Below are 223,661 nucleotides of genomic sequence, written 5' to 3' on the forward strand. Positions count from 1 at the left end.
GGTGTAGGTCTAAGAGTCCAAAAACTGAAGACTTTGAGTCTTATGTTGGGCAGGAAGCATCCAGCATGGGAGAAAGATGAAGGCCAGAAGACTCAGCAAGTCAAGTCTTTTCATGTTCGTCTTCCTGCTTTTATTCTGGCCATGCTGGCAGCTGATTAGATGGTATCCACCCAGATTGAAGGTGGGTCTGCCTTTCCCAGTCCATTGACTCAAATGTTCATCTCCTTTGGCAACACCCACACAGACACCCAGGAACAATACTTTGCATCCTTCAATCCAATCAAGTTGACACTCAGTATTAACCATCACACAGCCCCATCCCCAGTGCTCAGAGTTTTGTAGATTCTGAATAAGTATTGGTAATATATACACATTCATCTTTTTCTTTAAATACATATAATGATGCTGAGCTCCCTCCAGACAAATGAGAACTGATGTGTTGCTTCTTAGGTGCCAGGACCGGGATGAGGGAGAGGCAAGTGAGACATTCTCCCCAGGAGCAAAATTTAAGGAGGCACCAAACACCCAGTCATCAAGATAAATAACACTTGGATGCAATATGTTTAAAAACGAGAAAGAATGAAAAAATTAATGCAAAATTAATGCAAAAATACCCATGATAAACAAATATCACAGTCTTCAGGAAATGATTGGTATTACTAACTTTTCCTTTGGCCCCTGGCACCAGAGTGCCAGGCATCATTGAAGTGCTTTTAAAATACAAACTCATTCTTTTTTCTTCTTCTTCTTTTAAGACAGGGTCTCACTACATCACCCAGGTTGGAGTGCAGTGGCTCACTGCAGCCTCAAACTCCTGAGCTAAGTGATCCTCCCACCTCGGCCTCCTGAGGAGCTGGGACTACAGGTGCATTCCACCATGCCCAGTTAAGTTTCTTTTTTTTTTTTTTTTTTTTGAGATGGAGTCTCTCACTCTGTCACCCAGGCTACAGTGCAATGGCATGGTCTCGGCTCACTGCAACCTCTGCCTCCCAGGTTCAAGCGATGCTCCTGCCTCAGCCTCCTGAGTAGCTGGGACTACAGGCACGTGCCACCACACCCGGTTAATTTTTCGGCTAATTTTTGTATTTTTAGTAGAGACGGGTTTCACTGTGTTGGCCTGGCTGGTCTCAAACTCCTGACCTTGTGATCCACCTTCCTCGGCCTCCCAAAGTGCCGGGATTGCAGGCATGAGCCACTTGACCTGGCAACTTTTTTTTTTTTTTGTGGAGACGGGATCTCACTATGTTGCCCGGGCTGATCTCAAACTCCTGGCCTCAAGTCATCCTCCTGCCTTAGCTTCCCAAAGTGCTGGAATCACAGGTATGAGCCACTGCACCCACCCATTCCATCCTTATAACAAGGCTGCGATGTAGCCATTTTTTCAGATGAGGAAAGGGAGGCCCAGGGAAGTGAGATAACTTGCCCAAGGTCATTCAGCTTGTAAGTGGCAGAGCTTGGACTTGAACCCAGGCAGTCTTCATTCAGAGTCCAGGTTCCTAACCACTCTCCTGTGGCCGTGTGTGATATATCTCTGCCCAAAGGGTCCTGTGTCAGTACATCCTAGGCTCTGACCAAAGCTTTGGTGTTTGAGCAGTACCCTCGTCCTTTCACTCAAATTGCAGACATGCAGGGGCCCCTGCCATGCTCCAGCCCCTGGGCTGGACTCTGCAGACAGAGAAATAGCTACAAAACAGCAGCTGTTCTCAGACGCGCCAGTGTCTCACATGACAAGTGTCGGGCTCCTGTCGACTGCTCTCAGAGACCTGGACAAGTGGTCTGTGAGGCTAGAGGAGGACATGACTAATCCTGCTTTAGCCAGGAGGTCCCTTGAAATTCAGAGGAGCTTTCCGGCTTCCCCATTCTGTGACAACTGACGCACTTTTGAGAGATGAGTAAGAGGTTGTCAGCCAGAGAAGACAAAACAGTGCTGTCCCCATTTGACAAAGACGGAAACTCAGCTCCAAGGCACACCACTTAAGTGTGCCTCGAGTGACACTGTGACGACCTCTCCATGTTTACTTCCAGTTCATTGTGGGTGGCTAACTGGCCCTCAACTCTTCGATCAAGACCCTGAATGAACGGCACAAAATGATGCTTAAGAGCATTAAGTCAGAGAGCTATGAACCCAGTCCACACTCAGCACTTTTTAAACTGGGTGACCTGAAGCAAGCCACGTAGTCTCTCTGAGCCTGTTTCTTCATCAGTATAATAGGGACAGGGATGCTGACCCCACAATCGTTGTGGGGATTAAATAAAATAAAGTACTTAGCACAGTTCCAGAGAAATGGAAAGCACTCAATATGTGGTAGATACATAATTATCACAAATACACAAAAACCCATTAGTTTCAAAAATGGGTTGCAAGCCAGGCACGGTAGCTAAAGTCCCATCTCCTCAAGAGGCTGAAGAGAGAGGATCACTTGAGCCCAGAAGTTTGAGTCCAGCCTAGGCAACACGGCGAAACATAGTCTCAAACAAAAAAAAAAAAAAGGAAAAAAATGGGTTGCAATGTAACCTGTGCTTATACAACAGTCCAGCAACTCAGTCCCTTGATGAGAAAGTGAAATTGCCTGTTGGATGTAAGGAGCAGTAAGCTCGTTGAGAAATTCAAGCACAAATATGGCATTCACCTGAAAAGCTAGGGCAGCTAAGGTCGCACATTAGAATCACCTGTGCGCACTCCCAGGGAGTCTGTTTTCATTGGACTGGAGGAGGCTCAACTGCATTGTTTTGTAAAGTTTTCCCAGGCGATTCCATAGGCAGCCAGGGGTGAGAGCGCCCCAGAGAATGGGAGGGAAGCAATTACTCTGGGGCAGAGGTTCTGACAGAGGGCAGGAGCCGGTAATGACCTGGTAACAGATTTATGGATGTCCACTTGAACTAATGCTCATCACAACACCTTCCTGTTTCATGCATTTCTTTTTCCTTTTTTTTTTTTTTAATTTGAGACAGAATCTTGCTCTGTCGCCCAGGCTGGAGTGCAGTGGCGTGATCTCAGTTCACTATAACCTCTGCCTTCCAGGTTCAAGCAATTCTCCCTGCCTCAGCCTCCTGAGTAGTGGGGATTACAGGCGCCCACCACCACGCCCAGCTAACTTTTGTATTTTTTAGTAGAGACGGGGTTTTGCCATGTGGCCAGGCTGGTCTCAAACTCCTGACCTTAGGTGATCTGCCCACCTTGTCCTCCCAAAGTGCTGGGATTACAGGTGTGAGCCACTGTGCCCAGCCTGTTTCATGCATTTTCTATGTGAATATTCTATATCATCATCTTAGGTTTTTATTGTGGGGAATTTGAAACATATGCTAAGTAAACAGTATACTGTGTACTGTGTCTGCCTGGGTCGTGACACAGTTCCCCATACCATCAACTCACAGTCATTCGTGCTGTGTCCAAACGTCAAGACTTTGTCTAGCTCCACCAGTATTTTAAAACAAATGCCAGCATGAAATCATTTTATCTTTAAGTATTTTCATGTGTAACTCTAAAAGAAAAGGGTTTTTTTTTTTTCTCTGAAACAGAGTTTCACTCTTGTTGCCCAGACTGGAGTGCAGTGGCGTGATCTCAGTTCACTATAACCTCTGCCTTCCAGGTTCAAGCAATTCTCCCTGCCTCAGCCTCCTGAGTAGCTGGGATTACAGGCACCTACTACCACACCTAGCTAATTTTGTATTTTTAGTAGAGATGGGATTTCACCATGTTGGCCAGGCTGGGCTTGAACTCCTGACCTCAGGTGATCCACCCACCTCAGCCTCCCAAAGTGCTGGGATTACAGGCATGAGCCATCGTGCATGGCCAAAAGGGCTCTTTTTTTTTTTTTTTTTTGGAAATAAAACCTCCCTATCACCTAGGAAATGAATCATTCCTTAATATCTGCAAATGTTCAAATTTCAAATTATCTCATAGATAACTTCTTAACTCTCTGAGGATTTAAATAAAGTCTGCATATTGGCATTTGGCTTCTTCTAAGTCTCATATGTATGTTCAATTTCAGTGCCTCTCACACATCAATATGCATATGAATTCCTGATGATCTGGTTAAAATGCAGATTCTAACTGAGTAGGTCTGGGGTGGGGCTGGAGTTCTGTATCTCTGACACATTCCCAGCAGATGATGCTGTGATGCTGGTGCATGGACCATACCCTAAACAGCATAATTCTACTTCATGATAAACGAAAATCTTTTTTTTTTTTTTTTTTTTTTTTTGAGATGGAGACTCACTCTGTTGCCCAGGCTGGAGTGCGATGGTGTGATCTCAGCTCACTGCAACCTCTGCCTCCCGGATTCAAATGATGATCGTGCCTCAGCCTTCTGAGTAGCTGGGATTACAGGCATACACCACCATGCCAAGCTAATTTTGTATTTTTAGTAGAGGCAGGGGTTTCTCCATGTTGACCAGGCTAGTCTGGAACTCCTGACCTCAAGTGATCTGCCAGCCTCGGCCTCCCAAAGTGCTGGGATTATAGGAGCAAGCTGCCATGCCTGGCCCACAATAAAAGAAAATCTTCTATTAAAAAAAGGAATGTTGACATCTTGTGGTGGTAGGGGGCCAGCTTGGTATAAAATCCTGGAAGGCAAGCTGCTGCTGGCTGGGAAGGGGCCTCGCCTTCCCCTGAATTGCAGTTGCTAATCACACCTGCTATGGGTATTTAAATGTAAAAGGCAACACCTGACCCTCCAGAATTGGTACCTGACACCCTGGCCACTCGAGAGTTTATCCCTGCAGGGTCTGGCCATCCCAAAACCAGAGGCCCCCTTGTCAAGATCCTCAGAACCTCTGGAAGTGCATTGATTTGTTCAGTTTCTGGCAGGCAGACAGAAACACAAGCTGCAGAAATAAGGCAGTTACCTTTTCTCGCAGTTATAGGTTTAATTAAAAAGCCCCACGCTGCCGGATTCCAAGCACCCTCCACTGGTCTGCGAGACCTAGTGATTGCCTAGCTCTCCCTGCCAGACATAGCAGAGAGAAGACTTTATCTTCCTTTAATCAGACCTGCTTCCTTCCAATCTGGCTCCAACAGGGCTGCTGAGTTCTTGTGTAGGACGCTTCCATGGCCCCACCTTCATCCAGCCCCGAATACAGTGGGTAGAGCCAGCATCAGCTACAGAGAGCTGTGATCTGTGCTCGCAGTGTAGCAGGAGAGATGGCATCATCATCATCATCACCGTGGCCAGCACAAATGGAACATACACCACGTACCAGGTGCCGAGCTGATACTTCAAATACATTCTCTCGTCTTATGCATCAATATTGTTCATTTCTGTCTGTATTATTACCTAATTGCCCTATTTAATGTCACCTGCACCAGGCATTTGTTCCCTTTCATATCACCTGTACTATTTTCTTCATTGCCCTTAGTATTATCTGAAACCGTTATTTACTTATCTGCCTCATTATTCATTGTCTCTGCCCCCGAACTGTAAACTCCAGAGGGGCAAGGATTTTGCCCTTCTCATTCGGTCCAGCATCCTGGCACCGAAAATGGCCCTGAGCACATCAAAAGTTCTCTATAAATGTGTGTTGAATTTGATTTGTCACATTTACTCTTCCCAGCACCCTAGGAGCTCACTGTCTTACACACATTTTACAGTTGAGGAAACTGAGACTCAGGAAAGAAAAGGAATTTACCCAAATGCACCCACACGGGAAGCTATAGAGCAGAGATTGAAACCCATGTCTAGCCTGGGATGGTGGTTTATGCCTGTAATCCCAGCACTTTGGGAGTCTGAGGCAGAAAGATCACTTGAGCTTAGAAGCTCAAGACCAGCCTGGACAACACAGTGAGACTTTGTCTCTACAAAATAAAAATTTTTTAAAAGCCACAAAAAAGCAGGGCACAATGGCTCACACCTGTAATCCTAGCACTTCGGGAGGCCAAGGTGGGGGCGCTTATCACCTGAGGTCAGGAGTTCGAGACCAGCCTGACCAACATGGTGAAACCTTGTCTCTACTAAAAATGCACAAATTAGCTGAGCGTGGTAGCACATGCTGTAATCCCAGCTACTCAGGAGGCTGAAGCAGGAGAATCGCCTGAGCTCGGGAGGTGGAGGTTACGGTGAACCGAGATCGTGCCACTGCACTCCAGCCTGAACGACGAGCAAGACTCCGTCAAAAAAAAAAAAAAAAAAACTCACAAAAAAGAAAGAAACTCAAGTCTATGTAACTCTAGCAAGGGCCAGTAACCTGCGGTCAATGAACTCGGAAGAAAAAATAGACCTCTTAATTTTACTAACATCAAACTGCAATGTAGCAATTCTTTCCATTATGAGTGTAGGCAGCAAACTGCCGTCGTGTCAACAGAACCTGTAACTTTGTCACCAACAGGAATCACAGATATTTTCATGTCCTGTTACATTTGTTGCACAGATGTTGGAATATCATTTACACTCATCACTGCTTTAAATTGCAATCGTAATAATGTTGCCAACCCACGACCAGATCGCCTTATTTGGTGTGTTAATAAAGAGGCATGGGTATTGCTATATCACAGTTTGGCTTTGTAATATTTTTGTAATAATTTTGTAATATTTATATCAGCTGTATTTCCATATAATCAGTTGTCTTCACAAGCCTTTGGATTTCATATTTAGAAACATTGCTCAGAGGCTGGGAGCAGTGGCTCACACCTGTAATCCCAGTGCTCTGGGAGGCCAAGGCAGGCAGATCACTTGAGGCCAGGAGTTCAAGACCAGCCTGGCCAACATGGTGAAACCCTATCTCTACTGAAAAATACACAAATTAGCTGGGCGTGGTGGTGCATGCCTATAGTCCCAGCTACTTGGGAGACTGAGGCAGAAGAAGCACTTGAACCTGGGAGGTGGAGGTCAGTGAGCCAAGATGAAGCCACTGCACTCCAGCCTAGGTGACAGAGGGACACAGGGACACTCTGTCTCTTAAAAAAAAAAAAAAAAAAAAAAAAAAGGCCGGGCGAGGTGGCTCACGCCTGTAATCCCAGCACTTTGGGAGGCCAAGGTGGGTGGATCACCTGAGGTCAGGTGTCTGAGACCAGCCTGGCCAACATGGTGAAACCCCATCACTAATAAAAATACAAAAATTAGCCGGCCATGGTGGCAGGCACCTGTAGTCCCAGCTACTCAGGAGACTAAGGCAGGATAATCACTTGAACCCAGGATGTGCAGGTTGCAGTGAGCCAAGATCATGTCACTGCACTCCAGCCTCGGTGACAGAGCGAGACTCCGTCTCAAACAAAAAATGAAAGAAAAGAAAGAAAAGAGAAGAAAAAGAAACATTGCTCTGAGAAGGGTAATAGGCTTCCCCAGATACCAACAGGGCCCACAGTGCAGAAAATATTCAGGACTGGGCTCTAAAGCCCATGCTCAGACCACAGGCTGCAAATGACGTGTGGCTCAGACGGAAGAGAAACATGAAAATGACCGCAGGTGAGTTTCCAGCTCTCCTCCCTCCAAGGGCAGGGATGCTGAGGCTCAGTGTGGGGATGTGACCTGGGAGGACACATAGCAAGGTAGAACCTGGGTCTGAACTGGACTCCGAATTGTCCCATTAGCAGCCTGGCACCTTTTCAGCTGCACCAAGCTGCCACCTAAGGACACAAAGCATTCCAAGCTCAGACGTTTGTGGGCTGTAGCCCATGGTGATGAGCCACTTGGAGGCAGTTTGTGCAGTGGAGAAGGCTCTGGTTCACTGACCTGCAGTGACTGGTAGTCACTTGTTCACACAAAACAGTCATTATTCGCTCACACACTGCCAGCAGGTTGTAGATCAGTTCAGTCACCTTGAAAGGCAATTGGGCAGAGCCTGGTAAAACACGGGGTTGGGTTCCTCTTTTGGCCCAGTCATTGCAACACCAACATCCCCAATGTACACCCCAGAACAGCAGGTCTTAACCCTGAATGCACATTTCGAAGCACCCTGGAGCTTCTAAAACTGCCGACGCCTACCCTGAACCCTTCAACTAAGAATTTGGGGAAAGGCAGAGTTGGTGTGATTGTAAAAAAAAAACGTTCAGGTGATTCTGTCTGCAGCCAAGCTGAGAACTACTGGCCTCAGGAAACACTTCACGGTAGTACACAGAGGCCTACGCGGCGCACGCACTGAAGTGCTATTTTCAATAGCAAGGCAGTAGACGCAACACAAATGCCCATCAACACAGAAATAGCTTGAGAAAACAAAAGGCAATTAATAACACAGTGAGATGCTATGCAGAAGGCAGGAGGAATTAACTAGCTGTCTATGTATCAGCGAGGATTGGTCTCAGAAACACAGTGTTGAGTGAAAAAAATTCAAGTTGCAAACTATACACATAGCGTGCTATATCTTGAGGTTTTCAGAACAAAACTAAAGATGCATACAAATGGATGCAGAAGTATTTGAAGGTCCTTAAGGATACACGATGTTCATAAAAACAAGGGCTGGCCGAGCGTGATGGCTCACACCTGTAATCCCAGCACTTTGGGAGGCCAAGGCAGAAGGATCACTTGAGGCCAGGAGTTCAAAACCAGCCTGACCATCATGGTGAAACCCTGTCTCTACTAAAAATACAAAAAATTTAGCCAGTCATGGTGGCACATGCCTGTAATCCCAGCTACTCAGGAGGCTGAGGCAGGAGAATTGCTTGAACCCAGGAGGCGGAGGTTGCAGTAAGTTGGTATCATGCCACTGCACTTCAGCCTGGGAGACAGAGCAAGACTCTGTCTCAAAAAAATAAAATAAAATAAAATAAAAAAGCGACAAGGTGCAGGAACTTGGTGTGATCACTAAAAGGACTTGAGTTTTCCGGTTTTTTTTGTTTTGTTTTTTTTTTTGAGATAGGATCTCACTCTGTTGCCCAGGTTGGAGTGCAGTGGTGCAATCATGGCTCACTACAGCCTCGAACTCCTGGGCTCCAGCCATCCTCCCACCTCAGCCTCCCAAGTAGCTGGGACTAGAGGCATGCACCACTAAACCTGGCCCAGTTTTGCATTTTTTTAAAAAAGCAAAATATGTATATTTTTTACAGAAGGAATTAAAATTGATTCTAAACATTAGTATTTTTAAAAATATCCCAGCACTTTCTATGTATTATTGTACTAGGCTCAGGAGAAATGAACTGGAATGGAAGACTTCAAGAGAGATACAGTCCAGAGGAGGATAAAGACAATGCTACCAGGATACAGCATTTTAGTTGGTGATGAGAAAGAGCTGCAGAAGATCTAAGAAGCAGCTCCTAGGCCAGGTGCGGTGGCTCATGCCTGTAATCCCAGCACTTTGGGAGGCCGAGGTGGGCAGATCACTTGAGCCCAGGAGTTTGAGACCAGACTGTGCAACGTGGCAAAACCTCCATCTCTGCAAAAAATACAAAAAATTAGCTGGGCACAGTGGCATGCACTCACTGCACACAGTGGCATCCAGCTCTTCAGGAGGCTAGGGTGGGAGGATCACTTGAGCCCAGGAGGTTGAGGCTGCAGTGAGCCACGATCACACTACTGCACTCCAGCCTGGGTGATAGAATGAGACCCTGTCTCAAAAAGAAAGAGAGAGAGAGGGGAAAGAAGGAGGAGGAGGAGGAGGAAGGGAGGCAGGGGAGGGGAGGGAGGGAAAGAGAGAGAGGGAGAGGAGAGAGAAAGAAAGAGGATGGAAGGAAGGAAGGAAAGAAAGAAGGAAGGAAGAAAGGGAGGGAGGGAGGGGAAGAAAGGGAGGGAGGGAGGGGAAGAAAGCATCCCATGCACAGGAAATAATAAGGTCAAAATCCTAGAGTGCAAAATGAGGGCAGCAGCCCCATGGCATTCTTAGGTCACTGGTCCTTCCTTTTGCCTGGAGAAAATGGTGAACAGTGAGGCTGAGAAGTGGGCAGGGGCCGGATGGTTGTGGGATCTCTTGAGCCATGTTAAGGATTTTGGTCTTGATCCTCAAGGGAATGGGACCACTGAAGTGTGTTATGTGGGGAACTGTCACCATTACATGTATGCTCCCGGGTAGAGGCAAAGGGAAGGGAATAAGAGACAGAGCAGAAGCTAAGCAGCGTCTGTGGTCACCAGGTGAAAGCAGGGGGTGGCAGTGGGAGTGGAGAGAAGTGGACAGAGCTGACAGATGCTTTAGAGGCAAAACTGACACACTTGGTGACAGGTTCAAAGTGAGGAGTAAGTAACGAGTCCAAGAAGATACCCCTCAACTAGGCACTTCTGGCCCCCAGGGGTCCAGCCAGACCTCTGGTGGTCCAAGCCCAGGTCTGCATCCCTCTAGATTGTCTCCGGTCCAGAACAAAACTCTGGCTAAACAATGAACCTTCCACATGCCTGTAATCCCAGCATGTTGGGAGGCCAAGGTGGGAGGATCGCTTGAGCTCAGGAGTGTGAGACTAGCCTGGGCAACATAGTGAGACCCCCGTCTCTACAAAAAATAAAAAAATTAGCCAGGCATGGTGGCACACGCCTGTAGTCCCACCTACCTGGGAGAATGAGATGGAAGGATAGCTTGAGCCTGAGAGGTCAAGGCTAGAGTGAGCCGTGAGCACGCCACTGCACTCCAAGTCTGGGTGACAGCGTGAGACCCTGTCTCAACAAAAAAAGAATGAGCTTTTCAGTCGGGTGCAGTGGCTCACACCTGCATTCCCCACTACTTGGGAGACTGAAGTGGAAGGATCACTTAAGCCCAGGAGTTTGAGACCAGCCTGGGCAACATAGCGCAGAAAAACATCATCTCTTAAAAAAAAAAAAAAAAATTTTAAAGGGATGGAGCCTTTCGGTAAGGAGGGTCATCTGAGTTCCAGCACATCTCAAAACAAAAATCAAAATGATACCCTTGGCTCACCACATCCAAGTCTCTTGTGCCCCAAAAGTCATTATCCTGTTATGGCGCCCAGTGACAATTAGTGAGAAATTGTATGGACAGCTCTCGATTAGATGTAACACCCCTGACACGCAGCATCGTGAATCAATTACTCTCAGTAACTCAAGTCTAACACTCTGACACTCCGCCCCCCAGGAAAGTGCCTCCTTCTTTCCACACACACTTCTTTCTTCCCAATGAATAAATTGAGAGCTGTTTGTTTACAGAGACAAGGTTATTTTCATTCGCGACTGAAGAAGCAGCTCTGCTCACCCTGTTAGCTGTGAGTCACAGTTGATTCCCTCAAGGATGGGACTGAGTTGGGATGAAGGGCCCCAACCTCCCCAGGTATTGGTCCCAGTCGTTGCCCAAGGAGTGGACTGTCTTACCCTGGGTCCTAGGGACCCACGAAGCCAGAGCTCCTCAGAACAGGGCTCCCAACATAGCTCCAGGGAGTGAACCCCCATCCTTCATTCAAGAGCAAATCCTGACCACCTGCTCCATACCAGGCTCGGTTCTGGAAACCCCCGTCCACATGGAGGAGGGAGATACACAAGAAACAGAGATATGTAGCATGAAGATGATGAGAAGTTCTGTGGGGAAAAAAAAAGCAAAGACATGAAGAGGCATTCCTGGGAGGGGATGGGATAGAGGGAGCATTGCAAATGTAAATGGCATCATCAAGGATGTCTGGCTGAGAAGGTCACATTTGAGAAAAGTCTCAGCCGGGCGCTGTGGCGCATGCCTGTAATCACAGCACTTTGGGAGGCTGAGGCAGGCAGATCACTTGAGGCCAGGAATTTGAAACTAGCCTGGCCAACATGGCAAAATCCCATCTCTACTAAAAATACAAATATTAGCCGGGCATGGTGGCATGCGCCTGTAACCCCTGCTACTCAGGAGGCTGAGGCAGAAGGATCACTTGAACCCAAGAGATGGAGGTTGCAGTGAGGCAAGATCACACCACTGAACTCCAGCCTGGGCAACAGAGTGAGACTCCATCTCCAAAAAAAAAAAGAGAGAGAGAGAGAGAAGCCTGAAGGCAGTAAGGGAGCAAGTCGTGAGGATGTCTGGGAAGGGCAAGGGAGAGAGCAAAGGCAAGTGTCCTGGGGCAGGAATGGCCAGCGTTTTGGAGCTGCAGCCAGGGGACCAGTGAGGCTGGGGAAGAATGAGCAAGGCAGGAACAGCAGGAGATGAGGTCAGAGAGGCCACAGGGCGGGGTAGCAGGGGAGGGAGGGCAGAGGGCCTGGGGCCTTTTAGGACATTGAGAAAACTTTGGCTTTGAAGCTGAAAGAATTTAAAAGATCAGCCTGGCAAGGTGGCTCCTGCCTGTAATCCCAGCATTTTGGGAGGCCGAGGTAGGAGGATTGCTTGAGGCCAGGAGTTCAAGACCAGCCTAAGTGAGACCCCATCTCTACACTTTTTTTTTTTTAACTTAGCCTGGTATAGTGGCTTGTGCCTGTAGTCCCAGCTGCTCAAGAGGCTGAGGCAGGAGGACTGCTTGAGCCTGGGAGGTCGAGGCTGCAGTGAGCTATGATCACACCACTGTACTCCAGCCTGGGTGATAGAGCAAGACCCTGTCTCAAAAAAAGAAAAGAAATCACTCCAGCGCTATTGCTGCTGATGATAATTATAATGACAGTTGTGATGGGCTTTGCTGCTGTCATGCTGGAGTTTTGGTCTGCTTTTCTTTTTTTATGCCAGTCCAACATCTCATCTCTTCCTCTTTTACCCTGGTGGCTCCTCTGGGAGTTCCCCATTATGAACACCACAATGAGGGGATGGTGGCCTCCTCTTCCACTAGGAAACCCTCAGTGGGCTGGGTGCAGTGGCTCACGCCTGTAATCTCAACACTTTGAGAGGCCGAGACGGGTGGATCACTTAAGGTCAGGAGTTCAAGACCAGCCTGGTCATCATGGTGAAACCCCGTCTCTACTAAAAATACAACAATTAGCCAAGCATGGTAGCACGCACCTGTAATCATAGCTACTGGGGAGGCTGAGGCAGGAGAATCACTTGAATCCGGGAGGCGGAGGTTGCAGTGAGCTGAGATCACACCACTGCACTCCAGCCTGCGTGACAGAGCGAGACTCTGTCTCAGAAAAAAGAAAATGGAAACCCTAAGTGGCCAGGCCTCCCTCCCTGCACCCCAGCCTGAAGGTCATGTGGCTTGGTTGAACCAATGAGCTGCTCTCCTCAGACTCTGCATCACGAGGGGTGATCCCAGCAAAGGGCCGCAGGAGGTCCTATCCACATGGTGGCCATGGGGGTTCTAGGACCAGATTGCTCCTGCCAGGGGCCTTTTCTGTGACTGCCGCTGCTCAGATCTTCAGAGCCTCCTTGGCCCCCACTCATTTCCCCAGCCTGGATCCCCCAGCTTCCTGGTGGGTTTGTGGACCCCTAGAGTTTTCCAATAATTTCCGTTTTTGCTCAAGGCAACTAAGTTTTCTTTTTCTGAGATGGAGTTTTGCTGTGTCACCCAGGCTGGAGTACAATGGTGCAATCTCAGCTTACCCAAACTCTGCCTCCCAGGTTCAAGCGATTCTCCTGCCTCAGCCTCCTGAGTAGCTGAGATTACAGGCACATGCCACCATACCCGGTTAATTCTTGTAGTTTTAGTAGAGACAGGGTTTCACCGTGTTGGCCGGGCTGGTCTCAAACTCCTGACCTCAGGTGATCCACCCACCTCGGCCTCCCAAAGTGCTGGGATTACAGGCGTGAGCCACCATGTCTGGCCTGCAGCCAGGTTTTCTGTTACTTGCAACCAAGAGCCACTCTTGATGCAATAATGAAGACAGCCAGGCAGGTGCTAACGACAGCTCCCAAATCCAGCTGTCTGGCCCAGGCCGCTCTGCTGGACTCCAGGCATGGACATCTACCTGCTGACCCCACATCTCCTCCAAAGCTTACATTTCTCACGCTCAACGTGTCCGCCATACTCCTGATACTCCCTTCTCAATCGGTGGCAACCTCATTCTTTAAGGTGCTGAAGCCAAAAACCACAGGTCACCCATTATTTCTCTTCTTCTCTCTCTCACCCCATCTGCACTCCTTTCAAAATACATCCAGAATCTAATAACCTCGTCACACCTCTTACTACCACTTTAGTCCAAGCCACCACCACACTTACCTGGATGACTATATGGTAGCCACCAAATTCACCTTCCTGCTTCTGACTCCCCAACCCTACCCCTACCTTCATACTATTCTCAACACCACAGCCAGAGAGAGCCTGTAGAAAGCTACACCCAGTGAAGCCACTTGGGATGGTCAATTTGATGTGTCAGTTTGACTGGGCGACGGGCTGCCCAGAATTTTTTTTTTTTTTTTTTTTTTTGAGACAAGGCCTTGCTCTTTCGCTCAGGCTGGAGTGCGGTGGCACAGTCAGTCATGGCTCACTGCAGCCTCAACCTCCCTGAGCTCAGACGATCCTTCCACCTTAGCCTCCTGAGTAGCTGGTACCACATGTGGTGCCATCATACCAGCTAATTTTTGTATTTTTTTTTTATAGATACAGGGTTTTGCCATGTTGCCCAGGCTGGTCTCAAACTCCTGGCCTCAAGTGATCCACGCATTTTGGCTTTCCAGAGTGCAGGGACTACAGGTGTGAGCCACCATGCCTGGCCCCCAGATATTTTTGTTCAAACATTATTTTGAGTGTGTGTCTGTAAGGGTGTTCCTGGGTGAGATTCACATTTGAACTGCAGGCTGAATAGAGCAAGTCGCCCTCCCTAATGTGGGTGGGCCCCATCCAATCCGTTGAAGGCCCATATAGAACAAAAAGGCACAGTACAAGAGAACTCCTGCTGCCTGCCTGCTTGGGCTGGGACACTGTGTTTTTCCAGCCTGAGACTTGAACTGAAACATTGGCTTTTCCTGCATCTCAAGTCTGCTCACGTTAGGACCAGAACTTATGTCATTGGCTCTCCTGGGAACTCACAGGGTCTTTGGGCCTCACACTGGAGCTAAATCATCAGTTCTCCTGGGTCTCCTGTTTGCCAGCTGCCGATCTTGGGACTTCTCGGCCTCCATAATCATGCGAGCCAATTCATTATAATAAATCTCTGTAAAGAAATTAATATAGGCTGGGCGTGGTGGCTCATGCCTGTAATCCCAGCACTTGGGAAGGATGAGGCAGGTGGAACACCTGAGGTCAGGAGTTCGAGACCAGGCTGGCCAACATGGTGAAACCCTGTCTCAAGTACAAAAACTAGCCAGGTGTGGTGGCGGGCACATGTAATCCCAGCTACTTGGGATGCTGAAGCATGAGAATCACTTGAACCCAGGAGGTGGAGGTTGCAGTAGGCCGAGATCGCGCCACTGCACTCCAGCCTGGGTGAAAGAGCGAAACTCAATCTCAAAATTAATTAATTAATTAATGTAGACATGTGTATATCCTGTTGGTTCCCTTTCTCTGGAGAACCGTAATATGCCACTCCTCTGCTCAAACTCCTGCACTGGCTCCCCTCTGACCCAGAAAAAAAGCCAAAATCCTTCTCACAGCCTCCAAAGGCCCTGCAAACTCTAACCCACCCGTCATTACCTCTTTGCCTTCATCTCCGACAACCTTCTCCCTTCTGTACTGGGCTTCAGGCACACTGGCACTCACTCTGTTTCTTGAACCCCAAGCACGCTCTGGCCTAAGAGCCTTTGCACTGACTGTCCCTTCTCCCCGGAATTCTCCTCTCCCAGAGATCTACACGGCTGGTTGCGTAATTCCTGCCAATATTTATTCAACAGTCAGCTTCTCAATAAGCCCTTCCCAGGCCACCCTTTCTGAAATATTAATCTCCCCACCCACCCCAACACTGAATAGTATGTCTTTCCTACTTTTCTGTTTAGCATGCTCTGTGTTGATCTTATCTGTCTCACTTACTTCCTGTCTTTTTTTTTTTTTTTTGAGATGGAGTTTCACTCTGTCGCCCAAGCTGGAGTGTGGTGGCTCGATCTCGGCTCACTGCAACCTCCACCTCTCGGGTTCAAGCGATTTCCCTGCCTCAGCCCCCCGAGTAGCTAGGATTACAGGTGCATGCCACCATGCCTGGCTAATTTTTGTATTTTTAGTAGAGATGGGGTTTCACCATGTTGGCCAGGCTGTTCTCAAACTCCTGACCTCAGGTGATCAGCCCACCTCAGCCTCCCGAAGTGCTGGGATTATAGGCATGAGCCACCCTGCCCAGCTACTTCCTGTCTCTTCTGCCAGAATGTGGGCTCCTAAAAACCAAAGACTGGGGCTTGTTCAATTCCAGCTGTATCCCCAAAGTAATGCCTGACACAGACTTAGCACTCCATAAATATGTGTGGAATTTAGCCATCCATCCATTTACTCATTTATTGCACACCTACTCTGGGCTAGGCACACAAGTAATTTTATAACAACATAGCAAGGGAGGTCTTATCATCGCTAGTTTAGATAAGGAAACTTAGATTCAAAGAGAAGGGTGCTACCCCAGGTTATCCACCCAGAAATTGCCAGAGCCAAGAGGGACACTTGCATAGCTCTAAACCACTCCTTCTGTCTTTTGTTTTCTTATCTTTTGTAAGGATGGAGTCTCGCTATGTTGCTCAGGCTGGTCTCAAACTCCTGGGCTCAAGCAATCCACCCAAAGTGATCCTCCCAAAGTGCTGGGATTACAGGTGTGAGCCCCTCACCCAGCCCAGCTTTTTTTTTTTTTTCTTTTTTTGAGACGGAGTCTCGCTCTGTCACCCAGGCTGGAGTGCAGTGGTGCAATCTCGCCTCACTGCAACCTCTGCCTCCTGGGTTCAAGCCATTCTCCTGCCTCAGCCTCCCAAGTAGCTGGGATTACAAGCGCCCGTCACCATGCCCAGCTAATTTTTGTACTTTTAGTAGAGACGGGCTTCACCATTGGTGAAGGCCGGTCAGGTTGGTCTCGAACTCCTGGCCTCGATTGATCTGCCCACCCCAGCCTCCCAAAGTGCTGGGATTACAGGCACGAGCCACCATGCCCGGCCTGGCTTTCCTTCTTTCTGTGTAGTCCCATGAAGTAAGATCTGAATTGAGATGGAGTCCTGCTGGCAGTAACTGGCTATGAGGCCCCAGCTGTCACGTACACTCTCTGTTCTTCAGGAAACAGGACACGGTGGCCAAACCACCACCAGGTCCCCTTCTCTCCATATCGTGAAAACCTGGTGCCATCCTGTGGCTGCTCATCAGCTCAACTCAAGGGCCTCTGACCCACTCCACATGAATGTAAAACCTTTCTCTGGGGAATATCACTCAGCTTCGGTGACTTCCAGCCTCACTCTGTAAATCCCTGCTTCCTTTGCAAAGTCTGCATTCGTCTCTGTTTTAATAAGAAAAACCTGACCTCCTTCTGGTTTTCTGTTGAAAGAGAAATTGCTGGTACTTTCCAACTACTAACCAAAATCTAGAGTTTCCTGTGGTCCCACCAAAGCACTACTTCCCTTCTCCCACCTACCCCGCCTACTCCTTCATACAAGCTGGCAGATGGGCACCCACAGCCAGGGTCCTCTCCCCCAACCAGCCTTGGGCCCGCATCTGAGTTTGGTGGTAGCCCCTGCCACTTCCTCACCCCATGGCTCCATGGGACCCAGGACCAGCTTGCAGCCCCATGATTCGGGCTCCTCTCTCTGGGGTGCTCCTCTCCCACCACTTCCCTCCTTCTAGACCAGGTATGTGGGGCTGGATGAATCCTCTACAGAAAAGAGCCCAGCACCAGGTCAGACATACATGGGTTCAAATCTCAGTTCTGACCCAGTTAGCTGTATGGCCTCAAGCTAGACACTTAACCTCTCTGAGCTGCCTTTTCTTGTTTTTTTTTTTTAAGATGGAGTCTTGCTCTGTCGTCCACGCTGGAGTAGTGGCGAGATCTCGACTCACTGCAACCTCCATCTCCTGGGTACAAGCAATTCTCCTGCCTCAGCCTCCCGAGTAGCTGGGATTACAGGCGCATGCCACCACATCCAGCTAATTTTTGTATTTTTAGTAGAAACGGGATTTCACCATGTTGGCCAGGTTAATCTCAAACTCCTGACCTCAGGTGATCCACCTGCCTCGGCCTCCCAAAGTGATGGGATTACAGGCATGAGCCACTGCGCCTGGCCAACAATAATAAATTTTAAAAACAAAGAATATGATATGCTGCAGGTCAGAAATATCCTACCAGGAGCCAAAGCTCTAGAGGCAGAAAAGTCAGGAGTTGACAGAAATCCGAGGGAAGACTTGAGATGCCTCAGGAATGGAATAGAGGAGGAGGAGGAAGACAGGACGGTGGGGGAATTTTTATTGAAATGAGAAGGGGCAAAAGGGCCCCAGATGACATCTGCTTTATATTCGGAAGTAAAGGAGTGAATAATAATATTGGGAATGGGATGCTAGTAACGGATGCTACAGACAGGTGCAGAAATCTGTAGTACCAGCTGGAGAGATAAAAGCAACCTTGACACTCAACAAAAGGCAGTACCGGTTATTCTCCGTGTGTGTGTATGCATGTGTGTGATATATATCAGTGTGTATGTATGTGTGTGCATAGATATGTGTGTGTGTGTATGCATTTAGCACAGGTGCTCAAAAATATTTATTGGATGGATGAGTGGATTGGTGGATGGATGGATGAACCCATGGACAGATGGGTGGGTGGATGGATAGATGGGTGGTTGGATGAATGCGTGGATGATGGATGGATGGATGGATGGATGGATGGATGGGTAGATGGATGGGTGGGTGGGTGGGTGGGTGGATGGGTGGATGGGTGGTTGGATGAATGCGTGGATGGATGGATGAATGAACCCATGGACGGATGGGTGGGTGGATGGATAGATGGGTGGTTGGATGAATGCGTGGATGGATGGATGGATGGATGGATGGGTGGGTGGGTGGGTGGATGAATGCGTGGATGGATGGATGGATGGATGGGTGGGTGGGTGGATGGATAGATGGGTGGTTGGATGAATGCGTGGATGGATGGATGGATGGATGGATGGATGGATGGATGGATGGGTAGATGGATGGATGGATGGGTAGATGGATGGGTGGGTGGGTGGATGGGTGGTTGGATGAATGCGTGGATGGATGGATGGATGGATGGGTAGATGGATGGATGGGTGGTTGGATGAATGCGTGGATGGATGGATGGATGGGTGGATGGATGGATGGATGGATGGGTGGGTAGATGGATGGGTGGGTGGGTGGATGGGTGGATGGGTGAGTGGGTGGGTGAATGGAGAGTAGGTGGATGGATGGAGGGTAGTTGGGTAGATAGGTGGGTAGGTGGGTGGAGAGAGAGACGGATGAGGTACACCAACTCTTCCTGTCCTTCAGCCTCAAATCAACTCTCTTTTGCCTCAAGACTGGCAACGCTTCTACTTTCCTTCCTCCTCCCTCCGGCGTCCTCCTCTTCCCCACGGCAGCTAAATGCTGTACCCCAGCTCCAGTCTGGGCTTGCGCTCAGGGACCAATATTCCAGGACATTTGCAGTCCTACCCTGCCACCTACAGGGAGCTCTGTGGTACTGCAGAGAGGAGCCCCCATTTGACTTCGATTCAGGGCAGCGTCACGTATCTCACCCTATTCAGAAAGAGAAAGGGTATCACTCAGAGTGCTTGGCAAGGAGTGGGCAAAGCCCTCGGGGAACTGGGGGCTGGTTTCGGCTTAGAATCTTCTTTCAAAGGGTGAAAACATTGGGCTAATTCAGGTAGGCAGAGCTCAGAGCTGTTAGGTAGGGAAGGCAGGCACATCAGGGAGAGCGGGGGAGGGAAGGGGAGGGAAGGGGAGGGAGCGACCAGGAGGCGCGAAAGAGCACCCGCCTGGAGTTCACGTCCCCACTCCCCTTTCACCCCTGACCGCCCGTGCGACCTGGAACTGCTCACTTCTCCCCTCTCTAGACCTCACTTTGTTCAACTGAAACACAGGCCAGAAGATTCCTTTTTTTATTTTTTGAGACAGAGTTTCACTCTTGTCCCCCAGGCTAGAGTGCAGTGGCACGATCTTGGCTCACTGCAACCTCCGCCTCCTGGGTTCAAGCGATTCTCCTGCCTCAGCCTCCCGAGTAGCTGGGATTACAGGCGCCCGTCACCATGCCCGGCTGATTTTTGTATTGTTTTAGTAGAGACGGGGTTTCACCACGTTTGAAACTCCTGACCTCAGGTGATCCACCCACTCCGGCCTCCCAAAGTGCTGGGATTACAGGCGTGAGCCCCCGCACCAGGCCAGAAGATTCCTTTAAATCATTCACCAAGCTTTTCCACTTAGGTGCTGGCTTATGTCACTTCACAACAGACCTGTGAGGTGTGGGTCTAGTTAGAGTTATTACTTTAACAAGATAAAAATACCTGTAGGAAGGCTACAGTTGGCCCTCTGCCTCTGTGAGTTCCGCATCTATGGATTCAACCAACCGAGAATTAAAAAAATATTCAGGAAGGCTGGGCACAGTGGCTCATGCCTGTAATCCCAGCACTTTGGCAGGCTGAGGCAGGAGGATCACTTGAGGCCAGAAGATCAAGACCAGCCTGAGCAACATAACAAGGCCCCGTCTCTATAAAATATATATATTTTCTTAATCGACAACAAAAACCATCTGTACTAAACACATACAGACTCCTTTTCTTGTCATGATTCCCTAAACAATGCAGTATAGCAACTACTTACACGGCATTTACATTGTATTCATTTTTATGAGTAATCTAGAGATAATCTAATGTATACAGGAGGGCCAGGCATGGTGGCTCATGCCTGTAATCCCAGCACTTTGGGAGGTCACGGTGGGCAGAACACTTGAGGTCAGGAGTTCAAGACCAGCCTGACCAACATGGTGAAACCCCATCTCTACTAAAAATACAAAAAGTAGCCGGGCATGGAGGCACACACCTGTAGTTCCAGCTACTCAAGAGGCTGAGGCATGAGAATCGCTTGAACCTAGCTGAGGCGGAGGTTGCAGTGAGCCAAGATTGCGCTACTGCACGCCAGTCTGGGTGACAGAGGGAGACTCCATCTCAAAAATAATAATAATAAATAAAAATAAAGTATACAGCAGGATGTGCGTAGTTAAATGCAAAGACTACATCATTTTATATCAGGGACTTGAGCTTCTATGGGGTTTGGTATCCATGGAAAGTCCTGGAACCAATCCCCCATGGATACCAAGGGATGACTATTCGGAAACTCTCAGAAAGAAAACAGAGTTGAATAAACTGGCCTTAGAAAACACAGGAGCCGGCCAGGCATGGTGGCTCACGCTTGTAATCCTAGCACTTTCGGAGGCCAAGGTGGTCAGATCACCTGAGGTCAGGAGTTCGAGACCAGCCTGGCCAAAAATGGCAAAACCCCGTCTCTATTAAAAATACAAAAATGAGCTGGGCATAGTGGCGCATGCCTGTAATCCCAGCTACTCAGGAGGCTGAGGCAGGAGAATCACTTGAACCCAGGAGGCGGAGGTTGCAGTGAGCCAAGATTGTGCCCCTGCACTCCAGCCTGGGTGACAGAGCTAGACTCCGTCTCTAAAAACAAAGAAAACACAGGAGCCTGGACAGCTTAGAATATCCCAGAACCCAGGAACTCTCTCAGGGTTTCCACCTCCTGACCTAAAGGCAAATTTCTACAATGAGGCTCTGACGGGCCCGGCCTGGATTATGTGGCCACCTTAGAGGTAGAATCCTGTTACTGGCAGATGCAAATAAAGGCTGGTATCCCCAAAAAAGGGATGCTAAGCAGCCCAAAGCAAGTATACAAGGTAACATATATGTTAATTAGCTTGATTTAGCCATTCCATGCTGTATACATATATCAAAATATCATATATACATATAATTTTTATTTGTAATTCAAAAGTAAAATGAGTCTCTTGTAGACAGAATATAATTGGATCTTGTTTTCTCAACCCATTCAACTTGTATATTTAGCTGTCCCCATTTCACAGGCAAGAAAACTGAGTCTCAGAGGAGTTTGATATGGGTAGTGTGTCAGTCAGATTCTTGTAAGTTGGCCAGAAAGAGAAATATTCTCAGTTTACATTATGAAAGCTGGAAGGCCAAAGTCTCACCACCCAATCAGGGCTGCCAGAGGCTGGAACATCTTCAGGTTACACTCATCACTGACAGCAGCTCTGTAATTCAGGGGACCATCCTAGCTCTGCCCTCTAGGCTCCACCAAGATGGTGACGCAGCATCTCCGGGTCTTGGCCTATTCCTCTGCTATCTCCATGCTACTCTCTATCTCATAGTTTCTGCTGACTTGTGGCTCTTGCCACGACTCAAGTTTCTGCTGACTCATAATTCCTGTCAATTCATGGCTCCTATTCACCCATAGCTTCTGCTGACTCAAAGCTTCCTCTTATAACTTTCCTTCTCTGTGTTTCTGTTTCTGCCCCCAATACTGACTAGTAATCCTTTCTCTGTGTCTCGTATTCAGATTCTTCAAAAGAAAGCAAATGAATTTTTCAGTTGGTCCTCAATATCCCTATTTGTTGCATTTTTCACCTTAGGTTCGGTGTCCACTCCTGTCCAATTAGCTGAATCCTGCACGTGTAAGTTGCAAAATGGGGTTTATCAGTGTGAATAACCTCTCAGAAGGGGCAGCAATGCAAATGCAATGGGATCCTTCAAACCAAGTAGGACCAAGATTTTGAGTCAAGGTTCTCTGGTTGCAAGTGTTTCCCACCTGAGTATCTGGGTTGCCCTATCCCACAGGATCAAAAAACAATAATTAACACTGACTGTCAAGCACCATCCTAGCCTTACACAAACTATCTCAACTAATCCTGACCCCAGCCCCAGGAGGCGGCCTCTTTAATTGTGCCCATTTCACAGAAATGAAAACTCATTTAGAAAAGGTAAATAACAGGCTCAAAGTTATACTTCTACTAAGTAAATTATCTATCAATAATTACTTTAAGTATAAATGAATTAAATCCCCCAATTAGAAGACATAGAGTAGGCGAATAGGTTGAAAAAACAAGATCCAACTATACTCTGTCTACAAGAGATTCGCTTTACTTTTTGTTATAAATAAAAATTATAAGCCGGGCACGGTGGCTCACACCTATAATCCCAGCACTTTGGGAGGCCGAGGTGGGCGGATCACCTGAGGTCAGGAGTTCGAGACCAGCCTGACCAGCATGGAGAAACCCCATCTCTACTAAAAATACAAAATTAGCTGGGCATGGTGGTGCATGCCTGTAATCCCAGCTACTAGGGAGGCTGAAGCAGGAGAATCGCTTGAACCCAGGAGGCGGAGGTTGCAGTGAGCTGAGATCGTGCCATTGCACTCCAGCCTGGGCAACAAGAGTCAAACTCGTTTCAAAAAATAATAATAATTATATTTATGGTGTACATGTTTTTTGATATATGCATACAGTGTGGAATGGCTAAATAAAGCTAATTAACATATATGCTACCTTGTATATGGATCATTTTTGTGATTAGAACACTTTTATTAACTAGTCACAATAGACCTCTTGAACTTTTTCCTCCTGGCTAATTGAAATTTTTTATCTTTTGACCAATGTCTCCCCAACCCTCTTACAGACACCCTCACCTTGCTTCTGGTAACCACCATTCTACTCTGTACTTCAATGAGTTCAACTTTTTTAGATTCCACATATAAGTGAGATCATGTGGTATTTGTCTTTCTGTGCCTGATTTATTTCACTTAACATAATGTCTTCCAGGTTCATCCACGTTGTCACCAATAACAGGACTTCCTTCTTTGTTTCCTTAATTTTATGGAAATGGGTTAAGGCTGAAGAGTATATATACCACATTGGTGTATGTGTATCACATTTTCTTTATCTACTCATCCACTGATGGACACTTAGGTTGATTCTATACCTTGTCTATTGTGAATAATATTGCAGTGAACATGGGAGTGCAGATATCTCTTCAACACACTGACTCCGTTTCCTTTATTTATTTTATTTATTTTTAATTTTTTTTTTTTTTTGAGACAGAGTCTCACTCTGTCACCCAGACTGGAGTGCAATGGCACAATCTCAGCTCACTACAACCTCTACCTCCAGGGTTCAAGCTATTCTTGTTCCTCAGCCTCCCGAGTAGCTGGGATTATGGGTGCGTGCCACCACGCCCAGCTAATTTTTGTATTTTTAGTAGAGAAGAGGTTTCATCATGTTCACCAGGCTGCTCTCAAACTCCTAACCTCAGGTGATCCACCCGCCTCAGCCTCCCAAAGTGCTGGGATTACAGGCGTGAGCCACTGCATCCGGCCCAGGATGGCTATTTTCAAAGAAGCAAAAAGATAACAAATGCTGGCCAAGACGTAGAGATCTTTCACTGTACTTCTGACAAAAAAAGGGTTGTTATTTGTGTGTGTGTGTGATTTTTCTTCCCTGAGCAGCCCAGGCAGAGCACACTGGGCCCCGTGCACTGTCCTGTTACCTTCACATTTTGTCTCCACTGACTCCAGGCCCAACCCCTACTAGAGCTGCTGCTGTGCCTGTGCCCAAAGTCAATAGACTGAAGAGCAGAAAGAGGGAGTGGACTCTTACCCCATGGCTGGCGGACATTAAGATTTATCTCTAGGCCAGGCGCAGTGGCTCACACCTGTAATCCCAGCACTTTGGGAGGCCAAGGCAGGCAGATCACCTGAGGTCACGAGTTCGAGACCAGCCTGGCCGACATGGTAAAACCTCCCATTTACTAAAAATATTTTTTAAATTAGCCATTTACTAAAATATTTTTAAAATTAGGTGTGGTGGTGCATGCCTGTAGTCCCAGCTTCTTGGAAGGCTGAGGCAGGAGAATAGCTTGAACGTGGAAGGCAGAGGTTGTAGTGAGTGGAGATCGCACCACTGCACACCAGCCTGCGCAACAGAGCGAGACTCCGTCTCGAAAAAAAAAGAAAGAAAAAAAGATTCATCTCTAGCTTGCAAAGCCAAAGTCTGCCAACTGCCATTGAGAAGCCCCTAAGCCATGAAAGAGGGGCTTTAGCTTCCTTCACAGCCAGACAAGGACAGAGGAAACAGAAGAGAGGAGACGGATCAACTACCCAGAGAAGCCAGAAAACCCTCTGCCAGGGAAAATACCACTTGTAAAAATAAGAGGATTATTTGGCTGTGAAATTTGCTTAATAATTGAATAGAAAACTTATTTTGATTCCCCAGGAAAAACCCAGACATTAAGTAATGTAAATTCCTGTTCAGCCAGGAGCCAAATAAGCAGAAAATATGAATTACTAGAGTCCTCCCCAGTGCCAGACCCACATTCTATTTCACAGGAAATAAACAAAGAAAAAAATTCTCTGACATGGGGATTTTTCTCTAACCAGCAAACTGTCAGAATGGGTTGGGGAGGGAACTGCCGGCATTTTCCCATCCTCCTTCCCCTCTCTCTCTCTATACCACAGCCCCTCAGAATCACTCACAGAGGACTAATCATATTCCTTGTGTCCATTTGTGAATCACTTGGATACTCCAAGGGCTGGTGGAGGAGTGGCTCATGACCAGTCAATGTCATGAATAAGTGATCAATGTCCCAAAAGGGGGAAGCCATCAAGAAGCTGAGAATGGGCCAGGCGCGGTGGCTCACCCCTGTAATCCCAGCACATTGGGAGGCCGAGGTGGGCAGATCACCTGAGGTCAGGAGTTCAAAACCAGCCTGGCCAACATGGTGAAACCCCGTCTCTACTAAAAATACAAAAATTAGCTGGGCATGGTGGCAGGCACCTGTAATCCCAGCTACTCAGGAGACTGACACAAGAGAATCGCTTGAATCTGGGAGGCGGAGGTTGCAGGGAGCCACGATCATGCCATTGGACTCCAGCCTGGGTGACAAGAGTGAAACTCTGTCTCAAAAAAGTAAAATAAAATAAAATAACAAAAACAATAAATAAACAGAGAATGGGGTCAGCTCACCCAGCCGCATGTGGAAGCAGGCCAGGGCAGGATGAGGGACGGCTTGAGCAAATTTTACCTTTCACATGGTACAAAAGTGTTTTTATTTGTTCCAAGTAAATATCCAAGAGTTCAAAAAATAGTTGCAAAACATGATGTTCCCCACTCTCCTTTAAAAGTGATTGATTAAGGCCAGGCACGTAATCCCAGCACTTTGGGATTAAGGCTCACGCCTGTAATCCCAGCACTTTGGGAGGCTGAGGCAGGCGGATCATGAGGTCAAGAGATCGAGACCATCTTGGCCAACATGGTGAAACCCCGTCTCTACTAAAAATACAAAAATTAGCTGGGTGTGGTGGCGTGCACCTGTAGTCCCAGCTACTTGGGAGGCTGAGGCAGGAGAATCATTTGAACCCAGGAGGCAGAGCTTGCAGTGAGCCGAGATCGCGCCATTGCATTCCAACTTGGGTGACAGAGCGAGACTCCATCTCAAAAAAACAAAAAACAAACAACAACAACAACAACAAGTGACTGATTAGCCAGGCGCAGTGGCTCATGCCTGTACTCTCAGCCTTTTGGGAGGCTGAGGCAGGAGGACTGCTTGAGTCCAGGAGTTTGAGAACAGCTTGGACAAGATGGTGAGACCTCATCTCTACAAAAAATAAAAAAAAATATTAAAAAATAGCTGGGCGTGGTGGCACATGCTGTGGTTCCAGCTACACAAGAGGCTGAGGTGGGAGGATCGCTTGAGCCCAGGAGGTGGAGGCTACAGTGAGCTGTGTTCTCACCACTGCCTTCCTGCCTGGGTGACAAAGCGAGAACCTGTCTCAAAAAAAATTTTTTTCATGAAAAAAACAGTGGCTGATTATACAAGCACATGTGATGTTAGAGAGTTGGCGAAAGTCCCACCTGTTTGTTTGGGTTCTGATACTGATAGCAGCTGTTAGGATTTTCTGAACATTGATCCTGTGCCAGACACTGAACTAAACACTGAGCATGTTCACGCGTTTAATCCTCATGATAAGCCCATGAAGCCAATGCAGTGACTAAGACCGAAGCCAGGGTTTGAATCTGCCTCCTCCACACACTAGCTGTATGATCAAGTGACTTAACTTCTCTATGCCTCAGTTTCCTCTTCTATAAAATAGGTATAAAAATAGTACCCATCTTGGCTGGGAGCTGTGGCTGACACCTGTAATCCCAGCACTTTGGGAGGCTGAGGCGGGTGGATCACGAGGTCAAGAGATCAAGACCATCTTGGCTAACATGGTGAAACCCTGTCTCTACTGAAAATACAAAAATTAGCTGGTATGCGCCTGTAGTCCCAGCTACTCAGGAGGCTGAGGCAGGAGAACTGCTTGAACCCAGGAGGCAGAGGTTGCAGTGAACCCAGATTGCGCCACTGCACTCTAGCCTGGCAACAGAGCGAGACTCCATCTCAAAAAAAAAAAAAAACAAAAAAACAAAAACAAATAGTACTCATCTTGTAAAACTGCTATGAAAATTAGGTGAGTTATATGAACAATATCTGGAACATAGTATGTGCCATAGAAGTATGGCATCATCTTTATCATCATCGTCATCATCACCACAGGCGAGATAACTGAAGCTCAAAGGAAAGAAGGCTACGCTATTTCCCCACAGTCCAGTTGACTCTCAGGCTCATCCTCAAGCCCTCCTTCCCCACATTCTTACGCACATGGTTGCTAGGCTGCATTCTTCAAGCCCCGTCCCTTGGATGCCTTGGGAAGTGGGAACATCACCTCTTCGCTCTGCTTTTGGAGCCATCGTGCTGGAAGGACAGCAGGCGTGGACCTCCTCTCCCTAGGCACCTACGCACCACCCGCAATGCAACCTCTTCACTTGGCACGAGGCACTCCTAGGAGCACTCTCCGGCTTCCACTTGCCATATTGTGTGCTTTTCGAAGAGGACGCAGACATGCAACCCCACCCCACAGCAGCCCACAACTTGAACAACAAAAGAGAACGCATCGAGCAGTGGTTTCTCCGTGTCTTTCACCACACCTGGGCACACTAACTCAGAACACATGCCCATCCACTCAGTCCCAAAGACATGACTCTTTTTTTTTTTTTTTTTTTTAACTCTGTGCCTGTGCTTACCCAAAGACAATACCGTTCTTGTTTCTTTTTTTTTTTTTTTTAAACAAACAAAAAAAAGACAAAGTCTCGTTCTGTCGCCCAGGCTGGAGTGCAGTGATGCCATCTCGGCTCGCTGCAGCCTCTGCATCCCCGGGCTGAAGTGATTCTCCTGCCTCAGCCTCTCGAGTAGCTGGGATTACAGGCGTGCACCACCACACCTGGCTAATTTTTTTTGTTTGCTTGTTTCTTTAGGTTTTTTATTTTTATTTTATTTATTTATTTATTTTTTTCTTGAGACAGAGTCTCACTCTGTCCCCCAGGCCAGAGTGCAATGGCATGATCTCAGCTCACTGCAACCTCTGCCTCCCAGGTTCAAGCGATTCTCCTGCCTCAGCCTCCCAAGTAGCTGGGAATACAGGCATGCACCACCACGCCCAGTTTTTTTGTTTTGTTTTGTTTTGTTTTGTTTTTGGTATTTTTAGTAGAGATGGGGTTTCCCATGTTGACCAGGCTAGTCTTGAACTCCTGACCTCAGGTGATCCACCAGCCTCAGCCTCCCAAAAGGCTGGGATTACAGGAGTGAGCCACACAGCACCCCACCTAATTTTTGTATTTTTAGTAGAGACAGGGTTTCACCATGTTGGCCAGGCTGGTCTCGAACTCCTGACCTCAGGTGATCCACTTGCCTTGGCCTCCCAAAGTGCTGGGATTACAGGTGGGAGCCACCATGCCCAGCAAAGACTGTTCTTCTTAGTGAAGAAAGGAGACAGGAGAAAGACATCTGCTAACTCAAGATGATTTTGGTTTGCTCTTCCTCTACGCCATTGTTCCCATTCCCGCAAACCCCATCACAAGGAGGAAAAAAAAAAAAGAAAGAAAGAAAAGTTTGACTGCTAGAAAGACCTTACCCAACATAAAAGCATTGTGGATGCATTTGTCTACTCTAAAACTTTCTTGAAGACCTAGTATATGCCAGACACTGTGCCGAGTTCAGGACTCCACCTCTGCTGATAGAGCCCTTGTGATACAACAAAGACTTCTTGTTCTCTGAGGGTTTGCTATTCATGTGATTTGAATTAATAACAGTAATAACTCAACATCTCACTGGCCCACTGCCCCGCTGGCTCTCAAGGCTCTACGACTTCTGCAAAGTGCTCTCTCTTTAGGACTTTGTCCATGGTTTCCTTCATCTCTTTGAGTATATTTAAGACAGTCCATTTAAACTCATTGTCGGCTGGGCGTGGTGGCTCATGCCTGTAATCCCAGCACTTTGGGAGGCCGAGGCAGGCAGATCACTTGAGGTCAGAAGTTCAAGACCAGCCTGGCCAACATGGTGAAACCCTGTCTCCACTAAAAATACAAGAATTAGCTGGGCGTGGTGGCGGGCATCTGTAATCCCAGTTACTTGGGAGACTGAGGCACGAGAATCACCTGAACCTGGGAGACAGAGGTTGCAGTGAGCCGAGATTATGCCACCGCACTCCAGCCTGGGTGACAGAGTGTGACTCCAACTCAAAAAAAAAAAAAAAAGTAATTGTCTAGCCTGGCATTGTGGTGCACACTTGTAGTTCCAGCCTACTCAGGAGGCTGAAGCAGGAGACTCATTCGAGCCCAGGAGATAGAGGCTGCAGTGAGCTATGATTACATCACTGCACTCCAGCTTGAGTGACAGAGGGAGACCCTGTCTCTAAAAAAAAATTAAATAAATAATTTTTTTAAAAGTCATTGCTGGGCTGGGCACAGTGGCTCACGCCTCTAATCCAGCACTTTGGGAGGCTGAGGTGGGTGGATCACGAGGTCAGGAGTTTGAGACCAGCCTCACCAACATGATGAAACCCCGTCTCTACTGAAAATGCAAAAATAAGCTGGGCGTGGTGGCACACACCTGTAATCCCAGCTACTCAGGAGAGTAAGGCAGGAGAATTGCTTCAACCCCGGAGGCGGAGGTTGTAGTGAGCCAAGATCGTGGCATTGCACTCCAGCCTGGGCAACAGAGTGGGACTCCGTCTCAAAAAAAAAGTCATTGCCAGTAAGACCAATACCTGGGTTGCCACAAGGACAGTATCTAGTCATTTCTTTCTTGCCACAAATGAGTGGAACTTTATTATTTCTTTCCATGCCGTGAGGGTTTTTGTTCACATTTTCAATTTATGGCAATACTGAAAATCAGATTCTCCTCCCTCCCCAGGGTCTATTGTTGCTGTCTATTGTGGGTTGCTGTGGTTTGCTTGTTTGGTAAATTTTCCAAACTATTATTGTAAAGTCTGTATTCTTTGTGTTTCTGTTTCTGTTTCTGTTTTTTGTGTGTGTGTGTGTTCTGTTCTTTTTGCTTGTTTCTGTTCTTTTTGCTTGTCAGTCAGCTGGTATTTTGAGAGCTACCTAAAATGGCTGAAGCCAACAAATAAAGAAGAATAAAAGGAAAGAAACAAGAAAACAGGAGAAACAAAGAGAAAGACAGAAAGAGAGAGAGAAAGAAGGCAGGCAGGCAGAAAGGAGAGAAAGGAAGGAAGGAGGGAAGGAAGGAAGAAAGGAAAGAAGGAAGGGAGGGAGGGAGGAAGAAAAGAAAAACACTATCCTAGTCTTTGCAAATTGGATCTGTTTGGGGCACTCTCTCAACCCTTAACCAAGCCATTTATACTCTGCCTTAGCCTTCACTTCCTGCTTGCACAGAGACTGAAGGCCAGAAAGAGATGAAAGCCCAGGGTCTTCTTAGGCCTTTTCTTTTGTTTTTGTTTTGTTTTGTTTTGAGACAGAGTCTCACTCTGTCACCCAGGCTGGAGTGCAGTGGCACAATCTCAGCTCACTGTAACCTCCACCTCCCAGGTAAAGTGATTTTCTGCCTCAGCCTCCCGGGTAGCTGGGATTACAGGTGTGTGCCACCATGCCTGGCTAATTTTTGTATTTTTAGTAAAGGCAAGATTTCACCATGTTGGCCAGGCTGGTCTCAAACTCCTGACCTCAGGTGATCCAACCGCCTTGGCCTCACGAAGTTTCTTAGGCCTTTTCTGAGCATGCAACTGACTATGGGCCTGCACACAGCTTTCTTGATTTCCTGGTTTATGTAGACACTTTTAAAAGCCTCTACAGACACATATCTCTTTTTCCAAACTTTTCCTTCCCAGGCTGCTCGGTCTGTCTATTGCTTGTCTCAAGTGTTGTCCCCTGCCCCAGGGTATTGAGGCCAATACCTATGTCTTTCAATGCTTTTGTCTAAAGCCACCTGGGAAGCCATGCCAGCCCTGAAAATGCCCTGGTTAAAAAGCTCAGAAACCTTTCTGCTAGTCCTTGGGGAAGTCGTCAGACCTATAACCCCATATTTTTTTTTTTTTTTTTTTTTTGAGACAGAATTGCCCTGTCACCCAGGCTGGAGTTCAGTGGCACGATCTTGGCTCACTGCAACCTCCGCCTCCCGGGTTCAAGTGATTCTCCTGCTTCAGCCTCCTGAGTAGCTGTGATTACAGGTGCCCACCACCATGCCCAGCTAATTTTTTGTATTTTAGTAGAGATGGGGTTTCACCATGTTGGCCAGGCTGGTCTCAAACTCCTGACCTCGTGATTCACCTACCTTGGCCTCCCAAAATGCTGGGATTACAGGTGTGAGCCACCACACCCAGCCTACAACCACAATTCTTTGAGAGTAAATTCTGTGTACTCCCCCTACGCTAGCAACCAGCCCCAGAAGTGCAGGCTGACATCCTCATGGTCCCTGCTGATCTGGAGTTGGGGGGATGTTACATGAGCAAGCAAAAACGCCATAAATCACACTCTCTTGTCACAGGAGAGCTTTCTTTCTTTCCTTTTTTTTGAGACGGACTTTTGCTTTCACCCAGGCTGGAGGGCAGTGGCACTATCTCGGCTCACTGCAACCTCCTCCTCCTGGGATCAAGGGATTCTCCTGCTTCAGCCTCCCGAGTAGCTGGGATTACGGGCACATGTGCCACCATGCCCAGCTAATTTTTGTATTTTTAGTAGAGCCGCGGTTTCACCATGTTGGCCAGGCTGGTCTCGAACTCCTAACCTCAGGGGATCCACCTGCCTTTGCCTCCCAAAGTGCTGGGATTACAGGCGTGAGCCACCGCGCCCAGCCTCAGAGCTTTCTTTCTCCAAATTTTCCCGTGGTAGTTGTAAGTTTGTTTGTTTCCCTTTTTAAAAACTAGAAGGCTGGGTGCGGTGGCTCAAGCCTGTAATCCCGGCACTTTGGGAGGCTGAGGCTGGTGAATTGCTTGAACTCAGGAGTTCAATACCAGCCTGGGCAAGATTGTAAAACCCTGTCTCTACAAAAAATACAAAAATTAGCCTGGCGTGGTGGCTTGCGCCCATGATCCCACCTACTCTGAGGCTGAGGTGGGAGGTCAAGGCTGCAGTGCGCTGAGATTTCACAATGGCACTCCAGTCTGGGGGACAGAGTGACACCCCATCTCAAAAAAATGAAAGCTAACAAAAAGCTAGATCCTAGAGTACTTCAGAAGTTGATTCTGACAGTTTTTGCCACCTTATTAGTTGTGTTGGGGGAGGGATGGAGCCCTGGAATTCCCTACTCCACCATTTTGGGCCGCACAGTACCTTTAAAGCGCTCCTCTGTCTCCGGGGAAATTCCTGCATTGTGAGTCTATAGATCCCCTAGGTGGAGGCCAGGACTTGTTTTCCCCATCTCCCTTGCAGCCAGTAACCCCCTCAGTTCCTAGCAAGATTGGCTCTCCATCTCACAAATATATGATTTTTTCAATGGATTTTTCTTTTATTCTTTTTTTTTTTGAGATGGAGTTTTGCTCTTATTGCTCAGGCTGGAGTGTGTACAGTGGCACCATCTCGGCTCACTGCAACCTCTGCCTCCCGGCTTCAAGTGATTCTCCTCCCACAGCCTCCAGAGTAGCTGGGATTATAGGCACGTGCCACCAGGCCCAGCAAATTTTTGTATTTTTAATAGAGAAGGGGTTTCACCATTGTTGGCCAGGCTGGTCTCAAACTCCTGACCTCAGGTGATCCACCTGCCTCGGCCTCCCAAAGCGCTGGGATTACAGGCGTGAGCCACCGCACCCGGCCAAGAGTTTTTTTTGTTTTTTTGTTTTTTTGTTTTTTGAGACACATTATCTGTCTCAAATAGGCTGGAGTACAGTGGCACAAACATGACTCACTACAGCCTTGACCTCCTAGGCTCAAGCAATCCTCCCACCTCAGCCTCCTGAGTAGCTGGGACTATAGACTCATGCCACCATACCCAGCTAATTTTTTTCTTTTTTGTAGAGACAGAGTCTTGTTTTGTTACCAGGCTGCTCTCAAACTCCGGCCTCAAGTGATCATCCCACCCTAGCCTCCCACAATGCTGGGATTACAGGTGTTAGCCACCACTCCCAGCTCTTAAAAACAGATTCACTAATGACCACAAAGGTGTTCCTGTCCACTCAGGATCTTATGTTCAGTACTGGCTCAGCACAATCTGCAGCCCTAAACATCCATTTCATAACAAACACTGTTCAGGCCCCAAAGAATGTCTCATTTCTGCCCGGCGTGGTGGCTCATGCCTGTTATCCCAGCACTTTCGGAGGCTGAGGCAGGGAGATCACCTGAGGTTGGGAGTTCAAGACCAGCCTGACCAACATGGAGAAACCCTATCTTTACTAAAAATACAAAATTAACCAGGCATGGTGGCGCATGCCTGTAATCCCAGCTACTCGGGAGGCTGAGGCAGAAGAATTGCTTGAACCCGGGAAGCAGAGGTTGCAGTGAGTCGAGATCACGCCATTGCACTCCAGCCTGGGCAACAAGAGCAAAGCTCTGTCTCAAAACAAAAACAAAAACAAAATCAAAAACAAAAACAAAAACACACAAAAAAAACAAAAACAAAAAAACAACGTATCCATCTCTTGTCCTAAAATCTCAAAACAAAAGGCAACTATGGCCAGGTGTGGTGGCTCACGCCTGTAATCCCAGCACTTTGGGAGGCCGAGGCAGGCAGATCAGTTGAGGTCAGGAGTTTGAGACCAGCCTGGCCAACATGGTGAAACCCCGTCTCTACTAAAAAATACAAAAATTAGCCAGGCGTGGTGGTGCACACCTGTAATCCCAGCTACTCGGGAAGCTGAGGCAAGAGAATGGCTTGAACCAGGGAGGTGGAGGTTGCAGTAAGCTAAGATCGTGCCACTGCCACTCCAGCCTGTGCGGCAGAGCAAATGAATGAATGAATGCAACTATTTTATGTCAAGAAGGTTTGTGGGTTGCAGCTGCTACCAATGTTGGAGACACACATTGCTTCAGAGTATACAAAGGACTTGAGTGTTGAAACACTTAAGTAAGAGGAAGCAGAAATTAATTCTTAAATTCCTCTTCTCAGGGAGGCTGAATGCAGTAGATTCTTGTATAACAAGTATCATTTCTCAGAAGTGCTGAGAGTCCATTTTTCTGTTTCTCCTCATGTTCCAAATTGCGCCTCCAGACATACTCATGAGTTAGAGAGTAATATGGGTCAGGCGTGTTAGTTCATGCCTATAATCCCAGAACTTTGGGAGACTGAGGCAGGAGGATCACTTGTGGCTGACCAGCCTGGGCAACATAATGAGACCCTGTCTCTACAAAAAAAAATTAAAACTTTGTTTAAATAAAAATAATAAAAATTTTTAAAAGAGACCAATATGGCTACTCACTGTAGCTGAGGAACATTTAGCCATTTAAACAATTTGTATCACTCTCTAATTTGTATATAAGATCAAGACACAAAATGTATGTTGCAATATCAGTCCTTTAGATGAGCAATTAGACTGACATTGACACTAGAACTGGAAAGTTATTTAATAATAATATGCAATAAGATTTAAGTTTTCAAAATATTAAATATAAATTTTTCAGCTTTTATTTTTTATTTTTATGTTTTTTGAGACAGTATCTCACTCTGTCGCCCAGGCTGCAGTGCACTGGCGCAATCGCACCTCACTGCACCCTCAACCTCCCCAGGCTCAGGTGATCCTCCCACCTCAGTGGAGTATCTGGGACTACAGGTGTGTGCCTCTATGCTTGGCTAATTTTTGTATTTTTTGTAGAGATCGTATTTCATCATGTTGCCCAAGCTGATCTCGAACTCCTGGGCTCAAGTGATCTGTCCACCTCAGCCTCCCAAAGTGGTAGGATTATAGGCGTGAGCCACTGTGCCCACCCAATTTTCAGCTTTAAGCAATTTTTATTTAAAGCTTTGTAAAAATACAAAAATTAGTCAAGCGCGGTGGTGAGCACCTGTAGTCCCAGTCTCCCGAGTAGCTCGGATTACAGGCGCCTGCCACCCCACCCTGCTAAGTTTTGTAGTTTTAGTAGAGACAAGGTTTCACCATATTGGCCAGGCTGGTCTCGAACTCTTGACCTCAGGTGATCCACCCCCTCCTCGGCCTAAAAAAAAAATTAAAAATAAATAAGGAGGATCAGTAGTGCCATTCCCAATTATCTCACAATTTCCACCATTTTAAAGAGACAACCCTCACATCTCCCAGGTTCAAAATATCCTAAAGTATCTTCAACCTGGGTTGAGTCAGGTGCCCCACCCCAGGACTAAACGCATGTGTCAGAGGGTTTGGGGTGGGGGTGGGTATTTAAGAACCATGTGGCTGGGCACAATGGCTCACACCTATAATCCCAGCACTTTGGAAGGTAGAGGCAGGAGAGTTGCTTGAGCCCAGGAGTTTGAGACCCGCCTAGGCAAAATAGTGAGGTCCCATCTCCACAAAAAATAAAAAATTAGCTAGGCGTGGTGGTACATGCCTGTAGTCCCAGCTACTAGGGAGAGTGAGGCAGGAGGATCGCTTGAACCCAGGAGGTCGATTTGCACTCCAGCCTGGGTGACAGAGTGAGACCCTGTCTGGGAAAAACAAAAACATGTGGAGGGAGGGTGGTACAGGCTGGTCATGGAAGACAGGCATGTTGACAGCAGAGGGTGCTACAGATAATCTCTTGACATCCCTAACTGACAAAGAGAAGGCTAATCCCTTTTATTACTCTAGATCCCATTCTTTTCTATTCTGCCACTGAATAAGCCCTTACTAAATATCAGAGGTTGCTCTAAGCATTTGTATCAGTCAAGATACGTTAGGTTATAAAAACGCCAAATCGCAGTTGCTTAATTCACAAAAGGCTCATTTCTTGCTCTTGCTACACACCCATTGCTGGGTGGCTGGATCTCTGCATTGTCACCCTCACTCCTGTGCCAGGCAAATGAAGCAGCCGCTCTTGGGCATAATCGCCCATCACCATGGCAGAAAGAAAGAGGAGCCATATCCACTCTGATGGTAGTTTCTTTTGCTGTGCAGAAGCTCTTTAGTTTAATTAGATCCCATTTGTCAATTTTGGCTTTTGTTGCCATTGCTTTTGGTGTTTTAGACATGAAGTCCTTGCCCATCCCTATGTCCTGAATGGTAATGCCTAGGTTTTCTTCTAGGGTTTTTATGGTTTCAGGTCTAACATTGAAGTCTTTAATCCATCTTGAATTAATTTTTGTATAAGGTGTAAGGAAGGGATCCAGTTTCAGCTTTCTACACATGGCTAGCCAGTTTTCCCAGCACCATGTATTAAATAGGGAATCCTTTCCCCACTTCTTGTTTTTGTCAGGTTTGTCAAAGATCAGATGGTTGTAGATATGCGGCATTATTTCTGAGGGCTCTGTTCTGTTCCATTGGTCTATATCTCTGTTTTGGTCCCAGTACCATGCTGTTTTGGTGACTGTAGCCTTGTAGTACAGTTTGAAGTCAGGCAGCGTGATGCCTCCAGCTTTGTTCTTTTGCCTTAGGATTGACTTGGCAATGCGGGCTCTTTTTTGGTTCCATATGAACTTTAAAGTAGTTTTTTCCAATTCTGTGAAGAAAGTCATTGGTAGCGTGATGGGGATGGCATTGAATCTGTAAATTACCTTGGGCAGTATGGCCATTTTCACGATACTGATTCTTCCTACCCATGAGCATGGAATGTTCTTCCATTTGTTTGTATCCTCTTTTATTTCATTGAGGCAACCTACAGAATGGGAGAAAATTTCTGCAATCTACTCATCTGACAAAGGGCTAATATCCAGAATCTACAATGAACTCAAACAAATTTACAAGAAAAAAACAAACAACCCCATCGAAAAGTGGGCGAAGGATATGAACAGACACTTCTCAAAAGAAGACATTTATGCAGCCAAATGATACATGAAAAAAATGCTCACCATCACTGGCCATCAGAGAAATGCAAATCAAAACCACAATGAGATACCATCTCACACCAGTTAGAATGGCCATCATTAAAAAGTCAGGAAACAACAGGTGCTGGAGAGGATGTGGAGAAATAGGAACACTTTTACACTGTTGGTGGGACTGTAAACTAGTTCAACCATTGTGGAAGTCAGTGTGGCAATTCCTCAGGGATCTAGAACTAGAAATACCATTTGACCCAGCCATCCCATTACTGGGTATATACCCAAAGGACTATAAATCATGCTGCTATAAAGACACATGCACACGTATGTTTATTGCAGCACCACTCACAATAGCAAAGACTTGGAACCAAGCCAAATGTCCAACAATGATAGACTGGATTAAGAAAATGTGGCACATATACACCATGGAATACTATGCAGCCATAAAAAAGGATGAGTTCATGTCCTTTGTAGGGACATGGATGAAGCTGGAAACCATCATTCTCAGTAAACTATCGCAAGGACAAAAAACCAAACACCGCATGTTCTCACTCGTAGGTGGGAACTGAACAATGAGAACACATGGACACAGGAAGGGGAACATCACACTCTGGGGACTGTTGTGGGTGGGGGGACGGGGGAGGGATAGCATTAGGAGATATACCTAATGTAAATGACGAGTTACTGGGTGCAGCACACCAACATGGCACATGTATACATATGTAACGAACCTGCACGTTGTGCACATGTACCCTAAAACTTAAAGTATAATAAAAAAAAATTAATTAAAAAAAAAAAAGAAAGAAAGAGGAGCCATAGAGGTCTCCTGCCAGCCACTAAAGGCCCCCGCCTGAAGGAGGCACTTCTGCTCCCAGCTGACTGGCCAGAGTTAGTCACATGGACAAGGCACTCCCACCATGTGCCAACCGGGGAGAATCTGAATATTTGGTGAACAGCTCTAATGACCACTCCAGCAGGTTACAAACATTATGTATAATCTTCACAACCACTACAGGAAATGTTACTATCATCTCTCTACTAAAGACAAGGAAACTGACGCACAGAGGCACAGCAAGTGGCCCGAGATCACACAGCAAGCAACCAGTGAAGCCACTAGATTCCAAAGCCCATTCTCTTAACCCCATTTTGTTTTTTTGTTTTTTGTTTTTTGTTTTTGTTTTTTTTGAGAGATGAAGTCTTGCTCTGCTGCCCAGGCTGGAGTGCAGTGGTGCAACCTCGGCTCACAGGGCGAGACTGTCTCAAGGAAAAAAAAAAAAAAGCCGGGTGGGGGATAGGTGTAGGGGCAGAACCTGCGTGTCCTGTCCATATCCCAGCCTATTCCAAGACTGATTTTTGGGTCCACGGAATTCTGTGAATGCAACACTGCGGCAGAGGCACCTAGATTGGATTATCCTTTTTTTGTTTGTTTTTTTTTTTTAGACGGAGTTTCACTCTTGTCGCCCAGGCTGGAGTGCAATGGCGCAATCTCAGCTCACTGCAACCTCTGCCTCCAGGCTTCAAGCGGTTCTCTTGCCTCAGCCTCCTGAGTAGCTGGGATTACAGGCATCTGCCACCAAGCCCAGCAAATTTTTGTATTTTTAGTAAACACGGGGTTTCACCATGTTGGCCAGGCTAGTCTCAAACTCCTGACCTCAGGTGATCCACCTGCCTCAGCCTCCCAAAGTGCTGGGGTTACAGGCGTGAGCCACCACACCCAGCCGGATTATGCTTTAAAAGGCATGCTTTCCCATAGCCGTGAGGGTCAGGGATTATTTTTTTTACAGCCTAGTGCCATGCCCTTGGAGAGTCTAGATGCTGGGGATACACAGGTGACTAACAGGGTTCTTGCTGTAGGGAGGCTTAGCCCTTTAGGGATTAACAGGTTCCAATAAGGGCACGGACTGTTTGTTTGTGCACCCTTGTGTCCCGTATGCCTAACATTGTCTGGATACTATAGACATCTAATAAACACTGGGAAAGACCAGGAAAACGCAGGATGAAACACGCTAAGGGCCTGGAGAGGAGTAGGCTGAGGCTTAAAAACATTTAAATGCTCACGTGACCACTTCCTAGCCTCTTGGACAAATGGCTTTCCAATTCTGTGCCTCACCTTTTTCACCTGAACAACTGGAGCTGGGCCAGGCGCAGTGGCTCACGCCTGTAATTCCAGGACTTTGGGAGGCTGAGGCGGGCAGGTCACCTGAGGACGGGAGTTCAAGTCCAGCCTGGCCAACATGGCGAAACCCTGTCTCTACTAAAATACAAAAAAAATTAGCCGGGCGTGGTGATGTGTGCTGGTAGTCCCAGCCACTCAGAAGGCTGGAGCGTAAGAATCGCTTGAACTCATGCCACTGCACTCCAGCCTGGGCGACAAAACGAGACTCCGTCTCAAAAAAACTGGAGCTGGTAATAGTACCCATGATGCAGAATTGTTCAGATTAAATAATATATGTAACACTCTTAGCTCCACGCCTGGCAAGCACTAACAACCATTATTAGTCTCATTAAGGCATTCACATTTTTAGGAGAAAGATGAAGTAAAACACGTTTCTTTTGGAGGAAGATAAATGGAAGTGACATTTAACTTGGCTCTTGGGAACATCTTTGGAGAGAAAAAGGCATTCCAGGTGGGATGAACCATGAGCGAAGGCTGAAGCGCAGCACGTATGGAGCCCTCTGAGGATTCGGGATTGCCAAGTATGTCTTTGGCAACAATGGATTAGACTGAAAAGCCAAGTGAGATTCAGAGTTTAGGTCTCCCAGAGCTTGCTTTCTCCCTGGCCAGGAGCTCAAAGTGAACTTCCTAGCCTAGGGTGAAGTCATGCTCTCAGATGTTGGTCCAGACCTAGATTCAAACTCTGCCTTGCCCAGAGACCTGTGTGCTCTTTCACCTGGCACTCCTGACCCTGAGGTGAGACAATAGCCTCTAAGTGAGGACGCTTGGCAGGCACGAGTATAGATGTGTTGCTGAATGTAGAGGTCCTTGGCAGTGGTTCCTTGGTCTTTTGAATGACACATTTCTTTCAGCCTCTGGTCAAAGGCTCTAAGGGGTCTCTCCATAAAAATGCATAGGTGTTAAGTTTTGCATGTATTTTTGGACAGTGCATTATATCCCTGACGCCTGCAGCTCCGAGGCGGAGAAGCGGATAGGTGCTGAGGTCCCTTTTACTATGACCCAAAACCACCTAGGTAGGAATGGATGATCCAGATGCTATCACCCTCTCCCCACTCCGGGGTCTCTGCCTATCAACAGCAGCAGTATGCTGGGAGGATGCTGGGATCACCCCACAGAAATACTTGTCTCTGAGCCAAGACATCCTGCCAGCACGAACCTAAATTGTCTTCAGACCCTCAAACCCTGGGGTCTAGTCCCACACCAAGCAGCCCTGGGTCATGTTATAAAGCCACTTACAGGATCTGAGGAACAAGGGGTAAGGTCATCTGCTTCCTTGCCAACATAAAAGAACACATGTTAAATCCATCAGCCACACCACTCCTTCTTCCCCTATCACGTTTCTCCCACTCCTGACCACTTCAAAGGACATAGGATCCCCACAAAATGGTGACAACAAATGGAGCCATTTTCATATCCTATTTTATTTTTGAAGTCAGTGTCCAGAAAGAAACCGACAATTCACTCAATCAACATGTAAGCGACTGAGGCATCCCTACACGCCAGGTTTGCAGGCTAGGGACCAGAGACACAATGGTTAAACAAGCCACAGCCCTGTGATCCTAGGGCTTACAACGCTGGCATAAGAAAATTCTTCTGGACTCACTGTCCCCATGCCTGTGACTGTCATGTGCCAAGTGCGCTTTACACAATCTCATTTTTCCCTCAACTTGGGGATAGGTTTTGTATCATTCCCATTACAGATACAGATGTTGAGGTTACTGAGTGGAAGAGGAAACCTGAATTCTGCTGCTGGACCCCAAAACTCATGTTAATTACCCACAGCCTCCCAAACATCAGAGGCCCCAAACATGCCTCCCAACTCACTTCTCACAAATGGGGGCCGTTATCTGCCCCACCTCTAGGGCCATTCTGTAACATTCTCAGCTACTTCCCACATCTTACAGAGGCAGGCCCTCCTTTCAGGAAGCTGATCCATGCCCCTTCATAAGGTAGCTTCTCTCCCCCCTTGGCACACCACCTAGCTAGCCAAGGGCAAAGCAGAGACTAGGGGACAGGCCCCAGCACTGAGTCAGCACCCACTACCTCCTCAGTGATCAACAGTGCCCATTGCACTTCAATGGGCACCTGCAAGTGGCACCAGATCCTCTTGGAACAATTCTTAAGGCAGGGCGCGGTGGTCACACCTGTAATCCCAGCACTTTGGGAGACCGAGGCAGGCAGATCACTTGAGATCAGGAGTTCGAGACCAGCCTGGCCAACATGGTGAAACCCCACCTCTACTAAAAATACAAAAATTAGCCAGACATGGTGGCACACCCCTGTAATCCCAGCTACTCAGGAGGCTGAGGCACGAGAACTACTTGAATCTGGGAAGCGGAGGTGCAGTGAGCCAAGATCATGCCACTGCACTCCAGCCTGTGTGACAGAGCGACTGTCGTAAAAAAAAAAAAAAAATTTCCTAGCAAGTATTTATTACAAGCAGTCAGTGACAAAAGCCAGATCTAAAATCCTATCTACAGAATAATCCTAGCCAGGCAAAACAAATTCATCAAAAACTAACAGAAAATACTGAAATATAGGCCAGGTGTAATGGCTCATGGCTGTAATCCCAGCACTTCGGGAGGCCGAGGTAGGCTGAACACTTGAGGCCCAGAACTCGAGACCAGCCTGGGCAACATGGCAAAACCCTGTCTCTACTAAAATATAAAAATTAGCCGGGTGTGGCGACACACACCTGTAATCCCAGTTACTCAGGCGGCTGAGACAGGACAATCACTTGAACCCGGGAGGTGGAGGTTGCAGTGAGCCAAGATCGCGCCACTGCACTCCAGCCTGAGCAATAGAGTGAGACTCTGTCTCCAAAAAAGAAAAAAAAAAAAAAAACTGAAATACAACTAAAATATTTAGTGTCAAATACCTGGTTTTGGCAGACAGCAGGGGTGACTGTTTCTTAGACATACTGGTTTCATAAGAACTTTTTCCCTTGGCTGTATTAGTCACTTCAGGGAATCGCATTCACCGATAAATGAAGCAACTGCACGCTGCCGCAGAAGCTGTGGCTACACTGCTGTAAAGGCTCAAAACGACCAAGTGGAAGCACCAGAGTCCATGAGGCATTTTATTTGTAAATATATGTATTACATCCCTAGAAAAAGAATCCCAGGATTTTCCCTCCTGTGTGTTTTCGTCTTGCTTCTTCATGGTCCATGATGCCAGCTGAGGTTGTCAGTACAATGAAACTATGGAGTGGAAAAAGAAAGTGCTGGTAAGTTTAATAGTTCAACATAGTGCCTTCTAGTGCAGAAAAACGTGAACACTCATCAGTGGTTAAGGGCGCTTTCCTGTGGGGCACATAGGAACTGACAGTGCCTACATGAGCTGGTGCCTCATGTAGCGTATGAGCCACGACTCCTGCAACCCAAAGAGCCAAATCCAGAGAGCCCAGCCACACAATCACACAGCCCTGACTTCTGCCTACACCATGAAACAAACTGCACTGAAAACAAAGGCTGGGAACTCCTTTAAATTTAAATGTCACTTTCTGCTCTCAGGTAAGGAGACTTGAAAGTATTCGTATAAACTTGAGTTTGAATTGTGTTTCTGCCATGTACTGTATAATAGCTAAACTATTATATGGAGACGTTCATTTGTACAATGAGTGGCTGCTTCATGAGTTACTGTGGGGATCACTGTAACAAGCATATAGTACGCAAATGTGCAGCATTAAAATCAGTATCATAATTACAAAGAGAAATGATTTTGGTGAGAATACCGTACCTGTAATACAGCAACCATGAAGTGAGAATACTTTCAACCAAGGCACCAGACGCATAATTTGGAGGGTATAAATTCTTAACCACAAAGATACGCATTTACTGTGTCAGCTCATAAAGTGCTTTACCAAAATTAAATCAGGTGATAAACAGAGGAACTATTACCACTTTTACGGATGAAGAAATCAAGGCTATGACTTGCCCAAGATCTCATGGCTTTAAAGCAGAAAAACAAGGGTTTGAACTCAGATAGGCTTTTAAGGACAAAGACTCCCAAACTAAGTTTTCCCAAAGGCCTAGGCTTAGAACTGATTCTGGCCCTGATCTGGGATCACAGGGAACTATCTGCAGTGAGCCAAAAGGGCAGACATGAAAGTGGACACGACCCCCCTTTTCTGCCAGTCTAAGCTCTCATGTGCCTCTCAGAACCTGAAGCTCAACACATGAAATGTGGCAAATAGCCAGGCACGGTGGCAGGCGCCTGTATTCCCAAATCCACAAGAGGCTGAGCGGGGAGGATTGCTCGGGGCCAAGAAGCCAAGGCTGTAGTGTGTTATGACCGCACCTGTGAATAGCCACTGCACTCCAGCCTGGGCAACAAAGTGAAACCCTGTCTCTCTCTCTTTTTTCTCGGACAGAGTTTCACTCTTGTTGCCCAGGCTGGAGTGCAATGGCACAATCTCAGCTCACCGCAACCTCTCTCCCGGGTTCAAGCTATTCTCCTGCCTCAGCCTCTCAAGTAGCTGGGATCACAGGTGTGTGCCACCAGGCCTGGCTAATTTTGTATTTTAGGTAGAGACGGGGTTCTCCATGTTGGTCAGGGTGGTCTCGAACTCCCAATCTCAGGTGATCCGCCTGCCTCAGCCTCCCAAAATGCTAGGATCACAGGCGTGAGCCACTGTGCCTGGCCAACCCTGTCTCTTTTTAAAGAGAGAGAAAAGAAATATGGATAACACTTGAGCTATTAGGTCAAAATGGTTAAGAGTAGACAAATTACCACTGCTTTGTTTTAAACAGAAAAAAAAAAAAAAAACCCCTTAAGTCAAACTGCACCACAGAAATTCTTAGCATTAACTTCTTTTAATTAAGGAAAGGCCAACTTACCCAAACTGGCGGGATGGAAGCAGATTATTCTGCCATTTTTCCAGGTCTTTGAGTTGCACGTCAAATCTGGGGCTGATCACCCCACACTATAAAATAACAACAACAAAAAAATTCTTCACTTTACCAATAACAGAAAAACTGAGTAACACAAGATGACATTCATAAATAAACAGTCCTCCAAACCAACCAACCCAGCATTCAGATGGGTACCTATTCTGTGCACAATGCTTGACATACTTTTCAAAAAATACACCTAAGTAAGACTATGCCTGCCTAGGAGAAAAAGCAAAGGCATGCGAAGAGATGGAACAAGGCAATATATGGCAGTGTCAGGCCACTGGCGTGCTCCCTGTTGGCTGGAGAGCTGTCCAGGATGATCAGATTTTACATAGCCTAGAGATCAAGTCTCGACAAGAGAGACGACAGCCAACCCTTTCTTACATAATAAGGCTGAAATAAAATTGTAGGGTCTCAAATCCTGAAGCTCTACAAATTATTAGAATATCTAAGGAACACGCTGTCCAGGCACTGAACTAAGAACGCTGCTCCCACCAATGAAGTACCGTTACATATTTCCAAGAAACAATGTCCTACAGCCCCAGACAAATTTTTCCAAACAAATCTGACAGAATGATGGAAGGCAGAAAGAGCAAAGGGCTTGCAAGTATCTCATCTCGTGGCTACTGGGACATGGCAACAATGATCCTCCCAAGTAAGAGCTCGCCAAGGGCTGCCATCACTCAACTACATGCCAGCCCTAAAACACTACTGAAGAAAGTCCACTAACTGATGTCCACTAACTGAAGACCCTCTGCTCACAAAATCTGCTCTAAAATCACAGGCACACTTGAAAAACACTTCCAAAAGCAGAGATTGACCCACAGAAACTGAAAATGGGCTTGTCAGAAAGGCCCAACTACGCCAGGAAGCCTGCTTAAGTTCTCCTACTATTACCCCATCAGCTATGCTGTGACTTGACTAACAAGGATAATCTCACAGCAGATGAAAGAAATGCAGGGATAGGAATATGGGAAAACTAGTTTTATCCAAGCAAGCTATAGTGAAAGATCTTTCCAAAGTCTGCCGCACGCTGCATCCAAATTTTATGTTGATTCCAGCAGCAAAAATCCTTCTCATTCTGGTAGAATTAAAACAGCATACCCTCCCCCAACCCAGAAGAATCGTAAGAGGATGTGATCAAGGCCAGAATTTTAATCCATCTAGTCTTTACACACTACCTTACTTCCAAGCTCAATTTCCACGCTAAGGGTAGGTCCATGTCTTGCATGAAAGCGATGGAGGGGGACGTTCTCTTTTAAATGGGGAGAAATGAAATTCCAAGAAACCAAAAATTGTTTGCTTTGTCGAAAGTCACAGAACAGGCCAGGCGCGGTGGATCACCTGAGGTCAGGAGTCCCAGACCAGCCTGGCCAACATGGCGAATCCCCCGTCTTTACCAAAGATACAAAAATTAGCCGGGCATGGTGGCACTCACCTGTAATCTCAGCTACTAGGGAGGCTGAGGCAGGAGAATCGCTTGAACCTGGGAGACGGAGGTTGCAGTAGCCAAGATCGTGCCACTGCACTCCAACCCGGGTGAGAGTGAGACTCCGTCTCAAAAAACGGGCAGAGAGCAGCAGGGCCTGCATATCAACTGTTGTAGGCTAGAATTTTTCAAACTAGCATACCACAGAACAAGGGTGCCACAAATAAGTTCCATTTACAGAATGCTCTGTTCAAATTTATTTCTCGGCTGGGCCCAGTGACTCACACCTGTAATCCCAGAACTCTGGGAGGCTGAGGTGGGAGGATCACTTGAGCCCATGAGTCCAAGACAAACCTAAGCAACATAGCGAGACCCCACCTCTACAAAAAAGTTAAAGAAAAATCAGCAGTCACAGTGGAATGCACCTGTATTCCCCAGCTACTCAGGAGGCTGAAGTGGGAGGATGGCTTGAGCTACGGAAGCTGCAGTGAGCCAAGATGGCGCCACTGCACTCCAGCCTCAGCCAGAGCAAGACTATCTCAAAAGAAATATAAATAAAAATAAATCAATCCTATTTTGAGGTGGGGTTCTAATGGCTACAACTAGAACAAAACATGACATACTGAAAATTACCCTTGCAAGTTTTTCAAATCTTAGGGAGTCTTGCCCTGTCACCCAGGCTGGAGTGCAGTGGTGCGATCTCAGCTCACTGTAACCTCCGCCTGCCAGGTTCAAGCAATTCTCCTGCCTCAGCCTCCGGAGTACCTGGGATTACAAGCGCCCGCCACTGTGCCTGGCTAGTTTTTCTATTTTTAGTAGAGACGGGGTTTCACCATGTTGGCCAGGCTTGTCTCAAACTCCTGACCTCGTGATCCGCCTGCCTCAGCCTCCCAAAGTGCTGGGATTACAGGCGTGAGCCACCGTGCCCAGCTAGTTCTTCAAATCTTTAATAAATACTTCAGCAACTCACCTTCTGGGTCTCTTTCCCCCCTATCTGTTGCAATAAACACAGGGGTGTCCAAGGGAGAGAATACAGTCATGGGTTCTTAGTTTCTGTTTCTAGTTGGGCCAGTAAGGCCCCTTCCTCATCTCTCTTTTCCATTTATCACTGGAGACAGAAACTAAGTACCATGGTTTCAGGCTGCTACAAGTCTAAAACAAAACAACAAAATAAGGCAGGTTGGACAAGCCTGAACTAGAGGATCTGCCTCCTTGCAAATCTGAAAGCTACAAACCTGACAGGAAGCACAGTGGACACCTCAACCAGCTTAAGACACCTGCCCCCAAAACACACGCAATCACTTAAACCACAAAGTCAGTTTTACTTGGTTAAGGTGTTGACAAGTCAAACTGAAAAGCAGCATAGACCCCAAAGACCTATGCCAGCAAAAACAGAAAAAGTATTCATATTGCTATTTAGAAAGCCCCATTTACTCAAAGATAAAGATTCCATTCAAAAAACCCAACACATCACTGAGAGGAAGGACACAGCACCTTGGACAAAAGGCTCAATGGCCTTGAGCCACCCAAGTTCAAGCCAGTGAGGTGGGTAGCGTTAACATCCAAATACCAGTACCAGCGTTGGTTTCACCCCCCATCTCTCCTGAGACAGCTTATACCCCATAAAAACACTAGGTCAACTGACATAATCCTAGCACAATCAACCCAGGAGAACAAATGAAGTTCCATGTGTCAATTTTTAAACCTTTTTAAAGTAACTGGATAAATCAAGTATGGCACCACTACTCAGTATTTCCAAAGGCAATTACAACATTTAACGCCACAGTAAAAAATTCTTAAAGCTTTGAAATGTGTAGATCACTCGTTCTTACCTTGTTTAGCCTGCCTGTGAGGTTCACAACAATTTTCCCAGCTCTGTGGTCATCAATGATTTCAAATTCGCCAATGTAACCTACAAAAGATAACTGACTGGATTAAATAAAAGACATCAACTTGAGAGCTAAACCTCTGTGCTCTAGCCTACTCAATTCTTCACTCTCCCATCACCTCAGTGACTGCTTCTCCAAAAAGTTGGGGGGAAGACAGTTGCTCTGTATCAGAACTAATTTTTACAACCTAACATATAAGATTTGGGAGACAATACCCAAAACAATCCACCTTGCAATTCTGAAAGAAACTATTTTCCCCTTGACCCTTCCTTCACTGCTTCCCATTCCCCAAGACTACTTTGTGCCAAAGAAGTGCAATAATCCAATCTTTCCTCTCAAAGACCTCTAAGAAGATCTCAAGAATCCTTTCTTTTTTTTTTTTTTTTTTTTGAGATGGAGTCTTGCACTGTCGCCCAGGCTGGAGTGCAGTGGCCGATCTCGGCTCACTGCAACCTCCACCTGCTGGGTTCAAACAATTCTCCCTGCCTCAGCCTCCAAAGAGCTGGGATTACAGGCGCCTGCCACCACGACCGGCTGATTTCAGCAGTTTCAGACTATCCCCTCCTCCACAGCCCACAGGTCAATTGCATTCGTTCTCAGGTATGACAGACATACTTTGGTCCCCCATAATTAATTTCTACAGGACTGATTTCTTAAAGAGTCTCACATCAAAACATAAAACACAGCGGCAGCAGACTTACCATGCTTCATCATCACAGTGAGAAACCGGACGATGACTTTGGAGCACGGCCTAATAAGCACCTGGCGTTTGCCTCTCTTTTCGGCATTGTTGATGCTCTTGAGAGCATCTGCCAGGACATTCATGCGCACCATTGTGGCTGTTCAAGGAAGACAAAACAGGAGGTTTTACTGGCATTGCCAACATCAACAGACACCAACCATTACACTGCGGAAGTATCCTTTCCTTTCTGGCCCCACCTTGGCGAAGTTTTCTCAAGTCTAAGCAGGCTGCTTCTCCATTTCCCACCACCCAGGAAAATTCCTATTTACTACGGTTGTTGAAAACAGGTTATCGGGACGTCAGCCTGCACATTTTGAAACTCATTCATTCACTAACCACTCTTCTTCGAATCGTGCCACACACCAACGTCTGGAGATAATAAAATGTGGGACAAAATCCACTTGACACAAGACAACGTGAGAACTGGCAGAAACTGCCAGCTACCGAAAGGAAAACATCGGGTATAGTCGATCAGTGATTCAGAACAGAAGCAGAGTATCATCGGCAACATTTTCCAAATTGCTGAAAATCAGCAGATTCTATACTATTAACATTGTACTTTAAATCAGTTCACTCTCACCTACCATGAACACATCTAACTATTAAACATCCATCTTCGTGCCATTTAAAATTGCGTCCAACAGCAAGAGCCACAGTGGCAAACAGAAACATTTTACATGCTTGTCAGACTGGACTCTCTTCTAATGGGCACGAACCGCACACTACAGTGAAGTTTTGAAAGCTCTTAAGTATGGAGACCAAAGTGCCAATAGTAAAGAGTAGAACTTAAATCCCTTAAGTTCAAAAGTGTCTAAAGAAAAACTCCGCGGCCCAGAAGGTCCAAGTTGACACCCAGCAAACTGCCAACCCCGGCACGATGCAGCTTTTACCTGCTGGGTGGCCTCAGCCTCCCAAGCTCCCAGCGCGGCCGCAGCAGTGAGAAGCTGCACGGCCCACCAGCCCCGATGTTGCCCGCCGCCCGGGGCCAAGGCGCTGCCTCAGCACTAAAGGGAGATCCAGACGCTGCGGCCCGAACCGGAGCTACCGCCTAGCTGGGCAGTCGAAGGCTCCGGCTCCCGCCCGCGCTGCGGCCTGCACCCCACGGACCGGGATCCCCTGAGTGCACAGTCTGGGGCGCCCAGCCATGGCTCTTCTCTATGCCTGTCCAGGAACCGGCAAGGCCAGTATCCTCGGCCAAGGTGGGGACCAGCCTCCTCGCAGGACACCGAGACCGAACCTTAGATTGCAGGATGGCGCCGATGGCAGACGGATGAAATTGGAGCTCTCAGAGAGTGCTACTCACCGGCGCGGAAAGATGGCGGAAAGAGGACGTGAGGGGAGAGCGCACGGAGTTATGGGAAGCGGGAGAGCTATCGCGAGACTTTCAAAGGCCCGGCAAAAACAAGGACCGCCTAGGAGAAGGACGAGGGTGAGGGAAAGGCGGAGCCTCCTCAGGGGTTGGCAGTTGAGAGTCGCTGGTAATCGACCTCCCACGGTGGGGCATGGGAGAGGCAAGGTGAGCCGTTCGTTGGAGGTTCGTCTACATTTTTTTTTTTTTTTTGGAGACAGTTTCGCTCTTGTAGCCCAGGCTGGAGTGCACTGGCGTGATCTCGGCTCACTGCAACCTTCGCCTCCCGGGTTCAAGTGATTCTCCTGCCTCAGCCTCCTGAGTAGCTGGAACTACAGGGATGCGCCACCACGCCCGGCTAGTTTTTGTATTTTTAGTAGAGACGAGGTTTCCCCAAGTTGGCGAAGATGTTCTTGATCTCCTGACCTTGCGATCCGCCCGCCTCGGCCTCCGAAAGTGCTGGGATTACAGGCGGGAGCCACCGCGCGGGCCTTAATTTTTATTTTAGTTTACTTTTGATACGGAGTCTCGCTCTGTCGCCCAGGCTGGAGTCCAGTGGCGCGATCTTGGCGCACTGCAGCCTCCGCCTCCCGGGTTCAAGCGGTTCTCCTGCCTCAGCCTCCAGAGTAGCTGGGATTACAGGCGCCCGCCATCACACCCGGCTAATTTTTGTATTTTTAGTAGAGACGGGGTTTCACCATGTTGGCCAGGCTCGTCTCAAACCCCTGACATCAAGTGATCTGCCCACCTCGGCCTCCCAAAGTGTTGGGATTACAGGCGTAAGCCACCACACCCGGCTAAAAATTTTTTTTAATTAAAAAGTTAAGTGAAGCTCAGACAAAAGTCACCCAACAGTTGTTTACTGAGCACCCATGTACCAGACGCTAGCAAGGCCCTGGGGTACGAGGTGCCCACACAGGCACCATTTAGCCAGTTCTGTCCCTGCCGGTTCTTCCAGCTTCGTCCTCTCTCACACGTCAGTGCCCCTGCTCATTCGTTGCATTTCCTCTTCCCTCTAGCATGGTACCTGGATATTTGCTAAATAAAACTTAAACCTTTTATTTTTGTTCTTTTTTAAAATTTTTCCTAGACAGGGTCCTGCTCTGTTGCCCAGGCTAGAGTGCAGGGGTACACTCAGCTCAATGCAACCTCAAACTCATGGACTCCAGTGAACCTCCTGCCCAGGTCTCCCAAAGTGGTGGGATTACAGGTAGGGTACCTTATAGACATCTAAGGACCACACAGGGTACTTCATTAATCAGATTCATAAATCCAATCATAAATATTATACTGGCTAAGTTATAAAGAAAGTGAGACATGAAGATTCCAGCTTTTTTTATTTTTTCCCCTTTTACACAAAACAAAGTAGAAGAAATAATACAGGATTAAAACTGCAAAAGTAGTTCATCAGTAGAATATGTATGCACACAAAAAATCCAGATAGGAAGACAGGCTTATTTACAATGAAAGTAAGGTAAAATTAAGGTAGTTTTCTTATGAAATATTAAAAAAAAAAATCAAACATATACTACAATGGGCACCACTGTTCACAGCAATATTAAAGAGAACAACACTTATTTAATAGGGACAGATACACCACAAGGTACAACATCAGTGCAATAAATTCACAAAACTATATTACAGCTAGTTAATCAAAGAATTGTTCCCATCAGTCACATTTTTTGGCCCTCAGAAGTTCATTCCTAAAGATTTCAACTACTCTAAATTTCTAGCTACCAAGAAGTTAAGAATGATTATAAGAAGCTTTCCAAGGAGTTATGAAATCTTTGTAGACCAGAGGCCAACTATCATCACCTCAAGTCTGCTCTCACCAACAGCCCTTGTATTTTTCAGGGAGAAATCTCTAGGAAAAAAGTCAGACACCAGTGTAGTCACTATCTCCCATGTCAAACCTAGGGGACTAAAATGGTCAGTATTACCATAAAATGGTAATTTTGAGGTTTACCTTAAAAGGCTTATTCTGGTCTCAAAAATTAGATAAGATTATCTTCTACTGAAATGAATATTGACTAAACATAGAAGACTGCTGTCCTTTTGCTGGTCTTAGAGTGAAAGTCATAGACATGAGTCTTAACCTACTGTATACTATAGCTAATGTCAGCTGAAAATCTGAAATTAAAAGCATGCTAGAAATCCTAAATGCAATCTTTTGGAAGTCTGCTATTAAAAAGCCTTTAAGGATTTACTAACTTTGAGTCTAAGTGGAAGGGGACGAAAGCTTAAGCCTGTCAGACATTCCTTTTTTTGGACAAAAAGATCAAAGTTTCCTACAAATTGCTAAGCTTTGCACAAGGGAGAAGCCTACACGTACTAGTGCATGGAATCAGTTTCATTTTATTTCATGGGGACTCTTCTCCCACTGGAAAGAAACAGAATGAGGAATGAATCTTAATTGGTCTCTTCATCAGAAGTGGTAAACTTGGTCTCTATATTCACGAAGTCAGACAGTTTTTTAAGCAGACTGTGGAAGCAGACAGAACCAGCTTCCTGTAGCCACAGACCACTACATGGTATCTAAGCTAAAGCAAAGATGAACAATTATCCAGATTCACTTGAACTGTACTAAAGGGCAAGGTTCACCACTACAAAAAGGAAGTTGTCTAAAAGCAAGAATTCAATTAACGCTGGGTAAGAAAAGTCAAAACAAATCATACACACTGAGTTGTCCATGAAGCCAACTGCTAAGAACGCACTCAAACTATACGCGACATGAAGACACTATGCACGAAGCCTTACTTGGCGAGTCTGAATTTCTATTAACTAAGGGCAGAGTGAGGGAGAACAAAGAGCTACTTCCGTAACATTTTAGTATCCAGACAGTACAGCAGAAACGGTTCCCGGGGCAATGGGTGCTGCATTAATCACACTGATTAAAGCAGATGAATCATTCGTTTTTCTTTTCTTTTTGTTTGAGAAGTTTGTTTATCTCCCTCTTGGCCATTCCAATGTACTTCAAAATGATTCCATGTTGGTTTAGTCCAGGAAGCAATAGTAAGGAAGTCACTTAAAATAAAAAAAAAAACAACATTAAGGAGGCAGCAATTAACTTGCTAAAGGTTATTACTTTTTTTTTTTTTTTTTGAGACAAAGTTTCACTTTTGTTGCCCAGGCTGGAGTGCAATGGCGCAATCTTGGATCACCGCAACCTCCGCCTCCCAGGTTCAAGCGATTCTCCTGCCTCAGCTACCCAAGTAGCTGGGATTACAGGCATGCGCCACTACGCCTGACTAATTTTGTATTTTTAGTAGAGATGGGGTTTCTCCATGTTGGTCAGGCTGGTCTCAAACTCCCAATCTCAGGTGATCCGCCTGCCTCAGCCTCCCAGAGTGCTGGGATTACAGGCATGAGCCACCACACCCAGCGACAAGTCTCACTCTTTTTGCCCAGGCTGGAGTGCAATGGCACAATCTCAGTTCACTGCAACCTCCACCTCCCAGGTTCAAGCGATTCTCCTGCCTCAGCCTACCAAGTAGAGTAGCTGGGATTACAGGTGCCTGCTGCCACACCTGGCTAATTTTTGTATTTTTAGTACACATGTGATTTCGCAATGTTGGCCAGGCGGTCTCCAACTCCTGACCTCAGGTGATCGGAGGTTATTACGTGTGTATGGCGGTGGTTGGGGGGGGGGCGGGGTGGTGAGTGCAGTGTGTGATCTCAGCTCACTGTAACCTCCACCTCCTGGGTTCAGGCGATTCTCATGCCTCAGCCTCCCAAGTAGCTGGGACTACAGGTGTGTACCACCACATCCGACTAATTTTTGTATTTTTAGTAGAGACAGGGTTTCGCCATGTTGGCTAGGCTGGTCTCAAACTCCCGGCCTCAAGTGATCCACCCGCCTCAGCCTCCCAAAGTGCTGGGATTACAGGCTGAGCCACCGTGACCAGCCAGTTATTACATTTTAAAGAAGGCAGGTTCCTACTTTATTAAACTCAGTAATGGGAGGAAGCAACATGAAACCAATTACTTCCACTGGGATGTATCCCCAGAAACTTCTGCTCTCATCCCCTCTTCCACCTCAGAAAATAATCATTGCTTATTTTTACCTCTTGCACATTACTTTCTACCTTGGTTATTGCATTGTTTTCACTTTCTATGAGACCATAATAATCTTTCCACATTCCCACAGTTCCTTTTCGGTGTCTAAAACTTAGGAAGTATTCAGTTGTTTACTGACGAAGTTACAGTTAAATTTCACTGGCCAGGATGTGCCTGTAGTTTTTCCTCAAAGACTTACCTATCAGGTAGGTGAGAAGCAGGTTGTGGACTTGTTGTCCCACCCAAGCAACCGCAGCAAGGGAAACGATCATGGTCATGAAGTACTAGCAATGAAAACAAGAATTTAATATCAAAACTTCATGTGACACCATAAATATATGTAATTTTTATTTGTCAATTAAAGAAGAATGTGTTTCAAAGTTCGGGAAATAATTTAGCTTTTATTATCACTTTTCTTTAAAAATTCTTAGATTTAAAAACCTATTCCATTGGATCTACTTTATAGAATTTGGATACATTTCTTCCTAGAATTACTGCAATTCTGTATGTAAATATTTTATGATATAAATTATACGATCTTTTCAGTTAATAACTTCACGGAACAGCCTCACGACGTGAAGCTTACAGATAAGAGAACAGATGAACAGATGCTTTCCTTTTTTTTTTTTTTTTTTTGAGACAGAGTCTCATTCTGTCACAAAGGCCAGAGTGCAGTGGTGCAAACAGCTCACTGCGCAAACACAGCTCACTGCAGCCTCGACCTCCAGGGCTCAAGTGATCCTCAGCCTTCCATGTAGCTGGGATTATAGGCATTAGCCACTGTGCCCGGTCTAAACAGATGCTTTCTAAGTATATGTCTTTTACTATTATTTCAGTAAGAAAAATGAAACAGAAGAATTTTGTTTTATTAGAATAAAAAATTAAATGCAAAAATGTAATTTTTAACTTTAAAATGATTCAGTCTAATTAATACAGGTAAACATTTATGAATGTACTTTAGGAATTAACCAATGAATAATTTTCAAATTATAGCTATTAAGACAAAAAGGCAAATTGACTCAAATCTTAAAATTTTACTGTACTTAAGTCAAAGCAAAAAAAGTACCATCTTAGGTTTTTCTTCCTTTAGTGTGAAGAGGCGTTTCCACCAACCCACAGCTCTGCGTCGAGTTTTTACTAGATTGCTGCAAATTTCATGGAATCTTTGCTGTTGTTCAGTGGTCCTAGAAAAGAAATTTGCCTTTTGCTATAAACAAATCGTTACAGTAGACAAAAACATGACACCCTGTTCAATTTAAGAGCTATCTTCTAAAGAAAATCAAAATAAAAACAATGTTTCACCATTATCTTACATAGGTGAAAAAGTCCTTCCACCATTAAGACACCTTTTATAGCACAGGAGTAAGTATTTACATAAACTATGTGTGTGAGAGAGAGAGAGAGAGTGTGTGTGTGTGTGTGTGTGTGTGTGTGTGTGTGTGTGTGTGTGTGTGATAAAGAAAGGATCATCTCTGGCTCTGAAGCCACATTTATTTAATGGTAGTAAAAGACTCATGACTTCTATGGGCCATAAAGAAATCAGTATAAATTTGATTTTGCTATTCCTAAATATTCTTTAGATCCTAGTAAATTCTGCACTATACCTACCAGAATCCCACCGAACAGCTGTATTTGAACACTCCTTAGTAAGATACTAACTACTGGCATTTGACACATAACACCCCCAACTGGGCTTCATACATCTGATGACAAGGCAGCAATAAACAGCTCAAATCTAAATTCTTCTTTGTAAATTTAGTCCTAGGGAGGGAAAATATAATCAACAAACAACACAGCAGTAAAAATCCAACAAGAGACCCTCCAAGAAAACCTTTTATATTTATAATGTTTTTCTTGGTTCTGATTTTTTTTTTTAATTGCCTTTGCACTGTCTTCGCTACACAGCTATAATGGCTGCTATTATTGCCCTGTGCTGAGGGATGTGTTGCCTTCTCTTCTCTAGCCCTCATCTCTGTAAAACTGCAGTGATAGATAAAGTACAAGGATTTCTGCTGAGCCCTGGAACTTCTTTTCAACAATGAGATGTTATTTCTTGCCCATGGTCAAGGCTAGATTGTGGCTATGCAAAAGAGTATTCTTTTTTCCTTGTAAGATCAAAAAATAAACAAAATCTGCTCTATCAATAACTGAGTCACATCACGAAACTATCAGTGGTTATTTCTGCAAACTTTCCTCTAGGAGTTATAAATTAGCAGACTGGAATGTTATCTGGCTAATAAGGCCAAGGTCAGTGATTTATTTCCTTTGCTAACTCTGTTATACTGCACATTCAGAAACTTGCCCAAAAGAGCCAACAACATTGATTCATTACTGCAAGTGAAAAACAATTTGGACAGTTCCTAACACTAATCCATTCTGCTGTTGCGGGAACCACCTTTAAATATTGTCAATTGTATCATAATTTAAGCAAACTTTGAATTTGTTCTTAAAGATCCATAAGGTACACATTTAAAATTCTTATATTTACAGAATCATTTTGCAATTTGCTATCCTCTGAGATACAAACAACCAAAGGCACAAGTAGAATACTAACCAAATAAAATAAACAGCCAAGGATAGAATAGCAGCTGAGAAGAAAATATCTATTCCAACATCTATTTTGGCTGATTATTTGAATCAAAACTCAACATGCTAGAGAAAGTTAAAATACTTTTAATATGATCCTTATCCACTTAACTATATCTGAGGAGTTCATAAGCAACCTAATGGTATAAATAGGCCAGGCACGGTGGCTCACGCCTGTAATCTCAGCGCTTTGGGAGGCCGAGGCGGGCGGATCACAAGGTCAGGAGATCGAGACCATCCTGGCTAACATGGTGAAACCCCGTCTCTACTAAAAATACAAAAAAAAAAATTAGCCAGGTGTGGTGGTGGGCACCTGTAGTCCCAGCTACTCGGGAGGCTGAGGCAAGAGAATGGCATGAACCTGGGAGATGGAGCGTGCAGTGAGCCAAGAGCGTACTGCACTCCAGCCTGGGCAACAGAGCGAGACTCCATCTCAAAAAAAAAAAAAAAAAAAAAAAAAAAGAATGGTATAAATAAAATCAGCAACCCATGTGTATACAGCTTGAACCTCTTCGGAAACACTTGGTATTCACTTTGTTAACTGCCATTCCACTGCCTCAGTGTCTCAGTATCTCAGCCTTAACACAAGATCAATCTTAAAAGTCAAAATATTTCACAGTACTTTACAGGGCCTGCCACAGTAGGCATTTAATAAATAATTGCTAAATGAATGTGAATGAAAATCTGCCAGTTTCCTTTTCTGTATTCATTCAAAAATAATTTGTGAAGTTATTATACTATCCTAAATATCAGTGGAAATGTAAAAATGTATATGTACATTTACCATAAAAGAACTATGGAGTACAGAAAATTCATAGTTTATATTCAAATCAGTTACAATATTCTTCACATAAAAGCAATAAATCTAATGCTTAGGTGTCTGATGGTTAGACAATTATCTCTGCTTATTTACAGCATACTAATCACAGCCACCAAGTTCAGTAACTACACAAAAATGAGACTGCCAAATCATTATGCTACCTACCATTTATTAGAGCCAAAAATTCTAGGCGCTAGAATGGGAACAAGGTAGTCAGCCAAGCACAAAAACATAACAAAACAGGAAACGCCGGACAGAACAGATGGATCTAGATAGTAGATAATCCTGTTAAAAAAATTAATAAAGGTTAGAAAAACATAGTCATTATTATTCCTAACTAAACATGTCTAACTTAACTATTCACTGAACTATTCACCGCCTCTCAGAGATATTTGCCATTTTTCTTCTAATTTTCTCACAAGTGGCTTTCCAGAGGCTTTGTGACATGCTGATATCATAGCTACAGTGGTTAAGTATATATCAATGGACAAAAGCTCTTTGGAGTTCTCAGCACTTTTTAAGAGTTGAGGGAGGTGGGGGACTAGGGGAGGGATAGCATTAGGAGAAATACCTAATGTAGATGAAGGGTTGATGGGTGCAGCAAACCACCATGGCACATGTATATATACCTATGTAACAAACCTGTACATTCTACACATGTATCCCAGAACTTAAAGTATAATAACAAAAAAAGAGTTTAAGTGTCTGGAGGACAAAAAGTTTGCGAGTCACTGATTTACTCAAGTGCTTTAGGTTACCAACTTTACAGAAGTACTACAAATTCTGGAAACTAGAAGTGCTTATGAGAAACATTCTTTATGGGTTCTTTATGGGTTATATATTACAGAAGACTGAAGGCACTCCCACAAACAGAAGCTATATATTAAAAAGTCTTTATTAATAAGAAGCACAACCCATAGTAATCTAATAGCTCACTTACAGAAACACCAAAGAAACCACACCCATGATGGCAGGTGGAAACCAGGCTCTTTCCCATCGGAGGACTTTATCAGCCATCAGCATCACTTCTCCCCATCCTTGCAGCTGTTCTTCCAGACTTGCAGTCTCTGCAGCCTAAATACCACCGACATTTAAAGTGATCACTTTACCACTCTCAACATTTTTGTGGTTCATAGACTTCAATTATTTTAAAGCTCCAAATACAAAAAATAACCTCTTAACCAAATTGCCAATTTTAAACTAGTTGGTTTCTGAAAAACTGCAATTTCAAAGATGAAAATACAATGGGTTTTTTTGTTTTTTGTGTTTTTTTTTTGAGACGGAGTCTCGCTCTGTCACCCAGGCTGGAGTGCAGTGGGGAGATCTCGGCTCACTGCAGCCTCCGCCTCCTGGGTTCAAGCGATTCTCCTACCTCATACTCCTGAGTAGTTGGGACTATAGGCGCCCGCCACCACGCCCGACTAATTTTTTGTAGAGACGGGGTTTCACCATGTTGGCCAGGCTGGTCTCAAACTCTCGACCTCAAGTGATCCACTCACCTCGTCTTCCCAAAGTGCTGGGATTACAGGTGTGAGCCACCAGGCCCAGCCTAAATATCCTTTTAATGGTCACTTTTCTAGTCCAAGCACTGGGCTATTCTTTATATACATGATGTAACTTAATCCTTACAGAGAGCCACAAGGTAGGGATAATTAGACTCATTTTACAATTAAAGAAAGTGAGCTCAAAATGGTTTACTTTCTCAAAGTCATACAGGGAATCGTGGCAGTGCCCAGAGTATTAATAAAATGAAATAACTTTTTTTAAGTTTGTTTATTTCAGATGGTTAGAATTGATCCGTTGTTTTTGTCATCTTATTGATTTAAACCCTTCTAAATCCATTAGGAAAGACTTTCCCTGAACAGCATTCAATTTCTAAAATAGCTCTTTGTGTAATGGAATCACTCAGATGTTGACATTCATTGGACAATTAAGGAAAACTACTTTCACCAAATTAAGGTGGCATTTTACGGTCAATATACCTCCTCAATACAGTGTTTCTTACCACTCAGGATGTCATTTTGATTATACTTCAAATTTCTCTGACTCTGAACAGCCGAAAGTGGGCCTCTAGGATGAGCTAATGTGGCAAAAGCCCTTAAAGCTGGTTTTGGTAAAGGAAGAAAAATTTAGAATAAGAAACTCAAGTGTCTCTATGTTATCAGGCTGGATGCAGTGGATCACGCCTGTAAACCCAGCACTTGGCGGGTCGGGGGGGATCGCTTGAGCCCAGGAGATCGGGACCAGCCTGGGCTGAGACCTTGTCTCTTTGTAAAAGTCATTCACTGGAAATCATGCAAATGACAGAACAAGGCACTTAATCTTAACAAAGACGCTCGCTATCTGTGCCACGCTGAGCACTAGTGTGATCTCAATATTTCTGACTTTATATTCCATGTTTAATACTAGTGAAAGAGACTACTATGTGTGGGCACTCTGCTGAGCATTCATATTTATACTTCAATTAATCTTCCTAACAACCCTTAAAAAAAGGTGTTATTACTGTCCCCATTTTACCAAGGAGGAAACAGATACACAGAGGTTAACCGATCTGCATCCAAGAAATCCACGACCAAAGGCGTTGCTTTCCTTAGAGTTATATTGCTCTGCTGGAAGGAGAGTTGGGAAGCAGGAGCTCTAGCCCAGGATTTGTCATTTCAACAGGGCTTGAGCAACTTCTTTGTGCTTCAATTAATCCTCTTAAAAAGATCCACGCTGAGGACTAACTATGCTAGAAGGAGCGTGTGTTTAAAGGAACAAACCATGCATTTCTAAAAGCAAATATAAAATCACGCACAATCAAAACTGCCCTGAAGTCACGTCATTGGCCAGCGTCTGGGGTCTTGGAAGTTCAAAAGCCCCTAAGTAAATTCTTTGGTTCCGTTTTTCATTGCTGGTATGTGACCTACAGTCACCAGGGAAGGGCAACTGAGAATATGCAAGGATATTTCTCTTGTTTTTTGCCCACAAGGTGCGCTTAAATTCATAACAAATAAAAATGTGTCCGCCTATGATACCATCTCACTGCAGTTCCTTCGGATCCCTGCTTATTACTCTAAAGCTGTTTCCAGTAGTCCTGTGACCCCACCCCCGCCAGACTTCCAAATTCCAGACAAACGCCAAGACATCCCATTGTCTGTTCAGCTGGACCCCGCTCCCAGTTCCCCACGGTGAGCTCGCAGCCTCCCTGTCGTTTTAAGTTGTACCAGCTCTAAGATAAATTCTGGGCAGTAGCCCTTTGACCCTCCACCCTTGTCCAAGTTTTAGGGGGAAAAGAAGGCAGGCACATCCAGGTTAAGATCAAAGACGGGGAAAGCCGAATACGGCTGGGGCCTGGGCCGCGAAAGCGCTGGACAGGCCCCAGGAGGCCTTCTGCCCCCACCCGCACCCCAGGCTAGTGTCGCAGCCCCTCTGCCTCCCACTTCCTCCTCGACTCCTACTCGCGGTGAGGAATCACGCGCTCTCCTCGCCCCGTCGCGCACCGTCCCCAGGAAAGGTAAGGGTTCGACACCCAGGAGTCACCCAAGAAGCCCGAGGGCCAGGCATCGTCGCCTGCCCCGGGAGAGAAGGGCCGGGCCCGCGGCGGGTGACAGGGACGAGGCCACGGTGTTTGAGCCCACGGACGTCTGGAGGCCTCGCTCGGCTCCCGGGGGACAGGCAGCCAGGACTCACCAGCAGGTTGGTGCTGCGATTATCTCCCTCCGCCATCGTCTCGGGGATGCAGTCTCTACGAGCGCAGGCCACCTCCCCAGCGAGTCCTCCAACCGAAACCCGCACACCAACCACAACCCGAGGGAACTCCCCGCAGGCTGCTTATATGGGTCGGCCGCCCTTCCCGACAGCCCCCGCGACGCTCGCTCCTCATTGGACAGACCGAGCCCACGCCTCAAGGAAGCCGGGCCAACCGAAGCTCAGCGCATGGCTTGAAATCGAGGTCAAAGGAGACAGAGGCAGCGCCGGGCCGAGGGGGAGGGGACACGGAGTGCCCAATCAGCGCCCAGGGACTGCGCGACGCCCCGCCCAGCGCTGTGGGAAGCAGTTCAACCGCCGCTGCAGGGGGCGCTGTCCCTCAATGGTTCTCCGGCTCTTGCCGCTGCGGTGGCTTTGGGGCCCTCTTCGTCTGGCTTTCGCAGCCGAGGAGACTCTCTGGAAAATGGGCTACTCGGAGAGAGATGCTCCGTTGCCTGAGGCGGAGGGCGGGGACGCCGGGCCTGCGACACTTCATCTCTTCCTGGCCCCGAGGTGGCTGGGATCCGTTCCACCTTCGGCCCAGTTCCCCAGCCAGGCCCCTGAGCCGTTTAGCCCGGATTTGCGACCCGTGAGGTTTTGAGGACAAGTGAAAAGAGCTCTTTGTGTGGATTTTGCTGCAATGTTTCTCTCCTACCCAGTAGGAATGAGGCCTTAGCTTGGGCGGAAATACCCAGGCCTGGTTTGAGAACGTGTGAAAATGCACCGCCTTCTAAGTGGCTTTATTATACGTGGATGTTTAAGTTACTTAAACTACAAGCTCCCTCTCCAAAAGGATTCTTTTTTTTTTTTTTCTTTTTTTTGAGACGGAGTCTCGCTATGTTGCCCAGCCTGGAGTGCAGTGGCGCGATCTTGCTCACTGCAAGCTCTGCCTCCCGGGTTCACGCCATTCTCCTGCCTCAGCCTTCCAAGTAGCTGGGACTACAGGCGTCCGCCAACACGCCTGGCTAATTTTTTGTATTTTTAGTAGAGACGTAGTTTCACCGTGTTAGGATGGTCTCGATCTCCTGACCTCGTGATCCGCCCGCCTCGGCCTCCCAGAGTGCTAGGATTACAGGCGTGAGCCACCGCGCCCGGCCAAAATTGTTTGTTTGTTTGTTTGAGACGAAGGAGTCTCGCGCTCCGTGGCCCCGGCTGAAGTGCAGTGGCGCGATCTCTGCTCACTGTAACCTCCATCTCCCGGGTTCAAGTGATCCTGGCGCGTCAGCCTCCCGAGTAGCTGGAATTACAGACGCCCGTCACTACGCCCGGCTAATTTTTGTATTTTAATAGAGACGGGGTTTCGCTATTTTGGCCAGGGTGGTCTGGACCTCCTGACCTCAAGATATCCGCCCGCCTTAGCCTGCCAAAGTGCTGGGATTACAGGCGTGAGCTACCGCGCCCGGCCAAAAGGATAGTTCTTGACACGACCTTTCTTCCATTAGAGGTCAAGCTAAGAAAATATGTAAACCCTCCCACAAGCAGTAGAATTCCTAGGCAGTTTAGGAACTGTGTTGAGGCACTTGTACATCTTTTCTATCCAGGATTTCAAATGCAGTAACAAGTGATTTGATCTTTTTTTTTTTTTTTTTTTTTTTTCTTGAGACAGAGCCTGGCTGTGTTGCCCAGGCTGTAGTGCAGTAGCCACCGCGCCCGGCCGATTTTTCATCGTTTGATACAAACAGAATCATGCCAAATGTCCTGATCAGATGTTTGTTTCAGGTGAATTAACTATAGTTTTAACTTCCAACCTTTTATCTTTTTTACAGGTTTTAACTTCCAATCTCATGGTCATTTGTATTCGGCCATTGAATTTAAATTTATTTTTAAAATGTTCCTTAAGTAACCACCAGGTTCTTAAATGTTCAAGGAAGTCATAAATGTGAGAGAACATAGCTGCAGACCACATACTGCCCCTAGAGAGCTGGGCAAGGGCAGGAGCATTGTGAATTTCATGGAAGGGTGTCAATTTGCTGTGGGTCTTTCGGGGAAAGGGGAGTGAAGTATCTGAATCAGGGAGAAGCCCTTGAAAAAAAAGTCTTTGCAAGGGAAGCTGACTGTTCAATAAAGTGCCACTTTGGAGAATGTTGGGGTAAAGAAGTTGTAAAGGCAGGATACAGCCAGTTGACAGAGACGCTATTTGGAGAGATTTTAAAGCTATGGAGTCTGAGGAGCAGGTTCTTCTCCACGCCCCTAAAAAAAAAAAAAAATACAAATGGGGAGGCAGGGAAGATCCCTTGAGCCCAGGAAATAGAGGCTGCAGTGAGCTATGATTGCACCTATGCACTTAAGCTTGGGTGACAGAGCAAAAAACCTGTCTCAAAAAAAAAAAAAAAAAAAAAAAAGACAAAAAGATCGAAGCAATCAGCAGCCACATAATTAGTGAATATGTTGAGCACTGGGTGCGTGATCTTGCTAGACCCACAGTAATAGCCGCTTCCAAAAGAGAGGGTATTTTATTAGGGTTTAAAACTGACATTTCTACTTTTGGGAAATCAGCTTTTGCTGCAGAATATGCTGCTTGTTTTCACCCAAGTTTTCCATGCACAACTTAAGACTTGTTAACACCAGCTTGTGAAATTAAGGTAGGTGAAAAAAACAGAAGCAACTGAAACAGCAGTTTCTCCACTTAGTATTTTTTGTGACTTAACAATGTATTCCCATACCTATTTCTAAATGCACAGCCCTGCTATATGGTCTCTCACTAAATTTCCGATTGGTCTAATTATTAAAAAACACCCACCCTTAACGTAGCTTTCTTTAGAGCTTTGTTTTTGTCCTACAGAGACAGGATGTGATCTTTTGAAATGTGCCAGATGACTAAGCAGTTAACACAAATCTTACTAACTTCATTTAGCAGCAACAAATGCAATCTCCAAGATATAAAGCCAAGCTGGACATTTTCTATTTTTTTTCAGAGGTTTCACACTCCAAGGAATGCACCTATCTGTCAATAATGATCTACGGGAATTTTGTTTTTAAATACTGCCAAAATTAAGCTTTATAAATTGGGCCTTAATACAAAGAATTTTATTGTTGAAGTAGAATTTCTACTGCTATTCAAAAATGCAACAGACGTTTGAGAGTAAAATAGTTACTTTTCTGAGAATTTAGGGGTCTTTTTTGAGGTATTAGTGCTATTTAGAAAAAAAAGACTAGGCTTGGCTCGGCTTAGTGGCTCAGGCTTGTAATCCCAGCACTTTGGGAGGCTGAAGTGGGAGTGTAACTTGAGCCCAGGAGTTCGAGATCAGCCTGGGCAACATAGGGAGACCATGTCGTTTTGTTTTTTCAAGCTACCCAGGTTCCAAAAGGTTTCAAGTTTTCCAAAATCTATTTTGACCAATAAATTCAGAACTTAAATGCTGTATCTTTTGAGACTGAACCTTTATTTTCTGAAAAACAGGTATTTCATACAATCTTTGCCATGTTAATGCAAATATGCACAAAGTAGGCATGTATTTTTGTTTTCCAAAAGATGCATTATGAACATTTTCAGGAAGCTGGTGTGATTTATTCAACTTTTAAATACAATCACAAAATTATATCCATCAGGAGGCATTACAACCTTTTGTACAGAGAAGCCACTATTTATACATTGTTACTAAGACAAGGAAGATTCAGTTCAACTCAACTTGCTCTTAGAATAAGGGTAAAAAGTAAATTAACAAGTAAGTGAAGTATGATGTTGTTGCCACTGACATTACAGGTGGAAATATAAGGGAAATTTAAACCAGAAAAATGACACAATAACTTTAAAAGAGGAGCTGAAACTTTGTCAAAAAAAGAAAAAACTATTAGCCTGTTTTCAAAGAAAAACATTCTAAAAGTGTGCATTTCAGAACATAGAATTCTTCTAAGTTTACCATCTTCAAAAATCTTCTAAATTGTATGACACTTTTACATTAGCACAACAAACAGCTTTTTCTAAGTCTAGCCAAGTTCCCATGGAAAGCAAACGACCCTAAGTAGTTCATGTTTTACAACCCTTGAACTTATAAAGCTTTTCTCATTAAGAGTCAGTTTTGCCCTTCTGTAAATAAGGATGGTGATACTGTTATCCAGGCCTAAAAAGCAGGAAGTGCAACAAACCCTTAGGGTTTCATGATACAGTGAATTTTCTCCTCCCCAGCGTTTGGAAAAATTTGGGACACTTGCTAGTTCTTCCCTGTGGGAAGAATCTTTCTAATATTACCCAAATATTGAAAACAAAATCTACCTTCTTTAACCCTTGTATTAGTAATTCTACCTCCTTGGCTTATGGGGGAAAAGTCCTAGTTTTAAATTGCTGGCATTTTACAAGCTCAACAAGATAAAAAATTGAACACTGGTTTTCATACTCTAATTTTATGTGAAACAAAGATGCTTAAATGTGCGAATAGTAAAAGCATTCACTGATATTTGATGTATCTGAATAGGACTAACAGGCTAATTGTAGGTGCTTTCATATGAAAATAATTGGGAGAAAAGAAGAACCAGCTCCTTTGATTTTAGTACTGCCAAAACAAGTAAGCCCCCAGAGTTAATTACAAAAATGTGGAGGAAAATAGGCCCGGAAGACTTTGCAATTTAAAGTACTGCCTATAATACCCCAGATTAAAAAGGACCGAAGATTGCACATCAAGTCTAATATTTGGCTGTACTTGCATTGCCCTGCTCGGCATTTTAAAAAAATGGCTCTTTCCTTAAATTTCACACGTCAGAACAACCACAATTAAAAAAACAAAAAACAATGCAGATAACACCAAACATTGGACAATATTAAGAAAACTACTTACTAAGCTTAGGTAATAGAGGCAAGGGTTAAGGGCAGAAGTGATAGAAGTGTTTCTTTGTATTACAAACCCTCACCCTAAACCTGGGGTTTGGGCTCTAAAAGAGTAATTTAGGGAAGCAGATCAAGAGCCTGATTATCAGTTCTCACATGGAAATCTCAACAGATTTCAAAAGCAACTCACCACAAGTGTCAGACACAAAAGAATCTTAATAATCATCTAGCAAACTACACTAAGAACTCAATGACCAAAAATAATCAATCAAACTTCAAGACACACCAAAGCAACAGTAAAAGAGAAATAACTACACAAGCTAAGCTCTGTAGAGAAATCAACTAAAAATTAGGCAATTCTAGTAAGTTAAAGACAGCAAAAAACTTAAGATTGAACTTCAATTTCCAAGGGTACTTTGAAGAGGTTGTTTGTAGGTTATTCTGTACCCCCTGATTCTTAAAGAAAGTGGAGGAGAGGGGGAGGCGACAGAGGAATGGAGGGAAAGGGGGAGGCAGGAGAAACAGGAGAGGATCCCTGGTTTTCCACAGGTATTTTATCAAAAATGTACGACTTCATAACTACAGCACTCTAACTTTTCTCAGTCTAACTGCTGAGGTCTCTTACAAAAGTTCAAATGGCAAGCCACCTTGTAGAATGACTTAACAGAGGAAGCCAAACTATACAGACCAGGGCCTTGTCCAGAGTGCAGTAAGGAGCAGGCTTTTGAAGTCATCTATTACATCTGCCTTACAACCAAACCCACTGTGTATGCCACATTATTCTTGGAGGGACCACTTTAAAACAAAAGTGATGGATAATTTACCAGAGGCACATGCTTTTGAAGTAAAGCTGTTTTTTGTTTTTGCTTGAGTAAGGTGCCAGGTACCTCTGAAGCCTGAAAACACAGGCAATAAAATTCACCTATTTATCTTCTTTACCAAAGAGAAAGCAATTTCTGAATACTATCTATAGTGCTAAACTAATGTGAACTGACTTTATCATTGCGATAAAAGTTTTTCCTTATGATGACAATAAAGAATGTTGCTGAAAGACTTTAATCTTGAGAGAGCAGAGGTAATGTTATGAATGTAATTTGCTCCCAGAGCCTCTAGAAAATAAAGCAGCGTGCAAAATACAATATGGCATTATTATTCCAGCTAGGTTTTTTGCGAAAATAAGGTTCCAAATGAATGAAGAAAACAAAATTTGATGCGCTACGTTCCTTAACTTGCTATTGGACACATGGGTATTTCAAAAAAATCCACCGTGCCTACAATACTTGTTAAAGTACCAAAAAAGCACTGATACTGAAACACATTCTTTCATGGGTACTTAACGATTACAGATTAACGTGGCAATCAGAATACAAAAAAGGCCCAGAGCTATGTGGAATTTTTTCCTTAATACCTTTCAAGTTTGTCTGTGAAGACGGCAACTAGAAAGTGACCACTGTCCTAATCTCTAAAATGCAGGGAAAATGTACTCAAACAATTTTTTTTTTAATCTATTCATTTATTTTTGACACAGAGTCTCGCTCTGTCGCCCAGGCTGGAGTGCAGTGGCACAATCTGGGCTCACTGCAAGCTCCGCCTCCTGGGTTCACGCCATTCTCCTGCCTCAGCCTCCCGAGTAGCTGGGACTACAGGCGCCCACCACCACGCCCGGCTAATTTTTTTTGTATTTTTAGTAAAGACGGGGTTTCACCGTGTTAGCCAGGATGGTCTCGCTCTCCTAACCTCATGATCCGCCCGCCTCGGCCTCCCAAAGTGCTGGGATTACAGGCGTGAGCCACTGTGCCCAGCCAACAATTAAGATTTTAATTGTGTTCTATTTTGTATTGATACTTGATTTTAAGAACCCTAGTCTGGGTTTTTATTTTGGATCAGCAATTTAGCTTACACAGTCAGTACTGAAATGCAATGCTAAATTTAAGGAAACCTTGATCATGAATTCACTATAATGTATTACTGAATAGCAAGCTATTAAAATTGTGCAAAAAGTAAAGCACTTCACAGACTAATAACTGAACTTAATAAAAGATGTTGGTGGATCTCATTTTCACTGTTTCATGTACATGTCCTAAAATGCCAAGTAAATTAAACAACTTTTAATTTACTAAGTGTAAATTAAAAGTATCAAATGAAAAACATGAATTAAAAAAATTTCAGTCTACCTCCACCAGAACATCACTTTATTGTTAATCTATCATCAACAATGTAAAACTCTAATAGATACTCTATCTTGGTTTTTAAAAAGGTAAAAGATTACACTGGATTAGCTACTTTCTATGAAAGAAACTACAGCTATCACAGAAGAGGGAAAATTTGAATGACCTCCAAAAAAAATGCACACTATAAGCAAAAGGGAGTGTACATTAAATCAAATGTCTGTTAGATTCATTACTTTTGAATGCACAGTGACAATTCTGGAAACTGTACATGATAGAATCACAGAAATGACTTAAATAACCGGAATTACATTTTGTGTGTGATCATCAGACCTTTAAACAATCCTTGAATTTTCCATGTTATCAGAAGTTGTTAACAGCATCGAGACGGAAGTATATGAAATATAAGGATTGAAATAAAAGTGAATTTGAAAGATGGCTAATCTACTAGATTAGGTAAAAGGGGAACGGGTAAGTGGTGGGGAGGAGTAGGGAACGATGGGGTGGTTTTTTTCCCTTCATTTCAGAAGTAAGTTCTTCCACTGTAGTGTATCTGTTACATAGCTCTCCATTTTCAGTCCATTTCTGAAATTCATATCGCATAGCCTTTAGCCTTTTTCTACTTACTGGTCAACCCAACCAGTACTGTTGCCAAGCAACAACTGTTACACGAGAATCTGAATGCATCAAATCTTCCTTGGCTGTGATTTCTTCGCGACCCCAGTTTTCTCTGTTTCTGAGTGGGGTTTGTTTTTTTCCTGGATTGTACACACAGGGTCAGGTGGAATGGAGTTCCAAATCACTCTGTGCTCCGCGGCATCCCGATTTCTTTCCGCAGCTAACCTCCCGACACGTCTGCTGCTGTTCTGTGGCAGAAAGACAATCTCCGTGTTCAGGCGGTGAGCTTGCTTTCCTTCACCCTTGACCCTGGGGTTGCAGGCCATGGTGTTGGGCGTATCCCTGAGTGCAGCTGTCCTGCGGGATTCACTTCCTAGTGCACCGAGATTTCCTAGGTTTCCTCAGAGTAAGCCCCCAGTTGCATCACCACCGACTGTGGTGTGGCTTTGGATGCCTGAGGCTGAGTTGATTCTGGTGGATGTCTGACCTCGCTTAACCAGACTCATCTACTGTCTTGCCATTCACACCCAGGCTGTCCAACCTTCATACAGCTGAGCCAAGTTATCTAGATTAGTTGCTTCCTTAATGACATAGTCAACCTGTAAAAATAGGCAGGATAGTATGTAAAGTCATTTAAAGCTTTTCAATTGTCTGCTGAATTACAATCAGCAGACAAATTATGCCAAAAGTTACGTGCAAAGGACTCTATACTTACCCTGCTCCTGTAAGCCCCTTAATTTTCATATAAAATGTAATAACTATCAGAATAAAAAGCACAATAACCAAGTACACTTTAAAAAGAGAGCTAAGACAGTTATAAAGATATGAAAAGCACACAATCCATTAACCTACCAGAACGTTTCTTAAGTAAAAATATCCCAAACTCAGAAAATCTCTCATGGTTTTTGACAAACTTGACAAAACGGTTTCTTAAAAAAAAAAAAATTCTTGCCCAAGAAGAGTTCAAGTCTAGGTCCTATACAAGAATGTAATAGTGTTTAAAAGAAAAAAAAAATTCCTTGCTGATGTTAAAATTGAATTACGGATGCCAAACCATGGAAGAACAGGATATTCAGTCTCTTAATTTTTATCCCACAGGAAAAAAATATACATTTATAATGAAGACATCAAGAGGATACCTCTCTTGACCAAATGATCTAGCTTATCACCACCAAAGATGGCACAAACTGACATGTGTCTCTTGATGTAAAATACTGAGAAAGAAACATCACTGATGTTGCATTCCTTCCAAAAAAAATCTTGAATGAATTGAATTATGAGGAAAATATCAGACAAATATAAACGGAGGCACATTCTGTAAACCAACTAATCTAGACAAACCAAAAATATCAACGGAAGGGAAGAGGGAAAGGCTCAGGAACTGTTCTAGATATTAAAGCAGATCAAGAAGTAGGACAAGGATGGACAGTCCCTGACTCACAGTGGATCTGAATGACCATTTTTTACCTCACCATGGGTTTATCGGGGTATTAAATGCATTTTAGACTTATGGATTTATTGGGATGTCACTCCATAAGGGGAGGACCATCTATCTATACACAAAATGCATGATGATCCTTGACTAGATCTTGAAGGTCGGAGGAATAGGGGGTTCAGAGAGGAGGAATAAGCAATAAAGGATATTTTGAGATAATTGGAGAAATCTGAATGTGGACTGAATGTCAGATAATAGTATTACAACAATGTTAAGTTTCCTGAGTTGACAATCATGTAGTAGCTACAGTATTATAGTATTTTGTTCAAGAGACACATGGTGAAGTTTAGGCATGAAGTGCTAAGATGTCAGAAAGAACCCTCAAATTGTTCAGAAAAACTGTGTGTGCATACACACACAGAACAATGAAACATGGGAAATTGTTAACTGGTGAGTCTAGGTAAAACGTTTATGGGCATTCCTATAACTTTTCTGTAGCTTTATTCTCAAATTTATATATTCGATATTAGTAAGACTAATGAAAAAATTTCAGAATAATGACTTCAGACAAATGTCCCGATACCCAAAGATGCTTTACAAACATAGGTTGAGTATCCCTTATCCAAAATGCTTGGGACCTGTAGTTTTAGATTTTGGATTCTTTGAGATTTTGGAATATATACATGTATATAATGAGGAACTTGGTGGTGGGATGCAAGTCTACACACAGAATCCACTTATGCCTTATTATACACATAGCCTGAAGGTAATTTTATACATTTTCAGTAATTTTGTGCATGAAACAGGTTCTGACTAGATTTTCACTACTGGGATCCATCACCAGGTCAGGCATGGAACTTTTCACTTATGGCATCATGTCAACTCTCAAAATGCTTCGGATTTGGAGCATATGAGTTTCTAATTAGGGATGCTCCACTCATACTACACCTGCAACCCAAAGGGTCCTTGGCATTTCATTTGAAACCTTCAACAGTCTTCTTTAAATGGAAACTAACTGTAGTCTGGTGGAGGAGGATCGGACTTATATTTGGGTTAAAACAGGGCTAGGGGAAAGGAAAGTGCTCATAGGGAAGGGTCAGAGTAAAATGGTGACTACTTGACGACGCCAGAGCTGTGTTACTCAAAATCTTCTGAATCCTGAAAACACATTTAAGTTCCTTGATGAACTATTAAGGAAATCGATGAGAGGGATCTTTATACACCTCTACTTTTCCAGCAACATTAAAATGTGTAGCCCAAGTTTAAAACACGGTCACCTGTTCAGCAACTGACATCCTCCTATTCGGATCAACATCTCGGCCCTCTAACTTGGCTTTCACTCTCTTCCACACACTCACTGCATAGGAGTTTCTCTCTTGCACCGCTATGAAGCAACAAAAACATATGTAAGTCAAACCATCATTTTATATAAAAATTTAAGGCATCTTTATTCTAACTAATTACCTTTCCCAGTTTTAGGGTCTCTGACTGCCTTTTTAGGACTACAAGCAACACTCTTGCCAGTTCCTGGAACGGTGCTTGGTGGAGTATCAGCTGATGTAGCAAGATTTTTCTGGATCAGCTTTCTAGCATTCTGTGACATGACATCAGGCTGAGTCTTCTGGCCAGTGTTACTCCGGACTGCTACAGAGAAAGAGTTGGTGGCTCAATTTACATGTAAACAGAACACGGAGGAGGCAGAGTGGAGCAAGCACGGGATAGGTGGTAGTGGTTGATACCCCAATTAAATAATCAACTATAAATCCTTATCCTTGGACACAGCAATTGTCTTCCTAAAAATATAGCCTAAAAACAGCCAGACATTCAGGTATGAATTTGTACAATTATGTTTACTAGGCTTGTGGCATCAAAAACCATAAATAACAGCCAGGCATGATGGCTCACGCCTGTAATCCCAGCACTTTGGGGAGGCTGAAGTGGGCGGATCAGTTGAGGTCAGGAATTTATTAAATTCAATAAAAGTGAAATATAAACATTAATTTACCAAAATATACAATGGTAATATGACATTTTGGGTATCCACGTGTTAATCTTTGTGAACTATTTTATATATATATACATATATATACACACACACATATATATACATATACACATATACATACACACATATATATACACACATATATACACATATATACACACACACACATATATATATACACACATTTACTATACTTCAGGTTCTAGGGTACATGTGCACAACATGCAGGTTTGTTACATATGTATACATGTGCCATGTTGGTGTGCTGCACCCATTAACTCTTCATTTACATTAGGTATATCTCCTAATGCTATCCCTCCCCCGTGCCCCCACCCACAACAAGCCCCGGTGTGAGATGTTCCCCTTCCTGTGTCCAAGTGTTCTCATTGTTCAATTCCCACCTATGAGTGAGAACATGCGGTGTTTGGTTTTTTGTCCCTGCGATAGTTTGCTGAGAATGATGGTTTCCAGCTTCATCCATGTCCCTACAAAGGACATGAACTCATCCTTTTTTATGGCTGCATAGTATTCCATGGTGTATATGTGCCACATTTTCTTAATCCAGTCTATCATTGTTGGACATTTGGGTTGGTTCCAAGTCTTTGCTGTTGTGAGTAGTGCCGCAATAAACATACGTGTGCATGTGTCTTTATAGCAGCATGATTTATAGTCCTTTGGGTATATACCCAGTAATGGGATGGCTGGGTCAAATGGTATTTTCTAGTTCTAGATCCCTGAGGAATCACCACACTGACTTCCACAATGGTTAAACTAGTTTACAGTCCCACCAACAGTGTAAAAGTGTTCCTATTTCTCCACATCCTCTCCAGCACCTGTTGTTTCCTGACTTTTTAATGATGGCCATTCTAACTGGTGTGAGATGGTATCTCATTGTGGTTTTGATTTGCATTTCTCTGATGGCCAGTGATGATGAGCATTTTTTCATGTGTTTTTTGGCTGCATAAATGTCTTCTTTTGAGAAGTGTCTGTTTATATCCTTCGCCCACTTTTTGATGGGGTTGTTTTTTTCTTGTAAATTTGAGTTCTTTGTAGATTCTGGATATTAGCCTTTTGTCAGATGAGTAGATTGCAAAAATTTTCTCCCATTCTGTAGGTTGCCTGTTCACTCTGATGGTAGTTTCTTTTGCTGTGCAGAAGCTCTTTAGTTTAATTAGATTCCATTTTTCAATGTTGGCTTTTGTTGCCATTGCTTTTGGTGTTTTAGACATGGAGTCCTTGCCCATGCCTATGTCCTGAATGGTATTGCCTAGGTTTTCTTCTAGGGTTTTTATGGTTTTAGGTCTAACATTTAAGTCTTTAATCCATCTTGAATTAATTCAAGCCTAGCCAACATGGCAAAATCCTGTCTCCATAAAAATACAAAAATTAGCAGGGCGTGGTGGCAGGTTCTTGTAATTCCAGCTACTGGGGAGGTTGAGGCAGGAGAATCCCCTGAACCCAGAAGGCGGAAGTTGCAGTGAGCCAAGATTGTGCCACTGCACTCCAGCCTGGGCGACTGAGTGAGACTCATCTCAAAAAAAAAAAAAAAAAAATTAAATTAAATTTAAAAAAATAAAATAAAAATAAATAAGAAAATAAAAAATAAAAATAAATTGGCCATTAAGTCATTTTTTAAAAGATTATTTAATGACTGAAAAATTATTAACTGGAAAAAGGCAACAAAAATTGCATTTGCATAATCATCCCAATGTGTTTGTGTATGTGTGCATATGCACAGCGAAGTAAATCAACAAATGCAGAGTGGTTTCTGCCTCTATTTGGAATGGAACTACAAATTTTTCATTTGTATTAAGTATTTTCCTATGTTTCTCTGAATATATATATATATATATATATATATATATATATATATATATAATTTTTTAGCCAGGCATGGTGGCGGACACCTGTAATCCAAGCTACTCAGGAAGCTGAGGCAGGAGAATTGCTTGAATCTGGGGGGTGGAGGTTACAGTGAGCCGCAACTGTGCCACTGCACTCTAGCCTGGGCGACAAGAGACAGTTTTGAGACTCCGCCTCAAACAAAAATAAAAACAATTTTTTTAAAGAAAACTATTCAAATTAGCAAAGCATTTTTACTCTCTCACGAGTTGTTTCATTTTTTTGAGACAGAGTCTTGCTCTGTCACCCAGGCTGGAGTGCAGTGGCGTGATCTTGGCTCACCGTAACCTCCGCCTCCCGGGTTCAAGCAATTCTCCTGCCTCAGCCTCCTGAGTAGCTGGGACTACAAGCATCTGGCACCACACCCAGCTAATTTTTTTGTATTTTTAGTAGAGACAAGGTTTCACCATGTTGGCCCGACTGGTCTCAAACACCTGACCTTAGGTGATCCACCTGGCTCAGCCTCCCAAAGTGCTGGGATTATGGGTGTGAGCCACCTCGCCCGGCCTTTTTTTTTTTTTTTTTTTTTAATAGCTGTTTATTTATTTATTTTTAAAGAGACAGGGTCTTGAACTCCTGGCCTTAGACAATCCTCCCACCTTGGCCTTCAAGTAGCTGAGATTACAGGTGTGAGCCATCGTGCCTGGCTTACGAGTATTTTTAAGGATAAGCTAAAATCTGTTCAGTTTAAGATTATAGAATGACAGGCCTTAAGTGTTTAATATTAGACAGTTATGTATAATTAAACATCTTAGCATCTATGTGTAACATTAACAACAGATCAAGACTCAGGACTCTTCTCTTACCTGCAGCGAAGGATGGCTGATAAGTAGCAGATGACGTTGGACTTGAACATTCATTTGTTGCATCGGTGACTAAGGGTGATGCAAAACTCACTAAATTATTATAGATACTGAAATACAAAATAAAATGGCTTATTTACGAAATGTTTTACCTGATACTACTTATAAAAATATGAACAAAACTGAAAAATTAAATCAAGAGATAAACTTCTTATACCAGTAGTTTTGTACTTATGTTTTATAAATTCTGACCAGAAGGCATTCTTACCTCTGACTTTGTGTTTTCAGTTCTTTCAAGGTGGGAGTGATTTCCTGGAGCATTTCAACGTGTTCTTGACTTCGAACCTGACCCATAGCCTGGACTAATGTAAATAGAACTGTTTGAATGTTGTCTTGCCATGATTTATATTCACCCAAAAACTGCCTAACACTGTTCTCATAGGGAACATCTTCACCATCTGCCAGAGCAGCTTCTTCATCCTAGAATTGATAAATTAATGATTAAGAAAAATAGTTTTAGAATCAGTAATTACTCTCAAGACAGTCACCTAGTGATTAAGTAACAAATGTTTCAAATATGAGTGTGTTTAAACTGCTTAGTTCAACTCCATTTTTATAGGAACTTTGTTTCCACCATCAAATAAATATTCAAAGTAAAAGTAAATTCTAAAATTAAATTATTTACTGTTTGTAATGATGAAGTAATAGCCTTTTCTGGAGGCTTAGTTTTCTTACTAACTAGACTATGTACAACACTGGAGGGAAGAGACAACATTTCATTCATTTTGGAGGCAAACTGTATGGGTTTGTTGGTATAGCTAAGAAAGAGAAAGACAAGCTGGATATCTGAATGCTCAGACTAGGTTCATATCTTGGTTTTATTACAAGTTATATCACAATAAAGGAATCTATTTAAGCCTTAGTTTCTCTGTGTATGAAATTCAAACTACTACTACTGGCTTTAAAAAATAGTTGATGAAAACGCAAGTTAACTCAGTTACAAACAAATTGGAAGATGTGATGAGATAAATTGTTATTTACAAAATGTCACTGTTTTTCCTATAAATAAAACTACTTGTAAATTTTATAACAGAGGGAGAGTAAATGTGTGTTCATGGTATTAGTCTTACCTTAGCCATAGCTTTCAAGAGATGTTTGACATCTCCAAGCTGTCGGTTATGACCAGTGAGCACAGTCTTTATATTATCAACCAGATTCTGAATTGTTTCACAGACCGTTTCTATCTGCTGCTCTTTCTCTGTCTGAATTGCCCTCTGAGTAGACATATCCTGGGTCAACTGTTTGTGTGCTGACAAAAGCCATTCAGAGCTGCCAATAGGATGTTCAAGACCAGTGTCCTAAATAGAACAAGCATTTGTTTGACTTCGAGTATCAGCTGAAATAATGAGTTCTTTCTTCATTATCATCATCAAAAGATATTAGTAACTCAAGCTGACACAAAGAGAACCTCCATTGCTAAGTCATGAATTAATTACCTACAAGTTACTTAACAATAATCTCAATAATCTATGAAATATAGATGAAGATTTTTACTTTTCTGCATAATCACGCAGGCTTTAAATGCTTAAAGTTTAAGACCTGAGAAATACATTCAGAATCACAAAGATGACTGGCAATCCAGGTCCCTAAATTCTAAATAACTCTTCGAGATGAAATGTGAACTTCCTAACATACAGCTTTAAGCTTTCTGACAAAATATAAACGTCAAACTTACCAACTTGCCATTTCTGGCCTTCACTAACCTTTCCAGCATTCATCTTCCATAAGCCCTCTTTCTCCTGCTCTATTTTCAGTGCATTGGAATCATCTGCTACATATCGTCTTTCTCCTCCCTTCTAAACTTTCATAGTATTTTGGTTGTAGCTATGAGGATCCTTTACACTTCCTCATTTTTTATATTTTTAAACATATAATATGTTTCGGGGCGGGGGGGCGCTAAGAAAATAATTTAATCATCACTGTCCCCCCGCTCCCCTAACAACCTCTTACATACAGTATATGCTCAACGAATGTAATCGGAATGTATATATTAAATTGATTTTAATAGTATAACACTAGCCTTATTTAATCAAGTTTCTTTCCACCAAGACTCACCACTCTCTGTAATAAACGAAGCTCTAACTCAGACACTGAACTGTTAAACTGTGATGCAAACGAACACATCTGCTGACATCGCTTGATTAGTTCAAATAACGCCGCATCCAGGTTTAAGGCTTCTGCAGTTCTTGTTCGTAAACTTTCAAAATGAATGATATTGCTGCAGAGAAATGTGACCTGTAAAGACAGAAATGGAACCACAAGAGGAGATGGGAGGAAGGTGGGAAAGGGAGGTGGCAATTAATAACATGAAAAAATACTACTTCCTCATTTTGAGAATTCAGGACCAGAATTGGTCCTGAAAATGTTTGGGAAATAGACCAAAACCTTATAAAGGCTGTAAATAAATGTACATTTATACTGACACTGTTAGGTCTGAGATGGCCAAAAGCACTGACAAACAATTAGGTAAATTTATCTTCTACATTACTGTTTTTACATAGAATATTTACTCCACAATAAAGCTGTTATCATATTCAGCTGCAATTTGTGTTACAGCCACAATTCAGAAGACACTTCTGTCAGAATGTTCCCCTTCTGCTTCTATTCTTGCCTAACTTATCTAGCAGTATTAAGCTCATTTTAAAGGTATGATTAATATTGTGGTTAGTTTTTTTGTTTTTTTCCCTTTGAGACAAGGTCTCCCCTGTTGCCCAGGCTGGAGTATAGTGGCTTAATTATGGCTCACTGTAGCCTTAAACTCCTGGGCTCAAGCAATCCTACCGCCTTAGTCTCCCAGGTAGCTAGTCTCCCAGCTGGGACCAGAGGTGCGTGCCACCATGCCTAGCTAAAAAAAAAAAAAAAAAAAAAAAAAAAAAATTTATTGGCCAGGTGTGGTGGCTCACACCTGTAATCCCAGCACTTTGGGAGGCTGAGGCCAGCGGATCACCTGAGGTCAGGAGTTCGAAACTAACCTGGCCAACATGGTGAAACCCCGTCTCTACTAAAAATACAAAAAACTTAGCTGGGCATGGTGGCGGGTGCTCGTAATCCCAGCTACTTGGGAGGCTGAGGCAGGAGAATCACTTGAACTCGGGAGGCAGAGGTTGTAGTGAGCCAAGATCACGCCACTGCACTACAGCCTGGGCAACAAGAGCAAAACTCCGTCTCAAAAAAAACAAAAAAATTTTTTTTTGGTATGCTATGTTGCCCAGGCTGGTTTCAAACTCCTAGCTTTCAAGCCATCCTCCCGCCTCAGACTTCTGAGCACCTAGAGCTAAAGGGACATACCACCATGCCCAGCTATGATACATTCTTAAATAGTTCTTAATAGGTATATACTGAAAAATTTATAGATAAAATTATGTACTATTTGGGATTTCTATTAAATATGGATAGAAAGGAGGATTAGGGAGTATGGGTGAAATAAGATAAGACTTAAGTTGATCATTATTAAGCACTGGCGACAGGTATGACGTATGAGTATCACGTATTAGTCCAATTTTGTACTTAGTTGAAAATGTCCGTAATAGTTTTTTCGGTTCTCCTCCCCCTGCCCAATCCACAGCCTCTTGACAGGGCACAAGGTCTTTTTTTTTTTTTTTTTTGAGACAGAGTCTTGCTCTGTCACCCAGGCTGGAATTCAGTGGCACGATCTTGGATCACTGGAACCTCTGGCTCCCAGGTTCAAGCGATTCCCCTGCCTCAGACTCCTGAGTAGTTGGGACTACAGGTACCCACCACCACACCCAGCTAATTTTTTTGTATTTTTAGCAGAGACGGGGTTTCACCATATTGGTCAGGCTGGTCTTGAACTCCTGACCTTGTGATCCACCCACCTCAGCCTCCCAAAATGCTGGGATTACAGGCGTAAGCCACGGCGCCTGGCCGACAGGGCACAAGGTCTTAAGACGTTTTATTGTCATGTGGAAAAAATAATATTCAAAGTACCTTTCCAAATCTCTGGATCACTTTAGTTGTATAAAAGAGACCCAGAGAACCTTAAACAATTATGAATTTAAGACCTCTTTATTTTTCAACAGAGGCTGAATTTATTTAATTAATATTTAAATGAGAGGCAGTAAAAGCCCAAGGAAATAACCTGCTGTAGGTTCAACTTAAGGCATGTCCTGAAAGGCCCATCCGGCCCTCCTCCCAGGGCTGTGAGCCAGAACGTGGGCTCTCAAGCTCCCCTAGTTACTCCACATATAACTTCCAGCTACTCATCTAATCCTGTAAAAGTGAATACAAAGATGGTGCATGTAAGTCACAATACCTGACTTGCTCTTTGGCTCTCTTTAAGGACAAGATTTCTTCTTTCAGCTATCGTTGCTTCAAAATCTTGTAGTACAGGGGCCAATGCAGGGTTGGCACCACCTGCCCACTTGAGTCGCTGTTCAATACTTGATTCAAGTGCAGCTAGCTTCTCCTATAAAAGCCAGCAGAATCTTGGTGAAGGTATATGACATTCTCTACTTCCTATTTGTGGAGTATTTTATATAACACAATAAAGATTCAAAAGAACCAGGGTGGACACATGTAATTTAGAAAACAAAAGTTTTAACAATCACCTTTTGGAATTAACCTTGATTTCACTTTGAACATTTAAGGCCAAACATGTATGGAGAGAGAGGCAAGAACTGGCTTTCAATTTATTATCTTAAAACGTACAGAAGGAAGTTTCACTTTCATTTTAAAATAAAATGATCTTTAAAAAATAAAAAATATGCTACACCAAATTCTTTTTTTTTTTTGAGACGGAGTCTCACTCTGTCACCCAGGCTGGAGTGCAGTGGTGCAATCTCAGTTCACTGCAACCTCTGTCACCTGGGTTCAAGCGATTCTCCTGCCTCAGCCTCCCGAGTAGCTGGGACTACAGGCACCTGCCATCGTGCCTGGCTAATTTTTGTAGTTTTAGTAAAGACGGAGTTTTACCATCTTGGCCAGGCTGGTCTTGAACTCCTGACCTCATGATCCACCCGCCTCGGCCTCCCAAAGTGCTGGGATTACAGGTGTGAGCCACCACGCCTGGCTACAATCTTGGCTCACTGCAACCCCCGCCTCCTGAGCTCAAGCCATCCTCCCACCTCAGCTTCCAGAGAAGCTGGGACAAGAGGTGCGTGCCACCATGCCCAACTAATTTTTTGTATTTTTTGTAGAGACGAGGTTTTACTATGTTGCCCAGGCTGGTCTCAAACTCCTGGCCTCAAGCAATCCACCCACCTCGGCCTCCCAAAGTGCTGGGATTATAGGCGTGAACCACCATGCCTGGCCAAGTTTATGAACAATGGTAAAAATCCATCCAGATTATCATGACGAGGAAAGTTTAATGTAACAAAGTTATTTGATTATTTATTCAACATTTCAGGTGGACGCATTCACATTTTCTCTCCCCAACTCCCTCTACTTTCCTGCATGTCCATGTCTCTAAAATCATAAAGAGGAAGAGTTCATTCTTGTAAGTTGAAAACACATCTTTTCTCTGACCAATACACTGTAGAGAAAGCTTATTTCAATCTTCAAATGACTGAGCTCCAAAAAAGCTTCATTAAAAAACTTTAAAACATCACAGAATTATACTTGATTTTATACTGCTATTAATTTACAAAAACAGAAAAATGTCAGTTACTACTGAGTACATGAAGTATAAAGGACAGACAATATAAAGATATACATAACTTTCATTAAGGCAAGTTCCTCTTATGTAAAAAAATAAGTAGAAGGATTATGTACATAGCTTTCAATATCCAGTCACTATAATAGTTCAGAAAAATATTCTGCTGCCTTAGGCATCACAAAATTCCATTATCTATACAACATAAGAAATGCCCATGCTTGTGAGCTACTACTAATAAACAAAATAGAACTACTTATATACATTTCACAAAACAAATTCAGTATTCAAAGTTTTTCTAATCATCAAAATTTCCTTAATGTATTAAGGCACAGTAATTATCAAATTCATTAAAAACCTGAGATATTTAGTATGTTTCTACTCCTGGTTCAAAATATACCTGTTACTATAAGATTCAGTTACCTTGGAAGGTAAGAAATAAAAAATATAGGCCGGGTGCGGTGGCTCAAGCCTGCAATCCTAGTGTTTTGGGAGGCCAAGGTGGGCAGATCACCTGAGGTCAGGAGTTCGAGACCAGCCTGGCCAACATGGTGAAACGCTGTCTCTACTAAAAATGCAAAAATTAGCTGGACATGGTGGTGCGTGCCTGTAGTCCCAGCTACTTCAGAGGCTGAGGCAGGAGAATCGCTTGAACCCGGGAGGCAGAGGTTGCAGTGAGGTGAGATAGTGCCACTGCACTCCAACCTGGGCAACAAAGCGAGACTCTGTCTCCAAAATATATATATATATGTATAAATATACCAATATATATATATTTTTATATATATTTGGTATAAATATACCAATATATATTTTTATATATATTTGGTATAAATATACCAATATATATTTTTATATATATTTGGTATAAATATACCAATATATATTTTTATATATCTTTGGTATAAATATATCTAAATATATATTTTATATATATTTTGGTATTTGGTATAAATATACCAAAATATATGTTTTTATATATCTTTGGTATAAATATACCTATATATATATATATATATAGGTATAAATTAAAAGCAAAAGTGAAAAAAATTATGCTCTTCTGGCTTACAAGCCAAGGACACACAAATAGACACACTGAACAACAGAGCACTAACAATCATAGTGTTGGTTATTTCTAAAAAGAAAATGCCCTGGAAGGAAGATCTGGCAAAACACACCTGAACTGTTGCAATAGAAGTTTCAATCTGGCTCAGGGTATGCAGCTTCTTTTTCATGCTGGTTAGGATAGCAGACCGTGGGGGAGGTGTGACTGACATGGCTTGTGGTCTATTGATAAGTAGATCTTCATGTTGCCACTGTTCAGAGAAAAAGAAATGTATTAAAATCAGCAGGAAAAAAGCGTTTAGATAAATAAGGGAAGGGAGGCGCAACCTAGGACTGGCGGAAGAGAAAAAAATCCCAGCTGCAGCCAATGGGAGGTAAGCAGGGAGAAGTAACAGAAAAGACACATTGAAAAAAATCACATCCAGGTCAAAGTCTTCTTGAGGTAGAACATGGCTAATAAATTTCTTGGATCACTCACATGCACCATTTAAATAGTAATTCTGAAGATGTTAACTACAGTTAAGGAAATCAGAGCTTAAGGAAGTTAAGTACAAGTTTATATACCCAAGTCTCATTTGAATACAAATCCATCTCACCCCAAAGCCTGTGCTGTTATACATCCCCTAAGTAATTAAGGCCAAAACTAGGCTTCTAAAAACCATTTCCAAAATAAAGACAGATTTATTCCCAAAGCTGTTTATCACATCAATAAGGCATCAAGGAAACAGAAACTACTTTAGAAATAAATACAGGAAGCATACCTACATATGAATGAATTCAACATTAAAAACTATATTTATGCCAGGCATGGTGGCTCACGCCTATAATCCCAACACTTTGGGAGGCCAAGGCGGGTGGATCACCCAGGCTCGGGAGTTCGAGACCAGCCTGACCGACATGGAGAAACCCCATCTCTACTAAAAATACAAAATTAGCCAGGCGTGGTGGCACATGCCTGTAATCCCAGCTACTAGGGAGGCTGAGGAGGGAGAATCGCTTGAACCCAGGAGGCGGAGGTTGCGGTGAGCCGAGATCGCGCCATTTCACTCCAGTCTGGGCAAGAAGAGCAAAACTCCATCTCAAAAAAAAAAAAAAGCAATATTTAATACAGATCATGCTTATCATACAGCCTTGATGGAAAGAAATTCTAAGGACACAAACCATAAAGGATAAATGATCTCAACTATACAGAAGAGAAACGAAGTATCATTGGAAAGAAAGTGCCAAAATGCTATGGTGTGTTTGCATTGGGTTGCTGTGAGTTCAGGAAGTTTTAAAAAAATTTCTGTGTATTGTTTTAAATTAATTTCCCCCATTTTTCAAGTTTCCTACCTTGAGGAAAAACACATTATAAACAAAAACACTTACCTGAAACATGGCAATATGCAGCTGAACCCGCTGCAGGCTTGTCTTACAAGAAGAAATACTGGTTTCTAGCCTTCGCACCAAGTCATGCTTCTTCCAGGCAGTGTCGTAAGAACTTGCTAACACAGTTGCCCTGTTCATAACCAGCTGAGAGAACTTCCCTATCTGGATGTTATGTTCCACCGCTTTCTTACAGAGATCATCAACAGAAACTTTGCTTTCGGCACCAAAGTCCTTTGCCTCTACTTGAGCAATGATGTCTACACCCAGAGCACTGATAAAACTGCACAGTGTGAGTCCGAGGGCTTGGTTGGGTAGCCCTATCAAGAGCTGCCTCACAAAGTCAGCTGTGAATGCCTTGATAGGTTTGGCCATTTGGTCTTCACTGAAACAAGAGTTTCTAAAAAGGGTTTTCACATTGACAATCTGTACAGGCCCATTCACAGTATTCTGATCTTCAAGTGAACTTGATCCTACAAAAAGGAAAAATTTCTTATATTTCATGAAAAAAATCAGGTAATATGCTGCTTATTTATAGTATTTAAGGTGTCATGAATGTATAATTAAATTAAGCCTACTCTATCCTGCCCCCTTCCATAGTGCTACATAGCTAAAGCTAGTATGTTTACAGGTAGAATATTACCTGACAATGTTTTAGAAAAGGTACCACAGAGCCTGAAGAACTCCTTAATAGTCTGTAGTCTTTTTAGAAAGAAAATCTCTTCTAGCACCTGCCGGTGATTATCATCATCAAAAAAATTAACTTGAGTACTCCTGGCTTCCCTTATGATGTCAATCTTTCGCCAAGCTATGGGAATTTCCATCTTGTTCAACTATGTAAATGAAAGAAAACAAAGTTCATTTCTCCACTCTTCACACAACTGAACAACTACTTTATGGCACTTGCATTATTTTTAAATCCAAGTCCACATTTACCTTTTCAACTAATAAGCTGAAAGCAGTTTCAACTTGAGCAAACATGCCATCGAATGCTACCAAAAGCATCTGGCCAGCTGACATTTTGGGTGTTTCATCAACTGAACCATTTCTCGGTTGGATTAATTCACCGTACTGAGCATGTAGTAGTCTACAGAAAAACAAAAGGAGTTAAAACCTTCGCTGAAAAGTAATGCCTTTGGTGGGAACATACAAAGTCAGTACATCTCACAGCTGCATGCTGTGAGAGTCTAGAAAGCCTTCTGGCATTAAGAAGAAGTGTTATTAGGCCGGGCGCGGTGGCTCACGCCTGTAATCCAGCACTTTGGCAGGCCGAGGTGGGCAGATCACCTGAGGTCAGGAGTTCAAGACCAGCCTGACCAACATGGAGAAACCCCGTCTCTACTAAAAATACAAAAAAATCAGCTGAGTGTGATGGTGGGCACCTGTAGTCCCAGCTACTCACGAGGCTGAGGCTAGGAGAATCGCCTGAACCTAGGAGGCGGAGGTTGCCTAGGAGGCCAAGATCGCGCCATTACACTCCAGCCTGGGCAACAAGAGCGAAACTCCATCTCAAAAAAAAAGAAGGAATGTTATGATGATAAAATGGTATTTCATGTCAACCACAATAGGATTTCAATGATTCCAATTCATTATTAATGACTGTTATGTGATTAAATTTTATGCAAACTTGAGTGATTAGTCTCATTTTTACACACAAAATATGAAATAATTTAAAATCCCATATTGAAAAATGTCAGAAATCACACCATTCTAAAGCTGGCGGACCTAGTAAATTGTCAGGTATGTTCGCACTATTACTACAAGATACGATACAACCAAGTATACTTGCTATTTTGGGTATGCTTGGTTTTTATTTATGCACATTTTGAATGTAAGGTCTTCAGAAATTCACCCCTCACATTACCATTAAGACTTACATAGTGCTTATGTATCCAGGCACTATTTCTTATCACACACACACACAGAAACCATTCCAAATGGCTGGAACTATTAAGAATTTTTAAGAGAATTAAAAATGTTAAACTACCAGATAAATTTCTAATGGAAAAAGAGCTGTAAGATGGTATGAGATTTTCCTTGAGATTACCCAAAAAAAGCTTCTCTGAAACAAGGCACAGACAGGCTGCCATAGATCCAGGCACAAAGTTTGTTACCCAAAGTACACATTTAGGTAAACATTCCTCTGTATGAGGATAAGGGGAACCCAGATAAGATATTAAGAGAGATAAAATGAAGTCTGAAGTTCAGTGCAAAACAAAGATGTACAGATCTAGCATTTAACTTTTTAAATACTGCTAAAAATTATATGATAAAGCTGTTCTATAAACAATCTAATATTTATGCTATTAATGATTATACTTTTTCTAGCCGGGCATGGGGGCATACGTCCATAGTCCCAGCTACTAGGGAGGCTGAGCCAGGAGAATCTCTTGAACCCGGGAGATGGAGGCTGCAGCGAGCCGAGATCGCACCATTGCACTCCAGCCTAGCGACACAACAAGACTCCATCTCAAAAAAAAAAAAAAAAAAAACCATATATATATATATATACACATACACACGTACATATTTATGAATATATATGAATATATTTATTATTTTATGAATATAACCACTCCAAAGAAACATGAGAAACAGGAAATTTCTGAATGCAGGATAATTAACATTAAGGAATTATTGCTACTTTTTTCATGAAATAATGGCACCACAGTCAAGAAAAATAAGATTACATATATATGTATACTTTCTGCATTATTAATATTTAAGAATGAAAAAATATTTGCTTCTAAATAACTAGGGTAGTAAATTTAAACCAGACTAGCCCAGTGCAGATAATTACCAAAGGTGGTGGCATGGGGTTCATTAGACTATTCTCTCTACTTTCTTGTATCTTTGAAATTTCCCATGGGAGGAAACGGTGCTACAATTCATTTCTACTCTCTCAATTATACTTCTTTTGTGAATTAGACATTGGAACGCCAAAGAAAAGAGGCCCTGAGTCACTAGGCACAAAGAAGCTTAGGGATTAGCTCTGAGTACAATGCATGTCTGCAGGAACTGCCCAAACTCTACAGATTCCAAAGTCAGATTGCTTTTCTGGACTAATGAGATGAAAAATACAATATCCAATTAGCTAAAACAAACTTACAATATTTAAACTAATTTAAAAGTATTCACCTGAAATGAGGTGTGTACTCTGTTAGCTAAATAAACTGTTTCAGGTGTCTCCAAGGGGTTCTACAAGATGGCTTAAAAATACCATGTTCGACTGTGTGTATGTACATGTACATAACTACAAGCACTAAAAGGATATATGTATGTATGTGACCAAACTATACACTTGCACACACACACACACACACACACACAAATAAGTGCATGTATAACTAGTGAAATCTGAGTAAGCGGTGTGGACTATATCATTGTCGGTTTCATAGTGTTACTATAGATACTAACACTGAAGGAAGGATGAAGCATGCACAATACCTGCCTGCACTTTTTTTTAAGCAACTTCTCGTGATATATAATTATTTCAAAATAAAAAAGTTTTAAAAAGATACGTGTATGAGCATTTATAAGTAATTATACCTGCTCTAAAAACTAAAAGTAAACTTACGTTAAAGAGCTCAGAATCCCTTTCTCTGGCTGTCCCATCTCTTTTACGAGGAAACGGCACAGCCAGCATTCACTTGCCTGGCAACATCGATGTAATGAGCATGTGTTTCTTCTTCCAGTCCCATAGCTGCGTTTCTTAAGTAGGCCTGAAGAGATTCCACTAGAGTCTGCAGGGGAACGCCATCGGTGGTCTGCTCAATAAGACTGTCCAGTTCATGCAGCATACTTTCTAACGTGTATTCCCCTTTCATTAAACATCGAAGTGCTTCTGGAAATATGATTTGCCGGAAATTCGAATTCAATTCCTATAAATATATGAGAAAAAAATTTTTAATGTTTTTTGAGTTTAGCTAAGTTACACATTTGGAGACTTAGAGCCATACATTAAGAGCAAACTTATGTAACTATGCCATCAACTCATTCATGTAAGTACATCTTTTGTTTACTTTTTATTTCTACTTTTAAATATTTTCTTTTCAAATTCTATTTCATAGTCATGTGAAATTTTTCAGGAACTATTTCAAATGACTTTAAAAAGTTGTCATATAATTAAACATTCCTAGGATGATGTACCTTAAGAACAAAAAGAACTGCCCTAAAGTATGTTATATAATGTTATTAATTTTTAGGAATCATATTTCTGATAGTGATATTAGCATTGTTATTCTCTTTTTGGTTTGGTTATAAGTGGCTTCTATTTCCCTTCAAAAAAAAAAGTCTTATCAGGGTATAATTTGCATATAATAAACTGCATGTTTAAAATATATAATTTGTTATACTTTGGTACTTGCATACACTCATGAAACTGTCACCACAATCAAGAAAATCAGCATACCGATTACCCTACCAATTTCCTCCTGACTTTTTAATCTCTCTCACTCACACTTCTCCATACCACCTCCTCCATCTCCAAGTAAACACTGATCTGCTTTTTCTCATATTATACACTCTCCATTTATAGGGGTAGAAATGTCTAGCTTTCTTTACTCAGCATAATTATTGTAAGTCATACATGTGGCTGTATGTTATCAAGGTGTCGTTCACTTTTATTACTAAGAAGTATTCCATTATGTGGATGTACCATATTTGTCCATTTGCTTGATGAACACTTGACTTGATTCCAGTTTTTGACTATTACAAATAAAGCTGCTATAAAAATTCAAAAAAACAAAGAGCAACTGTAACCAAGTTATAGCTATAAATCTCACAATTATCTTCCTTTTAAATGACTGGCTGAGCAACATTCAAATGGGGAAGTCAAATTGCTTTCCTGGGTTAAAGAGATGAGAAAGACAATATTCAGTATCTAAAACAAACTAATATTTAAAATAAAAGTGTTCACCTGAAGTGAGGTATACACTCCATTGGCTAAGTGAACTGTCTCAGACGCTTCCATGGGGTTCGGGATATCTAAGTCCTGTGGCACCAGGTGGCACTGCTTCAGTAACTGAACCAAGCAGGTGACGTTTCCGCTCATACTGCAGAGTTCCTCCAAGAACCAGGCTCCATCCCGAGAAGTCAGATCAACCAGCTGTTCTCCAGCACTTGACGCTGCACCTTCCATCATCAGGTTACGCCTACAAGAGATAAATATCTGTACAGTGAAACTTAAATGTATAAACAAAACAAGGTAACTGGCCGGGTCAAGGCCATGCCTGTAATTCCGGCATTTTGGGAGGCCGAGGCAGGTAGATGACTTCAGGCCAGGAGTTCGAGACCAGCCTGATCAATATGGCAAAACCCCATCTCTATCAAAAAATACAAAAATTAGCCAGGTGTGGTGGCACACACCTGTAGTCCCAGCTATTAAGGAGGCTGAGGTTGCTGTGAGCCAAGATCGTGCCACTGCACTCCAGCCTCAGTGTCAAGAGTGAGACCCTGTCTCAAAACACAACCAAGATAACTAAAATCTGAAAAGCAAGTAAGCAGCTGTAACACTTGGCAAGACTAAGGAAAGTAAAAGAACATTTTAGGTTTGGGATTAAAAATAAGACACAGGAAATGGTCCAATATGAAGCTGGCTAACTTACCTTGTAAGGGTACAAAGGGCAGAAATAATAACACTTGCTAGACTCAAAGATCCTTCTTCTCCATTCTCATGAAGGAAAACTTTAATGCAACGTTCAATTTCTTTCAACTGATCTTCACAAACTGGCACAGTGACAGCTTCCTGTTTCAAGCGCTCCACTTGTCTAATAAGTCTGCTGTTGATGTCTGCTGCGTATCGCTGCAGGGTCATTTCAGTGGCAGTGATGAACTGACACACTGTTGGGGGTGGCTGGGGAGCATATTGCATTTCATATCTATAAAAATAAGGAAGAGGTGCTTGTTTATAACACAACCACCCCCAACATACAAAAGAATATTGCATTTAATCCTCAAACAAAACTTGAAGAGTAGAAATCATTATTTACATTTTACAGATAAAAATGTCTCAAGAGCTTAAGCAATTTCCTAAAAGGACTTGTTGATGACTGTGACAGAATCAACATTTGAGGCCAGGCACCACGGCTCATACCTGTAATCCTAGCACTTTGGGAGGCCAAGGCAGGAGGATCGCTTGAGCTCAGGAGTTCGAGACCAGCCTGGGCAACACGGCGAAACTCCATCTCTACAAAAAAATATAAAAATTGTTCAGGCGTGGTGACACACGCCCGTGGTCCCAGCTACTTGGGAGGCTGAAGTGGGAGGATCACCTGAGCCCAGGGAGGTCAAGGCTGCAGAATACAACCTTGCTTCCACTCCCAATAAGAAATACAATTGGCCAGGCGCAGTGGCTCACGCCTGTAATCCCAGAAATTTGGGAGGCCCAGGCAGGCAGATCACGTGGTCAGGAGTTCAAGACCAGCCTGGCCAATATAGTGAAACCCCATCTGTACTAAAAAGACAAAAATTAGCCGGGCTTGATGGTGTTGTAGTCCCAGCTACTCTGGAGGCTGAGGCAGAGGAATTGCTTGAACCTCGGAGACGGAGGTTACAGTGAGCCAAGATCATGCCACCACACTCCAGCCTGGGTGACAGAACAAGACTCCGTCTCAAAAATAAAAGAAAATTAAGCACTATCAACTTACTTCCTATAGAGCTCTTGACAACGCTCTACTGTGGTGTTACAGATGAGCTCTTCCATCCAGGTCTTCCACTGTTCAATTCGATGTTTCTGAAATATGGCCTTCGGATACTGCAGAGCCACGGTTGCATAGTGATGCAGTTGCTCCAGACAGCCACGGAGCACGGAGCGCCTCTGCTGCAGGAGAGCACCAACCTCCCCCTCCAGCTGCTCGCACTGGCTAATCAAGTGGGCCTGACCAGCATTCTGCAGAAAGGCTGTTGCTGGCACGTAACTTGGAGGACCTTTTGGTAAAAGACAATATTAATCACAGTAAAACAGGGTCAAGTCAGCTGTCACTAAAAGCAAGCACAAACCAGGACCCCACACAAACACACATGACTATAAAACTCATAGTTTCACATGTGAATCTAAAATAAGTCAACCCATACCAAGGTCCATTTGTGTGCTTATCTCTTGAAGCAAGCTTGCAAGCTGTGTTGCTTCTAAATTATTGAATGCAGCCTGATAATGTGTTATCCATTGTTCAAATTCATTCAGCTTCACCTGGATTGCTTCCTGAACAGCTCTTTGCTGAGTCTGTAGTTGGGTGTGTTCAGAATACCTAATCAGGGGGACAGAAACAAAATCAAAAGATTTATTGCTGTTTTCTTCTACATACTTTCCTACCCTGGAATGTGCTCACACATGGACTGTCTGGTACGCTCCTTGTCCACCTTGAGGGCCCTCCTCAAATGTCCCTTCTCTGTTTTTCCTGACCCTGTGATTCCCTCAACCATGCTCATGACATTTTAACTAAAACTGCCACATCTGCCAAGTTTTAGGTTCCTTGAAGGTTAGAGACTGATGCTTGACAGATCTTTGTAATCTGAGAGCCTCACGCAATGCTTGACACTTTCATATTCAACTACCCTTTACTGAGCACCTGCTGTGTATAAGGTTCTTTCAGTTAATCATCTTATTTAATACTTAGTGAGGTAGATGAAGTAGCTGCCATTGTACAAATGAGTAAGGACTCAGATACATAATGGTAATGAGAAAACCAAAACCCAGATTTTCTGATTCCAAGTTTTGTGTTCTAACCACTACACCCACCTATCTCCCATAATTAGTCATTCAAACATTTAAGTTAAATATAATAAAAGCAGACAATTTCAGTGAATTTTTGTTTACTAACACTTTGAAGCTGCAGTCACTGAGACAGCTTTTATCATTTATGTGATTTGTTACAATTCTAATCCATATTGATAATGTTTATATGAATATGAAAATTCTAATTAATGGCACATATTTAGAAGAATTCAACACTGTTTTAAACCTGTGTTGCAGAGTATGAGAAGGATGATCCACCCCTTCAGCTCCTTCTAGAAACTCTATTTCCTCCAGTAGTTTGCCCTGCAGTTTTTCCACATCTGTCAGTTGCTCTTGCAAGCTTAGGTATTCATCTAAGCTACCGTCCAACTTGGGAAGCACAACCAGCATCTCATCTCTATTCTTAAACCAGTTCACCTGTAAAAAGATATTACAATTAAGAAGACTCTTACAGGGCCAATTTTGAGACACAACAGTGTCAGAAGAACATTTTGCACATCCTACTTAAATCTCTACAAAACCCGAAAGGGGTGATGCATTGCCTCCACTGTACAAAAACAACTAATGCGTTCAAGTTTACACAGGCATAAACTGACAGGCTCAATCTCACAATACCATGTATTAATAGTTGCCAATGTCACCCAGAACAAGACTGGCATCCCTGGCTACCAGATAGGGAAGGGAAGCTATCCAATTAAAGAACATTTACAGTCATCACTGGTAAACACATTTCAATAATTAAGAAATATAATTTTTTCAAATCATGAACCCACCTCTTAGGAGTGTGGAATGTAACTGTGCATGTTTGTGTGGAAGAATTACCTAATAAAAAGTTAACATCAAACTGCCATATTTAACTGCCATTTCAATATTATACATTAGTTTTGCCAAAAAAAATTAGAGAAACAATTTGCCTCAACATTTTGATGAGCATGTTTACTCTATTAATAAAAAGAAGACAATGACTTATTCCGTCACTGGGCTTCACCTTAATCTCAGCTACTCTAGAAGAAAACAGGCTGCGGGTGATCTCTCGCTCCATCTCTCTCTTGCTCTGCTTGCTCTCGGCCTGCTGGCCACCTCCACCATAGACAGCACCAGCAAACCCAGCCTCGCCTCCTGCTGTCCAGTCCACCAGAGGGTCGTACACAAAGGCCTCCAGCAGCGTCAGCAGGGTCTCTCTGCCACGCCGCATAATGTGTAAAACCTGTTTTCAGGAGAGTTTTTAAAATAAGGTCTGCCACAAGTTTCATCACTAAAGTGTGTTTTTCATTCCACAGGTTTTGCTCATTTAACAAATACACTAAAAGGGAGAAGAGAAAACAGCATACCTGCTCACATGAAAGCCTAAATACACCTTCTACTCCAGTTACACCCAGTGCTGTTTCAATGTTTTGTGTCATTCGAAAAGGTACTTTCTCAGGAACTCTAAGGCTTTTACCTTGAAAAGACAAATCATTATATTTTTGCCCTTTCACCAAAAAACATTTGGCCCTCATAAATGTAAAGTCTACTTTTATATTACCTTTTTCAAAGCAAACATTGTAATCTATGTGAACAACTTCTCCAGTCGTCATATCTATAAGAACATTATCCAGATGTCTGTCTCCAAGGCCAATTATGTATCCAACCATAGACATGACTGCAGTAGATCTTGCATAAGACTAAAGGAAAGGAAATGGGGGCAGCAAGTGAAACACCATTAAGAAATTTCCCTCCAACATGGACGTGATACTATAAAATTTACAAAGCACCATTAACCTACTCCCTTATTTTAAAATAAATCAACAAATAAAAAGCATTCCTCAAGGCTGCTGCATGTGGTCATGCAGGCATACAACACTGTAGACCTGATTGGTCCTAGTTAATCAGCTATCAGGATGCTGGATTAAAAAAAACACAAACAAACAAACTTTTCTTCAGTCTTCCTAGTTTGTCCCTTTCTAAATTTTTTATTTTTATTTATTTATTTATTTTTTGTATTTTTGGTTGAAACGGGGTTCAGTGTTGCCCAACCAATGTTGGGCAAGCTGGTCTCAAACTCCCGACCTCAGATGATCCACCCACCTCAGCTTCCAAAAGTGCTGGGATTACAGATGTGAGCCACTGTGCCTGACCTCTTTCTTTTTTTAAATTTAAATATTGATTTTATTTAAAAAAATTTTTTTCCTTCTAACTTTTATTTTAGGTTTAGAGGGACATGTGTAGGTCTTTACGTGAGTAAATTGTATGTCACTGGGGTTTGATGTACACATTATTCTGTCACCCAGGTAATGAACATAGTATCCAACAGGTATTTTTTCCTACCTCACCCTCCTCCTGCCCTCCACCCTCAAGTAGGCCCCAGTGTCTGTTGTTCCCTTCTTTGTGTCCATGTGTGCTCAATGTTTAGCTCCCACTTATAAGTGAGAACATGCGGTATTCAGTTTTCTGTTCCTGTGTTAATTCGCTTAGGATCTCCTTTTCATTTCCTCCATAACTCTTTCCCCATCCTGCCCTCGGACAGTCATGTTCATGCCTTTATAACTGTAATATTAAACTCAAATATACGTCTCAAACTACCAAGTCTGGAGGGACAGAGGAAGGAAGGGAAGGAGGACAAACAAGATAGGCAAGAAGGTAGCAGGCAAAAGAAATACTACTACTGAGTATAGTCTAAAACAAAGCACATACCTGCGTAACTCTCCACCATTCATCAGGTGTTGTGCAAGATGACCAGAGCTCTTTGGCAAGGAGATTCGGGGGTGTGGCCTCCATTAACTCTTCCAATACTGCCTTCATTACATGAAGAGGCCAATCCCGACGGGACACATCCAGGCTAAGCCCAACTGTTTTCAAAGCAGGGCCAATTTTACTGTAATAAAGTTCACTAGGACGGGGTACAATTCCAGGATTCTGAGGAGTTTGGTAGGAATCTTGGGCCTTAAGAAAAAACAATTTTTTAAAAAAAGAAAAGATCAATTTTATATAAGGAAAAAGAGTGCCTTTTGTATGTAAAGTAGAATTTTTAAAAATGATTTTTCAGTAGCATTCTCTCATTACTCAACTAAATTTCATGTATTAATACAAAATAGCTAATTATTCTGGACTATGGATCTTTCTTATGATATATACCTTTTAATTAGGCCTATTCACTTTATTGAAAAATTGGTCTACTGTTTAATTTTCTTGAGGTTCAATTCAAAACTAAACACTCAAGTTACTTTCTTCTTTATAATACAGAATTCAGTTTTAAAATTCTAGTTCATAATTTATGCACATACTTCATTCTTCACACACGACTTAATCGTTAATATAAAATTAACAACAGAAATTCAAAAACACATTACATGAGAATTTAGATAGCCCTTCTCTAATTACTATTTTGAAATTACCCTTCAATAACAGTTCTGCAGTCTCCTGTGCCTAGGTTTAAAACTTGCTTCCTTTCAAACTCATGCTCTTTTCCCCTACCTACCCTTATCAAAAGCATTTTCTTTAGCTAGATGTGGGATCCTGAAGGTAAGACTGTATAAAATTTATCTCAATATCCTAAGAGCTTAGTACTGTTCCTGGCATATATTAAGCACTCAGATACATGGCTAAAATATATTCTAAATTAAACTCCTAGTCTAAATCAAAGCATAAAATTCATAGATACAAAATAGGATGCCATGGTGATTAATTCCAAATTTAAAGTTGCTTCTTATTTACATACATAAAAGAACCTGGGTTTTAAAGCGATTATTTACAAATTTAATTTAAAAGCATGGTAAATCCAATAAAAACACTAAGATGTAAATTATCAAGTTACTGAGTGATGAACAACCACACATTCCCCCTCTCCAAATCTGTCTCAAGTTAAGATAAACCCAATGCCATCACTTTTGCCTCTTATATAACTATTTTTGGCTGGGTGTGGTGGCTCATGCCTGTAATCCCAGCACTTAAGAAGGCTGAGGTGGGAGGAATACTTGAGCCCAGGCGTTCAAGGCTGCAATGAGCTATGATCATACCACTGGCACTCTAGCCTGGACAACAGAGCAAGACCCTGTCCCTTTAAAAAACAAAACCAAAAAAAAGCAAACAACTTTATTTTTATAAAAGGTACCTCAAGGCTAGATGTGGTGGTTCATGCCTGTAATCCCAGCATTTTGGGAGGCTGAGGCGGGTGGGTCACCTGAGGCCAGGAGTCCGAGACCAATCTGAGCAACATGGCAAAATCCCATCTCTACTAAAAATACAAAAATTACCCAGGTGTGGTTGTGCCCCCGCAAAGTTCCAGCTACTCGGGAGCCTGTAGCAGAATTGCTTGAACCTGGGAGGCAGAGGTTGCAGTGACCCAAAACCACACCACTGCACTCCAGCATGGGCGACAGAGCAAGACTGTGTCTCAAAAAAAAAAAGTACCTCAAAAATACTCTCCTAGGGACCTCAAGTCTTTTCCTTCTTTAACTGCTTATAAACATGCAAAAATGGTCCAGTAAGTCTACAAGTATTTCACATAATAACAGAGAATAGACTAATACACTTCGTAGATGATTTAATCAACCTTTTGTGCTTGTAAGGCAGCTTCCCGTTGTTGCCATCGTTTGTAAAGACCAAATAAGGGTGTGGCTCCATCTACCCATTGGATTAGTCCTGATCTTGTTCCTAGTGGTGTTACAGAATAGTGTCGAGCATGGAACCGGGGTGTTTCTTGGCGATTAATTGTAGCAAACATGGTATTCACAATAGATAGGAATTGCATTATTCTCTCATCCAAATGTAAATCCTCCAGTCCTATGAAAACAAAATTAAAATAGCTAGGATAGGTGATTAAACAGGGTTGGGAGCATACCACTCCTCTTTTTCAACTAGCAGTGGCAGTCAAAAACTGACAGTCCATGAGGCACACTGAAAGCATTAAAGAATTCTATTTTGGGACAAGATATTGGCAGTAGATATTAGCATTATTAGCTGTACCTCACTTGTCCTGCTTGTACAAGTTCATACACAAAGTGGGGGTGGAAAATCTTTCTGCACGGCATCCAACCACTGCCGTTCAAAAGCACATAAGATATAGGGCACTGCAGGCTAATAATGACATACAGAAATTCGCCTGAAATAATCTCCTACTATACACACCCACACTCACACAAAGCATTAGTAAGACTAATACTCTTCTGAAAAATGGAGGAAGTCTTAAATCCTACCTTTGAAAAGATAAGGATAGCTCTTCCCATCTGATCCAAGAAAGAGAAGTTTCTTTGGCTTGGTTTTAGTCGGTAAGATTGTGATGGTTCCGCCCACACTATGGATTGTGACAGTGTCTCTGGCTGAGACTTCCCCAGGAAGAGCAATTTCAGTGTTAGTCATGGCAGCCAACCATGGACTGATTTCTTCAAGACGCAAGATGTAACTTGCACGTTTCTGTGCTCTCTGTTGCAAACTTAGCATTATCTATATTCATAAGATGGGAGAAACAAATTTACATTACATTAGAACACTTATTTTCTTCCACATTCAATCTGGCATAAAAGTAAATTTTAGGTTACGGCGGCAGATCATGCCTGTAATCCCAGCACTTTGGGAGGCCGAGGTAGGCAGATCACTTGAGTTCAGAAGTTCAAGACCAGCCTGGGCAACATGGCAAAACCCCATCTATACAAAGAATACAAAAGTTAGTCATGCACAGTGGCTCGTGCCTGTAGTCCCAGATACTTGGGAAGCTAGGGCAGGAGAAGAGGATCACCTGAGCCCAGGGGGCAGAGGTTGCAGAGAGCCAAGATTACGCCACTACATGCCAGCCTGTGTGACAGAGGGAGACCCTGTCTCAAAAACAACAACAAAACTAAATTTTAAAATCCACACAACTATCTGCTGTTCTTATTTCTACATTTAACTCAGTACTGGGATCTGGGCCATCCTGGATGGGTTAACGCTGGTGGCTGATGTGCATTACAGGATTCTTTGTTAAGACACTTTCTTTTCCTCTGTCCAAACAAGCAGTGAAATCACAGGAGATAGAAGGAAAACACTGCTGTGATCATCACCCAATTAGGGGCTTTTAGCAAACTATTAATAATTCCCCAATGTTGAGCTATGTATGCACAACACCAAAACAATCCAGTCCTTGCAATAGGTACAGCTAGCAGTCGGCTGTCAGGTCGACAAAACTTTAAAAAGCCACCTGCAAAGTTATTAACCTTAAATTACAAGAAAAAATGAGGCTCAATCTACTCTTATCAAACTGGAGTAGAGGAAATTTGGTGGATCTCTAAGAGACTTAACAAAACTGAAGAAAAGACAAAGACAAGTAAGAACATTTTTAACAGAGAAGTAACCATTTAGGTCTGACCACTTGAGGTTTGCAGAAAAGCCCTATAATACTTTCTAATAATCACAGGGAACAGACTGTATGTACAGTTGTGTTGCTACATGCAGCGAACTCAATAATATGCACCCAAATTAACAAATTCTGGACTCCGCTTCCATGTGAAAAAATGTAAAGCAATTTTTAGCAAGCTCTGTTCATAAAAAGAAAAAAACCAATTGGAAACACCCCAAGTGCCCAATGACAAAAGAATAAATTGTGGTATTTTCATATAATAGATCATTGTTTAGCTACACAAACACACCCACAAAAATTGATCAATTATTTTAAAACTTAATACCAATCCAATATGGCAGTAAAAAGAAGTAGACGTACACACAATATGATCTCATTCGTAGAAGTTCAAAAACAGGCGGAAACTAAACAGTGTCATTTAGAAATGCATCTGTAAACAAAAACTATTTTTTAAAGTAGATAGTGATTAATTAAAACTCAGAAAACTGGTTGTGGGTGGGGAGATAAAATTAGGGAGAGAAGTAGGACTTCTATAAAGTTTAATTTCTTTAGGTAATTCCTTTTTTTTTGAGCTGTACTATATCTAAAAGAGAGACACAGGTATTCTTAATTTTTAAAATTATTCTTTAAATGTACAAAATCATTATAAAAATTTTCTGTGATTATACACACACACACACACACATGCGCACACAAACAGGGTTTACAGGGTTTCCTCCTATATCCTCTTCTGATTTTCTAACTTGATTTACTGAAAGGGAAACAAAGAAACAAGAAACTGGTCTTAGAACACAAGGAAACACAGGCCGGGAGCAGTGGCTCACACCTGTAATCCCAGCACTTTGGGAGGCCGAGGAGGGTGGATCACTTGAGGCCAGGAGTTCGAGACCAGCCTGGCCAACATGGTGAAACTCCGTCTCTACTAAAAGTACAAAAATTAGCCAAGCATGGTGGTGTGTGCCTGTAATCCCAGCTACACGGGAGGCTGAGGCAGGAGAATCACTTAAACCCGGAAGGCAGAGGCAGCAGTGAGCCAAGATCGTGCCACTCACTCCAGCCTGGGCAACAGAGACTCCATCTCAAAAAAAAAACAAACAACACCATCCCCCCCCATCCGCCCACCTACACACACACACACACACACACACACACACACACACACACACACACGGAAACTCGAGTTTTGGCAAGAACACATGGTAAACTTCATCCTTCATGTTAGTTTTCTTTCTTGTACTTCTAGCTATTTGCTCTGAATTTAGCACCTTGCATTTGCTAAAGCTGGCTGTACTTTTTGTTTCTACATGTATCTTTTAATAGCTTTCTCACTGCTCAAATTCAGTAAGGAAATCAGTTAGGAGCAATAAAGGTAAGAGACAGAGAAAAGAGGGAGGGAGAAGGAAAAGCTGGAGCTACAAAGTAATAAGCTCCCCCAACTAATGGTGTTATTTGCTAGAAAAGATAAAGACCTAAGAGAATATAGAATTAAGAAAACCAAAATATAAAAGATAAGGATTCTCAAATATGTGAATACACTAATCATCCCACGCAGCATATGTGGAATTGATTGCAGAACTACTTGTAAAACTTTATGTTGTTATAAGCGACTATTTTATCTGTTAGAAATACTGAATGCTCTCCTCGTGAAAAACTACATAGGCACAAAGTTAAATTTCTTATCTTTAATGAGGTAAATAAAGCAGGCAACCAATATTTAGCTCAGGGTCACAGCCCCTTCCTTGGCTAATTTCTTCATCTGTTGTTCACTGGTGTGAGCCTTCCATACATGAAAGATTGGGCACCTTTGCCATCCATCCCCCTTTGCCCACTGATTTCCAAATTCTTAAACAGAAACACTTTTTTCTATATTCCTTATAAGCAACTGGCCACAGGCTGCCTCCTATAGGCTTATAAAATCTCTTACATTCCAAGTAAGAAGTCCACTTATTGAAATTTCGTATCTCATGGGAACTGTGATGTGCCATTTCAGTAGCATGCTTGGGATTATTCTGTACCTCTTTAAATGGAATCCAGCTGCTCCCAGGCTTTGCAGGGTTCGATGGAGTCTTCAGTTTTTCTAGGGCATTTTCAATGGCATCACCATAGTTATCCTGAAACCATTTTTCATGAGGTGTTTCTGCAGGAGCCGCTGTGATACTCCTCACATGCTCCAAAGCAAATACGATGGGCTTCATCAAAGCTGTGTGCTTCTCCCGCATGATTGCAATTTTCTCTTCTCTGACCAAGAAGACATTTTTATTCAAAAACTTAAATGTGTACATTAAAGTTTTACACAAACATGCAACAATTTCAATATATCAATTGTTAAGTAAACAGTACCAAGGAGTAAGTCTAAGTAAAGCAATAACATATTCACAAAGTAAATTACTAACAAAGAATTTTTGGTTTTGTTTTTTTTTGGAGACAGAGTTTTGCTCTGTCGCCAGACTGGAGTGGAGTGGTACAATCTTGGCTCACTGCAACCTCCACCTCCCGGGTTCAAGCAATTCCTCTGCCTCAGCCTCCTGAGTAGCTGCGACTACACACGCGCGCCACCACGCCCAGCTAATTTTTTGTATTTTAGTAGAGATGGGGTTTCACCATGTTGCCCAGGATGGTCTCGATCTCCTGACCTCGTGATCCGCCCGCCTCAGCCTCCCAAAGTGCCAGAATTACAGGTATGAGTCACCGCGCCCAGCCAAGAATTTTTTGTTTTTTAAAAAAATGCAGCTCATAAAAGAGGCAGCTCCTCTTTTCAATGAACTAAACGATGCAAGGAAAATGTGATATCAACATGCAAAAGAATGAAGCAATAACTCAAAATGGATCAAAGACCTAAACTTAAAAGCTAAAACTACAAAACTTTTAGAAGAAAACATAAGGGAAAGGTTTCATGACACCAGACTTGGCAATGATTCCTTGGATATGGCACCAAAAGCACAGACAAATTAAATTGAACTACATCAAAATTAAAACTTTTGTAAATCAAAAAATACTATACACTATGAAGAGAATGAAAAGACAACCCACAGAATGGCAGCAAATATTTGCAAATCATGTATCTGATAAGGGTTAGTACCCAGAATACATAGAGAACTCCTACAATTCAACAATAAAAAAACAAAAAACCCAATTAAAAAATGGGCAAAGGACTTGTAATGACATTTCTCCAAAGGTAGGCAAATGGCCAATAAACACATGAAAGGATGCTCAACATCACTAGTCATTAGGAAAATGCAAATCAAAACCACAGTGAGATACCACTTCGCATCCATCACAACAGCTATTATCAAAAAAAGAAAAGAAAAGAACTGTTGCCAAGGATTAGGAGAAACTGGAACCCTCATGCATGGCTAGGAGGATTGTAAAATGGTGCAGCCACTGTGGAAAAGTTTGTTGGCTCCTCGGTAAGTCAGACGTAGAATTGCCATATTGCCATACAATTCAGCAAATCCACTGGATCATCCACAAAATATACATGAAATTCACAAAAAATAACAGAAAGCAGAGACTCAAACAGATACTCGTACACCAATGTTCACAGCAGCACTGTTCACAGAGCTAAAATGTAGAAGCAACCCAGCTGTCCATAAACGGATGGACAAAACGTGGTATAATCATACAATATTATTCAGCGATAAAAAAATGAAATTCTATCACATAATAAACCTTCGGGCCATTATTCTAAGTATAAAAAGCCAAACACAAAAAGATGGATAGTTTATGTTTCTACTTCTATGAGGTAGCTAAAATAGGCAAATTCATAATAGAGATGGCAAGTAGAATAGAGGTGGCCTGGAACTGAGGTGAGGGGGAAATGAAGAGATAATTTTTAATGAGTACAGAGCTTCTTCTGCTTAATATAATGAATAAGTTCTGGAAATGGACCGTGGTGATGGTTGTACAATATTGTGAATGTATTTAATGCCACTGAATTGTACACTTAAAAATTAAAATAGTAAATTTTATGTTATTTATACTTTGACACAAAGAGGCAGCTTCACCGTCTCAGGACAAGTGTATGGAAACATACTTGCGTAAGGTGTTGTTGTTCTGGACTCTCTTCACCTCATCTTCAAGCTGCTGAATTCGTCTCAGGACGTACATGTGTTGTTGCAGCAAAACTCCCAGCCAGAGCTCATCCCAGAGCACAGTGACCCTGCGCAGTTCAGCCACGAGCATCTGAACCTGCATACACAGCACACCCAAATAGCTCATCTACAAGCCTATGCACAGCACAGCTCTTCAAACACTGGACTTTGTAAGTTAAGTGTGTGCAATTGGTGCTCATTATACAATTGGAGAACCCTGACTAGTGATTGTCAATACAGATTGGCAAAAGCAATTTTTATTATTCTATAAAAAATTCTTCTACAACATGTGAGTTTCTTTGTACCTGTAATACCATGGTGGGGTTTGCAGAGGACAGCTTATCTACAATTTTGCTGTAACAATCCTGCATCATGGCTTGGTCTTCATTTAATCCACTTTTAGGTTCATCCTTATTGCTATCCTGAGATGCAGGAGGACTTCCTCCCTCACATTCAGAAACCAGCAATTCTTCTCCTTGAATATTGCCAAGTAAAGTTGGAATTGCAGTGGAAAATTTATTTCCTGTAATGAAATAGGAGAACAAGGAATATTTTGAACATTTCTCCCATGTGCATATGCTAGGTTAGGGAAAACACTGATAATCTATTTGACTCAAGAGCACTCACTGAACTCATTTGCCTTCCAGGCACAGAACTGATTAAAGATTGTGGATATTCTGCCTTTTTATAGGTTGAGCTTTCATATTTATTAATATTATAAGCTAATGGAAGATACAAAGGAGAAAGATAATAAGTGTTTAACAAATAATGTATTCTTCAAGCCAGAGTTCAAAACTTGGTATAATCCTTTCTTTTTTTTTTTTTTTTTTTTGGAAACAGGGTCTAGCTCTGTTGCCCAGGTTGGAGTACAGTGGCACAATCTCGGCTCACTGCAACCTGTCTCCTGGGTTCAAGTGATTCTTGTGCCTCAGCCTCCTGAATAGCTGGGACTACAGGTGTGTGCTACCATACCCAGCTAATTTTTTAATTTTTTAAATAGAAACAGGGTTTCACCATGTTGTCCAGGCTGGTCTCAAACTCCTGGCCTCAAATGATCCACCCTCCTCGGCCTCCCAAAGTGCTGGTATTACAGGTGCGAGTCACTGCACCTGGCCAAAAATTGGTATAATTCTTATCCACCAGTAACAGCTCAGTGAGCCTGGCAGAGTTACTCCATTTCTCCACGTCTTGGTGGATTACTGTCAAGGCTACAGATAATGTGTAAAGCACATGTCCTGGTGCCAGATACATAGTAGTTACTCCCTCAATAAATGCTAATTATTACTATTAAAAAACCTACAGCCGGGCACTGTGGCTCATACCTGTAATCCTATCACTTTGGGAGGCCGAGGCAAGTGGATCACAAGGTCAGGAGTTCAAGACCAGCTTGGCCAAGATGGTGAAACCCTGACTCTACTGAAAGTACAAAAATTAGCTGGGCGTGGTGGCACGCACATGTAATCCCAGCTACTCGGGAAGCTGAGGCAGAGAACTGCTTAAACCTGGGAGGGAGAGACTGCAGTGAGCTGAGATGGTGCCACTGCACTCCAGCCTGGGTGACAGAGTGAGACTCCATCTCAAAAAAAAAAAAAACCCTACAAACTCTAACAACTCTGGAACATAAAGCTTAAAAACTTTGACCTCACTAAAATTATTGGCACAGTCATTTATACTCAAAGTAGCAATATTTAAATATTCCATACCTGAAGCCTGGGATTCACTACTAAGCGATATGGTACCCACTATTGCAGGATACAATATGAGATGTGGGGAATCTTGAGCCACACGGCAGAGAAGGTTACAAATACTCTGGCGCACATACACTTCAGGGTGGTTTAAGCGTGAGAAAAGTTGCGGAATAATTCCTTCAGGACAAGAAGAGAGAAAGACACTTTAAAGTTATTTAAAACTATGAAGAAACTATCAGCATCGTAGATCAAACAGATAAAACCTGATGTGTGTCGGCACTAGTACGAATTTTAAGAGTTCAAATTTCTCCCTGTGATAATAAAGAACCATACACAATAGTTCTTGATTCGCAAGTCTGGTTAAGGTTGGTTTAGATACAGAGCTGTAATCAAAGTCCAGGGCAGCTCAAAAATGTTACGGAGAAATGTATCTTCTGTGAATGCCTACAAACAAGGCAGACACAGACAATTTTTACAGAGGGTATATAAAACCTTTTGAAAATTTTTCACCACCCTCTCCAAAACTCATTTTGTATATAAAAAGCTCCTGCCTTTCAGCTTCCCATTTCTTGGAAAGGTGGGAGGAAAAGTCCTAGTGATGTAACAAGCAGTGCAGGGTGTCCTAGGAAGTTAATCTGGCTGTTCTTTTTACACATTCAAATAATAAACATAAGGAAACCACTTTTTGAAATCTTATATATCCTAGTGAGAAACTATTTTTCCTGAAACATTTTATGCAGGCCTCACCTCTCCATGGTGCAGTGGGTGTTGTCTCCAAGCCGTGCTCCAGATACTGCCGAAGCTCACCAGCGTGCTTCACGAGCAACCGCAGCAGGCGCAATGTGGCCATCACGATCATGTCATCAGTGCTCTGTTCCACTCTGTGACTTAAATGCAGCCTAGGGTCATCCTCATCTAAAGGAATCTAAGAGTGAAAGATGAGGGGAATAAATAAGAAAATAACTCAGAACACTACTTTTGTTTAATAAGAAAAAGTTTCCAAATAAATTTTCTTAGAACACTGTGCTACATACTTGACCAGCGTTGAGTTTAAGGAAAGTAAAGTATGCACTGCAAGAGAGTTTGTACAGGCTGAATATTCTATCTACAACTTTCCTCCACACTTTAATAACTCCTTCAGTTGCACTTTCATCAAGTTCTGAAAGCCATGGGCAGCTTGATATCAACTGACGCCAGATAACATCAACCATGTCATCTTCTTCGTTATCTTCACTCTCTGTTATCTGAAGTGTTATATCTTCATCCTGAAGAAAAATTGTGCACAAAATGCTATTTTAAATACAAACTGAAAAGGGAAAAAGGTATGTAATTTGACTATCATAAAAAAATTCTTCTCATATATAAAAGATAAAATTATCCCACATTTAGTGTTATACACAGTAAGTCAATGTCAGTATGCTTCTCTTTATGATACATTTACTAATATGAAGCCAGTGAAGAAGAATATAAGCATTTAGCAAAGACTAGACTTTTCTGGGGTTTCATTGTACTTTAAATGCTTCCAAGTTACAATACAGTATTCTGCCTGCAGAAATTTTTTTTTTCCTTGTGACAAAGTCTCACTCTGTCACCCAGGCTGGAGTGCAATGGCACAATCACGGCTCACTGCAACCTCTCTGCCTCCCAGGTTCAAGCGATTCTCATGCCTCAGCCTCCTAAGTAGCTGAGATTACAGGTGCCCACTACCACGCCCTGCTGTTTTTTTGTGTTTTTAGTAGAGACAGGGTTTCACCATGTTGGCCAGGCTTGTCTCAAACTCCTGACCTCAGGTGATCCGCCTGCCTCGGCCTCTCAAAGTGCTGGAATTACAGGTGTGAGCCACCGCATCCAGCCTATGCCTGCAAAAAAAAAAAGCAAAATCTGCTCAAAAGTTTGAAGCTGAATGTACACAGAATACATATACTAAACCTCATTCTCTTCATAGTACTGTGCATGTATCAGACACCAGCTTAGGGAGAGACTTAGATATGCTGCTGTTTACAGCAAGAACTGATCGATACAGCTTAGCTTGGCAAATAAAATCCATGCCTTTGAGGACTGCAACTAAATAATATATTGCTTTGGCATTCTAGAATTGACGGAACTCTGAGGGGAGAGAGTGTGAATTATACAGATCATCTAGTCCATTTTCAACACTGGCTGCACATTAGCATCACCTAGTAAGTTTAAATACACACACACGCGCGCGCGCGCGCACACACGTCTCATTCAGAGTATCTGGGAGTAAGTTTCGTGCACTGGCATATTTTAAAAGCTCACAACCAAGGATTAAGAACTTACAATTTCTGATAAAAGTAATTAAAAAATAAATTTAATTTACCTAAAATGAACTTCACTTAATAACTTTTTTTTTCTTTTGAGACAGTCTCACTCTGTCACCCAGACTGGAGTGCAGTAGTGTGATCTCACTGCAACATTCAAGTGGTTCACCTGCCTCAGCCTCCCGAGTAGCTGGCATTACAGGCATGCACCACCACACCCTGCTAATTTTTGTATTTTTAGTAGAGATGGGGTTTTTCCATGTTGGCCAGGCTGGTCTCGAACTCCTGACCTCAAGCGATCCACCCACCTCAGCCTCCCAAAGTGCTGGGATTACAGGTGTGAGCCACCGTGCCAGGCCAACTCACCTATTTTTAACAGGACTCTAAGGAAATGCCTTATTTTCTCAAAAGTATATTCTTCTTAGAAAAATATAACTCACTTTCATCTTAAAATGCAGAAGCTTTTATTTACAACAACAATTGGTAAGCCCCATTCAATAGTTTATCAAATATATATGATCAATTTTCTCAAAATCAATGATTTGGAGTAGCAATCTTGCCCCAAGCACCATGTTTTCCTTGCCTGAATCCCCGCCGGCCGACACACAGCCTGTCCAAGAATACCATATATTCTCTCTTTCTCTTCCTCAGTTATAGTGTCTGGAAGCAGATTCTGAACTTCAGATTTTTCTCTAGGCAGCAGACGAACACCTTCTCCCTGACTATAAAAATAAACAAGTCATCAGTATTTCAGCTACCCAAACTTTACCATATCAGCAGACATTTAAATATCTATTTATGCAATGCATAAATAAACTACACATTTAAACATACCTGGCATTGTCAACCACCTTTCTGCCCCACCTATAAGCCCAGCTGGCCAATGCTGCCCAAGATTTGGCTACTTCAGGTGCCTGTACTGAAGATAGGTGATACAACTGTCCCAAAATGAAGTCAGGTTCTCCAACTCCAATATGCACTGCCAAAATGGACAAAAAAATAATTATAATAAAAGAACTCAACAATGTTACATTGATGAATTCCTAACGACATTTCCATTAGCATTTTAGGTTTTTATCTGCAAGCAATCAAAAGTTCCATAATATTACTGTACATAACTTGATAAGGCACAAATATGAATTATGTTCTCTAAAAGGTTGGTATGTTGAAATGAATTCATTAGCTTCCCAAGTAAGATTATATTATCTCCTGTGGAAGACATCGATGTCTTTCATGACACTGAACATTGTAAACAGTCAGGTGTCAGCTGTGCTGTAGAATGTCTTGCATTATGAATCGGACTGGCTATTTCCTCATGATCAGATTCACTTTAATCATTCTGGCAAAAATAATAAATAGGTGATGAGTATACTGTTTCATTCATACAGACTCATGAGGCAAACATCTTTATTCCCTTGTTAAAGGTGAAGACACTGCCTGCTACAGTGCATCTGACAAGATGAAGATTTATAATGACCACAAGACATATCCTTTATGAATATCAAGACTCTATCAAAATTATTAACACCAATGTAAGTAATTAAACTCTTAGGCTTCAGAACAACAAAATTAAGGTATATTCTCATGTTTCAGCAAAGAAAATCATCTCCCAAATTTTCTCTCAAATTTTAAAAACAGGGGAATTATGCCTTCCACAACAGGCACTCAAACATGGACAGAATCAACTACCCTATCTGTAAGGTATCTTTCTGTTACTAGCACTAGCACCAGAATGGGAAACTTGAATCTTTATATAGTTTCTGTGTTCCACCAATCAACAGGAACACAGGTAACTATTTTAAATCTTTGTTGCTCCTTCTATTGTGAGGTGAAATTTTTTGATATGAGGGGCAGGATCTTATTTCCAGCAAAAACATCTAAGTCCATAAAAGCAAATACCTGGGGACAGAGTTCAGTGACTTCCAAAATGGCATTCGATCCTAAATATGTTTTAGTTATTTCCCAACAATAAAATAAACTCAACTTCCACAGATATACTTTTTATGGAAAATTATAGCCAGCATAACATTATAAACTTTAAAACAGAAAAAAATATAGCTTCTAAAATTAATATTCTAAAGCTAATAAAGCAACTCTACCTGTAGATTCACTCTCGATCCGAGGATACTCTTCTTCCATCGTATTAACAGATGGCAGTTCTATTAGAGTGAGTATGTTTTTAGACAAAGTAGAAAGACCTGTGAAGTTCTGTTGGTGCTGAGCTCTGTAAACCTGTTTCAGCTGTCCTGAAATCTCTTTCCATTCTGCCTGGATCCATTTAGCCAGTGTCAGAATTGACTTAGCAACTGCATATTCAGCTTTCACAGACTTGCAGAAAGATATGGCACAAGAACTCAACATTTCCATTGCATGTGTTGACTGGCCTACAGAAAACCACAAAGTCAGAACTTAGAACCTTTAAAAGCAAATGATGGAGGGAGGCACTTGGATTAGGAAACAAATATCAACATGGTGATGACACCACCATGTTGATGGTTTCAAACTCCTGTGCTCAAGCAATCCTACTGTCTTAGCCTCCCAAAGTGCTGAGATTGCAGGCATGAGCTACTATGCCCAGCCGAAATACTAAACTTTTTTTTTTTTTTTTGAGGCAGGGTTTCGCTCTGTCACCTAGGCTGGAGTGCAGTAGCACAATCGGGGCTCATTGTAGCCTCAACTTCCCAGGCTCAAGCAATTCTCCTGCCTCAGCCCCTGAAGCAGCTGGAACTACAGGCATGTTCCACCACACCCCCCTAATTTCTTTGAATTTCAGTATAGCTGAAATTCACTCTGTTGCCCAGGCTGGTGTCAAACTCCTAAGCTCAAACAATCCTCCCATCTTGGCCTCCCAAAGTGCTCAGATTGTAAGCATAAGCACCTGGCCCAAAATAATAAAGTTAAAAAAACATGTAAATTCAGTGATCAATGATCTCCGGAAATACTTCTTACTTTAATACATTGCAACAAAATTCTTTTAAAAGCACAGAATTATAAAGGTAAGTCAGTAACAAGCAACTTATTATTCAGGATGCAAATGTTCTGCAACAGCTGGAAATGATCAACTTTGCTATTACTACCTTATACCATACATACACAGTAACATTCATATACATGATTTTTATTATACTCATGTATTATCCATAATTAATTTTACTAACCTGCTGTATATAGCAATTTGGTTTTTTCAATATCAAGTTCGGGCCCCCATTTTTCATCCACTTGACCTTGGGTTGATAGTTTTTTAAAATGTTGGACTAAATCCTGTGCAGTGGTGGTCTTTCCCAGCTGAACTTCACTGCACTGTGCCAGCAGTCTTGTTGCAAGGGACACATTCCCTCGTTTTCTAGCAAATTTTGCTGCAGTTAGACCTAATTCCATGAGATGGCTTCTAATTGGGACTGTTTGTTCTGAAGAGAGGAAAACGTTTTATTAGTTCCTAATTTGTCTAAACCAGACTGCATGGAAACATGGCCAAAAAATTATTCCCCAACTATCCCTCTTCTGCACCACCTCCTGAAACAAAGATAACTCATCCTCAAATCCCTAGCAGCTAGCACAGTGCTTGAGATACAATGAACAGGTTTTGCTAAATTAAATGTATACAATGAAGTAAAGTCAAGTCATTCATTTCAAGAAATTTCTTTTTAGTTTCTGAATCTTTGGTAAAAAGCCTGGGCCAACGGGTAGGGAAAGCAAGGAAGCAGGGAAGGCTAAACCATCCCCCCACACTTCTTCTGTAAGTACTCTCTGCCCTTCAACCATTCTCCTGGTTTTCTTCCCATCTTGCTGAAGAATCCTCAGTCTCTTTCTCTTCCATCACTCATCCATTAAACACCGGTGCTCCTTGGACTCAGTCCTAGGCTCTCTACTTTTCCCACTGCATACTCTCCCTGGACATCATCATCTTTTCCTGTGTCTTCAATTACCACAGAAATGCTGACAACTGCTGAATCTTCACCCAGACCTGATATCTGAATCCCACCTGCCAACTGGTCATCTACACTCTATTTATTTCAAGAGTGTTTCCTCTAATGTCAGTCATGCCAAATGGAGCTCATTTTCCACCACCCTCCAAATCTTTTACTCCCTTTTTCCATTTTCCCCTTCTCAAGGAAGGGCACAGGATGAGCCGGCTGCCTGTGAAAGTACTTGGCCGCCATCACAGACTTTACTTTCAACCCTCATGGCCCATTTGCTTTTTTCTTTCCCTACTGCCACCCTAGTTACCCTCTTTAGCAGAGACTTCAGCATAACTTAGGTCCCTTTGACCCCATTCTTATACTCTTCTAATCCATTTTCCAACTTGCAACTGAAGTGACATTACACAAAGGGTAAATCTGAACATTTCACTTCCCTGCTTAAAAGCCTCTGATGACTTCTCACTGACATTCTGACAAATCCCAAACTCCTGAATTCGGCTTGTTACTGATGCCTTCCACCATTCAATTCCAATCTCAATCTCATCCAGCGCTCCATCTCTTCCTACTCTCTCTTAGGTGAACTGAGTCAACTAAGAATCATTATTTTCTCTGGCCTGCACACATGTTTTTTCTAACCAAGTCAGCCTGCCTTCTTCCTCATCTTTATCTTCCTTAACTCTCAGCTTAAATGTTACTTCCCCACAAGTCTTTTTCTGATTCCTAGGATTAAATCAGGTGCCCTCGTTATTTGCTGTTCCTTCTTGTGGGTTTGTTTTTTGAGACCGGGTGTCACTCTGTCACCCAGGCTGGAGTGCAGTGGCATGATCATAGCTCGCTGCAGCCTTCATTTCCCAGGCTCATGCTATCCGCCCACCTCAGCCTCCTAAGCAGCTGGGACTATAGGCACATGCCACCACACCCAGGTGATTTTTTTTTTTTTTTTTTTTTGAAATAGAGTCTCACTCTGTTGCCCAGGCTGGAGTGCAGTGGCGTGATCTTGGCTCAACGCAAGATCTGCCTCCCCGGTTCATGCCATTCTCCTGCCTCAGCCTCCCAAATAGCTGGGACTACAGGCACCCGCCCCCACGCCCAGCTAATTTTTTTGTATTTTTAGTAGAGATGGGGTTTCACCGTGTTATCCAGGATGGTCTCAATCTCCTGACCTCGTGATCCACCCGCCTCAGCATCTCAAAGTGCTGAGACTACAGGCGTGAGCCACCGCGCCCAGCCCACACCCGGGTGATTTTTAAAATTCTTCTAGCAGAGACAGGATCTTGCTATGTTGGGTCACCGTGTTTGATGTCAGTTTTCCCTGCCAGAATCTACAATCTCCTTGATCACCATTATATCACAACATAGAGCTCAGTACCCGGTACAAAGCACATTTGATCAATACTTGCTGAATAAAGAAATAAAAATGAAGAGGCACTCCAGCCTGGGCAACAGAGTGAGATGGTCTCAAAAAAAAAAAAAAAAAACAGGACTGGAAAGGAGATGAGGGTACTTGTGAAGCCATATTATATGACACGCTCTGTGCTAGGACTTTTATATACCTTGTCTCATCTCTTCATCTCATATAATCCTTACAAGTATCTCAAAAGTGGGGAAATCCCCATATAACTGAAGAGGAAAGCAGTTCAGAAGTTCACTGATTTGCCCTAAGGTTCCTCAATTTGCAAACATCAGGCCAATGATCCAACCCCAGGTATATTTGGCAGTGAAGGACCAGTTGAGTCACAGCTGCAAGTAACCACTCTGCAGTGGTCCCTATCTTGGCCGTTAGCTTACATTGACATTTAACACTCAAATTTACTCAGTAACACCAGCTATCATGTTTTCCACTAAAACTCCACAGCATTCTGGCAACTTTTCTATTTTAGAGCAATAAAGTAAATTGTTAGCATCCCTTTGACATATAAATATTTATACAAATAGTAATTCTCTAGCCATTCATTTGGAGTATTTAAAACTCAATATTCATAGCACATTTTATGTGACAAAGAACTTATGTTCAGAACACAAAAATAAGTCTTATGTCTTCATTAAAAATGGGTGAAGAATTTGAACAAACATTTGCAAACTAAAATACAAATGAAATACACTCAGCATCATTAATCATCAAGAAAATGTAAATAAAATTATGAGATAATCACTAATAATCACTACATATGCACCACAATGATTAAAAATTTTTTAAGTTAAGCTACGTGACCCAACAAGGTGCATTCACTCGAGAGAAATACAAATATACGTCCACTCAAAGACTTGCACATGAATGTTGAGAGCAGGTTTATACTGAATAGCGCAATGTGAAAAAACCCCAAAATCTAGCAAAGGATGAAGGGAGAAATAAACTGTGGTATATACATACAATAGAACACTACTCAATAATAAAAAGGATTGTATTCCTGATACATGCAATATGGGTGAACCTTAAAAATATCATGCTGAGCAAGAGAAGCCAAACACAAGAGAACATGTTGTTATGATTTCACGTACATGAAACTTTAGTAAAGACAAGTCTAATCCATAGTGACAGAAAGCAAATCAGTAACTGCTGACAGGGGCAAATGAGGAGATGATCCCAAGGGAACCTTCTGGGGTAAGACGGTGTTCTGTATCTCGATCGTATTGGTGGTCACACAAGTGAAGACATGTTAGAACTCATCAAACCATACACTTAGAATGTGTAATATAAACCTCAATAAAGCAAAATTTAAAAAAAAACACCTTTAATTTTCTCTTACAAGAAAAAAAAACCACTTACCTTTAATTTTCTCCAACAGCTGATTCTGGTACATAGTATACCTTAATGCCTGCATCCATGGCCTCACGTCATGCTGTTTACATGAACGTAAAGCTTCACTGAAGAGTGGAATAAGACAGTCCTGCCAGAGAAAAACCAAAATTACTCAACATAAAACAGGCTGTTGATATGTTTGCAGATATATAGCAAGTCTTAAGTCCAAGACTGCAATATAGTTTGGCTACTTCAGATTGATTGCAGTAGTTTTATCTATTACACTATACCCTTACATCATTTATCTTCTACTCACAAGAGGCAAGCACACAGTAAGAGAAAGCCTTTTGTTTTGAAGGGAAATCTTCTTCAGAATATTAAGTCTCATTTATCAATATACTTAATAAAGCACATAACAAAAAAAAAGTCACAGCACATTTACTATAAAGCAGACTGCAGAAAAACATTACAACTAATGCTTTATAATGAAGTTCTCGAAGATCATCATTCATTCAGAAGCCCCCATCTCTGGTTGAACTTTACCCCATTTAGGATGAAGAGGAGAGATCTTTGTTTGCAGCAAATCTAAAATTTACGTAATCCGCCTAAAGGAACTGTCTTTACATACACCACCTCCCACCCCAAAAATAGAAGAAAAAAACTGAGCAATTTGCCATCCTTGAGATTATCTCAGGTTCTTCCATCTGCCCCATGTACTTCTCAAATGAAAGACTGCCTGAAAACAGCATGTTAGATTTCTGGATCTACTAGCTTGCCCAGCTACAAATCCTGTTTCAAAAAACTCAAAAAATAAGGTCTTTGTTCTACAGTAATGACCATTAATAGTCATAAGAGTGTGCTTGTAAAAATATACAGACCTCTGTTGAAAGTCTGTTAGAAACTGTGTTCTCCAAAGCAGATGAGCAATACAGCTGCAAGGTACTTAGAACTGGCAAAGACTGTGAAACTGTTAAAGTAGAAAGTCTCAGAGGTCCAATAGCGATACGGGATGTTTGCTTCAAGTACTTTACCACATTTCTGAAACAAAATATTTACTGCCAATTAATAAAAATTACAATTCATAACCACTCAAAGAATAAAGCAATTGATAAGATGCTATCAAACTGACATCCAAAGTTAGGGGGCAGTAAGAGGAGCAGCCTGCTCTATAATAAAATGATATTAGCAAGTCAAGACATTTGCTTTTGGGGATTTTTACATTTTATTTCATTTCAACCTCAGTTTATGTTGGCAAGCAGCATTCATATATCATATGACTTCTACAACTAAAATGAAGCTATTAGCACTAGTATTTAGTAATCTAGTAACTCTCCTTCCAGCCCTCTTCACCCCATGTATGTTTATCACATGATATACACAATGTACATTTACCTCCGTAAGAGTAAACTTACTCAGTTATAGACTGCCACTTCTGATCTTGTTCTATCGGGTTTAAAGCAGTTGCCAAACAAACAGAACTTCTTAACAATTGAACTTCAATGGATTTCTGAAGTTCCCTTGGATCTGGACTTAACATGTTAGGAAGCAGTTTTTTCATGTCTACAGAAGTTAAATAAAACATCATTAAGTTAATGTGCTTTTATTATAAATTTTGATTTATGTTTGGCATTATTAAAAACTAATCACCAATGAACAGCTCCTTTAATATTTAAGGCAGTTAAACACTATAAGCATTACTGAGAGCTATATAAAAATCATACTTCATATAAAATTACTGTACCTCAGACCCCTAAAAAGCAGTTGCCTTCAAAGGCTCAAAAATCAGTAAGTCGAGGCCAGGCGTGGTGGCTCACGCCTGTAATCCCAGCACTTTGGGAGGCCAAGGTGGGTGGATCACGAGGTCAGGAGTTCAAGACCAGCCTGGCCAAGATGGTGAAACCCCGTCTCTACTAAAAATACAAAAAATTAGCTGGGCACGGTGGCAGACACCTGTAATCCCAGCTACTCAGGAGGCTGAGGCAGGAGAATCACTTGAACTCAGAGGGCGGAGGCTGCAGTGAGCTGAGATTGCGCCACTGCACTCCAGCCTGGGCAAAAGAGTGAGACTCTGTCTCAACAAAAAAGAAAATCGGTAAGTCAATCTACTATTTAAGGGGACAAATCTAGACCTGCATTAGCAAATCTTGATCAATCCAGAATACTCATTAAACTTTTTAATAACATTTTATAAAGTGTTCTATTTGTGATAAATTAATGAGCCGCATCAAGATGAAAATCAAGAAAAATATTTAGCTGAAACACTACTTTGTCCTTTATCAAACAAAATGGCTAGATAAATCTCAAAGTATTAAGGTGGCCATTTTTTTTATTTGACTTAATTTTAACTACTTTTCATTTCCCAAATCAAACATAAATAGGGCAGCCCTAAATTTGTTGCTTCACATGGGATTCTGCCCCCCCCCAAAAATGTAAAATAACTTCCAGATTTTCCAGTAAAATATACTAAGCCAAACATTTTGAGCAACTTGTCCACTAAAATAACTTTAAAACTATTTTCTCAAATACCTATTTTTTCTTTTGATCCTCCAGCAAGTAGATTGATATTTTCTCCTGGTAACAATTCTAATTGCTCGGTACATTCAACAAATTTTCCAGACTCAAAGCTGCTTAATGATCTGTAATTAAAATATTGGTTAGCTTGTATTCCTATGCAGCCTGTGGAACCATTAAAAAAACAAACAAACAAAAACAGAACAAATCCTAGGAAGACAGCAAAGTACACAGCATTTTTCTGACAAAATTCCTTCCACGAGGATGCCATTATTTTGGTTTTTATGTTGAAGATGTGACTACCACTTAATTAGTACTCAAATTGGAGTGGCAAACCAGAAAGTCACAGCTACAGACTTTCAGTGGAGCTGACTCGCCCGCGTCTCCTTCCTGTTTTCATGTGTTGCAGCCTGTTCTCTTCAGAGCCTAACACACTGACAGTAGATCTCTGCAGGACAACTTTGACACCCAGTTCTCTCCAAGCTACCAGTGAGCTCCCTGTGCAGCCTCACTCCTCACCTACAGCATGAGCCCTTGCAGCTCTCCCAGCATCACAATCTTGTATCTCAGTCCTGGCTTCTTTCACTGCTGGCATCCCTCCGTCTCTCCCTTTTTCACCTACTTCTCTTTTTTCAAAGACTTCTTCTCTTTCATCTGCTTATATGAAAAGTAATGACACCTCTGAAATTCTTTCCTGTAGTCCTGCAGCATCAATGCCAGGAAGACAGGCCTCATCCTCCCAGCTTCTATGCTGCTCCTTTCAGATCCCGTACCCTGTCCCCATTTTCATGACATGGGCTCTCCAGCCAGGAAGAAGACACTGTTTCTCACTCTCTCTCTTTTCCATCTTTGCCTGTCCCTCTCGCTGTGTAACTTCCCTTATAACTCAGCCTGAGGCCAGTGCTAGAAAGGCACATCACCTGACTTATTCTGTGCCTGATTCTACCTAGATCAGTGCAACCACTGGCTTCTCAGGGGGACCCTTGAGTACTGGGCACTGATGAACTTCTGCCAACACATTCATCATTTCTGCCATTAAAAGGTCCTAAGTCCTTTCCAGTGGCAGGTTCCCCAAGTCCCCACTATGCTCTATAATGCCCTATGCTTTCAGCTAATGACTCAGTCCTCAGAAAAACAAATAAACAAAAAAAATAGGCTTTAATTTCCTCTACCCCTACCCCCAATCCACCATACACTGCCAAAATTCTGTCTATACCAACTTTGACTGCTTTCCTTGAGGCGGAGAAAAGGTGAGGGCCAGTTAATCTATCAATGTTCTTTCTCCTGTTTCTTCAACCTCTGCTTTCTAGTGGCTCCTTCCCCTTGGCCAAAAGAACATAATCTCTCCAACATTTAAAATAAACATCTCATATTTCCCTCCAGCAACAGCTTCCTATCCTCGACTTCAAGAAAAACTCACTGACCAAATAACTTACCTCAAGCTTTTCATTTTCAAATGTCTCTACCACTCAATAGTATTCAATCTAGCTTCTTCTGTCTCTCTACAAAACTCTTTTTCCTTATAATCCCTAGAGCATCTGACAAGGCTGACTACTCCCATCTGGATGTCCTATATCTAGGACACTTCCCTTCTCAAAGTCCCTGTATTTTTTTGAATGGCCTCCTCTTCTATCCTTTCACAAAAATGCTAAACTAGGATTCTGACCCAGGCCTGCCTTCCTCTTCACTCACTATTCTTCAGAGGCTTCTCTCTGGTTTGGTTGCTTACAAAGGCTCCAGAGTATAGAGACTGAAAAGGAAAGAGGGCCTTTTCTGTGTACTAATGATCTGCAAATCTCTCAAGCTTAGACTTTCTCCTTAGTTCAAAATCCAATTCTTAACAGCTTACCCAACAATCTCATCTGCACATTTCATTAGAAATCTTAAAACATGGCTTGTTCTCTGTCTGCTCCTACTCCAGTTAATAGCATTGTTTCTCTTCCCTCTACCATTGCCCCCACAAATTAATGGTCTCCATGCTTCCATACTTGCCCCCCACCTCCAGTCTCTTCACCATAGCAGAATGAACCACCAAGTCAGACCACAACACATCTCTGTTCAAATCCCACCTGAAATTTTCAATGTTACTAGAATAACAGCCAAAGTTCTTTTCTCCGTTCCCAGCTTCTCTGCCCTTATATACTACTGTTTAAGGCGCTCCTAAACACGCAGGCCTCCCAGCTATTTCCAGAATACTCCAAGTCCACCATTCTCACACCAGGTCTAGGGCCACAGGGCATCCTGATGGGCATGCCTTGACCTTGTGTCTTCCCTCCCAAGAAGGTCAGCTTTACCTAACTGCTTTCCTTATGGCACAGAAAAGGTGAGTGAGGTTCAATTAATCCTTCTATCAATATTCTTTATCTAATCTCTGCTTTAAAAGGTTGGAATTTGTGTCTGTTTTATGTGCTGCCTGGGTCATAGCACATGCTCAGTGAAGCAATTACACATTAACCCATTTAGCAGTAGAAGGCAAGGGTATCAGACAAAGTCTAATGACCTTTATCTTCCCAGCCAAATGTCTGCAGCAGAGTGAGTGCTCAGTTTTGAATTACAGAATAAAAGCACAGAGGAATGAGAAGAAAGTTTAATTTACAGATGTTCACAAACTCTGTCCTCATTAGAATAAATGTTTTTGATATATTCAGATCTCATTTAGAAACAAAGCCATCAAATGTGATTCTTTCTAAAGCAGTACAAATTTTTCTTTATATTCACTCTGGCATAATCTTCAAACTGTATTAAGGTTTTAGAACAACAGGTTCTGAAAATTAATACCAAATGACTATCTCAGCAGTGTTTTCCCATTACACAAATACCTTCCCTCACCTCTGACGTCAGTTTCCTGTTGTCATTTTCATAATGGCAGTAAGTTAGATATATAACCATTTTGTATTACTACATATGACCAATTTTAATATTTTCTTGCCATAGGAAAAACATCATAGTTATTGGAAATTTGTTTTATAACTGGAAAAAGAAAGCCCTACTTTATATAGTTGAAGTCAGCTTTCAGGTTGAGGGAAGTGCTACTGGTACTCTTTTTCAAGTCATGGATAGCGTTCTGCCATTCCTGCACAGCAGCCCAATCGGCAATTGAGATGTAGCACTCACATGCTTTATTTCCTAAATAATTTATAACCTCAGGGGAAGAGTCAGTCGGTTTGGACAGCACAGTTTTTCTGGATTCACCTGAAAGTATTTTATAAAATAAGAAGAGAGAGATTCAGATCAATTAGAAATATTTCAAAGAGCACAGAAACCTAAAAACATAAAATAAGATCATCAGTACGAAATATATTACTATAACTTTTGCTTTATTTAAAAATACTGAACGCTCACCATTCAGAGAATGTTTCGGGCTGGCACTGTTACGCCCAGCATTGGCTAAGGTGAGCACCGATTTGTCAAAGCTGGAGATGCAGCAATCAACACCTGTCATGGCACACAGGTGTTCCTGGTACTCCACAGAGGCCTTTTCAAACCTGAAAAGCAAATTGAAGCAGTCTTATTTATTTATCTACTTACTTTCTTTTTTTTTTTTTTTTTTTTTTTTGTGATGAAGTTTTGCTCTTCTTGCCCAGGCTGGAGTGCAATGGCATTGTCTCAGCTCAATGCAACCCCTGCCTCCTGGGTACAAGCGATTTTCCCACCTCAGCCTCCTGAGTAGCTGGGAATACAGGTGCTCGCCACCATGCCCGGCTAATTTTCTTGTATTTTTAGTAGAGACGGGGTTTCACTGTGTTGGCTAGGCTGGTCTTGAACTCTTGACCTCAGGTGATCCACCTGCCTCGGCCTCCCAAAGTGCTGGGATTACGGGCATGAGCCACCGCGCCTGGCCTTTACTTACTTACTTATTTTTTGAGACAGAGTCTTACTGTCACCCAGGCTGGAGGACAGTGGCATGATCATGGCTCGCTGCAGCCTTACCCTCCCAGGCTCATGCAATCCTCCAACCTCAGCCTCCCAAGTAGCTGGGACTATAGGCGCCCACCACCACACCTGGCTAAAACAAGGTTTTGCTATGTTGGCCAGGGTGGTCTCAAACTCCTGGACTCAAGCGATCTGCTCACCTCAGTCTCCCCAAGTACTGGGATTTCAGGCGTGAGCCACCGCGCCCAGCCCCAAAGGAGTCTTATTTTAAACACACGTATCTCATTTTCCCCCTCCCACAAAAAATGGTGCAAGAATAAACTGAGCTAAAACAGTGAGTCGACTATGGTGGGGGGAGATTTGATGTCTTCCTCACAACTATGAAACTAAATTTAAAAGTGGTTAAATGTTTTTAAAAAAATGTAAGACAGTATAAAAGAACTAGTGGAAAATATTGATAAGTAACTGATGTCAGTGTGTGGAAAGGCTTTGTAGAAGGATAAAATCCAAGAAAAGATGCACATGTAACAGATCTAGATGCATAATGCTGAAATACAACATTAAACATTAAAAACAAATTATAAATCAAGAAATTGGATAGCATCAACAATCTTAGTATTTCATAAAATTTCACAGATTAACACAGGAAAAATTGAGAGGCCATGAAGACATGATCCATGTTTTAAAAAATCACAAAAGGTCACTATATGGGGCAACTTCTACTATTAGTCATTAATAAATATAGAAATGTAAAGTACAATAACTATTTTCGCTGACGGTGGTGGCAGCATTCTTGTTTCTCAGTGACTCTCAGTATCCACAAAGATGAAGGGAAGGGGGTACTCTATTATTAAGGGTATAAACTGTAGCCATCTCTTCTGTAGAGTAGCTTAGCAATAGAATATATCATAAGACTTATGGTTTGGCAGCCTTTCTTCTGGTAAATCAGTTTATGAGAATGGATTCCAAGAAAGTAATCAGAAATATAAGCAAAGATATTAAGTGCTATGGTACATTTAGTAAAAAAAAAAATCAGAAACAACCTTAATGCCCAACAGTAAGAAATATTAAATTATGGTACACTCATAAATACAAATCTTTATTAAAAATAACACTGTAGAATATTTAACATGGCAATTTTTTTTTTTTTTTTTTGAGACAGAGTTTCGCTCTTGTTGCCCAGGCTGGAGGGCAGTGGCATAACCTGGGCTCACAGCAACCTCCGCCTTCCGGGTTCAACCGATTCTCCTGCCTCAGCCTCCCAAGTAGCTGGGATTACAGGCATGTGCCACCACACCCCACTAATATTTTTTGTAGAGACGGGGTTTCACCATGTTAGGCTAGTCTCAAACTCCTGACCTCAGGTGATCCACCTGCCTCAGCCTCCCAAAGTGCTGGGAATACAGATGTAAGCCACCGAACCCAGCCTAACATGGCAAATTTTTTTTTTTTAATATTGAGTGGGAAAAACAGATCATAAAACCATGTGCCTATGTACGCTGCTGTTTTGGTGAAGAGTGGTGAAAACGACATGAAAGAAAAAAGAATTACAAAGCATATGGATATGGAAATATGGAACTACAAAAGGACACACAACAGAAGTTACTACAAAGATATGGAAGTATGAGCAGTTCTTTTATTTTCCTAAATTCGCAAGATTTCATTAAACTAACATAAATGGACACAGAATATTATGGTACAAGCTCCTCTACCTGGAAGAAGCAATGAGTCTGAATGTAGAGTTCACAGGACTAATGAGCAAATACTCTGACAATAAAGGGTAATTTGTATCAGACTCTGAGGGGGAAGGAGCTCAACTAGGGATCAAGTTCAAAAGCATTTATAAAATAACTGACAGGTCTTGTTTTACAGTGTGATTTGCCACTAAATCTTCAGTAAGAAAGGCACTCAAGTATTGCTGCTAACTAAAGAACAAACTGAAGATGCCTCCTGGTGAAGTGATTTATAGCAAGCTTCAATGCTGAAAGCAAACAAAGCTGTTTTAAGATTTGGCTACAATGTCAGCGAGTAATACACAGAACTTAAACATAAAGTAATTCTATCACCCATTCCTTCCCTCCAACCTACCTCCCTTCAGCCTGTTGAGCCACTGAGTTAATCCACAGAAGATTTTTTCCAACAATAGATGACGACCAGACAGCAATTCCCTGTATAGCTTCAGGACAATGAAGTTCACATAGTGCTTCTACCACCATCATAATGGTTACTTCCAATTCATTCCCCTGAAAACACATTCAGAAAAATTAGTCACCCAATACCATTAAAACATAAATCCCTATAAAATTTACAACTGATCACAGTCTGTGCCTGCTTAAAGCCAAATGTATTTAACAATTATTTTCACAATTTTCACATTATTTAGCTCAGAATTCTTTAAAATGTTACATATAAAATAGCCACAAAGGGTGACTAACAGAACATTAGCAGCACATGGATGTTTGCACCCCCACCCCAAAGTTACCCAAACATTCAACCTGTGACCTCTGTAGGAATAACACATGGAGTAAAAAGAAAACAAAAATTAAATATAAATAAACAGGAATTAAAGAATGATTAACTTCATGTGTTGGAATACGGCTTGACATTACCTGAATTGCTAAACATTTTGTTATTTTTGGATTCCAGTTATTTATTGTGAGCCCACTTTCAAGCCAGGAATTACTCAAGCATTTGTCATACGTTATAAAAACAATTTCTCCTGGCCAAGTGCAGTGGCTCATGCCTGTAATCCCAGCACTTTGGAAGGCCGAGGTGGGCAGATCACTTGTGGTCAGGAGTTCGAGACCAGCCTGGCCAACATGGTGAAACCCTGTCTCTACTAAAAACACAAAACTTAGCCGGGTATGGTGGCGGGTGCCTGTAATCCCAGGGACAGAGGCAAGAAGAGGCTTGAACCTGAGAGGCAGAGGTGACAGTGAGCCAAGATCGCACAACTGCACTCCAGCCTGGGCGACAAAGTGAAACTGTGTCTCAAAAAATAAATAAATAAATAAATAAATAATTTCTCCCATAAACAAATTTTCAGAACTACTTTTAAAGTTCTAAACTTTGCACGTAAGAAATATAGTTTTAACGTGTTCTAACATGAATATTGTTTTAACATAAACAAAAACATGAACATTATTTTAACTTCTTTTTTTTTTTTTTGAGATGGAGTCTCGCTCTGTCGCCCAGGCTGGAGTGCAGTGGCGCGATCTCGGCTCACTGCAAGCTCCGCCTCCCGGGTTCACGCCATTCTCCTGCCTCAGCCTCCCGAGTAGCTGGGACTACAGGCGCCTGCCACCACGCCCGGCTAATTTTTTGTATTTTTAGTAGAGGCGGGGTTTCACTGTGTTAGCCAGGATGGTCTCGATCTCCTGACCTCATGATCCGCCCGCCTCTGCCTCCCAAAGTGCTGGGATTACAGGCATGAGCCACCGCGCCCGGCCTATTTTAACTTCTAACACTGCAACTCTGGCAGTTGTTGCTTTTACAAAATACAGGATCAAAACCTTTGAAAATGAATCCAAGCTTTAACTTATTTTATCCATAGATTAAATCATACCAAAGGAATTAAACCATGTTTTTCTTATTAACAGACTTAAAATGAATTTCAAACACACCACTTTACCTGAGATAGGCTGGTTGTTTTCATCTCTGTAAGCAAGTCAAAGCCATGTCTCACTGTCACTGCAGGCTGGCCTGCCAACAATCCTACCCTCATGATGGAGAGTCGAATCCGCGTTAGCCAGTCCTGACAAGTTTGGCGATTGGTATAGAAAAAAGTTCTAATGACCTTTACGAGAAGAGAAAGAAAAGCTCAGGACTGGTTCAATTTGTAGGTAAGGATGTCTCACCTATATATAAATCAAATACACAAGTCTATTGTGATTTCAGCTCTGCACATACTGCCAGCTGTGACCATTAAACTGCTATAAAACAACACTATCTCATGGAAACCAACCTTGGGAGGTGAAGTTAATGCATTAGCACATCCCTCGTATGCATTATACATTAATTTCTCCAGATTTTCCAGATACTGCAGAAGAAGAACAAGTCTAAGTTGGTTGTTACCATGGCCTTCATCATTGTCTGCAGTTGTCCACTGACTAACATCCTGATCAGGGTTTAATGTGTGAGCTGCGAGACTTCGAATGATACCTGAAAGCAAAGACAACATTCTGAATTTTTAAAAATCTTAAAGTTCCTAGAATAAGTGTGAATTTTTTATGACAAATTCACATTTATCAAGTATCCTCTGTCTACCCATCATTTAAAAATAAAAAATCCCAACATGAAAGATCTTTCATTTTAGGGGAAAAAAATATATATTTTTTCCACACAACTCCCTAAGTTTTGGGAAAAAAAAACATATTTCCAATGCAATTATTCAGTGAAAGCTTATTCTAACAAACATACCTGAAAATTATTGACTTTTTTCAAAAAAATCATATACTCTCAAATCTTTAACAAAGATTTAAAAATCCATTATTTCTTAATAAGGCTTTGAAAGTATTCACATCACAAAGCTTGAGTGAGTTACCTTCAATTGTCTGGAAGGTGTCTTGAGCTCTGCCCAGTGGGGTTCTCAGCTTAGAAAGAACAGTGAATTGTGCAGCTTCCCATATAGCCCACTGCCAAAGGACAGCATCTGTCTTCAGGAGATTGCGTGGAATTGTTGACTGGTCACGCTTATCCAGTCTCTGGCAGCTATAGAACAGTCTTTCCAACCAATTGTCCTTCCTGGGAAAAGCAGTTTCATATTTAAAAGACAATGACAACTTCATTTTAATAATGAAAAAAAAAATGCAAGGGGAATAGGAATAAGGAACTGTAATTTTCCCTACTCCAAAAAAGGCAAAACCTATGAAACTGAGAAGCATTGTGTCCCCCCTCTCGTTTTGAGGTCTTTTATAGTTAACAGGTTGAGGTACAGTGTGGAAGGATGATTAGGGTAAATGGCTTATGCCAGTCAGGAATGAAACTCACTCAATTCAACTAAGCATGTCTAGAGTATCTCCACCCCCACCCCATTCCCCAAAGTGTTAATGACATCACATCAGTTAACTGTTAACCACATTTCATTACTCAATTTCAAAGCCCATTTTTGTTTCTACAGATGCTATCTTCAAAGCAATTTTCCTATTGATGAAAACTGAAATAACCCATATGAGAAGAATGTTACTTGATACTCTGCCACCCCCAAACATATTTTCTCTTCAAAACTGCAAGTCAAGAGAATCTTAAAATTACGTTTCCCAGATAAAAGAGTCAAAGAAATGCCTTACCCTGTTCTATGAGAGTTCCCATACAAAATAAAACTAATAACATCAGAGAAATCTTGGGGGTGGAATGTATTACTTGGTGCTTTACTCATGTGACTTCTTAATGCTAAAGAAATTTCTTGAATTTCTGTGTGATTGTTATTGCTGTAGACAGAAAATAAAGTTGTTATGCAAAATATTTTAGCTTAAAAGGTTAGCACATACTGTAAGTGGATTATTTACTTATTAACTCACTGGAGGTAAAAACATAGTAAAATTGAGACTTTAAAATGGATACAGAGATGTGATTACAACTTTAGATCCTTTTTTTATTCACCTCAGATGGGTAATGTGCCGACATCATAAGAGGATTTGAGGGAGGCATATCAAACATGTGAACATAAAAACCCAATCATTATGCTTATGTATTAAAAAAGGATCAAGTTTAGGCTCTTAAAGCTCCCAAATCAACTTGATCAAAAACAATAAAAGATTACTGTTTAGTTTTTCAAATATCTGAGCTACTAAGAAACATATTTTGGCACTACATGAGTTATTCTATACTAATTATTGCGAGCCTATAAAGCTCATTAAAAATTTTTAATTTTTTTGCAGACCTGCAAAATTCGATTATTTGACATCACTTCAATCACTGACAAGCAGGGCCATAAAAGATGTGTCATTAATGCTCTAATAGGTGATCTGTCTTCTCCTAAAGTAGACAACCAGTAGAGGCTGTAAATATCACAGAATGTCTTTGCTCCAAAACAACTGTTATACCTTAGGACAACATCTAAAGGAATTGATTTCAACAGTTTTCCAAATGCTTGTCGAATACGAGTTCCACTGTGCACTAGTTGAACACGGCAAACATCAACACATCTATGAAAGAACGAAATAGACAAAGCAGGTGTGTTAACATTTCCAGGTTATTAGGGTTAATGTCAAAAGACATGATCTTAATTTCATACCTCTGTAAAAGATCATCTGGCAAGGAAGAGGACAGAGCATGTAGACTGCTGCATGCCTGCAGACAGATATTCACATCTTCAACGAGAGCTATTAAACATTAAAAGACAGTTACTTTCAGCTGGCCAAAAGAAATTATATCCCAGTTTGTCATAATTATCTGAATCCATTCATTCATTCAACAAAGAGTGAGTGCCTACTATAGACTAGGCACTATTCTTGTCCAGAATTCTCACTGACTGTCACATTTGGAAAAATGATACATTCAACAAAACCCACGTAATGTAACTGATGGGTCATCACACAAAACTTTTTCTGAGAGAAAATGTAAAAGTATATGCAAACTATAAACATTCACGTAAGCTTAAAAATGTGACAATCACTTCAAAACATTTTTCTAATACTAAGAATGAAAAAAAATCAAGACTGTGTATCTGTCATTAAAATGAGGATTACACATCTTCAGGTCAGGAAAAGAGCTCGATTCATGACCATCTCCCATTACCAAAAACCCTTTTAAGGATTGATAAACAAAATAGAAAAAAAAAAGCAGAGTCTTACTGTTGGCTAAAAGGCCTTTGCAAAATTTATGGAAAGACGGGAGAGAGAATAAAGGTGCGTATGTTTCAGACTTCTTCATTAAAACAGCTACTTCCAAAGCCCAAGTCATTAACAGTTTCCTGAAACACAAAATATACAGTTGACTGTACATTAAAAAAAACAAAAACCAAAAAACATTAAAAGCCTAGTCTTCTTACATTGGTCTTCTCTTGGTTTTTCAAACATCTCAAACAATAAAAAATAAAAATAAAAAATGAAACTATAGAAATTACTGTCAAAATTGTTGTGTGCCTTTTAAGAAAACCTCCCAACGCAGCATGATAATAGCAAAGAGGCCGGGCGTGGTGGCTTACCTGAGGTCAGGAGTTCAAGACCAGCCTGGCCAACAACATGGTGAAACACCATCTCTACTAAAAATACAAAAATTAGCTGGGTGTGGTGGCGGGCACCTGTAATCACGGCTACTTGGGAGGCTGAGGCAGGAGAATTGCTTGAACCTAGGAGGCAGAGGTTGCAGTGAGCAAAACTCCGTCTCAAAAAAAAAAGCAAAGAATATTAAAAATCTATATATATTCTTCTATGAAACACTGGGGGGTGGGGGAGTGAGGTTTTTCATGTATTTCTTTTCAGAAAGAATAAGAAAGCCTAGATTAAATAATAAAACCAAATTATAAGGTGTTTGACAATAAAGAAGCTGCTCTACCTCACCTCTATAATCCACATTTTAAAAAATTTTTTGTAATCCACATTTCTTATTCTCAAATTATAAAGGCAAATTAACAAAGTTAGGAATAGTTAATACTATATAATATCTGTTACCTCGTGTCCTGGTTAAGGTTATCTTTCTTAAGTAATATTCCCAGAAGATTTAATATAATTGAAAAATGTTTCTTTGTAGCCGTAGTTACAGTGCTAATCACAGCTCCATCAAACAAAGAAGGAGAGGAAGAACTGAGGCTACTAGAGATAAAGTGATCATGCCTGAAAGACAAAGCACAGATTATCTTTTCATCTTTAATCAAAGAAAGCAAGCAAGTCCAAAGTTAAATCAACACACATCTTTAAAATCTATCCATTAAAAAAATAAAATGTTTTGTGGGGTTCTTTTCTTAAGAAAAATTTGTAAATACAGTACCTGGTACAATGAGAATACAATGTGTAGAGCACAGCATACTGAATAGCAGGGAAGTGAACAGCCAGGTCACTGTGCACAATCATCAGATTCTTACTCAGAAGTGCAAAGACAGTTGGAGATAGCGCCCACATCTGATCATGTACAAAACAAAGTAAGTTTATGGCTTCTCCAAAATAAGCACAAGCATACAGAGTTTATCCTTCAAAATAGGGGTATCTGGACATTTTTAAATTAAAATTACAGATTGGAAGGGATCTAGTACACTAAACCTGGGACAAACACTTTTTTATGAAGTCAGTAAAGCCTTTGCGTGCAATATACCATCTCTATGCAATGCAGCAACTCCTCGTCTATCGCTACAGTAAGAAAACAGCCACAGGTCAGGTGTTGTGGCTCACACCTGTAATCCTAGCACTTTGGGAGGCTAAGGTGGGCAGATCACTTGAGCCCAGGAGTTTGAAACCAGCCTGGGCAACACAGCGGGACCCCATCTCTACTAAAATTACAAAAATTAGCTGGGCATGGTGGCACACACTTGTAATCCCAGCTACTCGGGAGGCTGAGGCAGGAGAATCGCTTGAACCTGGGAGGCAGAGGTTGCAGTGACCCGAGATCGTACCACTGCACTCCAGCCTAGATGACAAAGTTAAGACTCTCTCTCTCAAAACAAAACAAAACACCAGCCACACACAAAACACAGGAATGAGAGTACCTGTGTTCCAAGAAAACTTTCTTTTTTGAGTCAGAGTCTCTTGCTCTGTTGCCCAGGCTGGAGTGCAATGGTGCGATCTTGGCTCACTGCAACCTCCACCTCCAGGGTTCAAGCAATTCTCCCTGCCTCAGTTTCCCAAGTAGCTGGGATTACAGGCGCCCATCACCATGCCCTGCTAACTTTTGTATTTTTTTAGTAGAGATAGAGTTTCACCATGTTGGCCAGGCTGGTCTTGAACTCCTGAGCTCAGGTGATCTGCCCCCCTAGGTCTCCTGAGGGATTACAGGCGTGAACCACTGCGCCCAGCCCAATGAGAACGTTCTTTACAAAAACAGGCACTAGTGTTGTGATGGTTGTACACTTCTGTGAATATACTAAAAATCAGTGAATTATACATTTAAAATAACAAACAAAAAACAAGTGCTGGGCTGTATTTGGCCCATGGACCATAGTTTGCCGATCTCTGGTCTAAACAAAGCCCTCTGTATGTGCCTTTTGCGGAAGTAGACTGTATTTCCTCAATTTTCCATATACTGCAAATGGCAAGGTGCCCTGTTCAATAAGGAAACAAAGGCACACCCTGCCACTCTACACCTTTTCCATCCATCTTTTTCCTTTACACTGCCAAGACACTCCATTCCACCTGACTGCCCCCATCCCCACCACTTTCTCCTTATTTCTAGAGTACAGGACATAAACATCTCTGAATCTGTAAATAATGTGAATTCCTCAAAAATCAAGCTTTCGTGTTTGAAGAAGAGTTTATTGTGACTTCAAACATAAGCTGTAACTGGTAATAAGCGAAGCAGCTATGGAATTATACAAGGCAATCCAATCAAACAACCCAGAGCACATGTAAGCGCAAACATCAAGTTTTACCTTTTTCCTCCTAAGAACTTTATTCCCTAATTATGTCCATTACTTTCTTTCTGTTTTTTTTTCTTTTGAGACAGAGTCTGGTTCTGTCGCCCAGACTGGAGTGCAGTGGTGTGATCTCAGCTCACTGCAACCTCCACTTCCTGGGTTCAAGCAATTCTCCTAACTTAGCCTCCAAAGTAGCTAGGATTACAGGTGTGCACCACCACCCCTGGCTAATTTTTCTATTTTTAGTAGAGGCGAGGTTTCACCGTGTTGGCCAGGCTGGTCTCAAACTCCTGACCACAAGTGATCAGCCCGACTTGGCCTCCCAGAGTGCTGGGTTTACAGGTGTCAGCAACCGTGCCCAGCCTACACCTATTACTTTCTATTAAAAAGAATGTTTTTCAACTCTGTGTGGTCCAATAGGAAGAAGAAATACACAAACCATAAACAATAAATACAAATCAAGAGCAGGGCCATGTCGAATTACTTAAAAAAAAAAAAAAAGCAGGCTGGGCGCGGTGGCTCACGCCTGTAATTCCAGCACTTTGGGAGGCTGAGGCGGGTGGATCACCTGAGGTCAGGAGTTTGAGACCAGCCTGGCCAACATGGTGAAACCAAGTCTCTACTAAAAATACAAAAATTAGCCCGTCGTAGTGGTAGGTGTCTGTAATCTCAGCTGCTCGGGAGGCTCAGGCAGGAGAATTGCTGGAACCCAGGAGGCAGAGGTGGCAGTGAGCCGAGACTGCACCACTGCACTCCAGCCCAGGCGACAACAGCATGACTCTGTCTCAAAAAAAAAAAAAAAGCCTCCCCCCCCCCCCCGGCAAAAGAAAGACTACGGGTTGAGTATCCCTCATTCATAATGCTTGGGACCAGAAGTGTTTCAGACTTTGTATATTTTTGGATTTGAGAATACTTGCATATATATAAAATGAGATATGTGGAGGATGGGACCCAAGTCTAAACACGAAATTCACTTATGTTTCATAGACACCTTCTATTCATAGCCTGAAGGTCATTTTATGCAATATTTTAAATAATTTTGTGCATACAACAGTTAGGACTCATCACATGAGATCAGGTGTGGGATTTCCCACTTGGGGCATCATACTGGTGCTCAAAAAGTTTCAAATTTTGGAGCATTTTAGATTCAGGATTTTCAGATTAGGGATGCTCATCAGTAAGTGTTATGAAAATACTCCAAAATCCGGCTGGGCATGGTGGTGCCCACCTGTAATCCCAGCATTTTGGGAGGCCAAGGCAGGTGGATCACCTGAGGTAAGGAGTTCACAACCAGCCCAGCTAACATGGTGAAAACCCATCTCTACTAAATACAAAAAAATTAGCCAGGCACGGTGGTGCATGCCTGTAATCCGAGCTACTTGGGATGCTGAAATAGGAGAATCGCTTGTACCCGGGAGGCGGAGGTTGCAGCGAGCCAAGATCACGCCATTGCACTCCAGCCTGGGCAACAAGAGTAAAACTCCGTCTCCAAAAAAAAAAAAAAAGTATTCCAAAATCCAAAATCCAAAACACTTCCAGTCCCAAGTATTTCAGATAAGGAATATTCAACCTGTATGAATGTTCCTAGGGAAAAGAGACAGCCAAAATATAAGACCATGTATAAGAACTAACTTCAGTAGACAGAAAGAAAAAAGTACCAGGGGAAGAAGAAAGAGACCGCATTTTAAAACAACTACACAAATTTGAGCTGTAAGAAACACTGACATTTTCTGTAAGCATGCTAGAGCAAATAGGAGAAATTCATAAGACATTTTCTAGAAAATAAAACTAATATAAAAAAACTTATCAAGATTTGTCAAGGAAAAAGAAGAAGAAAAGTTAAATATAATGGCAAGAAAACATTCCTACCAATTTTATTTATCCAGGCATGTCTTAAATATGGCTGTTTGTTACACACAGTGATTCTGCAGACATCTTGACATGACAGTGAAATACATAAATATGTAATGAGAAAAGGCTTAACTGTGGATAAAACAAAGTCATTACAATTAAAGACTCACCCCTATTAGTGAGTTTTTGGCATTTCCAATTGTAGTCAGGGCACTGAGGTCAAATATAACTACAAATTTTGCATTGTCTACATTGAACACATGATTCGTAAAAGCCTCATGTTTTATTTCAGAACAGGCCTCAGGAAGTTGTAGACTGTGCAGGAGGTTGTTTAGGGCACAAGTCATTTCTCCCAATATTAACTTATAGGCAGTCTCCAAAACAGGAATATTCTTCAAGCTGAGCACTGCTTGATAAACAGCATGGGCTACAGCAACAACCTAAAAAACAAAAAATTCAAGGAAGTGATAAATGGAAAATAAATCTTCTAAAATTATATGGAAAGTAAATCACTATCTGTATTAGTGCTGATGATACAAATAAATTTAAGATTGATCAATTCACTGTCCGTAGCACTTAATATTTTAACTTTTTAAAAACCAATCAGAAAACTGACACAGATCAGTATGCTATTTCAAGTCTATAAAGTTTTATCACAAATAGAGTACTATAAATGAAAACTGTCAACAGGAAATTTCCGAAATGGCCGTTTTTTTTTTTTTTAATTAATCAACATCAAAAGACATATGCAAACATCAGTTTAAGACTGGGTTTCTTAAATCTACCAGGAAAGTCTGTGGTGGATTTGACTAGGGGGTGGTTGAAAAGCCAGTCATTTTTGTTTACAAAAGATACAGTACTTCTTAATTTAGAACTTTATAAATGTGTCAACTTGTTTTACCCTTATGAAAATTTAATAAATTTAATAACAGCAAAAGATGCATAGTCTGAAAAGAGTATCTGGCACATCATTCATGAAAGTATTCAGTATGATTATCAAGAAATACAAACTTAAAAGAACAAATACAATCACTATACTCTAAATCAAACATTTCACATTTCACTCAATTTCACTTATATAGCCTGGTAAGCAACATTAGGTCCAACTCCTCAGTGACTCAAGTTGTCAAAATTCATTATCAATGTATTACTTACCTCTTTTTCTTTATGATAACGCAAGAATAGTAGTTTAGATGATGGTATAAACAGTTTTTCTACAAATGATGACGGCAGTTTCGTATTTATCTGTTCAACAATCTAAAAGAATAAAATTTTTAAAAAATGAGCTTCTCAAATTACAAAAAGACATGGAGAAACCTTAAATGCACACTGGTAAGTGAAAGAAGCCAATTGAAAAGGCTACATACTATATGACTCCAACTACATGGCATTCTGGAAAAGGCAAAATGATGGAGACAGTAAAAAGATCAGGGGTTGCCATGGGCTTAAGATGGAGGGAGGGAGGAGTGGGGAGAGGGAAGGAGGAAGGAGTGGGTAGAACATAAAAGATTTTTAGGGAAGTGAAACTATCCTGTATGATACTGGTAATAGGGGAAACATGTCATTACACATGTTAAAGTCCATAGAATACATAACACAAAGTAAACTATAAAATTAGTTAATAATAATATATCAATATTCACTCCTTTGTAATAAATGTACCACACTAACACAATATGTTAATGAGGGGGAAACTGTTGGGATGAAGAAGGTATATGGGAACTCATTGTTTTCTGCTCAATTTTCTGTATATCTAAAAAATAAAGTCTTTTAATTTAGAAAAATATATCTAAGCTATATTTTAAGGCCTTAATACTGTGACATTCAAGTGTTTAGACACCTAAATAGGACACACGTATTTTACAGTTATCATGGGCATTTTTTCACATTAGTAAAAAGAGGTGTAATTCTGGCAGAAATGCTCAGCAGAACGTCATCTAGAATTTGCTTTAAAATACTCCAGTTGGAGATGAAAGGATAGCAAAGAGGCCTAGATGAAACCAGATGGGCCATTTGTTTCTAATTATAGAAGCTGAGTGTTAAATATGTACAAATTTATTATACTATGCTCCCTATTTTTATGTGCTTCAGAATGTCCATAATAAAAGTGGGGGGAGGATATTTATGGTTAAGAAATTAAAGGAGGCCGGCCGGGCGCGGTGGCTCACGCCTGTAATCTCAGCACTTTGGGAGGCCAAGGCAGGCAGATCACGAGGTCAGGAGATCGAGACCATCCTGGCTAACACGGTGAAACCCCGTCTCTACTAAAAATACAATTGTGCCACTGCACTCCAGCCTGGGCAAAAGAGCGAGACTCCGTCTCAACAAAAAAAAAAAGAAAGAAATTAAAGGAGGCCAGGCATGATTGCTCACACCTGTAATCCCAGCACTTTGGGAGGGCAAGGCAGGAGGATTACTTGAGACCAAGAATTTGAGGCCAGCCTAGACAATGTAGTGAGACCCCTTCTCTCCAAAAAATACAAAGGTTAGCCAGGCATGGTGGCATGCATCTGTAGTCCCAGATAGTCGGGAGGCTGAGGGGGAGGATCACTTGAGCCCAGGAGTTTGAGGCTGCAGTGAGCTCTGATTGTACCGCTGCACTCCAACCAGGGGAATACAGCAAGATCCTGTGACAAAAAAAAAAAAAAAAGAAAAGAAAAGAAAAAAAGAAAGAATCTGGTGCATAGAGCAATGTTTCCTCAAAAAACACGAGTAAAGCTACACTGAGACTAGCTATCAACCACTAAAAATAGAGGCCTGGCAGAGTGGCTCATGCCTATAATCCCAGTACTTTGGGAGGCCAAGGCAGGTGGATTGCTTGAACTCAAGAATTCAAGACCAGCCTGGGCAACATGGCAAAACTCCATCTCTACAAAATAATACAAAAAATTAGCCAGGTGTGGTGGTGCACACCTGTAGTCCTAGCTACCTGGGGGCTGAGGTGGGAGGATCACCTGAACCCAAGAGGTCAAGGCTGCAGTGAGCCAAAATCATGCCACTGCACTTCATCCTGTGCAACAGAGTGAGACCCTGTCTCAAAAAAAAATTGCATTAAAAATAAAAGTAAATAGACACTAAAATGAAAGCATAGATTATAAGACTAATGAATGTACTCTAAAAAAAATATAATAAAGCAAAAAAGCCCTTATTTTTTTTTCTTTTTTGGAGACAGGGCCTTTTTTTGTCACCTTGGCTGAGTGCAGTGGCACAATCAGAGCGCTCTTCAACCTCAAGTTCCTGGGCTTAATCGATCCTCCTTCCCTCAGCCTCCCGAGTAGCTAGGACTACAGGTGCACACCACTACACCAAGCTAATTTTTGACTTTTTGTACAGATGGGGTCTCACTACATTGCCCAAGCTGTGCCAGAATTCCTGGATGCAAGCAATCCTTCTGCTTTGGCCTCCCAAAGCGCTGGGATTACAAGCATGAGCCACCATGCCCAGACAAAGCCCTTAATTTCTTACATATCGATTTAAGGGCCTGAATAAACCAACACATTAAAAAGGAAAAGAATAATTCACATACCAGCGTGAGTAAATTCAAGACTGAGATGATATAATCGGTACCACAAGTCTGGCAATTCTCCAGTTGGTCTAATCCATATGTAATGACCATGTCACAATGTATAGTCATGCTAGGATCCAAGCTGCCGAGCAAAACACCAACACACTCATTAGCAGCTGTCAACACAGCCTCAGAAAAAAACACCTGGTTTGCAGCCGTCACACATCTCATTACTCTGTACAGAACCTGTAAATGGGGAAAACAAGCAGCTTTTTAAAAAAATTCATGTGCTTCCACAAAGCAAGAAAATACTTTTTATTTAATGCAATTTCAACTGAAAATTAACTGCTTGCCTTGCCAGCAGTCTCTTAATATTCTAGTTCTCAGTAGTTGAATAATAATGATATCTTTAGTACAGTATGTAAACATGATCTTGGCTAAAAAATCCTAAAGTGCTATTATGACAGGAAATGGAATCTGCCATCCTCTATTTCCCATATACCCAACTTCGTTTCTCCCAATGTCACCAAATGGCGGAAGCTCAGAATCTTTATCATGAAATACACCACCACCACGACAGTAATGGTATTGACAGCATGGGAATAGCCTGCCCACACATACTACAAGCTAGCTCTTGGGCTTTTGGGAATCAATCTTTTAAAACTAAACATACAAGTCACTTTAAGCTTATTAAAGTTTCTATCTACTGATGGTCTCTTTTGAAAGATAAGCACTCTCATGCTTACCACATAATACCTTCAAAAATCATATTATTTCCAATACACACACAAACAAAATCCCCCACTTAACTATAATGGCCAATAACTGTGTACTAAATTTCTAATAAAATAGGGGAGAAAACAGAGCAAATGTTAAAAAATATTTCTATAATATTTAACAACCAATACATACAGGATTTTATTTAGTCTACCCATAGTTTTCATTAAAAGTATCCTTGGAGGTTAGGCACAGTGACTCACATCTATCATCCTAGCACTTTGACAGGATTAGCTGGAAGGTTCTCTTGAGTCCAGGAGTTTGAGACCAGCCATGTCAACATAACAACACCTCATCTCTACCAAATTTGTTTTTAAATTAGTTGGGCATGGTGGCTTGCACCAGTAGTCCCAACTACTTGAGAGGCTGAGGTGGGAGGATCACTTAAGCCTGGGAGGTCAAGGCTGCAGTGAGCCAAGATCGTGCCACTGCACACCAGCCTGGGCAACAGAGACAATGTCTCCAAAAAAAAAAGGGGGGGGGGGCGCGGAGGGGGAAGCATTCTTGGCCATGCACAGTAGCTCATGTCTATAATCCCAACACTTTGGGAGGCTGAGGTGGGAAGACTGCTTGAAGCCAAAAGTTCAAGACCAGCCTGGGAAACACTGAGACCCCATCTCTACGAAAATAAAAAATTAGCAGGAGCTACAGTGGGAAGATCACTTGAGCCCAAGAGATAGAGACTGCACTGAGTCGTGATGGCACCACCCCACTTTAAAAAGAAAAAAAAAAAAAAGCTGGGTATGGTGACACTTGCTTGTAGGGCTGAGTGAGGTGGGAGGTTCACATGGGCCCAAGAGTTCAAGATTACAGTGAGCTATGATTGCTCTACTACACTCCAGCCTGGGTGACAGAGTGAGGCTCTAGCTCCAAAAAAAAATAAAATTAAATAAAATTTAAAAAAAAAAACCACCATTCTACCATTCTCAAAGGCCTAAAAGATCCTCATAAATCAATATACACCTATCCTATAAATTATGTCCCTTTTATTTTATGTCTGAATTAATGGCTTTTTATTTCAACTCTGTACAGTCTTCAAACAACCACCTTTTAGATATTAAAAATGAAGCAAAGATATTAAACCATTTTGAAACCGTATTGGTTTAAAATACCAATATGCTGGTTTCATTTAAGTTCTGACATTTCTGCTCAAGTACGCAACTTACTAAAAATTTTATATATCTACATAATCAATATCCTATTTTATCTAGCAACGTGTTCAGCAAAAGTATATGCTCCTAAAAGCAAGTTTTATCCTAACAGTAAAATTTTCATCAGTTAGATTAAATCTTTTATGACTGTATCACACATGCTTCTTTCTCCTTATTCAAAGCAGAGTACAATGCCTGGGGTTCATTTCTTGTGTCTTTTCCACTGAACCCTCATTGGATGTGCTACATACAGTGCAGCTAATGTTTGAGGCTGCTGAAGTGTGGCAATCTAGCTACCTCATTTTTAATTTATGTTCTTTGATATCAGGCTATCAAAGAATATAAAGATACACAAGTTTTCATATGAGTTCCATCTTATGCTCAGAGAAGATTACTTTCTGAGGCTTCTCCTATAGTGTGCTATTCGTAATATGTTGAAAAACTAAAAGGAAACCCAAAAATTTAAAAGTAAAATTATAAGAAATATTATTTAAAAATGAAAGAATAAGATTTAAAAATTCAGAGTGGCCTTTTGTCATGGGAGGGTAGGGGAGTTGGATGAAAGGAGGATGAGAGATAACAGGATTCCCTACTTTTCTAGTTATTCAAGAAAACAGTCAGACAATATATACATATATACATACATACATACATGCTAAACAAATGAAGGATTAATAACAGTTCACCTGGTAAAGAGAAGCATTTACAGTGTAAAAATTTTATTTTTGAATGACACTTGAAATGCCCAAAAGCACTTACATCTGTTACATATGCCTCAGTAATTGGAGGACCCCGAATTGGGCTGAAGCGTTCCCCAATGCTCCTCACCACAGTACTAAATACCCGGAGAAGCGCAGCCAGCTTTGGTAATGACACTGATGGAGGAGGGACATCTTCATCCACTGATTCCCCAGAGGCCACATGGCTGAGGTCCTAGATGTGAATTCACAGCATTCTTAATAAGTAGTACATTGTTTTAAATAAAAAAAAAACTCTAAAATATTTCAATCAATTCATTTTAGAATAGATTTTTAGGCTTTTAGAAAGAGAACTGTGGCCCATGAGAATATTCATGACTCTAAATATAAAAATGGGTTTTACCTAATTATTTCAAAAAGCCAACATTAAACCCAACAGACAACAAATTAAAGAAATAATCTCTTAAATCAACTCAGAAAGCTGTTGGGGAAAAATAAATTCTAGCACATATGCTCTAGTTATATGTAGGTATAAATGAAGACGGAAGCTTTTGCCACTCCTGAATTAGTTTTTGGCTAAAAATCTCATTCTAGGTATTCTTTGAGCCACTCAACTCAACAGTAAGTCCTCCAAACCAAGAGCATCCACATGAAGAGCAAAGGGAGGTTATAAGACCTGGTCTACAGATGTGTAACTGAGGAAGTACGATATATGCAAAGGACAAGATTCGCAAAAACTGGGATACTAGAACCAATGTATGCATCTACCTAAAATTAAGCAGCAAAATAACAGAAGAGAATGAGATCTTAAGGATAACAAGGGGAAGCATCTCTACAAACTAGAATGTGTGGCTTATGAGAGGTAAATCAGCTTTAAACGTGGGCTGTGAAAAAAAGACGTTCTAGGTGTGGGGGCAAAGAAAAAACAACACAGAAGCGAAACATTTCCTTGCTTTTCTAGGAAAGAGTAAATAAATCAGTACAGCTAATGGTACTGAATTCCTGTCGACTACAAGCAGCAAAGATGAAAAAAACAAAATGAGGCTAAAATCTTTATGGGAGCCTTGATTGGTTGATCTGAATAGGGGAGAAACACAAAGAGATTCAGATAAGCGATGGCACAGAGTTAAGCCACGACAGTGGGGCCAGAAAAGCCAAGTACCAGTAACAGAGGCTTCAGCAGCACTCTTAAAGCTCCTATGCTATATTCGTACAGCCACAAAAGCTGGCTGAAGCCAAGGCTTGTCCTCCAAAGTACGATTCAAGATCTCCTGTACATATGTAAGAGGAAAATCTTTAGGGGCTTTTGGTGTTTTGTGTTTTTTTATAACACAACATCAATTTGCTTTAAGACTCTGAAGACCAGGAACAAAAAATAAAAATAAATAACAAAAAATGTCTTTAGAAAAATACCAGCCACCAAGAGTATGTAAAGCTTTGCGAAATACGAAGCTTGCAACGTTTCTTTTAGTCTCTTCAGTAATTCTCCTGGTAACTTAAACACATCTGAAATAAATGTTTAAAATATTGACTGGGCACGGGGGCTCACGCCTATAATCCCAGCACTTTGGGAGGCCGACGAGGGTGGATCACCTGAGGTCAGGAGTTTGAGACCAGCCTGGCCAACATGGTGAAACCCTGTCTCTACTAAAAATACAAAAATTAGCTGGGCATGGTGGCGGGCACCTGTAATTCCAGCTACTTGGGAGGCTGAGGCAGGAGAATCATTTGAACCCAGGAGGTGGAGGTTGCAGTGAGCCGAGATCGTGCCATTGCACTCCAGCCTGGGTGACAGAGCGAGACTCCATCTCAAAAAAAAAAAAAAAATGTTTAAAATATTGCAACGGGCTTGTAATTTCTGCTTAAATGTCAGGAGGTCTGAGCCATTTTAAAATAAATCTAGCATAATTTAAGATTTTTTCTTAACCAAAATTTTAAGAAACAGCTTTCTATATACTCACCTCAGCATATGCTTCCATGTCTTCTAGAAACTGACCAAGAAGAGTAGTAGAAAATGCAAGATCAGCTACCCAAAATGGCTCCAAACTCTGCAACCACCCTTGGAATCGTATAAGAAATTGTGAAAGGGTAGGGGGGAAAAAAACACCAAAAAATCCAAATTAAAAAAAAATAAGAGGCTTGTTTTAAGAGGTATCTGGTTTTCAAGCAGCATACCCTAAAACATGTCCTATATCATAAAATTAAGACTGTTAAACATGCTGATCACGATTAACCAATACCTCTTTAATTAATACCTCTTTAATTTCTGCAGAAATTAACAGGTAAATGTTATTTCCTTACTTTTTCAGTAAATTTCATATCTATATTGTCACTACACATGACTTAAGACTAAAATGCCACAATCTACCACTGGCCCAGCTAATCCCAGGGCCACATCTAACCATTAAAGGTGTATACTCATCTCCTCAGTGAAAATGAAACAGACCACTATCACCTGAATATCCTTTTTCAAAAGTTTATTACACCAAGTAAGTTACGAGAAACTATGACACTTGAAACAAGCTGAAATGTGCAAATGAGCCACGTTATTCACTTAACTCCAAAAAAATGAGAAACAAAACCATTTCTCATTTATGACAATTCTCCAAATTAACCCTGTATTTCCTTTTTTAAAAAAATTACCAGAAAAACAATAAACTGTTACAAATAACTTGGATCTTCCATTGTCCACTTCAGGGTATTGCCACTACAATATATTCTTACCATATACTTTCCTACCAGTACAAACTACAAATAACTTGGGTAAGTCCTGTCTGTACTTACTCTACCCACCTACTAGTAATTTCCTCTGAAAATATATATTTAGCTAACAAGTAATGTTCATTTACAATAAAACATTTCTCTGAATTAGTTTTCTTGCATTATTAAAGAAATGGTATTGATAGGTGGTCACTGGGGGACCACTGCTCCTCCCCGACAGTATTTAAATAACTGGTATAGGCTGCAAGACTTACCAGATACCTGCTGCGTGAGCGAAGGTTTCTGAGTATGATCTATATGCCATCCAACTAATATATCAACTGTATCCTTGATGGAAACAAAGAGAGAGGGGACCAATCATTTTAAGATATTACTGCCATTCACCTGTGGACCATTTCACAGCAAAAGATCCTAAAAGGAGCATCTATGTTCTACCTACTTGACATTCTAGAAACTTAGAAAGGGGAGAGGGGCAGGAAAATAAAAGAACTACATTTCTGACAACAATGAAATAGTTTATTTTCTTCAAATATTTTAAGGTATGAATGTCAGAAAGAAAAATGCGGTATTTAACCCTGGAACCTCAAATATCACTGATTATATTCAAAGGAGCAGAGGCATTGTTTTCCATCTGTTTCCTCAGATCCTCACACACACAACCATCCCCCTCACCCCATGATCTGAAAAGCGGAATGAGGAACTCACCCTAAAATTAGTGCTGAAAATATGAGGGTAACATCGAGCCACCAAAAGAATGCACTTAACACATTTACAAAGCAATTCCGGTGTATCCACATTTTCAAGAATAGACTGCAGGCTGGTCATTACAAGCTTAAAAATAAAAAGTTACAAACCGTGAACATTCAACAAAATAGGGACAAAACAAGCAAATTAGGTTCATTACTTACTAAGTGACTACATAAAAAACTGAATATGAGACCAAGAAAAATAGATTCTGTAGTTTTAGTTAAAAAAAAAAAATTGACTTGTAAATCCCAACTACCCGGGAGGCTCAGACACAAGAATCGCTTGAACCCAGGAGGCAGAGGTTGCAGTGAGCTGAGATTGCACCGCTGCACTCCAGCCTGGACAATACAGCCAGACTCCATATCAAAAAAAGAAAAATTAATAAATAAATAAAATAAATTGAAAATATTTCACTCCACTAAGATGTTAAGCTAAAAACAAATACTGTTTTCTCTTCTTCAATGTTTGTTAATATTAGTCCTTTGACATCAGTTAACATTAGTCCTTAATAACATCTGTTTACAATATCCCTAAATGCTCTCTTTAAGATTCTACCTGTGATTAAATTTCAAATACAAAAAAGTAAAATGGATTTGGGAAACTTTTCTATAAAGTACAACAATTACTTTGCAATCCAAAATATAAAGCAAATTTTATATAATTTATGCTTTAGTATATTACTACTTGCTTCATATTAAAATTAAAGAAGATCAGTATGGGACCACACATAAATAACATGCAGCCTCAGGTTACCATTATACATAAATTTTTAAAATAAATATAGGGCAAAAATAAAATAATAAATAATTATTTGTCATTCCATTGAAAGAATATTTATTTTGCAGCTGTTAGAAAACATTTTTCCCTAAAAAAGGAAAAGCTCTGCTTTACATAGCAATCTTATAAAAGAAATGCTAGAATCAGAAAACCATCATTTTAGGCTGGGTGCAGTGGTTCACACCTGTAACCCCAGCACTTTGGGAGGACGAGGCAGGTGGATCACTTGAGGTCAGGAGTTCAAGACCAGCCTGGCCAGCATGATGAACTCCGTCTCTACTAAAAATATAAAAATTAGCAGAGCACAGTGGCACATGCCTGTAATCCCAGCTACTCAGGAGGCTGAAGCAAGAAAACTGCTTGAACCTGGGAGGCGGAGGTTGCAGTGAGCCGAGATCGTGCCACTGCCCTCCAGCTTGGACAATAGAGCAAGATTATGTCTCAAAAAAAAAGAGAGAAAAAGAAAACCATTATTTTGCAATAGCCAATGTTATAATCTACACAGGCACAGACTATCAATGCTAAAAATCATTTAAAAGACATCTTAGGGGTAATTACAGAAATTTGAATATAGAACACATATGTAATAAAATTCATTTACTTAGGTATGATTACAATATTCCTGTTATACAGAAGAAAAACCTTATTCTTGGGAGATGCATACTAAAACATTATGGGGTGAACTGTCATCATGTGTATGGTTTTCAGATGCTCAACAAAAGTGTGTGAGAAAATAAAACTGTGGCAAAATATTAGTAACTGGTAAATCTAGGTGAAGCATATATTATGAAATTATTATCATATTTACAGGTATTTATTTTACTGGTGCATCTATCTTTCTATGAATGTGAGAATTTTCACAAGAGCTGGGAAAATGTTCATAATTGTGCATGCAGAATAAGCCCGAGGTGGTGGCATTCTGTTTAGTTACAGGTAATTTTCTGAATCTTCCCTCAAATTTTTCTCAAACCTCTATAATCAAGGGGAAAAATGTTTTGTTTTGTTTTTTTGAGATAGGGTTGCCTATAATGGAGTGCAGTAGCTTGACCATAGCTCACTGTAGCTTCAACCTCCCAGGCACAAGCAATCCTCCTGCCTCAGCCTCCAAGTAGCTGGGACTACAGGTGCATGCCACCACGCCTGACTTATTTTTTTTCCTTTTTTTTTTTTTCATAGAAACAGGGTTTCACCATGTTGCCCAGGCTGGTCTCAAACTCCTGGACTCAGGCGATTCACCAGCCTCAGCCTCCCACAGTGCTGGGGTTACAGGAGTGAGCCACCATGCCCAGTTAAAAATACACTTTTTATTTAAAAAAAAAAAAGAACATTCCTTATATTTCCTTTATATTTTTTAAACTACATACCCAAAATAAAGCATATCAAAAACAGTAAAAAAAAAAAAAAAAACAAAAAACCCTAATATCAGATATTCCAAACACATCAATACTATAATTTAATCACCTAAAATCTTACTCAAAACTAAATCAATGATCTTTTAGGCCAGGTGTGGTGGCTCATGACAGTAATCCCAATACTTTGGGAGGCCGAGGCAGGAGGATCACTTGAGGTCAGGAGTTCAAGACCAGCATGGCCAGCACAACGAAACCCCATCTCTATCAAAACTACAAAACTTAGCCAGGCTAGTGGCACACTCCTGTAATACCAGCTACTTGGGAGGCTGAGGCAGGAGAATCGCTTGAACCTGGGAGGCAGAAGTTGCAGTGAGCCGAGATCATGCCACTGCACTCCAGGCTGGACAACAGAGCAAGACTCTCCATCAAAAAAAAAAAAAAAAAAAAAAAAAAAAGGAATGATGTTTTAATATATTCAGATACACAAATGTGAAATAAAACTAAGTAGAGCTGGTATTCATTTACACATAATTATCTTATACCATTTGGAAAAAGAATTTGGGGCACGTTAGCAAACCAAAAGGCTCAGAAAGAAGTTGTGATATTTAGTTCTTGTCTCCCTCTACAAATGTGAAGCACTCTTCTACCCAGCATTCCTAATGGAGTTCTTATTTTCAAATTTGCAAATCATTCTGGTCCTAAGCAATCCCAAAAAAACATTTCTAAAAACCAAAGAGGAAAAAAATCCTTTTTTTTTTTTTGAGACAGAGTCTGGCTCTGTTGCCCAGGCAATGGTGTGATCTCGGCTCACTGCAACCGCAGCCTCCCGGGTTCAAGCGATTCTCCTGCTTCAGCCTCCTGAGTAGCTGGGACTACAGGCACGTGCCACCATGCCTGGCTAATTTTTGTATTGTTAGTAGAGACGGGGTTTCAACATGTTGGCCGGGATGGTTTCGATCTCTTGACCTCATGATGTTCCCACCTCGGCCTCCCAAAGTGCTGGGATTACAGGCATATAGGCCACCACGCTTGGCTGAGGAAAAAAATCTTAAAACTAACTTATTTCAAATCTAACTTCAACGTGTATCTTTTTTTTTTTTTTTTTTTGAGACAGAGTCTCACTCTGTTGCCCAGGCTGGAGTGCAGTGGCGCGATCTCGACTCACTGCAAGCTCCGCCTCCCAGGTTCACGGCATTCTCCTGCCTCAGTCTCCCAATTAGCTGAGACTACAGGTGCCCACCACCACGCCCGGCTAATTTTTTTGTATTTTTAGTAGATATGGGGTTTCACTATGTTAGCCAGGATGGTCTCGATCTCCTGACCTCATGATCCGACTGCCTCGGCCTCCCAAAGTGCTGGGATTACAGGCGTGAGCCACCACACCCGGCGTGTAAGCCAATTTCTTAGAAGAAATCTCTCCCTCTCTCTCCACATATATGCATATATGTATGTAGCACTGATCCTTGAACAGTGTATCCTTTACTCAAACTGAGAAAGAGGAATTTTTAAAACATATTTCCTATCAGTAGATAACCCCTATTCTATGTTTCCCTTCTTCAAGCTCCCCTCCAAGGACATGTGTTAAAGGACAATTTTCTTCCCAAGTACATCATGCATTTTTCCCCCTTCATTCTTACCTGCATTACAGATGAAAAGGCTTTCTTTTCTCCTACAGTCTCTAGTGCTTTGTAGGTGGCACATAAGTAGAGGAGTTTAACTTCATCTTTTGCAGATGAGCTAAATTTGCTAAAAATCCACTTGAAGATCTTCTCAGCCTCATAGCTCAGAGAAGCACAAAGAAGGCCGAGACAGCCAGCTCCCTCCTGTCTCAACTCCTGTAGCAATTTGCTACTGTGTTTATTTTAATGCAAACAAAAAACACACACAAAAGGCTTAAGTTTTCTATGATGACACGAGTAATACATCTTACAAAAGAATGTCTTAAGTGGTTTTTTAAATTTCTATTCAAACTACATAAAAGGTTGAAATTTTCTCCACTCTAAATACTACAGTCTGTCTAGCCTGCATTGCCCTCAAGTATCTGTCTGATATTACTTTCTTTTTACAAAATCAATTATTTACAAACAGTGAGGGAAGGCCCAAAAATGCTAAATTCCATCTCAAACTGTATTAAATAACTCTCAGAAAAGGGCAGCAACAAATAATTAGATAAAACACACTATACATAACTACATTCTACATAATATCCAATATGTAATGACTATAAAATAAAAAATGGTAATAGTTAAATACAGAAACTTGAAAGGATAACAGTAATGAGTAACTCTATAAAACAAAACCATCAAAAGGCACTAAGGTTTATGACCAGCTGAGATAAATTTTGGGTACTTGCCAACATTGCAAATCTTTGGGAATCACCATAACAAGAAATGACCACACACCTCTGGAGACTCTAGTAGCCAGAGAACATATGGTTTGGATCCACTCTTACCCAAAGAAGGAAACTCCTTTTTAACCTCTATTCTCCAAGCAGTTTCAAATTCTCTAGTTTACAAAAACTAATTTTATTCATTCATGCCTGCATCAAGAGTTTATGCCATTCCATAAGTCAAGACTCGGTTATCCAGTGAGACTAGCAAATTAAAAAAATAAAATATTCCAGCCAGGCACGGTGGCTTATGTCTGTAATCCCAACACTTTGGGAGGCTAAGGTGGGTGGATCACCTGAGGTCAGGAGTTTGAGACCAGCCTGGCCAACATGTTGAAACTGCAAGCTCCGCCTTGTCTCTACTAAAAATACAAAAATTAGCTGGCAGTGGTGGTGCACACCTGTAGTCCCAGCTACTTGGGAGGCTGAGGCAGGAGAATCACTTGAACCCGGGAGGTGGAGGTTGCAGTGAGCTGAGATCGCACCACTGCACTCCAGCCTGGGCGACAGGGTGAGACTCCGGCTCAAAAAATAAATATTCTTTTCAAGTGGATTCCATTTGTATTCAACCGTAATTAACACATAATTAATGCAGATAAAAATGACAAGACCCACTGAAATGTCAACAGATGTTCATAAACAAAGCCAGTGGGTTTATCTTCTTGTCTATTGTTAAGTAATTTCTAAAAATATATTTTAAAGTCATTTAAACTGAACCATTATTAGTTACTTACCTTTCATTAAGCACGTCATGTACAGCAGCCAAGATATTATCCAATTGTTTAACTAGTACCTTTAAAAGAAAACACATTTATAAAAACTTCAAATTCCTATACTTTTAAGAATAGCATTGTGTACTTTTTTACTTGTCTTCTCCTCCAAATTCTAATTCAACAGTACTTTACTTTATTATTCCCAGTCCCCAATGAGCATGTATCAGGAATGTCATGTTTCCTTTCAGACTATGAAAGAAATTCACCCACTGGAAACATAGAGCTGTGATCATCAACAAAAAAATAAACTCAAAAAGCTTGTTTTATTTACTTTGAAATCCATTTGAAAAACTGATGGATGGAGGGATAGATGGAGAGATATGTGACAAGGCAGTATTTAGGGTAAAATGTTAATGACAAAAATTAGATGATGGGTTTAACAGATTCAATGTCAAATTCTTTCAACTTGCTATATATTTGAAACTTCTCATAATAAAATTTGGAAGGAGGAGAAACTTGCTTTGATCCAAGTGTCATCTGCCTCACTAGACCATTTTCATTAATTTTCTCCTGCTCATTATCAAGTTCTGTTTTTTTTTTTTTCCAAGATGGAGTTTCACTCTTTTTGCCCAGGCTGGAGTGCAATGGCATGATCTCAGCTAACTGCAACCTCCGTCTCCTGGGTTCAAGCGATTCTCCTGCTCAGCCTCCCATGTAGCTGGAATTATGGGCATGTGCCACCACGCCCAGCTAACTTTGTATTTTTAGTAGAGATGGGGCTTCACTATGTTGGGCAGGCTGGTATCGAACTCCTGAACTCAGGTGATCCGCCCGCCTTGGCCTCCCAAAATGCTGGGATTACAGGCATGAGCCACCACACCTGGCCCATATCAAGTTCTTAATTGGTGTAAAGAAAGCGAAGAAAAAAATTTAACCCTTCCTATACTTTGTTACATTTCTGTTGTTGTTTTAAGAGACAAGGACTCCCTCTGTCGCCCAGGTTGACATGCAGAGGTGTGATCATATCTCACTGCAACCCTGAATTCCTGGGCTCAAGTGATTCTTCCACCTCAGCCAGGTGTAGTGGCACATGCCTGAAGTCCCAGCTACTCAGGAGGCCACAGCGGGAGGATAGCTTGAATCCAGGAGTTTGAGACTGCAGTGAGCTATGATTGTGCCACTGCACTCCAGCCTGGGCGACAGAGCAAGATCTTGTCTTTAAGAAGAAAAAGAAATTACATATTAGAGAGCATTAAGTTCTCGATCATCATAATACAGACTTTCCCCATTCTTAAACTACTCAAGGTAGCATTACCTAGTTTATTATGGAAACACAAAAATCCTCATATTTCCAAACATACTATACTTACCAGCTTATTTTCTGGTTGCTGAATAAATTCTTTCAACTGCTTTACAGTAGCCAATCTTCGGTCTCTGTCGTCTTCCCGGGTGATCCTCCGAAGAAGATTCGACAGTCGAGACTCATCAGAATAAGACATCGATCTCTCTGTGAATATATAAACATTTTGTTGTCCATTGAGTATAAATAAGCAAAGATATTTTTAAATTTTTCAAATTAAAAATTATTTAAATAATAATTAAATTATTATGGTGGCTCATGCCTGTAATCCCAGTACTTTGGAAGGCGGGTAGATCACCTGAGTTCAGGAGTTTGAGACCAGCCTGGGCAACATGGTGAAACCCTGTCTCCACAGACATACAAAAAATTACATAAACTAGCCAGCCAAGGTGGTGTGCACCTGTAGTCCCAGCTACTCGGGAGGCTGAGGCAGGAGAATCACTGGAGCCCGTGAGGTGGAGGTTGCAGTGAGCCGAGATCACCCCATTGCACTCCAGCCTGGGTGACAGAGCAAGACCCTCTCTCAAAAATAAAATTACATCAAAAGTCACAGTCCACTGGTCAATAAAAGCTCAGGGAATATAGTTCCTATTACTCTTTTGTTCATCTCTATATTCCAGATCCCGGCAGAGTACCTGGCACATAACAGACCCTCAAAAAAATATTTGCTGAAGGAAACGAGAAATGAATAACCCTAGGCCAACCGAACACCTCAATCCAGAGGACTGGCTGGGAGAGAAAAAAGAAAGGCCTTAGTAACAACTTTCTTTGTGTCCATTCCAAACTGTTTTCAACATGCAGGTAAAGAGCCTGGGTGTAGGTAAATTAAACAACTTCCAAGGGGTACGGATAAAGTCTCAATCGAGTAAAAACAGGATATAGGCTTCTACTAATCATCTAGGTATCCCACTGGAGGAAAGCCTCTTATTCACATTATCATCATTTCCCTGGGATGAAGTTTTCACACATTTAGTTCAACAAATGTCTAATTATCATCTACCACATGCAAGGTATGCCTCCACTAGAAAGGTAGCAAACCACAACTTTTCTCCCCTTATTTTTTAACCACAAGAACAAGCAAACAATAGTGAATACTATGAGTATAATAAAGATGCCTTTAAAAACTAGATTTTTGCTGGGCGAGGTGGCTCTTGCCTGTAATTACCCAGCACTTTGGAAGGCCAAGGCAGGCAGATCACTTGAGCCCAGGAGTTCCAGACCAGCCTGGGCAACATGGTAAAACCCCATCTCTACGAAAACTACAAAAATTAGCTGGGCATAGTGGCACATGCCTGTAATCCCAGCTACTCAGGAGGCTGAGGTGGGAGGATCGCTTTAGCCTGGGAAGCGAAGGTTGCAGTGAAATCACACTAGTGCATTCCAGCCTGGGTGACAGAGCGAGACTGTCTCAAAAAACAAAACAAAAAAACCCTCAATTTTTGCAAAACATTTTCAACTGTGCTATTTACCATAATTAGCCAATACATATGTAAGCAACAAATCACAAAGGGTCTGACAGTTTCATTTCTAAGGTATGAGAAAAAATTGATAATAAAAGAAACCAGAAGGCTGGGCATGGTGGCTCACACCTGTAATCCCAGCACTTTGGGAGGCCGAGGAGGGCAGATCACGAGGTCAGGAGTTTAAGACCTGCCTGGCCAACATGGTGGAACTTCGTCTCTACTGAAGATACAAAAAATTAGCCGGGCCTGGTGGTGCGCTCCTGTAATCCCAGCTACTCGGGAGGCTGAGGCAGGAGAATCACTTTAATCTGGGAGGTGGAGGCTGCAATGAGCTGAGATCGCGCCACTGCACTCCAGCCTGGGTGACAGGGAGATACTCCATCTCATAAATAAATAAATAAATAAATACAAGGGGAACAACACACACTGGATCCTTTTGGAGGGTAGGGGGTGGGAGGAGGGAGAGGATCAAGAGAAACAACCAATGGGTACCAGGCTTAATACCTGGGTGATAAAATAATCTATACTACAAACTCTCATGACACAAGTTTACCAATGTAACAAATCTGCACTTGTATCCTGAACTTAAAAGTTAAAAAAAAAAAAAGAAACTACAATGTCTGAGAAAAGAATAGGATTTTTACAAATCCCCAGCCCATAGAGTATTTCAATAAGGACAGATACCAAAAATGTCATCAAGTTACCAGCTGGGAAATTAGGCTCTACTTACAATTCTGTCACTAGCAAACTACATGACCCTGAGCCTTTGAAGAAGAGGCATTGTTTACTGAACTACTTTAGAGTCGCTGTTTAGCTTCTATAATATCATAAGTCTCAGGCTTCAAATACTCTATTTTAACAAACAGCATAGCCTTTGAATTCATTCCACTTGTGAAAACATAAAAAGAAATCAGTTTTTTAAAAGTTATATACCAACAATAAAAGCTACAGGCACAAAGATTTTCACCAAGATACACAAAGCACACACACAGTATTTAAAAAAAAAAAAAAAAAAAGTCAAAAACTAAATGTCCAAAAAGTAATTACATCTGACAAAGCCCCGTAACTCAGCTTTACCGATAAATTTCTCTTTAAGGAAAAAAATTATCATCACCTCTAATCCTCTGAACTTTCTTTTTTGTTGTTGTTTTTTTGAGACAGAGTCTCGCTCTGTCGCCCAGGCTGGGGTGCAGTGGCGCGATCTAAGCTCACTGCAAGCTCCGCCTCCCGGGTTCACGCCATTCTCCTGCCTCAGCCTCCCGAGTAGCTGGGACTACAGGCGCCCACCACCGTGCCCGGCTAATTTTTTGTATTTTCAGTAGAGACGGGGTTTCACCGTGTTAGCCAGGATGGTCTCGATCTCCTGACCTCATGATCCGCCCGCCTCAGCCTCCCAAAGTGCTGGGATTACAGGCATGAGCCACTGCACCTGGCCAATCCTCTGAACTTCCAAGGCACTCACCTATACAGTGAGGCTACGTCATAAGGCAGAAATGCTATCAGTGTATTTAACTTTAGAAAAGTGCCCACTCTAGGCAGGGCCCGGTGGCTCACGCCTGTAATGAGCACGCGTGATCACTTGAGGTCAGGAGTTCGAGACCAGCCTGGCCAACATGGTGAAACCCTGTCTCCACTAAAAATGCAAAAATCAGCTGGGTGTGGTGGCATGCACCTGTAACCCCAGCTACTTGGGAGGCTGAGGCACGAGAATCACTTGAACCTGGGAGGCGGAGGTTGCAGTGAGCAGAGATTGCAGCACTGCACTCCAGCCTGGGTGACAGAGCAAGACTCTGTCTCAAAAAAATATATTGAAAACAACAACAACAAAAAAAACCAGAAAAGTACCCACTCTAGGGGGCAGGGGGAAGGAGAGCATCAGCAAGAATAGCTTAATGGATGGTGGGTTTCATACCTAGATGATGGGATGATCTGTGCAGCAAACTACCATGGCACACGTTTACCTACATAACAAACCTGTACATCCTGCACATGTACCCTGAACTTAAAAGAGGAAAAAAAAAAAAAAAAGACAGAAAAGTACCCCCTCTCTATATATATCTATATCCTCCACAGGCCCAAGAGTTCAAGGATTTGCTGTAGTAAGAGCCTACTATGCACTATACATTCAATATCCACGATAATTGGGTAAACCTTTTCTGTAAGATCTTATCCAGTCTTCTAATCTTGTTTTAAGAGAATTCTCTTTTAAAATGTACTATAACCTTTCTAGTGGGAAATTAACAATTCACGGGAAAAGAATGTAAACAATTTTTACCTGCACAGTAGGCTAATCAACTTATGCCTGTGCAAGGCATTAGTAAGAGGCATCCAGAATAAGAGGAGATACAAGTCTTTGGAAGGTGTATGTGATTGGTCCCCGTTTTCCCAGCCTTACCCTGTGATTTCCTCATGTCTTTGGTGGCTAAAGCACGACTGCCATGCTGAACACTGGTGAACTCAGGGCTGGTCACATTGTTAACCCTCAGCTCTTGCCCCAACGACTTCCGACCATAAGTATTTTCCCCAGATCCTCCATTGACACTGTAGCCACCTACAAACAGCAATGTGTACGTTATTTAAATCTGATTGTTCGTTTCATTCATTCAATTTCCTGATAGCTCAGGATCTTATTACTCAATCTGCAGCTCAACCAGCCTTTGCTTCTCCTACCTTTTTCCTGTACTGTCTGCCTTGAAAATCATTTTGATTTCTTTTAATACACCTTTGAAGTTAAATTAATTTTATTTTGATCCCTTCATTGGAAAATAAGCAAAGAAATGAAAACTAAATTAAATCAAATTTTGCACCTTGTTTTAAAACTTTCTTGAAGTTTAGAGATAGTAGCCAAGAGGAACTTCAACCTTAGCTAAATATTTTTGAAAATAAAAACAAAAATAGTATTGTATCTTCCTTGTAAGAAAACTGCATTTATGAATTATGTATGGAAAAAATTTTAAATTTTAAAAACAATAAAGTGGATAAACGTCCTATGAAGTTTTCAGAGATAACACTGCATTTGTTATTCATATTTTAAATATATTAGAAGAAAGCAAGAAAGTTGGGGGTATAAGAAGGCAGGAAGGTGGGATAGGTAGGTTCAAAAAACATGCTTGTAGCAATAAGAAAATATATATACCCTTTTCGTCATTCTGTATGTCAGCGTGGACTCTGGTATCATCGTGCCTTTGCCGAGACACCACAGCTGAATTTGAAGGTTGCAGTCCATAAGAGGAAGAACCACCTCTATCTCTGGATGAAGAATATTTTAAATTATCTGGGTCGGCTGATGCACTATCAGTTCTATAAAAAGAGAAAAGTTTAAGATTAGAACTTTAAATAACATAAATAAATATTTCTTTATACAAGCCTCTCTTCTCCCAAATTTTACATTTAACCATTACTATTATATTTAGTGTAATATGTACTATATATTATATGTAAGCACTCAGCTGTCTAATAAGAAGTCTTTCACTGGGAAGAGATTCTCAATGGATGAAATGCCAACGTTTCAGTCTCTTCTACTGTTCTAAAGACCCATTCAGAAATATGAATAACTACTGGGATTAGGGTGACTTTGCTGGTTTTAGCATTGAAAGTCTCCTGTCCCAGGCAAAACAGGACAATTGGTTACTCTGGTCCAGTGTTCTCCTCACATGACTTGATAATAAGAATAATTCTTTCTAAATTCTCCCCCATGGAGAGGGTTAATCAGTCAAAAAACTTCAGCCTTTCCTGTCATAAAAATAAAAAACACTGGCAGCATGTCAGGGACGGGCAATGTCTTACCAAGTTATTTTCTAAGTACTGATTAGGTACTATAGTATTGAAGACCCCGTTGAAGATGCCTTAATTGTAAAGAGTAGCAATCAAAATTTTAAAAATTAAAAAAGAAGACATTTTAAGAAAATAAAAGGTATCAGAAATGCAATAAAGTTATATCAGAAAGTTGTAGTTCGTAATCTATTTAAAATTCAGGTACTGTTTAGAATAATACCTGATGCTTATTAGTAAACAAGTAGGGTACAGCCAAGGGTAAAAGTGTGTCCTCATCTAAGTGTCTGCTCTACGCTTCAACTGCCTCATAAGTAAAACAGAGCTGAGTTACAAGACTTCTCATGAGTGTTACTCTTTCAGCCATCAATCATAAACTATCAAGAAAGAAGACAACAAAATAATCTATTATAGCATATGAAAAATCCAAGTAAGTTCTTCCCCTACTGATTTTCTCCTGAGAGGAGCAACTTTGAGAAAAAAAAAAAAAGAAAATCACTTCTATGATATTTACTAAATGCTTTCTCAACCTTTTAGAACCTGAATCTTTTAGAAAAGTTTAGGACACCGGCAAGGCCAGAAACTAAGCTATTCCTCTATGCTTTGCCCCTCCCTCTATGGTGTAAAAGTGACAGCAGTGTTTGTATACTGTATATATTTCGTTTAGAGTTTATTAGTCTTTCCTTGCTTCCAAAAATACTAAACATAAAACTTCACATGAGCTCAATCAGTTGGACACCTTGATCTGCACTTACTGCAACCACTGTTAATACAGAATGCAGAAAACAAGACCAATTAAACTTGGATATCTAACTGGTACAAGTCATTACTTATAAAGGATCTCAATCTGAAACTTCATGAAATTCAAAACCTAGCATACTAAAATGACTAAGGCTCCATAAGGAGTATCTTCTAATATTCAAAGTTCACTTATTCATAAAGCTAAGTACTTCGAATATAAGGGAAAATAAAATCTATGGAATTTCAAGAAAAATGTATGAGAATATTTTCTGAGTATACTAAGTCTATAAGCATTAAAATATTAACTCAATGGACCATAACTTTTTTAAACTAATGAAAAGACATTCCTTATGTACCTAAAAATAGCACATTTAACATGCATCTATATAAATCATAGCATACCATTACTTTCTGAAAGGAGATTGAAACATAAGAGAGCTTATAATCTTTTCTGACAGGGTTTGAACTTTATATGTATGCCACAGTAAGCTCTTATTAGATAAGCGAATAAAATAAGCACTTGTCTAATTCGGAAACACAAAGATAAATGAAGTCTGCCAATATTTAAACATATCTTCACTTCCTGTTTTCATCATGTTTACTTATCTCCTACACTACCTTTACTATTAAGAGTTAAATATTTGTATCATTTTCTGGTGACACAGTAGTACCATAAGGCAGCAGAGAATACAAGTTAAAAAAAGATCTGGGCTCAAATCCCAGTTCCAGCACTGAAAAGTATGTGTGCCTTTGCACAAATTACTTGATCTCCAAGCCTTGGTTGTCTCTTGCATAAAATGAGGATGATACCTACCTAACATGCAAGGTTGTTGTGAGGCTTAAATAAGATAATGAATTATAAAGAAACGCTTAGTTTGCAGGGTATGTTAAAAGTTATTATGACCATAATACAAAATAAACTCGAAGTTTCCAGTCTAAAAGACAATGTACAAACAGTTCATGAGTATATGAATATAATCAAGACAAGTTTTTACAGCCAATATAGAGCAACTTAAATACTTCACTGAAGAAACCAGGTAATCTGTTGCTACCAACAATGTGTTTCCAACTAGGAAGCATCTGATTTCCAACTAAACTGTAAAACCAGGAGCCGCTTCCCCATTGGTTAGAAATAAGGTTTCTAAATCCCCTCAGTTATGAACACTGAGATTTTTTTCCCCAAAAAAATTTGTGTTTTCAGAAATATAACCAAACTAACTGGAATAGAGCCACTGTCTCAGAAATACCTAAAAACTCCCTAGTTGCCAAATTATTTTAATACAAATTGATCAAAGCATCCCCAACCAGAACTCAGGTTGTAAGCATTCTGAACCTAAAAGCACAAAATGGTTTAGCATTTATATGAAATTTCTATTTTTATACAATCTTGACTGCTTAGGTTTCAAAAAATGTCAATGTCAGGCTGTTAGCACCAACAAGATCATCCCAGTCCAATAAATAGAAAACTGTTAAAGAACGGAAATGAGCACTTAAAATGAGGCAATCAAAGCCACAAAATAGAAACTGCAGATTTGAACTCCCAAGAAGCAGGCATAAATGTTAGGCTAGTTAGTTAGAAGAGCTGAAAGGGATATCATCTGCCAGAATTAGTGTCTCAATTTAGTGAAAAAAGAAAATCTATCTGTTAAGTCTAAGAATCCTAGCAAGGATCCAAAAATACCTCTACAGCCCCTTTAATATTCTAAAAATATCATGGAGAGAAAAAAAAAGAAATGCATAAATTTCCCCACAACGATCAAACTGAAGTTAAAGCCTGATGTACATGCCACATGAGAGGTAAGTTTCTAAAGCTCATACCTCAAAAATCGCATACTGTATAATATGGAGCCTTTGTGATGTTTTGCATCAAGTCAATCTGTAAGACAGTAGTTACAATATTAGTGAAGACAGTGGGTTAAAACATTTGTTGTTCAAACATGGAGCAAATATCATTCATGAGTTAGGTGCCTTTAGTTGAACTACGGTCCCATTAGGGTTCATACATTAAAGCAAAAATTGAGGTGGAAAGCCACTCTGTGCCTTACAGGATAAAGAGGCTTAATGTGGCAACCAAAAAAATTTTAGTACATATGAGAATTTAAATGTTAACTATAACATACAAATCACATGCAAATATAGTTACCACTTATTTTAGTTACCTATTCTCAATATACAGAAAAATGCCATAAATCTAGGAGGCCATTCGTTTCAAATGACCGGAATCCTTAGACCTCACACCAACAATCCACCATGTGCTGGGGATGGTATCGCCTGACTAAATGTAGCCTTGCAGTCCATTCTTGTAAGTATTAGAGAGAAAAAGAGAGAGAGCGTCATCTCTGGAAAGTGTGAAGTCAGGGAATTCCCTACTAGGAAGTATTTCCATAAAGCACCCCAAAATGACTTGATGCAAACACCATACCTAGTGGTGTCACTGGAGTAAGCATCATATTACTTCAAATTGCTTTTACCTAGGTTTATCAAGGGATTTTGCTCTCATGGTGAGATCTAATTTGTAATGGATATAAACCAGGAAATGAGATTTGCACTAAAGCCAATGAAGTAGGAATGTACTTATTCTCTAAAGTAGCAAAGATAGTCTCACTGTCACAGAGCAGTTACAGGATATGTTGCTTTCCATACTAATGGTTAATACCACTTGGAAATGATTTACCCTTCAAAAATAAATTCAAGGTTTTCCCCTGTAATGCCTCTTACCTGGATTCAAACATGCCTAAATGAGGAATAAGAGAAAGGGTGAAACTATGAATAACCCTGGGCCTTGTATCATTACATTAGAAACACTGCTCTAAATATGAGTCTATGGCTAAAATATTAATTTGAGAGGCTCAGGGAATTTATTATACAAATCTCTTCTTGCAGAGAACTTTAAGTTCAAATTTAATAAAACAGAACCATTCCATGTCAAAATTATAAATGAGTATGCATCAGTTTTGCAATACTGAAATATTAAATTAATATAATTTATTGGTAAAACTAGTTTAACTACCTCAGTATTAAGTGTCTATAATAACCAAATCTTAATTATCCATTTATGGGTGATTTGTTTCCTTTTTTGAGACAGGGTCTCACTCTGTCACCCAGGCTGGAGTGCACTGGCATGACCATAGCTCACTGCAGCCTCGACCTCATGGGTTCAGCCTCTCAAACAGCTGGGACCACAGGTGCATGCCACTCCATTTAGCTAATTTTTTATTTTTATGTTTTTTGTAGAGACAGGTGTCTGATTATGTTGCTCAGGCTGCTCTCAATTTCCTGGACTCAAGCAATCCTCCCACCTCAGCCTCCCAAAATGCTAGGATTAGAAGCATGAGTGACCACATCTGGACTGTCACCAATTTTTAACTGTCTGTCAACTAAACAGCCAATATAGACTGATAAGATATACTTAACTATTGTAAAATTGTAAAGAATTGTATCTTCACCAAGGAGAGGTCTGGCTTTTACCTGTGAATTCTGGAAGGTAATCTCTAAACTCTTGAAATGTCATACCTAATAAGAGGGTCCTGGCCAGAAGCAGTGGCTCACACCTGTAATCCCAGCACTTTGGGAGGCCAAGGCAGGTGGATCGCTTGAGGTCAGGATTTTGAGACCAGCCTGGCCAGCATGGTGAAACCTGTCTCTACTAAAAATACAAAAATTAGCCATGCATGGTGACGGGCACCTGTAATAATCCCAGCTACTCAGGAGGCTGGGATTTCAGTGAGCTGAGATCATGCCACTGCACTCCAGCCTGGCCAACAGAGCAAGACTATCTCCAAAAAAAAGGGGGGGTGGCGGTGGGGGGAAGGTGTCCTTGTTCATCTGGGGGCTTTAGGCCACAGCAGAGTCTAATAATGTGACTTATGGTGGGAGCTTTGAGTCACATGGATCAGCTTGACCTCCAGTGGGGCTGGAGACTAAGGTTAGCCACATGGGCATGCAACCATGGAACCCCAGTAAAAACTTTGGACATAAAAAATAGAGTGAGCTTCCCTGGTTGGCAATAATCCATGAGTATTGTCGCACACCAGTGCCACCAGGAAGGTATCATTTTTCACAACTCTACAGGGACAGGACGATTTGAAACGCCAACATTTGGAACTTCCCCGAACTCTGCCCTATGCACCTCTACCCTTGGCTCATTCTAATCTGAATCCCTAAACTGCAATAAACTCTAACCATGGGTATGAGAGCTTTCAATGAGTTCTAGTGAGTCCTCCTGGCAAATCATCCAACCTAAGAGTGGTCTTGGCCAGGCACAGTGGCTCAAGCCTGTAATCCCAGCACCTTGGGAGGCCCAGGCAGGCAGATCACTTGAGCTCAGGAGTTTGAGACCAGCCTGGCAATATGGTGAAACTGTCTCTAAAAAATATAGAAAAACTAGCCAGGCGAGGTGGTATGCGCCCGTAGATCCAGCAACTCAGGTGGCTGACGTAGGAGGACTGCCTGAACCTGGGAGGGAGGAGGTCAGGGCACAGTGAGCCGTGATCATGCCACTGCACTCTCGCCTGGGTGACAGAGAGAGGCCCTGTCTCAAAAAAAAAAAAAAGAGTGGTCTTGGGAACCCCCAAACTTGCAACTAGTATTAGAAGCAAGGGTCATCTTATGGACTGGACTCCCTCTTACTCTGCACTCATATTTAAAACCATTAAATATACTGTAGCTCAAAAAAAGTTGTTTGTTTTGAAACAGGGTCTCACCCTGTCACCCAGGCTAGAGTGCAGTGGCGCAATCCGAGCTCAAGCAAACCTCCCACATCAGCCTCCCAAGTAGCTGAGACCACAGGCTTACTCCACCACGCCCAGCAACTTTTGTATTTTTTTTGTCCCATTCCCTACAACATTCCCAAAATGTTGCCCAAGCTGGTCTCGCAGTCCTGGGCTCAAGTGATCCACTCACCTCAGCCTCCCAAAGGATTGGGATTACAGGCATAAACCACTGCACCCGGCCATAAATTTTGTTTTTTAATAACATTTCTAGCAAACATGATAAAGATTTGACTTCAGTGTTGCTTATTTTCCTTCCAAGGAACCTCTAATATTCTCTATTTTCAGACCTCCAATCAAATTAGCCAGAAGGAGCAAATGAAGCCAGTAACTCCAGGAGGGCAATAGATCTGATTTTAACCTTTGTTTTACATGCATAATTGTCTTCAGAGAAAAGCTGAAGAAAGTACCCCCTCACCTCCATGCCCCAGTGCTCCTTTTCTCTGACTTCAAGTGGGCCTCTGAAGTTGCCCACATTTCCCTCACCAGGTTTCTTTCCTTTCCAAAACATCTGTAAAACTTTCTGCACCTTCTTCCTTCTCCCACCACTACCAGTATGACCTTATAGATTTCTGCTTCATGAGAAGTAGAAGCCATTTGACAGCACCCTCAGCAAGAGCTAACATTTTAGCTCCTAACAAGAGCTAGTGGGCAACTGATCCAAGCAGTTTACATATGTTTATCATGTCATTTCATGTTCAACACAATCCTATTAGTTATAACTTGATAACTAAGGTTTCATAACTGGCCTAAGGTTGCACAGCTTGTAAAAGGCAGAGCCAGAACTCAGACCCAGTACTGTCTAATGTTTGAGTTCTTCAACACTCCATCACTGCCTGTCATCTTCCTTCTAATATATCCACAAATTCACCTGCATCTGCACATACAGCTTTTCTTCCCATCATCTTCGCATAATGGAACAAATAAACCTCCTATCCATAGAGATCGTCTGGATCTGTCTATTCCCCCCATTTTCCAAGGTATGTCTTGTCTTTTTTTTTTTTTTTGAGATGTAGTCTTGCTCTGTCGCGCAGGCTAAAGTGCGGTGACGTGATCTCGACTCACTGCAAGCTCCGCCTCCCGGATTCACGCCATTCTCCTGCCTCAGCCTCCCGAGTAGCTGGAACTACAGGCACCCAACACCACGCCCGGCTAATTTTTTGTATTTTTAGTAGGGACGGGGTTTCACCATGTTAGCCAGGATGGTCTCGATCTCCTGATCTCGTGATCCACCCACCCTGGCCTCCCAAAGTGCTGGGATTACAGGCTTGAGCCACCGTGCCCGGCCTGTTTCTTTTGTACGTTGCAAAATCTCCCATTTTACTACTGCTTATCACATCATCAACATATGAGCACTCTCAAAAGTCTTACTTTAAAAAAAAACAAAAAACAAAAAATGGCCGGGCACGGCGGCTCACGCCTGTAATCCCAGCACTTTGGGAGGCGAAGGCAGGCAGATCATAAGGTCAGGAGATTGAGACCACCCTGGCCAAAATGGTGAAACCCCGTCTCTACTAAAATAGAAAAAATAAAATTACCTGCACGTGGTGGCACGCACCTGTAGTCCCAGCTACCTGGGAGGCTGAGGCAGGGGAATCATTTGAACCCGGGAGGCAGAGCTTGCAGTGAGCCAAGATCATGCCACTACACTCCAGTCTGGTGACAGAGCAAGACTCTGTCTCAAAAAAAAAATAAAATAAAGGCCGGGTGAAGTGGCTCACACCTGTAATCCCAGCACTTTGGGAGGCCGAGGTGGGTGGATCATGACGTCAGGAGTTCAAGACCAGCCTGGCCAATGTAGTGAAACCCCGTCTCAACTAAAAATACAAATATCAGCCAGGCGTGGTGGCGGGCGCCTGCAATCCCAGCTACTCAGGAGGCTGAGGCAGGAGAATCGCTCGAATCCGGGAGGCAGAGGCTGCAGTGAGCCGAGATTGCACCACTGCATTCCAGCCTGGGCAGCAGAGAGACTCCATCTCAAAAAAACAATAATAATAATATAATAAATCTAAAAATTAAGAAAATAAGGCCGGGCACGGTGGCTTACGCCTGTAATCCCAGCACTTTGGGAGGGTGAGGCAGGCAGATCATGAGTTCAGGAGTTTGAGACCAGCCTGGGCAACATAGTGAAACCCCGTCTCTACTAAAAATACAAAAAATTAGCCGGGTGTGGTGGCGGGTGCCTGTAATCCCAGCTAGTTGGGAGGCTGAGGCAGGAGAACTACTTGAACCCCGGAGGCGGAGGTTGCAGTGAGCTGAGGTCGCGCCATTGCACTCCAGACCAGGCAACAGTGTGAGACTCTGACTCAAAACAAAAAACAAAAAACAAAAAAACCCTTTAACTGCCTTTCTCCCTCTATCAATCTAATAGCCTGGACTCTTCACAGACAAACCTGTTGAAAATTTTATCTTCCTTGCCTTCACTTACTTTTTAACCCACTTTAATCTGGGTTCCACCTGCAACACACCACTGAAGCTATTCCTACTAAGGTAGGAACTGCCACTCAAGGCCTTCTTGGCTCTAAAATCCCATGAGCCTTTTTCAGTTCACCTTACAATTTCTCAATACCATTCTAAAGTTTATGAGTTTTTTAGTTAACTTTAATTCCAGTGACTCTTTCTACTTTATCCCAATCCAAGTATTCTCCTCCTTCTTCATTTCATTTTTTTTTTTTTTTTTTTTGAGACAGACTCTGACTTTGTTGCCCAGGCTGGAGTATAGTGGTACAATACTGGCTCACTGCAACCTTCACCTCCAGGTTCAAGTGATTCTCCTGCCTCAGCCTCCCAAGTAGCTGAGATTACAGGCCCCTGCTACCAACCCCGGCTAATTTTTGTATTTTTAGTAGAGACGGGGTTTCACCATGTTGGCCAGGCTGGTCTCGAACTCCTGACCTCAAGGGATCCAGCCGCCTCGGCCTCCCAAAGTGCTGGAATTACAGGCGTGAGGCAACATGCCCGGCCCCTTCCTCACTTCTTTAACCAGCTTAGATTTCATTGTATATCATTTCAACAACACTCTTGCCTATACCCTTAACTCTTAAGGTTTTCATCACACCCATCTGGCAAAACCCCAATCCTGGATAAACCCAACGATCCATCAATAAGCACCATACTCCAGGTCCTCCAGTGTTTACTTCCCATTCTATACATGCACTATCCAGACATTCCCATTCTCTTCAAATTCCAAAATATCCTATCACCTCCCCTCCCCATACACACATTCTACTTCACCAACAAAAAAAAAGCTGGGCACGGTGGTTCACGCCTGTAATCCCTGCACTTTGGGAGGCCAAGGCGGGTGGATCACTTGAGGTCAGGAGTTGGACACCAGCCTGGCCAAAATGGTGAAACCTCATCTCTACTAAAAATACAAAAATTAGCTGGGTGTGGTGATGCGCACCTGTAACTCCAGCTACACGGGAGACTGAGGCAGGAGAATCGCTTGAACCCAGGAGGTGGAGGTTGCAGTGAGCCAAGACTGCACCACTGCAATCCAGAGCCTGGGCAATAATAAGAGCGAAACTCCGTCTCGGGGTGGGGTGGGGAAGATACCATAAAATACCTGCACCCGATTCTAGACCTTACTGAGGATTCCATCTACTTCCACCTTACTGTAACTTTTCAAATACTTTCCCACTGAACTAAATCCCCCCATAAACATGCAACACTTTCAATGTATCCCATTTAAAAATACAAAAACATATAAAAAGGAAAAACTCCATCAATCCCACATGTCCCTCCATCAACAATCTGCCTTTACTTGCTGCAGCCAAACTAAAGTTGTCTAGACTCCCCTCTCCCATTTCTTCACTTCTTCTAGCTCCTTAATACAAACTGGTCCAATTTCTGCCCCATCACTCTTGGCAAAATCCATTATGACCTCCAGGCTGCTAAATCCAAGATACAGTTCAGGCCTCAATCTGCTCATCCTTTCAGCAGCTTTCACAGGGCTGCTGAGTAGGGTTGAGCAGTTTTGCCTTGCACACAGGTGCCCTGCAGAGGAATAAGGTGGGCTGAATGAAACTCCTTTTTTAAAAATTCTTGGCTGGCATAGTGGCTCACGCCTGTAATCCCAGCACTTTGGGAGGCTGAGGCGGATGGATCACTTGAGGTCAGGAGTTCAAGATCCGCCTGGCCAATATGGCGAAACCCCGTCTATTAAAAATACAAAAATTAGCTGGGCGTGGTGGCGGGCGCCTGTAATCCCAGCTACTCGGGAGGCTGAGGCAGGAGAATTACTTGAACCCAGGAGGCGGAGGTTGCAGTGAGCCGAGACTGCACCACTGCACTCCAGCCTGGGCAATGAGAGAAACTCCATCTCAAAAAAAAAAAATCGTTTATGCCAACTAATTGTACACCTAAATGCACCAAGTTCATGACTTTTTCCTTGCATTTATTTATTTATTTATTTTTTAATTAGGTCTCACTCTATGTTGCCCACGTTGTAGTGCAGTGTGTGATTACAGCTCACTGCAGCCTTGAACTCCTGGGCTCAAGAGATCCTCTGGTTTTAGCCTCCCCAGTAGCTAGAATTACAGGTATGGAGTGGCTCTCTGCCTTTATTTCTAACCGAAGCTAGCTTACAACCTTAAAAAGAGACCCTGCTTCGCTGGGCACAGTGGCTCTCGCCTATAATCCCAGCACTTTGGGAGGCCGAGGCGGGCGGATCATGAGGTCAGGAGTTCGAGACCAGCCTGACCAACATGGTGAAACCCTGTCTCTACCAAAAATACACAAAAACTTAGCCAGGCCTGGTGGTGCAGCGCCTGTAGTCCCAGCTACTCAGGGGGCTGAGGCAGGAGAATCATTTGAACCCGGGAGGCGGAGGTTGTAGTGAGCCAAGATCACGCCACTGCATTCCCACCTGGGCGACAGAACGAGACTCAAAAAAAAAAAAAAAAAGAGACCCTACTTCAGCTCTCAATTGCATCACTTATCTTCCCCTTTTGTCAGTAAGTCCTGGAAGTACCCTAGAAACATATCATTTGGCCTGGGAAATTGCCAAGATTGAAAGGAAATATCTTACTCTACGACCTCTTTAATAGATGAAGGACAAAAAAGGCTGAAAGTGTACAAAGATATGCATCCCTCCCCCACCAGTTAAATGCCAAACATAGGCCAGGCGCAGTTGATCACTCCTGTAATCCCAGCTGTTTGGGAGCCTGAGGCAGGCAGATTACCTGAGTTCAGGAGTTCAAGATCAGCCTGGCCAACATGGTGAAACCCAGTCTCTACTAAAAATACAAAAAAATTAGGCAGGCGTGGTGGTGCACATCTGTAATCCCAGCTACTCAGGAGGCTGAGGCAGGAGAATCGCTTACCCAGAGGCAGAGGTTGCAGTGAGCCGAGAGCTCGCCACTGCACTCTGGCCTGGAGAACAGAGTGAGACTCAGTCTCCAAAAGAAAAAAAAAAAAAAAAAGGCCAAACATAGCCCATTCCAACGAAGATTAAGAATCACTAAGAGTTACATTGCACCACTGCACTCCAGCCTAGGTAACAGAGCGAGACTCCGTCTCAAAAAAAAAAAAAAAAAAAGAGTTACACACTGCAGAACTCTAAAGAATCTAAAAAGTAGACAGGGACTTTATAATCAAGGTAAAGGTGAAGTGATGTTTACCAATATAAGAAATGAATGGGCCAGGTGTGGTGGCTCACACCTGTAATCCCAGCACTTTGGGAGGCCAAGGCGGGAGGATCACAAGGTCAGGAGATCAAGACCATCCTGGCTAACACAGTGAAACCCCGTCTCTACTAGAACTACAAAAAAATTAGCTGGGCGTGGTGGCAGGCGCCTGAAGTCCCAGCTACTCGGGAGGCTGAGGTAGGAGAATGGCGTGAGTGCGGGAGGTGGAGCATGCAGTAAGCTGAGATCGCGCCGCTGCACTCCAACCTGGGTGACACAGCGAGACTCCGCCTCAAAAAAAAAAAAAAAAGAAATGTATGCAACCATTTTTTTCAACTCCTGAAAATAGATAATAACTGTAGTTATTCTGATAAAGTTCCTTTAGCCAACAGGTTGAAGCACATTCCCAGGGAATGACATGTTTATAAGATTTTCTAACAATTACATATGTTAAATCTTCTCTTTAAAAATAATCCTGGCCAGGCGCGGTGGCTCACACCTGTAATCCCAGCACTTTAGGAGGCCGAGGCAGGTGGATCACTTGACATCAAGAGTTCAAGACCAGCCTGGCCAACATGGAGAAATCCTGTCTCCACTAAAAATACAAAATTAGCCAGGTGTGGTGGTGCATGCCTGTAATCCCAGCTACTCGGGAGGCTGAGGCAGGAGAATCACTTGAACCTGGGAGGCGGAGGCTGTGGTGAGCTGGGACGGCATCATTGCACTCCAGCCTGTGCAACAAGAGCGAAACTCCATCTCAAAAAAAGGAAAAAATAAAATTAAATAAATAAAAATAAAAATAATCCTAGGCCAAGCCAGCTGCAGTAGCTCACACCTGTAATCCCAGCTACTCAGGAGGCTGAAACAGGAGGATCACTTGAGCCCAGGAGTTTGAGACCAGCCTGGGCAACACAGTGAGACTGTGTCTCTAAAGAAAAAAATCATCATCATCATCATCCTAGGCCAGTCCACACAACATAGCAAGACCTCCAACTCTAAAAGAAAATGAAATAAAAAATTTTAAATGTCAATTTAATTAGAGGTCTCAAGTAATTCCAGAAGATATGGTCTCACAAATCAAATACTGAAAAAGGAAGACGCCTTTCAAGACAATCACACTATTATTTTAACTGTAGGAAAATGTATTAAATGAAGACAGCTTTTGCTAGCTGCTGAAACATACTAGTAAGAACAGGAAACGATGCTCCCACCATGCTCAGCAGTAGCCAGAAATTTACTGAGGTCTTTGTATTTAGCCTTAAGTATAAGACACCTAGGAAACTTCAAAATCATCACTTAAGCCACTTTAAACCCACAGTCTACACAAACCCTATCTTTTTCTTTTGTTACATTTTATACTAAACACACTTTAATCAGATTGACATAAGTGATTTAAAAGAAGTAACTTTTATAATTCCCTTTTACAAGAAAAAAAAACGTTTCTAGATATTAAGAGACAGCAATCATTTATTATTGATTTACAGTACTACAATTTCAAATAGTACCAGAATCTTTTTTTTTTCTTTGAGACAGTGGCACAATCACAGCTCACAGTAGCCTCGACCTCCTGGGCTAAGGCAATCCTCCCACCTCAGCCTCCCAAGTAGGTGGGACTAGAAACTCATGCCACCATGTCCAGCTATTTTTTTTTTTTTTTTCTGAGACAGAGTCTTGCTCTGTTGCCCAGGCTGGAGTGCAGTGGTGTGATCTTGGCTCACTGCAACCTCTGCCTCCTGGGTTCAAGCAATTCTCCTGCCTCAGCCTCCCAAATAGCTGGGATTACACGCATGCACCACCATGCCCAGCTAATTTTTGTATTTTTAGTAGAGACGGAGTTTCACCAGGTTGGTCAGGCTGGTCTCGAATTTCTGATCTCGGTGATCTGACAACCTCGGACTCCCAAAGTGCTGGGATTACAGGTGTAAGCCACCATGCCCAGCCAATTTTTTTATTTTTTGTAGAAACGAGGTCTCACTATGTTACCCAGGCTGGTCTCCAATTCCTGGGCTCAAGTCATCCACCCACCTCCCTGCCTTGGTCTCCCAAAGCACCACCATGCCCGGCCCAAAATCTTGTAATTGCTTAATACTGTATATACATTCTTATAATGATATGATATTTCCCATCTTTGTTTAGAAGATGCGTGTGGTGCTTCTCCACCCCCTCAAGTACTTAAAACTATCACATTGGCAGAGTACAACCTTTAAATGTTTCTGGCATCCTCCCTCCTCCCATTAAAAAAAAAATTAAAATAAAAATATGTATATATACAGCCATACACACTACACCAGAGGGAAAAAAGCAATTCATCATTCAACTGGTGTTCTTTTAAGAATCAGTTCTTAAATTCCAACTGTGTAGTAAAAGGTAAGCAAGCTATAAGCTACCTTTTAACCTACCCTTTCTCTATATACATTCCATTTACATTGTACTTGCCCTCCAATCTATGCAAATAGTCACAAAGATTAGATTATGTTTGCTGGCTTATCATTTCAACTAGTAACAAATTCTTAAGGTGTGAATACAAGATATGGAGAAAAAATGATGTGCAGAGCTATGCTGAAATTTCTTATTGTTCAACTTGAAATAGGTTTACAGCCTAATGGGAGTACACTAGAAAATGTAGAAAGAGGGCAGGCACGGTGGCTCACACCTGTAATCCCAGCACTTTGGGAGACAGAGGTGAATGGATCACAAGGTCAGGAGTTCAAGACCAGCCTGGCCAACAAGGTGAAACCCTGTCTCTACTAAAACTACAAAAAAAAAAATTACCTGGGTGTGGTGGCACATGCCTGTAATCCTATCTACTCAGGAGGCTGAGGCAGGATAATCGCTTGAACCCGGGTGGCGGAGGTTGCAGTGAGCTGAGATCGCACCATTGCACTCCAGCCTGGGGGACAGAGCGAGACTCGTCTCAAAAAAAAAGAAAATGTAGAAAGAGAGCCACTCCACTGCAGAGCAATTAATTCTACCTCCACTAATATTTTTCTAAATACTCACTGAAACAGTTTTAAAAATAATTTCCTGAACTTTAACCCTCCCAACGTCTTCAAAAGGCAAAAATTACCCCCTTAGAGGGACACAGCTGGTAGTGCCAATACAAAGGATCTTTGTCTTCCCATTCTTAGTCCACAGCTTTTTTCATGACACCAGCCTCTCCCTAAGATAAATATCTGTGAAGGATTAACTTTTTAAAATACACACATTCTAGCTAGGCACGGTGGCTCACACCTGTAATCCCAGAACTTTGGGAGGCTGAAGCGGACGTATCACCTGAGGTCAGGAGTTTGAGACCAGCCTGGCCAACATGGTGAAACCCATCTCTACTAAAAATACAAAAATTAGCCAGGCGTGGTGGCACGCACCTGTAATCCCAGCTACATGGGAGGCTGAGGCAGGAGAATCGCTTGAACCCGGGAGGTGGAGATTGCAGTGAGCCAAGATGGTGCCAACTGCACTCCAGCCTGGGCAACAGAGCAAGACGCCGTCTCAAAAAAAAAAAAAAAAAATTCTTAAAAATAAAGACACTTAGAGAGGAATCTAAAACACACTGGTTCTATTTTTAACTTCACCAATGCTAAGACAGCGGGTGGATTTTTTTTTTTTTTTTGAAAAAGAAAAGGGAACAAATTTCACATAGGAGAATAGTTTTTGAAATCTTTGCACAACAGGGTGGCTATAGTAAATAATGATGTATTTATTTGCAAAGAGAAGACAGAGATAACAACAGCAATAATAATAATGTATTTCAAACAATTAAGAGTAAATTTCAAATGCCTCACCACAAAATATAAGTAAGCAAAGTAAGGTCATAGTATGTTAATTAGCATGATTTAATCATACTACATTACACACATATATATAAACATTACGTTGTACCCTATGTGTACAATTATGATTTTTGAATTAATATTAGAGTGGGGAGAACAATAATGATTAATTTTTACTTCTTCAGTAATATTACAATGAAAATGTAGAGAGCACTAGCATTATAGTAACTATACGATAGGCCACTTTAAATAAAAGGTATCTTTTACAAAATTTTTAGTCAATAAATTGATTACCACATACTTACGACCTATTTGCTATTAAGTGTAAGTTAATTTATAATTTTAGTATTTTCAAAAAAGGAACATATTAAAATCCTATCAATATTTCAAATAATGACAGAATTAATCATTTTTAATAGAATCCTTACTCAGGTCCTTCAAAAACAATATAAACTACGAATTCAGGTTGATTTCTTTAAATCTGACTAATGAATAAATGTTAAATCTCAAATTTCATAGTCCCAGTGCTGGAAAACCTATATTTTTATTTTTCTTCACGTTTATACAACGTACGGACAGGCAAGAAATGTAATCAACCTTTTTAGGAAAGAATCCCAGGATTTGTTTTCTTTTCAATTAAATATATATAAATTCTGGGTGATATTGGTGATCATCTCTGGATCTTTTTACTCATCTAATGAGAAAAGGGTCTCATTATACAAAGAGGATAGTCAAAAAGCCTAATGATTTCCTCACATAAGTAGGTTTTTCTGCCTGGCAAATCTGAAGAAGTCAACGTAGAATCTGTCATTAATGCATTGAATCTAAACTTCCACTATTAAAATCAAATTAGGGCCTGGAAATAAAGTGTTAACACTTCAGACAAGAAATTCCAGGGTTTGTATCATCAGGAATATAAACCAGGGACACCCTCAAGAGGCTGAAGAGCAAGAGTCATGCACTGCTTCAGAGAATTAAATACTCCAAGATGAAAGTTAAAATTTCAAACACACGTATCACACATATACATCTTTTAACATCAGGTTAAAATGCTAAAGGGAACAGAGTAAAGGTACATTTTTAATTAATAAATTTAAATGAGAGAAAACTTTAAATTCAAAGAGCTTCAGTAAAAAAAAAAAGAAAATGTTAGCAATGTTATCAAATGTGGACGAAAAGCTAATATATGTCACTATTTAATCCAAGACATATTCATTAGTGGAGCCTTTTTTCTAGGCTATTAATATATTAGATGCCATCCAAAAACAAATATCTAGTAAATATTAAGTTTAACAACTTCTTAAAAACCTGTAGGTTCCCAAAGACATATACATGTATGTACAGTGAGGCCACTGCTAAGCCTCTAATAATATTCTTGTAGACTACTAAAGTTCTCTATGATGATAAAAAGGGTAATAAAAAAAATCTAGTGTCTCCCCTTAATAAACAAAGAATTAGCATAACTTAGGAAGTTTGGTAACAAAAACAATCTATAATTCTGGTACCAGAAATCCCTCTGAGGCTGGGCGAGGTGGCTTACGCCTGTAATCCCAGCACTTCAGGAAGCCAAGGCAGGGGGGATCACCTGAGGTCGGGAGATGAAGAACATCCTGGCTAACACAGTGAAACCCTGTCTCTACTAAAAATACAAAAAATTAGCCAGGCGAGTGGCACATGCCTGTAATCCCAGCTACTCAGGAGGCCGAGGCAGGAGAATCACTTGAACCCAGGAGGTAGAGGTTGCATGAGCCTAGATCGTGCCCTTGCACTCCAGCCTGGGCAACAAGAGCAAAACTCCATCTCAAAAAAAAAAAAGCAACAAGTCCCTCTGAAAAAAGTTTTAAATAATAAACAAAAAAAGTCTATAATAGGTTTTTAAATAACCATAAAGTCCTACACGTATTATATGAAAACCGACATAATAATAACATGAATATGAATATCAACAGGATATCCAATTCCTTTTTCGAAAAGGTCCGAAAATTAATATGAAAGAAGTAATTCAGTATGTTTAGAAATCTGTTGATTCTAGGCCAGGTGTGGTGGCTCACGCCTGTAATCCCAGGACTTTGGGATTTACAAAATGGGATTTCCTCCTCACCTAAGGTCAGGAGTTCAAGACCAGCCTGGCCAAGACGGTGAAACCCCATCTCTACTAAAAACTACAAAAATTAGCCAGGCGTGATGGCAATCGCCTGTAATCCCAGCTACTCAGGAGGCTGAGGTAGGAGAATCACTTGAACCCAGGTGGCAGAGTTTGCAGTGAGCCAAGATCTCACCACTGCACTCCAGCCTGGGTGACAAATAAAATAAAATAAAGAAATCTGTTGATTCTGGAATATTTGTGTTTCATTCCCCAATCAGCAGGCACGCAACTGGCAAGAAGTGTGTTTCCCCAGGCAATCTAATGGGATGCCAGAAGGCTCAACCCAGTGCTTAAATTTTTAGTGATTACATTGCTTAAATAATGTAGACAGATACAATAGACCCAAGATAAGTCAATGTGTAAAAAGACTTCAAATATGTGCACAAGGTATTTTTCAAGATGGATAAAACATATGAATCTTAAATTACCATATTCTTTTTTTTTTTTTTTTTTCTGAGACGGAGTTTTTTTTCCTCTTGTTGCCCAGGCTGGAGTGCAATGGCATCATCTCCACTCACTGCAACCTCCGCCTCCCAAGTTCAAGCAATTCTCCTGCCTCAGCCTCCTGAATAGCTGGGACTACAGGCGTGTGCCACCATGCCCAGCTAATTTTTGTATATTTTTTAGTCGAGATGGGGTTTCACCATGTTGGCCAGGATGGTCTTGATCTCTTGACCTCATGATCCGCCCACCTCGGCCTCCCAAAGTGCTGAGATTACAGGTGTGAGCCACTGTGCGTGGCCAAATTACCGTATTCTTTCTTCTGTAAAAAGATCTGGCCACTCCAGTCCATTACAATACTGTCCTTTTGAGCCTGCTCAGTTTGTTTAAGCCCTGCCTCAGGCTAACAGGGCTGCCATAAGAGGAACGCTTTCCCCAAAAACACATCCTACAAGAACAGTGTTGTAATCTCTGCAGTTAACACTAAATATAAAAACACAAATTTGCAGGATCTCATTTTCATGTATTTACTTGAGGAAGACACAAATATAGAGTGGATGCTATTTATTGATGCACTTAGTAGGAAAGAAGGGGATAGCAAAAGTAACAATTTTACCAGATCCATGCACATATGCAGGTTGTATTTTACTGGAGATGGCACACATAAAAATTCCAGATAGTGGTAAGGATATGAAAAAAACATGGCAGGAATGGGTGTGATAGTGAAAAAGTCACTGCATATCTGTACCTTGACTGAGGTCATGGTTACACAGGTGTATACATTTGTCAAAATTTACTGAATTTAAGACCTATACAGGCCGGGCGTGGTGGCTCACGCCTGTAATCCCAGCACTTTGGGAGGCCGAGGCAGGTGGATCACCTGAGGTCAGGAGTTCAAGACCAGCCTGGCCAACATGGTGAAACCCCATCTCTCCTAAAAGTACAAAAACTAGCCAGGCGTGGTGGCAGGCATCTGTAATCCCAGCTACTCAGGTGGCTGAGGCAGGAGAATCACTTGAACTCGGGAGGCAGAGGTTGCAGTGAGCCGTGATCACACCATTGCACTCCAGCCTGGGGGATAAGAGCGACACTTCGTCTCAAAAAAAAAAAAAAAACAAAAAAAAAAAACAGAAAAAAAAAACCACCACCACCTATACATACATAAATTTTATCTCAAAGAAGCACCACAATAGAATTCAAAAGAGAATTCAATCTAAAAAGGAAAAGTACACTTGATTAATACAAGATGGAAAAGAATAACATTATAGGCCGGGCATGGTGGCTCACGCCTGTAATCCCAGCACTTTGGGAGGTCAAGGTGGGTGGATCATGAGGTCAGGAGATCGAGACCATCCTGGCTAACATAGTGAAACCCCGTCTCTACTAAAAATACAAAAAATTAGCTGGGCAAGGTGGCGGGCGCCTGTAGTCCCAGCTACTCGGGAGGCTGAGGCAGGAGAATGGCGTGAACCCCGGGGGGCGGAGCCTGCAGTGAGCCGAGATCTTGCCACTGCACTCCAGCCTGGGCGACGGCGAGACTCCATCTCAAAAAAAGAATAACATTATAAAACCAAGTATCTCTGCATGAGCGAACTCCACAAGAATTTAGTAAGTTATACTCTACATTAAAAAACACACACACAAAAAAACACAGAATAAGGGAGCATTTCCCATACATATGAAACCACAAATTTCTGTACTCTTTACTGTTAGGCCTCTATACAAGGGGAAGTATGTTTCATTTTATAGTTCCAAAAATAAAATGGGCTCTGAAAAACTTCAAGATAGTCAAAGACAGGTAACCAAAATAATGACAACATGAAAAGATAACAAACAGCTCCTCTGAATCATCAAGGGTGGTCCAATGAAAGGAGCCTCAGGGATTTGTTTTAGGTGATTAGGATAAGGAACAAGAGTCAGGTAACAAAGGCAGAACATCCTAAAGAATTGTAACAATTCAATGTTCCCAAAAGACACCATGGACCACACTCCATTTTATATGACACTTATATGACATTCCATACATGTGTCTAACATGAAGATTGAGCAGATAAAAAGTATCACTTTAGTAATCATCCTCAATCAACACCAGATAACAAATGAGGGGCTTTTGCTTATGGAAATTCTCACATATTGAGCTGAACACTTTTACCTTAATTTATTTATTTATTTATTTATTTATTTTTTGAGACAGAGTTTCGCTCCTGTTGCCCAGGCTGGAGTACAATGGCCCGATCTCGGCTCACCACAACCTCCATCTCCCAGGTTCAAGTGATTCTCCTGCCTCAGCCTCCCAAGTAGCTGGGATTACAGGCATATGCCACCACGCCCGGCTAATTATTGTATTTTTAGTAGACATGGGGTTTCTCCATGCTGGTCAGGCTGGTCTCTCCCGACCTCAGGTGATCCACCCACCTTGCCCTCCCAAAGTGCTGGGATTACAGGTATGAGCCACCATACATACACAGCCTTATCTTAAATTGTTAAATATAAACATAATACTCAGGTCCTTAGCAGCCCCTTCTCTATATTGTTCCAATTAACTGCCTCCCACTGCGATTTCTCTTGCACATGCATGCACGCACTCTAACACACACACTCCTTTTTTTTCAGACGGAGTCTTGCTCTTGTTGCCCAAGCTGGAGTGCAACGGCGCAATCTCAGCTCACCACAACCTTGGCCTCCTAGGTTCCAGCAATTCTCCTGCCTCAGCCTCCCGAGTAGCTGGGAATACAGGCATGCACCACCGCACTCGACTAATTTTGTATTTTTAGTAGAGACGGGGTTTCTCCATGTTGGTCAGGCTAGTCTCAAACTCCCCACCTCAAGAGATCCACCCACTTCAGCCTCCCAAACTGCTGGGATTACAGGCATGAGCCACCATGCCCAGCCCACACACTTTTCCAAGAAGCAACTAGATTTAATCTTCCTAAATTGTGCCACTCTCCCGCAGCTAATATGATTCCCTAAAGTCACTCCAAATACACTTGAACTGGGCCAGGGTGGTGGCTCACGTCTGTAATCCCAGCACTTTGGGAGGCCGAGATGGGTGGATCACCTGAGGTCATGAGTTCAAGACAAGCCTGACCAACATGGTGAAACCCCGTCTCTAGTAAATACAAAAAATTAGCCGGGTGTGGTGGTGCGTGCCTGTAATCCCTAGAGCTACTTGGGAGGCTGAGGAAGGAGAATTGCTTGAACCCGGGAGGCGGAGGTTGCAGTGAGCCAAAATGGCACCATTGTGCTCCAGCCTGGGCAACAAGAGCAAAAACTCCGTCTCCAAAAACAAACAAACAAACAAACAAACAAAGAAAAAAAACACTTGAACTATGATTCAAGGCCCATAGGGTTCCCAACCCAGTGCTTCAGCTTCACCTCTTATTTGTATTACTCCTCACAAGTACCCAATTCCTCTACACACTGACAATTTGCACCTGGCCTTATCCTAATTTTCTTCTATTTTGGGGGGGATTCTCCCCCAAATTCACAGTGAAAATTGTACAGACCAATTCCATCACCCTACCGCTCCATACTTAACTGTATAGCTTTCCCTCCTCTGACCCTCCAGGTTTTTGTTTTTGTTTTTGAGACAGACTCACTCTGTCACCCAGACTGGAGTGCAACGGCATGATCTTGGCTCACTGCAACCTCCACCTCCTGGGTTCAGGCGATTCTCCTGCCTCAGCCTCCCAAGTAGCTGGGATTACAGGCACCCACCACTGCATCCAGCTAATTTTTGTATTTTTAGTAGAGACGGAGTTTCACCATGTTGGCCTGTAACCCCAACACTTTGGGAGGTCAAGGCGGGCAGATCACCTGAGGTCAGGAGTTCAAGACCAGCCTGGCCAACCTGGCGAAACCCTGTCAATCGTGCCACTGCACTCCAGCCTAAGTGACAGAGCAAGACTGTCTCAAAAAAAAAGAAAGGAAGGAAGGTATACTGAGAATTGTATCACAAAATCCACATGCTCTCCCCTTTACAAAGCCCTTTACTTTTCTCCCATAATAACTTATAGCCTCCTTGAAGACAGTGGTTTTACAAGTCATAAAAATCCTGGCCGTGGCCCAGTGCAGTAGCTTATGCCTGTAATCCCAGCACTTTGGGAGGCCAAGACAGGCAGATCACTTGAGGTCAGAAGTTCGAGACCAGCCTGGTCGACATGGTGAAACCCCATCTCTACTAAAAATACAAAAATTAGCCAGGGGTAGTGGCACATGCCTGTAATCCCAGCTACTCGGGAGGCTGAGGTAGGAGAATCGCTTGAACCCAGGAGGCTAAGGTTGCAGTGAGCCAAGATTGCACCACTGCATTTCAGCCTGGGCAACACAGTGAGACCCCATCTCTAAAAAAAAAAATTTATGACCGGGCACGGTGGCTCATGCCTCTAATCCCAGCACTTTGGGAGGCCGAGGAGGGCGGAACATGAGGTCAGAAGATCGAGACCATCCTGGCTAACACGGTGAAACCCCATCTCTACTAAAAATACAAAAAATTAGCCAGGCGTCGTGGCGGGCACCTGCAATCCCAGCTACTCAGGAGGCTGAGGCAGGAGAATGGCGTGAACCCGGGAAGCAGAGCTGGCAGTGAGCTGAGATTGCGCCACTGCACTCTAGCCTGGGCAACAGAGCGACACTCCGTCTCAAAAAAAAAAATTTATATGTGCGTGTGTGTGTGTGTGTATACATATATATATACACACACACACACACTCATCTCCCTAGAACCATCAATATTTACTGAATTAGAGTATTTCATTACCTGTTATAAAAAACAAACAAACAAACCTTCCATTATACTAATTTATACAGGAATCAAAACAAAAGGGGTTGGGGGGTCCAGGCACGGTGTCTCACTCCTGTAATCCCAGCACTTTGAGAAGCCGAGGTGGGAACCTGAGGTCAGGAGTTTGGGACCAGCCTGGCCAACATGGCGAAACCCTGTCTCTAATACAAAAATTAGCCGGGCCTGGTGACATGCGCCGGTAGTCCCAGCTACTCGGGAGGCTGAGGCACGTGAATCACTTGAACCCAGGAGGTGGAGGTTGTACTGAGCCAAGATCGTGCCACTGCACTCCAGCCTGGGAGACAGAGTAAAACTATGTCTTAAAAAAAAAGGCCGGGTGCAGTGGCACACACCTGTAATCCCAGCACTTTGGGAGGCCGAGGCAGGTGGATCACCTGAGGTCAGGAGTTCACAACCAGCCTGACTAACATGGTGAAACCCCGTCTCTACTAAATATAAAAAAGTTAGCCGGGTGTAGTGGCACATGCCGGTAATCTGATCTACTTAGGAGGCTGAGACAGGAAAATCGCTTGTACCTGGGAGGTGGAGGTTGCAGTGAGCCGAGATTGCACCATTGCACTCCAGCCTGGACAACAAGAGCAAAACTCTGTCTCAAAAAAAAAAAAAAAAAAGTTGGGGTGAGGTGAAGGTTCAACTTAAAGATACAATTACTAAGTGTTTCATAAGGAATGACTTATTTCATAATGGAGTAGGAGTCTGACACCAGCATGGGCAACATGGGGAGGCCCCATCTCTACAAAAAAATAAAAATAAAAAATTAGCGTGCCAAGCATGGTGGGTCACACCTGTAATCCCAGCACTTTGGGAGGCCAAGGAGGAAGGATCACTTGAGCCTAGGTATTCAAGACCAGCCCAGGCAGCATGGCAAAACCCCATCTCTACAAAAAACAAACAAAAAAATAAAGTAGCTGGGGGTGGTGACATGCACCTGTGGTCCCAGCTATTGGGAGGGTGAGGTAGGAGGACTTATTGAGCCTGGGAGGTGGAGGCTGCAGTGAGCTGAGATGGTTCCACTGCACTCCAACCTGAGCAATGGAGTGAGACTCTGTTTCAGAAAAAGAGAGAGGAAGCCAGGCGTGGTGGCTCACGCCTGTAATCCCAGCACTTTGGGAGGCCGAAGCGGGTGGATCACCTGAGGTCAGCAGTTCAAGACCAGCCTGGCCAACATGGTGAAATCCCATCTCCACTAAAAACACAAAAATCAGCCAGGCATAGTGGCATGCACCTGTATTCCCAGCTACTTGGGAGGCTGAGACAGGAGAATCACTTGAACCAGGAGGTGGAGGTTACAAGTGAGCTGAGATTGTGCCACTATACTCCAGCCTGGGCCACAAAGTAAAACTCTGTCTCAAAAAAAAAAAAAAAAAAAAAAAAAAGAGAGAGAGAGAGGAAAAATAAATAAATTAGCCTGGGACTAATTTATTAGTGGTGTGGTGGTATGCACCTGTGGTCCCAGCTACTCAGGAGGCTAAGGCGGGAGGATTCCCAGAGCCCAGGAAGTCAAGGCTGCAGTGAGCAGTGATTGCACCACTGCACTCCAGCCTGGACAACAGAGCAAGAGCATATCTCAAAACAGAGGAAAGAAAAGAAAAGAAAAACATAAAAACAAACGTTCCTTTAGTTTTATTTTTCATTTTTATTTTTTAGTTTATTATGGCTGTTTTACTCTCCCCCCCAAGTAAAACAGCCATACACAATTTGCTGAAATTTTCCTTAGTGTACTTTGAAATCCGTGGAACAGAACTGGCAATCACTGAATTCTATTTGACTCTAGTTCCATTTAATATTAGACTGGTGTGAAAGTAATTGCGGTTTTTGCCAAAACCGCAATTACTTTTGCACCCACCTAATAGGTATAAAATATGTAATTTCACTTAATTTTATCCTTTATGTATTTCCCCGTATTATGTACCTATGGACATCAAACTTAGTACAGACTGATAAAAGGCTGAATAGACAACTCTGGTTTCAAAAATCCAGCTTCTCACAACATCAGACATACTAGTATACAGCTTTTCTAATTTCACAACACATTTCCATTTCTTGGTCTTTCACAACAGAGAAGATGTGTGTACTTTTGAATACTTTGATCTGTCTACAATCTATCAAAATTGGAAGGTGTTTTTATTATACAGTTTCATCCTTTTAGAAGTATAGAAAGATCCTAAGTTTGGGCACAGTAAGACACTCAATATAGATCTACTACTAAACAAGTAAGACCAATTACACAATTAATGTCCTAACACCCCGAGTGGAGAAGTAAAATCTACTTGTTTTCTGTTGACTTGAATGCCTTCTCTTCTTTGTTGAATTAATCAATCTATTTGACTCCAATGTCAAATTAATCAGTCACTTTAGAATATTAAAATGTACAATTATGAATCACACATTTAATTTTAAAACACATCATTCTGATCTCTGTCTTGATTGATACTAGAAGATTATCTTCCAAACTAAGGGGGAAAAAATGACAGACTTTAGCTATTGGCAATGATAGGTCATTTTTTTAGGGAAGAGGAGTAAAGAGGGCAACCTCCATAGGTCAGATATCCCTTTGTTCTAAGAAGCCACCACCCCTGTTTCTTCATATGAAAAAAAACAGAGGCATCCAGTGGTTCCCAAAACCTTCTCAACTTTACGCTTGAGGAACCCACAGATTTCAAATAATACAACTGACCTAAGACCACTCATTTGTTTAACCATTCTTTGAGAAGGAGTCTTGCTCTGTTGCCCAAGCTGGAGTGCAGTGGTGTGATGTCGCTCACTACAACCTCCGCCTCTCAGGTTCAAGTGATTCTCCTGCCTCAGCCTCCCGAGTAACTGGGATTACAGGCATGCACCACCACATCCCGCTAATTTATTTATTTTCTTTTTTTTAGTAGAGACGGGGTTTCACCATGTCAGTTGGCCAGGCTGGTCTCGAACTCCTGACCTCAGGTGATCCACCCACCTCAGCCTCCCAAAGTGCTGGGATTACAGGCGTGAGCCACTGCCCCCGGCCTGCTTAACCATTCTTAAATGTCGGGTGCGGTGGCTCACACCTGTAATCTCAACACTTTGGGAGGCTGAAGGTGGGCAGACTGTTTGAGTTGAGGGGTTCAAGACCAGCCTGGGCAACGTGGTGAAAACCCCATCTCTACAAAAAATCCAAAAATGAGCCGGACTGTTGGCAAGCGCCTGTAGCCCCAGCTACTTGTGGATGCTGAGGCAGGAGGCTTGAGCCTGGGAGGTCGAGACTGCAGTAAGCCAAGTATCTGTGCCGCTGCACTCCAGCCTGGGTGACACGGCAAGACCCTGTTCTCAAAAAAATTTACAGAAGAGTTGACTGGGAGCACAGTGAATGAAAAGGAAGACTATAAGCCAGTGCCATATAAATGCTTACTGTTGGAGGTATGCTTCTATGGAACACAGGTTTGCTCTCTTGCCATATGACATTCACATATTCAGCCACCTGGAACACTTCCTGTCAGTATGTGTGAAGTATCATGTGTGGTCAAAATGGACTCAACAGTCATTTTCCACACCAACTGGCAAACTAACACTAAAAGAAATCAACAAGTATTGCTTTTTCAAAAGCCTAAATCGGCTGAGTGCGGTGACTTACACCTGTAATCCCAGCACTTTGGGAGGCCAAAGCAGGCGGATCACCTGAGTCAGGAGTCCAAGAACAGGCTGGCCAACATGGTGGAATCCCGTCTCTACTAAAAATACAAAAATTAGCTGGACGCCTGTAATCCCAGCTACTCAGGAGGCTGAGGCAGGACAATTTTTCCTTGTAACCGGGAGGCAGAGGCTGCAGTGAGTCGAGATTACACCACTGCACTCCAGCCTGGGAGACAGAGCAAGACTCCATCTCAGGAAGAAAAAAAAAAAAAAAGCCTACATCAAGGAAAACAGAACCAAAACACCAGGGACAAAATGGTACATAAGAGGCAAAAAAAATTAATCAAAATTATTCAGATGAACCATAATAAATGTGCCTGCATCTGAAGATGTTCTAAACCTTCATTTAAGCAAGAAGCAAGATCAAGATCCATTCTGTCAGTTACCTGGAGTCTGTCGTCTTTCTGAGTAGGGGACAGAATCACCTCAAATTTAACTAATAAAAATTTATGACTTGGCAAACACCCCAGGTATTTTTATTGACTAACAAATCAGCTATGACAATCTTAGCAACAAATCAAGTTATGCTATGGGGTATGTCCACACTTTCCTGTTCCCTCTACAACAGGAGAAAATCAAATCTTTCCAACATCCTAACAAACTGTTACTGCCTGTAACCAAATGTATCACAGTATCGTCTACCAAGGCGTTACATCCTGAAACTTTCTTACAAAAAGCACAGCTTCGAAGAAACCTTGTAAGCTTTCTTGTAAGCTCCTCCCTTCCCCCATGGCCCCTCCCCAGAGCCAAGAAATAAAGCACATGAAAGAAACAACATGGATAATATTTATTAATAGCTCATGTACATATTCCATAACTACATAAGCCATTTGGCTTCATACCTGTCAGCAATGAAGTCAGGTGGCCCTAGCACGTGGCTGCGACTCTCCTCTATTTATTTAGAACTACCAACTACAATTTACACTTTTCCAAAAGCTGTAGGACTATTTGGGAAGGGCACTTTATTCTTCTAAAAGGTTACTAAATTCTCATATATACTTATACTGATCACAATACTGAAAAATAATAGAAAATCATTATCATTTATTTACCACCTGATTTGTTAGATGCCAGAAAATCAAATTTCACACATTTCAATAAAAAGGCAAAACTAAGCATGTCAATCATAGAAAAAAATACTTAACTAATTTTATTTAAAGCACTCACAAACTCTTAAATGGTACAAGACAAGTCAACGCTGTTTATCGAACAATTTTTTTTTTTTTTTTTACGACTAAACATCTCAATTCTAGACTCAGGCACTAATTATTAAAGTCATCTAGTTATATACACCAATTCTCAACAGACACAGTATTTGGAAAGGCATATTAAATAGACTAAGATGTGTACCACCTATTAGCCAAAGATAATTTTATTGATTTTTCTAACGAGTCTTCAAATGTTACATTCTAACATCTTAGCAAATTATTTCCAAATACTGCTGGAATTACATGTAACTATCAGGAAACAAAAGGGCTTCCCAACAACTTGTGCGTTCTACATTATTTGGCCAGTTTCTGGACAATTGTAATACAATTGTGCTCCAAAGTAGGAGAGTTCTATGAATCAATTACCCCTAAAATATATTTCTGTATATTTAAGGAGTTCTAAGCATTGCGTTAAATTCCAAACAGACTCTGAATACAAGCATTTATTAAGAGAGGTTAGAATAAATCAGTCCTAAATTAGACACAGCTGCCCTCCCCCCATTGATCAAAACGACAGGAAATTACATTTATTTAAAAAGTTAATGTTCCTAATATATTCAAATCTCACTAAGCCCCAAAACGGTCTGACATCAAATCCTCCATAAATGAGGAAATTCTCTAGACTTCTAAGTGGGTGCCCAGAGTTCACTCAAGTGTCCAGGTATGAATTACGATTCACCAGAGTAACCGGCCTTGCACTTAGGGAAAACTTCCATCGCCCAAGACCAGAGTGGGTCGATCCCATCAACAGTCACACAATCTCATCTCACGCTCCCACTAATGAATGTTCTGCCTAGAGTCAGAGCAATGCCTTAGCTGGAGTTTTGTTTTGTTTTTTTCAATATTAACACGTGGGGGTCACAGAAAGGAACAGAGGTTAGAAGAGCTCTCACGTGGCGGCTGAAAGACTGGGGAACCGAGAAAGTGAATGAGTAACAGGGAGGGTCCTGGACTCTCAGGATCTCCCAACTCGGGGTCAGGGGGAGGCGGTAAGTGGAATGCCCCCCACCCCCACCCCCGCCTTTTTCTCACCTCCTGGTCCCGACCCTAGGCCAGTGCCACCGCCGGGAGCCCTGGGTCTCGGCTCCAGCCCCGGGCTGAACAAGCAGGGAGGGGAGAGGCACTTAGGCCTCGCCTCCCCGCGGCCTTCCTCCCCCAGCCGGGGCGGAGGAGACCCAGGAAGCCGCGCCCGGCTCCCGGGGGTGGAGGGCCTAGGCCGCGCCTCCCAGCCCCGCGGCCCTAGGCCTCGGCCCGCACGAGGCGGAGCCCAGGAGGTCGGGGCGGGGTCCCGGGCCGGTCACCCACCTGGGTTGCCAGTCATTCCAGCTCCGCGGATACTTGGTGCCGCCGCCGCCGCCGCCGCTGCTCAGCCGAGACCCCGGGGCTCTGCGGCTCATTACCTTCCCCGACACGACATGGCCAAGCGCCGCCGCCCAAAGAAGCGCGAGTCGCCGCCCGAACCGGCCGCCGCCGACACCCCGCTCCGGCCCGGGGCTGAGGAGGAAGCCGAGAAGGAGGAGGAGGAGAAGGAGGAGGCGGCGGAGGGCGGGGGAAGAGGACGGCCGTTCCGGGTTCCGCCTGAGCCCGCAGCGGAGGACGAGGAGGCGGGAGCGGCGCGGTGAGAGAGAGGCGGATGACGGGGAGGCGACGTCTCTTCCAGGGCCGTCCGCGGCCCACGACGCCGGGGCCCCGGAGGACGAGGACGACGAGGAGCAGGCGGTGGCGGCAGCTCCTCACGCTCACACGGCCACTGCTTCCCCGCCTCCTGGCTCCGCCCGCCGCGCCGCCGCTGTCGCACGGCATGCTGGGAGCGAGGGGCGGGGTCGGCGCCCGCCGGGGCTGGGGAGAGAGGCGGGTCCCGTCGGCGGGGCGGAGCCGAGAGAGGCGGGGTCGATAGCAGGCCGCCCCGCCCCCCACGTCCCCAGGCCCTTGGACGGCGAAGAGGTCTGGGCGTAGCGGTGACGAATCCTAAGACAGGGGATCTCCACTACTGCGGCCACACACTTTTCTCCCAAACGCTTCCCGGAAAGCACCAGAGGGCCGGGCAGTCAGGTGTAAACAGGCGTCCAATCAAGGACCTGCGGTGTGGGTGGGGGCTGGTGCCCTGGGGTGCGCGCGCACACAGGCGTGCCCTTGGATTCACGTGCGCCAGTTTTCCCACTTTCTACGGGGTGGGGTGGAAAGTGAAAATAGTAAGATCGAGAGGTGGATATCCACCTTCCCAACCTCCACCTGAAATGTACCCATCGAGTCCTGGCACCTTTTACCATTTCTTCACAATGAAAAAAACCAAACGATGGAAGGGAAGGGAGTACCCACGACCACCAAACCCTGTCCTCTGCAATGTGAAATGTGCTTTGAAGTCCTCTCACCCTGAGGCTTGCCCGCCTTCTGCTGGTGAAAGAAGCTGGGGGCTAGGCGCGGTGGATCACGCCTGTAATCCCAGCACTTTGGGAGGCCGAGGTGGGCGGATCGCCTGAGGTGAGGAGTTCCCGACCAGCCTAGCCAACATGGAGAAACCCCGCCTCTACTAAAAATACAAAAATTAGCCGGGCATGGTGGAGGGCGCCTGTAATCCCAGCTACTTGGGAGGCTGAGGCAGGGGAATCGCTTGAACCCAGCAGGCCGAGGTTGCAGTGAGCCGAGATCAGACCATTGCAGTCCAGCCTGGACAACAAGAGTGAAACTCTGTCTCAAAAAAATAGAGAGAGGGAGAAAGGAAGGAGGGAAGAAAAAGGAATGAAAGGAGGGAGGGAGGGACGGAGGAAGGAAGGAAAGGAAAGGAAAGGAAAGGAAAAAAGAAAAGAAAGAGAGAAGGCCGGGCGTGGTGGATCACGTCTGTAATCCCAGCACTTTGGGAGGCCGAGGCGGGCGGATCACGAGGTCAGGAAATCGAGACCATCCTGCCTAACACGGTGAAACCCCGTCTCTACTAAAAATACAAAAAATTAGCCGGGCGTGGTGGCGGGTGCCTGTAGTCCCAGCTACTCCTGAGGCTGAGGCAGGAGAATGGCGTGAATCCGGGAGGCGGAGCTCGCAGTGAGCAGAGATCGCTCCACTGCAGCCCAGCGTGGGCGACAGAGCAAGACTGTCTCAAAAAAAAAAAAAAAAAAAAAAAAAAAAAGCAGCAGCTGGGTAGAGGAGACGTACCTGACCGTCTACCCCATGACGTGTCCCATGCCCCAGGGAAAAAAATTCCCTAAAGCATCTGATGCATAACGTGAATGCATACATGTTTTTTAAAAGGTGGGCCAGGATGCTCCTTAAACGAGTGTCTAAACCTTATCTGCATAAGGAGTCTTAACCTATCATTTTATGTTGCAAAGAAAACGTCTTTATATATCGCTTATGCAAATAAAAATTGTTACCAAAAGTACTTGAAGATTACGAGGAGTTGACCCCTCCACACACATGCATATCCCCTCCACCTTGGGCTCCTTGCTTATGGCCACCAATCCCTCACTAAGGGAGGATCCTGCCAGTTCTAAATGATGGGGACTACAAAAATTACAAAAATTACCCGGCGTGGTAGCGCGTGCCTGTGGTCCCAGGAACTCAGGAGGGTGAGGCAGGAGGATGACTTGAGTTCAGCGGGTGGAGGCTGCAGTGACCTATGATCCCGCCACTGCACTCCAGGCTGGGCTGCGGAGGGTAGGGAGGGAGAAGAAGAAAGAGAAAAGGCAGGGCACCATGGATGGCTGACTCCTGTAATCCCAGCACTTTGGGAGGCCGAGGTGGGTGGATCACTTGAGGTCAGGAGACCAGCCTGACAAACATGGTGAAACCCCGTCTCTACAAAAAAATACAAAAATTAGCCAGGCATGGTGGCGCACGCCTGTAGTCCCAGCTATTCGGGGAAACTGAGGCATGAGGATTGCTTGAACCCGGGAGCCAGAGGTTGCAGTGAGCTGAGATCGTGCCACTGAACTCCAGCCTGGGTGACAGAGCAAGACTGTCTCCAAAAAAAAAAAAAAAAAAAAAAATCATTTAGGTGAAGTGATTCATGCCGGTAATTCCAGTGATGGGAGGCTGAGACTGGAAGATCCTTGAGCCTGGGAGTTATAGGCCAGCCTGAGCAACATAGTGAGACCCCCATCTCTACAAAAAAAAATTAATGTTTTTTTTTTCAGACAGAGTTTCACTCTTGTGGCCCAGGCTGGAGTGCAATGGTGTGATCTCAGCTCACTGCAACCTCTGCCTTCCAGGTTCAAGCGAGTCTCCTGCCTCAGCCTCCCAAGTAGCTAAGATTACAGGCACATGCCACCATGCCCGGCTAATTTTGTATAAAAATTTAAAATTTTTTAAAATTAGACAAGTTAGAAATTGCTTGAGCAACTGGACACAATCTCTGGTACTACCTTTCTTTTTCTTTTTAATTTTTTTATTTTATTATTATTATTTTTTGAGATGGAGTCTCATTCTGTCGCCCAGGCTAGAGTGCAGTGGCGCAATCTCGGCTCACTGCAAGCTCTGCCTCCCGGGTTCAAGCCATTCTCCCGCCTCAGCCTCCCGAGTAGCTGGGATTACAGGCGCCCGCCACCAAGCCCGGCTAATTTTGTTTTTTATGTTTTTAGTGGAGACGGGGTTTCACCGTGTTAGGCAGGATGGTCTCGATCCCTTGACCTCATGATCCGCCCGCCTCGGCCTCCCAAAGTGATGGGATTACAGGCGTGAGCCACCGCGCCTGGCCCTCTTTTTCTTTATTGGTCAAAATATTATCCAACTAGGCATATGGATGTGGAGGCATGCCTGTGATCCCAATTACTTGGGAGGCTGAGGTGGGAGAATCTCTTGAGCCCACGAGTTTCAGGCTGTGGTGAGCCATAATGGTGCCTCTGCACTCCAGCCTGGGCAACAGGATGAGACCATTTCTTAAGGGGACGGAAAAAATCACTCTGGCTGTGGCAGATTTCCTTAGGATAGATTCCAAGAAGTGGAGTTATTGGGGAAAAAGTTGTTAATGATTTTAAGTCTTTGGATACAGACTGTTAAGTTGCTTTCCAGGAAGTTTCTGCCAATGATAGTCTGATACTTTCTGTGTCCTCACACCACCCTTTGTCAACACTGAGTGTTTTTGAGGGTTAATTATTTCTATGGGAGAAGTTAAAAAAAAAAAGACAACAAAGAAATTGCTTCAGGTGGGGCATGGTGGCTCACGCCTGTAATCCCAGCACTTTGGGAGGCTGAGGTGAGAGAATCACTTAAGCCTAGGAGGTGGAGGTTGCAGTGATCCTAGATCGTGCCACTACACTCCAGCCTGGGCAACAGAGTGAGACTCCATTTCAATAAAATAAATCAAATGAATCAAACGTGAACAACTCTCATAACTTCCAACATTTTTTTCTTCTTCCTTTTGGTGGTTCTGCCTCTCTGGTTCCATTAGGATTTCCCTACTCCATTTCAGTCATGGGAACCGAGTTTCTGTTCCTGAAACACACCAAGCCTTTCTGGCCTCTGGATTTTTGTACTTGCTCTTCCCGCCATCTGGAATGCCTTCCCTGCATTTGTTCCCATCAAGGTTGGGACTAGCAAAGTGACAGGTGATGGAGTTGCTGAGGGTGCAAAATTTAAGGAGGCACCTACTCCCAGGGTCATGCAAAAGCCAACTTTGCATTTGCACAATCCTGTGAGTGAGTCCCTCCTTAAATTTGAGGCTCTGCTGTAATCCCAGCTACTCAGGAGGCTGGGGCAGGAGAATTGCTTGAACCTGGGAGGCAGAGGTTGCAATAGGCCGAGATCCTGCCATTGCACTCCAGCCTGGGCAACAGGGCGAGAATCCGTCTAAAAAAAAAAAAATGAGGCTCTAGGCACCACATTTGCCCTACTCTGGCCCCTGCCCTGATTTTCCTGGCCTGTCTCACCTCCAGACAGGTTTGCTTTGACCTCCCTGCCCATAACAGCTGGCCAATGCCCTTTCCAGGTACTCTGTCACATACCCTATTTCTTTCCTTGGTAGTACCCAGCACCATCTGCAAGTATTGGGTTTCTTTGCACATTTAGCATCTGTCCAACCCTTAGGATATCAGCTTTGCAAGAGCAAAGGTCACATCTATCTCAGCCTACCTCCTCCATACTCAGCACACAGCACAGCACCTGACCGTAGGAAGCACTCAAGAAATGGGAGGAATGAAATGGAAATTATCTAAAATAAGGATCAAGATTGATACAGAAGTATTCATCTCAGTTTTACTTATTAATAGCAAAACAAAAACAAAACACCTGGAAATTATACTAATGCTCAACAATAGGAAACTGATTAGGATGCAGTACATTCAGAGCTGAAATTTTCTGCAGCCATTACAAATTACATTTGTGAAGATTTTTTTTTTTTTTTTTTTTTTTTTGAGACAGAGTTTTGCTCTTGTTGCCCAGGCTGGAGGGCAATGTCTCGATCTCGGCTCACTGCAACCTCCGCCTCCCGGGTTCAAGCGATTCTACTGCCTCAGCTTCCCGAGTAGCTGGTATTACAGGCGTCTGCAACCATGCCCAGCTAATTTTTGTATTTTTAGTAGAGACAGGGTTTCACCATGCTGGGCAGGTTGGTCTCAAACTCCCGACCTCAGGTGATCCGCCCGCCTCTGCCTCCCAAAGTGCTGGGATTACAGGTGTAAGCCACTGTGCCCGGCCTAAAACAAAAATTTACAAAGCTAAAAGTAAGTATTCAATAAATAGGTGTTGAATGAATGAACAGAGAATGAATACTCTTAGAGTGTGGCAGTGACTCAGACAGACCAACTGAGTAAACTTTAGCCAAGACATCAAGTCTTAGCTCTAAAAATAGTGACCAACTCTACCTAATGTTTATTGAGCATTTATTTTTTATTTTATTTTATTTTATTTTGAGATGGAGTCTTGCTCTGTCGCCCAAGCTGGAGTGTAGTAGCAACATCTCGGCTCACTGCAACCTCCGCCTCCCAGGTTCAAGCAATTCTCCTGCCTCAGCCTCCTGAGCAGCTGGGACTACAGGCATGTGCCACCATGCCCAGCTAATTTTTGTGTTTTTAGTAGAGACATGATTTCACCATGTTGGCCAGGCTGGTCTCGAACTCCTGACCTCAGGTCATCTGCCCACCTCAGCCTCCCAAAGTGCTGGGATTACAGGCATGAGCCATGGCAGTCGGCCCTTATTGAGCATTTACTAATGCAAAAGCACTCAGTCAAATGATCAATATGAGTTGTGACTTCAAGGAATTCCCCCAAACCATGCTAAGGTAGGTATCAATGTGGCATTTTACACTTTGGGGCTGTGATACCAAGAGAAGCTAGCTCCCTGCACAAGGTCACCCAGCTGGTAGCAGGCAGGGCCAGGAAGGGAATGTCACAGGCAGAGACAGAAGGGACATTTGGCCCCAACTCCACATTCGTCAAAGGCGTCAGATTTAGACCTTTGACGTGATCGCCTAGTGAAGTTATACCCAGAGTCCCAGAGACACACGAACAGGAAGGAAGTCTGAAGTTAACAAACTATGTCCATTACCAGCTCACATACCTGTAGAGGCTGTGCATGGCATTCATACTTCCTAATAAATTATATTATTACCTGGTGAACACGTAATTACATCACTTCATAGTTTGTTTCCCCTTGTGTTAAAAGTGTTCAAAACATAAAAAGGAAACAAAATATAGTACAAATTGTGAATGCTCTTTGTTATTTCTTAAATTTTTGATACACTCAGAACCTCAAAAACTGTGAGTAACGTGATCCTGTCTTAACTCCTAAAAGATCTTCCAGTAAGGATTCGAACACAAACCAACCCCAGGGTCTTTCATCACCAGGATTTTCCTAGAAATCTTCCAAACTTCCTAGAGAGACACTGTACTGACATTTATTCTCTAAGTAAACAAAAGAGAATTCTCTCTTTTGTTTTCTTTTGACCCTATGTCTGGCCCAGGATTAACCCCCATTAGGCACCAAGAATTGAGGAACTTTATTCTCAACCAGGAGACTCAACTTACATGGGTGATTTTTAAAATGCAATCTTAAAAGCAAATCCACATCATAAAGACATTAAAGCAGATTTTTCAAAAAGAAAAACAGCAGCCTTCTTGTTCCTGCTCCCAGCTAGGAAATCTTTGTCACAGGTCAGGCTCCCTCAGTAAGGGCTATTTTTATAGCGATTTTTCAAGCTGGTGCAGGAGGAATTTGGCTGAGAAACCTCATGACACATTTGAAATCTCCACTTGGGCAGTCTCAGCTTGAGGCAGGGGCCAAAATTCTATGAATCAGGGCACAAGAAGTGCTGCCCAGTGGCTCGTGCATTCTTTCAACAATAAAATAGGAAGCCAGTGATGCTCATCTTAAGCTATTTGTAACTTTTAAATTGGAGAAAACACGAAAGTGAAATTCCCCTATGTTTGGTCCTGAGCTGCCCAAGGACTGGCACGGTGATTTTAATGGAGCTAACTCCTTTGCTTTCCCTGACTAATCCATTATTAGGAATATATGTAAATAAAATGCAAACTTATGTAAATAAAATCTCCCAACAGCAAGTTACTGCCCTCTATTGTTTATACAGTTATCATTTAACATTTTAAAAAAGATATGCGCCGGGCGCAGTGGCTCATGCCTGTAATCCCAGCACTTTGGGAGGCCAAGGCGGACGGATCAAAAGATCAGGAGCTCGAGACCATCCTGGCTAACACGGTGAAACCCCGTCTCTACTAAAAATACAAAAAATTAGCTGGGTGTGGTGGCGGGTGCCTGTAGTCCCACCTACTCGGGAGGCTGAGGCAGGAGAATTGCTTGAACCCGGGAGGTGGAGGTTGCAGTGAGCTGAGATCGCGCCACTGCACTCCAGCCTGGGCGACAGAGTGAGACTCCGCCTCAAAAAAAAAAAAAAAAATATATATATATATATATATATATCCTGTGTAAGTCTTTTTTTCTATCCATAGTAAAGTATTTCTGAAAAACTGGATTGTGTGGAAGTGAAATTAAAAAAAAAAAAAAAAACGCTCTTGTTGCCCAGGCTGGAGTGCAATGGCACGATCTCAGCTCACTGCAACCTCTGCCTCCTGGTTTCAAGCGATTCTCCTGCCTCAGCCTCCTGAGGAGCTGGAATTACAGGCAGGTGCCACCACGCTCGGCTAATTTTTGTATTTTTAGTAGAGACAGGGGTTTCTCCATGTTGATCAGACTGGTCTGGAACTCCCAACCTCAGGTGATCTGCCCGCCTCGGCATCCCAAAGTGCTGGGATTACAGGGGTGATCCCAGCCTTTAAAAAAAAAAAATTAATCTAATTTATGTATTTATTTTGAAACCACGTTATGAGACTGGCTAATTTTTGTATTTTTGGTAGAGACAGGGTTTTGCCTTGTTGCCCAGGCTGATCTCAAACTCCTGGGCTCAAGCAATCCACCTACCTCAGCCTGCCAAAGTGCTGGGATTACAGGCGTGAGCCACCAATCCTGGCCTTGGAGGCGAACTCTTTACTTTGAATGCTAATTACAAGCTTTTTCTGGCCAGAGGTATTTCATCTTCCTCTGTATCTCTGGCTTTTAGTAGGAGCCCCTAGAATTGTAGCCTTCTATTTCTTTTTTTTTTTTTTTTTTTTTTTTTGAGACGGAGTCTCGCTCTGTCGCCCAGGCTGGAGTGCAGTGGCGCGATCTCGGCTCACTGCAAGCTCCGCCTCCCGGGTTCACGCCATTCTCCTGCCTCAGCCTCCCGAGTAGCTGGGACTACAGGCGCCCGCTACCACGCCCGGCTAATTTTTTGTATTTTTAGTAGAGACGGGGTTTCACCGTGTTAGCCAGGATGGTCTCGATCTCCTGACCTCGTGATCCGCCCGCCTCGGCCTCCCAAAGTGCTGGGATTACAGGCGTGAGCCACCGCGCCCGGCCGTAGCCTTCTATTTCTCCCTCATTTTTTCTTTTTTAAAGAAAGAAAGCTTGTATTTGAATTTTATTTAATTTGTATAAATTTAACAGGTACAAGTGCAATTTTGTTACATGCATAGATTGCCTAGTGGTCAAGTGAGGGCTTTTAGGGTCTCCATCACCTGAATAACATACATTGTAATACATTGTACCCATTAAATAATTTCTCATCATGCATTTTATCCATTAAGGAATTTCCCATCATCCACCCCCCTCCCACCCCGTCACTGTTCTGAGGAGTCTCCATTGTCTATCATTCCACCCTTTATGTCTGAGCAGGGCAAAGTGGCTCATGCCTGTAATCCCAGCACTTTGGGAGGCTGAGGTGGGTGGCTCACCTGAGGTCAGGAGTTCAAGACCAGCCTGGCCAATATGGTGAAACCCAATCTCTACTAAAAATACAGTCTTGGCTCATTGCAACCTCTGCCTCCTGGGTTCAAGCGATTCTCCTGCCTCAGCCTCCCGAGTAGCTGGGACTACAGGCGTGATCCACTGCGCCCAGCAAGTTTAACTCTGAAGAGTTAAAGAGACTACCAAATAAGGGAAGGATAAATATTTCACTTCAGAACTTCTAGTTGAAATAGGATCATTTAGCTTCTTTGGGACACTGCTATCTATGTCTTAGCTGAAATGATTTCTTCATCCCATACCAGGGAGGCAAATGGAGGCTTATTCCATAAAGTGTTTTGTGCTGTATAATTTGAAGGTCACACTGCTTGGCATGGTGTTTTCACCATCCCCCAGGCATACCACGTCTCAGAGGACCCTCCCCGCTGGTCCCTGGAAGAGGCTTCTCAGATAAAGCAGGACTTGAGGTAGTTTTTAGATGAAGGGGAGCAGATGGCTGAGTATTACATCACCTCGGGTAAGGGAAACAGGGATATGAAAATAATAGGATTGTAGAAAAATAATAGTCTAATCTCCAAATTATCAACAAGTATTGGGGAAGTGTTTACTCCCAGCAAACATCAGGGATGGAAGGGGACTAATAAAAGCCTGGCCCTGTACTACTCAATTTAAAAGCAGATACCATCTTTTTTACCTTTGTGTCAAACTAATAACAGCCACTTACTAAGAATTTTATTTTTATTTCTTTTCTTTCCTTTCTTTCTTTTCTTTCTTTCTTTCTTTCTTTCTTTTCTCTTTTTCTCTTTCTTCTTTTTTGATGGAGTCTACTCCGTCACCCAGACTGGAGTGCAGTGGCACGATCTCGGCTCATTGCAACCTCCACTTTCCGGGTTCAAGCAATTCTCCTGCCTCAGCCTCCCGAGTAGCTGGGGTTACAGGCGCCTGCCGCCATACCCGGCTAATTTTGCATTTTTAGTAGAGATGGGGTTTCACTATGTTGGTCAGGTTGGTCTCGCACTCCTGACCTCAGGTGATCCACCCACCTCAGCCTCCCAAAGTGCTGGGATTACAGTCATGAGCCACTGTGCCCAGTCTCTCTCTTTTTCTTTCTTTCTTTTCTTTACTTTTTTATTTTATTTTTATTTTATTTTTTTTGAGACAGGGTCTTGCTCTATTACCCAGATTGAGTTGCAGTGCTGCAAACACAGCTCACTGCAGCTCAACCTCTTGGGCACAAGTGATTCTCTCACCTTAGCCTCCCAAGTAGCTGGGACTACAGGTGTATTCCACAACATACATTGGACTAGTTGGATTTTTTTTTTTTTGACGGAGTTTCACTCTTGTTACCCAGGAATGGAGTGAAATGGCGTGATTATGGCTCACTGCAACCTCTGCATCCCAGATTCAAGCAATTCTCCTGCCTCAGCCTTCCAAGTAGCTGGGATTACAGGCATGTGCCACCACACTGGCTACTTTGTATTTTAGTAGAGACAGGGTTTCTCCATGTTGGCCAGGCTAGTCTCGAACTCCTGACCTCAGGTGATCCAGTCACCTCGGTCTCCCAAAGTGCTGGGATTACAGGTGTGAGCCACCATGTCCAGCCTTTTTATTTTATTTATTAATTTTTTTTTTGAGACACAGTCTCACTCTGTCGCCCAGGCTGGAGTGCAGTGGCATGATTTCAGCTCACTACAACCTCCACCTCCCGGGTTCAAGCGATTCTTCTGCCACAGCCTCCTGAGTAGCTGAGATTACAGGCACTTGCCACCATGCCCGGCTAATTTTTTGTATTTTTAGAAGAGACAGGGTTTCACCATGTTGGCCAGGCTGGTCTCCATCTCCTGACCTCGTGATCTGCCCACCTCGGCCTCCCAAAGTGCTGGGATTACAGGCGTGAGCCACCCTGCCCGCCCAGAGATGGGGTATTTCTATGTTGCCCAGGCTGATCTTGAACTCCATGCCTTAAGCAATCCCCCCACCTCCCACAGAGGAGCTGGAGACCAGCCTGACCAACATGGTGAAACCCCGTCTCTACAAAAATGCAAAAATTAGCCAGGCATGATGGCGGGTGCCTGTAATCCCAGCTACTTGGAAGGCTGAGGTGGGAGAATCGCCTGAACCCGGAAGGTGGAGGTTGTTATGAGCTGAGATCATGCCACTGCAGTCCAGCCTGGATGACAGAGCAAGACTCCATCTCACAAAAAAAAGAAGAAGAAGAAGAAGAAGAAGAAGAAGAAGAAGAAGAAGAAGAAGAAGAAGAAGAGTAATACACCAGCTGGGCCTGGTAACACATGCCTGTAATCCCAGCACTTTGGGAGGCCAAGGTGAGTGATCACTTGAGTCCAGAATTTCAAGACCAACCTGGGCAACATGGAGAAACCCTGTCTCTACAAAAAAAAAAAAAAAAAAAAAAAAAAAAAAAAAAAAAAAAAAAAAAAAAAAATTTAGCCATGCATGGTGGTACACACCTGTAGTCCCAGCTACTCAGGATGCTGAGGTGAGAGAATTGCTTGAGCCTAGGAGGTGGAGGTTGCAGTGAGCCAAAATTGCACCACTACACTCCAGCATGAGTGATAGAGTAAGACCCTATCTTAAAAATAATAATAATAAAGAAAAGAAAAGAAATAGACTTATAGCTATCTATATATATGTTATGTACTGTTATATAGATATAGGAAAAGGCTGGAAGGATATTGTGACAGTTAATTTTAATGTGTCAAATTGACTGGGGCACAGGGTGCCCAGATATTTGGTTGAACAGTATTCTGGGTGTGTCTGTGAGGATATTTTTCTTTTCATTACTTTTTGAGACGGGGTCTTGCTTTGTCAGCCAGGCTGGAGTGCAGTGGTGCAATCATGGCTCACTGCAGCCTTGACCTCTCAGGCTCCAGTGAGCTTCCTCCCTCAGCCTCAGGTGTAGCTAGGACCACAGGTGTGTGCCACCATGCCCAGCTAATTTTTTAACTTTTTGTAGAGACAAGGTCTCACTATGTTGCCCAGGCTGGTCTCAAACTCCTGGGCTCAAGCGAGTCTACTCCTTCAGATTCACAAAGTGTTGGGATTACAGGCATGAGCCACCACACCCAATCTGTGAGGGTATTTTTGGATGAGATTAACTTTTATTTATTTATTTGTTTGTTTTTTAAACAGAGTCTCCCTCTGTTGCCCAGGCTGGAGTGCAGTGGCATGATCTCGGCTCACTGCAACCTCCGCCTCCCGGGTTCAAATAATTCTCCTGCCTCAGCCTCCAGAGTAGCTGGGATTACAGGTGCACACCACCATGCCTGGCTAATTTTTGTATTTTTAATAGAGATGGGGTTTCACCATATTGGCCAGGCTGGTCTGAAACTCCTCATCTCACGTGATCTGCCCACCTCAGCCTCCCAAATTGCTGGGATTACAGGCGTGAGCCACCGCACCTGGCCAATTTTTGTGTTTTTTATAGAGATGGGGTTTTGCTATATTGGCTAGGTTAGTCTCAAACTCCTGACCTCAAGTGATCCTCCTGCCTTGGCCTCCCAAAGCACCCATGTGTGCCACCACACCCGGTCCGTAGTAATTCTTCAAACATCGACCAACTGGTGGTTTTTGGCTGCTGAGAAGCCAGACCAGACAATGTGTGTGCACCTGCTATTCTCCACTGGTCCCTGCAAATCTATTCTCCATCTTTCTCCATTCAGCTCTGCAACCCAGAGAGTGACCTGCGTGGAGCATGCCAGCTGAATCCCTTGTCCTCTGTCTTCTGGCTGAGTTCTACCATAGGAAACACCGCCATGTGGGAGAACAGGAAGATGTTGATGTCTGGGTGCTTATTCCTAAAGCTTCCTCCCTGAGGTCACCTGGAGGTTGCTGCATCTCTCTACTAAAGGCCACAGTTCCTGTCATATGACTGTCTCCATCCAGCTGCCTTCTCTAAGTTCCAGCAACAACTGTCTCTCTCCCTTGATCTTTGAGCCTAAAGGTAATGCAGGCTTCCTGATGTTGCTAGCCCTAGGATACTGCAGCATTCTTTGTTAGTTTACTAAAACCCTCTGTAAATAACCCTTTGCTACACTTTCATCATCTTTCTTTCTTTCTTTTTTAGAGACAAGGTCTCCCTCTGTCACCCAGGCTAGGGTGCAGTGGCATAATCACGGCTCAGGACCAGTGCAAGAAGGGAAGGTTGCATTCATAAGTTAGCAAACTTCAGAAAGCTCTTTGAAAAAAAAAAAAAAAAGAATCTTATTACCATTTTGTTTTTATAGAAAGCCCACTTGATAAAAGTATTAATAACACACATGAGAAAGAGCTCACAGTGTTTTCCAGAAAAAAACACTTTGATTCTATAAAAGAGGTCAGTAGACTACAATATGAAGAATCCTTCTGTTGGCTTAACTTTCAGACTATATGACAAGTTCTCTGACTATGAAGACACTGATCAAAAGAACTCAGTTTAGCACGATATCCAAAGTCCAAAGTACAAGCAATAAAAGAAGAATCAGGTAAATTAGACTACATCAAAATGTTAAACTTTTTGCCTCAAAGGACACCATCAACAGGGTGAAAAGACAAAGCATGGAATGGGAGAAAATATTTGCAAATCATATATTTGATAAAGGGTTAATATCTAGAATATATAAAGAGCTCCTACAACTCAACAACAACAACAAAAAAAACCCAAAAATACAAACAAACAAAACCAACTCTTTTTACTTAAAAAAAGGGGCAGAAGTTTTTTGTTTGTTTTGTTTTTGTTTTGTTTTGAGACAGGGTTTCACTCTGTCGCCGAGGAGTGCAGTGGCACCATCTCAGCTCACTGCAACCTCCACCTCCTGGGTTCAAACGAAAATATTTCTTTTCGTTTCTGTTTTTTTTTTTTGTTGTTGTTGTTGTTATTGTTGTTGTTTTTGAGGCAGAGTTTCAGTCTTTTGCCCAGACTGGAGTGAAGTGGCGGGCGCAATCTCGGCTCACTGCAACCTCCACCCCCCTGGGTTCAAGCGATTCTCCTGCCTCAGCCTCCCGAGTAGCTGGGATTACAGGCACCCGCCACCACGCCCAGCTAATTTTTGTTATTTTTAGTAGAGACAGGGTTTTGCCATGTTGGCCAGGCTGGTCTCAAACTACTGACTTCAGGTGGTCCACTCGCTTCACCCTCCCAAAGTGCTGGGATTACAGGCGTGAGCCACGGCGCCCAGGCAACTTTGTCCATTTTCGCCAGGAAGGCTGAAAGAGTTCTGAGGTGCTGCTTGCTGCTGTAGTAAATCTCTTCTCTGTTTCTGTTTGAATGAAAGGAGTATATCTATATTCATGGCGCACTTAGAAAATGTAATTTTCTCTTACAGGTAAACAAATGATGGAGGAGGGAAGCTTAAGGGACAGGAGATTATGTAGGTGATAGTTTCTGGGCCACTTCCTGTTTTAACTACCTTTTTTATTCCCTGCTTTCCAATTTGTAAAACATTGATGTGCTCACTGACCTTGGACAGGGCACTTAATCTCCCAAAACCTTCATTTGCTCATCTGCAAACTCAAGGGTTTGGGTTAGACCGTCTTAGTGGTTTTCCAACTTCATTTTATTTTATTGAGACAGGGTCTCACTCCATCGCCCAGGCTGGAGTGCAATGGTGCGATCTCGTCTCACTGCAACCTCTGCCTTCTGGGTTCAAGTGATTCTCCTGCTTCAGCCTCCTGAGTAGCTGGGATTACAGCACCCGCCACCACGCCCAGCTAATTTTTTTTTGTTGTTGTTGTTTGAGATGGAGTTTTGCTCTTGTTGCCCAGGCTGTAGTGCTATGGCGCGATCTCAGCTCACCGCAACCTCCACCTCCTGCCTCAAGCAATTCTCCTGCCTCAGCCTCCGGAGTAGTTGGGATTACAGGCATGTGCCACCACATCCAGCTAGTTTTGTGTTTTTAGTAGACACGGGGTTTCTCCATGTTGGTCAGGCTGGTCTCCAACTCCTGACCTCAGGTGATCCCCTCGCCTTGGCCTTCCAAAGTGCTGGAATTACAAGACTGAGCCACCGCCCAGGGCCAAACCCAGGCATTTCTGACTCCAGTTGTGCCCTCATGTCTTAAGATGTAAAATCTTCCCGGAGGTAGCACCAGAAAGTTCAGGATGCAGAGATAGCGTGGGGCCTCATGATCTTTTAAAAAATATATTGAGCATTTATTACATGCTGCACCCTGCACTTTAAATGACCTGCAAGTTTATTATTATTTTTAATTTATTTATTTACTTTTTTGAGACAGAGTCTCGTTCTGTCGCCCAGGCTGGAGTGCAATGGCGCGATCTCGGCTCACTGCAAGCTCCGCCTCCCGGGTTCATGCCATTATCCTGCCTCAGCCTCCCGAGTAGCTGGGACTACAGGTGCCCGCCACCACGCCAGGCTAATTTTTTGTAGTTTTCAGTAGAGACGGGGTTTCACCGTGTTAGCCAGGTCGGTCTTAATCTCCTAACCTCGTGATCCGCCTGCCTCAGCCTCCCAAAGTGCTGGGATTACAGGCGTGAGTCACCGTGCCCGGCCCTCCTGCAACTTTAAATGACCATAATGATGATTCATCTATCACCTGCTACCATCAGATAACTGATGGCAATAAATACCTGAGTTTGAAGATATAAATTTGAAAAGAGAGGAAATACTACTTGATTCCTAGGATCAACACTACCCTCCCCACCATTTTCAAAAATAATCTCATTCTGTGGTCTAAGAAAAATAAATAAATTATAAAATAAATCATTAACACTAATCTTTGAAACGGTATTTCCCAAATTATGTTTCTTAGAACATAGCCCCTCGAGGTATGAAAATGGGACCGGGTGTGGTGGTGCATGCCTGTAATCCCAGCACTTTGGGAGCCCAAGGTGGGAGGATAGCTTGAGCCCAGGAGTTCCAGACTAGCCTGAGCAACACAGCAAGACCTCCATAACTCCCCGCCCCTCCCCCTCAAAAGAATTAGCTGGGTGTGGTGATGAACATCTGTAGTCCCAGCTACTTGGGAGGCTGAGGTGGGAGGATCACTTGAGCCCAGGGAGTCAAGGCTGCAGTGGGCTGTGATTGCGCCACTGCACTCCAGCCTGGACAGCAGAGGGAGACTCTCTCTCAAAAAAAAAGAAAAAGAAAAAAATATATAATTTGAGCCACATATGTAATTCTAAACTTTCTAGTAGTCATATTTGAGGAAATTAAAAACAGGTGAAATTCATTTTAACAATATATTTTATCCAAAATATTATCACTTCATGTAATCAATATACGATTATTAATGAGATATTTTGCATTCCGTTTTTGATAAGCCTTGAAAGCCAGTGTGTATTTTACTTACAGCATATTTCAATGCAAAGTAGCCACATTTTAAGTGCTCAGTAGCTATAAGTGCTTAGTGGCTACCATATTGGATTCTGTCAGTTTAAAACTACCACTCTTGTTTATATGTTCTTTCTTCTAAAGAGTTTATTTTTATTTATTTATTTATTTATTAGTTTGTGAGATGGAGTTTTGCTCTTGTGACCCAGGCTGGAGTGCAATGGCACAATCTCAGCTCACTGCAAGCTCCGCCTCCCAGGTTCAAGCAGTTCTTCTCCCTCAGCCTCCCCATTAGCTAGGATTACAGGCACCCACCATCATGCCCAACTAATTTTTGTATTTTTAGTAGATACGGGATTTCCTCACGTTGGCCAGGCTGGTCTCAAACTCCTGACCTCAGGTGATCCACTCACCTTGGCCTCCCAAAGGACTGGGATTACAGGCATGAGCCACCGCGCCCAGCTGCTTCTAAAGAAGACCTCCCCTGAGGTCAGGAATTCGAGACCAGCCTGGCCAACATGGCGAAACCCCATCTCTACTAAAAAAATACAAAAATTGGCCGGGCGCGGGTGCTCACGCCTGTAATCCTATCACTTTGGGAGGCCGAGGCGGGCAGATCACGAGGTCAGGAGATCGAGACCATTCTGGCTAACACGGTGAAACCCCATCTCTAAAAAAAAAACAAATATAGCCGGGCACGGTGGTGGGCGCCTGTAGTCCCAGCTACTTGGGAGGCTGAGGCAGGAGAATGACGTGAACCCGGGAGGCAGAGCTTGCAGTGAGCCGAGATCGCGCCACTGCACTCCAGCCTGGGTGACAGAGCAAGACTCCGTCTCAAAAAAAAAAAAAAAAAAAAATTCAAAAATTAGCTGGGTGTGGTGGCAGGCACCAGTAATCCCAGCTACTTGGGAGACTGAGGCAGGAGAATAGCTTGAGCTGGGGAGGCGGAGGTTGTAGTGAGTCAAGATTGTGCCACCGCACCGCAGCCGGGGCAACAGAGCTAGACTCTGTCTCAAAAAAAAGAAAAGAAAAGAAAAGAAAAGAAAGCTATTTCCCAAGTTTTGATGTGAGTAACCAGTGTGTTGGTGCCATTTACTGAGATAAGAAATGCCTAGACAGAGGCAAATTGGGGTTAAGAGTTCTGTTTTGACCATGTTAAATCTGAGATGTGCATGAGATTGCCAAGTGCACATGTCAAGCCAGGAGTAGGGTATATAAACATGTGGCCTAAATAGGCAAATTTGAGAATCATTGGCCTGAAGATGATACTTTAAGGATATGTGTGGAAACAATGTTACAGAAAATTGGCTCAAGGAAAAGGAAAGTTATACATTTTTAAGTGCAATTAAACAAATTAAAAAACCTAGACTCATCCCTCTTAAAGGCCCTTAAACATCCCTAGAAGCCTCCTTCAGAATCTTGAAGTGTGAACTCTTGTTCTTGGTCTTCTAATTAATCCTGCCTTAGAGTCTCAAGGGCCATTCACAAGCAAGAAGCCTTTTATCATCTCTTGTAAAAAAGAACCTGCAAGAGCTGCTTCTCCTGCTGTATTTCCATTATATCAGTGCTGTTTTCTGAGTTTTTTTTTTTAATTGCAGTTGTGCAATATTTAAGTCACCTTATAGTTTAGGTGTTTCCAGATTTGCCTTGGGAAATAAGCAGTTGATGCTGTCTCTGTGGGAAAAAAGCTCTGAGGTATACACTTTTGGAACACAACCTGCTGCCTACAAGTTAGGAATTGCCACGTTTGGTTTTAATAAGACCCCGCCCTTAACTCCAAGGAGTTTATAATGTAATAATAAACATAGTAACACCAGGGCTGGGTGTGGTGGCTCATGCCTGTAATCCCCACACTTTGGGAGGCTGAAGCAAGAGGATCACTTAAAGCCAGGAGTTCAATACCAGCCTGGGCAACATAGTGAGACCCTATGTCTACAAAACAATAAAAACAATAAATTAACTGAGCATGGTGGCACTCACCTATAGTCCCAGCTACTTGGGAGACTGAGGCAAAAGAATCATTTGAGCCCAAGAGTTCAAGGCTGCAGTAAGCTGTGATTGTGCCACTGCACTCCAGCCTGGGCAACAGAACAAAGGCAGAAACACTAAATATTATAGCATCGATTGAGCATTGCTATGGTCTGAATGCGTTTCCCAGAGATTTCTTTCTTTCTTTCTTTCTTTCTTTCTTTCTTTCTTTCTTTCTTTCTTTCTTTCTTTCTTTCTTTTCTCTCTCTGTGTCTCTCTTTCTTTCTTTGTTTCTCTCTCTCTCTTTCTTTCTTTCTCCCTTCCTTCCTTCCTTCCTTCCTTTTTTTTTTTTTTTTGAGACAGAGTCTCGCTCTGTCGCCCAGGCTGGAGTGCAGTGGTGCGATCTCGGCTCACTGTGAGCTCCACCTCTCGGGTTCATGCCATTCTCCTGCCTCAGCCTCCCGAGTAGCTGGGACTACAGGCATCCGCTGCCAAGCCCAGCTAATTTTTTTGTATTTTTAGTAGAGACGGGGTTTCACCGTGTTAGCCGGTCTCAGTCTCCTGTCCTCGTGATCCTCCCGCCTCGGCCTCCCAAGGTGTTGGGATTACAGGCGTGAGCCACCACGCCTGGCCTTCTTTTATTTTTTTTTTTTTGAGACAGAGTCTTGCTCTGTCGCTCAGGCTGGAGTGCAGTGGTGCAATCTTGGCTCACTGCAGCCTCCACCTCCTGGGTTCAAGCAATTCTCCTGCTTAGCCTCCCGAGTAGCTGGGACTACAGGCACACACCACCATGCACAGCTAATTTTTGTATTTTTAGTAGAGATGGGGTTTCACCACGTTGGCCAGGCTGGTCTCGAACTACTGACCTCAAGTGATCTGCCCGCCTTGGCCTCCCAAAGTGCTGGGATTACAAACAAGAGCCACCATGCCCTGCTTCCCACAAGTTTCTGTGTTAAAATCCTGACACTCAAGATGATGGTTTTAGGAAGCTAGGTGTTTGGGAGGTGATATGGTTTGGCTGTGTCCCCACCCAAATCTCATCTTGAATTGTAGCTCCCATAGTTCCCACGTGTTGTAGGAGAGACCCCTGGTGGGAGATAATTGAATCACGGGTGTGGTTTCCCCCATACTGCTCTTGCGGTAGTGAGTAAGTCTCGAGATTTGACGATTTTATAACGGGTTGCCCCTTTTGCTTGGCTCTCATTCTCTCTTGTCTGCCGCCATATAAGACAAGCTTTTGGCCTTCCGCCATGATTGTGAGACCTCCCCAGCCAGGTGGAACTGTGAGTCCAGTAAACCTCTTTTTCTTCATAAATTACCCAGTCTAAGGTATACCTTTATCAGCAGTGTGAAAATGGACTAATACAGGAGGTGATTAGGTCACGAAGGCAGAGCCCTCATGAACAAGACTAGTGTCCTTATAAAAGAGGCACCAAGAAGCTGCCTTGTGCCTTCCACTATGTAAGGACACAACAAGAAGGTGTCGTATTATCTGTGAACTAGGAAGTGAGCCCTCCCCAGATACCGAATCTACTGGTGCCTTGATTTTGGACTTATTCTCTAGAACTATGAGAAATAAATTCCTGTTGTTTATATGCCACCAGTTTATCCGTTTTTTGTGTTTTTTTTTTTTTTGAGATGGAGTCTCACTCTGTCACCCAGGCTGCAGTGCAATGGCACAATCTCAGCTTACTGCAACCTTTGCCTCCCATGTTCAAGAGATTCTCCTGCCTCAGCCTCCTGAGTAGCTGGGACTACAGGTGTGCACCACCACACCTGGCTAATTTTTGTATTTTTAGTAGAGATAGGGTTTCACTATGTTGGCCAGGCTGGTCTCGAACTCCTGACCTCAGGTGATCTGCCCGCCTCCCAAAGTGTTGGGATTACGGGTGTGAGCCACCGCACTTGGCCACTATTTTGTTACAGCAGCATCCATGGACTGAAACAAGCATGTACCCCATGCCAGGTAGTATACTTCTCAGCACTTCACAGGCAGAGCTCTAATCTTCACACATGCTTGATGGGGAGGTATTATTATTCCCATTTTACAGATTAAAATGCCAAGCTTCAGAATGATTGTGTGTATTGCTAAAGACCTGGACCCGCCTTATCTTAGACTTTTCAGCAAATGCAGTTGTTCACTAAGCCTTATTATTTATTGTGGCATGTGACTTAGCTGTCTCATTTGCTAACTCAGAGGTACAAACCCCTTCTCATTTTTTTTTTCTGTCAACAATAGTTTCCAGCTTATAATGGGTACTCAAATATTTAGTGAAGGAATAAATGAGAGACACAGATATGACTACACACACACACAAAAATAACAGGCAACAAAGTGAGACTCCCTCCTTCCAAAAAAATGTAAAAATAGCCAGGCATAGTGGCGTATGCCTGTAGTCTCAGCTACTCAGGAGGCTGAGGTGGGAGGACCGCTTGAGCCCCAGAGACTGAAGCTATAGTGAGCTGTGATTGCACCACTGCACTCCAGCCTGGGTGACAGAGAAAAGAGAGAGAGAGAGAGAGAGAGAGAGAGAAAAGCCAAAAGCCCCCGAGTGCATTAGAGGGGAAGAATTGGGTCCTAAAAAAGTCCTGGGATATCATTTAATCTAGAAGTCATTACCTCGCTGGCTCTAGGTAAAACGATGGCCTCAGGAGTATTTTGTGTAATTTCCAAATTCTGCAAAATAAAGTTGTGTTAGTTCCTGGCATTTATAAATTGAGGAATTGCAAATGGAAATCCAGATTTTATTTATTTATTTATTTATTTATTTATTTGCTTTACTTGAAATCTGGCAATTCTGGACCCACATTCCCAGAAGTTAACAAAGAAAGAGGGGCTGAGTAGGGGCCACGTTTAGCCCCGTTTAGGCTATTCCTTAGCTCCTGTAGGCATTGGAATTTGCGCCCTCGGGCATCAAATTTCCTTATTTTGGAAGTGAGAAAACAGAGACCCAGCATAGCAGAGTGACTTCCTCTAAGGGATCCAGGTATCCCAGCCCTAACCTCTTTCCATACCGCACTGCCCAGGATACAAAAGCATCCTAAAACTCCTGATTTGTCATGACTGCACATATGCGCACGTACGTCAAAGCGAGTGTGGGTTTGGAGACTCTAGAGAAATGAACCAGCCATAAATCATTTTCAAGCTAAGGAAGAAAGACTTAAATATATGAATGGGATTAGTACAAAAGGATCTTGTCAATTAAAAAATTCCAGGAAAGGCTGGGCATGGTGGTTCGCGCCTGTAATCCCAGCACTTTGGGAGGCCAAGGCGGGCGGATCACAAGGTCAGGAGTTTGAGACCAGCCTGGCCGATATGGAGAAACCCTGTCTCTACTAAAAATACAAAAATTAGCTGGGCGTGGTGGCGGGCGCCTGTAGTCCCAGCTACTTGGGAGCTGAGGCAGGAGAATCCATCATGCCACTGCACTCCAGTCTGGGCAAAAGAGGGAGACTCCATCTCACAAAAAACAAACAAACAAACAACAAACAAACAAACAAAAAAACCCAAGGAAAATGACATTTCTGTTGCGTTTGGTCAGAAGGCCCATTGCAATCTGGGGTTCTTATTCTACCTGTTCAGGGAAATACGAAGTCCAGATGAATGTGTATTCCAATTCTGACTCAGGCTTGGTTTCACTTTCTAAATTGCTCAGCAGGGATCTGATAAGATGCTGAGAAAAGAGTAAAAAGAAAAAATTGGAGGGTGGGGCGGGGAGAGCCAGAAATAGCTGGTTTAGGGGAGGCCTCCTGGGATTACCATGAAACAATGCAGTAATTAATAATATGAGGAACAGAATCTATCCGAATGTTAATTAAAGTGTTTCCTCCTCCCTTACTCACTCTCTCTAGGGCCCCCTGGAGGTGCTCATTGAATTTACTTTTCCCAGGCCATTCTCCGCTCCCCTAGACAGATCATCTGAGGTGGGGTGCGGGGGTTGGGCAGGAAAACAGTCTCTGTCACCAGAGAATCAGAAAAACAAAAGCTGGCCGGGCTCGGTGGCTCACGCCTGTAATCCCAGCACTTTGGGAGGCCAAGGTGGGTGGATGACCTCAGGTCAGGAGTTTGAGACTAGCTTGGCCAACATGGTGAAACCCTGTCTCTACCAAAAAATACAAAAATTAGCCAGGTGTGGTGGTGGGCGCCTGTAATCCCAGCTATTCAGGAGGCAGGAGAATCACCTGAACCCAGGAGGTGGAGATTGCAGTGAGCCAAGATCGTGCCACTGCACTCCAGCCTGGATGATAGAGCATGACTTCATCTCAAAAAAAAGAAAAAGAAAAAAGAAAATAAAGCAACAACCTCTGGATCATTGATCTGTAAGTCAGACAGTTTCAGACACACATCTCAGATTGAGTTTTTGTATTCCAGGACAGGGCACCTCACATTTTAATGTGCTTAGGAGAGTCACAGGGCCAGGCAGGGTGGCTCATGCCTGTAATCTGAGCACTCTAGGAGGCTGAGGCGGGAGAATCACTTGAGCTCAGGAGTTAGAGACCAGCCTGGGTAACATAGCAATACCTTGTCTCTATTAAAAATAATAATAAGGCCGGGCACAGTGGCTCACGCCTGTAATCCCAGCACTTTGAGAGGCTGAGGTGGGTGGATCACAAGGTCAGGAGTTCAAGACCAGCCTGGCCAAGATGGTGAAACCCCATCTCTACTAAAAATACAAAAAAATTAGCTGGTTATGGTGGCGGGCAACTGTAATCCCAGCTACTCGGGAGGCTGAGGCAGAGAATTGCTTGAACCAGGAGGCAGAGGTTGTGGTGAGCCGAGATCATGCCATTGCACTCCAGCCTGGGTGACAGAGTAAGACTTTGTCTCAAAAAATAAAAATAAAAAAAAAAAAGGAGAGCTATTCCGCCCCCGCTGCCACCCCAACTTGTTAAAGTACAGCCTCAGATTCAGCAGCTCTGGGGCAGGGCCTGAGATTTCTTTTTGTTTTTTAAGGGTTTTTTTTTTGGAGACAGTCTTGCTGTCTGTCGCCCAGCCAGGAGTGCAGTGGCATGATCTTGGCTCACACCATGGCTGGCTAATTTTTGAATTTTTGCCTGGGCGCAGTGGCTCACGCCTGTAATCTCAGCACTTTAGGAGGCTGAGGCGAGCGGATCACCTGAGGTCAGGAGTTCGAGACCAACCTGGCCAACATGGTGAAACCTCGTCTCTACTAAAAATACAAAAATTAGCCTGGCGTGATGGCAGGCGCCTGTAATCCCAGCTACTTGGGAGGCTGAGGCAAGAGAATCGCTTGAACCTGGGAGATGGAGGTTGCAGTGAGCCAAGATCGCACCATCGCCCTCTAGCCTGGGTGACAAGAGTGATGACTTTGTCTCGAAAAAAAAATGTATTTTTAGTAGAGATGGAGTTTCACCATGTTTACCAGGCTGGTCTAAAACTCCTGACCTCAAGTCATCTGCCCACCTCGGCCTCCCAAAGTGCTAGGATTACAGGCATGAGCCCCTGCACCCGGACTGTTTTTGTGTTTTTTGAGACAAGGTCTCATTCTGTGGTTCAGTCTGGAATGCAGTGACACGATCACGGCTCACTGTAGCCACAGGCGCGCACCACCACTCCCAGCTAATTTTTTGTATTTAGAGACAGGGGTTTCACCATGTTGCCCAGGCTAGTCTCCAACTCCTGGGCTCAAGTGATCCACCTGCATAGGCCTCCCAAAGTGCTGGGATTACAGGCGTGAGCCACCGTGCCAGGCCTGAGGTTCTGCATTTCTACCAGGCACCCAGGGGATGGTGACGCTGCACGTTCTAGACCACACTGGTTCTCAAACTCTCCTGCCCACTTGAATCACCTGCAGGATGTGTAAAAACTACTGATGCCTGAGTCCTATCACCAGATTCTGATTTAATTAAGTGTGATTGAAGCTTGAGCATTAGAATTTCTCAAAGCTGCCAAAGAAATCCTAGTGTGAGGTAAAGTTTGAGATGCACTGCCTTAGACTAGAGCAGTCACTCTCAAACTTTTGTGTACACAAAGTTACCTGGAGAGTTTGTTACAGAAAAAAACAAAAACCCACAAAGCAAAACAAACAAACAAAAAAACCACACAGATTGCTGGGCTCCACCCTCCTGAGTTTCCGACTCATCAGGTCTGGGTAGGGCTTGAGAATCTGGCTCAGGCTATAATGCAGTGGTGCCATTATAGCTCACTGTAGCCTTGAACTCCTGGGTTCCAGTGATTCTCCTGCCTCAGCCTCCCAAAGTAGCTGAGACCACGGGCACGTGCCACCATGCTCGGCTAAGTTTTTATTTTTATATTTTTATTTTTTAGAAACCAGGTTTTGCTGTGTTGCCCGGGCTGGTCTCCAACTCTTGGCTTCAAGCGATCTTCCTGCCTCCCAAACTGCTGGGATTACAGGCATGAGCAAATTTTTTTTTTTTTTTTTTTTTTTTTTAGTAGAGACAGGATTTTACCTTGTTGGCAAGGCTGGTCTCACCCACCCAAGAATTTGTATTTTTAACAAAGTGTGGCTGGGCGCAGTGGCTCACGCCTGTAATCCTACCACTTTGGAAGGCTGAGGCAGGTGGATCACCTCACCTGAGGTTGGGAGTTCGCGACCAGCCTGAGCAACGTGGAGAAACCCTGTCTCTACTAAAACTACAAAATTAGCCAGGTGTGGTGGTGCATGCCTGTAATCCCAGCTACTCAGGAGGCTGAGGCAGGAGAATCGCTTGAACCCGGGAGGCGGAGATTGCGGTGAGCCGAGATCATGCCATTGCACTCCAGCCTGGGCAACAAGATCGCAACTCCGTCCCCCCAAAAAAAAAAAAGTGTGGCTGAATCTGCCAGTTCTGGTGATCACACTTTCAGAAATACTTCCTTGGGCAGGTAAAATTATGTAATGCAGTGTTCAAAATGGGAGAACAATTATTATTATTATTATTATTTTGGCAGGGAGGACAGGTTCTCACTCTGTTGCCCAGGTTGAGAGCATTATAGTTCACTGCAACCTGGAACTCCTAGGCTCAAGGGATCCTCCTCCCACCTCGGCCTGCTGAGTATCTGGGACTACAGTTGCACACAACCTCACCCTGCTATTTTTTTTTTCTCTTTCCTTCTTTCTTTCTTCCTTTTTTTTTTTTTTTGTGACAGGATCTTTCTGTCACCTAGGCTGGAGTGCAGTGGCGTGATCTCGGCTCACGCAACCTCTGCCTCCCAGATTCAAGCGATTCTCCTGCCTCCACCTCCCGAGTAGCTGGGACCACAGGTGTACATCACCATGCCCGGATAATTTTTTTTTTTTTTTTGTATTTTTAGTAGAGACAGGATTTCACCTTGTTGGCAAGGCTGGCCTCAAATTCCTGAACTCAGGTGATTTGCCCACCTTGGTTTCCCAAAGTACTGGGATTACAGGCATGAACCACCACACCCAGTTTTGCCCTGCTAATTTAAAAAATGTTTTTGTAGAGATGGGGCCTCACTATGTTGCTCAGGCTGGTCTTGAACACATAGGCCTCAAGCAATCCTTCCACCTCAGCCTCCCAAAGTGTTGGGATTACAGGCATGAGCACACAGTGCCTAGCCTATTATTATTATTTTTATTGAGCAGACTCCTGAACCAGAATAGGTTCAGAGAGACTTTTTAATTTTTTTAACTGTATGATATCTCTCAGTTATGGCAGTGTAACTTGTGCCACTGAATTTCCAAAGTATACTTTTTTTTTTTTTAACTGTGCTTCAAATAAATAGAAAAATAGTTATAGGCTGGGTGCAGTGGCTCATACCTGCAATCCCAACACTTTGGGAGACCGAGGCAGGAGGGTCACTTGGGGCCAGGAGTTCAAGACCAACCTGGGCAACATAGCAATAACCCATCTCTAAAAAGAAAAAAAACAAAAAAACAAAAAAACAAACACTAGCCAGGTGGGATGGTGTGTGCCTATAGTCCCACCTACTGGAGAGGCTGAGACAGGAGGATCACTTGAGCCCAGGGGGTTGAGGCTGCAGTGAGCCATGATCACACCACTGCAATCCAGCCTGGGTAACAGAATGAGACCCTGTCTTGTGGCTGGGTGCAGTGGCTCACACTTGTAATCTCAGCACTTTGGGAGGCCGAGGCAGGTGTATTACAAGGTCAAGAGATCGAGACCATCCTGGCCAACATGGTGAAACCTTCTCTCTACTAAAAAAATACAAAAAATTAGCTGAGTGTGGTGGTGCGTGCCTTGTAGTCCTAGCTACTCGGGAAGCTGATGCAGGAGAATCGCTTGGACCCAGGAGGCAGAGATTACATTGAGCTGAGATTGCACCACTGCATTCCAGCCTGGCGACAGAGCGAGACTCTGTCTCAAAAATAAATAAATAAATAAAGTACAAATAAAAAAATTAAAGAAGAGACCTTGTCTCAAAAAAAGAAAAAGAGAAAGAAAAAGAAAAACTTAAAAAAGAAACACAATTATATAGATGAAAAAAAAGAACCACTTCCTGTGGGCTGATGAAGAGGTGAGGGACCTCATAGACAGCAGCTGTGTTACCAAAGGGAAGACCAAGGGGAGGCCATTGATCTTCACTTAAGAAAGTATAAATTGTCAGTGTCCAGACGCTGCGTTGGCCATCCTTCTCTTGCCACCTGGGGAGAAGTGTCTACCAACTGTAGCCAGCTTGTGGTCCTCTATTTATGCCACAGGACTTGCCAGCTCTCCAATCTATCCACTCCACGTGGACAACTGCCTTCGCCATAGTTCAGGACAACTGCCACCTCTCTAGAGCAGAGGGTGATGGGGCTTGTCCTCAGAGGGTGGTGCTGATGGGAGGGTAAACTCCTGTGCCTGGGCATGCTGCAGATTTCCTAAGTTAGAACAGTGGTAGAACATCACCTTTATGTCAGTAAAATCCCATGACTCCTTTACAGTATCATGGTTTAACCACCTTAGTTTTTATCCCAAGGGTAGAAGAACTGAGCTATAGCTATAGAGACACCATATGGTCCAAGGAGTAAGAATTTTCTTATGAGGGCATGGTGGCTCACACCTATAATCCTAGTATTTTGCGGCCGGGCGCGGTGGCTCACGCCTGTAATCCCAGCACTTTGGGAGGCCGAGGCGGGTGGATCTCAAGGTCAGAAGATCGAGACCATCCTGGCTAACATGGTGAAACCCCGTCTCTACTAAAAAAATACAAAAAATTAGCTGGGCGTGGTGGCGGGCGCCAGTATTCCCAGCTACTTGGGAGGCTGAAGCAGGAGAATGGTGTGAACCTGGAAGGTGGAGCTTGCAGTGAGCCGAGATTGCACCACTGCACTCCAGCCTGGGCGACAGAGCGAGACTCCGTCTCAAAAAAAAAAACAAAAAACAAAACCTAGCATTTTGGTAGGCTAAGGAGGGAGGATGGTTTGAGCCTAGGATTTTGAGACCAACCTGGGCAATATAGCAAGACCTCATCTCTACAAAAAAAAATTTTAAAAATTAGATGGGCATGGTGGTATGCACCTGTAGTCCCAGCTACTCAGGAGGCTGAGGCAGGAGGATTGCTTGAGCCCAAGAGTTCAAGGCTGCAATGAGCTATGATTGGGCCACTGTACTCCAGTCTCTACAACAGATTGAGACCTTGTTTTGTTTTGTTTTTTTTAAGTGCCACTTAACTCAGGCTACTGGTTATGAAAATGCCCCTGAAAGAAATTAAATAGGTAAGTAAAGGACATTTCCTGGGGGAAGATATTTATTTATTTATTTAGAGACAGGGTCTTTCTCTGTCACCCAGGCTGGAGTGCAGTGGCACAATCTCAGCTCATTGCAACCTCCGCCTCCCAGGTTCAAGCGATTCTCCTGCCTCAGCCTCCTGAATAGCTGGGATGACAGGCGTGCACCATCATGTCTGGCTAATTTTTGTATTTTTAGTAGAGCTGGGCTTTCACCATGTTGGCCAGGCTAGAAAATAAATATTTAAAAACAGCTTCTGGGCCCTACCTCTGCTTCGTCTTGAAGCTTAGTTGTAAATCAGCATGCTTTTTTCTTTTCTCCTTTTAAATTAACTAATTAATTAATTAATTGTTTTGAAACAGAGTTTTGCTCTTGTCTCCCAGGCTGGAGTGCAATGGTGCAATCTTGGCTGACTGCAATCTCCACCTCCTGGGTTTTAAGTGATTCTCCCGCGTCAGCCTCCTGAGTAGCTGGGATTACAGGCACCCACCACCACGCCCAGCTAATTTTTATATTTTCAGTAGAGATGGGGTTTCTCCATTTTGGCCAGGCTGGTCTCGAACTCCTGACCTCAGGTGATCCACCTGCCTCGGCCTCCGAAAGTGCTGGATCACAGGCATGAGCCACTGTGCCTGGCCATCTTTTCTCCCTTTCTAAATGCAAAATGTGAAGTAAAAACTGGAGAAAACATTACGCTGATTCAGAAATAACTTTTTGGAGTAACAAGCTTGGTCTCTTTAGGGACATTCCTGACATTGAACATTCTCCCATCTGGCTCCCATAAGAATATATATATATATTTTTAAGAGACAGAGTCTTGCTTTGTCACCCAGCCTGAGTGCAGTGGCACAATCATAGTTCACTGCAGCCTCGAACTCCTGGGCTCAGGCGATCCTACCATCTTAGTCTCCCAAGTAGCTGGGACTATGGGTAAACGCCACCCTGCCCGGCTAATAGGTAGGATTTTTAAATAGCCCTTGAGATGTGGGAAGGCAACTACCATTTATTTATTTATTTATTTAGAGACAGAGTTTTCACTCTGTCGCCCAGGCTGGAGTGCAGTGGCGTGATATCGGCTCACTGCAACCTCCACCTCCCAGGTTCAAGCGATTCTCCTGCCTCAGCCTCCTGAGTAGCTGGGATTACAAGCGTGCGCCACCATGCCCAGCTAATTTTTGTATTTTTAGTAGATACCGGGTTTCACCACGTTGTCCAGGCTGGTCTTGAGCTCCTGACCTTGGGTGATCCACCTGCCTTGGCCTCCCAAAGTGCTGGGATTACAGGCCTGAGGCACTGCGCCCCCGCAACTACCATTTATTAAGCACCTGCTATAGGTCAGGCATTCCACAAGCCTCTTTGTGTTCATTAACTCATGTATTGCAGTAGGAAGCTCTGTTATCATTGGGATTATGATAACTTGTCTGGAATATTTTCTTAGAGTTTGCAAAAATATTTCCTAAAGCAAAACAGTCTATTCAGATAAAGCATTCCCACAGAGAAAATTATGCAGATATTAAAGAATCCTGTAGGACTGAGAGTGTATGCAGGTCATTAAGCCTTAAAAACTTTCTGGACCTCTTAGGCTGGCCATTAAAACTCCTGGTGAGAGCTGGTTATTTAATTAGACTACAAACAAAATTTCAGCAATTGCTTCTAAATGGTTTTTCCAGGCCTGGAGGGAACCCAGGCAGGATTGGTGTGTGGTAAGGCTAATTTTTGCCTCCTGGCAGTTTTTAAATATTGCTTTCTTTTGTTTTGTTACATGTAGACCATAAATTATATAGCAAAACACCACCATATATTAGGCAAGGGACCAATCTTGTTTTCTCTCTAAAATACATGTCAAACATTGGCCTTCAAAATGACTAGGTTTGCTCATTTTCTTTTTTTTTTTTTTTTTTTTTTTTTTTTTGAGACAGGGTCTTGCTCTGTCATTCAGCCTGGAGTGCAGTGGTACGATATAGGCTCACTGCAGTCTCAACCTCCTGGGCTCAAGCAATCCTCCCACTTCAGCCTCCCAAGTAGCTGGAACTACAGGCACATGCCACCACACCTGGCTAATTTTTTTTTTTTTTTCCCCCGAGAGAGTCTGGCTCTGTTGCCCAGGCTGGAATGCACTGCAACTTCCGCCTCTCAGGTTCAAACGATTCTCCTGCCTCAGCCTCCTGAGTAGCTGGGACTATAGGTGCGTGCCACCATGTCTGGCTAATTTTTGTATTTTTAGTAGAGATGGGGTTTCGCCATGTAGGCCAGGCTGGTCTCAAACTCCTGACCTCAGGTGATCCACCTGCCTCGGCCTCCCAAAATGTTGGGATTACAGGAATGAGCCACCATGGCCGATCCTAGCTAATTTTTTAGGAAACTTTTTTGTAGAGATGGGGTTTCGCCATGTTGCCCAGGCTGGTCTCAAACTCCTGAGATCAAGTGATACCATTTGCCTTGGCTTCTAAAAGTGATGGGATTACAGGCGTGAGCCACTGCGTCAGGCTGCTTTGCTCATTTAATAAATATGTTTTAAGGTACCTACTATATGCAATGGTGAATAAAATAGACATACTCCTTACCCTCAAGGAGCTTCAGAGCTGGCACAAGAAAGAGATAACTGCAAGTAAGTCAATGTATAACCCAAAGCTTATGAACTTGTCTCTGTGTTGCGTATATACAATCCCAATTGTGTATGTGAGAGAAAATATCTAGGGTATCATTTATAGTGGAAGTCCAAGGAAAATGACATTAGCTGGGTCTTAGAGGATGAGGAAGAAGGGGCTAGATGGAGATTTGGTGAGGGGGAAAAGATTATCAGCTATTATAGAAGCAAAGGTCCCTCAGCCAGGTGTGGTGGCTCACACCTGTAATCCCAGCACTTTGGGAGGCTGAGGTGGGTGGATCACGAGGTCAGGAGTTCAAGACCAGCCTGGCCAACATGGTGAAACACCGTCTCTACTAAAAATACAAAAATTAGCTGGGCGTGGTGGTGCATTCCTGTAATCCCAGCTACTAGGGAGGCTGAGCAAGGAGAATTGCTTGAATCAGGACCCTGGAGGCAGAGGTTGCAGTGAGCTGAGATCATGCAACTGCACCCCAGCCTGGGTTACAGAGTGAGCCTCCATCTCAAAAAAAAGGGTCCCTGAAGTGTGAAAGAATGTGGCAACATCTGAGAGCAGAAAGAAGAGTGAGGTGGCTCACGCCTGTAATCCCAGCACTTTGGGAGGCCGAGGCGGGCAGATCACTTGAGGTCAGGAGTTCGAGACCAGCCCGGCCAGTGTGGTGAAACCCCGTCTCTACTAAAAATATAAAAATTAGCCAGGTGTGGTGGTGGGCACCTGTAATCCCAGCTACTTGGGAGGCTGAGGCAGGAGAATCACTTGAACCCAGGAGGTGGAGTTTGCTGTGAGCCGAGATTGCACCACTGCACTCCAGCCTGGGCAACAGAGTGAGACTCTGTAACAAAATAAAATAAAATAAAGTGAGGCAGGAGAGAGGGAGTAATAGGGTTATGCGAATAAATGGAACCAATAGTTACACACAGCGGACCCTTGAACAACACGGGTTTGAACTGAGCAGGTGTCCACTTCTATGCGGATTTGCTTCCACCTCTGCTACCCCTAATGAAGCAGCCTTAATGTCTGGGGTGACACCCAAGGTTCTTGGTCTCATGGCCATAGAGATCAAGGACTTGAACACATACAAAAGGTGAGGTTTAGAGTAGAAATTTAATAGGTGAAAGAAAGAGAATAGCTCCCTGCTACAGAGAGGGGTCCTGGAAAAATGGGTTGCTGAAGCTCAGTGAATCGCAAGGGTTTTTACAGATGAGCTAGTGGGAGGTGGTATTTGATCTACATAGGGCACGGAAAACTGGTTAGGACCAGGTGTGCCGTATGCATAGGGCTTGAATCTCTGGCAGTCCCCACTTCAATTTTTTATTATGCAGGTGTATCCTCTGCCTGAGCTACTCCATGTTGCTTATTTCTTTCACACTGCACATGTGCTAACAAAAAAGGGAAGGTGGAGCCCCCATGGTGGATCTGCCTGGCCCCAGGTCGTCCTTTCTATCCATGCAGCTGCCCCCATGGTGGACCTGCCTGGCCCCAGGTCGTCCTTTCTATCCATGCAGCTGCCCCCATGGTGGATCTGCCTGGCCCCAGGTCGTCCTTTCTATCCATGCAGCTGCCCCCATGGTGGACCTGCCTGGCCCCAGGTCGTCCTTTCTATCCATGCAGCTGCCCCCATGGTGGATCTGCCTGGCCCCAGGTCGTCCTTTCTATCCATGCAGCTGCCGGCATTCCCCCGTGCAAGCTTCCAGTTTCCTTATCTATGTTTGCAGCCTGATCTTTCAGGCTGCTCCTTTTTAGAAAGTGATTTCTTGGGCTGTTTTTTGTTAGAAGGGAAGTTCTACTGAGGACTCTCTTGCCGTCATTGTCTGCCTAAATAATTTCTTTCTATCTCCTGTATCACTAAGACAGCGAGACCATCCCCTCCTCTTCCACCTCCTCTCAGCCTCCTCAATGTGAAGACAAGGAGGTGAAGACTTTTTTTGTTTTGAGACGGAGTCTTGCTCTGTAGCCCAGGCTGGAGTACAGTGGCACAATTTTGGCTCACTGCAAGCTCCACCTCCTGGGTTCAAGCAATTCTCCTGTCTCAGCCTCCCACTTGAACCCAGGAGGTGGAGATTGTAGTGAGCTGAGATCACACCACTGCACTCCAGCCTGGGCAATAGAGTGAGACTCAGTCTCAAAAACAAACAAACAAAACAAAACAAAACAAAGCGTGCATTAATTGGCTTTAGGTTATCAGTAAGGCTTCTGGTCAATAGTTAAGTTATGGGGGAGTCAAAAATTATATGGGAGGCTGGGCATGGTGGCTCACCCCTGCAATCACAGATTTTGGGAGGCTGAGGTGGGAGGATTACTTGAGCCCAAGAGGTTGAGGCTACGGTGTGCTGTGATTGTGCCACTGCACTCCAGCCTTGTTGACAGGGTAAAATTCTCTCTTTCTCTCTCTCAAAAAATAAAAAAGTTTTGGCCAGGCACGGTGGCTCACGCCTGTAATCCCAACAGTTTGGGAGGCCAAGGCGGGCAGATCACCTGAGGTCAGGAGTTCAAGACCAACCTGACCAACACAGAGAAACCCCATCTCTACTAAAAATACAAAAATTAGCTGGGCATGGTGGTGTGTGCCTGTAATCTCAACTGCTTGGGAGGCTGAGGCAGGAGAATCGCTTGAACTCGGGTGGCAGAGGTTGCAGTGAGCCGAGATCGCGCCATTGCACTCCAGCCTGGGCGACAGAGCAACACTCCATCTCAAACAAACAAACAAACAAACAAACAAACAAACAAAAAACATGGGCATGGTGGCCAGCACTTGTGAGGCTGAGGCACGAAGATCACTTGAACGTGGGAGGCAGAGGTTGCAGTGTGCCGAGATCATGCCACTGCACTCCAGCCTGGGTGACAGAGGGAGACTCTAGGTTGAAATTATGTCTTCAGGGATTCTAGCCACAGTTAGACTTGGCTGAAAGAGGCAGGTGCAAGTGAGCAGCAGCCATCCCCCAAGGCCACTGTGGTTAGATGTGGCAATAGACACAGATACCTGTGGGCTCCAGTTTGTCCTTGCTGTCCTCTGCATCTAGCTCTTCTCCTGACTTCTGACCCTGATGACCAACACAGCCCCAGGCCCACCACCAGGTGCTTGGTGGTAGTAGCTACATACAGGCACAGCTTGCCATAGAGCGTTCCCTTGGCTGTCCTCTTTCAGTGACTAAATGTGCCTGGCTACTCAGATGGACTGGCCAGTACCTCCTCTGAGCCTCCAACTTTCCTCCTAGTCTGTCCCTTCCCCAGCTTCTCCTATGATTCTGTAAGGTCTAATTCCTAGAGTAACTCTCTTATCCCATAGCTCATAGTATTTCTGCATTGAGCCCTGACTGCGGCAATGAACCAGGCTACGCAGACCATGGTGAAGGCCAAGAGAAGCTACTGAAGGTCTCTGAGTTAGGTAGTTGGCCTATATCTGTGGGTGCGGCTCCCTTAACTATAGCCAGGTTCAAGATTCTGAACAGAATAGTGTGCTGTGTGGAAAAAATTGCTGTTGGACTATTTTCCAAATCCCCACAGCTGGTTCCTGCTGTGTTCCCATCTTGTGGGCAAGTAGTTATTAGGATCTTGTCTCAGTCCAGACAAGAGGAAGTGTTTGTGTTGTCATCTGAGAGCGCAAAACAGACTCCTCTTGATTAAGATGGACCCTGCCGGGTGCAGTGGCTCACGCCTGTAATCCCAGCACTTCAAGAGGTGAGGCGGGCAGATCCCGAGGTCAGGAGTTTGAGACCAGCCTGACCAACATGGGGAAAACCCATCCCTACTAAAAATACAAAAATTAGCTGGGCATGGTGGGGCGTGCCTGTAATCCCAGCTACAGGAGGCTGAAGCAGGAGAATGGCATGTGGCGTGAACTCAGGAGGTGGAGGTTGCAGTGAGCTGAGATTGTGCCACTGCACTCCAGCCTGGGTGACAGAGCAAGACTCCATCTAAGAAAAAAAAAAAAAGATGGACTTTAAGGTTAAGGAAACAAAAATTACCTACAGGTCACGGGTTTAGGTATTGGCTGGCATGAATTCCTTCCTAAATTCCTAAATTCCTATGGCTGCAAGAATAACCACACTCTTGCTAAGCTCCCTCACAATAGGAGATGTCAAGGCAAATTATCATACCCCTCCTAACTTTGATTTACACCCAGACCGCTACAACTCTGATTGGACAGAGGACTGACCTTATAGACATTGTCTTCTGATGAGCAACTGCAGACCTTAAGCAGTTTCAGCCGGCTTATAGAGACTGCACACAAACTGTCTTTGTGTCCTATAGCTCACCTTTTGACACAGAGAGCCAAATTCCACCTCATTTTATTGCTAAAACCCCACCCCAACGTGAACATGGGATGTATGTTACACATTTGTTTACCCATTGTGCATGTACTTAATTCCCCTCATAAATATGCGTAGTCTTTTCCCCAAACCTGCTGAATATGTATGATTCCATTGTGTAATACAGGCCCTGTAAGGCATAAAACCCAGCCTGCCCTTTCTCCCTTCAAAGAGAGAGCAGCTTCCACACATTCAGGAGACTGTCTCTTCCTGGTTTGTGAACTGATGTCACCAAATACAACTCTCCTGTTACTTAGTCATCTTGGTGGTCTTTGGATGGCAGTATCTAACACTTAGAAGGGTTCATGAACAAGAGAACAAACTCCAGTCTTTTGTGGCTATTTATAGTCAACAGCTCAGCTTTGTGGCAGGCACAGGAACAGATTAAGTGAGTTGACTTTCAGACTGAGAGCAGCTCAAAATCTACCATCCATCAGGAAGTGTGTGCAGTAATCCAGGGATAAATACATGTAATTTGCCAAAAGAGGCAGTGGGTGCTATACTTGGAATCAATGTGAAGGTTTTAGAAATATACAGATGCTTGAATTCTGCTGCAACTCATTTAAATCTGGATTTCTGAGGGTGAGGCCTAGACATCTCTACTTTTTTTTTTTTTTGAGAAGGAGTCTTGCTTTGTTGCCCAGGCTTGAGTGCAGTGGCGCAATCTCGGCTTCCTGTAACCTCTGCCTCCCGGGTTCAAGCGATTCTCCTGCTTCAGCCTCCCGAGTAGCTAAGACTACAGGTGCCCGCCACCACGCCCGGCTAATTTTTTGTATTTTTAGTAGAGACAGGGTTTCACCATGTTAGCCAGGATGGTCTCTATCTCCTGACCTCGTGATCCGCTCGCCTTGGCCTCCCAAAGTGCTGGGATTACATGTATGAGCCACCATGCCCAGCATCACTACTTTTTTTAGTCCAATTTATCAATTTTTTTTTCTTATCTTTTTTGGGACAGGGTCCTGCTCTGTTACCCAGGCTGTAGTGCAGTGGTGCAATCACGGCTCACTGTAGTCTCAATCTCCTTGGCTAAAGTGATCCTTCTCACTCAGCCTTCCTAGTAGCTGGGACTACAGGTGCATGCCACCGTGCTTGGCTAATTTTTGTATTTTTTGTAGAGATTTGTTTTGCCATGTTGCCCAGGCTGGTCTCAAACTCCTTGGGCTCAAGCAAGACTCCCAAAGTGCTGGAATTACAGGCATGAGCCACTTGCACCCCGCCCTATTTTTTTCTTTTGTCATTTATGTTTTGGTGTCATATCTAAGAAGGCTTTGCTTCACCCAAAGTTACAAAGATTTACTCCTATATTGTCTTCTATGCATCACATTTTAGCTGTTACATTACTGTTTAGTTCTTGAGACAAATGTTCATTAATAAAATCCAAATATATTACTATAAAAACTGTACCTAAGGCTCGGTGCGGTGGCTCACGCCTGTAATCCCAGCACTTTGGGAAGCCGAGGTGGTGGATCACGAGGTCAGGAGATCAAGACCATCATGGCTAACATGGGGAAACTCCATCTCTACTAAAAATACCAAAAATTAGCCAGGCATGGTGGCACGTGCCTGTAGTCCCAGCTACTTGGGAGGCTGAGGCAGGAGAATCACTTGAACCCGGGAGGCAGAGATCGCAGTGAGCTGAGATTGTGCCACGGCACTCCAGCCTGGGCGACAGAGTGAGACTCCATCTAAAAAAAAGAAAAATTAGCCAGGCATGGTGGCGCATGCCTGTAATCCCAGCTACTCAGGAGGCTAAGGCAGGAGAATTGCTTGAACCCAGGAAGCAGAGGTTGTGGTGAACTGAGATTGTGTCATTGCACTCCAGCCTGGGCAACAAGAGCAAAACTCCATCTCAAAACAAACAAACAAACAAAAAACAAAAACAAAAAAAACTGTACCTAAGAAGGGTCATGTCCCTTCTCTCCAAAGGATGCATCTCGTTGGAGGGTCAAAACACACCAGCATTTATCATCACTGCTAGCTGAGGGCCCCAGAGGCAGTCTAGTGCAGTGGTTAAGGTAGCAGATGCCACAGTCAGTTTTCCTAGATCAGCAGTTGGCAGACTTTCTGTACAGGAATGTCTTAGTCTGTTTGTGTTGCTATAAAGGAATACCTGAGACTGGTAATTTGTAAAGAAAAGAGCGTATTTGGCTCATGATTGTGCTGGCTGGAAGACTAGCCATTTGGTGAGAGCTTCAGGCTTCTTCTACTCATGCTGGAAGGGAAAGGGGAGCTCCTGTGTGCAGAGATTACATGGAGAGAGAGAAAGCAAGAGAGAGATGGAGGGTGCAGGCTCTTTTTATTTTTTATTTTTACTTTCATTCTTTTTTTTGAGACAGGGTCTCAGTCTGTCACCCAGGATGGAGTGCAGTTGTGTGATCACAGCTCACTGCATCCTTGAACTCCTAGGTAGCTGGGCCTATTGGTGTGCCACCATGTCCAGTTAATTAAAAAAAAAATTATATACAAAAAAAAGGAGCAAGATGGAATCAACTATATCAGATTTTTCTCCCTGTCATAATTTTTGCAAAGGTGATCTCACTGCTGCAGTCCTTCCATTGTCTCCTGCCTGGACACTCAAACCCACAGCACAGTCCCTGCTTTTATTCTCACCCATCCTCTCTCTAGAACTCCAGTTCTGCCCACACAGTGGCTGACTCGCCATCTCTACCTGGACATCCACAGGCCCTGGGACTCAGTGGGTCCCAAACCTAATGGTCATCTCCTTCTTCCCTCCTGCAGCTCCTTGCCTGGTTTCCTGACCCAGGATCCTCCCAGCGACCATCTAGAACCTGGGAATCAGCCTGCCTCCTCCTTCTCATGCTCCCGGACCTATGATCAATCAGTAAGTCCTGTCGGTTCCACCTCCATGTTCTGACAAATCCACGCCTTCCTCTGCTTCTTTCCTGGGTCACGCCTTCCTTGCAGCAATAGCCCTGGATCTGGTCCAGTTGCCTTCAGTCCGGCCTCCTCCAAAGCTGCCAGGGGACATTTCGTGTTCCCAAACAACTTATTTCTGACCAGGAGCCTCCCTTGCCTAAGAGCATCTCGGTTACCTTCACATAGAGTAAACTTATGAGAAGAGGCTTTCTTTTTTTTTTTGAGACAGAGTCTCAGTCTGTCACCCAGTCTGGAGTGTGGTGGCATGATCTCGCCTCACTGCTACCTCCCTTTCCCATGTTCAAGAGATTCTCATGCCTCAGCCTCCTGAGTAGCTGGGATTACAGGTGCCCGTCACCAAGCCTGAGTAATTTTTGTTTTTTTAGTAGAGACAGGGTTTCACCATGTTGGTCAGGCTGGTCTCCAACTCCTGACCTCAAGTGATCTGCCTGCCTTGGCCTCCCAAAGTGCTGGGATTACAGGCGTCAGCCACTGCACCCGGCTAAGAAGGAGCTTTTTGGAAGCCCCCAGATCTGGTCTCTGCCCACTTTTCCACCTCTAACTACAGATCCAGCCTGCCCAAGCAGGGTGACATCTAGCTCCCAGAACTCGAGGGCACACCCCGCTCACCCAGCTGTACTCTGCCAGGCATTCCTTTCCTCTTTCCCTCACCTACTTGGCAGACGAGCTTCTCTTCAAGTCCCAGCAAGTCTGTGTCTTTGTGGTGAAGCCACTTAATACCCCACGTACTGATGGCTCTGGGCTCGTTTTTACAAGAATGAAATTTGCTTGTCATTTCCCTGACCTCTCGTGTAAATTCTTTGAAGGCATATATATATATATATATATTTTTTAAGTAACTTTTGCCTTCTTAGAATGCTTGGCACTTGGCAAATATCAACATGTAAATATTCGTTGAGCAAATAAATGTTTGCTAAGGAAATGAGCTGTATCAGGGCTGGATTACCCAATAGAGTTTAGGGCCAGTAGCAAAACAGGAGAGACCCCCAAATTATTTAGAAATAATTTGATATTTAATAGTTGGATAAAAGCATTGAAGCATCATAATGAGAAAACGAGAATTTTGGAGGATGTCTTTACATTCCTTTCACTGCTTTGTTTGTTTGAGGCAGGGTCCCACTCTGTCACCCAGGATGGAGTACAGTGGTGTGATCATGGTTCACTGCAGCCTCAACCTCCGAGGCTCAAGTGATCTTCCTGTCTCAGACTCCCGAGTAGCTGTGCACCACCATGCCAAACTGGTTTTTTATATTTTCTAGAGATGGGGCCTCACTATGTTGCTGGTCTCAAATCCCTGAGCTCCAGTGATCCTCTTGCTTCAGCCTCCCAAAGTGCTGGGATTACAGGAGTGAGACCCTGGGCGCAGCCAATTTTATATATATATGTATATATACACATATATATACACGCATTTTTATATATGTGTATATATACATATATACACGTATTTATATATGTATATATACGTATATATACACACGTATATATAGACATATATACGTGTGTATATATACGTATATATACGTGTATATATATACGTATATATACACGTATATATGTATATATATGTTTGTTGTTTTGTTTTGTTTTGTTTTGTAGAGACGGCATTCACTATGTTGTCCAGGGTGGTAACTCCTGGACTCAAATATTCTGCCGGCCTCGGGCTTCCAAAGTGCTGAGATTACAGGCATGAGCCACTGCACCTGGCCCCTTCTTGATTTATTTACCTTTATTTATTTGTATTTATTTATTTATTTATTTTTAGATGGAGTTTTGCTCTTGTTGCCCAGGCTGAAGTGCCATGGTGTGATCTCGGCTCACCGCAACCTCTGCCTCCTGGGTTCAAGCGATTCTCCTGCCTCAGCCTCCCAAATAGCTGGGATTACAGGCACGCGCCACAAGGCCCAGCTAATTTTGTATTTTCAGTAGAGATGGGGATTCTCTATGTTGGTCAGGTTGGTCTGGAACTCCTGACCTCAGGTAATCCGCCCGCCTCCACCTCCCAAATTGCTGGGATTACAGGCATGATAAAGAGCAATTTTACAGAAACAGCAGGTTTACAGACAATTGAGCAGAAAGTCCAGGAAGTTCCCAGATATTACTTTCACCCCCCTTCCTTTAGTTTCCCCATTATTAACATCTTGCATTGGTGTGGCACACCTGTTAAAATTGATGAACCAAATTGATACATTATTATTAATTATAGGTAATCGTTTACATTAGGGTTCACTCTTGGTGTTGTACATTCTATGTTTTTCTTTTCTTCTTTTTTTTTTTTTTGAGATGGAGTGTCACTCTTGTTGCCCAGCCTGGAGTGCAATGGCGTGATCTCGCCTCACCGTAACCTCCACCTCCTGGGTTCGAGCTATTCTCCAACCTCAGCCTCCCAAGTAGCTGGGATTACAGGCATGTGCCACCACGCCTGGCTAATTTTGTATTTTTAGTAGAGACGGGGTTTCACCATGTTGGCCAGGCTGGTCTCGAACTCCTGACCTCGGGTGACCCACCTGCCTCGTCCTCTCAAAGTGCTGGGATTACAGGCGTGAGCCACCATGCCCAGCTGATCCCTGTTTTTCTAGGGGTGAACATCTGTGGGTAGGGTTTGGCTGACACATCTGCAATGCCACTAAGAGTGGCAAGTTTCTTTATTAGCTTCTCAGTATCAGCTGTGGCCTGAGACTCATGGTCTGGTCATTCAGACCAATGCTCCAAAGTCCCATAAAGAAGCAAAAACCAGGCTAGGTGTATTGGCTCTTGCCTGTAATCCCAGCACATTGGGAGGCTGAGGTAGGAAGCTCTCTTGAGCCCAGGAGTTGGAGACCAGCCTGGGCAACATAGTAAGACTCTGTCTCAATTAAAAAAAAAGAAAAAATTAAAAAATTAGCTGGGTGTGGTCCGGGCACGGTGGCTCACGCCTGTAATCCTAGCACTTTGAGAGGCCGAGGTGGGTGGATCATCTGAGGTCAGGAGTTCGAGACCAGCCTGACCAACATGGAGAAACTCCATCTCTACTAAAAATACAAAAAAAAAAAAAAAAAAAAAAAAATTGCCAGGCCTGGGACGGGCACCTGTAATCCCAGCTACTTGGAAGACTGAAGCAGGAGAATCACTTGAACCCAGGAGACGGAGGTTGCGGTGAGCTGAGATTGCGCCATTGCACTCCAGCCTGGGCAACAAGAGCGAAACACCGTCTCAAAAAAAAAAGAAAAAATTAGCTGGGTGTGGTGGCACGTGCCTGTCATTTCAGCTACTCAGGAGGAGAGGCAGAAGGGTCTCTTGAACCTGGGAAATTGAGGCTGCAGTGAGCCAAGATTGCGCCACTGGACTCCAGTCTGGACAACAACAGAGACCCTGTCTCAAAAAGCAAAACAAAACAAACACAAAGCAGGCCGGGTGCGGTGGCTCACGCCTGTAATCCCAGCTACTCAGGAGGCTGAGGCAAGAGAATCACTTGAACCCGGGAGACGGAGGTTGCAGTGAGCCGAGATTGCGCCATTGCACTCCAGCCTGGGGAAAAAGAGTGAAACTCCATCTCAAAACAAACAGACAAACAAACAAACAAACAAACAGCAAAAACAAGGCAGATGAGAACTGTTATGTAAAAGCCAAGGGCTCTGGTCTGTGAGCATCCCGTTTCCTGTCTTTGCATCCTGCAGATTAAAAAGGCCCTTCTGCTTCTCGTAAATCCCAAAGTCACATCACTCAACACAGTTGTCAGGTTGCGACTGGTTGAAATGCGGACAGGATTTAAGACTTTGAAAATAGACAGAGATGAACACATCAGAAAGAACAGAAAGACCCGGGGACATCCTGCATCTCTGCAGATTGAAGTTATTTCATGTGTATAAATTAATACAAATATATGACTTGCTCACACAGCCAGGGCTGGGATTCAACCCCTGGGACTGCTGGGAAACTTCTTTTTCTTTTTTCTTTTTTTTTGAGATGGAGTCTCGCTCTGTCGTACAGGCTGGAGTGCAGTGATGCGATCTCGGCTCACTGCAAGCTCTGCCTCCCGGGTTCATGCCATTCTCCTGCCTCAGCCTCCCGAGTAGCTGGGACTACAGGCACCCGCCACCACGCCCGGCTAATTTTTTGTATTTTTAGTAGAGACGGGGTTTCACTGTGTTAGCCAGGATAGTCTCGAACTCCTGACCTTGTGATCCGCCCGACTTGGCCTCCCAAAGTGCTGGGATTACAGGCATAAGCCACTGTGCCTGGCCACTTTTTCTTTTTTTTGAGACAGAGTCTCGCCCTGTCGCCCAGGCTGGAGTGTAGTGGTGCAATCTTGGCTCACTGCAACCTCCATCTCCCAGGTTCAAGCAATTCTCCTGCCTCAGCCTCCTGAGTAGCTGGGATTACAGGCCACCACACCTGGCTAATTTTTGTATTTTTAGTAGAGACAGGGTTTCACCATGTTGGACAGGCTGGTCTTGAACTCCTGACCTTAAGTGATCGGCCCACCTTAGCCCCGCAAAGTGCTGGGATTACAGACGTAAGCTACCGTGCTCTGCCAATTTCTGGGAAACTTCTGCAGTACAATATTGCCACCTGGAATTTAGTCCCTTAGTATGTGTCTCCCTTAGTATGTGTCTGCCAGGGCAGTTTCCACACTAGAGCAAAACAATTTATTTGTCCGTCTCCCCATTCCCACCCCCACCCCCAACTCCCACTTTAGGATACAAACTCTAGGGGCCAGGCATGGTGGCTTATTCCTGTAATCCCAGCACCTTGGCAGAATCACTCGAGCCCAGGAGTTTGAGACCATCCTGGACAATACAGCGAGACCCCATCTCTATAAAACATTTTAAAATTGGCCAGACATGGTGACACGCACTTGTAGTCGCAGCTACTTGGGAGGCTGAGACGGGACGAGGCTGCACTGAGTCAAGATTGCATTACTGCACTCCAGCCTAGGTGACAGAGCCAGCCCCCGTCTTAAAAAAATTAACCAGGTGTTGTGGTGTGTACCTGCAATCCCAGCTACTCAGGAGCCTGAGGCCAGAGGATTGCTTGAGTCCAGCAGTTGGAGGCTGCATTGAGCTGTGATCATGCTACTGCACCCATAAAGGCAGGAATGTTTTCTTTTCTTTTTAACTGAGGTGAAATTCACATTACATAAAGTGTACAATTCAGGACATTCACAATGTCAAACAGTCATCACCTCTATCTAGTTCCAAAATGTTTTCATCACCCCAAAGAAGACCTCATACCCATTAAGCAGCCATTCTCCATTCTCCCCTCCACCTCCACTGGCAACCATCAATCTATTCTCTGTCTGTGGATTTGCCTATTCTGGACATTTCATATAAATGAAATCACCCAGTTTGTGACTTTTTGTGTCTGCCTTCTTTCACTTAGCATTAAAGCTTTTGTGGATCATCTACATTGTAGCATGTATCAGCACTTTATTTATTTATTTATTTTTGAGATGGAGTTTTGCTCTTGTTGCCCAGGCTAGAGTGCAATGGTGCGATCTCGGCTCACCACAACCTCTGCCTCCCGGGTTCAAGCAATTCTCCTGCCTCAGCCACCCAAGTAGCTGGGATTACAAGTGCACACCACCACATCTGGCTAATTTTTGTATTTTTAGTAGAGATGGAGTTTCTCCATGCTGGTCAGGCTGATCTCCAACTCCCGACCTCAGGTGATCTGCCTGCCTCGGCCTCACAAAGTGCTGAGATTACAGGCACGAGCCATCATGCCTGGCCTCTTTTTTATGGCTGAATAATGTTCCGTTGCACAAATAACCCACATTTTGTTCATTTACTTATTTATTTTTTGAGACAGAGTCTTGCTCTGTTGCTAGGTTGGAGTGCAATGGTGCAATCTCGGCTCACTGAAACCTCTGCCTCACCAATTCAAGTGATTCTCTTGCCTCAGCCTCCCAAGTAGCTGGGATTACAGGTGTGAGCCACCACGCCTGGCTAATTTTTGTATTTTTAAAATTTATTTTATCTTTTTTCTTTTGAGACGGAGTTTCACTCTTGTTGCCCAGGCTGGAGTGCAATGGTGTGATCTCAGCTCACCGCAATCTCCGCCTCCTGGGTTCAGGAGATTCTCCTGCCTCAGCCTCCCAAGTAGCTGGGATTACAGACATGCACCACTATGCCTGGCTAATTTTGTATTTTTAGTAGAGACAGGGGTTCTCCATGTTGGTCAGGCTGGTTTTGAACTCGCGACCTCAGGCAATCCGCCTGTCTCAGCCTCCCAAAGTGCTGGGATTACAAGCGTGAGCCACCGCGCCCGGCCTAATTTTTGTATTTTTATTAGAGATGTGGTTTCACCATGTTGGCCAGGCTGGTCTCCAACTCCTGATCTCAAATGGTCCTCCTGCCTTGGCCTCCCAAAGTGCTGGGATTACAGGCGTGAGCCACTGCACCAGGCTCATTTTTCCATTCTCTTTTTTTTGAGACGGAGTCTTGTTGCTCTGTCACCCAGGCTGGAGTGCAGTGGCATGATCTCAGCTCACTGCAACCTCCGCCTCCCGGGTTCAAGCAATTCTCCTGCCTCAGCCTCCCAAATAGCTGGAATTACAGGTGCATGCCACCATGCCTGACTAATTTATGTATTTTTTTTAAGTAAAGGCGGAGTTTCACCATATTGGCCAGGTTGGTCTCGAACTCCTGACCTTGCGATCCACCCACCTTGGTTCCCAAAGTGTTGGGATTACAGGCGTGAGCTACCGTGCCCGGTCATTCATTCATTCTTTGATGAACATTTGGATTGATGCTACCTCTTGGTGATTGTGAATATGATAGGGATTCTTGTTCACTCCTTTTCCAGTGCCTAGAACTGTGCTAACCTGAAGAATGAAAGGTGGGCCAGGTGTTATTCATTTCTGTCTTCCCCAGAACACAATGAGACCAAGGGATGAAGTGGGCAGAAAGTCAACAGTCAACAGTAAAACCCAATGTGAGGGATGAAGGGAGAAAGGACCTGAATGGGAGAAAAGCTATTTTCTATCTTTTGTACTTGAAAAAGTGAATCGCAATGGCTACAGAGACATATTTATACACCCAGATCTGAAAAGGTTATTTGTCATCGGACCACAAAGGCAAAATGATGCACTGGTATGTTGAGAGATTCACGGCAAATCACAACTGGGCAGAAATGACAGGGCGAGCACCAGGGAGAGAGGCATTGAAATCCAATTGCTTCCCTGCAAACGACTTCATTAAATTGTCCAGATTACTAGGAGCCTACTGCAAAAAAATGCAAAGGGCAAGTGGAGTAATTTCTTTTTGACTGTTGATGCAATTTGGAAGAAATTAAATAGCAATTAAGTTTG

At 43.0% G+C, this 223,661-nt stretch overlaps 3 protein-coding genes and 1 non-coding gene across 17 annotated transcripts; all 4 read right to left on the minus strand.

The window, feature by feature from the left end:
- Nucleotides 1–42,083: 42,083 nt before the first annotated feature.
- On the minus strand, nt 42,084–49,342 carry RPS15A (ribosomal protein S15a). Of its 3 annotated transcripts, none has more exons than XM_009430386.4 (5): nt 49,224–49,342; nt 47,946–48,083; nt 47,188–47,267; nt 43,870–43,955; nt 42,084–42,231 (listed from the first exon to the last, which is right to left on the minus strand). In XM_009430386.4, exons 2-5 carry the CDS (start codon nt 48,076–48,078, stop codon nt 42,138–42,140), a joined length of 393 nt encoding a protein of 130 aa, XP_009428661.1. In that variant the 5' UTR covers nt 48,079–48,083; nt 49,224–49,342; the 3' UTR covers nt 42,084–42,137. The 3 variants fall into 3 exon arrangements, with proteins under 3 accessions (XP_009428661.1, NP_001238921.1, XP_009428662.1); NM_001251992.2 differs by having other exon boundaries at nt 49,290–49,314; XM_009430387.5 differs by having other exon boundaries at nt 48,877–49,314.
- Nucleotides 49,343–50,654: 1,312 nt separating this feature from the next.
- ARL6IP1 (ADP ribosylation factor like GTPase 6 interacting protein 1) lies at nt 50,655–60,589 on the minus strand. The gene is made up of 6 exons (XM_510852.7): nt 60,469–60,589; nt 57,737–57,870; nt 56,962–57,081; nt 54,457–54,574; nt 53,590–53,674; nt 50,655–52,358 (listed from the first exon to the last, which is right to left on the minus strand). The coding sequence occupies exons 1-6, from the start codon at nt 60,502–60,504 to the stop codon at nt 52,240–52,242; spliced, it is 612 nt and encodes a 203-aa protein (XP_510852.3). The 5' UTR covers nt 60,505–60,589; the 3' UTR covers nt 50,655–52,239.
- Nucleotides 60,590–63,887: 3,298 nt separating this feature from the next.
- Nucleotides 63,888–179,243, minus strand: SMG1 (SMG1 nonsense mediated mRNA decay associated PI3K related kinase). 12 transcript variants are annotated; one of them, XM_054668279.2, is made up of 63 exons: nt 178,724–179,230; nt 149,615–149,778; nt 148,874–149,029; nt 145,026–145,162; nt 143,677–143,735; nt 142,191–142,404; nt 138,383–138,508; nt 137,932–138,004; nt 136,918–137,015; nt 135,018–135,191; nt 132,352–132,576; nt 129,981–130,082; nt 128,996–129,265; nt 125,399–125,529; nt 125,083–125,244; nt 124,264–124,382; nt 123,705–123,792; nt 123,514–123,615; nt 122,758–122,898; nt 122,013–122,212; nt 121,434–121,630; nt 121,101–121,265; nt 119,558–119,712; nt 116,939–117,081; nt 116,587–116,788; nt 113,612–113,721; nt 112,498–112,645; nt 111,964–112,123; nt 111,113–111,233; nt 107,584–107,832; nt 106,525–106,809; nt 105,260–105,404; nt 105,009–105,147; nt 103,178–103,408; nt 102,891–103,068; nt 102,159–102,320; nt 100,761–100,978; nt 100,398–100,552; nt 98,380–98,602; nt 95,229–95,475; nt 94,586–94,815; nt 92,728–92,976; nt 91,580–91,718; nt 91,386–91,495; nt 91,043–91,261; nt 90,281–90,471; nt 89,394–89,566; nt 88,967–89,246; nt 87,926–88,198; nt 87,238–87,472; nt 85,974–86,200; nt 83,256–83,406; nt 82,963–83,152; nt 82,323–82,792; nt 81,068–81,205; nt 78,552–78,704; nt 76,334–76,513; nt 75,349–75,576; nt 74,487–74,698; nt 74,222–74,328; nt 70,973–71,149; nt 70,786–70,892; nt 63,888–68,672 (listed from the first exon to the last, which is right to left on the minus strand). In XM_054668279.2, exons 1-63 carry the CDS (start codon nt 178,813–178,815, stop codon nt 68,595–68,597), a joined length of 10,983 nt encoding a protein of 3,660 aa, XP_054524254.1. In that variant the 5' UTR covers nt 178,816–179,230; the 3' UTR covers nt 63,888–68,594. The 12 variants fall into 12 exon arrangements, with proteins under 12 accessions (XP_054524254.1, XP_024205549.2, XP_024205548.2 ...); XM_024349781.3 differs by having other exon boundaries at nt 70,973–71,152; XM_024349780.3 differs by adding an exon at nt 152,809–152,866 and having other exon boundaries at nt 70,973–71,152; nt 91,386–91,718.
- Nucleotides 123,070–123,173, minus strand: LOC112205966 (small nucleolar RNA U13). The gene has a single exon (XR_002940098.1). It is a non-coding gene; the product is annotated as a small nucleolar RNA U13 (small nucleolar RNA).
- Nucleotides 179,244–223,661: the final 44,418 nt, after the last annotated feature.

This window comes from Pan troglodytes, chromosome 18, assembly GCF_028858775.2.
Source record: "Pan troglodytes isolate AG18354 chromosome 18, NHGRI_mPanTro3-v2.0_pri, whole genome shotgun sequence".
Taxonomy (NCBI): domain Eukaryota; kingdom Metazoa; phylum Chordata; class Mammalia; order Primates; family Hominidae; genus Pan; species Pan troglodytes.

Coding starts and splice junctions, on each gene's coding strand:
- SMG1 (XM_024349777.3), bottom strand. CDS start 178,815: ATGAGCCGCAGAGCCCCGGGGTCTCGGCTGAGCAGCGGCGGCGGCGGC. Junction 138,509..142,190: donor CCTTTTCATCTGTAATGCAG/GTAAGAATGAAG, acceptor TTTATTTTTAAG/CTTGTAATGACCAGCCTGCA. Junction 71,153..74,221: donor TCAGCCATCCTTCGCTGCAG/GTAAGAGAAGAG, acceptor CTTTCTCTGTAG/CAGTCCGGAGTAACACTGGC.
- ARL6IP1 (XM_510852.7), bottom strand. CDS start 60,504: ATGGCGGAGGGAGATAATCGCAGCACCAACCTGCTG. Junction 53,675..54,456: donor AGGAAGAAAAACCTAAGATG/GTACTTTTTTTG, acceptor TTTCATTGCTAG/TACTTCATGACCATGATCGT. Junction 52,359..53,589: donor GCTTCTCACCTACCTGATAG/GTAAGTCTTTGA, acceptor TTTTATTTTAAG/TGACTTCCTTACTATTGCTT.
- RPS15A (XM_009430386.4), bottom strand. CDS start 48,078: ATGGTGCGCATGAATGTCCTGGCAGATGCTCTCAAGAGCATCAACAAT. Junction 43,956..47,187: donor TCACAGGCAGGCTAAACAAG/GTAAGAACGAGT, acceptor GTTATTTTATAG/TGTGGGGTGATCAGCCCCAG. Junction 42,232..43,869: donor CTTCCATCCCGCCAGTTTGG/GTAAGTTGGCCT, acceptor TCCACTCCATAG/TTTCATTGTACTGACAACCT.